At 49.7% G+C, this 273,966-nt stretch overlaps 2 protein-coding genes across 4 annotated transcripts; both read left to right on the plus strand.

Moving 5' to 3' along the window:
* The first annotated feature begins 10,055 nt into the window (after positions 1-10,055).
* PEBP4 (phosphatidylethanolamine binding protein 4) lies at positions 10,056-231,005 on the plus strand. Of its 2 annotated transcripts, XM_070375568.1 has the most exons (7): positions 10,177-10,440; positions 10,526-10,662; positions 17,213-17,339; positions 115,794-115,892; positions 215,017-215,062; positions 217,315-217,428; positions 230,715-231,005. In XM_070375568.1, exons 2-7 carry the CDS (start codon positions 10,532-10,534, stop codon positions 230,867-230,869), a joined length of 672 nt encoding a protein of 223 aa, XP_070231669.1. In that variant the 5' UTR covers positions 10,177-10,440; positions 10,526-10,531; the 3' UTR covers positions 230,870-231,005. The 2 variants fall into 2 exon arrangements, with proteins under 2 accessions (XP_070231670.1, XP_070231669.1); XM_070375569.1 differs by lacking the exon at positions 115,794-115,892 and having other exon boundaries at positions 10,056-10,440.
* Positions 231,006-249,651: 18,646 nt separating this feature from the next.
* On the plus strand, positions 249,652-255,373 carry EGR3 (early growth response 3). Of its 2 annotated transcripts, XM_070375571.1 has the most exons (3): positions 250,191-250,302; positions 250,705-250,757; positions 251,609-255,373. In XM_070375571.1, the coding sequence occupies exons 2-3, from the start codon at positions 250,718-250,720 to the stop codon at positions 252,616-252,618; spliced, it is 1,050 nt and encodes a 349-aa protein (XP_070231672.1). In that variant the 5' UTR covers positions 250,191-250,302; positions 250,705-250,717; the 3' UTR covers positions 252,619-255,373. The 2 variants fall into 2 exon arrangements, with proteins under 2 accessions (XP_070231671.1, XP_070231672.1); XM_070375570.1 differs by lacking the exon at positions 250,705-250,757 and having other exon boundaries at positions 249,652-250,302.
* The last annotated feature ends 18,593 nt before the right edge of the window (positions 255,374-273,966 follow it).

Consider the following 273,966-nt stretch of genomic DNA (forward strand, 5'->3'; position numbering starts at 1 on the left):
GCCCATTTGATTTGTAGAAGCTCTTTACGAATTCTCAATATGGAGACTTTTTTGCCTATATGCAATATTTTATATCAGGTTCTCTTGATGAAAAAAAAGATTTTTTTGTTTTAAATATAATCCAATCTATCAATCTTTTTCATATAGTTTGTGTCTTTTCTGTACTATTTTCTTCCCCAACTTAAGTCATAAAGATGGTTTCCTGTATTTTCTTCTGAAGGTTTAAGACTTTTCTATTTTAAATTTCATTTTTAATCCACCTGAATTTTGTTCTGGGTAGAAGTATAGTGTCATAATCTAATTTTATTTTTACATATGGAAATTCAGTTGTCCTGGCAGCATTTATTGGATAGTCTGTTCTTTCTCCATTGACTCCAAATGTCACTTCTGTCATGTAAGGATGCTTGAATAAGAAAATAAGACTACTGGGTGTCTGCCATGGAAGATAGCTTAGAGCACACTCTTGGTTTTCTGATTTTCTGCCCCTTTCATGACTTGGGCTATTTTTAGAACTCCATAAACTATAGATGATGATGTAGATAACTAAAAACAATGCTAAATAATTCTCATCTATAAACATAGAAATAAATCCTGGATAGTGGAAGTTCATTTGATTTCCCTTGCACATTGCACATTCATTTCAACATTCCTGACCTACGGATATATCCATTCTTTGGCTAGCCTTTGAATGGGTTGTAAGGTCTTACCAATTCCTTTATTAACAATGAGTTAAAATAGAAATTTTAACATGTATTTGTATCTGTGTGAGAGTGATGGTTTTCCTTTTCTAAAAAATTATTCGTTATATACCCAAGACATATAGCTTTAAGAAAGCCCAAAGATGGGAATTCCCTGGTGGTCCAGTGGTTAGGACTCCATACTTTCACAGTCAAGGGCCTGGGTTCAGTTCATGGTTGGGGAAATAAGATCCCACAAGACACTCAGAGACCAAAAGAAAATAATAATAATAAAACCCAAAGAGAAACCATTGGTAGGTAGCAACTACTTACTTATACAAGCTCTTCCCATGTGAGCAGTTACAATAGGATACAATTAATAAGTGTTTAGACCCATTTCTTTAGGATGACAGCCCTAAGTACAGAGGCATGTTTTTGCTTATGACAGTGCTTTGGGTAGGGCTTCCCAGGAGGTGCTAGTGGTAAAGAATTCTCCTGCCAACGCAGGAGACAGAAGAGATGCGGGTTTGATCTCTGGGTTGGGAAGATGCCCTGGAGAAGGAAATGACAACCCACTCCAGTATTCTTGCCTGGGAAATCCCATGGACAGAGGAGCCCAGACTGGGCTACAGTCCATGGGGTTGCAAAGAGTCAGGTAGGACTGAAGCAGCTTAGCACACATGCAGTGCTCTGGGTGACTGGGGGAAAAACCCAAATAGAACACATATTCTGATATGTCTCATAAGCATTACAAGGGAACTTCCCAAAATTGAAGTAATGGTAGAATCAACACCAAACATCTGGAATGAAGGTGCCTGATTCAACAAGGCAGAAGATAATGAAGTTTCCAGAAGCTTCCATCACCCATGCATTCCTCAATAAAAATTTACTGAGCACCTGCAAGTGAAACCGTTGGGTGGCATTTTGGGGGCACTCCGAGGAGCTCCAATCCTTTATGCCTCAGCACAGAAAGAATTCAGTGAGAGAAAAAGTGATAACTAAGAAATGATTAATTAGATTAGGACATTTGTGAGGCTTATAAATGGGTGGGCTAGAGGATGCCATCCCCTGAGAAGTTACTGGGCTAAAGTTTTATAATCAAAGGAAAACTGAGGCCGGGGGAAAGACCACTTTCTCCATCACTTTTGAGTAGACACTATGCTTCCATCATCGGCAACTCCTTCATTGGGCAGAAGAATTTTCTTGTCCCTACATGGTCAAGACAAGACTGTCACGGCACTATGGAAATATTATTTCAGGCCTCAGTTCAATGAGGGCCTTTACTTTGAAATTCACCTTTGCATAAATGATTTCTTTTTATGTGTGCAGAGAGCATGTCCTAGGGATCATTAACTTACTGAGCTCACTGGGCAGGATGTGACCTCAGGCCACCATTGTTTTATTGTTTGGGGGCACGTCTCATGCTTCTGTTGAATGGTTTTGTTGCTAAGCAGGCCTGCTTGGTTTTGTGGTTAAGCCAACCTGCTTTCTTAAATGATCATTAACTTATAAGGGTCTCCCATATTTTTTCTACTTACAATCCCCCAGTGGAATTATTTAATCACCTACTTTGTTCCTTTACTCTGTTCCTATCACAAGTGCTATGCTCAGCCTTAATGCAATAAATCAAGAAGTAAAAGTCTCTTCAGTGGGTTGAAACTAATTTCCTAATCCAAAGTGGAACTTACCCCCTCTGCCACCCACCCATGAACTCTACAAAGAGAGATATGATGACATGAGAGGACACGAGAGATGTGACTTGGATGTGAGCAGGTCAAAGAGCAAGTTGTGCTGCCTCCTGTCCCAGCTGCAGGGACTGTGAGGGCTTGTACCTCTCCTGCTATGGGCAAGGACATGTGGTCCCTGCTGGCAGAGCAGAGTTGGTGTCCTTTCTGGCCCCCACCTCCACCCCATGTGACTGTCATCTGTGAGGGCTCCCGGGGATGTGACTGACTGACTGTGCTACCAAGAACTTCCTTCCTTGGCCCTTGGGGAAGGCCTGGTGTCATTTGTTTACCATCTAGCACCTGCTTATTGTTCAGTCAGTGTCCAGCTCTCTGCGACCCCCATGGACTGCCACAGATCAGGCTCCTCTGTCCTCCATTATCTCCTGGAGTTTGCTCGGATTCATGTCCATTGAGTTGATGATACTATCCAACCATCCTATCCTCTGTCACCCCCTTCTCCTCCTGCCCTCAATTTTTCCTAGCATCATGGTCTTTTCCAATGAGTCAGCTCTTTGCATCAGATGGCCAAAGGATTGAAGCTTCAGCATCAGTCCTTCCAATGAATATTCAGGGTTGAGTTCCTTTAGGATTGACTGTTTGAGCTCCTTGAAGTCCCAGGGACTCTCAAGAGTCTTCTCCAATATCACAATTTAAAAGCATCAATTCTTTGGCACCTCTGCTTAATTTAGGAGATAATTTGGTGACCAAAGTCAGTCTCATCACTAAGTGGTATTTCCCCAGGGAGCCCAAGCCCCTCAAAAAGTAGTTTTCCCAGGCTTCCCTGTGGTCCAGTAGCTAAGAATCCACCTTGCAATGCAGGGGACACAGGTTCGATCCATGTTCTGGAAAGATCCACATGCCATGGAGCAACTAAGCCTGTGTGCCGTAACTATCGAGCCTGAGCTCTAGAGCCCACAAGCCACACAACGTAGAGCTTGTGCTCTGCAACAAGAGAAGCCAATGCAATGAGAAACCTGGACACTACAACTAGAGAGTACCCCCTACACACACACCCCCACCCCCGGCCCCTCTCTGCAACCAGAGAAAATCCCCGTGCAACAGCGAAGGTCCCTGCAGCTCTAGACGGTTTGTTTCTTCCTGGTCTTGCATCCCCTCTCTTCCCTAATTAGCAACTTCTTGAATCTGCCCGTTGGGACTCAGGGAAGGTCATGGAGGCTAAAGGAAGTCTATTTCCTATAATCAAAGAAATGGGGGGGGGGTGCAGCACAGAAAGTCTTTGTGCCTAGGAGGCCCACAGGACTCTGCTTAACATAATTTGTCTGCCGAGTTGAGTTTATGATTAACATCTTTATTCAAAATAGTTATTTCCTTTTCTCATCCAACACCTGTTCTTCTCAAGATTGGGGAGTACCAAAGAAAAGTGGGGGCAAGCAGTTGCTAATTAGGGAAGGGAGACCAGGGAGAAACAGTCAAGAGCAGCTTTGGAGCAAGGTCCTTGGGGCAATTTCCATCACAGATACACACAACAGTATCTTTGAGCTGTTATGCAGATACTGAGGGGCTTCCCAGGTGGCACTAGTGGTAAGAACCCACCTGCCAACTCAGGAGACACAAGAGACGTGGGTTTGATCACTGAGTTGAGGAGATCCTCTGGAGTAGGAAATGGTAACCCATTCCAGTCTTTTTGCCTGGAAAATCCTGACAGGTTGGTTACAGCATCATACCAATGAAAATCATAAAAAAATCATTGGCATCATACCAATGAAAATCAAACAAATATGTCAGCTTGAGTGTTGTAGGTCTGAAAGAGTACTTGAGAAAAGCTTAAAGAGGGAAAGGGCCAATGGGCATGGAAGGAAGGTCAGATTTGAGAGTAGGGTGAAGGGAAGACATTCCCAGAGTAGAGGAGAGTGGACTCCCTGGAGGGGACTTTCAAAGTGGGACACAGAGCTTAGCCAAGGGAGGTGAAGCAATGAAATTCAGCACAGTTGAACTCACATGCTGTCTAGGAGAACCTGACAAACAGAAACACCAAATCCCAGGCCCTGGGTTTGGAAAGAATGGGTTAGGAGCTTGTGAAGGGAAAGAACAGAGGCCTAGAGTCAGCAAGGCTGACTTCTAATCCATCTCTCCTCAGCCAGCAAGACCCATAAGATGTCAAACCATCTTTAAATGCCTAAAACAAAATACATAATTAATAGCTGCCTCTTTACCCTGGCGATGCTTCTGTGGCTGAATTCATCCCACTGTTGACAATTTTGTGATTGTTGTTTGTTTGGATGTTTATTGTCCTTTTTCAACTGTGAGTTTATCAAGTTAAGGCTCTGCATCTCATGCATCTTTGAACCTTCGGCATCTGTAGGGTACCTGCCCCCAGTTAGGTGCCTGGCTGCTCTTTAAAATCCCATAAGGAGCACTTAAAAATGTACTCTCAAAGATTCTGACTTAATTCATCTGGAGTGTTTAAATGTCTACTGACTCCTTGAATTTCCTGGAAGAAATTTTCCAGAAGGAAACCGAGACTGTCCACCCAGATGTGGTCATATAAAGCACAGAGAGAAATCCAGGTCCTGCAAGCCAGGGACTTGCCTGTTACAGGAGCATCCACTGCCCATTTTGGTAGAACATTACCTGCTGGACACAGTTGGTAGGCCTGGCAGAACTTGGCCTTGAACCAGTGTTGTTCTTCTGTGGCTCCAGGCCGTGCTTGCTGGGGAAGGGGGCACTGACTCCACCCCAAGCAAGGGTCCCAACCCCACCTCTCTCCTATCTGTGTCTATGAGCATTTTGCTCTAAAGCACTCAGGCGCTATTTGTCTCTCTCAGGAACTCTGGTCTCTATGGTTTCCCTCCATCCCTCTGCAGCTCTCTTATACATCCATACGGGTCTTCAGCCGGCTTTACAGTGTAAAGGTAAGAGAATCGTCTATGTGATTCCCTCAGCTTTCTGTAGAGTCCTTGGAAGGAGGAATGCCAGAAAACCCACCCTGTCTTCTTTCCTATTCTTACCCACTCTACATATTAGCTCCTCCCTGGAACTCCCTAGAACTTTCTCCAACTGCCTCCCCAACGACCAACCGTTGCCTCCTCTGCTGGCAACTCCAGGAGCCTTCCCTATACTCTCCGTCGCTCAACACTGCCAGACTCTGATTGGGCCTTAAGGGCCCAGACTCTGGGGCATCCTGGAGGGAACTTTCTCCCCACCTTCTCCAGCCCTGAAACCTGCCAAGATTTCTCATCTCCCCGCAGCCTCCTCCCCACAGCTCCCACACTGCTCTGGGTAAGTGGCCAGACTCTTCTTGGCATGGAGTATGAGATGTGAGGCCAGGACTTTCCGTAAGGACCGGCCAAAGAGACAGAGAAACCTCAGGAATGAGAACTGTGGCCTGGAGGCCTTAAGGAAATTCATGTTTAGGGTGGTATCTTCGATTTCTTCACTCTAGTATGATTTGAGGCTTGTTATTCATGGCTTTTCTATGCTTATTTCTGAGCATCAAACATTTCTTTAACTTTCCCAGAAATGGCTCTTGGGTACATATATCACTCCTGGAGTTCTGTGCTAGAATTGGCATTACTAATGGGATTAGCATTACTGATTTAGTTCAGACAGGCCTTACCAAGGAAGGAAGTAACAGACTTGGGAAGTTTCCTTTCTATGTGGGGTCCTGATTTCCCTTTCCAGAGAAAGAAGGATCTCAGGCTGATCCTGAGAACTAGAACCCAAGGTGAAAGGTTATAGTCTTCTGGGTTTTTTCTGAGCATGTGTCTTGAGCATATGGCTTTTTCAATTCTTCCACTTATACAGCTAGCTACTTTTGAATGTCTTAATTTCCCCAAGAGTCTCACCCTAGTTTCTGCTTAGGACTTTTAGATTGTCTTTTATGGGTGTGAAGTGAAGTGAAAGTTGCTCATTCATGTCCGACTCTTTGCGAACTCGTGGACTATACAGTCCATGGAATTCTCCAGGCCAAGCTGGAAGTGGGTAGCTGATCCCTTCTCCAGGGGAGCTTCCCAACCCAGGGATTGAACCCAGGTTGCAGGTGGATTCTTTACCAGCTGAGCCACCTGGGAAGCCCTTTATGGGTATTTACCCATAATTTAATTTGGCCCACCAGGCTCCTCTGTCCTTGGAATTCTCCAGGCAAGAATACTGGAGTGGGTTGCTATTTCCTCCCACATGACATCTTCCTGACCCAGGGATCGAACATGTCTCCTTCATTGGCTGGAGGATTCTTTACCACTGAGGCACCTGGGAAGCCCCACAAAAGAACACATACAGTATAATTCCACCTATATGAAATGTCCAGAATAAGCACACCTATGAAGAGAGAAAGATTAGTAGTTCCCAGGTTCTGAGAGAGGAAGGAATAAGGAGTCACTGCTAATGGATTCTCTAGGCTTCTTTGGGGGGTGATGAACATATTCTGGAATTATATAATGAGGATAGCTGCACATCCTTTAGTGATTTTTATACTAAAATTCCCACTGAACTGCACGTGTTAAAAGAGTAAATTTTATGGTATGTGAATATATTTCAATGTTTTTAAAAATGAAGTAGGAAAGAAATGACTGAGGGAGAATTTGATCACTGCAGTACAGAAACTCCAGAAGGCAGAGGTGGAAAAGTTGAGGAGGGAGGGGAAACATAAGAGTCTGTGTCTGGGTGGAGAAAAAGCAGGTGACACTTGAGCAGTGATAGGGGTGTCAGGCACAGGAGGCCTGGAGGAAGGCGAGGAGGGTAAAGCATTCCAGGAGCACTGGTTCAGTAGATCTGGGTATCTAGAGAAACCAGGATATCTCAGAAGGCCAACGGTGTGGCCTGATTGATGGTGCTGGGAGGTGGTTTTAAGCCCAGGTGCCTGAAGGAAGAGAAGGAAGCTTCAGGGGTGAGCACTGAGGGGGCTGGAGTTCAAAAAGGCAAGTCTTGTGAATTCCCCAAGGAAAGGATCAGATTCAAAAACACCAGGAACCACTGCATTCTGTCAGATCTCTCTGTACAAAAACAAGCCAGAGAAAGTTAGATAAATAAGCAATGGGGATCCAGGGCCTAACGCCAGCAAGAGAGGTTACTTTCCCACTGATATTTATAGAGAGTTAAGAGCTATTGAGTGAACACAAGGACCATCAGAAGCAGAAGTGGCAAGTTTGTCAGGCATTCAAACTAGAAAGTATGTAGCATGTAGACCCACCAAGGGCTGCCTTGGAAAACGAGACACAGACTAGGCATTGCCTCTGAGACCCTGGTGGGCTGTGGAGTGGGGAGACTATAAGCAAATTACTAAGTATAAATAGCTACAAAATAATTTTACTAACATATAAGGACAGTGAGGAAAGGAGTAAATTGCTCTGATTCTGTATAACAGCAGTCTAATGGAGTCTGGGAATCAGAGGAAGTCTCTTTGAGGAAATGACACTTCCGGGTCCCCCAAGGGGGAATGGGAAGTGGCAGTGGAGTACTGGAAGGCCCTGGGGCAGGAAGGAGTTTGAAGGACAGACAGAGAGTAGAAAGAGGTGGCTAGAGAGGCAGGAAGAGCCAGATCTTTCAGGGCATTGTGGGATACCTGGAAGATTCCAGGCTTTATTCTAAGAACAAAGGGACTAGAGAGGAACACGTCAGGGCACCGCAGAGCCGAAAGAGGTGTCAGGAGAGTGAATGGTTAAGGAGCATGGCGTCCAGAATCAGAAAGCGAGGGTTCAAATCTCAGGTCGGCCACCTACTACCCATGTCACCCAGGTGCAGGTTCTCTGGCTAAATCTCTCTGTGCCTCACTCTCCCCCTCTGTACAATGGGATCATAATAGTACCTACCTCATGTGGATTATGGGGCTTCCCAGATGGTGCTAGTGGTAAAGAACCCCCCTGCCAATATAGGAGATATCCTTGGGTCCAGAAGATCCCCTGAAGGAGAGCATGGCAACCCACTCCAGTAATTCTTGCCTGGAGAATCCCATGGATAGTCCAGGCAAGGTGGGCTACAGTCCATGGGGTCTCAAAGAGTCAGACACGACTGAAGCGACTTAGCACAGCACACATGAGGATCACAGTACGGAATAAAATACATATCATCATGAGGACTCAGTGCTAAAAGCCTGGTGCTCACTGAATAAGGAGGAATTGCTGACTCGAGTAGTCTCCCCAGGAGCAGTCCTGCCCCGTGGACTCACTCCCACCTCCAGACAGCCATTCATCCTTACTGGAGTTAAATGCTGCTGACACCCAGGAGAGTTCTGGCTTCTCTAGTGACTGTCACTCTGAAGACTGGAGCCTCTTGGTCTTGGGTGATCATTCTGGCACTACCATCTTCTGGCTTGGGCTGTTCTGTGAGCTCCATGAGAGCAGGGACCACGCTTAGACTATGCCCCACAGGCACAGGGCTCAGCACATAGGAGGTGCTCACACCTGCTGGTGAGATGGATTGAGAATGAATGCATGAAGGGATGGATGGGTCTATGGAAGAATATTTACACTATCCGTTAATTATTGAGCATTCCCTATGTGCCGGACTCCTTACTGAGCGCCTTATATAATTCATTTCATTTTATTCTCACAACCATCTTATGGGGAAGCTACTCAGAGACACTCTCCAGTAGGGGAGGCCTTGGGAAGGATCTGTGGGGGAGCCTGAGTCATACTTCAGAGAGCCTGATCACTGAGAAATGTGTTTAGTTTGTAGCCCCAAAGAAGGGCTTTTTGCTGGAAGTTGGATCCTGGAAGTAGGAGTTCAACCAGAAAGCCAGCTCAGCTAAAAATGATTTCTTCAAAGATCTAGCTGCGTAGATTGTAGAGCCATGATCTCACCTTCCTTAGCCAGGCACAGGGAATAAGAGATCATACTTGTTTTTGAAAAGAGGTACTGCATCCTAGATGGCGCTAGTGGTAAAGAATCCGCCTCAAATGCAGGAGACAAGAGGCACAGGTTCGATTCCTAGGTTGGGAAGATCCTCTGGAGGAGGGCATGGCAACCCACTCTAGTATTCTTGCTGGGAGAATCCCATAGACAGAGGAGCCTGATGGGCTACAGTCCATGGGGTCACAGAGAGTCAGACACGACTGAAGCGACTGAGCACACAAACACACACATCCTAGAGAGGCGTGGGGCCCCCCAGTCATGTGGTTTAGCTCAGAGCAGAGCCCAGGAATCCTTGGTCCCCCACACCCCTCCCAAGGTGTGAGAACTGCCTTTGATCTTTCCCCTGCCCTGGCTCTGGTTCCAATCAGAGCCCCATACACTCCAGCCTGCCGGCCTGTTCCCCAAAGGAATGAATGCAGATTGCCCTGGGGTCCCAGCTGAGTTGTTCAGTGCAGCTCAACCCCAAGGCCCCCCTTCCTCCCAGTACAGCACTGTGCATGCCACCCCCATCTTGGGCAGCTCTGCTGGCCATCTTCTCCAGGGACTATTATTTTGGGAGAGTGCTGAGTTCAGCACCACCACAAGGTATAGCTGGACGCGCCCCGGTGTCCTCAGCTGGCCCTTTGGAGCTGTCCTTCAGGCCAGGCAGCCCCACCCACTGCAGCAGCGGCCCTTCCTACACAAGGTCACCGTGTTCAACCATGACCCCCACCCCACAGCCCTGAGGCCATTTAGACAGGCGGCAGAGGAGCTGCGGGCAGGAGAAGCAGAGCTGTGCAGGGGGCACCGCCCAGCCTCACTCCTGCTCCAAAAAACCCCAGCAAAGTCAGGCTCTCAGGAGCACCCCCAGAACCCAAAACCTGGGGCCACCAGCCTCCAAAAGGTTTGCGTTAAAGCCAGAGGGGCAGGCTGGCCCTCAGCCAACTGACTGCACATGGGGAAACTCAGGATAGGAGGTGTGTCCGGGACGAGGTGGGCCGTGTGAGAGGCTTATATGAGCCTTCCTGCTCTGCAGTCTGCTCGTGCCCCGGGCAGCAGCAGGAACAAGTGACAGCACTGCCCTGCATAGACGGAGGAGGGGCCTAGGCCACGATTGTAAATTGAATCCAGCTGGGAGGAGGCCCAGGGCCGCCCAAGGGACTTGTGTCTGGGTGGCGGATTAGCTGCCGGAGCCCAGGCTGTGCCTGCCCTTCTCCCTGCCAAGCAGAGGGCTCTCTCCCTACCAGGTGGGCCCCCTGGGGCAGGGGCTGTGGGTGGGAAGGGCACCCCCTGCAGAGAGCCCGGCAGCTCTGAAGACTCCTTCCTTTCCAGGTGCCCATGGGCTGGACCATGAGGCTGGTCACAGCAGCCCTGCTCCTGGGCCTCGCGGTGGCGGTCACTGGAGAGGAGGAGGACACGGACTTGTGTGTGTACGAGGCCCTGCCTGACAACGACGCTGTCCTCTGCAAGTAAGGCTGGGTGCAGAGGGAGGGGGGTCTCCACGAGTCCGGGGCCACTGGCTCCCGTGGCAATGTCTGCGGACAGGAGACTCAGACAGATCGGGGAGAGGACTGTGAGACAGGCCTGTGCCATCAGTCCAGAGGGCGGTCCTCTCAACACCAGGACTGAGATCGGGGAGAGGACTGTGAGACAGGCCTGTGCCATCAGTCCAGAGGGCGGTCCTCTCAACACCAGGAGGGTACCCGGATCTGGCCACCTCCCCTGGGGCCTCCAAACCTGAGGGGCTGGCCTCACCCTCCCTGCTGGGACCCCAAGAGAGACCATCCCTCCCCTACAGCCTGGAAGGCTCCCTTCCCCCCAACAAAGTGGCACTTTCAAGAAAAGTGGCATTTGACAGAGGCTGTGTAACCAGACCCTCCCTGTGTGAGAGGTGGTTGTTTGCTTTTCTCAAACAAAGCCCCGGAAGTGTCAGGACAGGCCGGAGTGGGGCCATTGGACATTGTCCAGAGAAAAGGCTGGGCGTCAGAGGCTGGCTCTGTCCCTTCCAAGGGCACAAGCTTCTCTCACTCTGTGTCGGAGTCCAGCTTGCTCCTCATCCATCGTGGGTCAGAAGAACCGGTCTTCATCACCCTGGACACATGGGCCATCCCGAGGGCTGCCCAGGCCACATTGCCCCCAACACCCTCTGCCAACCTGGTGGCCGAGGACGCTGGCGTCACACTGAGGCCATTGGAAGTAAGAGAGGGAACAAGGACTTCTTACTCTGTCTCCTTGAGTACATTCGAATTCTTACAAACATTAACATTACTTTTAGGGAGATAAGTATGTTTTTTCCTAAAAAGTTAGGCAGCTGAATTCCGCCCCCTCCCCCTCCCCCAAAATGGCACAGATTTTGTTCCTATCAGTACAGTTGTAACTCTGGTGAGACAGTGCTGGGTGAAATTTTGTGTGAGGGAAGGCGGGTGGGGCTGCTGCTCCTATGTGTGCAAGGTGCTCTGTGGAGCAGGACCTTCCCGGGGGCGGGCAGGCCTTTCCCTTTGGTGGGCCGGTCCAGCCCCCAAGCTGGGGAGGACAGCGGGGCCAAGGCCATGATCACAGCCCCATGCGGAGAACCTCTGTGCTTCCCGTGTTCACCGTGGGACACGTGGATCCCATGTATTCGGTCACCATGTACGGAGGGAACCCACCAGTACCCAGATGCCCTGAGCTCAGCCCTGCAGGCATCCACAGGCTGGTCTCCTGGCAGCCTGGGGACCACAGCACATGCAGGAGCTCCAGTCACCTGGTACGTGACGGGTGTTCTGCCAGTGATTTAGAGTCCTTGACCTATTTCATTGTTACCATGACCCCACGAAGTACGTGTTATCATCCCATTTTGCAGATAGGAATCCCCAGAGATTAAATAACCTGCCCATGGTTCTGATATACCTGACCAGGGGCAGAGCTATGATGCAAACCCCTGCCCCCACCGCCCCACGTCTGACTACACTCCTACTCTTTCCCCACTCACCTTCAACTGCTGACCCTCGTCCAGGGCCCAGAGCATCTCAAGTAAAGGGAATCTGTCTTACAGCAGTCCAAGGGGCTGCTATAACACAGGGCCACAGACTGGGTGGCTTATAAAAAACAAAAAATTATTTCTTACCATCCTAGAGGTGCTTCCCTGGTAGCTCAGATGGTAAAGAATCTGCCTGCAAAACAGAAGACCCAGGTTTGACCCCTTGGTCGGGAAGATCCCCTGGAGAAGGGGATGGCAACCCACTCCAGTATTCTTGCCTGGAAAATCCCATGGACAGAAGAGCCTGGCGGGCTACAGTCCATGGGGTCTCAAAGAGTCAAACACAACTGAGCAACTAACACACACATTCTGGAGGTTGAGAAGTCCAAGGTCAATGTGCCAGCAGATTGTTTGTCTGATGAGATCCCACTTCCTGACTCATAGGTGGCTGGATCCTTGATGGGTCCTTGCAGACTGGAAGGGGTGAGAAAGCTCTCTGGTAAGTCTTTTCTATTCTATTCATGAGAACCTCACCCTCATGACCTAAGCACCTCCCAGTGGCCCCACTTCCAAATTTTGTTACCTTCAGGGCTAGGATTTCAACCTATCAATTTTCAGTTCATTGCAAGGAATCATTCTCAGGACTTTTTAGAAGACGCTAGCAGATCCCCAGTTTGAGAACTTAATGGACTTCCAGCATTAAGCCTGCAAGCTAGGACACGAGTTTTTGACTGCAGATCATCATTGCAAGAGGGAAGCTTTGACTTTATGACTGCCGAAGATTTTTTTTGGTAAAAGATTCAGGGGATCTTCCTGACCCAGGGATTGAACCTGTCTCCAGCATTGCAAGCAGATTCCTTACCATCTGAGCCACCAGGGAAGTTCATTAAAAGATCATCACCGAATGAGAACACGAAAGAACATATCAGACTCCAAAGTTGAGATCAGGACCTCCTGTTCTGTGCCCCCATCCCCAAGGATCCTGCTCAGTTCAGGCTCTTGACCTTGCTGAGAGACTCCCCTAGAGAAGCGCCTCCTCTCCCCGGTATTGTTAGAATCTAACAGGGAATTCTTGAAGTTAGCACTCAGGACCTAAAAGTATTAATCTATAAGAGAGGAATTTCTTGTGCTGTGACAAGCAATGGAGAAATATTGTTAAGAGAAAAGTTCTTCTCAAATAATACCTTACCTATGCTTGAGGGGCTTCCCTGGTGGCTCAGGTGGTAAAGAATCTGCCTTCAAGGTGGGAGACCCAGGTTGAGAAGATCCCCTAGAGAAGGGAATGGCAACCCACTCCAGTATTCTTGCCTGGAGAATCCCATGGACAGAGGAGTCTGGCGGGCTACAGTCCATGGGGTCACAAAGAGTCAGACATGACTGAGTGACTTTCACTTCACTCTTGAGGAAGACAGACTAGACCAGCAAAGCCATGAGAGTCAGAACTCTAGGTTCAGTCACAGACATGAAAGAACCAAAGTCATCCAGGGTGAATCCACTCAGCCCCTCTCTCCTTGCTGCCTCGGCCCCAGTGGCCCCAGTGGACTCTCACAGGGACACGACCTGCTTCCCAAAGTCCTCTCTTCTGTACTGAAAGCCTCCCACATCATATAGGGCACCCTTGTGTCAAGGCTTGTGACTTGCCACAGTCACCCTTGTGACTGCCCTTCTTTAACTGCACCCCCATTCTTCCTAGTTTTGCCCCAGGCACTGCATCGAACAAGTCTAGCCTCTCTGTCCCTGGAGGGTCCTTCCGATGTTTGGAGACAGATGTCATGACCCTGTCCCCTGCCTTCACCTGCAGTTCTTTTTCCTCTGAGCCTCCACCTCTCATCCTTCAATTCCTCCTTGGGGGGTCTTGTTCTGGGCTCCTGCCTTAAGGAAGAATTGGTTGGAGATAGACCCACATATCCACACTGAGAACCACACAGCAGAGGGTGGGGTGTCCCCTGAGTCCCCAGGCGCCTCTATGAAGGCAGCCTTCCCTCCATGGACCTTTGTGTCTCCCTTGCTTTGGGGGCAGCTGGGATTCTGAGCTTTTTTCATCCCCAGGGAGCTGTTTTCCTCTGATCTGATTCTTATGATGCTGAGTGACTTCCGTGAACATCCAGTCAAGGGAAGTGCAGACAAGCCTGTGCACTCCTTCTCTGTTGCTTACAGAAGAGTTCCCCAAACCTCACTGGGGCACACATTTATTGCCTCAGTTTCTCTGGGCATGGCCCAGCGGGGCACCTCTGCCCAGGTTCTTGGGAGGCTGTTGTCCAGCTCTCGGCCCATGGTGATAGCCTCATCTGAAGAATGAGACTTGGAGGAAACATGTGGGCTTCAGACCCTGGGCTGACAGTGCCCTGTGGGTACGACAGGGGCCTGGCTGGATGGACCTAACTCTTGGTCCCCTGGCACCCTCTGGGGCTTTGCTTGCATGCTCAGTCGTGTCCAACTCTTTGTGATCCCATGGACTGTAGCACGTCAGCCAACCCTGTCCATGGGATTTTCCAGGCAAGAATACTGAAGTGGATTGCTGTTTACTCCTCCTGGGGATTTTCCTGATCCAAGGATGGAACCTATGTCTCCTGTGTCTCATGCATTGCAGGCATATTCTTTACTGCTCGAGTCATCTAGGAAGCCCCTCAGGGGCTTTAGGCCTGATCTGAGAGGCAGCAGAGAGCAGTGGCTTGAAGCAAAATTTTAGTTCCCTCCCCAGGAATTGAACCTGCAGCAGCAGCAGCAGCCTGGATAAAAACCAGGAATCCTAGCTGCTAGTCCACCAGGGGCTAGAGGCGAGAAGCAAAATTCCCCTGGCCCTTGTTCCCCTCCACTGAAAAATGCAATTCTCAAGGAAGCAAAAACTGTAAAACCGAGTATGAAGTTTATTATTAGAGACACAGCACAACTGGGAGAGCCCACAGATAAACAGTTTGTTAAGACAAAAGCAAGGCAGAGAGGCACCCCGGAGAGAAAGGGTGTGGACGTCTCCCCTAGTGAGGAACGCAGTAAAGAGGCGGTTAAGTCATTTATAGGGCAGTTCTTCTGGGTCTTTGTTTATCTTTGGCCAATTATCTGATTTCTTTTTCTACAATTGACCTGCCCTAGGACCCTCCCTAATATTCATGCACAACTGTTCTCTGAGATGGATTCCAGCCCAGAGGCCTATGGGGGAGCCTCAGCATCACCTGCTATGGGGTTTTTCCTCCTTCTTTTTGACCCTCAAGGAGGCTTCCTGCCCATGTGCTGCACCTCCCTTGTTGCATGGAGGGGACATTGGTGACCGCTTGATCTTTTACTCAAACAGGGTTTAACCCTTCTCTGTCCCGCCATAGCTGTTATCTTAAAGTAGCCACAAGAAACAAAGCCTGGCTATTTGCCCTGTTTCTGTTATTATTTCTATTTCAAAGTACAAACAGGAGGATGATTGTAAATACCTAACCTGGAGCCTACTTACTTCCTGTCTCAGGAAATGCAAACAGGAGGCTAGTTGTTAAGTGTCCCTCCTGAAACCCATCAATCTCCTGCCTCAGGCCCACTCACAAATGTCAGTTTGATGATTTTGCTTAACTATAAGAAGATCAAACCAATCGATCCTAAAGGGAATCAACCCTGAATATTCATTGGAAGGACTGATCCTAAAGCTGAAGCTCCAATACTTTGGCCACCTGATGGGAAGAGCCAACTCACTGGAAAAGACCCTGATGCTGGGAAAGACTGAAGGCAAAAGGAGAAGTGGGTGGCAGAGGATGAGATGGTTAGATGGCATCACAGACTCCATGGATATGAAATTGAGCAAATCCCAGGAGATAGTGAAGGACCGGGAAGCCTGGCACGCTGCAGTCCATGGAGTCACAAAGAGTTGGACACGACTTAGCAGCCGGACAACAAGAACATTTAAACATTGGCAGCAATTCTACTGGGATAGAAAAAGGAGACACTTGTGTTGCCTCTGGTCCTCAGTTTCCTTCCTCCCCACCCTTTCCCTCCACTTCCAGTTCTGGGCTGTGGTCTGAGTCCCCATCTTTCTGCCAGAAGAGGGTCCCCTCTCTCAGCCTTAGATCTCGATAGCTGCTGTGGCAGGGGGTAAAGGCAGAAACAAACCAAAAAGTCCTTAAAATGCTGCCATGAGGAGAGATGAAAACCCATACTCTACAACTTCTTCAAAAGTTATTAAAACTATACCACCTGAGGACTTCCCAGATGGTCCAGTGGTTAAGAATCCACTTGCCAATGCAGGGGACACGGGTTCTATCCTTGGGAACATCCCACATACTGCGGAGCAACTAAGCCCATGAGCTGCAACCACTGAGCCTGTGCTCTAGAGCCCAGGAGCTGAACTACTGAACCCGAGTGCTTCAGCTACTGAAGTGCACACACCTGAGAGCCCATGCTCCACAGCAAGAGAAGCCCGTGCTCCACATGCAATTAGAAACCTGAGTACCGCAGCCAAGAGGAGCCCCTGATCACTGCAACTAGAGAAAAACCCACATGAAGCAACGAAAGGCCGAGCACAGCCAAAAATAAAGTAAATAATAACACTAATAAGGAAAGCACAAGGAATGGCATATCGAGAGCCTAGGGTAGGGTCACCCACAGAAGGGAGTTATGCAGCTACTGCTGGGATTTGCAGGCATGGAGAGGGTCTTGATTGTTTAAAGAAGTTTGTCCCCATGAAGAAACCTGTGATAACTTGCTACACCTTTCTTTGTGTAATAAGAACATTCCAGAAAAGCAACATAAAAATATCATTCTTCTATACCCAGCCCTACTTTAAAGACACTGATTAGGTTTGCCTATGGATTTTTTTTTTTTTTTTTTTGAGAAGTAAACACTGACAGTAATGAATACTTTCCGACCATTGATAACGTGCCAGGCCCTGTTGTAAACATCAATCACTACTTTACCCTTCTCACCAACCCTACAAATAGGTATTATTAGTATTCCCACTGTACAGGTGGAGAAACTGAGTCACAAGAAGTCAAGTAACTCAAGCTCCACGGGTCAGACTGAAGCCTTATGCACCCCCAGCGCCCCAAAAACCCCAACACGAAACAACCACCTCCCTCTCTCCACAGGGGCCTTAAGGTTTTCTACCCAGAGTTGGGTAACATCGGCTGCATGATCGTTCCTGAATGCAACAATTACAGACAGAAGATCACTACCTGGCCCGAACCAATCGTGAAGTTCCCTCAGGCCCTGGACGTGAGTGAGCTGGCCTGGCTGGAGTGGGAGGGTCGCTCTGAGATCTGGGTTCCCTCTGAGTCTGTTCCTCTGGCTGAGAGGAAACCACGTGCAGAGCCAGCTGAGCCAGGACTGGTGGCACCAGATGGCTTGTTGCCGTGAGTGTGTGCCTCCGTTAGAGTGGCCCACCGCCTTGGAGGAGGCTGGGGTGGGTAGCAGGGGCTGCAGGCCGCAAGCTTTGGCATCGTTCGGGGGTGCTCCACCCGGGGACTGGCCAGGGGATGCAGAGGGTGGCAAGGAAAATGAGAAAGGAGGGATCTATGGGGAGCTCTTTCTCAAGGTGCAGAGTGGCAGGGTTTTCGGAGTGATCTAGATGGGGAGGACTCGATTCATATGGAGCAGTGCTTCTCACGTGGGCTGAACAAGTGGAGGTCAGAGCCCTTGACTCTTGGGGCATCTCAGTATGAGACCCGCTCAGAAGTTGGCCCCGACTTGCCCGAAATAAAAAAGAGAAACATTCTAGGAACTGGATAGAACTATTCCTTTTTCTGGAAAATGATTGGTACCATCTTGTTCTGGAAGCTTCTCTCCGTCTGGGAATGTGGTAAGCCCGGGGAAGGGCGATGGGAGGGGGATATAGAGCTGCAGTTGTCAGGATAGCTGCTCCAGTGGCTTAGTTGCCTTTTCTTTCGTCTTTGACTCCAGGCTGAGCTCCCAGAGTATCAGGGGGCGGAGGGTAATCCTTGCTTTATCTGCAGGTTGTAGTAGAAGGTGCCAATGTCAACCTAGGCACAAGGACTGTGATGTGTTCGGGACTCGAATGGGTGGAGACGGAAGGGTCATGGCCAGGATGTGACCACAGGCACACCTCTGCTAACCTTCTGATCCCCCTGCGATCGTGGCAGGGAGGGAGCACAGAGGGCTCCCCACCTCTGTTGGCCCAGCCTGGGGGCTGTCAGCACAAGGATAACAAGATGACAGGTTCTCGAGTCGGGGGCTGTGAAGACTACTCAGATTTTTCTTTTCTTTCTATTCTTTTAACCATGGCTTGTGGCTTGTGGGATCTTAGTTCCCCGATTTAGGGATTGAACCCAGGGCCCTGGCAGTGAGACCACAGAGTCCTGACCACTGGACCGCCAGAGAATTCCTGAGAGTTTTTCTTTCTTTAACTGACTTGCACTATCAGGGAACAAATACATGGTGATCTGTCTCATAATTGATGAGGCTGAGAACATGAAGCTTTGACAGGCTATTGTGTCTGCAGCGTTGACAAACATCCTTTCCTCTGGGGGGCTAAGCAAGCATGAGAGACTTTCTCGGTGTCCTCTTCCTCAGCCCTCCCAAGCCTGCCACACATGCACACGTGTGTGCACACACACACACACATGCTCATGTCAGCCCTCCCCACCAGAAACCCTCCGCCTGGGTCATAACATCAATAGGTGGGAGAAGTGGAGGAAACATAAGCCTCTGTGACTGTAACTCAGGGCGGGAGCCTGTTCCTCCAAGGAAAGGTATAATGCTTACTCCGTGAGACAGGACTCTTGACTTTACCCTTAATTCACTTGTCCTTAAGGAGTGAGGAGTTTGGACCAAATACTTTCAGAGCCCAACGACTGTTCAAAGAGGGAATCTAAGCCAAGAGCTCCATTCCCAGTGATATTGCTCCATTCCATGCGATGTTGTCACATATGTCCACTAGATGGCAGTGTAGACTTTCCTGAGTCCCTGGTGCCCTTGGCCGCAACAAGTTTGAAGCCAGTTTGGGAAGCCTTTGCATTTGACTTGGACTAGGCTGCAGTCCATGGGGTCACTAAGAGTCGGACACAACTGAGCGACTTCACTTTCCCTTTTCACTTTCATGCATTGGAGAGGGAAATGGCAACCCACTCCAGTATTCTTGCCTGGAGATTCCCAGGGACAGAGGAGCCTGGTGGGCTGCCGTCTATGGGGTCGAACAGAGTCGGACATGACTGAAGCGACTTAGCAGCAGCAGCAGCAATTGGGACTGATGGTCCTTGGGCATGAACACAGAATGCAAAGAAAATATCACCCCCTCCAGATCCTGCAATCTCCCACCCTGCCTCAGCCCAGAGTGGGGCAGCGGAGAAACCCTGGAGATTTACGAAGGATGCAGAGCTGTGGATAAGTATTCCAAGGAAAGCAGAGATTTCACAAAGGACAGTCTGGCCAAAGTGGTGGAAAGAAATAAAGGAAAAGTAGAATTCTACTGCTATAGAACTATAAAGTTTACAGAAATCTGTCTGTTGAGAAAGCAGGTTCAGCTAGAGTGTCAAAAGCTACCATTTATTGGGTGGTACCCACTTCATATTGAATACTGTTCATGCATTGTTTCATTTAATGTGCTCATCAAGTTAAGTATTTATTTAGTCAAGATTGTCGGTGGCAAGAGACAAAAATCAACTCAAACTGGCTTGTGACAAGAGAAAAGAAGGAAGGCATTACTGGTTCACAAACTGAAAACTCCAGGGATAACTTCAGGCATGGCTGGATCCAGGTGCTCAATCAACGTCACCAGGAAGCTGTCTGTCCCTTTTCTCTACTTGTTTTTTCTGTGCTGGTTTTGTGTGTAAACACTCTTTCCTGTAATGACAAAGATGACTCTATCAGCTTCAGAGTTATGTTTTACTAGTTTATTAACCCACTGGATATAGATTGACCCCATCCAACCATTAAAAGTCCCCAGATTTGTCCTGCTTGTATCCCGTGTTCATCCCTGACCCAAACAGTGATGCTGGGCAGCCCCATTTACTCTACAAGGGCTGAGAGCAGAAGAGGATGGTACCCTCCAAAGGAGCATCAAGGGGCAGGTTTTCAGACAGCAGATAGGATGTTGAACAGGAAACATGAGAGAAAAAGTGCAGAGTCCCTTTAAAGTGGGGGCAGGGAAGTCCGAGACCTTAGTGACAGTGAAGAGGACTAAGGCATTGCCTCTGGGTCTGATGGAAAAGGGCAAGAGGCTGGTGACTGACTACGTGGAGATGTTGCCTTTCAAAGGTGATCAAAGCAGCTTACAGGGGACACGCCCAGGAAGCCCACCCACGAAGCAAGCCCTGAAGCCCTGGAAGGAGCCGTGTAGTGGGCGGGAGACTAGGCTCTCTGCCCAGTAGAGGTCTTCCTGCTGGCTTAGGCCCCTTCCCCAGACTTGGACCGTACTCCGGTATTCCCCACCCCTACCAAAATGCTTCCTCCTCTGAGAAGCTTTCCCTGACTGCCTTCCTCTGAGTAACGCTTCCCTCCCCCCAATCTTTGTTGGGTCTCTTCTTTCTCTGAGCAGTTTTCACATCCCCTACCCTCCAAACCCAGCGTTTGCTTCCCTCTGTCTTGTACTGTGGTTGCCTGTGCATATCTCCTGTAGCGTCAACTGATTTATGAGCTCTCGGAGAGCAAGACCATGTGTTGTATTTCTTTGAACTACCCACAGCCCCTACCAGCATCACAGACCCCACGCTGGCTGACTGGGTGGCCAGGTGGCCAGATGAATGAAGGAAGGAAGGAATGCATGAATGGCAGGTGGACGGACACACCTCTTGGAGCATCAGCTCTGAGGCGCGTGAGCCCCATGGTTTGTGCTTCAAGCTGCCGAGTGTCCTGGGGCCTCGGCAGAACCCCAGGACAGCATTAGTCTCTCCCCTGCCAGGATAGGGGGGCTGGGGGTGGGGAGGAGGAAGCAGAGAGAGAAGAGGAAATAGGGTGGGCCCCCTAGAAGGCAGAGTAGTGCAGGAAAATACGGCTGGTCCCCCTGCCAACAGCCGCAGAGAGCCAAGAGAGGCGATGAAACAAGAAACTTCCTCCCCTGGTGCTGTGACAAACGTTAAGAGGCAAACATCTTAAAACGCGTGCCCTTCTCGAGCCCGTGAAGACTGAAAGGCCCCCGAGAAGCTTCTTGACTGTGGCTTATTCTTCACCTTGAATTTAAACAGCTGGAATCCTTTTGAAGGGAAGAAATTGCCGTTAAGTGGGGAGTGTGCATTGCATTAGAGGGAAGGAACACAGACCACAGCCATCCTTCCTGTGGGCCCTCGGCTTTCCAATCTGTTCTCCTCCCCAGCAAGCCAGTGACCCTGAGTGTCCCCCCCCCCGCCCCGAGCTGAGCAGGCGTGTCCCCGCGTCACACGGCACCTACAGCATCTGTGCGGTTGCCTTTTGGGGACCACCTCCTTGCCCACATCGGCCCAAGGCAGAGACGCAAGTTTCAGCACGAATCTTATAGAGGTCTGGAAATCTGGAGGCATGCACGTGTGGGAGAGTCGGAGACCATTCTCGATGAAAGAGACCTCAGAGCTCCCCAGCCCACTGCCTATTATTCTTCTTCCTTTTCTAACTTTTTACGATATACAGAAATACAGCCGATCAACAATGTTGTGATAGTTTCAGGTGGACAGCAAAGGGACTCAGCCATACGTACACATATATCCATTCTCCCCACAAACTCCCCTCTCATCCAGGCTGCCACATAACACTGAGCAGAGTTCATGTGCTTTTACGGAAGGTCCTTGTTAGTTATCCATTTAAAATATAGCCATGTGTACAGGCAACCATAAGTTCATTCTCTAAGTCTGTGAGTCTCTTTCTGTTTTCTAAGTTCATTTGTACCAATTCTTTTTAGATTCAACATATAAGGGATGTTGATTCTAAACATATAAGGGATTACATATTTCTGTGTTTCTAATCCCAACATATAAGGGATAACATATTTCTCCTTCTCTATCAGACTTACTTCACTCAGTGTGACAATCTCTAGGTCCATCCATGTTGTTGTAAATGGCACTATTTCATTCTCTCTAATGGCTAATATTCCATTGCATAAACGTCCCACACCTTCTTTATCCACTTATCTGTCGATGGACATTTAGGTTGCTCCCATGTCTTGACTATTGTAAACAGTGCTATGATGAACACTGGGGTGCGTGTATCTTTTCAGATCATGTGTTTCTCTGGATATATCCCCAGGAGCTCCCATCCTTTTTGTACGCAGAGCAGAAAAATGGGAGCTGCTGCCACCATGAAATGATTAGGACACAGGGCTCCAACACCCGGGAGCAGCCCCTGATGGATTAGCAGATCCACCCAGCTCATTTTTGAAAAGATGCTGAGAGGGAATGTGCCCACATGCAGGGGGCAGCCAAGCGCAGTTGCTCCAGGGACAGCAGCTCCCAGTCTAAGGTGGAGAGATGGACAGATGCATGGAGCGCAGGGACACCGTGTCAGTGCTTCAGGAGAGGGACCTCAGGCACCATTAGGGCCAGGGAGGGCAGCCAAGCTGAGCCAGGGCCTGGAGATGCTTCCAGGGGGAGGGGACCCCGAGCTGAGCTGTGCTGGTGACAGACAGGAAGCTGGGACAGCCGGGTGAGGGCTGAGGCTCCAGAGGGGGCAGGACCACACTTTGAGGGGGTCACAGATGCTGCTTCGTGGGCGCTGGTGTGGAATCTAGTCTTTATCTGGAAGCCAGGCTGGGGAAGTGGGAAGGTCACCATTTGATTTTCAGGCTGGTACAGGTGATCGGATTGACAATTCAGGAAGGTCCCTTGGGTAGGTCACCCAGGTGCCTGTGGGTGGATGGGAGAAACACAAGGCTGGAGGCAGGGTGAGCCTGCTGAAGCAGAGGGTGATGGCGTGGACCGGGGCAGGGGTCTGAAGGTATAAAGGTAGTCAAGTCCACTGGGCTTGGTGACAGCAGAGGAATGGGTATCGCCAAGAAGGAGACAGCCGGGACAGCTGTCGGGTTTCTGCGACAGGCAGGTGGGTGGCTGAGGGTTAAGCTGGGCATGTTATTTATCCCCCAAAACAAGACATTTTGGAGAGTGTTAATAATAATTGGGAAGAAGGGCATTATCGGGCACTGTCCCTAACAGCGGTGCTATCACCAAACCAGGGACACAGGAGAAGGCTTGGATCCACAGGGACCATGGGCAGTGAGTGGCAGCAGCTTTGCCTCACTAAGGCCCCTGTGTGCACCCAGTGAGCAGATCAGTCTAATACTGGGAAGAGAAGGCAGGGCTGGAGGCCTAGCTTTGGGTCCTTGGCATCTGGGGGCGCAGGGTGGAGTGTTCCAGGAGGCTGGGCTCCTCAGGGGACTAAGGAGGATACGGAGTGGCCAGCAGCAGCCAGCGGCAGAGGTCAGGTCAGACTGGCGAGAGAGAGGTTGCTGAAGGGCCAGGCTAGGGAAGAGCTGTCAGATTTGTCAAATTCCCTGGCACTGCTCTCCAGCAAGCAGGAGAGGAGTTTCAGGGCAGTGGGCCTAGGGAGAAGGTCAAGTCAGGACACAGTACAGAGTCTACTGGAGGGGGTTCACCCACGTGATGCTTCACACCTGTGATGCTTTAGGGAAGAATTAATTAATGAGGTGCAACTGCAACCCAGTGCCAGGCACATGACAGAAGAGTAATAAATGGTATACCTTGTCATACAATAAAAGACTGCTTTGTAGTCTGAAGGGTAAAGGGCACAGAAGGAGGGTTGGGCTCCTGGAGGCTCTGAGAGGAGCTGGTGAGGTGGTAACAGAGAAGGGGGCTGATAGGTAGAGACAGGTCTGGGAAGGCAGGTGGGCAGACCACCAGGCACCCAGGTAAGGATGCTTGTATGGAAGAGAGTCACGTGTCATTTTATCCTTTGTCCTTGGCTGAAGGCTGCTAAAATCACCCCACTCTTTCCCACCCCAGCTCAGGGCCACCCAGCCATCTTTTTGGGGGGTGCCTCTGGCCACAACAGGGCCAGGTGAAAAGAATGATGTTCATGGCCGTCTCTAACCTTTGTAGTCAGAGTCTGAGGTCATAGAGAAACTTCCTATGCAGGATTTCACATGATCCTCCTAGCAACGCTGGGAGCTAGGCCAAGTAGGGATTATCCCCACAACTGCAGGATGAGAAGCATTTCACAAGGTCAAGGTTAAGCTCGCCCAAGCTGGGGAGTGGAGGCATCAGCCCTGGATGGCAGGTGTCCCACCTCTCAGTTCACTGCTCTATCACCTTCAAGATGTTGCTTCTCAAATGCACCCCCGAGTCCCAGAGAAGAGTCCTGGATGTCCATGCGGGACTCAGGGTGTCATGCACGCATCCGTTTCCTGGAGCAGATCCTGCCCCGCTGCAGGACACTGTCCCGGGAGCCAGTTGTTGTTGTTCGGTCACTCAGTCGTGTCTGACTCTTTGCAACCCCATGGACTGCAGCATGCCAGGCTTCCCTGTCCTTTGCCATCTCCTGGAGTTGGCTCAAACTCATGTGCATTGAGTCGGTGATGCCATCCAACCATCTCATCCTCTGTCGTTCCCTTCTCCTCCTGCCTTCAATCTCTCCCAGCATCAGGGTCTTATACATTCCTGCCCACGAGGGGCATCTTGTAGCTTTGCGAATGTAAGTTGCAGTCATTGTTAAGAGGATGACCTCAGGAGGAGCCCTTCCATGGCTGATGTTTTGCTCCTGGGCGCCTTCCTTAGGGAGCTTCTTGGCCTTGACCTTCATTTCCAGTCCTCTTTATCCCCCACCACCTTTTCCAGCGTCATACTCTCTGCTCCAGGGTTTACAGAAGCCCTGGTCAGACCTTTCTATAAACCTGCCCATCCCCAGTCCACAGGGCTGTTCCTGGGAGCACCGGCAGAGAGGGTGTTTGTTCAGTGACTGAGCCTCTGATGTCTGCTGAGAGCTCCCGGTCAAGTGCTGGGGAAACAGGCTCCAGATGTTTTTCAGATCAAATAATGTTCCTTTGAAAACACTGTGTGGGCTGCTTCACTGAGGGGGCAGATGGGGCCTGAAGGGCCAGTTCAGTGGGTTTGCATCCGGGTTTAAAGAATAAAGGTCACTCAGCCAGTGTGTGTTGGGGTCCAGGGTGGGGTGGGGGTGGGGGGGTCGCCGCACCCTTGGGATCTGTTCTCGGTGGTCTGCTGGGAGTGTGGGCAGAAGTCTCTTGTATTTTAAAATCGCTGCACAGCCTTGATTGGAGCCATTTAGAGGGACAAACACGTGAACTTTGAACGCCCCGCAGTGACTTTTGTAGGCTCTTGCTGGAGAGGGGGAGGTGGCTTTACAGAGGAGTTCGGAGAAAGACTGGGAGGAATTTAAAATGAGGCAATAATGTCCTTTATTGTTTGTTAACACTTGCGGACTGAGGGGTGAGGGGAGAGGGGAGGAGGTGGGGAGGGCATCTGCTAGGAAGGGGCACCCACTACAGTCTGAGCCCTCCCCAGGCCAAAGGCCTGAGAAGAATGGGAGCTGGGATGGCTGCTGGGGGTTGGGGCCTGGCAATGTCAAGTGACTTATAGCAAAGGGACAGGTTGAGGGGACGGGGGCATGCAGAAATGTGAAGAAATCAGGGACGGTTTGCTCCCCACCTGCAAGTCTGCTCCGACAATCCAAGGCAGGGTCAGGACAATCCATGGGGCATTTTAATTCCCAGGTCTGAGATCTGCCCGTGACGTTGGGCACACGGAGACTCTAGATGTCCCCGTAGGGGAGGGCAAGGCCCAGAGGGCCAGGAAGAAGCAGGGCCTGCCCGGCTGGTAGGCGTGGCTCTCCAGGCCCTGCGGGTTGGAAGGCGGAGCTGGCCTCTTCGCTCTCCCGAGGCTGCAATTCCAAGAGCCGACACCAGAGGGAGATAGACGACCGTCATCCCGCCCCATCAAGGTGAGCGGGCTGTGTGGCCAGGGTCTCAGGCACAGGGAGGCAACGGCCAGGGCCTTGGGATGGTGGAGGCTTAACCTGGTAATGGAGAAACAGAGGGTACCTGATTTGGGTCTAGTGTGCAAGCCTCCGCACTCCTTGCTCACCTCTCCTGGGCCAGGTGGCTGTGGGGGTGCCCTCCTATTCAAATACAAATATGCCTGGAGTGGAATTTCTGACACTGGGCACCACTAACTTGAAATGCCCTAGGGGCCAGGCTGGTAGACTGGTGGGTGAAATAACCGGTTGGAAGGCGAGGAGAAGGGCAAAGACAGGCCCTCACATCCCAACTGGTAGTAAAAAGTTATTTTAAATTGTGCTTATGTTCCTCTGTTCATCCCATTTTGCTTGCCTGCAGACTTGACCTGCAGAGTCAAGATGGTCTGGCGGGACTGAGAGCTGCCAGCTGTGAGAGTTGGTTTTTCCATTCACAGAGCACTTGGAGCCCTGGGGTTGGTCTGAGAAGCTTGCAGGTCCCTGGCCTTGCACAGACCTCCTCTCACACCCTCATCTGTTGCCCATAGCACTATGACCTTGGGCAGGTTGCTTCTCGCTGAGATTCCTTTCCCTCACCTTAAAATGGGTATAAGATCCACTTCTGGTGGATGAGCAGCCAGTTATCTGTCCCGGTCTTTTCCTGGTCCATCAGTAGCATTTGGTCCAGTTGGTCACCTCTTCCTCGTAGATGCATGTTTTCCACCTGGCTTCAGGCACCCACACTCCCACCCATTTCTAGTTCTTCACTTCTTCATCCTCTCTGCAGGGTGCTCCTCCTCCCACCAGCCTCTCCTTGCGGGAGACCCCAGGCCTCAGTGTCATGTCTGTAAATGTCACCTATATGCTCTCCTACTCACATGGGGTGAGTAGGAGACACCTCACATGGGGGTGTCTGACGGACCCTCACAGCCAACATATGCAATGCCAGTGCTCCGTCCCCACCCTCCCCCAACGCGCACCGTCTGCCATCATCCCCGTCTCGGCACAGAGCTGCCCCAGCCCCAAGTTGTGCCAGCTGGACATCCTGGCATCTTCAGTAACTGCCCCATCTCTCCCACCACACATCCATCCCACCAGGAAACGCTCTTGGCTTTGCTTGCAGAATCTGTCCAGTCACTGACCACTTCTCTCTCCTCCGCTGTTAACACCCTGGCCAGGGCCACACCCTCTCTGCCCGAATTATTGCAACAGCCTCCTCCCTGGTCTCCAGGCTACCACAACTACCCTGAACAGCCAGCCTGTCCTCAACAGAGCGGCCAGAATGAGCTTTTACATCTCCTGGTCAGATCAGCTCACTCCTCTGCTCAGAATCCTTCCATTTCTCCTCAGGTCACCAGAAAGTAAGAGCCAAAATGCTCACACTGGCTTATAGGAGCCCCTGTGACCTGGCCCACTGTCACCCCTCTGACCTCAGTCCTGCTATTTTCGCCTGGCTCGCTGGCTCCAGGCCGCCTCGCGCGCGTCTCGTCTGCTTCTAGACCACAGCAGCCACGCTCCAGGGCCCCTGCCCGGTGCTTCCCTCTGCCTGTGTCTCTTCTCCCCCATCACAACGTCACATCCTCACCTGCTTCTGACTCTGCTTAAATGCCATCACCTCCAGGAGGCCTTCCCAGCCCCTCAGCCTGGCACCCTGAGCCCCTCATCCCTCTCTACTTCTTCCCGTCATGTTTATCACCTTCTAACCTACACATCATTTCTTCAGTTACTGTGTTTATGTTTTGTTTGCCTGTCCCTGCCCCGACCCCACAGCTAGAATATAAGCTCCATGAGGGCAAGAATGTTTGGTTTATTCGCTGATGCATCCCAAGCACTAGCAGTGTCTGCCGCATTGCTGCTGCTGTTCAGTTGCCGAGTCGTGTCCAACTCTGCAACCCCATGGACTCTGGCGTGCCGGGCCTCCGTGTCTTTCACTGTCTCCCGGGGTTTACTCAAGTTTATGTCCATTGAATCAGTGATGCTGTCCAACCGTCTTATCATCTGCTTCCTTCTTCTCCTTCTCTGCTACATTGTAGACACAATAGATATTTTCTGAATGAAGATTATTGAATGATGGTTGCGAGAGATCACATATATAAAGCCTGTCAGTGCCGACACAGGAAGCATTCCAAAAATGATGATGGTGATGGTGGTGGTGATGGTGGCGGTAGTGGTGACGGTGGTTATAATAATCTTCTCCAACACCTAGGTGCCTAGTGCATCCTGCAACACGACAGTGGAGGCAATATCTAGAAGACATGGCATACAAGGCAGAGGGTTGTAGGGGAGGTTTAAGGGTTAAGAAGAGATAGCAGAAGAGAGCTAGAGATGGAAGGGAAATGTTTTATACCTCATTGGAAAGGAATAGAGCTCCATGACTGGACACAGTGCTATGCAGAGAATAGACACTAGGAAACCTTTGGAAGGGTTTCCCAGGTGGCTCTAGTGGTAAAGAATGCACTTGCAATGCAGGAGGCACAGGAGACGCAGGTTCAATCCCTGGGTCGGGAAGATCCTCTGGAGGAGGACCTGGTAACCCACTGCAGTATTCCTGCCTGGAGAATGCCATGGGCAGAGGAGTCTGGTGGCAGACTACAGTCCATGGGGTCGCAAAGACTCAGACATGACTGAAGTGCCTGAGCACACACACAAACCTATGGAATGGATGAGTAAATCTTTTGCTTTGTCATCACGTGCAGAGATCACTTTAGAAACTGGGCAAGCAGCCTTGGCAAAAACTTTGGGGAGGGGCGGGGAGGCTGAACTGAAATAGGGACAGTGGAAGGAAGGCAGTAGTCTCCTGAGGCTGGACAGAGATGGGTAGTCTGCCACAGCATCTTCTCGGATGGCATCCCTCTGCTCAGGATCACAGCGTCCCACCAGGTAGGTATTCACTGACTCCTGGGGCCCTACGGGTGATTGCTGAAAGAGAAGAGCCATATCTCTGGGAAGCTGGTTTCAGGTGCCCTCTCTCCGTTAAAACCCCACACCCCCACCCAGTACCTCTTCTTCACGCAAACCTGGTATTTGGTGAAATGCAAGACCCTGATGCTGGGAGAGATTGAAGGCAGGAGGAGAAGTGGTTGACAGAAGAAGAGATGGTTGGATAGCATCACTGACTCAATGGACACGAGTTTGAGCAAACTCCGGGAGATAGTGAAGGACAAGGAAGCCTGGCGTGCTGCAGTCCATGGATTTGCAAAGTGTCAGACACAACTGAGCGACTGAACAACAACAATGCCAGTGAGACTGCCTTTAGTTCTTTCTTCAAGTAGAGTGATGGTTAATTTCAGGTTTGGAGTCGAATGCCTGGATTGCTAACATGCTCAGACTGAAACTGCTCGCCAGCTCTCATGCATCTGGCGCTCCCCATCCTCCACCTCCCCATCTCAGATGGGAAACAAAGCCACGTGAGGTGTGTACCTTTTCCAGCGTGTAATCGTGGAACAGCTATTTCCTCCTCCTCGCTCATTTCTCCCATTCACTAGCAAAAAACCAAGGCTCTGTGGAAAGGTGCCTACAAGGCTGAGATCTCCTGAAAGGCAGGAGCAGCAGGTCAATTCCTGCATCTCCCTGGCAACAACCTCTGACCTGGCCCTGCCAACTCCAGCCTCAGACAAGCAAATGCAGAACCCCACCTGTACAAGAAATCCAGGTGGTTTAGAGCAGTCAGTGTGAAATCAAAACCACAAAGCCATAAAATGGCTGGGAAAGCAACATACAGATAAATGTTTGTCGGGTTGCAGGTTAGGGAGGGTCTGCCTAGGCATAAAAATCAAGACAAAGTCAGAAGGGAAAAAAAAGAGGGATGTGAGTTACAATAATATTTGAAACTTCTGCACTTTAAAAAATGCCATAAACAAAATAAAAATCCAACGACAAACTGAGAGAACATATGTGCCACAAATATGGCAAAGGATTATTATCTTTATTGCATAAAAAGCTCTTATAAATCAATAAGGAGAAGATGAATATCGCATAGAAAAAGGGGGCAAAGGATATTCATAGATGATTATAAGCCGAAGAAAGTTCATTTAAAATGTGAGGGGAAAAGTCAATTCTACTTATAATTCAAAGACCCATAATTTTTTAAAACAGTATAGATTTTGTTTAAAACCTACCAAATTTGTACTTTGGATTTTTTTAAAGAAGAGTGTACATTACAGGTAGAAATACAAATTGCTTCAACCTTTCTGGAGGGTGATTTGATAATGCATATTAAAATTATTCACATGTTCATTGCACTTGAACAATAATTTTAGCTCTATGAATTTATTCTAATCTGATTAATGAGACATGCACACAAATTGATGGAAAAGGATGTTCATTGTTGTGTTATTCAAAATAGCAAAAGAAAAAAGGAAAGCCATCTAAAAGTTCAACAATAGATTGGTTAAATAGAATATGGTCTATCCATATGAAAGAGTACCATGTAGCTATTAAAAAATCATGTTCTCGGGGACTATTTAAAGCTATGGGAAAGTCTTACAATATGTTTTTAAGTGAAAGAAACCAAATGATAAAACAGTAATTTCACTATAGTCCCAATTTTCAAAAATTATATCTTTTTATGCATGCATGCAAAAAAAAAAGAACTAGACGTATGAAGAATACATCAAAATGTTAACATTGGATCGCTCTGAGTGGTGGGATTAAGGGTGATTTTTATTTTCTCTTTTACACTTGTCTGTAATTTCCATATGTTCTCCAGTAAATGTGTATTACTTTAATAATAAGGGGGAGAAGAGCTATTTGGGGAGAAAAAAGAGTGAATGCTAAGAGGAAAAGGCTTCAGCTACCCAAATGGTCTGAGTGCTGGTTGCTGTGGAAACTGTAACTTTGAATTGCCCAACTTTTTGTGAATTACTTCCCTGCTCTGCAGGGTTAGAGCTAGGGCTGGATTCACCATTATCGGGGTAGGCGTAGGCATGCGTCCAGGGAAGGGGGAGGTAAAACTGAGGGGCCCTGCCTGAGGAAAAAGCCCACAGGGGACCCTGTGTTTCATCCTGGCCCTCTCTTCCCTTCCACGTACGGAGGGACCTGGAGTCCCAAGGGGATTGCCGGGCACAACCTGCCCCATGCACAGACCTGCCCAGGAACCAGGAAGAAGCCCACTGCCTCTCTAAAAGTGTCCCCAAGTGCCTTGCGGAGTGTTGATAGTTCTCATTAATCAGCCTTTCTCCACTCGCAGCCCGGCACCTAAGGGGTGGGGTCCCAGCAATGGCATGGGGAAGTAGGGCAAAAACAGCTGATGCATCGGAGTCCCAGGGACCATTTGCTGAAGCGGGGCATCTAAGCCAAGCCCCAGCCCCAGTCAGAGCCTTGACCATGTGCCCTCTTGCCTGCCTTCTCTTTACTGCCTGGAGGGCAATCCCTGTTCTGAGCGGGAGTCCAGGATGAAGCACTAGCCCCAGGGCCTCTCAGGAAGCTGGGGGGCTGGGTACCCCGAATGCAAAGACACTTTCAGATGCCTATTCTCGGAACACGAATGTCTCGCTGCCATTTGTGAATCCTGCTCCGAGCTCTAGGGTGTGGAGAACTGGTTGGTTTATAGATCGAGGCAGCCACAAGTTGGAATTTTAAAAAGCAATGTGTCCTTTGAGCAGGAGCCCGGGCTGGGGGCTTTGCAGGCTGTCGCTTTGTCCCAGGGACCAGATGGAACTTGTTTTTCTGTTCACTTGGGGGTTTAACCCTTCGTGCACTCCCTCCTCTGCAGCCCCACTCAGGAGTCGCTGCCTCCGGGGCAAGGAGTCAGCTATGAAACAGAATCCACACATGTGAGCCTCAAAGACATTTATTGGGTATGTCTCATCTTTTCAGTCCCTGGCCTTTGCCGGATGACTTTGTTTTATTTAGCACAATGACATGTGACAGGCACTGTTCTAAGTGCTTTAGAAATACTAACCCACTTACTCTTCTCAGTCATTATTATCCCAGTCTTTACAAGTGAGTAAACTGAGGCACAGATGGGTTAAGCAACTCACCCCAAGGTCACATAGCTGATGAGTCATGAAGCCAGGATCTGAAACCCAGCTGCCTGGTTCCCAAATCTGTGTATTTAATCACAAAATCATGGCTGCCTCTCAGATAGCAGGCAAATGGATTTGGCTCTTAACAGTTTGAAGCTCCTGGGGTGAGTCTTCCCGCTTAAGCTATGAGAGCGTAAGGCACCATCAGTGAGAGATGGAATTCAGGTCCCAGGTGCTGGTGCCATCCTGGGTCTGTTTCACAGGATGCTCCTTCGGGTTTGTCCCCTGGTTCTTCTTATTTTCGAGGCCCGTGGGATGTAATGAGAGGTCCAGGGTTCAGTGCGCTGCTCCATTCCACTCACAGCCTGTGTGAATCCAGTGTGACCTGGGGGCCTGGAGTTCCTGCTGGAAAAACTTCCTGTCACATACAGGTTTTCATACAAAGAATGAGATGGTTGGATGGCATCACTGACTCAATGGACATGAGTTTGAGCAAACTCTGGGAGATAGTGAAGGACACGGAAGCCTGGCATGCTGCAGTCCATGGGGTCGCAAAGAGTCAGACATGACTGAACGACAATAACAGCATACAGTTTTCCTGCAGCGGAGGTCCTGGGGTCTGCCTTTGGGCAGGCTCTCTTGCCTATTTATGGAGCAGAACCCACGGGGCTCTGTGAACCTTTAAGACAGACTGGAACCCCAGCAGACGGAGCTGACCCTAGGGAAGTCCACATGGTTCTTTCTCCCCTCTCTACAGAGGCAGGAGATGGAACTGAGACTGGGGCTGTGACAGAGTGGCAGTCAGAGATGAGTGTCCACAGCATCCAGCCTGTGTAGGGAGAGACTGCAGCCTGGGGAGGGGCTAAGAATGCCTCAGGTGGGGCTTGTCACCTCCACATCAGGGTTATGAGTGCCCTCGGGGACACTGCCCCAAGCCATGAGGGTACAGGGAACCTGGAGAACGGGGACTGCTCTATTCAGGAAGTGACATGGGGCTTGGAATCAATGATAAAAATGGCACCGCAGTTGCAGGGGCGGGTGGCACAGTTCCCTGGTGGCTCAGTGGTAAAGAGTACACCTGCCAATGCAGAAGATACAGGCTCGATCCCTGATCTGGGAAGATCCCATATGCCAAGGAGCAGCTAAGCCCATGTGCCACAACTATTGAGCCTGTGCTCTAGAACCTGGTGGTCTCGACTACTGAGCCCATGCACCCTAGAGCCTGTGCTCCACAAAAACAGAAGTCACTGCAATGAGAACCTCGCACATGGCAACAAAGAGTAGCCCCCGCTCAACACAACTAGAGAAAAGCCTGCATGTAGCAACTAAGACCCAGCACAGCCAAAAATAAAGTTCTTCTTTTTTTTAATGGCACTACAGGGACTTCCCTGGTGATCCAGTGATTAAGACTTTGTGCTTCCAATGCAGTGGCTGCTGGTTCAATCCCTGGGCAGGGAGCTAAGATCCCACATGCCTTGCCACCAAAAAAAAAAAAAAAAAAAAAAAAAGGCCCTGCAATGATACCACACTTGAGAGTGAGCTGTCCTTTCTAAGCTCATCTTCTGGATAATCGAACCTTGCCCGTTTAAGTACTCCAACTTCTTATTTTAGTCATTCTGTGTGGCAGTCTTTCTAAAATAGATTCCACATGACCCTGCCTTCTTAAACAATGGAACAAACATAGTTCAACCTCTGTTAAATGATTCCAGGTCATCATTGTAAACATCTGTCACAGAGGATGCCCCTGTTACCTACGAGTGTTTCTTCTGTGTGGCAGCGGAAGTTACTGAGCCCCTAGCAAGGCTGTTCAGGATCCTAGCAGTCAAGGTTATGCACCTGTGGGCAGGTCCAGCCTGGCCCTCCCAGGGAGGTAGCTCTGATCATCAGTCCTCCAGGACATGGAATTAGAACCTGGAAGCTGCCCCAATGGCCAGGCTATGTTTTCCTGTGCTTCTGACACCAAACAGGGGATTTGGGGGCTTCCCTGGTGGCACTAGTGGTAAAGGATCTGCCTGCCAATGCAGGAGACATTAGAGACTCAGGTTCAGTCCTTGGGTCAGGAAGATCCCCTGGAGGAGGGCATGGCAACCCACTCCAGTATGCTCACCTGGAGAAACCCAGGGAAAGAGGAGCCTGGTAGGCTACATTTCATGGGGTCACAAAGAGTCAGACACGACTGAAACAACTTAGCACGTGGGGATTTTATCCACGCTGACAACCAGCTCTCCATCTATCCAACATAGAGTTCTACAATTCAATTCAACACTCACCTAACCACCCAGACTTAGTATCAGACTCCACAGGTTAAGGGCTTGGTCCACAGGATTATCTCCCACTTCAGACACACAAGTTCATCACAAGTATTGTTACCAAGGGTGCCCACACTGCTCTTTACCTTAGCTAGAGAGTTAGGGTCCCCAATGCACATTCCCACTTCAGGTTCAGTAATCTGCTAGGAGAGCTCTCAGAACTCAGGAAAGTAGTTTTCCTCCTATTGCTAGTTATTATAAAGGATACAACTCAAGGAACAGCCCAGTGAGCAAGATGCCCAGGGCAAGGAAGTCAGGGGGCAGGGGTTTCCCAGGGGCTTCCATGCCCTCCTCAGGAGCACCACCCTCCTCTCAGCCCCTTGATGTGCTCACCAACTCAGAAGCTCTCCAAGTCCCGTAGTGTAGGGTTTTCACCGAAGTCTCATCACAGAGGCGTGATTGACGGAATCATTGGCCATTGCTGATTGACTCAATCTCCTCCTTCTCTCCCCTCCTTGGTGATCTGGGGGTGGGGCTGAAAGTTCTCACCCTCTAATCACACCTTGGTCTTTGTGGGGCCAGTCCCCATCTTGAAGTTATCTAGGGGCCCTGGCCACCAGTCATCTCATAAACGCACAAAAGACAGTCATCTCATAAATGCACAGAAGACACTCATCACTCTGGAGATTCCAAATGTCTTTTTTTCTTCTTTTTATTTAGCCTAGCGGCTGGCACACCAGATCTTAGTTCCCTGACCAGGGATGGAACCCTAACCCCCTGCAGTGGAATTGCAGAGTCCCAACCTCTAGACGGTCACCCGTGCTGTGCTTAGTCACTCAGTTGTGTCTGACTCTTTGCAACCCCATGAACTGTAGACTCACCCCCAGCCCCCTCCAGGCTCCTCTGTGCATGGGGATTCTCCAGGCAAGAGTGGGTTGCCATGCCCTCCTCCAGGGGATCTTCCCAACCCAGGGACTAAACCCAGGTCTCCCACATTGCAAGCAGATTCTTCACCGTCTGAGCCACCAGAGAAGCCCCTGGATGGCCAGGGAAGTCCCAATTTCAAGTGTCTTAGGAGCTCAGTGCCAGGAACCAAAGACAAAGACCAAATATATGTTTCTTATATGGTACAGTGTGTTTGACAATGTAGAGTGGATAAGTGGTATTGCAGGTGACTTTATATGCAATCAGGCAGGACCACACACAGACACATCCCTCTCCAGGGGTCAAAAGCTGCCAATCAATGTGACACACTCCCTCCAACGGCACAGGCAACTCCAGGAGGGCAAAGAACAGAGTGAGCCAGTTACTTCACAACAGAAAGCCCTGAACCCAGGACTATGCTGGCACCTGGCGGGTATCTGATCAATAGTTACTAATTATGTACTTGACAAGCAAATGGCTATTTTGCAGCAGTCACCTGGTTTCATGTTAACGTCTTCATCAGCTTCCCTTTTGCTGTTCCCAAGTCTTCAATGAATCTGCGTCACTCATTTCACAGTGGTCCTGAGGACAAAGGGCTTCCCAGGTGATGTAGTGGCAAAGAATCCACCTGCCAAGGCAGGAGACATAAGAGGCATCGGTTCAATCCCTGGGTTGGGAAGATCCCCTGGAGAAGGAAATGGCAAGCTGCTCCAATATTCTTGCCTAAGAAATCCCGTGGACAGAGGAGTCCGGCAGGCTACAGTCCATGGGGTTGCGAAGAGTTGGACGCTGCTGAGGGACTGAGCACAGCACAGCACAGAGCTGAGAACCAAAGCCTTGGTTCTGTGTCTATAAGAGTGGAACATGACCAGAACAGGGCTTCAGAAAGGAGAGCAGGGATCTTGAGGAACAGGAGTCTGAGCTGCTTGTGGTCCCAATGCCCCACCCAACACAGAGCTTCTTTCTCTGGAGCCAGTTCTGCCTTAGGAATATAGGCTTTATTTTATTTTCATAAGGAAGGCTGACTTTTTTTTTTTTTTTTTAGGTCACTCACAAGTGATAGCTATAGGGAGCAAAGAAATTTGTAGGGTTATTTGTTTCTACACAAAACCACCCAACACTGCTAAAATTACTTTTAAAATTTATTTTCCTCCCATCATCTGTTATTTCTTGCTCCTGTCAAAGATGATTGGTATCCTTATGTCCTTTCTGATAGGCGGCAGGATGGGAAGGCTGATAACCAAGCAGGTCAGAATGAGTTCTAAACCAAGACTAAGCAGGCTAAAGTGAAGACGTGAGTCGAGTGGCTTGGGTCTCCGAGCCACCATGACCTATGTAAGATGCCTCTGTCTGTGTTTTTTGGAGGGGAGCGTGGGGAGGGTGGGGGCGGTGGGAATCAGGGAAGCAGCCAGGCGGCAGGGTGGGGGGAGGGGCAGAGCATGAGCTTAAGATCTGCAAAGACAGGTATGCTTTCAGATTCCCTGTTCTGGATCCAACTAGCTCCCTAGTTTTTCCACCTCTGAGCCTCACTTCCCTCATCTGTGAAAGCAAATGATAATGTCTACTTTGAGATGGTAAAAGGGGAAACTCGTCAAAGGAACCAATTAGAGCGCAGAGAACTTTCCCACAGTAGGCGCTCGTCCTTCTTTTTCTCAAATTTTATTTTTAATTGTAGGATAATAGCTTTATAATATTGTACTGGTTTCTGCCATACATCAACATGAATCAGCCATAGGTATACATACATCCCTTTCCTCTTGACCCTCCCTCCCACCTCCCACCCCATCCCACCCCTCTAGCTTGTAAACATCTTTCTCTTTCTGTTGCTCCACCATTTCCTGGACACTTGGGCTCCTGGGAGAGGTGATCTCTCTAGAAGTCAATTTTACTGTCTCTCACGTTTTAAGAAGCCTATTATACTCTTTGTATTCCTCATCCTTGTCTCATTGTGAGGTCCCATGGGGCTCTCTCAGTTGATCCTCTGTTTGCAGATGAGAAACCTGAAGCCAAGAGACGTAGTTAAGGATCTTACCCAAGGTCACTTGGCAGGTGGGGATGGAGAACCCTGCTCTCCTGACCTTCTCCTTCTTTCTCTGTGCCTCGCCCCTCCTGTTGCCACAGGTTTTCCTCCCAGAGTTTTTGACTTCCTCACATGCAGCGCGGGCTCATAAAACCTCCCTGGCCGTCTCTGCAGTCTCTTGGGATCCAGGATGAGTTAGATGCTATCCCAGGCCCCCGGTGCTTCAAGAGACATAATGCCCAGGAGAGCTCTTTGAAAAAAGTAAAAGCAGTAAACATGAGGATTCTGCCATTTTCATGCAATATTTTAATCCCTTTCTAACAACACTGGGTAGGTGAGGTGCCTGACACCCCTCCTCCTTCCCTCCATCCCTACCTCTCCCTTTGTGCCTCCCCCACAGTCCCAGAGCAGCTTTTCCAAGAGTCCCACTTCACAGAATCCAGACTCTCAGGGACTCAGCACCAGGCCCTACATGGCAGGGTGCATCCAAAGAACCTTCCAGAGGAGAAAGCTAAAAGCACCAGTTTGTTTGGGTTTTTTTAATCACCCATAAAAGCGAGTCTTCCTCACACCTTTCTGGGCTCGTCAGAATTACTGATTCTGAGGGCCTAGCTACTTCCTGTGAGCCCTTGAGGCCCCTCAGACAGGGACCTGGGTGAGTAAGCCCTGCTCTCTGTCATCCTAGAGTGAGGTTCAACAGGAAGGGGCTGGCACTTGCCCAAAGGGCCTTGAGTTGGGGAAGTGCAAGGGAGGGGGTCTGATGGCCGAGGGCCCAGCGGCCCTTGGCTTTGCAGGTCTGCTTGCTGAGGGCAGCTTTCAGCTCCGGAGATTGGGTGGGATAAGAGCTGACTGGTCAGGCGAGGTCCTAAGTTCTTCATGCGTCACCATCATCCTTTAGTCTTCCTGGCAGTGTTGTGAGGTGGGTGCTATCATCATCACCGTCTTCCAGATGAGGAAACAGGTGTGTAGCAGGTTCGAGCTGGTGTGCTTCAGAGCTGGCCTTCAAACTTGGTGATCTGGCTCTTGAGGCGTGTATTAACCACCACGCCTCATCCGGGACAGGGGCCTGTAATTTCAAGCCACATTTCTGTGGACGCATCCACAGGAGGGACTAGCAAAGGGAAACTTACGGTTTGGTTTCCAAGCCTCGTGTAGCTTCCATGGTGAGGCCCATCCCTCTCTGCCTTGTTCAGCTCCTCCCCTCTCCCTCGTGGGGAGGAACGAGCCTCTGCAGGGCTCAGCCTCTCAAAGTGGCCCCTTTATTACCATCAGGACCTCAGCCTGCCCCACCCTTCATTCAGGCTCCCGTATTTCAACCACAAAGTTCCTCCTACAAGTAGTGTCTCAAGTATCCTAGACCCTCGAGGACTTTGTAACTCCAGAGGAGAAAGAAAAAAGGCAAAGAGGAACTAACAGACATCTCAGGGCTTACCTCCTGGGGAAGCAGACCATGAGGGAGACACCTAATTCCCCCAGACAAGAACATTAATGGTTGTCTTTCAAAACTTACCCTAAACCAGAGGTTAGAGTACTTGGATTGAGGTTGCCCATGTTAGATTGAGCTATCTGATGACTGGGTGGATACTTCCCATTTTCTGAGAGGGTGTCAGTCAGCTCAGGCTGCCATGACTAGATACTGTAGACAGTGACCTGAACAACAGAAATTTATTCCCACAGTTCTGGAGGGTGGAAAGTCCAAGATCAAGGTGCTAGCCAGTTCAGTTTCTGGTGAGAGCTCCCTTCTTTCTAAAATATTTATTTATTTAGCTGCATCAGGTCTTAGTTGCCGCATGCGGGATCTTTCATTGTGGCGCTCGGACCCTCTAGCTGTGACCCATGGGCTCTAGAGCGTGAGGGTTCAGTAGTTGCGTTGCTCAGGCTAGGTTGCTTCTCAGCATGTGGAATCTTAGTTCCCTGACCAGGGATGGAACCCACATCCCCTGCATTGCTAGGTGAGTTCTTAACCACTGGACCACCAGGGAAGTCCAGAGACCTCTTGTCTCTTCTGTAGACAGCTGTTTTTCCTCTGTGTCCTCACATGGAGAAGGAAAGAAGAGAGAAAATTCTCTGGAGCCTCTTCTTATAAGGGCACAAATCCCATCATGAGGGCCCCACCCTCGCAACCTCATCTAAACCTAATCACCCCAAAGGCCCCACGTCCAAATGCCATCACACTGGGAATCAGGGCTTCAACATATGGATTTGGGGTGGCCACAAACATTCAGTCCAAAGCAAACTGGAAAGACTAAGGGAAGAGCATCTTTAGAGGATGGGTGTGAGAACTTCGTGATCTGATCTGAGCATGCTCAGTTTGAGGTGCTATCAGACATCCAGGGAGATATGGGGTTTTTTTTTTACTTTTTTACACTTCTTATTTATTTATTTTTGGTTGCACTGTGTCTGCGTTGCTGTGGGCAGGCTTTCTCCAGGTGCAATGAGTGGGGTCTTCTCACTGAGGTGGCTTCTCTTGTTGGGGACCATCGGCTCCAGCTGCACAGGCGTCAGTAGTTGCAGTACTTGGGCTCAGTGACTGTGGCACACGGGCTTAGTTGCTCCGAGGCATGTGAAATCTTTCTGGACCAGGGATCAAACCCACGTCCCCTGCACTGGCAGGCAGATTCTTAACCACTGGACCACCAGGAACGTCCCAGGGAGAGATGTTGAGTGAGTTTTCATACAAAAAGAGTTTGATGTTCAAAAGGAGAGGTTCAGGCTGGAGATAGAAATGGATTTGAAACTTACTTCCCCAAGCTATAGCTTCTCAACTATAAAATGGGTTGAATAATTCCCATCTGGTAGGGTTTTTGTAAGGTTTGAATAAGAAAAACAAAATGTTTTGTGATGGTTGTATGCATGCTAAAGCCAGAGAGCTAATTCTCAGAAGTTAAATGCAGAAATAAGCCTGGCTAAAATCATGACATAATTTGTCTTTGGTACCTCAACCCTCCGTATATCCTTTCCCACATCTTTTTCCCCCTTGGACATGGCAACATTCTCCTTTTTCTCCACCCCACCCCCCATCCATGTCTGTTCTTCTCAAACACATCACATCACAGTGTGGTGACTGATAGCAGCTTAAAATGTTATCTGCCTCAAGGGATTTTGCATGCTAAGAGGCTGAATTGATCTTAAATTTGAAGAAGGGAGAGAAAGAAAAGGAGGAGGAGGAAGAGAAGAAGGATAGGGAAAGGGTTATATTTTCTCAATTAGCAGAAAAATATAGGATTTACTAAATACAAAGCTTTTAATCCCATACTTTTGTTGCCTTTCTTAAGTCTTTTTCTTTCCTTATCAATGCCTACATTAAGCTTTGGTCTATTTATTTAAGCTATATAATAATATATGTATTTTTAGCATATTTAGTATGTTTGATATTTGATTTAAATATGTATTTGTTCATATCTATCCATGTATAAAGATCCTTATATTGATCTAGTGTGTGTATATAAATAAATAAATATATATATATAGAGAGAGAGAGAGAGAGAGAACCATTATATACTGTACATCAATATTACTTGAGAACTACTGAGTTTTTTCCCCCAGTCCTTTTTATTCTATTTTTCATTTTGGATAATTCCTATTGCCATGTCTTTACGCTCACTACTATGTTATTCAGTGTGGCTAAGCTTCTGCTAATTCCACTGAGTATATTTTTCATCTCAGACATTGTTTTTTGTTTTTAGCCCTTCCAAATCAATTTGGAATTAAAAAAATATATATACGCTCCATCTCTCTTGGGATATTTAAGCATCCCTAGCTTCTTGAACATATGGAATATAATTTTAATAACTTTTAATGTCTATTTTTATTTGTGTCATTTCCGGGTCTATTTTTATTGACTGATTTTTGTCCTCATTTTGCCTCTTTGCATACCTGACAATTTTCTTTTTTAGGTGCTAGACATTGTGAAGTCTACTTTTCCTTTGTTGAGTGTGAAATATTTTTTCATATTCTTGTAAACACTCCTGGTGTTGTTCTGGGATGTAGCTGTGTTCACTGAAAATAGACTGGTCCTTTTGGGGCTTGCTCTTAAGCTTTGTTTGGTGGGCCAGAGCAGCCTCTTTCTAGGTTTGCGTTTGCTCTACTACTGAGTGTTCTACTACTCCATGAATCATGAGGCTTTTTAAAAAAAATCTGATTGGTATTCTTAAACTATTCTTAATCCTATGTGAGCCCCAAAGATGTTTCCCTCTCTTCTTTTGGGGGTTCTTTCCCTGGACTCACATAGTTCCCTCCCATGCAAGTCCTAATCAGTAGTCAACTGAAGACTCAAGGACTCCGCAACTTCCAGAAGTCTCTCTCTGTACAGCTCTCTCTCTGTCTGCCTTGTGAATTCTGGGCACTTTGATCTCCATGGACCCCCCAGCTCTAGCTCCTCAACTCAGAATAACTGTAAGATTCCACCTGGGTTCCCCCTCCCTGCACTGCAGTCTAGAAACTCTGTTCAGGACGTAAGCTGGGGGTAATCGTAAGATTCTCCTCATCTGCTTCCCCTCTCTCCCTGATCACTGTCCTGAACTGCCTGATGTTCAAGGTCCAAAAACCACTGTTTCACATATTTTGTTCCATTTTTTAGTTGTCTTGAGCAATAGGGTAAATGTGATCCCTGTTACACCATCTTGGCTGGAAGCAGAAGACTTTTACCTACCTTCAGACTGAGCCATTCAGATTACCAACACCAATATGAGGGTCTACTGCTTGCAACCAAGGGCTTCCCTTGTGGCTCAGACGGTAAAGAATCTGCCTGCAATGCAGGAGACCCAGGTTCGATCCCTGGGTTGAGAAGATCCCCTGGAGAAGTGAATGGCTACCCACTCCAGTATTCTTGCCTGGAGAATCCTATGGACAGGGGACCCTGGTGGGCTACAGTCCGAGAGGTTGCATAGAGTTGGACACAACTGAGCAACTAACACACTTTGCCTACAACCTCTTCTAGTTCCAGAACACTAACATCCATCTGTCAGAGTTGAGGTGTAGAAAACTGAAACCACACTCTAGCTATTTTAAGCAGAGAAGGCCTTACTACAAGAAATTGGGTGCTTACAACTTTGTTAGATGGTCTGAGGAGTGGGCTCTAGTTTCAGCCTCCAAGAATGATTCCCCCAGGAATAAAACCACTGAGCTGGCCTACCAGAGAAGCTGCTTTTTCTGCCCCAGTGAGGAAGCTGAGGAATCAAGAAGTTGTCTCTGGAACTGCTGACTTCAGCACACACTACAGCCACTGCATCCAGGGATCAGGGAGCTCCCTCCATCTCTGAAGGGCAGGTTAGCTTCTGTGAAGTCAGTGACTAAACCTGAGAACAGTGAGTCTGGAGGTCTCTTATCACTGCATCTCTCTCCACCAGTGCATCAACCCAGGAAGTAGGAGATGACCCTCTGTCTCACCTTGTTGTGTGAGCATGTCTCATTGGTGAAATCAAATTTGTATCCAGAACCCTAACTGCAAGGGAGTCTGGGAGATGTAGTTTTTAGATTTCAGCCTCTGCAGTTCCGGATGGTCTACTTGCAGGAGGTTGCAGAGGATGCCAAGTGACAATCACCATGTGGTACAGAAGAGCCTGATTCAGGAATGAGATGAATGTGGGAAGCTGAACTGAAATGTACAGAATTATGATTTATCAAGACAAAACTGGATTCCCTTTTCACCTTTTGTCCTTTAATAGTCTCTTTGCATGGAGTTTATAATCTGATACATCCTCACTGTAGTGATGAGGAAGTCTCTGGGCTCTAGAGTGTGGGACTCTTGCTGACTGTGAGATGTTTCAGAGATGGAGGAGGTCTGTGGGCCCCATGCCTCTACTGTGGGGTGGTCCCCAAGTCCTCAAGTGGTGATAGCACAAGTGGGGACTGCATCTCCAGCCACAACCATCAGCAAAAAGAGTTCAAGTGACACATTTGTCAAGTTCTACCTTATCCCCAAGCAGTGACATTGGGAGTCAGATGAAGGCCTAGAGCAAGGCTCAGGGGCTGAGGAGACAGAAGGAAACTAACATTTCATGAGTACCTACACTATACCTTAATGTCATCCAATCACAATCCTAGAAGGAGGCTGAAATATTATCTTCAGTTCATTTATCAAGAAACTGAGGCTCAGAAAAGTGTATCTTGTCCGGATCAATACATTCGTGAATCATGATAATAATCCATTTAAATATCAGCCTGAAATGGAGGGGGGCAGAAAAACATACAAAACCTCAGAAATTTAATCCAGAAAATGTAGACCTGTTTACATGTTAATAAGTATTTTATTCCTGTTAACCTTCCTTGTCACTCTTCTTAAAAATGTAACCTCCTAAATTTTGGAACTTGAGATTAATATTTCGTTGCTGTGGTCACAGCAATAGTAAAGATAATATGAAAAACATCTACATTAAAACATAACCTATTAAACTTATTTTCTCACTGAGAAATAAATGTTCTAGTGGGCAGAAAGAAAAACATAACCTAGGACCCTTGCCCTATACCATATACAAAAGTTAATTCAATATGGATCAAAACCTAGACATAAGAGCCAAGACTACAAAACTCCTAGAAGAAAACAGGGGAAAGCTGGATTTAGGCTATGATTTCTTGGATATGACACCAACAGTACAGGCAACAACAAAAGAAGTAGATAAATTTGACTATATAAAATTTTTTAGGTTGTCAAAGGATATAATCGACAAGGTAAAAAAGGCAACCAAAGAATGAGAAAGTATTTGTAAATCATATACTCAATTAGGGATTAATATCCAGAACCTATAAAACACTCCTGCAACTCAACAACAACAATAACAAAAACAGTCCAGTTTAAAAAATGAAAAAATGACTTGAATTGATATTTTTCCAAAGATATACAAGTGACCAAACAAGCACATAAAGAGATGCTCAATATCACTTATCATTAAGTAAATGCAAATGAAAACCATAATGAGATGCCACCACACACCTATTAGGATGGCTACTATTTAAAAAAAAAAGAGAGAGAGGGAGGGAGAGGGAAAAGAAAAGAAGATAACAATTATTGGCAAGCATGTGAAGAGATTGAAACCTTCGTGGATTTTTGGTGGAAATGTAAAATGGTGCAGCTACTAGAGAAAACAGTATAGTGGTTCCTCAAAAAATTAAAAATATAATTACCATATGATTCAGCAATTCTGCTTTTGCTTAAATATCCAGGAGACAACACGGATGAATGTTGAAGACATTATGCCAAGGGACATACATGCTCAGTCACTCAGTCATCTCTGTCTCTTTGCGACCCCATGGACTGTAGCCGCCAGGCTCCTATGTCCAGGGACATAAGTCAGTTTCAAAAAGACATATGCCATAGGATTCCACATATACCATAGGATACCTCATAGGTATGAGGTACCTAGAGTGGTCAAATTCACAGAGACAGAAAGCAGGGTGGTGGTTGACCAGGGGTTGGGTGATGGGAGAACAAGAACTTGTTTCATGGGCTTGGACTTTCGGTTTGCAGAATGAAAAGCGTTCTGAAGATTGGCTGCACAACAAAGCGCACACTATGATACACTGAAAAAATAGTTAAGATGGCAATTTTTGCGTTAGGTGTATTCTACTACAGTTTTAAAATATATCACCAATACATGGCACTTAGAAATAATTCGGAAAATATGTTACTTGGAAAATAACTATTTTAGCACTAAGTAGGCTGACTACTTAATTTCCATTGATTACAGTACCATGCTTAGTTGCTCAATCATGTCTCACGTCTGACTCTTTGCAACCATTTGGACTATAGCCCACCTGGCTCCTCTGTCCATGGGGTTTCCCAGGCAAGAATACTGGAGTGGCTGCCATTTCTTTCTCCAGGGGATCTTCCTGACTCAGGGATCATACCTGTGTCCCCTATGTCTCCTGTATTGCAGGCAGATTCTTTACCTACTGAGCCATTGGGGAATCCTAATTATACTTTGATTTAATTGTGACTCTTAGTCCCACTACTTTCTACTTGCTTGGTTTCTTCAGATATGAGAGGCTGTGATGTATGGTGGATAAAGATGATGGAAAGACCCAATTGTAATCCCAGCCTTGCCCCTGCTTGGCTGTGTGAGACAGTCCCACCTTTCTGGACTTTATTAAAGCCTGAGTCTGCTTTCTAAATCAGGGACTCCCAATTCCCCTGGGGGCAGTGGATGGGTACGAGTCCATGGCCTGTTGGGAACAACAGGAGGTGGGCTGCCCAGTGAGTGGAGCTTCACCTGCCGCACCCCCCCCCCCTTCACTTCCCATCACTTGCATTACTGCCTGAACCATTCCCCCAACCCTGTCCGTGTAAAAATGGAAAAAATTGTCTTCCATGAAACTGGTCCCTGGCGCCAAAAAGGTTGGGGTCTGCTGCTCTAAGTGACTCCAGCATTTGCCTGCATAGCCCTGAAGTCTACATGAGCAACACCCCATGGCAATACCATTCCTCACCATATTGCCATCCCCACACACAGACTTCTTGTTCCCCCAAATAGCTTTGTTCTCTGGCCAGTAAATTATTCTTGCCACCGTTATTTATTATCTCTTGCCACACCAAGAGACCATATGAGTGTTTCATGCATCTGCCACTTGGGTTTCATTGGAAGGGGGAAGCAGGTGGGGCATCAGGGAGAGCAGGAGGAGCCAAGCTGCATCCCTGTGGCCCAGCCTTCTGCCCTGACTTCTTCTGACTGCAGGATCTGAGATGAGCCACTTACACTTTGTTTGCCTCCTAAGTACTCATCCATCCGTTCATTAGGTGTGTGTGCTGAATAAATACAAAAGGGAACTGGCCCTTTTAGAACAGCTGATTGTGTCGAGCTCTTTATGTATGTTATCCCGTTCAATAAGATGGGTAAATTTTGAGGAAGAACTTTATTCCCAGGACACCAGTGAGGAAGCTGAGGCTCAAGGAGGTGAAGTAATTTCCCTGAGATGAAGTATGCTGTCAGTAAGTGGTGGAATCACAATTCAAACCCATGCTCTGCTGCGTGCATGCTAAGTCACGTCAGTCGTGTCCTAGTCTTTGCGACCGTATGGACTGTGGCCCACCAGGCTCCTCCTACTGGAATGGGTTGCCATTCCATGGGTTGCCATGGGATCCCTTCTCCAAGGGATCTCCCTGACCCAGAGATCAAGCCTGTGTCTCTTTTGTCTCCTGCATTGGCGAGTGGTTTCTTGGCCACTAGCACCACCTGGAAAGCCAGAATCAGCATCTACATCTTAGCAAAATTCCCAGAGCTCTTTGCCGTAGCTGGATGTTCTCTGACCCTTCACCCTTCTTCCCCTGGATGTTCCAGAGCACAGTCACTGCTGGGTTCCCAGGCCAGGAGACTACCTCTTCGCCGTTGCCATCTCCTGCCAGGGCGTTCTGTCTCCCTGCCTGTTGAGGGTGGTGCACAAGGGCTGGCATCTCCCTGTGCCTCCCCAGAAGCGTGAGGTCTTCCAGGTAACATCTGGTAGTGCTCAGCTGCTTGCTCAGAGACCTCAATATTGCTTGGCTCAACCAAAAATAAATTGGAAAAGAAAATTGAACATTGCATCAATTTGGAGCAAGTTTATAAATTCTGCAGCTAAGCAATACCAATAGAAAATGATAGATGGCTGCAGAGCAGGGCGTCTCTGCGGTGATGTATAGTCACATTAGCTGAAATACCGTATTACATGATTCTGCTTTATTACCAGTGTTGATGGCAGACAGAAAAACAGATTACACTTGAGTTCAAATCGATAGGAACTTTATTTACTGGCCTTTTAAAAACATATTTCTGCACTTTATAAAAACATACGGTAGATGCTATTGATAGAGCTTGTCTGCTTGTTAAAAAGCAATTTGCCCAAAACGAGGCTTTTAAGCTGTAATTTACGGCATTACCTTTTACCTTTTTTTTTTCCAGGGTTCTGTTCTCCTGGCTGTGCTTTGACGACTTCCTTAGACTTCTCTTGCCTTTAATTTTCTCTCCCTTATCATCTCCCTAAACTCTGTGCTCCCCAGGGCCTCGGAGCAGAAAGGAGAAAGGAGCAGAGTCTTCTCTTGGTGGAGGCTGGGTTGTGTTCCCAAAGCCCACCTTCCTATCCTCAGCCCTCCTCTGTTCTGGTTTTTGAAGGGGCTCCTAGGGGTTCAGGTGGTCAGGCCTCCTCCTGCTGTTTCTCACTGCCATGGACCCTCTTTCTCCCTTCTCCCTCTGAGAAGAGCACATCCCTTTCCCCAAGCCCTGATTTCAGTCATTCTGTTATCACCGTGCCAACTCAGGCTCAAAGAGCTCAAACCCAGATCTTCTGACTCCAAGTCGAATTAAGTTATTTTTTAATTCATTAATTTATTTTTAGCTGCACTGGGTCTTCATTGCTATACTCAGGCTTTCTCCGGTTGCAGGGAGCAGGAGCTAGTCTCCAGTTGTGGTGCACGGGCTTCTCACTGCAGTGATTTCTCTTATCTTGGAACCATGGTCTCTAGGGCACTCGGGATTCTGCAGTCGCGGCTTGCGAGGGCTCCAGAGCAAGGGCTCAGTAGTCGGGGTGCATGGGCTTAGCTGCCCTGAGGCATGTGGAATCTTCCTGAAGCAGGAATTAAACTCCTGTCCCCTGTATTGGCAGGCGGATTCTTAACCACTGGACCACCAGGGAAGTTCAAATCAAGTCTTTCTTGAGGTTAGAAGATGTGCATGGCAGTGAGTGGGTGCTGTGGGGATACAGAAGAAGGCTAATGCATGAGTTGGCTTATCAAAGAAACTGCGATCCAGTTGAGGAGACAAAACAAAGCTACTGGCAGACTTTGGAGTTATTGAGTTTGGTTCCAGCTGTGCTCAGTCGTGTCTGACTCTTTGGGACTCCCTGGACTGTAGCCGACCGGGTTTCTCTGTCCATGAGATTTCCTAGACAGGAATACTGGAGTAGGTTGCATTTCCTTCTCCAGGGGATCTTCCTGACTCAAGGACCAAACCTGTGTCTCCTGTGTCTCTTGCATTGGTAGGTGGATTCTTTACCACTGTGCCACCTTGGAAGCCAGACCACTGCCAAAAAGTGAATACTGCAGTGAAGCGAGCCACTCAAACTTCGTGGCTTCCCCTGCATATGTTACATTTATACTATACTGTAGTCTATTAAGCAATAGCATAGCATTATAACCAATAGCATTGTGTCTAAAAAAACAACGTACATCCCATAATTTAAAAATGCTTTCTTGCTAAAAATATATCACCATCACTGTGTGATATTGTGATCTTTTTGCTAGAGAAGGGTTTGAAATATTTCAAGAATTATTCAAGTGTGACACAGAGACACAAAGTGAGCAAATGCTTTTGGAATATGGCACCAAGAGACTTGCTCAACGCAGGGTGGCCACAAACTTTCAATTAGTAAAAAGTCCCATATCTACAAAGCGCAATAATGCAAAGCACAGTAAAGCCGGGTGTAGTTGTCCTTTCCAATAAGCAACTGGAGGCACTTATCTGTGGTTGGATTGAATAGTGATTGACACTCGTGGGAGTTTGAGGAAGTACAGGACAGGCAGGCAGAAGTTGGGGAAGCTTCCTGGAGGAGTGAGGCAGCCTGGAGGGACGGCAGGGTCGACCCAGGTCAGCCAGGAGAGGGAAGAGACGAAAGTGCTCCCAGCAGGTGGGCAGTGGGAGGATCAAGGTGCAGGAATGAATGTCAGCAAAGTGATGCCCAAGAGAAGTGAGCCATCAGCCAAGGGTGTGCATGAAGGGTGTGGCAGCCCCTGACTCCCAGCAGAGAGCTAAATGGAACAGTGAAACAGAGGCATTGTAGGGCGCAGGAATAGCTCAGAAATAACGGTGCAGGGAGATTTAGGCCACAATGATATGTGAGATCCTGGTTAGAAATACAGGGACTCAGAGAAGTGCCTGCAGCTGTGCCAATGGCCCTGCTCAAGCCAGTACAGCCCTGCTGAGAAGGGTCCCAGGCAGGCTGAAGGAGGTGTGCAGACCTGGGTGGGTAGCCATCTCAGTGACAGGTCTCAGCCTCGGAGCCAGGGCCCAAGACTGACGGTTCTTCCATAGCTCATTTTTTAACAATTATTAATTAATTTTATTTTTGGCTGCACTGGATTTTTGTTGCTACGCAGACTTTCTCTAGTTGTGGTGAGTGGGGGCTACTCTCTGGTTGCAGTGCACGGCGGTGGCTTCTTTTGTTACAAATCACAGGCTCTAGGGCTCAGTGTTGTGGCTCCTGGGCTCTAGAGCAAGAGCTCAATAGTTGCAGTGCACAGGCTTAGTTTCTTCTCGGCATGATTGAACCCGTTTCCCCTGAATTGGAAGGCAGACTCTTAACCCCTGTCTTCCCCAGAGCCCATTTTTAAAGAAATGTCAGTGGAAGATGTATTGCATGGGAAAGACAATCAAATGTAAAGAAGTAGAAAGCAAATTTAGAGCACTAACTCTCTTTTTATTGTTATTATCATCATGGTTTTAAATGTTTTGAGTTAGCGGGTGTATACGGGTCATCGTAAAAAGTGATTCTCCCACGCTGCTCTCCATCTCTAAAGCAACCACTGTTACCATCTTTGGTAACCACCCTTAACCATCCCCAGGTTAAGGATACAGCTTCCAATGCAGGGGACCATCCCTGGTCAGAGACCTAAGATCCCACAGGCTTCAGAGCAACTAAGCCTGCTTGCCTCAACTAGAGAAAGACTAAGACCTGCAACGAAGACCCAGCACAGCCAATAGATATATATGGAGTTTCCTTTGGGCCCAGAAACTTGGAAGGAATAAAACATAAAGAAATACATGTCACATGGAGTAAAATAGGAAAGACAAGTCACAGTTAGACCAACAGTTACCGCACCTTCACTGTTCCTGATTCGATCACTTTTGGGGGATCTCTGGCCTCCTCTGTTGCTGCTGCTGCTAAGTCGCTTCAGCCGTGTCCGACTCTGTGCGACCCCATAGACGGCAGCCCACCAGGCTCCGCCATCCCTGGGATTCTCCAGGCAAGAACACTGGAGTGGGTTGCCATTTCCTTAGCCCCTCTCATGAGACTCCTGCCACAGTGAACTGTGCGGCTAACCACACCCTCCACCACCCACTCCTGCCCCGTCTGAGGAGCCCAACCCCCACTCTAGTACACTGCCCATTGCTGGGGCTGTGCCCTGGGCCTACCCCTCCTCCAGGATCTCAGCCCAGTGCTCCCCGAACCTCCATGTCAGATCTCTGCTGTTGTTCCTTTTGCCCCTCAGGTAAGGAGTAGGGGATTTGAACATCTAAGACCAGAGTGGTCAGTGCCACCACCCAGCCATAATACTTTTTTCTGGTAACAAATCATGCACATCATTCCAAATGAATGAGTACATTCTTAACAACTTCAATCTATTTAATAACTGCATAGGATGTACTGTAATGTCCTTCCATTGACAAACGTCTATACTGCTTCCAGTTTTCCTTATTAAGAAAACATTAGGGACTTTCACTTTCCTGTGGCTAAGACTCCACACTCCCAATGCAGGGGGCCTGGGTTCAATTCCTGGTCAGGGAACTAGATCCCACATGCCTCAACTAAGACCCAGCACAGCCAAATTAAAAAATTGTTTTTAAAAGATGAGAAAATCTGGGCTCCACTCCAGTACTGTTGCCTGGAAAATCCCATGGACAGAGGAGCCTGGTAGGCTACAGTCCATGGGGTCGCAAAGAGTCGGATATGACTGAGCGACTTCACTTTCAGGGTCCCCCAGCTACCAACCAGGGAGATCAAGGCCATGAAATTGAGTGTTAGTTGCTTACTCATGTCTGACTGTTTGTGACCCCATGGACTATAGCCTTTTCTGTCCCTGGAATTTTCCAGGCAAGAATACTGGAGAGGGTCGCCATTTCCTTCTCTGGGGATCTTCCCAACCCTGGGATCACACCTGTGTCTCTTGCATTGGCAGGTGAGTTCTTTACCGCTGAGCCTCCGAGAAATAATAAAGCAGATTCTGGGACACAAAAGGCCATTCCCAAAGGCAGGCGTTCCCACCCTCTTGCACCCTGGCACTGTGCCTGGGACACAGGACTGACATCCCCAGAGGACCCGGGGACACTACTGAGGAGTGTTCACTTGGATTCATGAGTCCTGACTTGATTCAGAAAAAAAAAATTTTTAACCCTTAGACTAGAGAGTTCAGCTTCTTTGCTTGAACAAAAAGGAAGGTGTCAACTTCCTGGGGGAGAATAGAGAAGGGATCACAGTTGTGTCTTGACCTGGGGCTGGGGAGGTGGACGAATAGGGTCTAGCAGCTGGCATTCCTGAGCTCAACACTCGTCTGGTGGAAGAGACCAGTGCCAGCCTGGTTTCCATGTTTAGTCTCAGAGGAGAAGGGAGGTGGCTGGAGTCAGCTGGACCTCAGTTTGGATTCTGGTTTAGCTCCTTACTATCTGTGTAACCCTGAACAAGTCACCCAAACTCACTGAGCCTCAGTTTCCTCATCTCTAAAAGGGGGAAATAAGAGAAATCACCTCACAGGGTTGCCAGAAAGATTCAATGAGACGATTTGTAAGAAGCACTCAGCTTTTATAAGCTCTCAATATATAAGGGCTATTTTATTGAGAAGCATCCCACAAGGATGGCACACATTTTCTGGGACGGCATGGTATCTGCTTACACTATTAACTCCATCTCTCAATGCCCACAGCACCATCACGTTCAGAGATGTCATATTCCATTCTCGCTTCCAAGAAGTGAGAACACTCATCCAGGAGCATGCCTAACTCTGTAGATGTAACTTGGTGATTATCTAACAGTAACTGCCACTGTGACTCAAGACAAAGATAGCACTGCAGGGTGGGCCTTCTGGAAGAGGTGAGCCTGGGTAAGACTTCTACAAGCAGAGAGAAAAGGGAATAGGACGAGCCAAGACATGGAGGCAAAAATTCCCATTGGAGGGCTGGGCAAAATTAAGGAGAGGATATTGGGAGATTTGGCCTTCCCAGGTGGCTCAATGGTAAAGAATCTGTCCGCTAATGCAGGAGACTCATGTTTGATCCCTGGGTTGGGAAGATCCCCTAGAAGAGGAAATGACAACCCATTCCAGTATCCTTGCTTGGTGAATCCCAAGGGCAGAGGAGCCTAGTGGGCTACAGTCCATGGGGTTACAAAGAGTCAGACACAACTGAGCATGCCCACTCACACAGGTGGCTTAGTGGTAAAGAATCTAAATGCAGGAGACTTGGGTTCGATCCCTGGGTCAGGTAGGTCCCCTGAAGGAGGAAATGGCAACCCACTCCGGTATTCTTGCCTGGGAAATCCCAGAGACAGAGGAGCTGGGGTCGGGGGCTTCAGTTTATAGGGCTGCAAAGAGTTGGACGCAGCTGAGTGACTAAACAACAACATTGGGAGAATATGGTGACGGTATGGACTGAACTGATCATGTGAAAGCTGGGGATAAGTGAGAAGCAGGCTTGCAGGAGAAAAGAGAAAGGGAAATGTCCAAGTCAAGGGAACAGATGCTGATCCTCGGAATGAACAACCCACCTTCTCCCTCCACCCCCTGCCGGTAGCTTCAACAGTTGTCAACTGAGTGGATCTTGTCCATCAATTGGCCCTTCCTTGATTAACCTCCCTCCTGGATCCTGAGTCCTATTTTGCATCTGCTTCCACCTAATAGCCAGTGCGCCCCCCAATCCCACTGGTATCTGAGAACGCGTGTCCTGACATTATAATAGGCTCTGCAGTGTGTTGGTGACAGCGGGCTCCCAGGCCTGCCAGGTAGCTTAAGCAACATCCTAGTCTTCCTTGTCTTGTTAATTAGGAGAGCCTAGCTCACAGATTCGGAGACGCATCACAGCTAGCAGCTCTTCAAACTTCGTAACTGCTTCTAACGAGGTGGTAGGACTACGTGCATTTTGTCCTCCTTCTAAAGAGACCTTGGGATTTGAGATCTGTGTGTGAGCCCTGTCTGTAGTGCAGGAGTGAGAGAACCATCCGCGATGGGGAAACAGAAGGACATTCGCTGCATACCTGTCCAGTTGCCTCCAAACTTCTCACTCTTCAGCCCCTGAGCCAAAATCAGTCGCTACTCCATCCCCTTTCCTTCAGGGATATGTGTCCGGGTGTTGGGGAGCATTTGAAATTCAACATATATACTTGTGAACACCTGAGCGGAAAACTGGTGAAATCAGCTGATGGTGGCGTTTTCCCCATCTTTTTGTATTCCCCGTAAATAGTATACAGTAATCAAAGTTTAAGCCGCCCAAGATGAAATAATTGCTTAACAATCATATAAGACAAAATGATTCAACAAATGACAATGAGGCCCCGTGATATACAGAACAGATGCATTCAGTGTACCATATTATAATGCGCTAATACAAGATTGACAGCACAATAATAGGAGTGAGCAGCAATTCAGCCTATAATTCCGAACCAAATGTGAGGCTGTCCACAGAACTCAAATCCTACCAGGCTGCAAAATTAGAGGTAACACCGCACAAGGTTCAAGACAACTCATTAGCAGGTTGGCAGAGTGTTTCAGGAGCAAATTTGTCTGTCGAAGAAACTAATTTTGTGCCATCTTCAGCTCAACTTTTTTTTTTTTTAAGTGTGCAGATACAGCCTTCCCTGGAGAGAAATGCAGGGGTGGGAGCTAGAGATCTGGTCATAGCCCTTGGGGCACAGTGAGGTTGCTGCTGTCAGCTTTTGAGCGGGCAGTATTGGGTGTAATCAGGGTGTGTTGAAGGGTGTACTGTGGAGCTGATGGCGGTGACGGTAACAAACACTATTGAGATCAGTCCCAATGCAGAAGAGTTATGAGGTGTCCTGCTGCCTCTTGGGGGGCTGTTCCCACATCAGAAAGGGTTTGGATTAAGGATGTAATTCAGGGGGTGCTGAGGATCCTTCCAGGTCCTGAACTTCTATAGATGTGTCATAATGACTGCTTTGTGCAAATACCTTACCTCTTTTAAGGATATTTGAAGCAGGTGTGGTCAGACACTCAGACACAGAAGTGACTGTCATAAAGTAAGAGGTTTTTATATTCATTGGTTCCCAGAACTGTAGGCAGACCAAATGGGGAGCCATGCGGGGAAGCACCAGAGTCTGTCATGGAGTGAGGGAGTGAAGGGAACTGTAGGCAAGAGCTTTTACTGTAGTTTCCATGGGTAGGAAATAGATGAAGCAGGGTAATCAGGATTCACCTGTTGGCTAGTTTGAATAATTTCATGGGCTCTGGGTCATAAGGACTCTCCCTAGTTGACTGGTGATTAGGCAGGGGATAGTGGCCCAGAATGGCAACCCACTCCAGTACTCTTGCCTGGAAAATCCCATGGGCGCAGGAGCCTGGTAGGCTGCAGTCCATGGCGTCAGGAAGAGTCGGACATGACTGAGTGACTTCACATTCACACATTGGAGAAGGCAATGGCAACCCACTCCAGTGTTCTTGCCTGGAGAATCCCAGGGATGGGGGAGCCTGGTGGGCTGCCGTCTATGGGGTCGCACAGAGTCGGACACGGCTGAATCGACTTAGCAGCAGCAGCAGCAGCGGCCCAGAATGGCAACCCACTCCAGTACTCTTACCTGGAAAATCCCATGGACGGAGGAGCCTGGTAGGCTGCAGTCCATGGGGTCTCTAGGACACGACTGAGTGACTTCACTTTCACTTTTCACTTTCATGCATTGGAGAAGGCAATGGCAACCCACTCCAGTACTCTTGCCTAGAAAATCCCATGGGCGCAGGAGCCTGGTGGGCTGCCGTCTATGGGGTCACACAGGGTCGGACACGACTGAAGCAACTTAGCAGCAGCAGCAGCAGTAGCAGTGGCCCAGAGTGTGAGAGCAGATAAAGGATTAGGGAGTAGATAAAGGAGGTGAGGACTCTGGGCTGTCTGGTTAGCATATGAAAGGCATGCTTTCCTAATAGGAATTAGCTAGCCCTGGGAGGAGGTAGCACTCACCCACCCCACCCCTGGGGTTGGTGAGATGCCAAGATATCAAAACATCAGAATACAGAATAAAAAGACGTGGTTGATGAACACACTTTTGTAATCATACACCATCAGCTTCCTTCTCTTTCCTGCCAGGCTGAGGCCTCCCCCTTCCCTTGCCCCAGACCCCTGATGAAAACACAGCTATTGACACCACCATCTGCACATAATGTAAAGCCATGGTAGATTAGTCAACACCACCCCAATCTAGGATCTGTGGCCTCAGAAGGGAAGACTTCCACCGCCCTTTGACCAACGGAGCCCTTGCCAGGCTTCTCCCCATCTCTCCTCACTCTGGGGCCATCTGGGTGTGGACAGCAGCAGCCACATCAGCAGGCTGACTTAGAGTGTGACTCAGAAATCCTTTGTTGTTGTTGTTCAGTTGTGTCCAACTCTTTGTGACCCCATGGACTGGGGTCCTGTCCTTCACCGTCTTCCAGAGCTTGCTCAAACTCATGTCCATTGAGTCAGTGATGCCATCCAACTATCTCATCCTCTGTCACCCCTTGTTCTCCTGCCTTCAATCTTTCCCAAAATCAGGGTCTTTTCTAATGAGTCGATTCTTTGCATCAGATGGCCAAGGTATTGGAGCTTCAGCTTCAGCATCAATTCTTCCAATGAATATTCAGGATTGATTTCTTTTAAGGTTGACTGGTTTGATCTCCTTGCAGTCCAAGGGACTCTCAAGAGTCTTCTCCAACACCACAGTTCAAAACCATCAGTTCTTCAGCACTCAGCCTTCTTTATGGTCCAACTCTCACATCCATACATGACTACTGAAAAAACCATAGCTTTGACTAAACAGACCTTTGTTGGCAAAGTAAGGTCTCTCCTTTTTAATATGCTGTCTAGGTTTGTCATAGCTTTTCTTCCAAGGAGAAAGCAACTTTTAATTTCAGAAATCCTACACCTCCTAATTCCACCCACCAGTAACCGCCCGTGTGGCCATGGCAAGGCTGCCTCACATTTCTGCGTATCAGTTTCCTTCCCTAAAGAGAAATAGGATTAATCCCAGTTCTAAATGCTTCATTTCTCTAGAAAATTAAGGGAAAGGAAGAGGAAATGCAGCAGAAAAGCTAAGGAGATGGGTGGGGTTCTCTAATCCTCACATAAAATCAGTGATGGCCACAAAACCAGAGAAACTGTCCAGGGACCCTCAGCCCTTCTCCTTCATCCCTTCTGTGGATTTGAGATTCTCCCAGTGACAGTGATGGGCTTCCCTCATAGCTCAGTTGGTAAAGAATCCGCCTGCAATGCAGGAGACCCCAGGTCGATTCCTGGGTCGGGAAGATCCGCTGGAGAAGGGATAGGCTACCCACTCTAGCATTCTGGCCTGGAGAATTCCATGGACTATATAGTCCATGGGGTCCCAAAGAGTCGGACACAACTGAGTGACTTTCACTTCACTTCACAGTGACAGTAATGATGATGATTATGATAATCAGGATAACAGGAATTCAGCCCCTGCAGGTTAGCCAGGCTTTTACATAAACTGCTTTATTTAATTCTTACAACAGCCCTAAGGTGGAGCAGACCCTCTCAGCCTATTTTACAGCTGGGGAAAACTGAGGAGTAGAGAGTCACTGGCTGGGTATCTCACAAGCAGTAAGTGAAGAGCCAGGTCTCAGGTCCAAAGCCTCATTCCTCATCACTGCACTCTGCTGCTCCCTGTGCCATGGGCAGCTTGGTCCAAAAAGAACTCAATGGATGCATCCCAAGCAGCAGTAGGTATTAATTCCAGGAGGGGGAACCTCTAAGAGGGAGAATGAACCCCCAGGGAAAGGCATTGCCCCATGAGGAGAACTCTTTGGAACTTGGAGGTTTCCGTTCTTTCTATTTTGTACCCTTCAGAGGCCTGGCATGGCTCTGGGCATTGAGGGTACATAGCTGTGAATGAGACAGGGAGCACTCAGGCTGGGGGAGGGAAGGAGGAAGACGGGAGAAGCGAATGGATAAAAACAGTGGCTGTAGAGGGGCCCAGCCTAACAGGCTCCCACCCTTCCTATGTTAAACTCTGCAAGCTGGAAAACTCCAGCCAACAGAGAAAGCACAAGGCCTTCATCAGAGGCCAGATCTCAGTGACCAGGTAAGCTTCCCTCAGAACTCAGGGAGCCAGCAGTTGGGTCCAAACAGGAAAAACATAGCCCAGCTGCTGACTAGTGGCACCTTTCCCCTCAACCCCCTGCTCAAGCCCAATTCTGGGTGCAACTAATTCCAATTTGCAGCCAAATTTAAGCGGATGCAGAAATCAGAACAATATTTTCAACAATATTTTCAGCTGCAGGAACAGAAGAAAATGATGTTTAGCACCCCGCTTTTGTGCAAATGCAACATGCCTATCTGAGTAAAGTAGAATTTCACCATATTTTACAATGAAGTAAGCATCCCAGAAATTTTATATTTTTTTCTTTCCGAGGGGGAGGATGAAGAGATTTTGGTAATTAAAACTCCCATCGATCACTGCTTAGATCTCAGAGATAATTGCACGGCTGCTACAGATGTGTGTTGAATCATGCAGTTTTGTTTTCAAGGGTGTGTGTGCCCCAAGGCCTGGAATCACACCTCCCCCGGCGTGAGGCATGAAGCACCCCTTCGCCATGCTCACTGTCCTCCCCCACCAGGGCAGGATGACACTTAGGGGATAGTCCTGGGCCTGCCCTGAATTAGCCGTGTAGGACTGTGTATGTGGCTTAACCTCTGTGTACCTCAGGTTTCTCTTTCGTCAACTGAAGAGTTAGAACTCAGTTATCTCAGGGTTCTTTACACCTCTTTTGATGCTTCCTAGAGTTGACATTCCCCTTGAGAGCTGCTGGCTGCATGGTAAGCCAATCAATCAAGAGATATGAGCTGTCAGAGCAAGGAATAGGGACTTTATCTGGAAAGCCAGCAGACTGAGAAGATGGTGGACCACTTTCCAAAAGAACCATCTTACTTACCCAAGTTAGAATTTAGTACTTCTTTTGTACTAAAACCAGAGAGGTCATGGTTTGTGCTGCAAGTCTCTGGTGCTGGAATTCTTTATCCTTGAGGCTGTCTGTGTACATCTGGCCATAATATCCCTATAAACCTCCATCAAGACAAATCTTATTCTCTGTTCTGCAACTTTTTATCTCTATATGAATGGGAAAGTGTTATACCTTTAAAGGTCAGAGCCTTGAGAATGGGCGTTGCTGCATATTTCAGGCTATAGGCAGCATTCTGGTAGCAAAAGCAATAGCATTCAAAGTTTAAGGTAAAAAAAAAAATACATCCAATATGGAGTCAGATTTGTTCTTCCTTATTAAAATCATCTCTCCACACTGATTTATTTTTCCCCTCCCTCTTGAGCCTCCCTTTGTTTTTCCCCTCCCTCCTGAGCCTCCCTCCCTCCCCCATCCCACCCCACCCCTCTAGGTCATTACAGCACTGAACTGAGCTCCCTGTAACAATGTATTAGGTTCCTGCTAGCTGTCTATTTCACACATGGTAGTGTATATATGTCAATACTACTCTTTCAATTCATCTCATCCTCTACTTCCCCAGCTTGTGTCCACAAGTCTGTTTCCTACTTCTGTGTCTCTATTCCTGCCCTGCAAATTGGTTCATCATTGCAAATTTTCTTGATTCCATATATATGCCTTGCTGCTGCTGCTGCTGCTAAGTCGCTTCAGTCGTGTCCAACCCTGTGTGACCCCATAGACGGCAGCCCACCAGGATCCCCCGTCCCTGGGATTCTCCAGGCAAGAACACTGGAGTGGGTTGCCATTTCCTTCTCCAATGCATGAAAGTGAAAAGTGAAAGTGAAGTTGCTCAGTCGTGTCCTACTCTTAGCGACCCCAAGGACTGTAGCCTACCAGGCTCCTCCGTCCGTGGGATTTTCTAGGCATGAGTACTGGAGTGGGGTGCCATTACCTTCTCCGTATATATGCCTTAATATACGATATTTGTTTTCCTCTTTCTGACTTGTTTCACTCTGTATGACAGACTCTAGTTTTATTCATATCACTACAACTGAATCAATTTTGTTCCTTTTTATGGCTGAGTAATATTCCATTGTATATATGTACCACATCTTCTTTATCCATTCATCTGTTAACGGACTTTTACGTGACTTCCATGTCCTGGCTATTGTAAATAGTCCTGTAATTGTAATGTAAAAATGAACATTGGGGTACATGTGTCTCTTTGAATTATGGTATATGTCCAGTTCTCAGGGTATATGTCCAGTAGTGGGATTGCTGGATCATATGGTAGTTTTATTTTTAGTTTTTAAAGGAACTTCCATACTGTTCTCCATAGTGGTGATATCAATTTACATTCCTACCAACAGTGTAAGAGGGTTTCCTTTTCAACACTCCCTTTTCCAGCATTTATTGTTTGTAAAATTTTTTCAATGTTGGCCATTCTGACCAGTGTCCACTGAGTTTTAATCTCATCTCTGCTACTGATTCACATGTCCTTGACACATGAATGCCTTGTGTGTGCCAGACGCAGTGATAGGTCTGGAACCACAAAGATGCCTAGGGTCTCCCCTGACTCTGTGGGGCTCACAGTTTGGTGGACTGGGTGGCCCAGAAGCAAACACATCACAAGAAAATATGTTGTGTGCCTTTCACACTCTCATTGTGTGGCCGGCCTGCCCTAGGGCACCCTCAGCTGTAGTAAGACCTGCATAGATGTTAACCTGTAGTAAAACATTTCCCCTGGCACAGGACCCATCCTTTCCTCCTTCCCCAAGAGATTGAGTATACAGAGGAGAAACCGCGGATGGGCCCAGAGCCTCATCAGGAGCATGAACCATAATCTGTAGCTCTTGCTCTCACACATGGTTCTCTGTTAGGAAATCAGATCAGCACCATTCTAACTGTTCCTGGTAGCCTCTGGGATCTGCCCGTGGCAACTTGACTGTGACCACTATAGTGAAAGAGTGAGAAACCTTAGGATGGGAGGGATATTCTTCCCTCGGCATCCAGCATGACCTGGGTCTTAAGTTTGCTGTTCCATTCCACTCCAGAGGAGCTCTGAGCTCCCTAATGAAAACACGGATGCATCCATGCTGGGCACGTCACCCCCGTACACAACCTGGAAGAGGAAGCCAGGAGACCCTCTTCCCTGCTGGCTCCCACTCCAGGAGCGCCACTGGGCTCTCCTGTCTACTTTGTGATCGGAACTGAACAACCAGATGACTCCGAGCTTCCCCTGGCAGCAGCGACAGCACTAATTTGGCATGTCAGGTACACTGACAAGCAGAAAAGTGCAAAAGCTCCCCCCGGGGACAGCAGCCTTCCGTGGTACCACCCAGTTCTGCCACCTCGCAGAGGCCTCTCCCTGAACATCCACATTGTGCATATCGATTTCACCTATATGGGATGCGGGGTCCCTGATGGCTCAGTGGTAAAGTATCTGCCTGCCAGTGCAGGAGACACAGGAGATGCAGACTTGATCCCTGGGTCAGGAAGATCCCCTGGAGAAGGAAATGGAAACCCACTCCAGTATTCTTGCCTGGGAAATCCCATGAACAGAGGAGCCTGGTGAGCTACAGTCCATGGAGTCGAAAAGAGTTGGACACGACTGAGAACAGCACACGCAGGATTTAGGCAGAGGCCCCCAAGTCTCCTCTTTGCACTATATTCTCCAGCCTTCCATGCCAGGGACTGACTTGGCCCCTTCCTTCCTCGTCATCCTCATCCCCCTCTACCTCACCATCCCTAGGAGTTGCCGTGCAGTCAGCCTCCTGTGCCTATAATGGATTCACTGGTTAACACTCAATAGCACTAGAGACCCCAAAAGGTCCTTTCCCAGCCAAATCTGGTTTGGAGGAGAGTGTGGGAGGATGGGGGCACTGAGGCCCCTTGATTTTACCTTCTTCTTCTCTGCCGCCCAGTTGCTACTGAGCTGGTGACAAAGCCTGTGCATGTGCGCCTTGGATGCATGGATGCATGGATGGATGGATAGATATCCCCTCTGGAGTGGGGTGGGCTTTTCTGGTGGCTCAGATGGTAGAGAATCGGCCTGCAAGGTAGGAGACCTGGATTTATTCCCTGGGTCGGGAAGATCCCCTGGAGAAGGAAATGGCAACCCTCTCCGATATTTTTGCCTGGGAAATCTCATGGACAGAGGAGCCTGGTGGGCTACACTCCATGGTGTCGTGAAGAGTCAGACATGACTGAGCAACTCACACACACACACACACACACACCGTAGAGGGGGGGAGAAGCTGTCCTCTCTGTATTTTCTGCCTCTCCCCCACTCCATGCATCCCCAACTGCTGGTGTCTCTGCGGCAGTGCTTATGCAAGCAGCTCGTGTTCTGCAGGGTTACAGGATGCTGTTGTCAATTTGAGGCAAGCCCATGAGTGTGGTTGTCCCTGACGGTTGTAAACTGGACGGGAAGCAGGATGGGTGGGCTCCCTGGATTTGAACCACTGGACTAGGAGCCTCCCTACTGCTGCCTACCATGTATCTGCAGCCTGTTGGGGCCTCAGGCTTCCTGGCTCGGTGTCTGGAGCTTCCACCCGTCTCCTGTAGTGTCTTCCAGCTCTAACTAGCTACACACTGGAGCCCAGTACCGGGGTTGTGTTGGGCTACTTAAGTAAAGGCAAAAAACCTGACTATCGAGGGCATGACAGTCCCTAGGACAACTAACCCACCCAGGAGGCCAAGATGAGCTCTGCATTGTCCCTTAGGGTTTGATTCTGTGTCAGGAAAAGTAACTCTTTAATGATATGTTCATTTTACACAAATAGTCCCTTTCCTCCCAAGTGCCTGACCTCATCCATGTGTCCAAGGACAGGAAGGGAGCGAAAAAAGTTTATGAGCCACCAAACAGTTGAAATGGCTCAGAAACCTTATCCCTGAGGCTGAAGGGCTCAGTTTAAAGATTCCCAACCAGCATAGAGGTATCCAGCCTTGTCAGTTCTCAGCTGTTTTCTGACTAAATAGGAGAACCTGGTTCGGGAAGAAAATTCTGAAACAATGATGCCCATTTGATACAGGTGTAAGAACAGGAAAAAATCCTTGAACCCAAACCACAATTAAAATAGCTCATGTTGGGCTTCCCTGGTGGCTCAGTGGTAAAGAATCCCACAGCCAATGCAGGAGACACGGGTTCAGTCCCCACTCCAGGTAGATCCCATATGCCCTGGAGCAACTAAGCTTGTGGGCCAGAACTACTGAGCCTGTGCTTTAGAGCCTGGGAGCCAAAACTACTGAAGCCTGCACGCTCTAGACCCTGTGCTCTGCAACAAAAGAAGCCACCGCAGTGAGAGGCTGGAGCACTTCAACTCGAGACTGGCCTTTGCTTGCTCCAACTAGGGAAAAACCTGTGTAGCAATGAAGACCCAGCACAGTCTAAAATTAATACACAAATTATTTGAAAAAAAATAGCTCATGTTTATGAAGAGCTTCTCTGTTCCAAACACTTGCTATGAAATTTACATTTAGATCCTCACAAGGACTACATGAAGGAGATACCCTTATTATTCCCATTTTATAGATAAGAGAGGTTAAGTAACTGGCCCAGGGTCACACAGTGGATGAAGAGAGGATCATCGAAACTCAGCGTCTTTTTTTCTACCCTTCACCTTACAGAAATGTGCTTACCTGGTTGGGTCAGCAAGGAAAGGTATTGGCTTTGCTCTGGGGAAACTGATGTCCCACCTGATAAGTAGCTTTGTTCAAATAGAAGAGGAGACAATTCCTCTCATTCATTAACTTCTAATTTATATACTTCAAGTACTGCTCATTTACATGAGCCAGGCACTATAAACACACACTCATCAGTCAAACAGGTTTGTGGCGTGTCCCTGGGTTGTGAGCTGAGGTTGGGATGGGATGGGTCACCACTGCCACCAGAAAATTTCCTCACTGCCTGGTGACTCCTTCCCCGAGTTTCTGGCTTTTCAAGCGCTTCTAGGTAATCTCATGCAAATCCTTTCCTGGAATGGTATCTAGAGGGACAAATCCTAAGAAGCTGAAGAAGGAGCCAAATGCCACCTCTTATGGGTAATGCATTCATTCCATCCTTCCACAAACCCTAGCAGAACTTCACCATGGACATAGTGTACCCATGATGCATAGTGTCCTAAGACGCCATCTCTGTCCTAGAGGAACTTGGCAGAAAGAGTCAGCAGACACATCACCATAGTACATATGACAAACCTAGACAGCATATTAAAAAGCAGAGACATCACTTTGCCAACAAGTATCCGTATAGTCAAAGCTATGGTTTTTCCAGTAGTCATGTACAGATGTGAGAGTTGGACCATAAAGATTGAGTGCTGAAGAATTGATGCGTTCAAACTGTGGTGTTGGAGAAGACTCTTGAGAGTCCCTTGGACTACAAGGAGATCAAATATGTCAATCCTAAAGGAAACCAATCCTGAATATTCTTTGGAAGGACTGATGCTGAAGCCCCAATACTCTGGTCACCTGATGAGAAGAGCCAACTCATTGGAAAAGGCCCTGATGCTGGGAAAGATTAAAGGCAGGAGGAAAAGGGGACAACAGAGAACCAAATGGTTGGATGGCATCACCAACTCAATGGACATGAGTTTGAACAAATTCTGGGAGATGGTATAGGACGGGAAAGCCTGGCATTGCTGCAGTCCAGGGAGTCACAGAGAGTCGGACACGACTGAGCCACTGAACAACGTAGTATGTATGGGATGCAGAGGAGCTGCATGATAATAAAGAAAAAGGGGGTTACAGAGGAGAGAACATTTGACCTGACTCTTGAAACCTAAGACCAAGTCTAAAAAGTTCAGAACGAGTGTTCTAGGTGGAAAGTGAAGTGTTAAGTCACTCAGTCACATCTGACTCTTTTGTGACCCCATGAACTGTAGCCCACCAAGCTCTTATTTCCCAGGCAATAATATTGGAGTGGATTGCCATTTCCTTCTCCAAGAGACCTTCCTGACTCAGGAATCGAACCCTGGCCTCCTGCGTTGCAGGCAGATTCTTCACTGTCTGAGCCACCTGGAAATCCCCAAACTCTGGGACTTAGAAGAAGTGGCTGCTACTGCTGCTAAGTCACTCCAGTCGTGTCCGACTCTGTGTGACCCCATAGACGGCAGCCACCAGGCTCCCCCATCCCTGGGATTCTCCAAGCAAGAACACTGGAGTGGGTTGCCATTTCCTTCTCCAATTTAGAAGAAGTGGAGGGAAGAGTAAATGCAGTGACAAGAAGATCTGGAAAACTTGGGAAGTATTTTAAAGCATAGCATGAGACTCGACGCAGGTCTCAGTGTGAAGGAGAGCGAAGCAAGAAAGATGGGAGAGGGGACGACCTGCAAGCCCCCCACAAACTATCAGCGGGGATACCAAAAACTGTGCTATAGACAAGAAAATACCAAAGTTCATAAGCAATTTTTTAAAAGCCTATAATCTCCTATTTGAGTTATTAGTAAAATACTATCCAACATGGTTTCCTGGCCAGAAAGGAAAAGGGGGTGGGGTTGGCCTTTGTGGGAGGAGAATATGCATATTAGCCAGTGCCCTGGCTGAGGGCTGGCAAGAGCTTGAGAATCACTTTGCAGGAGAATCTCCCTGGTGTAAAGGCTGTGCACAGCTGGCTCTGAGGGATAAATCCATTATTTCACTAACAAGGTTGACTCCCAAGGTGGCAAAGGGAAGAGATTTCGAGGTTGTGGGTATATAGCCTGAACTGGGGAGCAGGGACGCAGCCAGAGACCCCACCTAGACCACCACATGGGGAGAAAGACCACCAAAACCTCCATTTCTTAAAACCCCAATGAACAGCTGAAAATTACTTGCCCCTGGGGAAAAAAAAAAAAAAACAAATTCCACATTATCATTTCAATGGCTCCTCACATAAATACCAAAGAATCAGAAAAGCTGGTGCCTCATGTTGCTCCCAGAACCCAAGAAATGGTATCTTTCAGTTATCGGATTTTATCTCTTTGCAGCGTTACATTTTATACATATTTATTCATGCAGAACAGAAGCGCAGCGTTATTGAGGCTGCCATGGGAGCGGAAGGAAAAGCTGTTATACATAAGAATGCACCGCATTTACATCGTAGCACTTTGCGACCACTGAACTATATGCAACTGTTTTTTTTTTAATAATAAAAAAAAACTCTGGTTTGCATTTAATTTGCTGGTTTTTCCCCCCTTTCTTCCTCTTGCATTTTCATATGCCAGAACAGTGTGAAAGGGGGAGGGGTCGAGATCATTGAGGATATGGAGGGTTGGGGGCTAGCGACAGGCAGCTTTCATGGAGGGGTAGGGGATCCAGAGCAGGTTTATAACTATTTCTTTTTTAGCAGATGCAGTTAACTGAATGGCAAAACATTCATCTTCCGATTTAATAACTCCTCCTCCCCGCATGGAGACAGGGGTATTATAGTGTGGGATATTGCTCTTCAGGCTCTTTGAGTGTCAGTGATGAATCCCCATCTTCTAATAAAACACATTTTCATAGTAATTGAAATAATAATTTTTGGGCCCCTTCATTTTCCCAGGGACTTCAAAAGGGGCCTTTGACTTCTTTCCCTTTCCCCTGCTCTGACCTTATTTTCTTTTCATTGAAATTCCTCCAGCCCCTGAGAGGCAGAGTCTGGGTTTCTGGGATGTGTGTTCTGATGGCCTTTATCCTTCCCCCACAGTCATAACCACAAGATGGGCTCCAAATCTAGAGAGTCAGGGGCCTGTGACCTGGAATTCTGGGCCAGGTTTAGCTTTTCAATTCCATTTGCATAACAAGCTGAGCATCCCCAGGGAGGGATGAACATGGTAACCAGGCATCTGTGGGGACCCCAGAGAGGAGCAGAGAAGGGCCTCAACCCCACCAAATCCTGAAACTCATGCACTATGCTAACACTTAAGTCTCTCCTACCACCCCTGAGGTCAAGATCTAGGGCTGCAGCTCCCCATTCTACATCTGCCTCTTAGGCTGCACGTGACCTCATCCCTGGGAATTAAAATAAATATCAGTGTGTTAAAAACAGCACTGCTTCCTCGAGAATCAAGTTTGGGAGGGAGAGGGTAATGGGAGCAATGATGATATTGCACTAAGTGTAATACATTTAATCCACAGGTTATTTTAAATGCTTGCATTCCAAAAATTTTGGTGCCAGGGGTGGGGGCACCAACAGAAAGTCTTTTTTATGTCCCAGCCCTCATTGTCTAGTTGAGCAGGAAATAGACAAGTCCAAACTATCTGTAGAGCCTCTTCCTAAATGAATCCCCCCATACCCCTACCTAAGGTCATTCTTAAAACTGAGTTGTTTTTTTTTTAACTTTTTATTTTGTTTTGAGGGTATAGCCAATTATGGAGAAGGAAATGGCAACCCACTCCAGTATTCTTGCCTGGAAAATCCCATGGACAGAAGAGCCTGGTGGGCTATAGTCCATGGAGTTACAAAGAATCAGACATGACTTAGTGACTAAACAGCATAGCTAGTTAACAATATTATGACAATTTCAGGTGGACAACGAAAGGATGCAATTGTACAATACATGCATGCATTCTCTGCCAAACTCCCCTCCCATCCAGGCTGCCACATAACATTGAGCAGAGTTCCCTGTGCTATACAGTAGGTCCTTGTTGGTTATCCATTTTAAATATAGTCAGGAGTTGGTGATGGACAGGGAAGCCTGGCATACTGCAGTCCATGGGGTTGCAAAGAGTCAGACACAACTGAGCAACTGAACTGAACTGCCATCCCAAGCTCCTTAACTATCCCTTACACCCAGCCCACATCAGCTGTTAAAAAGAATGAACTAATACCATTTGTAGCAACATGGATGGACCTAGAGATTGTCATACTGAGTGAAGTAAATAAGACAGAGGAGAAATATCTTTTGGCATCTCTTATATGTAGAATCTAAAAGAAAAAAAACATGATACAAACGAACTTACTTGCAAAACAGAAACGGACTCACAAACTTGGAGATCAAACTTATGGTTGTCAGGGAGGAAGGCCGAGGGAAGGGATAGTTAGGGAGGTTGGGATGGGTATGCTGAGACTTTTGAGATGAGTGAGGGTCATTCCAGAAAAAAGCCCCATCTCTGGCAGAAGCCAAGGGATTCTTTGGAAAGGTGAGAGAAGCCATTCAGAGCCTGCAGGTCTAAGTTGGATTGACCTGTGGCACATTCAATTCTTTGGTTTTTTAGTAGACTTTGTTCTTTAGAATAGTTTTAGGTTCAAGCAACTCTGAGTGGAAAGTACAGAAAGTTCCTGTATACCCCCTGTCTATGCACATGTGCTACCTCCTCTCACCAACATCCTAGACAAGAATGTTGCATTTCATATAGTCAATGAACATATGTGGAGATATGGTTATCACCCAGGGCCCATAGTTTACATTAGGGTTCACCCTTGGGGTTGTACATTCTATGGGTTTGGACAAATGTATAATGACATGTATTCACCATTATAGCATCACACAGGAGAATTTCACTGCCCTAAAAATCCTCTTTGCTCCACTCATAAATTTATCTCTCCCTTTCTGGAAACCACTCATTATTCTAGCTGTCTCCATAGATTTATCTTTTCCAGAATGTCATTTTGGAATCACACAATCTGTAGCCTTTTAAGATTGGCTTCTTTCACTTAGTCATATGGATTTGTCTTTATCCGTGATTAATATGCATGTCTTTTCATGGCTTGATAGCTCATTTCTTTCCAGCACTGAATAATATAGTATTGTCTGGATATAACACAACTTCTTTATCCTTTTATCTACTGAAGGACATCTTGGTTGTTTCTAAGTTTGGACAGTTATAAATATAGCTGCCATAGACATCTATATATAGGTTTTTGTGTGGATATAGTTCTCAACTTCTTTGAGTAAATACTAAGGAGCATATTGTTGGATTGTATGGTAAGAGTATGTTTACTTTTATAAGAAACTGCCAAACTGCCTTCCAAAGTGGTTGTACCATTTTGCATTTCTATTAGCAATAAATGAGAGTTCCTGTTGCTCCATATCCTCCCCAGCATTTGATGATATCAGTCTTCTAGACTGTGGCCGTTCTAATAGGTATACGGTGGTTTCTCATTGTTTTAATTTGAAAACCCAAAATGATATGATGTTGCATATTTTCATATGCTTATTTGCCATGTGTACATCTTATATGGTGAGGGGTCTCTTCAGGTCTTTTGCCCTGACCTGACCTTAGGTTGGTTGTTTTCTTATGGTTGAGTTTTAAGAGTTTTCATATATTTTGGATACCAGTCCTCTATCAACTATCACTTTTGCAAAGATTTTCTCTCAGTCTGTGACTTGTATTCTCATTCTCTTGACCTCGTTCAGCTTTGTTCTCTCTTCCTGTGTGCCCCGTGGACCCATAGCTCCTTTTCTCCGAGCTGCTGGGAAGCCCAACCAACTGTGGAGGGGCCAGGCTTCCTAGGGAAGTGGGTGAGCCTGTCACCACCATTCATTTCCAACCAACACATATTTATTCATTCCTTAAATACTTACATTGTGCCAGACACTGTTCTAAGTCCCAGGAATGTATCAGTGAACAAAAGAGAAAAAGCTCTGAGTCTTTCAGAGCTCACTTTCTGGTAGGAAAGACACGTACTGAAGAATACACATAGAGATGTATCTGGAAAATGTGCATAAGCATATTATATAGCTTTCTAGAAGTAAGTACAACATGAAAAAAGATGAGCAGAAATAGGGAGATTGGAGGTGCTGGCACACGGGAAGTTTGCCATCTAAATAAGGTGGCAGCATGGGCTGCATTGGAAAGGAACACTTAAGCAAAGAGGATGCAAGAGAGATCGGGCAGAGAGATCAGGCTGAAGGGCCAGTCGGTACAAAGGTCATGAGGCAGGAGTGCACCTGATGAGAGAGAAAGTCAAGGATGTGGCCGGAGTGGAGCAGAGGAGCAATCAGAAGAGAAGCTTCTAATGGACTCGATGTGGGGATGAGAGGAAGAAGAATCACAGACGACACTAAAATTTTTGACCTGGGCCATTGGGAGGACATCATTCACTGAGATGGGGAAGAGCAGGTTTCTGGGGGTGGGAAAGGGGTGGAAGGCAGATATCAGGAATTATGTTTCAGACACGATGAGTTTGTCCTCTTAGACATCTTGGTGGAGACGTCAGGTAGACTGTTGGATAGAAGGGCTTGGAGTTCAAGAGAGTTTGTGTGTAAGACTCTGGGCTGAGAGCTATGAAGAACAGAAAGAATAAAACTCAATTATTCCACCCCTACCTCTGTTGAGGTATCACTGGGCAGTGGGAGTGAGTTCAGGAGGGCAACACATAACAGAGGCACACCCCTGGAAGGCAGCTCCTGCCAGCTCCCGTGAGGCTTGAAGGCAGGTGAACACAATCCAAGCTCCCCCTGATTACACTAAAGACAAATCAGATGAAGGACAGCCCCCAAACCCCTTGACTGCTCATTTCTAACAAGCTGGCATGAAAGGGAAACGAGGGTGGTGTTTTACCTTGCCCAAATGCAGTAACTTCAGATTTTTTTTTTTGAAGATTACCATAAGAGTTCCTCCTACTTCATCTGCCTTCCCATTCACCTACAAGGCAGGTAAAGGCAGAGAAGGAAGGCTGAGGGGGGCCCACCGGCTACAGGGGTAGTCACTTTAGCCCTCCTACTCCCTTAGCTCTGCCCTCCACTGCGTGTCAAACCAGGCTGGGTCCTGTGATCTGTGGCCTGTGCATGCACAGAGCTTGCTGTTTAAAGGGAGGAGAGCTGTGGCTATGGGTTCAACCCCACAAGAGACCAGTATTAGGTCAAATCCCTCATATCAGTAACCCAGGTCCCAAGGTTAATCTGCTAGCTGTGGTCCTCACCCTGAAATAGTCAATCGCCCAAACAAGAGCCGTGTTTTCACTTTAAACATCCCTGAGTCTCTCTTGCTCAAGTGGCAGATGGTGAATTTCATGCAATGACGTGAGCAAAGGGCCCTCTATTTCCAGCCTGGAACTCAGAATCTGCAGAGAACCTGCATCTCTGTATCCTGTATTCCTAATGTTGCAGCTCTTGGGGTGGGGCGCAAGGGGTTTAGGATGTGTCTGAAAGGACTGGGTCCAGGAGGGGAAGAGCAATGAACTGGCCTTTGTCCCAGATTCTCCAGCAGGGAAAGGGGAACCCGGACTCTTTGGGCAGCCTAGGCTGGATCCGTAGGACAAGACCTGCCATCCACAACCTGAAAATCTAGTGCTTTAATAAGCCAAGGCTGATATTAGAACTGATTCACCCAAGCGCAGGGTGAGGGGTAGTTACTGATGTAATGTCTTTGCAGGCTTGGATCTGAGCGAGAGTAAAACTGTTAGGAAAGAGGGCCAGATTAATGAAAATGTGCATGGTAACAGCCATGCAGCCTCCAAGATTTCCACCTGGCTCTTTGGCACCTTCTGACCCAAATCGTTGACCTGAGTCTAATGCCCCACACCCAGCCTTTTCACTTCCAAAAACAGAAGAAGATTTATAACACAACAATAACCTTCAGGAATCTCAGCCAACTCCTAGACTGCTCTCTTAGGTTCCCAAAGGAATTAACCCTTCGGGAAAGGTTTTAGGATAATATTGTAGTTTAGTCACTAAGTCATGTCCAACTCTTTGTGATCCTATGGATGGGAGCCTGCCAGGCTCCTTTGTCTGAGGGATTTTCCCAGGCCAGAATATTGGAGTGGGTTGTCATTTCCTTCTTCAGGGGATCTTCCTAACGCAGGGATTAAACCCGAGTCTACTGCATTGACAGACAGATTCTTTACCACTGAGCCACCTGGGAATCCCTTAAGCATAATATTAGGGGTTTGGAATTCTCTATTTGAGGGATTTGCCAAGAAATTCGACTGAGGCTTCAGCACCCACACTCTGGCCCCCTCTTCACTCCTATCACATAGACAAACTTCCTGGCAGTTTCTTCAGCCGGCCTGTCCTCTGGCCAGGCCTTTGAACCCTGGGGTACACTGTCCTCTCCCCAAGGGTGCTCTTCCCACACAAGCATCACCATCTTTTGGAAGCTTTGCAAGCAAGCTGTACTTTAATACCATTTATTGCTTTTTTTTCTTATTATAAAATTCATGTTCAATGCAGAAAATATGGAGCTTATAAAAAAAGTGAAGAAAACAAAAATCACCCATCATTTTGACACATATTCTTCTGGTCTTTTTTTTTTTTTTCCCCAAGTGTTTATATGTATTCTAATTTGGAGCATCCTGTACATGCTGTTTCATGATCTGCTTCCCCCCCCTCCTCACTTAAGGGTACATAGTTAAGCAAACAAGGGGGGGCAGTTTAGTGTAGTGGTTATGTGTGGGTGGGCTCTGGAGTCAGAATGTCTGGGTTCAAATCCTGGCTGCACAACTACAGTCCTAAGACCTGAGCAAGTTACTGACTTTGTTTCCGTGTTTAGAACAGTGTGGTTTACACTGCATTTTAATCTATAATTTTGTTTTCTCGCTTTCTCACTCCACTGTGAGATCCTTGAGGTCAGAGAGTGACCCTTCCTTTGGTCTTTCTGTCCCCAGCATCTTGCTTGCACATAATAAGCATCTCCAAAAGGTTAAATGCATGAAAGATTCCAAAGGAGAAGGCTTAGAGCTAGGAGTCAGATAAAAGTCCCTGAAATAGAGAATCAAAGATCTGCGAGATGGGCGGCGCAGATGCTGGGCTTTATCTCTATTAGCTAAAGCAGGACCATGCATTGCTTTCTGAGGGTTCTGTTTCATCATTTGTCAAATGGAGACGCCAGGGTGATTATGAGACAAGCAGGATAACTTCGTGGACCTGCTCCACAAACTGCAGAACTTTGCTAGTGAAGTTGTGAGCCCTTAATTTCCTCTCCGGCTCTTAATGGGGACTGGCATGGACCGATGTCCTCAGAAACAAGAGGGAGGCCGGGCTGTGCGCACCGCGGCTCAGGGCTTCCCTGCTCCCCGGGTCAGCATGCGGGACCTCGGGCGCATCCTCTGGTCCTGAGTCGGAGGAGTGGGTGTTGGGGCGCCCGAGCCCGCTGGGCCTACCTGGACGCCGCCACCGACTCTGGGGGCCCCCGTTCCTCACCACTCCCTCTTTCTCCCAGGACCTATCCTCCCCCGCCCACCAGATCCGGCTATGGGGAATCCTATCCCTCCCCCCCCCCCGCCCCCCCTTCTCCGGGATCCGGGCGGAGAAGGGAGGGTGGCGGTGGCTAGAACTGAGTCTTCCTTTGCCTCCTACTCTCCGGCAAAATCCGCTTCTTTTCTGAGCAGGATGGGGCGGGGGCGGGGGGCCGCGTGTGCGCGGGGCGGAGGGAATTCCTTTCCCGGCGAGCTAGGCGCCGCCACCCTTCGCAGCGCCTGCCCTTTTTTTAGCTCTTCCCCGGGGCTCCTTCTTGGAGCGGCCGGGGGGGGCGGGGTGGGGGGCGGATGGCGGCGCGCTCCGCCCCGCAGTGGGGGGACCATCCCCCCCATGCCCGCCCCGCACCCCGCCGAGCGCCCGGGCTGCGCGAGTGGAAATCGGGCGACGGCGCGAGGGTCCCGCCGCCGCCGCCGCCGCGCCCGTGGGTGGGCAGCCGGGAGACTTGCTGGAGGGAGACCCGGGGTGATTCCCATCCGCCCGCAGCTCTTCCAAGGCTGCCCTGAGCATGGAGTTGTTTCGTCATTTTGAAAAAACACCTTCCCCCGCCCCCAAGGCTGTCTCAGAAATGGCATTGAGTCAGACCTGAGTCACAGGAGAACGTGGGCCCCCTCTCCCCTCCCCGGCGATTCTTCCTGGTCCCTCTCGCAGCCCCGCTCTCAGCACACACACAGACACACACATAGAGACACACACACACAGAGACACACAGACACACACACACAGCATCCCAACCGTGATGGGGCCCCAGACGCCGCGGCCCCCGACCGCCGCCTCCTCTCGGTGTCTGGGATACCTGTCCCCGCCACCCCGGCCCAGCCCTCCACCCTGCCCGCCTCTCCACCCCATTCCTTCTCTGTTGCTGCAAAGGCAGTTCTTCTAGGGACAGCGATCCGGTCCTCAGACCGTGTAAAGGCCACAGGCTGCCCCCCTGCCTCCAGGTGAGACGGGCCACCTGCCCTTTCTTGACCTTCCCGCTGCCGGGTGTCAGGCTGAGCAGGGGCTGGGCGGTGGCCACGGTGTCCTCTCCTGCGATAGATCACCGCGGGGCTGACCGCCCTATATGACCTGGTCAGTTTCTTCCACCTCTGGCTACCTGTGTTCTCACCCCTTCCACCCTTCCTAGAGCTTCTGCGGGGAAGGTGCTACACAACTCTATTTTTAGTCCTAACAAGCTGCCTGCCTGTGCAGCTTCCATCTGCAGTTCTCCAAGCCCTTTACAAATGCTAATGAATGGGAACTGCTGCCTCCAGAGTAACTTGGATTCCTCTTCCTCCCTCTTCCCCACCCGCAAGCTTTCCGGGGGTTGGGGGAGGGGGGTGGAAATTGAGGCCGGAGTTAGGGTCCTGGAGGTATGCTCAACCCTGGGTCAGAACCGGAAGTTTCCTGTAGTCTGTTGTGGTCCTGTCTTGGCCAGTGCATTCTGCCCCCTCATATTTCACACTCGGAGGATAAGATAGTTGGATGGCATCACCGACTAATGGACGTGAGTTTGGACAGACTCTGGGAGATAGTGGAGGACAGGGAAGCCTGGTGTGCTGTAGCCTATGGGGTCGCAGAATCAGACAGGACTTGGCGACTGAACAACAACAAAACTTCACATTCAGTGCCAGGTCGTGGATTAAGTTCAGAGATCAGACATTCCCTGTCCTCAGTAAGCCGAAGTTCAGGGGGAGAGAAGAGCATAGAAGTTGATCACTATAGCACAAACAGGTAGACTCACAGAGTTGTTTCTGTAGAGAACATTGTAGAGGCACAGAAGTTTCCCCCAGCCTGATGGGGAGGGAGGGTAGCGGGGGTTAGTGGAGTTAGTGGCTTATTTTATAATCGGAAATGGCAACCCACTCCAGTATTCATGCCTGGGAAATCCCATGGACAGAGGAGCCTGGTGGGCTACAGTCCATAGCGTCACAAAGACTTGGACATGATTGAGCGACTTTCACTTCACTGTATAATCTGGGAAGCCTTCCTGGAGGAGATGACTCCCTGAGCTGAGTCTGTAATTGAGAATTGGAGTTAATCCAGAAAAAAAGAGGGTGTTCTGGGAACAAACACAGGGTGGAAAAAGAGACAGATCAGAGTTGCTGATGGTGGAAATGTTCCATGTGCTGAGGTGGGAGGTGAGCTGGGAAGGATCTTGGTGCAAACAGGAAAAGGACCTGGTCAGGTTGGAGTTTTAAATACATCATTCTGGAGGAGGGCAAGCTTGATGGGATAAGAGTGGAAGCGAGGAGACCAATTAGAGGTGATAAAGGCCTGGCCTAGGTGCTGTGGAAAAGACAGGGTACATGAGACATATTTGACAGTTACCTAATGAGAAATCCACCCGACACAATCTTTATTTTTTTCCTCTGCCTCTGGCTCACTGTTAGACTGGCAGGGCAAACATCATCCCAGGAATTGAACCAAATATCACCGCCCAGGTGACACCCTTCTCTTTTGAGCAGGATGTCTGGACCCCCTGGAGGGCAGGACCTACCCTCTGTCTCTGTCATGGCAACTAGCAGTGATGCAGACAAATCTGTGTTTGAATGTTGGTTCAGTTGATCAGTTAAGGGTAAACAGGAGTGGGAAATTACCTCTGCAACAGTAGGTATAAGACCACAGGACCCTAACCACTGTTCATCAGAGTTCAAGCTGCCAGCACACTTCCACAGAAAACTAGCCCTCCCTCTCCAGCTTTCATCCTGAATCAGAAAATGCTGCCAACTGCTATGAATGCAGCTTCAGAAACTGTAGGAAGTCTCCTTACCAGTTTCAGGACCCTGCTTTCCAACCAAAAAATCTTGGAGCACCTAAAATGCATTTCCTGTTGGAACAGGCTCTGCAGAAGATGCACGTGTGTGCTGGCCCTGGGGATACACAGACCAGGAGGGTGACATGGAAGGACTTACCCATATCAGCAGTTTTATATGGTGTGATGGCAGGAGTTCAAGGCAACAGGCCTTTGCTCATTTAATTCTCCATGTTGTCTGTGTCGTGCTGGAGAGTCCTCCTGCTGCGCATGCGTGCTCAGTCATATCCGACTCTGTGACCCTATGGACTATAGCTCACCAGGTTCTTCTGTCTGTGGAATTTTCCAGGCAAGAATACTGGAGTGGGTTGCCATTACCTCCTCCAAGGGATCTTCCTACTGCTGCCTTTCACTGCAAATAGCTTCCTCCAGTCACTTCCCAACATTAAATCCCAGTACGTCTGCTGTGGCAATAAAGATCAGCATCGTAGTTAAGAGAGTGGACCCTGGTCCAGGCTCAAGTTCCATCTCCTCCACTCCTGCTAGCTATGTGCCCCTAGAGAAGTTAAGTGACTCAACCTTTTGAAACCTCAGTTTTCTCATCTGATAGATCAGGTATAATGTTAGAGATACTGTGAAGTTTGAAAGAGTTGACACCTGTTTAAGGGCTTAGAACAGTGTCTGGTACATGGTAAGCCCTCAGTAAATATTAATTCCTATTAATATTGCCAGAGTCCTCTCTCTTCTATCTGAGATGATTGTACTTCCAGCTCCTTTTACCAGCTGATCAACCCATGTTGTTCTTTTTGAAGTCTTCCCTCCATCTCTTCTTCTATTTTAAGTCCTGGATACTTAACCATTGACTCTTTAATTGCTGAATCACTCTTCTGGGGGCAAGAAAATATATTTCATTTAGTAGAAAAGACCCATATCTTTTGTTTGCTAGTTTTTTAATTTTTTCAGCCGTGATGCACAGCATGTGGGATCTTAGTTTCCTAACCAGGGAACCCCCCCTGCATTGGAAGTGGAGTCCCAACCACTGGATGGCCAAGGAAGTCCTGAAAAGACACATTTTTTTAATTGAAGATGAGATGTTGTTGTTTAGTTGCTAAGTTGTCATGCCCAACTCTTTGCAACCCCATGGACTGTAGCCTGTCAGGCTTCTCTAGCCATGGGATTCTCTGGGCAAGAGTACTGCAGTGGATTGCCATACCCTCCTCCAGGGGATCTTCCCAACCCAGGGATCGAAACTGTGTCTCCTGTGTTGGCAGGTGGATTCTTTACCACTGAGCCACCAGGGAAGCCCCTGAAGATGAGAAACTCTTGTAAAAATTGACTGGGATATAGAATCATAGAATGTTAAAGCTGGAAGACATCTGGGAGGTACTAATTCAAGCTCACATTTTTCACAGATGCAGAAAGATGGAGTCACTTGTATAATCAGTGACTGCTGGAGGGTGGGAACCCTGGCTTCCTGATCCCAATGCTTCCCCACCATCACTGCTGGCTTTCCCAGGTTCTCTCTCACCCACACCTTCAGGCCACCCAAATCTTTTTGGCCTTTGCTCTCTCCTCTCTCCTTTCTCCTCTCTGCCTCCGGTCAAGCCTTCTCTTGTCTAGTCCAGACCACACTAGTGGTCTGTCCCTGTGTCAGTCAGGGTTCAACCACAGAAACAGAACCAGTAGGAAATATATAGCAGAGGGGTTATTGCAAGGAATTGGCTTACAGAATTGTGAAACCACCTAGGCAAGTCCCATGCGTGGTGTAGGCCATCAGGAAGGGTGAGCAGGGAACTCTTGGTCAGGAGCTGAAGCTGGAGTTCACGGGTGGAATTTCTTCTTCCGGGAAAATTTAACTGATTGAATTAGGCCCACTCAGGTTATCCCTGATGCTCTCCTTCACTTAAATCAGTTGATTATGGACATGAATAACAACTACAAAATACCTTCACAGTAATACAAATGTTTGAATAACTGGATTCTGTAGCCTTGCCTACCTGCCTTGGCTGCTTGCCTGTGCATGCTGAGTCCTGTCTGACTTTTTGCGAGGCTATGAACTATAGCCTGCCAGGCAAGATTACTCGAGTGGGTTACCATTTCTTGCTCCAGGGGTTCTTCCCAACCCAGGGATCAAACCTGCATCTCCTGCACTGGCAGGTGGATTCTGTACCACTGAGCCACCCGGAAAGCCTGTAGCCTTGCCAAGTTGATACAATACCAACCACCACAGTCCCCTAGTGGACTTGCCATTTCTCCTCCCACTTAAAACCTTCCATTCTAGATGAACCTGTTGACTTAGCCTCTGAACCATAGCCATCCCTGTACCCTTCCCTCATCCAGCTGCTTCCCACTGCCCCAGCCCCACCCCTCCCTTTAAGGCCATTTTGTTTGGTTCCTGCCACAAAGCTCCCCCATCCACGCTGCTCATCGCTGCAACAGCCCTTCCATCTCTCCCTCCAACGCCAGAAGCATCTGTTCTCTGCAGCCCTCACTTGCTGCTTAGCTAAACAAGCGGGAGAGATTAATTCCAGTTGCAGAATTGGTAGGGAGATGGGGAGGGGACTCACTATCACTGCCCCTCCTTCCTCCCAAACCAGCCAGCATTCTGGTCCAGCCCTAACATTTTGCGTCTAAGATCTTACTACTAAAGTGAGAGGTATGGTCCAGGCTAGTCTAAATGGCAACTGAAACAATTTTCTCTCCATTTCTTATTTGTCCTGCCCACTACCTACCCCATACCTTTCTGTCAAGAGAAGTCCTTGATATTTCTTCATAATTGAGTTGATATCCCTTGGACATAAGGAAATTCAGAATGCAAGACTCTGGACCAGCCAAAACAGAAAATAGGTCCTTTAATGTTCTAAGAGATTCTCCAGTGGATTCTGCTGAACATAATCTATATAAAATCTTTTTCTTAATTGAAGTATAGCTGATTTGAGGGGTTTCCCTTGTGGCTCAGCTGGTAAAGAATCCACCTGCAATGCAGTAGACCTGGGTTTGATCCCTGGGCTGGGAAGATCCCTGGGAGAAGGGAGTGGCTACCCACTCCAGTAATCTGGCCTGGAGAATTCCATGGACTGTATAGTCCATGGGGTCGCAAAGAGTCCACGACTGACATAATTCACTCACATAGTTGATTTACAATGTTAGTTTTAGATGTACAGCAAAGTTATTCAATTATACATACATATATACCTGTTTTTTTTTTCAGATTCTTTTCCCTTATAAGCTATTACAAAATATCGATTACAGTTCCCTGTGCTATATAGTAGGTCCTTGTTGGTTATCTGTTTTATATAGTAGTGTGTATATGTTAATTCCAAACTCCTAATTTATCCCTCCTCCCCCCTTCCCCTTTGGTAACCATAAGCTTGTTTTCTGTGCTGTGGGTCTATTTCTGTTCTGTAAATAAGTTCATTTGTATCATTTTTATACGATATTTATCTTTCTCTGTCTGGCTTACTTAGTATGATAGGCTTTATGTCCATCCATGTTGCTATAGATGGCATTATTTCATTCTTTTCAATGACTGAATAAGGTTAAAGTGAAAGTCTCTCAGTCATGGCCAACTCTTTTTGACCCCATGGACTATACAGTCCATGCAATTCTCTAAGCTACAATACTGGAGTGGGTAGCTGTTCCCTTCTCCAGGGGATCTTCCCAACCCATTGCGGGTAAATTCTTTACCAGCTGAGCCTCCAGGGAAGCCCTAGAACATTGGAGTGGGTAGCCTATCCCTTATGACTGAATAATATTCCATTATTCCATTGTATATATGTACCACATCTTCTTTATCCATTCGTTGATGGACATTGAGGTTGCTTCCATGTCTTAGCTATTATAAATGGCGCTGCAATGAACATTGGGGTGCACATGTCTTTTCTAATTATAGTTTTCCCTGGATATATGCCCAAGAGTGGGATTGCTGGATCATATGGTAGTTCTATTTTTAGACTTTTTAGGGACCTCTATACTGTTCTCCATAGTGGCTGCACCAATTTACATTCCCACCAACAATGTGGGAGAGTGACTTTTCTCCACATCCTTTCCTGCATTTATTAGTTGTAGACTTTTTGATGATGGCCATTCTGACTCGTGTGAGGTGATACCCTGTAATCTGCACCAGATCTTGGCAAAGCAAGATGTCCATATCAGCAGTGTAGTGTGAAGAATTTGCCTACCTGGGTTTGCAGGCAAGTTTCTGGCAAATCTGATCATTTCCTTGTGGATATGGGCTAAAGTATTTAGCTTCTCTGTGCCTCAGTTTCATCATTTGTAAAATGGGGATAGTGATGGATATTTGCTTATCCTACATAAAATGTATCCCTTGAGTTTATGGTGGGGATTCAGTTCATCTATGGAAAGCACTGAAAAAGCCTGGGACATAGAAAGAACTCCATACATCTTAGCCACCACTATTATTAGCTACTGGGCTTCCTGGATAGCTTAGTGGTTAAAAAAAAAAATCTGCCTGTCAAGCAGGAGAAGCAGATTTGATCCCTGGTCTGGGAAGATTCCACATGTCACCAGGCAACTAAGCCCGTGTGCCACAACTCCTGAAGCCCGTATGCCTAGAGCCTGTGTTCCAAAATAAGAGAAACCACCACAATGAGAAGCCTGCTCACCACAACTAGAGAGCCCACAGCAATGAAGACCCAGCACAAAGTGAAGTCACTCAGTTATGCCCGACTCTTTGCGACCCCATGGACAGTAGCCTGCACCAAGCTCCTCCATCCATGGGATTTTCAAGGCAAGAGTACTGAAGTGGGTTGCCATTTCCTTCTCCAGGGAATCTTCCCAATCCAGGGATCAAACCCAGGTCTCTCACATTGTAGACAGACAATTTATCGTCTAAGCCACCAGGGAAGTCCAAGACCCAGCACAGCCATAAATAAATAAATAAACAACAACAGCAAAAGAATGGTTACGATGGCAAATTTTATGTTATGAGTGTTCTAGCACAATTGAAAAAAAAGGAAAGATGGGAAGGGACCTATAAGAACAAAGTTGTTAAGAAAAGTAGAGGCAGAGAGTGTAGGATGTGTTCAAGGAAGGATGTGGCAGGAGGTGAGGTCAGATGGAGGCCATGTGTGCCTTGAATGCCATGCCAAGGAATATGGAGGCCAACATTTTGACTGTTTTCATATACTGCTGAGGTGAGTCTTCTAATATCCTCTTCAGCCTCGACTGCCATGTAGATCATCACGGGACTCTATGGGCCCATGTGCCACACAGTTACCCCAGTTCTACACCAACCCACCTATTTTGCTAAGCAGACCCAGGCTCAGCTCACCTGGGTCTCCATGGCACCTAGGTGCCTCTGGGTGCTTCCTCTGCTGCTTTGGGTTTGGACTGATCCTCCTGGGAGTGTTTAACCTCCAGCTGCTCCAATGGAAACTCAGTGAGATCCCAGTCAGATTTATCTGACTTCTTTCCGATTGAATATTCATAAGCAACCTCAGTGCTGCAGGCGCCACACTTGGTCTGTCCCTGGCTCTGCATCAGAAGACACTTGAGTTTCCCACCCCTGACTTCCTCCCATGGCACTGGCTCCACAGGGAGGTGGGGTGGGCGGGGGTGGGGGTGGGGGGCAGTGTGATGCCTTGTAATCAGGTTACCCTGCAGAGGCTGCCTAATTTTGATTTGTAGGCTGAGCTCTTCTCTAAGACAAAAGGCTTCCTTGTTGAAAGTAGAAATGAACCTACCTAGAACATTTTGGAGTTCAGTTTGTTGTAATATTTAAGTATTTGGATGTCACAGGCACACCGGGGCAATGCTGATTTCTAGATGGAGCTGTGACCTGGATAGCTCAAGACAGCCCTCTCAGTGTAGCTCTGTGACTTATTTGACATAAGATTTTAAAGCTTCAGTTATTTTCTCGTGTGTGTGTGTGTGTGTGTGTGTGTGTGTGAGTGTGCTCAGTCGTATCCAACTCTTTGTGACCCCATGGATTGCAGCCTGCCAGGCTTCTCTGTCCATGGAATTTTCCAGGCGAGAATACTGGAGTGGGTTGCCATCTCCTTCTCCAGCGGATCTCAGTTTTTTCATCTCAAAAATGAATACACTAATCCCTTTCCTGCTTTCTGAGGATATCCGGAAGATGAATGGGGACATGTTTTGAAATCTGAATGACAAGGTGAACACATGATACTATGCATTCTCCACGAATGCTGGGACTAAACCTTGGCCAGTGAATATGTATTGCGTATGCTCCTTATCCCTGTGTTTACCAAATGGAAACAGAAGAAGGAGATTCTTGTTCTGAGGTTGACAGTAAGCCTTAACCTGAATGGTTATTCACTGAAAGGCAGGCTGAGTCCCTTCCTGGGGCACAGTGCTAGAAACAGTTCAGCTCCTTGGACATCCCAGCTACTTTGCTGCCCAACATCTGAGAAAGGAACTTGGTGGGAAGAAATGCAGGAATCTAGATGATTCTTTTCACCATTTCCTCACCCACACCATCCTGCTTTGATAGCTGTGTCTGTTGGTTCACGGGAAGTTTCGCCTTCTCCCTGGGAGCCAGAGAGGAACCCTCCTTATGTTATAACAGCAGCAAGAACAAAGAATATCTTAGGTCACCCTGGTCACCTCAAAGAATTCTACCACATGGGCCCCCATGCTCCACAGAACAGTGTTTGTTTTCTTTTCTTTTGATGCAGAGGGATTATCCATTTTTGCATAATCTACTCCATCACTTTTTTTTCCGCTATGATTTCCATTTTCATGTTATTATTGAGAAGCTTTGCCACTCATTGGAACATTCCTTCTTGTTCTCTGCATCCTTGGAAAATAATAATTCAGGCTATTTTATCACCAGAATCCTGGCCTTCAGGGCTGCATTTCCTCCCAGGGTTAAAAGCGGGGGAATATGGAAAGTGTAGATCTGAACACAGACCCCACATCTGATAGCATCTCCAAAGGCTGGAAGGGGAATTTACAGCTGTCCTATTGTCCTGGTTACAGTCTGACAAGTCCAGACTCTGCTTGAACTTCCCTAGTTCTCTCATCCATGGATTTAACCTCTTACAAATCTTTAGACTAGGTCCCTGGGTTCAGAATAACTTCAACAGCTTCCCAAATGCCCCTTCCCAGGAACTCCCGGTGCCATCAAACTGGGTGGCCTGTGCTCTGAAGTGTCCACGAGGTGCAGGGCCAGAAGTCACCCCATATAATTACAAGTGGGAAAGAGAATGAAGTGGGTGATCTCTTCACTGTTAGGGTGGCAATGCTCTGCTATCAGCTATGGAAACCACTGACCCCTGAGTGTCTGTGTTATCCACACCTGGGCTGTGATACCTCTTCCAGAGTTTGAAAATGCCTTTCTTTTCTGTGTGTGTGTAAGCACACATGTTCACACTCACACAAGCTTGCAGACACACTTTCTAACTTCACTCTTCTGCTGGTTAATCCTAAATGGGAAAAGCCATCTCTGTAATTTTAAAGAGGAGAGTAGGGGCAGGGGAGTGAACGAAACCCTCAGTAGAAAAAGTAAGAAAATGATGGGCATTGAGCATGTGCAGAGTAATTTTTCCTCTGCATGCCTTATTAAAGAATTATATGACATAATTACACGTTATAATGTCTTTACACATATTTATGGTAATTACGTCAATGCATACTTGATGTTCTGTAATTACAGTAAATATACAACAATCCTGACAAATCGCTTGATCAAGAATTCAAATTCCCTAAATGAAGACTGGGAGGAAAGACATTAACCCTTCTGCTTCCTGATGGCCCCAGCGCCAGAGTTTTCCTCGGGCTTTTCCTGACAGCGTTGAGGATTCTTTTTGTCCCTGAGTGTCACCAAGGAACAATTGCATTTATTTCCACCAGGAATGTTCCTGAAATAGGTCCCTACAGCAACACCACTTATTTCTATCATTGTTTTCCCTACAGTGAGCTTGTGTATGCTATTCACGTAGGAGTGGGTGCCAGGCCCTTTGGGGCCTCAAAGGCTGGTAGGTGGTGAATGTGTGTTGGTGAGTCTGTAGTGAAGAGAACTGTCCTGGGAGGGGTGGGAAAATCCAAAGAAAATTGCCAATTGGGCTTCATCTTCTTTCTTTTATTTTTTTGGCCGTGCTGCGTGGCTTGTGGGATCTTAGTTCCCCGACTAGGGATCAAACCCATGTCCCCAGCAGTGGAAGTGCAGAGTCCTAACCACTGGACTGCCAGGGAAGTCCCAGGATCTTTCTTATTATGGAATCAGGGCCCCATGGGCGGAACAGTGAGGATGCATATCGTTCAGTTACCTGTAGGCTATTGTTAATCTCCAAGCCATTTTGTCACTCAGTAAACTCCTAATGAGCCATGTTTAATTCTCTGGAGCCTGGAGTCATGCACTGGGATTTTTCCTAGCAAGGCCCTGATGTGTGTGTGTGTGTGCTGTGCTCAGTCATGTCCAACTCTTTTGTGACCCCGTGGACTCTGGCCCAACAGGCTCCTCTGTCCATGGGATTCTCCAGGCAAGAATACTGGAGTGGGTTGCTATTTCCTCCTCCAGGAAATCTTCCTGACCCAGGGATCGAACCCACGTCTCCTGCATCTCCTGCATTGGCAGGCAGATTCTTTACCTCTGAGCCACCAGGGAAGCTTTAAATAAATGTCAGGAATTTGTGGTAAATTCTCCCCTGTGCCCAGCGTTGGCCTACCTTTGTGTGGAGCAGGAATAACCCTCCCTGTTCACATCTGCTGATGTTATCCCACCTCTGTGACCCAGAGAAGCTAATTATCCCTGGCACAGGTGGTCCTGAAGGGAAATTTCACTTGCTCCCCACAGGTAGAAAAAACAAATGTTACACTGGTTCAGACCAGTGTGGGGCTGGCTAAAGTGAGGGCTGACTAATGACTCCTATATGTAGGCAACTTATTGACTGATATAATTCTTAGTCATGAAGCCACCACAGTCCATACATCCTGAAATCAAAACAATTACAGATTTCAATGAAGCTGGAGTCCTTAGTGCAGAAAATGGCTTGTTTTAGCCCAAGATGGGGGCTTGAGGTGAGTGATCCCTTACTCCCGCGATAATGAAAGAACCTGGCAGACCGCAGGCTTCTCAGGATGGTAATTGCTGGGGGCTGAGGTGGGCATCTCACCACACTAATGAGGCCTTTTTGGTTTTTTGAGCTCTCACTCCACTTTTCACGTAGCATCTAGACTGCCCAGGAATGCAGCACATCTGAGCCTTTTGCATTTTTCAGAAACGTTACCATCATCTCTGTCTTCCTTCCTTTGTTTCTCCCTCCCTCCCCCTCTCTTCCCTCTCTCCATTTTCTCTCTTCTTCCCTCCCTCCCTTCCCTCCTTTCTTTCACTGTTAATCATTTGTGTGCATGCATGCTAAGTCTCTTCGGTCATGTCTGACTCTTTGCGACGCTAAGGACTGTATCCCTACCAGGCCCCTCTGTCCATGGGATTCTCAAGGTAAGAATACTGGAGTGGGTTGACATGCCCTCCTCCAGGGGATCTTCCCAACCTAGGGATCTAACCCGTGTCTCTTATGTCTCCTGCATTGGCAGACAGATTCTTCACCACTAGCACCACCTGGGAAGCCCGTTAATCGTTTAGGACCTGGTAAATTTAGACCAGTGTCTCATCCATGTATTGAAACATGTGAGCGAGTGAAATGGAAACAGATGCAGCATTTTCTTTCTTCCTTTTTTTTTTTTTTACTTTTTAGTGAGGACTTTGCATGGCCGGGAACCATAATTCATATTTTCTTCACACTCACAGAAGACTGTGCTGGAACCAAGTTTGTGTTGGGAAACAGACTTTCCTAGGCTCTTTCTGGTTAGGCGTTGTGGTAGTGTGTTTTTAAGTGCTATTCATTTACCAACTCCCAGAAAAGGTCGGCTCAGAGGGAAAGCGGACCAAAGCTTGCCTCTCTGTACACGGGTTCGAAAAAGAAATCAGGAGGCTTGTGTTCTTGTGAAGATATTTGAAGGTGGGGAGGAGGGGACCCCACAAGATGTATTCGTGTAAATCAGAGCCAGGCCATTTCACAAAAGCAATTTCTTGCCTTGGCACAACAGGTTGTATTGGGTTGCGGGGTGGGGTAGGTGGGAAAGAAGAAAGAAAGAAACTCAGCTCTTATACTTTCTAAGGGTTGATGCTTTTGGAGGTGGAGGGCAAGAGTTTGAAATTAAATATTCGGAAGAGAAAATCAGCAAGAGACAAAGTCTTCAGCCAAAGATGTCCATTAACTTCCAGTGATGGGATTGCTGATAAAGTCCCTTTCAGCTTCCCCCTCTTCCTTCCCTCCCTCTGCCTTGTCCCCACTAGCACGTTTGGGAGTTCAATAACTACCCCCACCCCACCCCCGAGGGACCACGTGCTGTTCTCTTCAGGTCTGTATAATCCTTGGCGGCTGAGCGACCAACTGCAGTCCCTAGGGACTGAAAATTAATTTCTTTCCCTGCCCCACGCGGCTGATCCCAGTTGGCCTGTGGCTCAGCTGGGAGCTGGGGTCAGATGCACGAGACCACCGGGTGCTTGGAGTAAATGATCAGGCCTTGGGCCGAGAAAGCTTCTAACAATACGGAAATGGCATTTTCCACTTAACTCAATTGCTGTGCGCCTGGCTGTCTCTCGGCACCAAGATTCAATTATCAGGACCGAGGCGTGTTCCCCCTTCCCCCGCCCATCCTCACCTTGCTTTCTAGGGAGCTCTGTCGTGTCCTCTTTTTCTGGCAGCTGTGGGTGATGGGATTCCAACAAGCAAGAAAGAGAGGATTTCCTGCTGGTTGTCAGCTTCAGAACTAACTCTGATGTGCAGGGGGTGGCACCGTAGAAGAGCACTGGAGTGTTGTGGTCGTGTGGCCTTGGGCGATCACTTAACCTTCCTGAGCCTCCATTTCCTCCTCTGTACAACAATAAAGTTATACCAGATGAGCTTTGGTCAAAGGGTCCAATTCTAAAATCCCAAGGCATCTATCTTAGTGTATTTCATTGAAGGTCCCAAAGTACTTCCTTGACCAGGAGTGTGTTCAGTCTCAAAAATTAATTTAGAAGAATCTAGAATACAAAGCCACAAATAAAGGGCATTGTGGGACCCAGGAACTGATGCAGCTGAAACTCAAGCAAGGTATTCTAGCTTCTAGTCAGAATCTTCTGCATCCCTGTCCTCAGGCAGCCCAGTGGTCTCAGTGGAGTCCTGAGTGTTAGAACTTATGGCTTCCTAGGTAGTGCTAGTGGTAAAGAACCCACCTGCCAATGCAGGAGACATAAGAGACACGGTTTGATCCCTTGGTCAGGCAGATCCCCTGGAGGAGAGCACGGCAACCCACTCCAATATTCTTGCCTGGAGAATCCCATGGACAGAGAAGCCTGGTGAGGGTTACAGTCCATGGGGTCACAGAGTCAGACACGACTGAAACACCTTAGCACAGCACCCAACACAGAGGCACCTTGGAGGCAAGACCTGGATGGGAAGGAGGAAGTGGAGACTGTCACTCAGGGCACAACTCGCTTGGCATCACCCCCTGGAGGCTGCCTTTCCAGGTCCACAGCCTCTCGCTCTCCAGCTTGCGAAGCTTTCAGTGGAAACCGGATCCAAGTGTTGCTGATTCAATGATGTTTGCCCAAATGCTGTTTCCCAAGAGCTGTTGGATGCCCAGGATGCCTTCTGAGTCTTTTCTTTTTCCAACAGGCCCGTTTCTTTTCCTGGAAGTGGGACGTGGCATGGAGCCGGTGGAATCCAAACCCCAGTCTATTCCAGCTCCTTTCTAAACTTGGATCCCATTGCAATGAGAGGATCTGGGAACCCAGCAGAGTCCCCTTCCTCCTACCCCTCCCCAAGGGTCCTTCAGGCAGAGGCTGTTAGTATGCACCCAGCAACCTTCCTGCCTATGAGCCAGGCACCGTTCCATACATGTGTTCATGTCATCTTCAAGCCACATTGGGAGGAAGGCGTTAGAGCCTCCATTATACAAATGGCAGATGCTACCTTCAGACTTAAGCCCATAGCCCATGCCCTTTCTAACATCACACACACCACACACGCTGTGAAGGATGTGCTCCTTTTTAGACCAAGGAGAACCCCTCCTAGGTGGCACAGCTTTGAATCACTTTGTTAAAAAGGCAACCCCAAGTCCTGGGCCAGATCCGAGCTGCTGTCTCATCATTGCTTATATTGCTGGCTGTTTGAACACAACTTTCTTTTTTGGCTTCGCACTTCTCCCAAGCAGCCTGGCTCGATCCAGGAGGAGACCCTGGCTTTGTTCCTTTCCCCATTCCTGTCCCTGTCCCTTCCCACTGCTGGCCAGTCTCTTTGTCTCGTTAGCCTTATTCGAAACACTAGCCAATAGGCTCAAACCTCCATCCTTCCTGGGCTTCCCTGATAGCTCAGACTGTGAATGGCAACCCACTCCAGTATTCTTGCCTGGAGAATCCTGATGGACAGAGAGCCTGGCGGGCTATAGTCCATGGGGTTGCAAAGAGTCGAACGTGACTGAATGACTAACACACACCCCCATCCCTCCCGCCCTTCACAGATGCCATCATTTTCTGCTGTGCCCGTCCACCCTGACCCTAAACCAGGGAGGCTTTGGAGCAAGAAGAGCAGCGACCCCAGCTTTATCACTCAGTGGCCCGTGTCCTTCTGACCACTGCGTATTCCTTCTAAGACACAGACCTCTTTGTCTTCAAAGGGGATAATCATGCCTCTTCCCTCAAGGGTTTCTGGGGAAGTCAGTGAATCAGCATTCGTGGAGAGACTTGTGTATGTGTGTGCTTATGTGTTCAGTCGTGTCTGACTCTTTGCGACCCCATGGACTATAGTGCGCCAGGCTCCTCTATCCATGGGGTTTCCCAGGCAAGAATACTGGGGTGGGTTGCCATTTCCTTCTCCAGGGGAGGGACTTGGTGAACAGCAAAGCACCAGGCCAGACCAACTCCTTCTGTGCCCATTCCGCCCACCCTCTCTTGCTCATTCCCTGTTTCTTTCTATCCAGCCTTTATCAAAGGGACACCCATGCCACCTCTTCCTCAGAGTATACTCTCTCCCAGTCCCCTGCCCAGGCCAGTTGCATCTCACGACAACAAAAGATGGACTAAAGCCACAGACACAGGGATGTCTGGGGTTGGCTTCCTGCAGAAGAAATCAGAAACACTGGATTTTGACATCTTTTTTTTTTTAAAACAAAAAAAGTTTTATTTTGCATAAAAAGTAGATGTGAAGAGGGAAAAGTCATAGTAACACCCCAGGCCAAGTAGCACATTCAAGACAGCATGGCAGGTGACACGCAGGATGTCAGAGATCGTGACAGCAGCAAGGGGAATGTGAATAGCATAATGTCACATGTCAGCATCACCTGAGGAGCCAGTGTGGCTCCACAGCAGGCATGGAAACACTGTCTGGGTCAGAGAGGCTGGGAAGAGCCCCAGTGTATGAACCTTAGCCCAGCAACACTCGGAGCTGCACGTGTTTGACCCCCACCTCGCTGCCTTTTTGTTGACCCCAGGTTGGTGGGCTTCTTTCTACCCCGCTCATGTGGTGGGATTCCCACCTTCATATTCACACTGTGAAGCACTGTGGGGGCCTTTGGTCTCCACCAGGCCCCAAATATGTCTGTAAGTAGAAGACATGAAGTACCTTTTAACCAATCAACAGCCATAGTCTTTTTTTTTTCTTTAACTCAGTGCCTCAGCTTCTCTACTTGTAAAATGGGAGGATAATTCTAATCCTCTTTTTTTTTTAAGTTTATTTATTTATTGGCTGAACTGTGCAGCATGGGGGATCTTAGTTCTCTGACCAGGGATCGAACCTGTGCCCCCTGCATTAGAAGCATGGAGTTTTAACCACTGGATCACCAGGGAAGTCCCCCCAGTCCTCTTTTAAAGGAAAAATGTAATATCCTTGGAGTGCATTGAAGCCATTTATTAGACCTGCCTTGTGCTCATCTTCATTTTTTCTTTTTTTTAATATTTGCTTTACTAATTTATTTTTGGCTTCACTGGGTCTCAGTTGCGGCACATGGGATCTTGGTTGTTGCTTGTGGGCTTCTCTCTAGTTGCAGCTCACAGGCTTAATTGCCTCGAGGCATATGGGATCTTAGTTACCCAACCAGGGATAGAACTCTAGTCCCCTGCATTGGATGGTGGATTCTTAACCACTGGACCACAGGGAAGTCCCTCGTCTCCATTTCTGATGATAATATTACCCATCCACTTTTGCCTACAGGCACTGTCAGGAATGAAGATGTTTGGTCCTTTCCCGATCTCTGCCTATGGACTGTGTTAGGATGAAGGGGAGTAACAAAGCTCTGACTCTCTGTGACACTGGCTAGAGCTTCTACAAAGAGACTAGGGATGAGGTGGGACACTTTTGTCTTTAAAGAGACACGATTCCACTTCCTCAGCTGTCCCACCTTTTTGCCAAACCTCTGCTTTCTTGGTGACACTCATTGTTTCTTCCCTAAGAACACAGCGGATGAAAGGAAATTTCTCCTTCCTCTCTACCTCCAGTTGCTACTACCCCAAATCCACTCTCTCCGTCTTCTCCTTTTTCCACCTGTCTTTCTTTCTCTGGCTACCAGGCATTCGAGATTGATCTGTTTCTCACGGCTTCGAGTGGAATTTAACTCTGTGCATGGAAACAGCCAGGCAGAGCTGACAGCGCTGTCAGACAGTGAGCACAGCTCCTGACATCCGTGCATGGGAGTGAGTACATGTGCACGTGCGTGTGTGTGCGCGCGCGCACACACACACACACACACACTTCCCCATAGGATTCCCTCTCCATCCCTCTCTGGCTGGTCCCACTTGCTCATCCTTCTCTGCTCCAGCCCACAGCACCACCATGGGGCCCAAACTCCACTCCAGGCTGGCAGACAGCCCTCCCGCGCCTCCCCCCTCCTCACTAATCCAGTCCGGGGGACCAGGAGAGCTGCACTCGCTGGATAATGAATTGAGAACTTACAGTCCTTAGTCTCTCTCTGGCTGGTGACTGACACAAATGGAATTCATCTTTAATCATCTGTTAACTCGTTGTCTATTATAGCTCTTTAATAACACCATAGATATTCTTAATGAAGCATGATTTAAGGTATTTACAGCCCATGGACCGACAGACATCACTCACGGTGTGCAGGTAATGAGGCATAAAACGGCTTTTGAATTCCCCCCAAAAGAGAAAGTGACAGAGAGAGAAAGCTTTAGCACTGGGGCAAAGAAAAGAAAAATTAAAAGCCTTAAGTTGTAAGGTTTGTTTTAAAATGTTTAGGCATTTAGAATCATTTTAGCTCTTTTGAGGTGTTTGGCTCACAGAGTTCAGCAATTTACTCCCACGGAGAGTGCAGACTTGGGTCTCGATGTTTCGCCACAGCCATCTCTGCCCAGGCCTCTCGCCCGGCGCATTGCAGGGGTCTGGGGGTGGCACTCAGGCCCCGAGTTTTCTTCTATATGTGAAACTGGGTCTTCATCTGATTTCCTACACTCAACCCAGTGTTCCCGGATGGTGTTCCGAGGTGCTGCCCGGTTGGAAGGAACAGTGGTAGAATGGGTGGCGGTTGGCCCCACAGAGAAGGGGACAGGCTGTGGTCACCTTCCCACCTGGTGGACAGGCTGCCTGATGCTGGCACCTCTGCTCTTGCACGAACTTTAAAGTCAGGCCTGGGACTTCCCTGGTGGTCCAGCAATTAAGACTGCACCTTCCAATGCAGTGGGTATAGATCCCTCATGCTGCATGGTGCTGCCCCAAAATAAAATAAGTTGCTTTAAAAAAAAGTCAGGGGACTTTCCTCATGGTACAGTGGATAAGAATCTGCCTTCCAATACAGGAGAAGTGAGTTCAATTCCTGGTCTGAGAAGATTCTACATGCAACTAAGCCCATGCACCACAACTACCTAGATCAGGCCCTGCTTGCCACAAGCAGAGAAAGCCCATGCACAGCCATGAACATCCAGTGCAAGCAAAAATAAATAAATATTTTAAGTCAGGCCTAAGACAATAGAAATAAAAAAAAAAACAAACAGGACATAGTCAAACTTATAAGCTTTTGTACAGTAAATTAAAACCATAAATAAAGCAAAAAGACAACCTACAAACTGGGAGAAAGTATTTGTAAATGATGCAACTGACAAGGGCTTACTTTCCAAAATATATAAAGAGCTCATACAATATAATACAGAGCTCAATAACAAACAAACAAACAACCCACTCAAAAACTGGGCAGAAGACCTAAATAGACATTTCTCAAAGAAGACATACAGATGGCCAAGAGGCACATGAAAAAGATGCTCAACATCGCTGATTATTGAGAAATGCAAATCAGAAACACAATGAGGTATTAGCTCACACCTGGAAGAAAAGCCATCATTAAAATAAAAAAAGGTCTGCAAATGGTGGAAATGGAAATTGGCGCAGTCACTATGGAGAACAGTATGGAGGTTCCTTATAAAACTGAAAAGTTAGACTTTCCTGGAAGTCTAGTGGTTAAGCCTCTGTGCTTCCACTGCAGGGAAAAAACTAAAATTAGAGTTACTATATGATCCAGCATATCCCACTTCTGGGCATATATCCAGAGAAAACTAATTCAAATAGCCACACACACCCCAGTGTTCACTGCAGCACTATTTACAATAGCCAGGATGTGGAAGCAACCTAAATGTCCACCAACAGATGAATGGATAAAGAAGATGTCGTGCATATATAGAATGGAAAAATGGAATATTAGTCATAGAAAAGAAAGAAATAATGCCATTTACAGCAACATGAATGGACCTAGAGATTTTCATACTGAGTGAAATGTCAGACAGAGAAAGCCAAATATCACATGATATCACTTATATATGGAATTTAAAATATGATACAAATGAAGTTATTTACAGAAGCAGACTCACAGACATGGAAAACAAGCTTATGGTTACCACAGGAAAAGGAGGGGAGGGATAGATTAGGAGTTTGGGATCAGCAAACACAAACTACTATATATAAAATAAACAACAACATCCTACTGTATAGCACAGGGAACTATATTCAATATCCTGTAATAAACCATAATGGAAAAGAATATGAAAAAGAACATATATATGAAACTGAATCACTTTGCTGTATACCACAACACTGTAAATCAATTATGTCTGTGTATTAGTTGCTCAGTCTTGTCCAATTCTCTGCAACCCCATGGACTGTAGCCCACCCATCAGGCTCCTCTGTCCATTGAATTCTCCAGGCAAGAGTACTGGAGTGGGTTGCCATTCCTTTCTTCAAGAGATCTTCCTGACCCAGGGATCAAACCCAGGTCCTGAATTGCAGGCAGATTCTTTACCATCTGACCCACCCAGGGAAGTCCAACTACACTTCAGCTTATAAAAAAGTTGGGCCTGAGAGATGAGGAGGACCTATCCTATCACCTCATTCAACCCTTCCTTTCACTGATGAGGGAGCTCAAAGTTATCCAGACTGTTAGTGACCAAACCAGAGTGAAAATTGAGGTGTCCTCTCCCTGGGTGATGGATGCTCTGTCCACCACACAGCCATGCTCTGCTGTTCCTGCAGACAGACCCCATGAAACCAGAAGATGAGGATTTAAAGACAATGAGGGATCGAATGGGGTGGGTTGTTCCCAAGGATATGCTTTAAAGTTAGAAATCCCCAAAGCAAAAGAGACCCCCTTGGAGGGCTGTGTGCCAGAATCTCACAGCATCAAAACTATAAGATCAGGCTTCCAGCTCCGAGTTTTGTTTCCCTACAGGGCCTTCGAATGGACTTCCCAACCTTCCCTCTTCCTTCCTCTCTGCCCCAGAGGAATGGGCCCAGATCACCTTCCCTACAATCAAGGTACTACAAAAAGAAAATCCATGACCTGGGGGACTTCCCTGGTGGTCCAGTGGCTAAGACCCCTCACTGCCAGTGCGGTAGAAGGGGTTCCATCCCATCCCACATGCCACAACCAGACCCGGTGCAGCCAAAATAAGTAAATATATTTTTTTTTTAAAAGAAAATACATAAAAAAAAAAGAAAAAAAGAAAATACATGACCTGGGGGCTCAGGGGTGGAGATAAACACTCACAGGGGGTAGAAGCGGTGTTACCTGTTCATGCTGCCTTTCTGCTTTCCACCGTCACTGTCACCCACACTCACTGTCTGAACTTGGCCTCAGCCCCAGACTAGGGCTGAGCTGGCCCTCCATGTCCACATCCTGCATGCCCCGTCCCCTTTCTGCAGCTGACAAGTGTCGGCCACTCAGTTCACGGGAGATACTAGCAGGGGACAGGTGCCCCCCAGGCCCAGCAAATTCCCCTCTTTTGCTCCGGAATCAGTTCCAATCCCTTTATCTGGCTTTGGGGGGTGTTGACTGGGCCTCCCCACTCCTCTAGCCCTCTCTCAGAGAAAGCAAGCTGTGAGAGCCACAGTGGGGGCTTTCAGTCACCCCCGACTCGGCAGCCAGAGGAGAAGGTGGGCCTGCAGTGGGGGTGAGGACAGCACAAAATTTCCTGGGATGGGGTGGCGAGGATGCCCATGTCAGTTTGACTAAGGTTACCAGATTCTCCTCCCACTGAACCAATCTGCCTCCGCGTCTGCTGCCGCTTCCCATGCCTCTGAGGAGCTGGTGACCACGGGCGTGAGCCAGACACCTTGATCTGTGTGTGCGTGTGGTGCAGTGACACTCTGAGGACACAGAGAAGGAGGTCCCTGACGCCCACCCAAGGGCAGGGTCCACGTCAGAGAAGGGCATTGAGCTCAACTGAAAGGGCATTTGTCCGGCATTTCTACCCATTTCCACATGGTCCTCCCTGTCCCAGCCTCTGTGATCTGAGCAGGGAGCCTGCGTACCCCGAACCTTGCTGACTCCACATTTACTAGTGTGTGGATTCATGCCCTCATTCCATGCCCCGCCAGTCATGGTGCCAAGTTCTGAGGGTAACTGAGCAGCTTGCCCAGAGGAGCTCAGAAGACAAAGCCCTACACAAATGAGGTCTCATGATGGCTTGGAAGTGGTGGGGGCAGTGACTTACCAGGTGGCACCATTGGTAAAGAATCTGCCTGCCAATGCAGAAGACACAAGAGATGCGGGCTCGATCCCTGGGTCGGGAAGACCCCCTGGAGGAGGGCATGGCAACCCACCCCAGTATTCTTGCCTGGAGAATCCCATGGACAGGGGAGCCTGGCAGGCTACAGTTTGTGGAGTTGCAAAGAGTCGAGGGGCAGTGAGAGATGTTTCATGGGACAGGAGAGCAGAATGAGACTGAGTGGAATAACCATGATGTTTAAGATGGATTCTCACCCTTAAGGATGGCAAAGCATTTTCACCAATAGGCCACAGAGCTGGATCCAAATGAGACCCTCATTCCAATATGTATAGACTCATGGGATGTCAGGATGGGAGATTGTCTCCCAGTTTCCCCTAAGACATCTCCCCATGTGATGGTGAACTTACACTTTTCCCCTATCCTACCCCTGCTCCCAAGCAGCCCATTCCATGTCCGCCCAGCACTTTAGATATTCCTCCTTCGGCCACATTGAAATCTGCTCCTCTGGCCACTAACAAGCCTACTTCTACCCATCAAGTAAAAGAAGGCTCACACGTGGGATTCTTGAGGACCAGACAGGGAGTGGAAGGCTGGTGGGCCCCCTGGGTCCTGGAAACAGAGCTCTGTCTGTGCCACCATTCTCACCCAGGTCATTCTGGCCCCCCAGGAATCTCACCCACATATGACTCTGATTAGCCATGACCCTGACCTCTTCCTCCATCTGCTCATGCCCCTTGGTTCAGAGTACTGCTTGGGAAGAATAGAAGCAGCCCAGCCCAGCTTTTCAAGCCAGAGCACACACTGGCCAGTTTATGGATTGCCTGCCCCAACCCACCATGATCCAATCGACTAAGGACCAAGGCTTGAAACCAGAGAGGAATCAGAGTCAGGATTCAGACACACTGGCCTCCTGCTGAAGATGAGGGCAGCAGACATACCAGAGGGTGAGGAGCCCGCTTCCAAAACCTCTTGGTTAGAAAGGACTTCTCTCCCTCTGAACACTTGGAGCCAGTCTTTGTTGCTCAGTCAGTCAGTTGTGTCTGACTCTTTGCAACCCTGTGGTTCAGCACTCCAAGCTTCCCCATCCCTCACTGTCTCCTGGAATTTGCCCAAGTTCGTGTCTATTGTTTTCATGTCCACAAGTAAGTATTATCCCTATCATTTTTTAAACAGAACAGAGAAGAGAGAGCAGAACACAATTCCCTGAAAAGGGAGAGAAAAACCTGCACAACTTCATTGGAATACTTGAAATTTTCTTTTTTAAAATATTTATTCATTTATTTGGCTGCATTGAGTCTTGGTTGCGGCACATGTGATCTTCACTGTGTCATGTAGGATCTTTTTTTTTTTTTTTTTGCATGTGGAATCTCTAATTGTGGTGCACAGGTTAACACGTGATCTTCACTGTGTCATGTAGGATCTTTTTTTTTTTTTTTTTTGCATGTGGAATCTCTAATTGTGGTGCACAGGTTTAGTAGCCCTGTAGCCTGTAGGATCTTAGTTCCCTGACCAGGGATTGAACCCACGTCCCCTGAATTGCAAGGGGGATTCTTTACCACTGGACCAGGGAAGTCCCTTGAAATTTTCTCTTCAGGCAAAGCTTTATGATTTGGGACTTCCTTGTCCCAAATGTTATGAGGGCACGGCCTCATAACTTAGAGTAACTTCTCTCAGATGAAAAACACCAGTTGATAGCTGCATCAGTGTCTGTGGAGAATTTCTGGGGGCTCATCTTGGTTTTTCTTCTGTGATTATTTCTGGAGCAATGTGAGTGACTGAAGTTAATGATTTCTGTAGTATTTTTTTTTTTCTTTCCCCACCATGCCAGTAAGGACTCTGCCAAGAACCTGCCCCTTTGTGCTTTCTAAGGAGGATTTGAGATAAATGGCTCTGAAGATGGAGAAGCCGAGGCTCCCAGGAGTGAAGTGATTGTTAGAAATGTCACGTTAGCGTGATGATGGGAGAGATGAGAGGCGTGGAGAGGCACAGCCTGGCCCAGGGTTCCTAGGAGTATCTGACTGTATGTTTGTCCTCTAGTATCATCCTCACCCTTGAATCAGAATCTAAGCTTTTCTAGCTTCCCAGAGAACTCAGGAGTGCCCTTGTCATAAGCGAAAGTCATTACTTAAGAATGTTTCTGAGAAATACAAATAAATGTCTGGGAGGAAAGGAGAAGGCTGTTGTTCGACCCCAAAACACCTCCTTGAGACCAGGCCCACGAAGGCTTATGTTTTTCCACTTCTCTAGATGATTCCGCTAAGGGGCTGGCCGAACAGCAGGTCTTTGAGCAACGTGAAACGTGCCCCAGGCTCCCCTGGGCCCGATCGCTCTTGTTTTAGTCCCTGCCATTAAGAAATGCTTTTAGCAAAGCATGTGTGTGACACTTAGATGGAGCAACTAGTTGCCTAGGAAACTGTCCATTTTACATGTGTTCCACTTCCTGGTGTCGTTTGGATCCAGCTGCCTTGATTGGCCTTCTCCCTTGACCTGCCTTTGACACACCCGCCCCCTCCACATTGTTAGACCAGCTGAGTCACTCCTAACAGGGACCAACTACATAATTTCTGGGGCCCAGAGCAAAATGGAAACACAGGACCCCTAGTTGAAAATCATGGAGAATTTTAAGACAGTGACAAAAGAGCATTAAACCAGGCCCTGTCTTTTTCAGTGCCCCATGGGTCACAGACCCAGGATGCTATAAGAGGGGCCCTGGGTAGGCTTCCTCTGGCTCCGGAGAATTACTGGGGTCCTGGTGACTGAGCCACCCCCTTCCACTTTATCATAGTAGCGTTCCAAAGCATCACGCACACAATCACCAGATTTTTAAGGCTCCCCCTGTTGACACCTGAAAAGCAGGGCTCATATAACTGTAGAAACCAGGAATGACTTAAAAATATATATACTTACTTATTTGGCTGCACCAGACCTTAGTCGCAGCACACAGGATCTTCGGCGGCATGTGGGATCAACTTCCCTGACCAGGGTTCAAACCCCGGCCCCCTGCACTGGGAGCGCTGGACCATCAGGGAAGTCTCAGGAATGACTTTTTGTAAACCATACTCAGTCTTCTCAGAATATATGCATAACATTTCTGACCTCCTTCAACCCAAAAAGAGCATCAGAATTGGCACCCTGGGTGGAAACAAACCGCCCTCTGGGCATGTCACCTCTGGACTCTGCCCCCAGAGACTTTGAACACTCCCAGTTCTCCTCTCTGCCACTGGGACTTAAAGATCTTGTCCTTAAGTCACAGTCTACCCAAGAAGCCATTGTAAAGCCATAGCCCACAGGTTTCTCCACACCTTTTCAAGAGCAATTTGTGTGTTCAACCTTTCTCACCTCTTGGATAATGAGGTAGATGAGTTCAACACTCAGTGTGTAAGTTAGCAATTCCTTTTCTCGGTCAAGAGCTCTTGACAAAGAATTGCTATCTTTTTCAAGCGTCAAGAATTTCGCCTAGTTCCGCCTTCTAGGATTTGGTGACCAAGACTGTGTTTGGACATTTGTAGCCTTAGTCATTTGAAACACTTTGCTTGTTTCTTCTCCCGCCCTCCCCTGGCCTCTCTGTCTCTCGTGCCTTGTATTGGACCATTATGGTGGCCCCTTTCTGCAGCACTCAAAACTGAGGACAGCGCCCCCACGCGGGTATATGATGGCTCTGCCCCAAAGCACAACGCTAATTTATGCACATTTCCAAGACCCCCTGGAGTAGGAAATAGCAACCCACCCCAGTTTTCTTGCCTGGAAAATTCCCATGGACAGAGGAGCCTGGCGGGCTACAGTCCATGGCCAGACAAAGAGTCGGACACGATTGTGCAGGCATCCCTCACACCTTCTAGTTAAGCCTGACCTTTGTTGTTGTTCCGGAGAAGGCAATGGCACCCCACTCCAGTACTCTTGCCTGGAAAATCCCATGGACGGAGGAGCCTGTTAGGCTACAATCCATGGGGTCGCTAAGAGTCGGACACGACTGAGCGACTTCACTTTCACTTTTCACTTTCATGCATTGGAGAAGGAAATGGCAACCCATTCCAGTGTTCTTGCCTGGAGAATCCCAGGGACAGGGGAGCCTGGTGGGCTGCTGTCTATGGGGTCGCACAGAGTCGGACACGACTGAAGTGACTTAGTGTAGCGTTTGTTGTTGTTCTGGGTCACAGCAGGTCTCTAGGGACCAATCTGTAGCAAGTACAATATCCTTTTCTGAGCTGTCCTTTCAGAAGTACCCAGGATTTTTTCTGCCCAGGCCTCGGCCTAGACTGGACCTTCCCAGGAACGCATGTGCCCATATTTCTGTCCTCGCACAGCCTCCCATAGTCAGCCTGGATTTGTCCCCATCCGGTGGCATTTCCAGCTGCCCAAGGATTTCCTGATCATCTGATGGCCTGAGAGTTTTATTGCACACTTCCTCTCCCATACAAGTCATGTAAATGTGTAGAATACAAGGCCTAGAATTGAGCCCCCAAAGAATTTAATTGAGACATGAATGTGAATGGAGAAAGAGATCGTTTCATGGCTTTGTTTGTGGCTGTCTCTAAGCTGCTCCCTATCAATGACAAAATATTTGGCACCAAAGGTTTTTGATTTTGAAAGCAACCTTGTCAAAAGCTTTTGAAAGACTAAATACAATTTTCCTTCCCACTAATTTTTGTGCCCCCTCAAAGAACTGTAACAGACTAAAGAGGCATGATTGCACTTTATAGAAATCCCATTTCTTTCCCTCAAAGGGCAGTAGAACAGAAAGCTTTAGAGCCCCAGCTTTGGAATCATACAGGGTTTGGTTTTTGCCTTTGTCACTTACTCATAACGTGTCCTTGGGCAAGTTACGCCATTTCCCTAAGCCTCAGTTTTCTCATCTTTAAACAAGAATAAGAGTACTAACTCCATATGTTGGCTGTGGATTTGGAATGGTAGGGCTTCAGTGCTATAATTTGTTTGATAATCTTTTATTACCAGTTATATCAGTTTGTACATCCAGGGTTTACTTTTGCTGGAAAGGCATTTAGTTGGTAAATTTCTTTGCTGTTGGAGCCACTAGTCACATATTTCGTTCATGTATTCTGCATGCACATTACTGCACATCTCATGTATGTAAAGGACAGTAGGAGCCAACTGCCAGTCCCCAGCCTGGAGGGGTTTGTAAGATGATGGTGGGAAACAAGCACACCAAAAACTAATATAGTGTATCTAAGTGGCGCTAGTGGTAAAGAACCCACCAGCCAATGCAGGAGATGCAAGAGACACTGGTTTGATCCCTGGGTCGAGAAGATCCCTGGAGGAGGGCATGGAAACCCATTCCAGTATTCTCGCCTGAAGAATACCATGGACAGAGGGGCCTCGTGGGCTACAGTCCATGGGGTTGCAAAGCGTCGGACACGAGTGAGGTGACTTACCATGCACACTTACTCCTCCCTCGAGGAACTGATTCACATTCTTTCCAAACAAGTCTGTGGCAGAAATAGCTCAAAACTCTTCCCTTCCCATTTTCTTAATATTCTCTTATATTAAGAGAACTAGCTACTTTGAGGACATCCCCTTCCCCAGCATATGAGGCCACATTTCATCCACACCTTGGGACTTACCTGGTGGCTCAGATGATAAAGAATCTGCCTGCCAAAGCAGGAGACTTGGGCTCAATCTCTGGGTTGGGAAGATCCCCTGGAGAAGGAAATGGCAACCCACTCCAGTATTCTTGCCTGAGAAATGCCATGGACAGAGGAGTCTGGTGGATTGTAGGTCACTGGATTGCAAAGAGTCGCACACAACTGAGTATACCTGCATGTATTTTGAAAAATCTTAAATAAAGGCCCAACAATCTCTTTGACTCACTGGGTCTAGTTTTAAAGTAGATCTAGAATATGCTGATCCATTCTGAGGGTGATATGAAGTGAGAAAGAAAGTTCAAATCTATTCAGTACCTGAAAAATATTTTAGACTAGCATCATCGTCAGAAGATGCTCCCTCTGAATCTCCACCTAAAGCCTTTCCACAATTTAAAAAAAAAATCATTTTATGGATTTGGAGTATAGAATCCAGCGAAAAAAAATTCTTTTCCCCAATTCATGTCTTACTTGCAGCTGACCAGTCACATTCCCTGGGTTTCTTTTCAATGAAAATACTTCTTAGAATTGTAAGAAGACTTAGAAATCACATGGCTGTATTCCCTTCATTCACTGTCTCCTTTCACCACCAAGTTCACTCTTTCAAAAGCTCAGCAGTGCCTTCTTCTTGGCCATTCCAACGGGGGCGTAGTCTAGGGGGTCCGAGCACCATTTTCAGTTTCACAGAATGTGATGGGCCCCCACATGGATGAGCTGGGTAGTGAGAAGACAGACTCAGGAACAAAGACCCAGCCGGTCGTTGTCCTCATAGACGTGCCTCGTTCTGTACCCCGTGGAAAGATGAAAACCCCACACACAACCTTCCAAATCAGAGTGCTTCGGATCCACAGGTAGTGCATTTGCGCTTTTATTATTGGGTTGGCCAAAAGGTTTGTTCGGGTTTTCAATAACAACCTGCAGAAAACCCTGAATGAACTTTTAAAAAAAATAAACCTGCAAACTTTTTTTTATTTTGTATTGGGGAATAGCCAATTAACAATGGGTAGAATGTAAAAAGAAATGATACAAATAAACTTGTTTACAAAGCAGAAAGAGACCCACAGACTTAGAGAATGAATTTATGGTTGCCAGGGGAAGGATGAGGGGAAGGGATGGTTAGGGAGTTTGGGAAGGTCATATACACACTGCTATATTCAAAATGGATAACCAACAAAGACCTATCGTATAGCAAATGAAACTCTGTTCAATGTTATGTGGCAGCCTGGATGGGAGGGGCGTTTGGGGGAGAATGGATACATGTGTGTTGAGTCCCTCTGCTGTTCACCCGAATGAACTTTTTGGCCAACCCAATAGTTATTATATTCCATATACCACGTCTTAATTGTCTTTTGTAGTTAAACCCTCTTTCAGAAGAATTGTTGACATTTTGTATAATCCAGCCCTTCAAGGAAGGAGGTCATTAAGATCATCCCTTCCATTTTGTACATGGAGTAACCAAGGCCCAGAAAGAACCAGCCATTTGGCTCAAAACCTCCACCTCCCCACCCGCCCTTCTCCACTCCAGCCTTTTCCCTCCGGGCCTTGATACCTTCCAGCGCCCTTGCACCATCAAAATGCCTCAGCTGCAGGTTCCTAGGGGCCCCACCCCTCCCTAGCATCCCCTCATTGGGTCGCCTGTCCAAGGGGCCACCACCTCAACGGGGGCCAAATCTCTGGTGAAACCACAGCACCTCCCAAAGCCTGAGCCATCAGCCCAGCCACTCACCCCCATCTGGGCTCGGTCACCCAGAGCAAGTGTGAAAACGCCACCTTTGCAGGCCGGAATCCGCAAGAAATTGGAAACCTGCTGTCCGTTCATTCCCACTTCTCTTTTCATGTTTGCTGTTATTTTTTAACACTTTTTTTTTTCCTCATAAAAGCACTATCCTCTTCCCCAGAGCTTGCCTGTAGCGAAGGCATGGTCTGTACAACTGCAATTATTTCAGAGAACAGATGGAGTGAGGAGCAGAAAGTCTGTTAATAGTAATAGAAATGCTACATGTTAACCTGGACAGCACATGATGACAGTCCCATGACTACCCGTTCTGTTCCCACCAGCTGGGCCACCAAAGTAGGAATGAGATATTCACAAACACAGCCATCAGCCACGTAGCCACCTAAAGTTAGAACTCGAATTCCTTCACACCAGGGGCTTTGGCGACGGCAGAGGCTCTGGCCGAGAGCAAGGGAGGCCAAGCCCCCGCTCCACACTAGGTGGAGCACAATTGGCCCCGCTTAGCTTCAACTGCCCAGGCTTCCTGGGTCAGCCGAGGTCCAGGCCCAGCTTTCAGGCAAACGCTGAACTCTCTGGTCTCACCCATGAGCCAATCTAACCAGCCCTTTACTTCAGTCTCTTGGATGGGAACATTAAGCTCAGCTGAGCTGATCTTGACTTCCTAGGGGGAGTGGGTGAGTGGGAGGCCTGGCTCCCCCAGGCAGAGGCCTGAAAGACAAAGGGCAAGCGATACAGCATCAGGGCCAGGAGTACAAAGGGCTTGTCCATCTCTCGCCAGAAACCTCCTCCCCCTTCTAGAACATGGAAAATAAGCCAATGTCTTATCCTGACAGAGGAAATGGGTCAATTTGCTTCAAGCAATATTTCTTAAGCACCTCCTATATGTGCAAAAACATATGCCGGGTGCTTCAGGAACGACAAAGAAATCATAGTCCCCACCTTCAAAAAAACCACGCTCTGAGGGACTTCCCTGGTGATCCAGTGGTTAAGAATCTGCCTTAAGAGTCTGCCAAGGGGATGCGCCTTCAATAACTGGTCAGGGAACTAAGACCCCACATGTCTCTGGGCAACTAAGCCCACATGCTGCAACTAAGACCTGATGCAGCCAAAAATAAAAATAGATAATTATTTTTAAAACAAGAAAAAGAAAATCATACTCTAATAAGAAAGACCAAGAGATTTCTGCCTGAGTATAACTAGATACATAACAGATGTTGACAAGCACCCCTCTAAGGTACAAACAAAATATGTTCTCGGGGTTCAAATAGGAAGGACATCATCTCTGGTTCAAGAGGTTCAGAAGTCTTCACAGAGGAGTTAGGTAGTATTTGAGGTATGTCTTAAAGAAAGGAAAGGATTTTCCAATGAGCAGAGAGACTGGTGGCAAAGAATTTGCCTGTCAAGCAAGAGACGCCATTCAATCCCTGGGTCAGGAAGATGCCCTGGAGAAGCAAATGGCAACCCCACTCCAGTATTCTTGCCTGGAGAATTCCATGGACAGAGGAGCCTGGCGGGCTACAGTCCATGGGATTGCAAAAGAATTTGACACGACTGAGCAACTAAACAACAAGAGAGAGAGCAGTACAGATAAAGGTGCAAAAGTAGGGAAGGGGAATCACAGGGGAGATGGGGAATATGCCGTTTTTATACCCGTGTCTGGCCATGGTGGGATCAGCTGGGCAGGATGACTGACAGCAAGCAATCAAAGGTCTGATGCCAGGGTGGGGAGTTTGTGTTGAAGTCATAAGTCCATGGCAAGCTGTTCTTTAGACAGATGTGTGCTGGCCAGAGCCAACTCTGTGCTCCTCTTGCCAGTCTCATTTTGGCAGCTTGGATGGGCCATGGTGTGAATATTTACCATGCAAATGGGCAAGAGCCGCAAGCCAGGGCTTGTTTTTGTTTGGCTGTTTGTTTGTTTTCCAAAGAACTCGTCTACCAAGTCAGCGCTGGCTTACTCTAGTACAAGCCAGCAGCGCATGAGTAGGAAGGGAGACAGAGAGAGAAGAGGGCCAGTTAAGAGACTATTGAAATAGTAGAGGCAAGAGCTAGTTTCAGGGACTTCCCTAGTGGCCAAGTGACTCCGTACTTCAAGTGCAGGAGGCGTGGGTTCCATCCCTGGTCAGGCAACTAGGATCCCACATGGCTGGGGTGGCCAAAAACTCAATCAATCAATCAAATCCTTGCCTCAATGAACCTTTGAGAAAAAAAAAAAAAAGCTAGTTCAGACCTTACCCGAAGGTATCAGAGAGAAGGAGGAAAAGTGAGCCTGGGTTCTAGAGAGAACCTAAGCTTAGAAATCAGAAAGAATGGGGCACGATCGGAGAGGGAAGAGGCAAAAGATGATTCATCTTTTTCATTTGGTGGCTGACAAAATGTCAGGGCCATTCATAGAGAAACAGGCAAGTCAGAGGAGGAACTGGTGAGCAGGATGGAGGTGAATGTGGCTTTGGAGATGAATATGGTCGTCCGGGAACCAGTTTGATTGAAGAAACGAGCCACCTGCTCGGTATTGCTTATGAGCCCTCCTTCTCATTCCCTCCCTTCAGTTCCCTTCTCTCCCTCCCACCCTCCCTCCCAGGCAGCTCAGATAATATCTCAATTCATCACTCAACAGGCAGGGATCTCTGTTCCTGCTTCGCTGCGTGTGAGGCTTTGAAATTTAAATAAGTCCCTCAGCTTTACAAAGACAGAAAAGTGGCAGTGGGCCACAGTGGGGGCTTTGGTCAATGGGTAGAGCACAGCGAACTGGCCAGGATTTGAACTCACCCCTCGCACAGCGCCAGGATCCCAGGCGCCTCCCCTCCCCCAGCCATCTTACGCGGGCAGATGCTGTGGAGGGACTGCGTCCCCAGAGGACTGGGCAGCACAGTGGCAGAAGGCACTTGATTCAGAGATGCCGGAACACGTTGCCAACAAGCACATCTTTGTAGTATGTATGTTTTAAATTACACAAGCGATCCAGAGACCTAGGTGCAGAGGAATTTGCAACATCAAACAAATACCATATTGTTATGAATAAAAGTCAACATCAAATCTGTCCCTCTTCCTCCAGACCTGTGCCTGCCCTTCTGTACAGGGAAAAGAGGGTAGAACTGGGAGGTGAGGGAGATGGTTTTAAATCCCAGAGAAACCATTCCATGGCTCACAATGGCTGGCATTTATTGGTCGCTTAATTTGTGCCAGGTGCTATTCGGGGCCATTTAACTCACTTAATGTGCATAGAAATTCAGGAGAAAATCACTGTGATTATTGTGATCTCTCTTTTAGAGATAATAAATCTGAAGCCCAGAGAGTTTAGGCAACCTGCCCAAGGCCACACAGCCATGAGTAGAATTCACATGGCTAAAACATATTTCCTCAGACAGATGGGCTTAATCCTTCTGAACTTCATTTTCCCATCTGCAGACTCAGAATAATAATTTCTATTTAGCAGATGTTCCCTCCAGTGGCTCCTTGTTCCTAGTCATGTGACTCTGGCCACAGCAAATTATGGCCTTAACCATCGGCATGCATGCTAAGCCATTTCAGTCATGTCTGACTCTTGGTGACCCTATGGACTGTAGCCCACCAGGCTCCTCTGTCCATGGGATTCTCCAAGAAAGACTACTAGAATGAGTTGCCAGGCCCTCCTCCAGGGCATCTTCCCTACTCAGGGATTGAACCGGTGTCTCTTACATCTCTAGCATTGGCAGGCAGGTTCTTTCCTGCTAGTGCCCCCTGGGAAGCCCATGGTCTTAAATGAAAGAAAGTGAAGTCACTCAGTCATGTCCAACTCTTTGTGGCCCCATGAACTGGGGCCCACCAGGCTCCTTCATCCACAGAATTTTCCAGGCAAGAGTACTGGAGTGGATTGCCATTTCCTTCTCCAAGGGATCTTCCTGACCCAGGGATCAAACCCAGGTCTCCCGCATTGCAGGCAGACTCTTTACCATCTGAGCTACCTGGACCCGTATCACCCGCCACCTCCCATCTCCACATTCGGCTGCTGTAAATCATCCTTTCTTTTCCCTCACTGACTGCCGCCTTCTCTGTGAAGACTGACCTTCTCACTACCACCCTACTGGGCCTCGACATGCTTGGTTCCCTGTTCTGTGTTCCCAGAGCCCTTTGTTTAAGTGTGTATCCCAGCCTGTCATGGTGTACTGTAGTTGTTTACATGTCTGTCTCTCGTGGTGTTTTGTGAACCATCCAAGGGCATCTCTGTAGACTCAGTGTGGGGTGCAGCCCCAAGTAGCTGAGGAAACAGGGCCCTTCAGCCTGAACAAAAGGTCACTGTGAGACTGTGATCCTTGCTTCAAATGTCTGAAGGGCGGCCATGTACAAGAAAGACAGGACTCATTTTATGCCAGAAAGAATAGCTGTGAGTTTTAAGGGCAGCTTCTGGCTCCATGAGACGTAGCCCTTTCTAACAATCTGAGCTGTACTTGAATGAGTCGCATCCCCCCAACTCAGGGAGTGAGGGACACCCACTGCTGGGAGCGCCATGGAGTTGTTAGATGTTTGCTGGCTAGATTTGCTTAAGGAAACTTGGCCCATTTCCTGCTGCATTCCAGGGTTCTGTAATCTGTCCCACTCCCAGGCAAACTTAGTCCCTTTGGGAACACAAAAAGAGGGAGAGTTAGAAGGAACAGTTGTCTCTATATGCACTAGCGTCCCCCTCCAGAGCTAGATATGTGGAGAGCTCAGCCTCTCTGTCTCCAGACAGTTGGAGACAGGCCTTGAGGAAGCAGTCTTCTGGCTGTGAAGGTAACTGCCACTCCAGGGACCATTGAGAACAAACTCTGAGAGCATTTGTTCACAATAACAAAACTTGACCCATGGACATTGCTTCACGGTCTTAAAAATACTTTCACACCTTTAACTCATTTTATTTTTAGAATAACCCTGTGGTGTGGGACACATATTATCGCCATTTTGCAGATCCATAAACCGCACCTTGGTGTGCATAAATGACTTACCTCCAAATGTACAGCATGTACAAGCAACAACTGGGGCTACAGTCTTTGTCCTCTATCATTTACTTAAGTAATCTTTTCACAACATCAGGATGCCTCTCTGAAATTCAGCCTCTGACACTCAGTTACCAAAACCAGCACCAACAACTGATGTGCATGTCAGGTAGGAATGTGTTTAGGTACAAGGAAGACAAACCCGTACCATATGAACTTACAGGGTTTATTTGTTTTGTGCAACAAGAAGTCTAGGGATTGGCAATCGTGGGCTGATTCAGCAGCTCAGGGACCCAAGTTCTTTCTGTCTCTCTGCTTTGCCATCTTGAGCCTATAGGTTGAAGTAACCTCATGTTTGTCCTCTCTTGGCCACAGAATAGCTGCTGCACATCCAACATCACATCTACATTTCAGGCAGGAAGAAGGAAAGGGGGAAAGGGGAAAAGGCAATGAGGGTCTTCTCTTAGTAAGTCTTTGCCTTTTTTTCCGGAAGAGATCCCTTTCCAGGGACTTTATTCTACCTCTTCCTGGCCAGAACATGCTCCCTTGGTGCAGAAGAAGCTAAGGGATCCAGTATCACAGCTTTCCAGCCTCTGTAGTAGAGGGGGCAAGGAAGAAGGACAGCTGATCCACAGTGACTACACAACACCTCCTGCCAAATATGTCAAAGCATGGCATGAACCCCAGCTCCCAGGGGCATGAGCCTCTGTCCACACAGTCAGGGAAGTGTCTTTGTCAGCACCTCTGGACAGAAATGTTGTTCTTCTGGATGCCAGCCTGAAATGTGAGTTAGTCCTCAGGGATGAAAGGCTTTAGGCTCAAGGGGCAACTCCCGGCCTGCATCCTGGTGAGCCCATCAGTCCTGGTGAGGAACAGCTGTTACACTCAACCTCCCCCAGGAAGAAGGCTCTTAACTAGATTTCCCATACAGAACTGTGTGGAGGAGGTTCAAACACAACCAACCCACCATAGGCTAAATTTGTACTTCAACCAACCTCATAATGAATAGTAGGAGACTCGTGTTTGTGACTTCAGCTTCTAGATTCGGCACTCCAGCCCCTCAATCTGCAGGGCCCCAGGCACCAGGGACCCCGGCCAGGATCAGGGGAAGCCCGCCCTCTGTATAGAGAGGGCACGTGGTCTTCCTTGAGTGTACACTAAGAAGAAGGAGGGAAATCTGGGTTTTTTTCAGTCAGTGACTGATTTGGTCAAGGACTTGGGGGAACCAGATTTCAGGGCTGTGGTTCTCACTTCTAACTCTACATCAGTGTCACCTGGGAAATTTCCACATCGACGCTAATGCCGGGGCCTCTCCACCTTGGCAGTTTGGAAAATCTGATATTCTGATTCTGATATTCAGGCAGGGGTAAGGAGTACTGCTTTGGAGAGGATGGCTCTCCATTCAACTTGACTGTGAACCCTTAACCTTAACAGATCAGCTCAGTCCTTCATTCTAGGACAAGTGACGGCTGTAGGCCACAAGCCACAGACATAATGAATGAAAGTCGCTCAGTTGTGTCCAACTCTTTGCAACCCCATGGAATAATCCATGGAATTCTCCAGGCCAGAAGACTGGAATATAGCCGTTTCCTACTGCAGGGGATCTTCCCAACCCAGGGATAGAACCCAGGTCTCCTGCATGGCAGGTGGATTCTTTACCATCAGAGCCACCAGGGAAGCCCAAAGCCACAGACATAATCATATCAGAAAATGAGAAAAAATGCAATGCTAGCTACTCCCCAGTTTCCTATAGTCTTCAAATGGGCTTGGTGGATATCTGAGTCACAAGAAGTCAAGGGCCCCACTCTAAAATGTACCTGGGGTTTGTCGGTTTGTTTGTTCAATATTAATTTATTTATTTGGCTGTGCCAGGTCTTAGTTGTGGTATGCAGAATCTTTAGCTGCAGCTTATGGAATATTTTTTTAATATATATATTTATTCATTTGGCTGCCCCAGATCTTAGCTGCAGCACGTGGGACCTTTGACCTTCGTTAAGGCATTCAAGATTTATTTATTTTGGTTACAGCATGCAGGATCTTAGTTGTGGCATGTGGGATCCAGTTCCCCAAGCAGGGATTGAATCCCAGTGCTGGCAGTGCAGAGTCTTAGCCACTGGACCACCAGGGAAGTCCCCTGGGATTTGTTTTCATTGGCTAAGATAAGATATGCAGATGGAAACAGTGGTCATGAAGGGAGCAGATTACACTCACAGATCCCTAAAGACGGGAGTCACGGCACACCACACAGGGCCACATGGGGAAGCCCTAAGGTCCATCAGGAGGCAGAGGGAACAAGGAGAAAGCATGGATGAGAATGCTTATAGTGATTTTTGTGGCAAAAAAAAATTGACGAGGGAGGTAGACATGCAGGGTAGACACGCTCGGGATTGGCTGGTTTGGATAATTCCGGCCGACCCTGAAGCAGAGGAGCTGACCCTGATTGTCTGGAAGCTGACCCCCAGATGAGTAGGCCTGAAGGATAGTGGCTCAGCCCGATAAAGGGGAGGATGTAGGCTCTGAATTAGTAGATTTGCACTTGAAGAGCCTGCTCTCAGTTATGTGTGTACTGTCTCTGGGAACCAACAGCCTCTCCAGGGACAGCAAGGTGCCAGAGGTCAAAAAAATAAAAGATGTGATTAATATCAGCTCCACCTTCATGGCACTTCTAGGACTCAGGACTGTTTACTGAAATCCTATCGTATTCTGTCCAAAGAATACATTCTAATTCTCCTCTCTGGGAAAGGCAGGCACGCACAGATTCTTCAAATGGTAAGGTGAAAAGAGGGGTCCTCAGAGACCCCAGAGCACGCCTGCCCATCAGGAAGGCCCCTCAGCCTGGGCATCTCTGAATTCCAGAAGGTATGGCACGCTGGCCTGCCTCTGGGAATGACCACTCTTGTGCCATTCTGTGTCCCATCCCTCACATGAATCAGCCTAATCAGCCCTCATTGGATGTTGCTGTACCCCCTAGGGTCCACCCCTCACCCCACCACCTGTCTCTAAGTCACCCCACACCCCCATTCACAAGCCTCCTTGGCATATAGGACCTGGCCCATCTGCACTGTCAACCCCCTCTGGCCCCCTCCATTGCCCCGCTAGTTCTCTGTCCCTCAGCCTTGGGGACTCCGTGCTCAGACACAGAACGACTTGCTATTGCCTTTCATGTCTCCATGGCTTTGTACATGCTGCTTCCTTTGCCTGGTGTGGCCTTCCATCCTGGGCAGACTTCCATTCCTCAGGAGCCAGCTCAGAGGTGCCATTCTCTGTGAGGCTTTATTCAGTCACCGCATGGCAGAGTTGATAACCTCCTCAAGTTTGCTTCTGCGGGCCCAGCAGTGTGCCTGCTGAGTCCCAAGGGTGCTCAGATTCTTTGCATGTGTATCTAGGTCCCCACTAGGCTACTGTCTCCTCAAAGGTAGTGGCCACGTCTATCTCATTTCTTACCCTCAGCAGCCCCTCTCATGGTGCTTAATGCATGATAAGGGCTTAGTCAGTGCTTGTGGAATGAATGAATGAATGAATGGGTGAACAGCTGAACCCCTTGGGCCAAGTGCAATCATTATTTCAGTTACTCATTCAAAGATATTTATTGAGTGTCTTCTACGTGCAGGACCCTGTAATCTATGCAGGTATAGAGGTAAGCAGAAACAGACACAATCCACACACTCAAGAAGGTCTTAGTCTTGTGGGGAAGTGAAGTGTTAGTCCATTAGTCATGTCTGACTGTTTGCAACCCCATGGACTGTAGCCCACCAGGCACCTCTGTCCATGGGATTCTCCAGGCAAGAATACTGGAGTGGGTTGCCATTCCCTTCTCCAAGTCTTGTGGGGACACAGATGTGGCAACAGGGAGCAAGGACAACTCCTGGGGTTTAAGGGGCATGAGAGAACACATGCCAACACCGGAGGGCGCTAAGGGGAAGAGGCCCTGAGGGGAAAGGCAGGCAAAGGCAAGAAAGTAGAGCAATTTACGGAGAGACAGAGGATGACGTGGCTTGTTATTTAGCGGCATTTCCAGAGGGCAGCGTGGAAGGGTTTGGAGGTGGAGAAAGAACAGAAGAACTCTTTTTCTTGACTCCAAGAAAGAGAAAGAGCATCTGGAACATGATGGTGTGGTGAGGACCAAGGGCTGGGAAGGAGATAGTGGGGAGGGGGAGGTCTTTGAAAAGATCTGGATGGCAGGCAGGGAAATTTGGGCTCAACAGGTTCCCTGAAGGAGGCCAGTGGGGCAGGGGCCCGAGAGCCTGGGCGTGGAGTGTCCAAGGGTGCTGTCTGCTCGCCTGAGTTCGTGGCTATCCCTGTGGTTGATATTTCCCTACTGGAATAATCAGAGTAATGGTGAGTCACAGGAAGAAGACAGCCCCAAGTACAGATGATGGTTGAGGGCAGACACCAATGGTTCAAGGATGAGGCAAATCCAGTCCTGGCCACCTTCTTTCCTTCCTTTCCATTCTCCCCACCACTCACATTTCCCATAACTCTCGATTGGGATACAACTACTAAAATTCCTTCTAGAACAATAAGAAGATACATTTTAAAGGGAGAAAAGATTTATACAGTCATTTCACCAAAGAAGACTTACAGATAGTCAAGTAAGACATGAAAAGATGCTCAACGTCACTTGTCAGGTAAAGAATCTGACTTTGATTCAGGAGACCCATGTTTGATCCCTGGGTCGGGAATATCCCCTGGAGAAGGACATGATTACCCACTTCTGTATTCTTGCCTGGAGAATCCCACGGACAGAGGAACCTGACAGGATATAGTCTATGGAGTTTCAAAGTCGGACATGACTGTGCAACTAACACACTGTCATTAGGAAAATATAAACAAAAAACTCAATGCGATGCTGCTTTACACTTGCTAGAATGGCTATAATCAGACAGACGGATGATAACAAGTGTTGGTGAGGATGTGGAGAAATTGGAACCTTTATACACTCCTGGTGGAATTGCAAAATGGTGAGACCACTTCGGAAAACAGTTTGGCGTTTTTTTTTTTAATATTAAACATAAATTTACCATATGTCCTAGCGATTCCACTGTAGGTATTTTCCCAAGAGAGCTGAAAACAAATACCACACAAAGACCTGCAGCAAATGTTCATATCAGCTTGATTCATAATAATCCCAAAGTAGAAACAATCCAAATGTCCACAAAGTGAATAAACAAAATGCACACCAATACCCACTCAATGGAATACTGTTTGGCAATTAAAAGGGATAACCTGTTGGTATATGCTACATGCAAAAATGTTACGCTGAGTGAAATAAGCCAGGCACAAAAGACCACATGTTCTATGATTCCACTTATCCAAAATGTCCAAGAAAGGCAAAAAGGAGATTATAGGGACAGGAAATGGATTGGAGGTTGGCTGAAAATAGAGGCAGAAACAGGTAGTGATTGCAAATGACACCAGGATTGTTTGGGGGGTGATGAAAATGTTCTAAATTTAGTGATGATTGCACCACTCTATTAATTTACTAAAAACTGTTGAAATGTGTACTTTAAAGGGGTGAAGTTTGTGTTAGGAAAATTATACTTCAATACAGCTGTGTAAAAACCTCACTTGGACAAGCACAGATCTAATGCTCCTCCTGTGTTGTCATGATCATGCCAAAGCATGTGATCTGTTGACAAGGCTTCAGGTGTCTCTCTTCAAAGCCCAGGACGTTGGTCTGCCCTGCACCTAACTGACCTCCAAATATGCAGTGGGGATTCCCTGAGCTCTCCCTATGGTAAAGACAGAGCCATACCTCTTTACCTCCCAGCCAGATAGAGGGAGATGAGAACTAACATCTCTAAGATAATGCTATGTGATTACTATACATTTCATTTGATTTTATCTTTTCAGTTTATTTTTAGCAGGTAATACATTCACATGGCTGAAAAATCAAAATGAAAGAATAGGCACATAAGAGAGATTTCCATCCTACCTCTGTTCCATCTACCCATATCCCACCACCACCCACATCTTTTTTTTTTTAAGTATCTTTCCAGAGTTTGTTTATGCAAATACAAACCAATGTGAAGAAATAGTTTATTTTTTCTTTCTTATGTAAAAGTAAGGTGCTAGATTAAATTGTTCTGCACCTTGCTTTTTTCACTCATTTATCTTAGAGAGTCTTTCAGATCAAATCTGAGAGATCTTCATTTTTTTTCCCAGCTATAAAGTGTTCCGTTGTGAGTGTGTATCAGTGTTTATTAACCAGTCCCCAGCTGATGGATGCCTGCATCATTTCCAACTTTTGCTATTATAAACATGGCTGCAATGAATACCTTCTACAAAAGTCACTTCATAAATGTGCAAGCTATCTTTTGGGGAAAATATTACAGAAATGGGGTTGCTGGGTCAAAGGATAAATTGGCCTCGTTTTTGCATTCCCATGGCAATGTAGGAAGCTTCCTCACAGCCTCGCCAGCAGGACGTATTGTCCAGGTCTGGGATTTGCAGAATGCTTGATAGGGGTGTTGATTCCATCCTGCTTTCTTCAAGTGGGATTACTTTCTATTTTATATCTCAGCTTGTGGGATCTTAGTTCCCTGGCAAGGGATCAAACTGTAGCCCCTGGCAGGGAAAGTGCCAAGTCTTAACCCCTGGACCTCCAGGGAATTCCCTTTCTGTTTTAATTTAAAGTTTTATCTTTTTTTTATGTGTGGTAAGAACATGAGATCTACCCTCTGAACAGATTTTGAAGTGTACAATACAGTGTCATCAACCACAGGCACAGACTTGTACAATGGATCTCTAGCACTTATTCATCTCATGCAATTCATACTTTGCACCTATTGAACAGCAACCCCCCATTTCCCTCTTCCCTCTGCCCCTGGCCACCACCTTTCTGCTTTCTGCTTCTATGAGCTTGACTGTTTTAGATACCTCGTGTAGACTGAAGGCTTCCCAGGTGGTGCTAACGGTAAAGAAGCCACCTGCCAATGCAGGAGATGTAAAGAGACGTGGGTTTGATCCCTCGGTCAGGAAGATCCCCTGGAGGAAGGCATGGCAACCCACTCCAGTATTCTTGCCTGGAGAATCCCCATGGACAGAGGAGCCTGGCAGGCTACAATCCATGGGGTCCCAAAGAGTCAGACATGGTGGAAATGATTCAGCACACATACACACACACACAACCTTACTACATACCTATGGTATACTCAATTTCTCGCCTCCCCAAATGACTACTTCACAGCTTCTCTGTTCCCAGACTTTCTATAATCCCTCTTCACTGATGATCTTGCCTCTGATTTACTGAGAAAATAAAAGTAACCAGAATCCAATTTCCTCATTCTTCATCACATCTCTCATGCCCTAACATCCAAACCTGTATCATCCACCGATCAAAGTCTAGGTCCTACACTTTTGCTCTGGATCCTGTCCCCTTCCACCTTCCCAGAGTCTTGGCTCTTGCAATAAACCCCTTTCTTCTCTCTGACATCTATGCCTCCCTTGCCACTGGATCACTTCCATCAGCCTGCAGACACGCCTCACTGTCATCCTTCTTTTTAAAAATTTAAAAAGAAATAAATCTCTTGACTCTTCCTTCCCATTTAGTAACAGCCACTCTGCATCTTAGCTGTCCTTCACACTACAGTTTCTCCTTTTATCATCTTTCATAACTATCTTCAGTTCCTCACCTCCCATCTCTTCACCACCTGTTCCAGTCAAACATCGTCCTTTCTACTCCACTGACACTGGTCTTGCCAAGATAACAGAGATCTCCATGTTGTCAAGTCACGTTGCCACATCTGTGTCCTTGTCTTGCTCTGCCTTTCAGTAGCATTCAACATAGTTGATCAGTTTCTCCTCCTTGACACATTTTCTGTGTCAGCTTTCATGATACCTTCATTTCAGGTGGTTCCTTGTCTCCCTGGCTACAGTCTCCTTTGCTAGATCCTCCTCTCCTCTCAGTGTTAGTATGTTCTAGAGTTCACTCATGAGACCTCTTTTCTTCCCCAAGTCTAATCTCTCCATGAATCATCTCATTATTCTGCGATGAATTTAAGGGCCACCTTCAGTCCTTGGGATTCAATGACTTCAAAATTCATATATCCATCCTGACCTCTCCTCCAAACTCCTAACTCTGACTTAGATACTTGTTTGACTTCAAGAGGCATTTCAAACGTAACATGTCCAAAACAGAACCCTCAGGATCCCCCTTCAAACAGTCTCCTCTGCAAGTCTTCTCCGTGGCCTTAAATGGCTCTGTTCATCCAGTTGCCCAAGCCAAAACCCCAAGTCCTCCTCCATTTCTCTTTCCCTACCCTCTCCTCCCTGCCCTACTGTCCAGTCCACCAGCAAGACCCACTGATGCTCCCCAAAAATACTTCCCCAGTCCACCTGCTGGCTTTTGTCTCCATTGCTACCATTCTAGTCCCTAAGCCATCATCTTGCCATTTACCACTGCAGTAGCCTCCTGTCTGGCTTCCTGCCAACCATTCACTCTCCATCCAGCCATCAAGACCACTTTTAACAGTGTAAACCAGAGCATATCACTGTCCTGGCTAAAAAATACCCTCCAGTGGTTCTGCATTGCACTTGGAATAAAACCCCAGCCTCACCCAAGTCTGCAAAGCCTTCTGTAGCCAGAACCCCATCCATCTCGCCAACCCCGTCACTCTTCTGGCTTGCCTCTAGTCACGTGGCACTTTTTCTCTTGCTCAAACCCTCACTCCATCAGCTTCATGTGACATCATGTGATGAAGTAGTCACACATCAGTCACATGAAGGCCTTTTAGAGGTTGTTTCCCCTTCTTAGAAAGCTTACTCCCTCCACGTCATGTCCAGCTCTTTGCAGGGTTAAGCAATGCATGCATTGCACAAGGGCCCCCAGGTGAGAAAGCGGGGCGTGTTGTTGTTGTTGTTTAGTTGCTAAGTCTTGTCTAACTCTTTCCTGACTCTATGGACCGTAGCCCACCAGGTTCCCCTGTCTGTGGGATTTCCAGGCAACAATACTGGAGTGAGTTGCCATTTCCTTCTCCAGAGGATCTTCCCAACCCAGGGATCAAACCCGTGTCTGCTGTATCGGCAGGCGGATTCTTTATCACTGAGCCACCAGGGAAGCTCTTACTCCCTCCAACCCCACTCTATTTTATTTTGTTCATAGCACTAATCCCACGTTGGCATTTCCTTGGTTTTTGTTGTTTAGTTTGTGTGTGTGTGTGTGTGTGTGTGTGTGTGTGTGTGTCTTACCTAGAGTAAAATCTTCCTGAAAATATGGGTCACACTGTCTTGTTCTCTGCTGAACTCCCAGTACCTATAACAGCTTCTGGCCCATAACAGGTGTTTAGAAAATGTTTGTTGAAGGGATGAATGAATCTGAGCATTCCTTGCGATTGGTACAGCTCCTGACATGGATATACTAAGCTCACGTATTTGCTGAATTAATGGACAGGTTGCTCCAACTCTGTGTGTGAGCTTCTTGAAAACAGAAGCCCTATTTCCTTTCTTTCTTCCCCAGCTCCTGGCATGATTCTAGGGACTTCCAGATGCTGGGTAAATATGCTTGCTTGATTGATTGTTCTTCATAAAGGGAAAGCCAAACTATTAAGCTGCCAACCTAATAGACCAGTTCTCTGAGAATCAGCATGTGACACAAGAGGAAAGTCATAAGAATAGGGCTGAATCAAGTAGAAAGCTCCAGGGGTGGGTCAGCCACTGTTGGCTGGAATTGAGGTAAAAGGAGTGTCTGCACCTTGTAGATTTCCTATCCGAATTCTAGCCACGACACTACACTTGTTTCTGGTGAATATGTTACAGGATGCAGCCTACATCCTGGTGATGGTGGACCCCGATGCCCCCAGCAGGTCTTCTCCCAAAGCTCGATTCTGGAGACATTGGCTGGTGTCAGATATCAAGGTAAGCAGTGCCAGAAGGCACTTTCAGACTCAGCGGGCACTGGGGCCAAAAGATGGTCATTCTCAGCTCTCACTTGGGTTCTCAGCTCTCATTTGGGAGGGTCAGGGACCCTGCTGAGCCAGGACTTCTGTGTCAGGTCGCCCCCAGCACCCAGCTGTCACAGCCTTGCACACGTTTTCTAATAATTTCAGAAAATATCCCCGCATCAGTGATACATAGGTAAGCAGGTTCTCGGGATAAGTAGGGGTGGAGCCCCAGTTTGTACTGTTTTCCTGCTTTCTGTATTGTAAGGACTCCCACTGTCACCAGTTTCAAGTTACAGTGATTTTATAACTGAATCGAAAATTTTCTGAAACTGTAGCAATGGCTTCAGCACACCACTGCCAGGGGCCTGGGTTTAGGGGGGCACCAGGTGATTCTATGTGGTCCTCATGGCAGGGGACTCCTGCAGGATCTGCTCCTGACGGGCCAAGGGGCATGGAGGGGGCCTGGTGATCCATCTCTTTTTCTTCATACGGAAACAAATGACCTTCCCTTATTTTCCCTTTTGTCATCAGCCATAATTAGAAAGGTGCTTGGCTCCGCCTTTCCAGAGTTGGTCTGAGGAACACAAATCCGGTGGCTTGTTAAAGGGGCATTAGATGAAAAAACCAAAACCAGAAAGGCTCTATTTCCAGGCAAGTTTTGGAGACTCTGGGTTAAACTGCATTAATCCCATTCCTCACTGAAGGGCTTTTTAGAGCTTTTAATATCCTGGTATGCGTTATATAACATGCATCTATTTTCCCATCTCACTTGACTGTTGAATCTTTTGTTCACAAGCACGTGGCAATGCACTAGGGGAAAATCCACACTATCATCAGACATCCATGTATTTCTGCCTGGAAAGCCTGCCGATGGCGTTTGCATCACGTGTGCAAAGGCATCAGCCTCGTAAGATGGTGGGAACCCAGACCTAGAAAGACTAAGTCTGGATCCAGCCTGGTTCCCAACTCAGTGATCTCCTCCATGTCGTGGAGACCCTCAACGGCATTTCATCTTTATCCGTAAGATGGGAACCATGTTAACTCTTCTGTAGAGTTGTCATGATCCTCCAATGAGAGCGTGTACTAAGAGCAGTCTCTAAAACACAGCACATACCACAAATATAGGGACTTCGTATTTTTCCTTCTAGAGCTGTGGGGCAGAGGGAGGGGTATCTGTCTGAACTAGCTGTTGACTCTCCTGGTCAAGGCAGGGCTTTTATAACCGCTGGAGTGGGGAGGTGGTGGGAGGGTTACCCTGGCAACCAACCTCCGCCCAGTGACCACAGATCCTTCGCAGGATGCTCAGGGGGACAGCCAGTTCTCAGGGGCAGCCCCCGTGACAATCTAGGTAGTGGCTCCCTCCAGGGAGACTTGCAACAGTGGCTTCCAGAACAGAACACAAGCAGGGCTGAAGAAGGAGGGCAGAAGCAGTGCTCCCACACCCTCCCCTGGCCAAGCCCTGCTCTCCAAGAACCTTGGAAACACCATAAACCTGTGAAAGGGAAGAGCAAGGGGAGATTCCTGCCATCAGGGGAGGGAGGGAAGCTGAGAGCACGAAAGGGAAAGATACTGGATCCTGCCTCAAACTAGAGCAGAGGCTTTGTGTACTCAGGACTCCCCAGCAGCCACGAGGGGGTGAAACTCTCAAGAAAAGACCATCACACTGGTCATCATATTTACAGTCTGCGCCCCACGCATAGGGCTGCCTGTAAGAAGGTTCTGTGGGCAACTCTGAGGCCCGATTTCAGAAGCTGGAATGTAACAGAATGTGATAATGCATGCATGTTCAGTGGTATCCAACTCTTTGCGACCCCATGGACTATAGTCCTCCAGTCTCCTCTCTCCATGGGATTCTCCAGGCAAGAATACTGGAGTGGGTTGCCATGTCCTCTTCCAGGGTATCTTCCTAACCCAGGGATCAAACCCATGTCTCCTGCATCTCCTGCGTTGGTTCTTTATCCACTAAGCCACATTTCAGAGTAGAAGGCTCCTTAGGGTCATGAGGTTGCCTCTTTTCCAAGCCTGAAGTCTCCTCCTGCCCACTCCTCTCCCCCAGTACAGGACAGGACAGTTTTTTCACACCAGCCTTGTGGTGCAAATGTGGTTTCAGCCCTTACAGCCCAGCTTAGAAGCAGAACAGGTGGCAGGTGGCAGCTGGCCGGCGGGACCGCTAAGCCATAGACTTACCAGGGCCACCTGCCCGGGTACAGCCCTCAGCCCTCTCTCTCGGGCTGGAGGAAGCTTGGGTTTCCGCTGCATTGTCACCCACTTGCCCAGATGCAAGGGTCCAGCAGGAAGCAGCAGCTCTCCCCAGTTATGTCCACTCAGCCTGACCACCGGCCCCCGTGTTCCGCCAGCTGCACAGCTGGTATAAAAACCAGACTGGGGTAGGTCTCAGGCCGTGGATCTCAGCCAAAAGAAAAGAGGGCGCTGATCAAACTCAGAAGCACTTCCTGTGTGTTCCGCTACAGCTGAGTCGGTCCCCAACATTAAAGCACATTTAGATCAGCTAGCAAGCTTGTTAAAATGCAGATTCCTGGGCACCCCTTGGGTCAGGAGGGAACAGGACATCCACACTCCACAGGCATCCAGGAGGGGTTTAGCAGCTGGAAGGAAGACTGCAGAGCTCAGTGTCAGAATGCCCAGGTCCTTAATATCACCCATTTGTGCAGCAATTTGCAAGTGAAAAGCTCTTTTAGAACTTCCTATTTGTTCAGTTCCTGGGTCAGGAAGATCCCCTGGAGGAGGAAATGCCAACCCACTCTGGTATTCTTGCCTGGAAAATCCCATGAACAGAGGAGCCTGTTGGACTACAGTCCATGGGGTCAAAAGCGTCAGATATGACTGAGCGACTAACACTTTCACTACTGTTTTTCTCCATTGATCCTTTCAATCACTTTGTGAACCAGACATTGTCCCCATTTTACAGATGGGGAAACAAAGGCTGCAGAGAGGAAATGATTCCAGTCTCTCAGCTATGAGTGGTAGAGATGGGTCTTCAATCCTGGTACCTCAGCTCCAAACCACCATCCCACATCTCTTGCATCAACTCGACTGTGGCCAAAGGCGTGTCACCATGCCCTCCCTGTATAATGGGAAACAATCTCTGTGGTTCCCTTGTCATCCTGGGGCCCTGTTTCTGGTTACGTTTTACAAGTGGATGCTTCCAGGGACCTTCCTGAGGGAATGCTGTCTTGGTAAATAGAACACTCCTGATAAGGATCTTGAACCCCATAAAGTAAACCCTACGTGTTATCATAACCCTCAGTAACAAGTGGCGTCAGCAATAAGGCATGCCAAAAAGTCACTGCAGATACAGAAAGACAGTAGCTCTGTGATTCACAATGACCACAGAGGCAAACTTGGTGGCACCTAGGCTGGCCTCATTAATAGGGCATGAGTGTGTTCCAAGTCACTTCAGTCATGTCTGACTCTTTGTGACCCTGTGGACTGTAGCTTGCCAAGCTCCTGTGTCCATGGAATTCGCCTAGCAAGAACACTGGAGCGGGTTGCCATGCCCTCCTCCAGCGGATCCTCCTGACCCAGGCTGCGTCTCTTATGTCTCCTGCATTGGCAGGCAAGTTCTTTACCACTAGCGCCTCCTGTGGGACTCAGACCTAATTAGGTGGTGGGCTGCACCATGGCCATGGGAGCCCCTCAGGAGAGAGAATTTTTTGGACTGTCTGTCCAGGTTGAAACAAGATATAAACCACTTCTTAGGAATACGTGAAATATCAGCAGCCCCTCCAATGAGAGGCTGGTGGGATCTGGGACAGAGTAGGATAAAGCTTCAGTCCTTAAAGAAAAACTAGGAGCTAGAGAGAAGTCCATCAGAAAGGACTAGGCATTCACGGTACTCTTTGTTCATTCAACGCATATGGATTGGCCATTATTTGCTATGGCCTAGGGTTTCAGGGCGAGAAATCTGGAGCCAGACTTGTGGTTTGAATTTGAATCCACAAGTGTTAGCTTTGTGATTTTTGTGTGGAGGCTGTGGTGCAGGGAGGCACATGTTCTTCAACCTGTGTTTTCACTTGCTCTCTTATAAACTGGGGATCCTGAATGTTCCTACCTCACACTGTTGTTTGTTGCTGTTGTTTAGCCACTAAGTCGTGTCTGACTCTTTTGCGACCCCATGGACTGTAGCCCACGAGGCTCCTCTGTCCATAGGATTTCCTAGACAAGAATACTGGAGTGGGTTGCCATTTCCTTCTCCAGAGGATCTTCTCAACCCAGGGACGGGATCCACATCTCCTGCTTTGACAGGCAGATTCTTTACCCCTGAGCCACCAGGGAAGCCCCCACATTGTAAACGACAGGTTTACTTACTTAAGGGTGCTTAGAACAGGACCCAGAACTCTGTATAATATGTTGCTGTGAGGTTATCATGATTGCTCCAAGTCAGGCCCTATACTAGCCCCGGGGTTGCACACGCAAACAAAACAGGGGGCCTCCCTGTCATCAGAGGGTTTCTACTCTAGAGAGACAGAGAAAGGAGGCTGCAGTGGGGTTACCAGGGCCTCCAGAAGTTGGCTGGGTTCAGAACTCCCTATACCTGTGGGTTCCCATTTGCTCAGGGATAACACTAGACTTTAGTCCCCAAACCTGGCCAGACCTGGGCAGGCAGGGACTGATACATAAATTGTACTGTCTTTCTGAGTCCCCTGTTTGAAAAACCTCTCATTGAGTGAAAAATATTTCCAACAGACTGTTGATACATAACATCCTTTCTCTTCCACAGTGCTACATCCCTAGCTTTTCCTTTAAGATGCTTTTAGTTTTAACTCAATCTAATTAATAATCTTTGTGCTCAAGCCTAATTAAGGTATTAATTAATTTGCATCATTCATTTCAGAAAGAAATGCTTATTGGTGGTTCATCTTCTATTTGTCTCCGAAATTAGTGCTCAGGGCTTTTCAGGCAGATACTTTCATTAGGTTTATTTTTATTGTTAATGGGAATATTGAACACAGGGAGATGGTATGTTAATACTTTCCACAAAGACTATCATGACTGGTGACAAAGAACACAAGAACAATTAAGGAGGCAAGGGTGCCTTTCTTCTTCCAAAAGAGAAAATCTTCCTAGAAACTGTCAATGATTCTAAAATTTGTCCTGAAAATCTTTTTTGTTTTAAGAAAGAAAAGGAAATGGCAAGTTCATGTTTCCCTTTCATTCAGTGCCCTCAACCTTTGGCAGCTGTAAGTGCAAGCAATTCTGGGCTGAATTGAAAGGACTTTAAGGGTTCATTACTCTGTCTACATTTCTATAGAATCGAATTTTTCCATAATGAGAGATGCTTTTTTTTTTTTTTAAGGACCTCTTAGTGTGTTTGGTGAATAAGATAAATGGGAAACCCAACAAACAGAGCTGGGATCATAGATAGCCCCTTGCTTTCCAATTAGGTGCTTAGCATGTGTCAGGACTCCTCTGTTGGAGTTATTGGTCCAGCTCCTGAGAAATCTGAGGCAAGTTACTTGACCTCTCTGATACTGTGGCTTCTTGTCTGTAAAGCTGAAACAAATCCTTCCTCTTCAGGATAGAGACAGGAAAAGGAAAATTACATATGCAAAGAGGTGAAGCCTCCCTAGAGAAAGGCACTATATAAAGCGGCAGATTCATCTTTGTTCCTAATCAACTGAGCAGTAGATTCTGTAAAAAGTTTAATATATATATAATTATATAATCTAATTTTCTATACGCTCAGAAACCAGCTAATGGTAATAAAAAGAAGAATAAATGATCTCTATCGGGCCCTCAAGTTCAGGTGAAGAGGTCAAACCAAGAAAATAGGATTCATTCATTGTTTCTTTATTTAGACCTGTATTTTTAGTTCTGTTGCTACTATTTGTGCACTTGTCCATGTATGCTTTGCCCTGCCCCATGAGGGTCCATTTTAAGTAATAAATACCTGCAAAGCTTGGCTTATGCTCCCTAAGAGCATGTCGGTTTGGATCTAGGAGCCCTAAAGAGCATTTGGTGATGCGGACAATGCAGAGGCCCTGGTTATAAATCAGATGTGTACATGGCCACCATGAGGGAGGCAAGAAAGAGCCTGCACTTTGGGGTCAGATGAATTGGGGGAGGCTCCATGCACTGCCACTTCTAGTTGGGAATCTCTGAGCTTCAGTTTCTCTGTCCTTAAAATGGGCATGACAATAATATCTATTTCCCAGTGTTTGATGAGTTTAAGTTTCATAACATAGAACAGAAGAGTAGGACCTCCATCAATGTGACTCTCTCCGCCACCACTCCCAACTTCGAGATCTGACCACAGCTGCTACTTATGATGTAGCAACTTCCCTTAGGCTGTTGGGCTCCTGTTTTGCAAAGTAAGAATTCTAGGCAACACCCCAACACACAAACCATGTGGTAAAAGCAGCTCATCCTTTCACCTCTCAGTCTAGATGGGTCCAGGCCCAGCCTGGAGGTACCAAACTGACCCAAGCTTGCTTTGGTGGAGGAAGTAATTGAGGGGAAGGATGTCTGTCCCATCATTCGTGTGCACTAAGTTGCTTCAGTCGTGTCCAACTCTTTGCGACCCCATGGACTGTAGCCCACCAGGCTCCTCTGTCCATGGAACCCTCTAGGCAAGCATACTGGAATGGGTTGCCATGCCCTCCTCCAGCAGATCTTCCTGACTCAGGGATTGAACCCGTGTCTCTTATGTCTCCTGCATCAGCAGATGGGTTCTTTACCACTAGTACCACCTGGAAAGCCCGTCTGGTCATTCAGCCTCTGGGAATTGCCCTGTGACCCTCCTGGACCAGACCAGGGGCTCCTGGAGTCATCACAGACCACAGCCTGCATACGGGCCTTGGCTGCAAGCATCAGTCAGGGCTACAATGTGCCTCCCACGGGCAGGGCTACACTTCATTCCCAATACTTCCTACTTTCTATTTATTATTTTTTGTGCCTTGCAGCATGCAAGATCTTAGTTCCCCCACCAGGGATCATACCTGTGCCCCCTGCATTGCGAGGACAGTCTTAGCCACTGGACCACCAGAGAAGTTCCCCCACTTTTATTTTTAACATGTCCCAGCACCCTTCACCGTTTCCTTATCGTTCACCATCCCCACTTGGCTGTCATTGTCCCACCACAGGGACGCCTCGCTTCCCATTCAAAATAATTTAAATAAACTGTTGCTACAAAGTGGAATATTATCTTCTGATGAATGTTTTTAAAGCCCTTAAGGTTTTCATGGTAATTTGTGGTGTAAAATTATTTGGAGATAAGAGCCAAATTAACTCTTGGATGCCGAGGTCGCTGTGTCCTGTTATCCATGTGGGCACTGTTTAAATATAATCAGCCCTCAGACTAATGCAGCATAATTGTTCATTTGAAATAGCTTTTTTTACTCCATTCAATGAGTCATTAAAATATTCAAGGGATAATGCAGTGAATTGGAAATGAATTTATCATATTATCCCATACATACTGTAGTGCTTCAGGTAACTAAGGAGAAAGGGGGAGAGGGAGGGAGAGAGAACGTGGATACAATGTGCACAGGCAGGAAGGGGGCCAGGATATGCGGGGATATGGGAAACAAAGCTTTTGGGGTGCTTTATGGCAAGTGTGTATAGAGAGGCTGACCAGGAGGGGTGGCAAAAAAGGGAAACGCTGTCCTTTGAAGAGCGCACTGACTCTCTCTCTCTCTGCACTCTGAGAATCTGTGCTCCACCACAGCTCCGCTGTTAACTTATTTTTATCAAATATGTTTATATCAGAAAGTCGTTATGGAAACCAATTCTGCCATCCAGGAGAATTCCTGGATCAGGCAGAAAACTCTTTCTTTCTCTCTCTTTCTCTCCTTTTCTCTCTGTCTCTCTCTCTCTCTCATACACACACACACACCACTCGCGCACGCACACACATTTATAGACACCCCAAAGGGAACAGCAGTCTTGCTCACCCAATTCTGAACTCAGCTCTGACACAGTCAGAGGGTGGCACCCTGGCTCCCCTTCGTGGGCAGAGCTGTAAAGTGGCTGAGACTGAGACCAGCTGTCCAACCTCACCCCTTGCCCTGACCTTGGGAACCTGGGCTGTGGCTTTAATTCCTCATGGTCCCCCAGACCCAGAACCCCCACCCCAAGCACATGCACTAAGGAGAGACAAGAGGGTGCCGGGGGCAATGTATTTGACGGGGCAGTTCTTCCTCAACCAAGGGAAGGTCCCATGGGTGTGTGTGGCTTGTACTGCACCTGGAATACCATCTTCTGTTCTGGTCACAGCATTTCAAGAAAGACAATGAGCAACACATGAACAAAGCAGCCACAGGGACAAGGCTGTGTAGAAACCAGGAAAGCAGGGCTGGCTGGCCTGCCAGAACCCCTAAGGGCAGCCAAGAGGACTGACTTTAAGAAGTCTTTAAAGATTTCTTTTAAAATTGGAAAAACTCTATTTGGAAAACAACAGGGAGGCCTGCTCTCCTCTTCTGGGGAGAATTAGAACCAGTGGGTAAAATTTACATGGACATCAGTTTGGGTGCCATGTAAGAAAACACTTCCTAAGAATTTGAACTGCTTAAGAACTGAGCACATACTCCACAGAGGAGGGAGTACTTAGCACGGAAAGTACTTATTCACCAGTGACTCAGGAATGGTCCCCAGCACAGGAGGTAGACCAGATGATCGGTTAGATATACCCTTTGACATCCATAGTGTTTCTACCTACCATATTTCCCTTCCTGGTTAAAGATACTCTTCTTAGAGCTTATACCCTTATATTAACAATGACAATAATAATTTTAAAAGGAAGAATAAATGGAAAGAGAAAAAAGAAAGAGAAGAGGAAGAATGAAAAGAAACAAAACATTTATACATTAGCATGTTGTGCTGGGCACTGTGCTTCATGAATTTCTCATTTCATCCTCACAAAAGCCCCAGATGAAGGTAATCTAAACCAGAAAATTAAGATCTAGAGGGGTTAAGCAGTTGTCCAAGATCTAGCTGGTGAGCAACTGACTGGGATTTGAACCCAGAGCAGGCATGTATAATCATGATGCCACAGTAGGTCTCCAGAGTTTAGGTAGATTCTACCCCTTGCTACCCATGCCCAACAAAGGTCCGTATAATCAAAGATATGGTTTTTCCAGTAATCATGTATGCATGTGAGCGTTGGACCATAAAGAAGACTGAGTGCTGAAGAACTGATGTGTTAGAATTGTGGTGCTGGAGAAGACTTTTGAGAGCCCCTTAGACAGCAAGGAAACCAAACCAGTCAACCCTAAAGGAAATCAACCCTAAATATTCCTTGGAAGGACTGATGCTGAAGCTGAAGCTCCAATACTTTGGCCACCTGATGCGAAAAGCCAACTCATTGGATAAGATTCTGATGCTGGGAAAGATTGAGGGCAGGAAGAGAAGGGTGTGACAGAGGATGAGATGGTTAGATAGCATCACTGACTCAATGGATATGAATTTTGAACAAACTCTAGGAGATAATGAAGGACAGGGGAGCCTGGTGTGCTGCAGTTCATGTGGTTGCAAACAGTCGGACACAACTTAACAACTGACTGAAGTGACCCAAGCCTGGATTCTGTGACAGCTTTTGTCAGGACCAGGTGTGGCGGCTGAGAGGAAGTGGTGCTGGTATGAAGGGTGCAATTTGAGCTTCCTGGCCTCCTGCCCTTTACCTCCATTCTTGGCCATGCCCACCTCAACCATAGTGCAGCCCTGACCTGGGCCTTAGAGCAGGGGCCTGGGAGACAGCTTCTCCAACTTACTGTGAGCAAATGATTCCCCACCCTGAGTCTATTTCCTCAACTGTAAAAGAGGACATTAGCAAAACTTTAAAAAAAAACAAAAAGGAATTTCATAAGCCACATAGTTGTTGTTTAGTTACTAAGTCATGTCCAACTCTTTTACAACCCCCTGGACTCTAGCCCACCAGTCTCCTCTGTCCATGGGATTTCCTAGGCAAGAATACTGGGTGGGCAGCCATTTCCTTCTCCAGGGGATCTTCCTGACCTAGGGATCAAACCCACATCTCCTGTACTGCAGGTGGATTCTTTACCATTGAGCCACCTGGGAAGCCCGAGACACATAGGCATGTATGAAAAAAAAAATCATTAAAAAAAAATAAGATGAATACACTGGCATCAAACCACAAGAATGTTGTTGTGAAGACATAATGAGATAAAATGTGTAAAGTACCCAGCACCCAGCATTAGATGCTACCTATTTGCTATTTCGCTACTCCTTCCATCTACTATCTCCCTAACTCCTCTACTGGAAGCTTAGACAATTGAGCCTTTGATGGTAAGGAGCTTACATCACTTCCAAGAGGCAGGTCAGAGCCTGCCAGGAGAATGAGCTGCTCTCATGGTTACCACTTAAAAGACCCTAAGGGAAAAAGCCACCACAGACATAGGACTTAATCAGGAGGTGTTGGGACCAACTCTTTAACCTGGCCTGTGCTCAGCACTGCAGCTATTAAAAAATAATAATGTAAGACCTACAGAAGATAGATAGATAATTTGATGAATTTAACATTGTGATGAATTTAAACATTGGATGAATTTAAAATGTGTTTTTTCTGTTCCCCAGTTGGAAAGACAGGGCTAATGTGTAGGAAACAGAGAGTAGAACTCATGGGATATTAGCATCAACTCTAACTGGGCCCTTTAGATTCAGATGGCTTTGAGAGTTCAGATCGCTCTCCCCTCTGCAGTGAGGTAACGCCTCCTCCTTCAAGGCTCAGCTCAAATGTCACCTCCACTGAAAGGCTCTCTCTGAGGCCTCCAGACTGAGTTAGTCAGTCCTGCCCTGAACTCCTACTACACTGAGTCAAACCTCTGTTAGTGTCTTTATCACATGGTTTGTTATTATTTATGAGTCTCTTTTCTCTCTTAGACCACGAGTTCCTGGAGGGTAGAATTGTGTCTTATATCCTGAGCATTTAGCACAGTGCCGGGAACACAGAAGACCCTCAATCAGTGTTGAATGGATCAGTGAATGAAGGCATGAAGGGATGAATGGATAAAAGAATGAAGGAATGGATGGATGGATAGTGGCTGGGCAGGTAGAGGGATTGATGTATGAGGTGATAGTACGTTGTGATGGCTTCACAATGGAGACAAGAGCTGTGCTGGGGCTTGAATTGTGAGCAGGCCCAAAAAAGTCAAAGGATATGAGATTGTATTTCAAGAAGAGAAGAGAATAACTAAAAGTTCAGGCATGTGAATGACGTAGAAAGAAGAATTATAAACATAGAATTAAACGTCAAGACAGCTGAGTTAATTAAGGCCCCCTTTATCACCTCTCCCTGGGTGGTTATTGCAAAACCATCTAACTGAGCCACTTCCTGTAACCTCATCCCTTGCAAAAGTATCTATCTGTCACGCGAGTGTATGCTCCTCGGTTTTTGTCTCGTTACAACAAAGATTTGGAGTGATGGACATTAAAGCCCCCCCGGCGTGTTACAGCTCTGGGGTCTTGGATAGACAGTGTTATAGCTCTCAGGTCTCAACAGACCATGTTATAGCTCTTAGACAAATCAGTGTTACAGCCCAGTGTTACAGCTCTATTTTATCTAGAAGATAGGAAAATCCATCTTTGAGGCGTAAGGGCATGTCGATACAAAGACGCGAAGAGAAGAGCACCCCAGCGCGCCGGGGAGAGAGAGAGAGAGAGCTAGCTTGGGCTCCTCTTTTTATATGTTTTTCTCTCCCTGGGCCTGTCCTATGTAAATTGGGCCATCCAGGAGTGTTGTTTGTTTTACCTGAGGTCCTCACTCTGGTCCTCGGACCTTCCTTTGTTCTATTTTCACGGGCTTTTCCCTTCCTTGCCTTTTAGCCACCACCATTTTGGACTCCTTTTCCCTATTCTACCTAACACATCTTTCCTTCATGGGTTGATGTTTTCTAAAATTGAAATATGATCATATTACTTCCCTAGTTGAAGCCTTCAGTGACTCCTCAGTATCTCAGGACAGACTCCTATATGGTCAGTATACTATATTGTTTATTTTAAAAATTTTATTGAAATATAGTTGATTTACAATGTTGTGTTAATTTCTGCTGTACAGCAAAGTGACTTGGTTTCATACACACACACACACACACACACACACACACACATATATATTCACACAAGCATTCTTTTTCATCTTCTTTTTAAATTTATTTTATTTTTTGGCCACATGACATATTGGATCTTAGTTCCCCAACCAGGGATCAAACCCATGTCCCCAGCAGTAGACGCCCAAAGTCTTAACCACTGGACTGCCAGGGAAGTCTTCTATTCATCTTCTTTTACATTATGGTTTAGCACAGGATGTTGAGTACAGTTCCCTATGCTATAATAGGACCTTGTTTATCCATCCTGTATACAACAGTTTGCTTCCTGGTCAGCATATTATTTAAGGCCTTTGGCTCTGGCCCTTCCTGCCCCATCAGCCCTGCATGGTGCTCTTGCCAAGCTGCATGTGGTGTCTCAAACCTTCTGTGTGTCTCAGGCCACTGTGGACCATTAGTAGCTCTGGTCCCTCTCCCTAGGAAGCTGTTCTGCAATCTGAAAACACTTAGTTGCTTTATAGAAGTTAAGATCTCTAGATGAATGACACCTTCAAGGTCCAGAAAAAGCTGAGACTTAGGATCACAGAGTCACTTCCAGAAATAGGAAAGGAAAATGTGGATTCCTGAATTTAAGATGGTGAGTGTAATATCCATCCGCATCAAAATTCCATAACAATTAAAAAGCAGATGGTCTGAGACAGCAGAGGAAGCATTGAACACTGTGAGTCTGCATAAGCTCACTGAAAACAAGTCACTCCTGACCACTCAGATGTCTTTACTGATGAATGTACCGGTCCAGTGGACCAGGAGAAGGTGCTAAGTAAGCACAGCATAGCTTAATTGACCAAGGCTTTAGACCAAGTCAGTCATGGTAAACTGTGGGCAAGGAGGACAAATACAGCTTCAATTTATGACTATTGTGTTCAGTGGGTTTGTGACTTGTTAGCAAACCGCTCCTGAAGTGACTAGTAGATTGTGCTTCCCTGGTAGCTCAGACGGTAAAGAGCCTGCCTGCAAAGCGTGAGACCCAGATTTGATCTCTGGATTGACTCCAGGGAAGATACCCTGGAGAAGGGAATGGCTAACCACTCCAGTATTCTTACCTGGAGAAATGCTGCTTCAATTTATGGCTATTGTGTTCAATGGGTTCAGGATTTAGTTATCAAACCATTCCTAAAGAATGTTGACTAAAAGATTCACATCAACCTCCAGGGCAGTCCCTAGTGACAAGCCACGGGATTCTGCCAAAGGGCCTACCTTGTTCAATATCTACATAGATAGCATGCTCACTGAATAAAGGGCACCCAATAAGTTTCAAGGAATTGCTAACACACAGAGTGACACAAAACAGTTAATTTTGGCAAATTTGGAAGGATGGGCCTACAATGAAAAAAATTAAACTTAATAGAGATTAATCTCAAATTCTATATTTAGGTTCCAAATCAATTGCACAAACACCGAATGGGGAAGACTTGGCATAGCAGGAGTTCATGAAGGGAAAAGATCAGAGCACTTTTCATTAATTTTTAAGCTAATTTTAAGCTAATAATAGAATGTCAAACCATAATGCAGGAGTTAAGAAAGTTAATATAATCTTAGCTCCATCAATAGAAGTAGAGGTTTTTAGATGATTGAAGATTATAAATCCCTTTTTTCTGCATCAGTCAGACCACCTCTGCTTATTCATTCATTCAGCATGCGTTCAGCACATCCTAGGCCATAGGTTTCATTCAAGCACCACACGTCAAATGTTTATAAAGTCAGATCCTTCCAGTGAGGAGTGCCCGGTCTGGTGAGGGGAGCAGAGAAGTCAATCAATGATTATAGTACATAGTGGAGAGGGTTAGGATGAAGTTAAGCCCCAAGAATCATGGGAGAAAAGATGGTGCACAAGGGGGAGGTCTCCACAGAGGAGGTGACCCTTGGATAGACCCTTAGACAGAGTAGAATCCACCAGGTGAGCAAGTGAGGAAAGGGCCTCTAGGCAAAGGGAACAGCAAGAAGGCCAGTGCAGCTGGAACACAGTTATCAGGGGGGCATGCAGGGGAGATGAGCTCAGTGAGGGCAACCAGAAGGCTAGGGAGCATGGAGGCTCAGAACCCTGACCACTCACCCCTTAGAATCACCAGGCGGCAGTACCCAGACCAGCTAGCTCAGAACCTCTGGGAGTGGAGTCCAGGCATCAGCTTATTCAAGATTCCCAGGTGATGCAGATGATATGCATATGGGTAGCAGCAGAGGGAAAGGGGGGGTTGTCATTCAATGAGTACATGGTTTCAGTTATGCAAGATGACTCATTTCTAAGGATCTGCTGTACAACATCAATACTTTAAAATTTTGTTAAGAAGGTAGATCTCATGGTAAGTGCTCTTATCACCATAAGAAGAAAAAAGAGAGAGAGAGGAAGAGAGAAAGGAAGGAAAGGAAGAAGGAAGGCAGGCAGGAAGGAAGGAGGACCTCCCTGGTGGCCCAGTGGTTAAGACTCAACGATTGCAATGCAGGGGGCACTGGTTCAGTCCCTGATCAGGGAACTAAAAGCCCACATGCCATGCAGCACAGCGGGGAGAGGGGAGCACACACACACACACACAAAGGAAGGAAGGAAGGAAGGGAAGATGCATGTGGGATTGACAACCATTGTTGTAGGGCCTGGTGTCCAGGCCTGGGCACGGAGTTTGGTCCATGGGCTGTTGGCGGACTATAAATAGGAGGATGAAAACTGTTTTGTGTTTTTAACGACCACTGCCTGCTGCTAGTGTGGTTACAAGAGGCCCTTTGCTCCTCTGGGAGGGACAACAATGACATGTACCTGTGAAGGTACATGTACATGTGAAGGCTGTGGACCCAGAGAGGACAGCATTGGGTCTTTATTGATGCTTAGAGTCAACAGGACCTGCTGATGGATTCAAATTGGCAGGTGAGAGCTCTTAGATCTGGAGCCTGAGTGAAGGGCCTTCACTTAGACGGGGAACACTGGAGGGTGGGATATGTGGGTGGAAAACTGGAGGTGTATCCTAGGACTTCCCTGGTGGCTCAGATGGTAAAGAATCTGCCTGCCAATGCAGGAGACCCGGGTTCAATCCCTGGGTCAGGAAGATCCCCTGGCGTAGGAAATGGCAACTTGCTCTAGTATTCTTACATGGAGAATCCCGTGGACAGAGGAGCCTGGCAGGCTACAGCCCATGGAGGATACAGTTGTCTCCTAGACATGTTAATTCTGAGATGCTCTTTAGGTCTCTGAGTGCAGATTTCAAGTAGGAGATTGAAATGAGTCTGGAAGTTAGGAGAGATGCCCAGAGAGGAGGCCTGGCTTTGGAGGGATACTTCAGTTGGCAGAGGGTGGAGATTGACAGCCCTGGGGCTGAGAGGAGGGAGGCGATGCTGAAGAAGAAGCCATCTGCTGGGGACTGGGCAAGATCTTGGGTGTGACGGTCTCTTGGATGCTTCCTCCAGCTCTCAGCTACTGGGCTTTTATACATGAGTCTGACACCAGCCGGCCTGGAGCAGAGCATCACGGGAGGAGAGGAGACAGGCAGCGAGGCCGGGGTGGGGGAATGCGGTAGGGGGCCGTGAGGAGTCTGTTCCACAAAGCAGGAGACTGGGCGACACTTTGGAGACAGTTTGGGACCAAGACTCAGAAGACTGGCATGCTAGTTCACTTGCTGGCTGCGAGACGTTGCTCCAGGGTCTGCCCGTCTTGTGGGTCTCAATTCTCTCATCTGCAGGATGAGACAGTTAGATGGGAGATAAGGACCAGCACGGGGAGGCTATGATTCCACACTTGATCCTCTAATCAGCAGTCCTCAACCTTCCTTTGTGTCAAAATGTTATTCACATGCCTCGCACAGTCCCCTGGGCCTTCTCGCACGTGAAACAAGCTCCAAGGTCCTCGCAATTCCCAGGGCACTTGCCCTCCCAGTCAACAAAGTGTGGGAGATGATAGCATCATTAGAAAGGGGATGTAGAAGCTGATCCCATTTATTTTAAAAGGTAAATCACTCACGGGAGCTTTCTCATTAGCAATGAGAAAGCTACTTCCCTGTGATTTATGACCCGAGGCTGGGATCCATGTCAGGTGGATGTTGCAAACCTCAGCTGCACACCTTAGGGACCTGCGTGGGCTGGTGAGCAGGGCGGGGCCTGAGCAGCTCTGGTTGGGGCAAGTCAGCCAGTGGCCTGCTCCTGCCCTGGGAGGAGGATAGCCGTGGCAGGAGGCTAGCTGGTGGTGGGGGTGGGGGCGGCACCTGCAGGAATCCAGGCCCCGGGGTGAGCCACGGGCCCTGAGCAGGGTCAGCGGGAGGGGAGGTGAGCCTGGTGCATGTCCCACAGCTCTTCTGCCAGCCTTGGGCCAGAAGGACATGGTGAAGTCGATGTGGTGAGATCAGAGGCTGAGGGGGCAGGAGAAAGCAAACCCCCTCCCTTCAGTGGGCTCTGTCACTTCCCAGAGAGATGAAGAGGAGGAAACACAGTCCAGAATCCTGGGGAAGTCAAGCAGCTAAGCATTAGCTTTCTCCTTTCAAAGAGAGTGGAAGTCACTGTTTTCTTGTCTCGGTTTGATGAACAGATTCTGGGTGGCAGGAGTCACCATAGAAACAGGTGCTATCTTAAGCAAATGAGCCTTATTAACCTTAAGAGTGGTGGAGTTTTCACAAGATTGCACATATAGGGTAGGAGGGAGAGCGAGGTTTGGTGGGGGGAGGGCCGCCGTGGCTGAGGAGCCAGGCTGCGGTGGCTCTGGGCGTGGATGCGGGTATGCACCTGTGGGCATGTGTGCATGCAATGTGGGTGCAGGCCTACATGTGCTTTTGCAAAACTGCCTCCCAGGGAGTGAGCTCAGGTTCTAGCTTTGCCCTAAGACATGAACACATTCCCCCACAGAAACCTCAGCCTCCTAGGGAACTGGCCTTAGGGGAGCAGAGGTCAGAGTCCTGCCTCAACCCTTGACTCTCTCTCTCTCAGTGCTGTTTGCCGTCCCTGCGTATCAGGGGCAGGTGCCTCCCTGAGGGCCCTCCAATGCAGGAGACGGTGTGGTGCCACTGTGGGAGCCAGGAATACAGGCACGGGGTGGGTGGGCCTGGGTCCCTAAGGCTGCTCTGGAATTCTGAGCCAATGAGACTACCCTTCATGAACCCCAATCTGTAAAAAGCAAAAAAAAAAAAAAAAAAAACCCACACAGGTTTCCCTGGTGGCTTAGCGGTAAAGAATCCTCCTGCCAAAGCAGGAAATATTGATTTGATCCCTGATCTGGGAAGATCCCACTTGTCTCAGTGCAACCGAGCCCACATGCACAATTACTGAGCCTGTGCTCTAGAACCCGGGAGCCACAACTACTGAAACCCTCAAGCCCTAGAGCCCTTGCTCCGCAACAGAGAAGCCACCGCAAGGAGAAGCCCGAGCACCACGACTAGAGAATAGCCCCGGCTTGCCGCGATGAAGACCCAGCAAAGCCAAAAATAAATAAATTAAAAAAAAAAAAAGGCAAAAACACCACACACCTCACAGGGCTGACGAGGGGACCTGGGCTGATACAGAGCGTCTCCTCCAGCCCTCCCCCTCCGTGTGCGGACCTCCTTTCTGGGGTGAGGAAAGGGATGTTTCCCCCAGGCACAGCTGTGACCTGGCGAAGGTTTTCCAAAGTCAAGATTAATCTTTCCCAGTATCCTCTCATCATGTAAGTTTCTACTCCTACCTGCTGTGGTTTTAGGACAAAGAGCCTGCCCTCAGGGAGGTTACCATCTTTTGGTGGGGAGGGGAAGGATTTTTAAACTAAGAAAAACCACCAGGAAGTAGTGGATTGGGTAGAGGAAGAGCTATTTACTACTATTGCTATAGTTCACTCTTCGGGACACTGTGGACTGTAGCCCGATAAGCTCCTCTGTCCATCGAATTTTCTAGCAAGAACGCTGGAGTGGGTTTGCCATTTCCTCCTCCAGGGGATTTCCCCAACCCAAGGATTGAACTCATGTCTCCTGAACTGGCAGGCAGATTCTTTACTACTGTGTTACCTGGGAAGGCCAGAGAGAAAAGCTACAACAGCTCAAAGGGAGGGGGCAGCCCAAGAGGATGGGTGCGGGTTTGAAGGCCTAGTAGGACCCAGTAGCAAAGAGGAAATGTCCAAGAAAACAGAGTGTATATTCACCCCTGGAGGCAGACTCAGCCAAATTCTGGACCGCTTCTACGGCGCGTGAAAGGTAAATAAGAAATTGGCACTCTCCCTCTGGATCCAGAGTTATGCATATTGGCTCCAAGAAGCTTGTCTGCTGCCCTCTGCAGCCCCGCCTTGGGCAGGACACTCAGCCAAACCGCGTCTGGCTCCAGCTCCAGGGAGTAAACCTGAACCACCATCCCGCGAGCCCTGAGGACCAGTAGGATGTCCCTTGAGGCCCTACCGCATGTAACCTGCAGGCACAGGATGGAGCCAGCCTGCCCAAGGACTATGCCCTCCTAAGGACAATTTTCCTCTGTCCAGAGGAGTAAAGGGTGCTGACACAGGTCTGAAGCTGGGGTGGCAGCCTGGAGGATGGACTGTTACCTGCTTTAGATTTCTTGATCTCCAGCGCTGGAAGGGCCCTCAGATTTATGTGGTCCTGCTTCTCCATTTTGGGCTTCCTGGGTGGCTCAGTGGTAAAGAATCCACCTGCAGTGCAGGAGATGCAGGAGACTTGGGTTCAATCCTTGAATCGGGAAGAGTAGGAAATTGCAACCCACTCCAGTATTCTTGCCTGGAGAATCTTGCCTGGTGGGTACAGTCCATGGGGTCACACAGAGCTGACACAACTCAATCAACATAGCAGGCACACAGTCTTCCATTTTACAGATGAAGACGCTGAGGCCCAAATTCATCTAAGCTCTATGTTGCAGAGTATGGACCAGAATTGGAGAGTCCCACCTTTTAGTCCCACGGCTCTTTCCTGTCACTGTCGCAAGCTTGCTGAATGAGAGAATATCAGTGCTGGAGATTAATGAGAGACTGGCAGTTGCCTAGGTGGTTGTGTTGGGTGACTAACCGAGTCCAGGAAAGGAGAAAGAGAAGCTTTACACTGCGCTCCCAGCTCTCACAGCCTTTCTGTCTCAAAATTAAAGCTTGGCATTTTGTGAGCTTCACCTGGCCCCAGCCAAGGACCACAATTTTAGTAGTTCCAAAAACATTCTCTCAGTCCACCCATCCCTTCCTCCCAAATTTTATTCCCCATTGGCTTTGTTGTTCAGTCTTTGCAACCCCATGGACTGCAGTATGCTAGGCTTCCTGTCCTTCACGATCTCCTGGAGTTTGCTCAAACTTACATCCACTGAATCAGTGATGCCGTTCAACCATCTCATCCTCTGTCACCCCCTTCTCCTCCTGCCCTCAATCTTTCCCAGCATCAGAGTCTTTTCCAATGAGTCAGCTCTTCACGTCAGGTGGAGAGGTACCTGAAATTCCTTAATAGCAGGGAAAGCATCATATCACAATCGAAGGTGAGGCTGAAAGGACTGCTTATACTGGGACTGACTTAAGGCTCAAACTCTAAGTGGCAGTAAAAAATATATATATATATTGAAATTTAACTGGGCCACTCGGAAGAAAACAGAGCAGGAGGTCACTGGGCAGTGAAGGAAAATGAGGTAAGGGGGAGATGGAGCAGGAGGAAGAGTCAGAGGAAAGGAGGGGGATCTGAACCTGGTTGGAGATCCCCCACCAAAGACCATGCTGTTTCCTCTGCACCGGCTGCCCAAGCACTAGGGCTGTCCCCTTTCCTAGTGTTGTGGTTGTTTCCAAGATTTAATATATAGAACTGACTGAGTCATGATGTGGAAGGATCAATGCCATTAAAGGAAGTTTTATTACTCACAGTTCCCAAGAGAAGGGGGCATGCCTGGCCATGCAGGGCCACATGGGGAAGCACCAGTGTCAGGAGGCAGAAGGAGTGAGAGACAAGGATGGCCCAGGGCCTACACTGTGGTTTCTGCGGGAAGGAATGGGTAGGGAGGGTAGGCAAGTTTGAGCAGTTTTAGCATTGGAGAGTTTGAATAATCTCGGCAGGCTCTAGGCTATGGGGCTGGTCTTCAGTTGCCTGATACCTGGCCCTAGGGTCATTAGGACAAGAGAATATTGACTTGGTGTTGAAATTGAGATATAGGAAGTGGTTGGGGATATGGCCTTGGGGTTGGTTGGTTGGTAAGTGAACAGTGTATTTTCAAGCTAGTTGTTTGCTGTCCCTGGGAATCCTGGAGCTAGTTGTAAAGAATCTATCTGTCAATACAGGAGACATAAGAGACGTGGGTTCAATCCCTGGGTCCAGAAGATCCAGTATTCTTGCCTGGAGAATCCCATGGCCAGAGGAGCCTGGAGGAGCTACAGTCCATGGGGTTGCACAGTCGGACACAACTGAAGCAACTTAGCACTCACAGAAATTGGCTAGCCCTGGAGGGGCAGTCTCCCCAGCATCAGCAAACCCTCGGGATGTCAAAACATCAGAAAATACAGAAAATGAAAGGCATGATCAATACACCCCTCTTCTCTCCAAAAGCTGCTCTTTTTTAAAAGTTCTCTCAAAATCCACCTTGTTCACCTTGCTTCCCTTCAGCTCCAAGACCCCTCCCTGTCTCTGGCCTCTCACGTAGTGCTTGGTCTGGGCTGCACAACTGAGCACCGGATCCCACGCTGTCTTGTTTCCTAGTGGTCCCAGGGCATGTGCCCTAGTTTCCCAGCCTCCGGGGAAGACTCTACTTGCCCTCCCCCTGCCCTGGTACACATCTGGCCCTCGGCCCAGAGCACAGCCACTCTTCTCAGCTTCAGTCCTTCCCAGCTACCCTCCCAGCCGAGGTACACACACTCACCACCTCACCTTTCATGCTTTTATCCCCTGGCCAGGTTGTCATGCTACGCTGTACTATCCCACCCACGGACAGCAGCAAAGCTCTCTTCCTCTGGTCCTCTGACCACAGAGACCCCACAGCTGTCTGCCAACCACCTCCTCCAGGAAACACACACCCTCCACTGACTGCTACTCCTGCTCACCACTGGTGACATCCTCCCACCTTGAAACCTCTTTCTTCCCATCCTCCCCATGAGAAGGATCCTCTCCTTTCTCCGCTCCCAAACCAAAGCCTCCTCGATTTCCAAACCCTGCTCAAAGCCCAGCATATCACCTCTGAATCACACTGAACTCTTTTCAACTAGTTCACTGACTTTGAGTAGAATCATTGATCTCCCTTGGCCTTGGTGCCCTCCCAGGTAAAATGAAGACATGGCCAGCATGATCCCCTAGGTCCCTTCAAGCTCTTAACCATCTGGGGTACTGACATTTTTCACAGAGCCATTCCTTGATACATGGCAAGCATTTCTTCTTGGGACACATGTAGGCAAACAGGGCTCTTATGCCTAGAATGTCCCTTCCAAGGAGCAAAATCCAGAGAAAGCTTTCTCAGCTGCTTATTAATAACCAAACTGTCCATTGTTACAATAGCTAGAGAATTCTGTTCAACTCAACCATGATTTACTGGGCTTGCCTTCTGAGTTCAGCTCTCTGCTGGGCATCCTGGAAGCTCTAAAAGAATAGGATTAAATTCCTGCCCTCAAGGAACTCAAAACTCAATGGGGAGATTAATTACACATATGCATACCTACACATGCGTTTGGGAATTGCCAAGGGAATTGGGTGCGTTTATAGGTTAAAGAGCCAACTTGAGTCACTGCTTTAAATCCATACTTTAGATTTGCCAGTTCTTGACTCTAAATATCTGACAATAGGCTGATGTTCACATACATGTTCATATAAATATTGAGTGTCCACCATGGTGTGGGCACTGTAGTGACCACCTCAGGCTCAGAGATCACACCTTTGGGATTTGACCAACATGTTTCTGATTTTAAATATCCCCACCTTCTTGCCCTCTTAACCATAAAAATGTCAGGAATTCTCACATTTCAGCACATAAACTATATCTCCCTAGTGTGTGTGTATGTGTGTGTGTGTGTGTATGTATATCAGTTCAGTTCAGTTCATTTGCTCAGTTGTGTCCGACTCTTTGCGACCTCATGAACTGCAGCATGCCAGGTTTCCCTGTCTATCACCAATTCCCGGAGTCTACTCAAACTCATGTCTATCAAGTCAGTGATGCCATCCAGCCCTCTCATCCTCTGACGTCCCCTTCTCCTCCCACCTTCAATCTTTCCCAGCATCAGGGTCTTTCCCAGTGAGTCAGTTCTTCACATCAGGTGGCCAAAGTATTGGAGTTTCAGCTTCAGCATCAGTGCTTCCAATGAATATTCAGAACTGATTTCCTTTAGGGTGACTGTTTGGATCTCCTTGCAGTCCTAGGGACTCTCACGAGTCTTCTCCAACACCACAGTTCAAAAACATCAGTTTTTTGACGCTCAGCTTTCTTTATAGTCCAACTCTCACATCCACACTTGACTACAGGAAAAACCATAGCTTTGACTAGACGGACCTTTGTTGACAAAGTAATGTCTCTACTTTTTAATATGCTGTCTAGGTTGGTTATAACTTTTCTTCCAAGGAACAAACGTCTTTTAATTTCATGGCTGCAGTCACCACCTGCAGTGATTTTGGAGCCCAAAAAAATAAAGTCTGTCACTGTTTCCACTGTTTCCCCATCTATTTGCCATGAAGTGATGGGACCAGATGCCATGATCTTAGTTTTCTGAATGTTGAGTTTTAAGCCAATTTTTTTCACTCTCCTCTTTCACTTTCATCAAGAGGCTCTTTAGTTTTTCTTCGATTTCTGCCATAAGGGTGGTGTCATCTACATATCTGAGGTTATTGATATTTCTCCTGGCCATGTTGATTCCAGCTTGTGCTTCACCCAGCTCAGCATTTCTCGTGATATACTCTGCATATAAGTTAAATAAGCAGAGTGACAATATACAGATTTCTCAGGGGGCAGGTCAGGTGGTCTGGTATTCCCATCTCTTTCAGAATTTTCCACAGTTTGTTGTGATCCACACAGTCAAAGGCTTTGGCATAGTCAATAAAGCAAAAGTATATGTTTTTCTGGAACTCTCTTGATTTTTCTATGATCCAATGGAAGTTGTAAATTTGACCTCTGGTTCCTCTGCCTTTTCTAAATTCAGCTTGAACCTCTGGAAGTTCACAGTTCACGTATTGTTGAAGCCTGGCTTGGAGAATTTTGAGCATTACTTTACTAGCATGTGAGATGAGTGCAATTGTGTGGTAGTTTGAACATTCTTTGACATTGCCCTTCTTTGGGGTTGGAATGAAAACAGACCTTTTCCAGTTCTGTGGCCACTGCTGAGTTTTTCAAAATTGCTGGCATACTGAGTGCAGCACTTTAACAGCATCATCTTTTAGGGTTTGAAATAGCTCAACTGAAATTCCATCACCTCCACTAGCTTTGTTCATTGTAATGCTTCCTCAGGCCCACTTGACTTACCATTCCAGGATGTCTGGCTCTAGGTGAGTGATCACACCATCATGGTTATCTGTGTGGTTATATGTGTTATCATAATGAACATTATGAACAAATATATATATATATATATATATAGTTTTATATCTGTATCTGTGTGCATGCTAAGTCACTTCAGTCATGTCCAACTCTGCAATCCTATGGGCTATAGCCCACCAGTCACCTCTGACCACGGGATTCTCCAGGCAAGAGTCCTAGAGTGGGGTTGCTGTGCCCTCCTCCAGGGGATCTTCCTCACCCAGGTATCAAACCCACATCTGTCTCCTGCACTTGCAGGTGGGTTCTTTACCATTGGTGCCACTTGGGAAGCCCACATCTCTATCTATCTATCTATATCTGTGTTAGTATTTCTCTGTTCTCAAGATAGGAAAAGACTTTTTAACACATATTTGCAAAAACAGAAGTGAAATAGTTGATCAATTTTGCCTCATAAAACCTGGAAGTCTCCATGGATCAAACTTCCTCAGACAGAATTAAAATGCAATCAACACATTAGAAAAATTGCGATATAGACAACGAAAGATTACTATCTTTAACTTATGAGTCACTTAAAAATCAGTAAGATAATACTGCAATTGTATGTTACTCATGAGCTGTTGGAAGTATTGAAAGAAGTAAAGCAATGTAGAAAGTACCCAGGGCGATGCCTGACACACCCTCAGTAAATGACATACACTCAATAAATGTGAGCTGTTATTAGTTTATTTTGTAATAAACAGAAAAACTGGCAAAAGTACAGAAATAAAAAGGTCTTTAAAAAGAAACACAAAATAGACATATGACAAACGAAGATCTACACCGGTAGTCAGAAATGCAAATGAGAAGAAAGTGTTGACCCCTCTCCCTCCCCTATACCAACTAAAGCCTTTATTCAGCAATATTTGGAATTCATTTCTTTTTAAAAATTAATAGTGATAATAATAACACCAGTGTCCTCTTACATAGTACTGATCAGAGTGTAAATTGTTTCTAAAAACTCTTTTGCAGGGTTATTTGCCAATGTGTATCAAACATCACATGTCTTTAAAATGTGCATAGCCCATGACCCAACAATGTCCTTCTAGAAATTTATACTAAGAAAATTACATCATATGTGAGCAGAAATTTATTCACATAACAGCGTTGCTTATAAGAATGAGAAGTTAGAAGCAACTTATTTGTCTAAGAAGCTATGATTGGCACATATTAATAAATTGTGGTCTGTGGAATGGCACCCCACTCCAGTACTCTTGCCTGGAAAATCCCATGGACGGAGGAGCCTGGTAGGCTGCAGTCCATGGGGTCGTGAAGAGTCTGACACGACTGAGCGACTTCACTTTCACTTTTCACTTTCCTGCATTGGAGAAGGAAATGGCAACCCACTCCAGTGTTCTTGCCTGCAGAACCCCAGGGACGGGGAAGCCTGGTGGGCTCCCGTCTATGGGGTCGCACAGAGTCAGACGTGACTGAAGCAACTTAGCAGCAGCAGCAGCAGTGGAATATTATGCAGCCATTAGAATGACTGAAGATCAATGGGTAAAGATATCAATAAAATGCTTGTGCCAGTTCTCACATGACATGGAGAAGAAAACTAAAAATAATTATATAGTGCACAATACAAAGTTCCCCAAGACATTGGAAAGAATGCACACCAATATATTCATAGAAGTTAGTTAGGTCTGGATAGTAGAGTTATGAGTGATTCTTATAGTCTTTTTTGAGTTTAGTTCTTTTTTTAAATTTTCTATAATATGTATTTTTTATAATCAGATGTTACATGCTGGTTTTTTTTTAATTACTTTGGCTGCGCTGGATCTGCGTTGCGACTCATGGACTTTCTCTAGTTGTGACTCACAGGCTTAGTTGCCCATATGACCAACCTAGACAGCATATTAAAAAGCAGAGACATTATTTTGCCAACATAGGTCCGTCTAGTCAAGGCTATGGTTTTTCCAGTAGTCATGTATGGATGTGAGAGTTGGACTATAAAGAAAGCTGAGTGCCGAAGAATTGATGCTTTTGAACTGTGGTGTTGGAGAAGACTCCTGAGAGTCCCTTGGACTGCAAGGAGATCCAACCAGTCCATCCTAAAGGAGATCAGTCCTGGGTGTTCATTGGAAGGACTGATGTTGAAGCTGAAACCCCAATACTTTGGCCACCTGATGAGAAGAGCTGACTCATTTGAAAAGACCCTGATGCTGGGAAAGATTGAGGGCAGGAGGAGAAGGGGATGACGGAGGATGAGATGATTGGATATCATCATCGACTCAATGGACATGGGTTTGGGTAGACTCCGGCAGTTGGTAATGGACAGGGAGGCCTGGCGTGCTGCAGTTCATGGGGTCTCAAAGAGTCGGACATGACTGAGGGACTGAACTGAACTGAACTGAACCCAGCCAGGAATCAGATCTGTGTCCCATGCTTTGGAAGGTAGATTCTTAACCAGTGGACCACCAGGGAAGCCCCTAAATGCTATATTTTTAAAAAAATTAAATCTCAAGGCAAGAGAATATGATTATCCCAGCTATGAGGAATATAAAGAGAGTTAAAGTACAGTCCCTGTTCCAAAGAGTCTGTGGCTTCCTTGGAGAACATTTAAGCATCACCTCTGATGCAGAGCCTGAGAACCTCTTCGCTCCCCTGCCATCCCCCCACCACCTGCCCCCATGGTTCCCAGTACACACTTCCATCATATACCTGGCCCACGTAAAGGCAGATTTGCTCTCCTGTCCTCTTACTAGTTTTTGAGTTCCTCATGGGCAAATCCCGCATCCTTCATCTGTGTGTCCCCCAGAGCACAGGGCCAGACACTGAGTAGAATTACCCCAAGTGTTCTTTGAAAGAGCAAAATAAGCTTAGAACAAAAATCATAGCTATCAGCATAAGGCAAGACATATTAAGTGCTGGTGAATTGCATAACAGTAGGGTAAGGTCATAAAAAGGAGACTTTGGTTATGATTGGGGTGAGCACAGAAGACTTCATGTAGGAGAAAGATGTTGAAAAACACCCAGAAGCATGGATAATTGGATATGCAGGTCCCATCCATGGGTCCTACCCACCCTGCCCCTGGCTCTTTTACCTCTACCTTGAAACCACCCAAAAGTACTCTACTAGTGGTAAAGAACTCGTCTGCCAATGCAGGAGATGTTAAGAGAGGAGGGTCCATCCTGTGTTGGGAAGATCCCCTGGAGAAGGGAATGGCAACCGACTCCAGTATTCTTGCTTGGAGAATCTCATGAACAGAGAAGCCTGGTGGGCTTGTCCACGTGATCACAAAGAGTTGGACACAACTGAAGCAACTTAGCATGCATGCAGGGCATGGCTTTGCCACCGTGCCACCCTTCCTCGCCACTGTTCTACTCAGACTGTCTCTCTGGTATTAAAAGGACACTGACCTATTGGCATATTCCACCAGCTCACTTGATGACTGTCATACAGATTTCAGCACATTTGTTGGAAACCAGTGGATTTGAATGTTAGCCCCTGGAGGCAGGGGCTTTATCTGACTTGTTTATCACTTAACCCCCAGGGCCTAGGATAGTGTTTAGTGAGTAGGAAGTGCTAATTAAATGTTTGTTGAATAAATTGAATATGATAGCTTAAATACTGGCATACAGGACTCTGCGTATTACACATATATGTGATAAATACACACATACATATATATATATATATTTCCATAGCTGCCTTGTGAATATGCATTATGTGTTTGTACATCAGATAAATAGAGAACCCTAAAACAAATGTGCACACAAGAGCACACACACGCATGCGCACACACACGCACACAGAATTTGGGAAAATATCAAAAGGAGAAGCCCACAGCTTTCTCAGGAGTCAATCGCCTCCTCTGAGGAGAGGCTTCCGATAAAATAGAATTTGGATGGTGTCACGGATAAATTTGCCTTTCTAAAACCTCCCAAATTAAAATTTGAGAGAGGCTTGAGCATGATAACAGGATGGCAATGACTCGATATGAATTTGCTTTATTTGCGTGGCTCAGAAAGCCTCTCCATACCCTTCGGGTTGAAGGGAGAAAGCAGCAGGTACAAAGTGCCAAGGCTCTCCTGCCCCCAGCCTCCTTCTCTGCTCTGCTGCCTAAGGTTCTTGGGGAGCCCATGGGAATGCAGTCCCTTCCTTGCCCCGCCCCACAGCCCACCCCCAGAAGCCCATGGAATTAAGCCTTCTCTGTGGAGGGGGGGTGGGTTGGGGAGGCTGGTTGTCTTCATGAAGGCAGTATTTTAGGTTAATGGTGCCTGTGAAATTACCCAGCTTAGCTGACTATTCTTCTGGGCCTCTGGCCAATCAAAGGGCGCTGCCTGCACCCTCCTTCACCAGCCCCCACCCCCCACCCTACCCCCAGTAAAAAAAAAGTCATTGCCGTCATATTGTTCCAGCATCTTAAGCCCTGGGGATCTTTGCGTGTCCCAGTCACTCACAGATCCCAGCGCCTCCTGCTAAAGACTGTATTTAAGGGTAATATAAACAGTTTGATCTTTAAAGTACCCTGGATGCATAATATCTATACATAGTTCTTGAATTTTTATTCTAAAAACAATTAGCCAAAAAGCCCTTTTTATATGATATTTGCAACTACACTGACAGTAACAGCAATTAAACCCCGTCTGTTGGCTGAGAAGAGAGCCAACTCTCCAATTCTCCAGAAGCCTGTAAAATGTACAAATTCAGAGCTAGAAAACTCAGCCTTCAAAGGTAGCCGTGGGACCCTTCAAGGTCAGACTCTAGCCCGGTTTTATTTCCCCCTTTAACCCCCACTTGAGCCTGTCATTCTAACCAGCCAGTCACACTTGAGTCCCAGCTTAGTATTTGCTGAAATGTTTTCCTTCCTCTTCCCTCTCTGAACCCACTGATCCTTCAGGGCATTTTTCAGATGCCCCTTGACTTATGAAGACGCCCTGGTCCACCTCCTCTGATTACCATGCCTGCCCCTTTCGAGAAACTTCCACTCGTTTGCAGAGCAGTCATTTCCACGCATGCCCACTTCCCTCTGAGCTGCAATCTCCTTTGAGGGCAAAAGTAGATCAGGCTTTGTGCTTGCGTGTGTGATGAATAAATGAATGAGTGAGTGAGTGAATGAATGAATGAGTCATCAAACAGTCCATACAATAGAAGGCCACACTGAAGGCTGACAGAAGGAGGCTTCCAAATTCGTGGAATGAACACTGTGCTTCCAAGGCTGAGAGTCAGGGATGGGGGTGTGGGGCAGGCAAACTTTAGGCTTCATTCATGGTTTGTTGTTCAGTCACTCCGTCGTGTCCAACACTTTGCAACCCCATGGACTGCAGCACGCCAGCCTTCCCTGTCCTTCACTATCTCCCAGAGTTTGCTCAAACTCATGTCCATTGAGTCAGTGATACCAGTGTGTTTACCCCTAAACATTCAGGTGCCTCTCACTGAGAGCTATCTTAAATTTCCTCTGCGTGCTTTCCTGATGGGGAAATGTTTCCAAGTTCTTCACGTTTACCCATTTTATGCTTTCGTTCGACAGATATATTTTAAGTGGTTGCACTGCATCCCTCTGTGGTAGGCACTCTGGATGCAACAGTACATGAAACTAAGATCCCTCTCCTCATGGAACTTATTTTCTAGAGGAAGGGGACCAACAAGCGACAATAAGCTTCATAAATAAATAAATGATTTGGTGCATTAGAAAGCACTGGGCTTCCCTCATGGCTGTAACGGTAAAGAATCCACCTGCAGTGCAGGAGACCCCAGTTGAATCCCTGGATCAGGAAGATCCCCCGGAGAAGGGAATGGCTACCCACTCCAGTATTCTTGCCTGGAGAATCCCATGGACAGAGGAGCCTGGTGGACGACAGTCCATGGGGTCACAAAGAATCCGACAATGACTGAGCAACTAACACTTTCACTTTTCTTAAGTACTGGGGGAGAAACACAGAACAGGATTGCTGGGTGAAGGTGATGCACAGTTTGCAGGATTAGATCTGTGCCCAGGAAGGGGCTCATGGAGAAGGTGAGATTTGAATGAAGACTTGGGGGAGGTGAGGGAGAATGGCATGCAGAAATCTGGGAGGAGAATGCTCCAGGGAGCGGGACCAGGAGATACAAAGAGCCCAGGGCTGGTGCACACCTGTTGTGTCCAGAGGAGAGCTGAGAGGCCAATGCGGCTGCAGGAGGGCAAATGAGGAAGCCTGGGAGAGGAGTTCCGGGAGGTGAGGGGACAGACAGGCAGGGCCTGGTACGGGCTCAGGTTTGCTCCATGTGTATTGTATACTGGGAGGCAGTGAGTGGGGCAGAGAAGCAGAGCAGGAGCGTGTTTTATTTGGGTTCGAGCAGAGTCTCACTGGCTGGTCCAGGTGAGGGGTAGTATCAAGGAGACTCATCAGGAGTCTATTGCAATAGCCTGGGCAAATCAAGACCATGATGGCCAGAGGGTCATAGGGCCAGAGAAGAAGCCAGACCTGCCCCTCTCACCTGCATTAGAAAGAGGGTACAGTGTTACTGCATTAACATGAACAGGGCGCGTGCAGTCATTTTCCCCCAAGTTCAGCTGGGTGATAATGAAATGCTACCGAAGCTCAGACAGCCCTGCACCCCTCGAGCAATCTTGAGCTGTCCAAGCCCCAGGCTTGCAGAGAATGGAGGAGTCCAATACACCTACCCCCAAAGTATGTAGGAATGTAGTCACCTCCTAAACCTCATTGTAGGGGGGTGGGTGTGTGTCTCTGAAGGCCGCATGCAGCCATAAACTTGAGGTTGTTCAAGGCCCGGCCCCCTCAACCCCATCCCCGATTAGTGACTGTCCTAGACTTCCCGCTCAGCTTGAATTCCTTCATCTGAAAAGTGAGGTTGGGCCCCCTGATCTCTAGGGTGAATCCCACTTCTAAAATTCTCCCATTTCAGAATATCTCCACTTCCTTGCTTCTGTGACAGCCTACTTTCTATCTAATGACTTCCAAATTCACATGAACACACTTGGTGTACAACTCTGTCTTTCTGTTTAGTTTTTTTAGTTACATTATTCCAGATAATACTCTACTCGCTTGCCAAGAGAAGGAAAAAATGACATTAATTAAAGATTTGGTCTGTGTCCTAATCAAAAATTTTAAAAATGAATGTATCATACTGTACATTCTGTAATGTAGCCTGCTTTTTTACTTAGCAATATATCATTAACATTTTCCCATGTCAACACATATTCTTCTACACCATGATTTTTAGTGCAGAAGTAGTTTACCATATGGATGTACTATAATTTACTCAGCCGATTCCTTACTATTGGACATTAGGTTGTATCTTTTTTTCATATATATATATCTATATGTTATCACAAACACTACAATGAACAAAGTTGTGAATACCTACTTAGTTTATTTACCTCGATTGTGACTTTGTTAGAGTGAATTCTCAAGTCAGAGGTGTCACCCATTCAAAGGCTTTTTTGGTAGGTATTATTGAAACACCACCCAGAATTTAGAATTTGTATCAATTTGGAATCCATAGCATATGAACAAGCATCAGGACAATCCAATTCGAGAGCGGAAAGGAGACCTAGTACTGCCATGGTCCAGGCCCTTCCTCTTCCAGGTGAGGAAACTGGGGCCCTGGTGGCTATGGCAACAGGTATGTGCTCCAGGCATCGCTGCAAGTGTGTGAGAGACTTTGGACCCAGCTGGGAAGCACTGGTTGCTATGTGTGCCCCAACCCAGCGCTGCCAACCTCAGTCCCCACCTCTGCAGGCTCCCAGAGACCCCCAGCTCCAGCCACAGCCACTCCACCTCTCACCCGCCTTCCCAGCCACGCTGCTTCTGAGCGCGGGCTCCACGTGCAGTTTCTCCTTCACCCACACCTCCTGTTCCTCTGATGGAGGCTTGTCGGTTCTCATCCCAGTGGCATCTCTGTGACTGTTAGATGACGTCTCTTGTTTTCTCATTTTTGTTTTAAACAATTTTATTTATTTATTAAATGTATTTGGCTGTGCCGGGTCTTAGTTGCAACGTGCAATATCTTTAGTTGTGGCATATGGGATCTAGTTCCTTGACCAGGGATTGAACCCAGGCCCCCTGCCTTGGGAGCTCGGAGGCTTCGCCACTGGACCACCAGGGAAGTTGAACATCTCCCATTTTGAAACGCGCCTCTTCCATGATTTTCCTCCCTAGTTCTCCTAGCATCCCTTTCTCATTCGGCCCAGGAGGAGCCCGTCCATTCCCACCACCTCCAGCATACCCCATTACCTCTTCCTGAGTCCAGACCTGGCTGCCCATTATCTGTGTGTCTCTCTGGATGCTCTGCAAGCTCACTCTCAATGCATTCAAATTGAATCGGAGTATCTTCCCCTCAACTAGTGGTGAAGAACCTGTGTGCCAAGGCAGGAGGCATAGGAGATGCAGATTTGATCCCTGGGTTGGGAAGATCCTCTGGAGGAGGACAGGGCAACCGCTCCAGCATTCTTGCCTGGAGAATCCCATGGACAGAGGAGTCTGGCAGGCTACAGGCCATGGGGTCACAGAGTCAGACATGACTGAAGTGACTTAGCATGCACATATGTACGTATCCTCCCCCTCCACTTGGCCCTCCTGCCCTGCCCTCTTTTCTACAGCATCACAGCCACCCCAGGCAGAAACTGAGACTTGGCCTGGAGCCTCCCTTCTCCCCAGCCACTCTCATCCTCCCATCCAGCCACTGCCTCACATCTCCCAGGTCTCAGGAGTGAGGCACTGGCTTTCTCACTGGCTATCTGTTTCTGGCCTCTGTCTCCCCAAAGTGTTCTCCAGAGAATCTTCCTAAGAGTGGCTGCTCCTGGCCAACCACTCCCCTTCTAAGCCCCTTGACGGTTTTTGTTTGTTTTTAGAATTTAAAAAAATTATTTATTTATTTTTGATTGCGCTGGATCTTCGTTGCTGCATGTGGGCTTCCTTTAGTTGCTATGCACGGGCTTTTCATCATGGCAGCTGCTCTTGCTGTGGAGCATGGGCTCCAGGCACACAGGCTTCAGTAGTTGCAGCATGTGGGTTCCGTAGTTGCGGTACACAGGCTTTAGTTGCCCTGTGCATGTGGAATCTTCCCAGACCAGGGATCAAACCCGTGTCCCCTGCATTGGCAGGCGGATTCTTATCCACTGCACCACCAGGGAGGTCCTTAACCCCTTGACTGTTAAATACATACAACTTGGCAAGGCCAGTAGGGCCCTCCCTGACCTGCCCCTCCTCTTCTTCAGCCTCATTTCTCAGCAGTCCCCACACAAGGGCCCCCCCCCACTCCCACCCCAGCAGTATCAGCCTTCCTGTTCTCCTCCCAAGCAGATCATTTGGGTCTTCCCTTCCCAGTCCTCAGCTCAGCCCCATCGTTTGCCAAGGTTATCTTTTAAGGCTGAGCTTAAATGTGTCACCTTGTACAAGTTCTTCCCATGCCAACCCTAAGTCCATCTCCTCTAGGAAACCACCATGGCTCACCTGTTCCTCCATCAGGGAACTCAGCTCAGGAGTGCAAATAGCAGCAACAACTGTAGTAGCAGTAGTTTATTTCTCTGACTCTCCAACTAGACTCAAGTCCTTGGGAATAGATGCCATGTTGAATCCTTGTCTCCAGTGTGAATTTGTTGATTGACTAGCAGGGGCAGAGGAAAGCAGATATTATCAATTACTAGTTAATGCCTCTTTGCCAGCACAGGTCAACTGGGAATCTGAACGAAGCATAATTTCTGGCTAAGAGGAGAGGCTGTGAGTGCTATTGAAACAAGTGACCTAACAAAATGCTGGTATCTCCACTGCAACTACTCCTGCCAGTTCCCAGACCTGTAGAATGTCTATCAGTCAAGATCAATTTGAGATTTTAAGCCTCTGTGTCATTCTTGCCCTTCTGACTGTGTCTGAAGTACAAACACTGCATGCTAACTTAGCTGACATATCTAAAAACAGGTGCCAACTCTTTACATCCACTCCCTGGGTTCCATTCTTCTAGAATCCTGCCCTTTCTCCCACCCGTGCAGATTCTGCACCCCTGCCAGAGAGGCATCTGGAAAAGGTCCCTGGATAGACTCACCCTTGAATTAGGCAGCAATCCCCAACATTTTTGGCACCAAGACCGGTTTCATGGAAGAGAGTTTTTCCAGGGACCTGGGAGGGGGAATGGTTTCAGGATGATTCAAACGACCCCATAGATAGGCTCCTCTGTCCATGGGATTTTCCAGGCAAGGGTACTGGAGTGGGTTGCCATTTCCTTCTCCAGGGGATCTTCCCAACCCAAGGTTTGAACACGGGTCTTCCACATTGCAGGCAGACACTTTACCATCTGAGCCACCAGGGAAGCCATGATTTAAATACATTATATTTATTATGCACTTTATTTCTAATCTAATGCCGCTGCTAATCTGACAAGAGGTACCAGTCTGTGAGCCAGAGGTTGGGGACCCCTGAATTACAGGAACCAGCCCTCTTCCCTTTACATGACTCCTGGGACATTGGCCTTCCACGCTCCCTATTGGCTCTCTTTTCCATGCTGCCTGCCATGGAGCAATGTAAGGAGTATGCACTCCGATGAACAACCTTTGATTAGTGGGTTGAAGACCTAAGTGTTAGAGGGACAAGAGAGAAGGAGATTGCTCTCCCTCTGCACCCTCAAACTGCCATGGCCGCTTTAAAAAAGCCAAAAATAGATGGGTTTTCAAGTTCAAGATTATATCTAGCCTTTTCCCATGAAAAGTGAAAGTGTTAGTTGCCCAGTCGTGTCCAACTCTTTGGGACCCCATGTACTGTAGCCCGCCAGGCTCCTCTGTCCATGGAATTCTCTAGGCAAGAATACTGAAGTGGGTTGCCATTCCTTTCTCCAGGAGATCTTCACCCGACCAGGGATCAAACCCAAGTCTCCCATATCGCAGGCAGATTCTTTACCATCTGAGCCACCAGGGAAACCCGCATAGGTGGGCTACTTATTAACTTGCTACTTCTAAGCATCCTGCTTCTAAACATGCCCCAAGTATTCTAATGTGCTCAAGTACTCTTTCCTTGGTAGCTCTAATCCAGAACCCACCAGAAGAGATGGTTTAGCTGTTCTGCTGTTCTCTTCCTGGAAGACAAAGATGGATGAAGTGAGTGGGAGGGAGAAAGAGAAGGATAGCCAGGATTTATTCCCTTTCTACCCTGTGCTGGGCACTTTCTACACACCCATTATCTCATTCCATCCTTACCCAGCACAGGGAGATGAGCACAAGTGCTAATGGACACATGGGGAGACCAGGTTTGGAGGAGTTAATTCCCTTGTTCAGGGTCACATAGCTGGTAAACAGCAGCTGAAATTTTAAGTTCAGCTCCAGGTCAACTTAAAGCTACAGCAAGCCTAGTAAACTCCATGTTTGCCAAACCTGTCACTGCCTTCTCTACACACTCATCAATGATTTACTGATGTCAGACAGAATGTGTCGATGTTATCTCTTAGGGTCCTCACGGGACCCTGTGTGCTAGCTATTGTTCCCATTTTATTTTCGTTTTTTAATATTCATTCATTTATTTGGCTACTGCATCTTAGCTGTAGCACAAAGGATCTTCACTATGGTGAAGATCACTAAGGTTTTCACTATGGTGCACAGGATTTTTTTTTTTTTTCTCCTAGTTGTGGCAAGTGGGATTAGTTCCCTAACCAGGAATCGAAACTGGGCCCCCAGCATTGGGATTGAGGATTCTTAGCCCCTGGATTACCAGGGAAGTCCCTGTTCCCATTTTAACCTTTTTTTTTTTCCTGGCTATTCTGGGTCTTTGTTGCTGTGTTCAGGCTTTCTCTCGTTGCAACAAGAGGTGGGTACTACTACTCTTGTTGTGGAGTACAGGCTCTAGGCGTGTGGGCTCGGCTCAGTAGTTGTGGTACTTGGGCTTAATTGCCCCACAACATGTGGGATCGTCCCAGACCAGGAATAGAACCTGTGTCCCCTGCATCCAGAGTGTGGAGTCTTAGCCACTGAACCACCAGGGATGTCCTTTTTCCAATTTTAAATGAGGAAGCAGGCTCAGAGAGGACACATGACTTCCCCTGGTTACTCCACCTGTACCACTGCCCAGCCCCACCTCCTTAACCAGGCTTTCCTCTCAATCCCCTGCCCAGATACATAGCGTCATGTCCATGGTGGGGCATCACACAGCAGACTTGTCCCAAACCAGACTGCACCTCAATGCTCAGCTGCATCCTTGCCTTTTTGGTCTTACCCCCTCCCAGAGATGTGGCCTTCTTTAAATGTCTCATTGGAGGATGCTTGGGATCGTCATGGGTTCCCGGGTGGCACAGTAGAAAAGAATCCATCCGCTTACCAATGCAGGAGACTCGGGTTCAATCCTAGGTCGGGAAAATCCCCTGGAGAAGGAAATGGCAAGCCACCCAGTATTCTTGCCTGCAGACTCCCATTGACAGGAGGCAGTAGGCTACAGTCCATGGGGCTGCAAAGAGTTGGACACAACTGAAGTGAATAAAACAACAACATTAATATCTTGATAAGGCCCTTGTTCCTGGGTGCTGGGCAAGAGGTAAAAGGAAAGATCTGGGACATGTTCCCGAAGGTGCCCCAGCAGGACAGGGAATACAATGTGAGGACACGGCAGCTCCCAATTCCATCGCCTAAGGCCTGGTGACCTTGGTAGTGGGCACTTGCAGGTCAATGGCTTTATTCTCAAAAAAACTAAAACCGTAGTCAAGACATCACTGACTTGGGCCCTTGCTCCTACTTCCCCATAAATTGAAGGAAATACATAGAGACTTTCCCTGATTAAAACTGACTCCCTGGGGAGGCTGGTTCCCCATGGGTCTATGCTAAACTGTTCTTTCGTCCCAGAGCAGAGCCAAAGTGGATGACAAAGTGTTCTGAGCACACTGGGGCCCTGAGGCAGTGGGCCAAGCCGCGACTCAAGCCCGCAGGGCCTGTTCGTGGCTACAGGCAGATGCCCCATGGCCCACGTTGGCCCCCTGGCCTGGGCTGGGTCTCCAGCTCCCCCCAAAGGGGATGGAGCCTCAGATGGGGTTCAGAGCATCTCTGACGGCTCCTCCCCTCCCGCTCCCTGCCTTCTTCCTGGTGTCATCGCTATTGACAGAGGATTATGTAACCTCCAAGGAAGGGAGGCCTGGAGTTCTCCCCAAAGCAGGCGAGTGAATCTGTTCTCACTGCCGTCATTTTCTCAGCAGGAACCTGCTCCATGCCGACTGGATTTAGGGGTTTTTCCTGGATGCTTCTGTTTCATTTAACATGCAAGGGCTAATAACTTGTCACAATTCAATAAGGCGGTGGTTACAAACACCCGGGCGGCTGCTTATTTAAATGCAGGTTTGTTAATTAGCTTCTCTTAACAAGGCGTGCGCTAAATCAGGCACCCGGCTGGCAGCACCCAAGCCTGTCATGTCTCCCGGGATGCAAGGTTGGCTACGGGGGTCACATACACTGGCTGCAACAAGGCCAGAACTCAAGCTAGGAGGTCCGTCCCGGCCACTCCTCTGCCTCAGTTTCCTTAAAACAAGACACTGATGAGAGATCTTTAAAAGCAAGTACAGGGTAGCTATGGTCTGCCTCTTCTGCCTGCTCTGGTCCTTTTTTTGGCCTCAGAGTCCTGAGTGCATCCTTCCCTCCAGGTGTATTCTTGTCTTTACTCCTGTTGTCATCCTTCCTGGCCACCACCTCTCTGCCGAACCTTCCGTCACGTGTTTCCCAGCCCTCTCTGATGCCCGTCTCCCCTTATACATCCCTCGGTTCTCAGTTTTGGTGGTGGGGTCCCAGTGATGGGAACAGAAGAAACAGAGCAAAGCTGGAGTGCCTGTTGCATGCCAGATGGGCATGTCCCACGACCCATCTCTGTCATTCTCACCCCAGCGTAGAGATCAGGGGTCCTCATCCTCCTGGGTCCCAGAGAGGCTACCTCACTCAGCAGTGAGTTGCTCTGGGCCTGTCCTTTCAGGCATGGCTCTGAGACCTACCCCTCTCCACTCCTGGTGCACACGACGTGCTCAAACTGCAGGTAGTGAAGTGAGAGGTCCTCATGCCTGCATCTTGGTGACCTCTCCTCTGAGATCCGGTGGAGCACCCTGACCCTGGTGGAATCTTGGAGTTTGATTTTACCCAGGGCCTTCCGGCCTCTCCTGGGCACCAGAACACCAGCCACAAGAAAGCTGAGAGAGTCCACAGAAGCAGCAAGGCCACCACTCTTGGAGGGCCCAGCCCTTTGCACACCCCTCCAGGGCGCCTCGGGGGCACCTTGGCCTGGTGAGGAAGCTGAGGTGGGGCCGTGGTCAGAAGGAGAGGGCATAGACACCCCAGGAGACACTTCTGTACACTCCAGCCCTCTTGATTGGATGGCCACGCCCATCTCTCTTTCCAGGGAAAAAGGATTCAAAGCACAAAGAGAATTGCTTGGCATCATTCACTTATTCTCAAGAAAGGACTGAGAAAAGATCTAAATATAGAACCAAAGCCAAAGTGTGGTTAGAATGGGGAAACAGAGCCTGGAGAAGTCCCAGGCTGCCCAGCCCTTCCCCAGAGAAGCAGGAAGTCCAGCCCACATCCCCGGACCCAAACCTGGGCAATCCTGGCTCAGTGGACAGCGCAGGTGTGCCTGGTTTATGAAACTCCCAGCCAGTGCTGCTGGCTGAGGTTGGACCTGGGGCCTGAGCAGAAAGGTTGGGGGAACCAGGGGGGCTTCCCATGGTCCTGGCAGAAGTGAGCACCAGGATCCTGGAAGCCAATCGCTAGGACATAGGCACTCAGCACTGACCCCAGGTGTGCTGTGGTAGGGGACTGTCACTCTCAGACGCCCTAAAACAAGCTGTTTCCACTGCTGAGCGGGCCTCTAATAACAGAAATGATCCATAATCCTTGGAGGATCATAGACCCCAATGTTATGAAAGCTCTGGGCCTCTGTCTCTAGAAAAATATGCAGGCAAGGATGCACAAACGTATTGTTGTTGTTCAGTCACTCAGTCATGTCCGACTCTTTGCAACCCCACGGACAGCAATACGCCAGGCTTCCCTGTCTTTCACTATCTCCCCAAGTTTGCTCAAACTCATGTCCATTGGGTCTGTGATGCCATCCAACCATCTCATCCTCTTTCGCCCCCTTCTCCGCAAATGTCTAGTTTGGCAATCTCTGGACACTTACAGACCCCCACGAAGCAGTTCATGAATCCTAGGTTGAGATCTCCCGCTTAAAGAAGTTCTAAGAGACTTCGCTCCTAATTAAGACTCCTGTGTGTCAGGATGAGCTTTTCTGTATGTGATCCAAAGAAATCCTGTCTGATAACTGAAGTGCTCTAAAACTCTCTGATGGATGGTGTGGGTATTTTCATGCCTTGAAGGCAGAGGTCTGGACCTGCCAGTTTGCACAATGCTTAGGGCATAGTACGTTCTCTGCAGATTTGCGGTGAGTGAATGAGCGAGTTTGCTACCTGCTGTGTGATTTGGTACCATGTGGTTTTTATAACTCAAACGATCGTCCTTCAGAGGTGGTACTGAATCCACGAATCAGACCTTTGTATCATCAGGACTGACATCAGGGTCTTTGAAAGAGGATGTGAGAGGACATGCCGGGCACCTCTGCCTGGTGTTTCCAGTTCCCACCTCCATCGCATTGGGGCATCTCTGTCCCATGAAGGCTGACCTGTGCAGTAGGGAGGGAGTCAGAGGAGACAGAAGGACATGACACCCCTGCCACAAGACACGGAGAGTAAGCAGGGCACCCTGGCCCGCAGGCCCTGGTCTTAGGACGTGGTGGTACCCGAAGGTACCTGGACCTCGTTAAGGTGGGCCACCTCCCCCACCACCACCCAAGGAGAGCAGTGAGGAGAGCCAGCCACGTCTAAAGTCAACATGGCGCTTCCAGAAACGAGCCGGGAACTCTAAGCTGGGCCCAGCCTCCAGGCCTGAAAATGTGAGGGTCTAGAGCTAGAGCGGGGGCTGACACCAGGCAGGGCGCTCAGTCTCCCAGATTTCTCCCGGTGGCTGGGCCACATGACATCGCCAACTGAGGCGGGGAGTGGCTGTGTGGGAGGCCTGGGTACAGGGGGAGGGAACTCCTACCCCCGCCCAGGCCTTGGATCATTTGAAAGGCAAATGTGCTGGGTTGCCTAGGGAACGGAAGAAAAGGGACTTCCCTAGCACCGGTGACTAGTAAGGGATGGAGAAGAGAGCTGTGATGCTGAGAAAATTGTTTCCAAAAAAAAAGTAAAAAGCGGTGACTAAGCAGCCCTGGTTATGTAAAGCGATCCCTGAGGAAGTGTGGGGAAAAGCCTGGAACCCACCCCCGGGGCCCTCCTCCCCTCTCCCAGCCTGGTTCCTGCTGCCATGGGGAGTTTCCACCAGCCTCTGCCCCCTCCCCTACTCCCCGGAACTCCCTGCTCCTCCTTAGGACCCAGAAGGAGCCAGCCCCTAGCCTGAAGCTGGGCTCTCGCTGTCAAGGGCAACCAAGCCTGATGGGTGGGACACAAAGAAGGGGATGCCTTCCTTGATCCCTTTGGGGCAATTCTGGCACCTCTGCTTAGAACAGAGCACCCCGGGTCAGCCCAACAGGTGGCAAAGGGTCATTTTGCCAACCCAGAATCAGGGGCAATTCCACTCTGAAGACCAGAGTTCCACATTCAAGCCCCAACACAGCTGGTTGCTCACTGGGAACCTGGGCAAGTTACCGAACCTCTTTGAGCTCGTTTCCTAGGTTGTACATGGGAGCTGACATCTACCCCCAAAGCTACTGGAGTAATGAGCTAGGTAGGACAACCCTTGTGCAATTCCAGGCATGAGGCGGACACATGGCGGGCACTCAACACGTGTTAATTTCTCATCCCCCTAAACAGGAGCCCTAGAGACCCTCCTGTCCTTTTCTGGAAGGGAAAGTCTGCACCTGGTCACTAGATTTACTGGGGATCCAAGGAGTCCAGCCGGCCCTTCAGTGCCTCTGTCTGCTTTCTTCCAGCTGATGAAGGGCCACTGACCCAGACACCTTCTCTGCCTGGTGGGTATGTGACAGGTGAACTTGTGCCTTCAAGCCTCACATCTCCCAACCTGGATATTCTTCCAGTTCCCAGGACCCTCCTTCTGGCTGCCTGGGGAATATCCTCTCCAGAGCAGCCCAGGAAATTAGCAGAACCTCAAATCGTTGATGTTGAGAAGAAAGTGGCTATCCACTCTAGTGTTCTTGCCTCAAGAAACCCATGGACAAAAAAAAAAAAAAAAGAAACCCATGGACAGAGGAGCCTGGTGAGCTACAGTCCATGGGGCTGCAAAGACTCGGACAAGACTGAGTGACTTTCACTTTCACCTTCAAATCATTGATGAGATGTTGACACCCCTAAAATCCCCACCTGCGGTTGAGATAGAAAAGCAAATGCCTCTGGTTCCCCCATTCTCTCTACTGTGCGTCCTTGCAGGTGAAGCAGACCTTTGCTCTGGACAAATGGATTTCAAGGCATAAACTACTCTGGGTCTCAAAAAGCTAGGGTAGGGTCTGGGGAACAAGGGCCTCTGTCACCACTGAAAGTGACCAGGCCTGAGTGGGGAAGGAAGTGGTAATCCATCACCTCCCTCGGGGTACACGGGAAGTAACCCCACTTTTAACTACACCCAGCAGACTGCTGTGTTGCACCCACTCTCAGGGGGTCACGGGTCCAATCGAAATCCCCTAGCCTGTAGCCCAAACCCTGTGTCCTCTCACGTGTCCTCCTTGGAAGATAACAGCAGCTCATCCCCTTCTGTAGGCGTATATTTCATCAGTCCAAACTATGAAGAAAAATGTCACACAGGGCTCGAGACCTGAAACCTAGCATTTCCCCAGAAGCCTGAAGGGTTGAGAGGGGCCTTCATTCCTTTTAAAACACCGTACCCAGTGCTTCTTTTGAAAGGGTCTTTGAAAGGGTCCCCTGGGTCATGGAGACAGAGCATCAGGCTTCTGGAGCCACTGGGCTGACCCTACAGCAGAAGCCCAGAGGAAAGAGCCGAGACCCCTCAGCAGAGACTGTGGCCACCTCGGACCCCTTACGGCCCTCCCTGCAGCTGCTCACTGCAGGTCCTATTCTGCTCTGCCCCACACTGTACTTATGCCCTAGTTCAGTTCAGTTCAGTCACTCAGTCGTGTCCGACTCTTTTCGAGCCCATGAATCGCAGCACGCCAGGCCTCCCTGTCCATCACCAATTCCCGGAGTTCACTCAGACTCATGTCCATGGAGTCAGTGATGCCGTCCAGCCATCTCATCCTCTGTCATCCCCTTCTCCTCCTGCCCCCAATCCCTCCCAGCATCAGAGACTTTTCCAATGAGTCAACTCTTCCCATGAGGTGGCCAAAGTACTGGAGTTTCAGCTTCAGCATCATTCCTTCCAAAGAAATCCCAGGGCTGATCTCCTTCAGAATGGACTGATTGGATCTCCTTCGGGCTCAAATGCACCTTCTCCCAGGCCCAGCGAGGCCAACGTAGGATTTCTTTTGGAATCCTCAGTACCTCTTCTGCTTGCTGTCAAATTTCAGCTCAACCTCTCCTTTTAGAGCCCAAGCCTTCCTCACCTGTTCCAGTTCTAAGTGCTTCAGTTCAGTTCAGTTCAGATCAGTCGCTCAGTCGTGTCCGACTCTTTGCCACCCCATGAATCGCAGCACGCCAGGCCTCCCTGTCCATCACCAACTCCCGGAGTTCACTCAGACTCACATCCATCGAGTCAGTGATGCCGTCCAGCCATCTCATCCTCTGTCGTCCCCTTCTCCTCCTGCCCCCAATCCCTCCCAGCTTCAGACTCTTTTCCAATGAGTCAACTCTTCGCATGAGGTGGCCAAAGTACTGGAGTTTCAGCTTTAGCATCATTCCTTCCACAGAAATCCCAGGGCTGATCTCCTTCAGAATGGACTGGTTGGATCTCCTTGCAGTCCAAGGGACTCTCAAGAGTCTTCTCCAACACCACAGTTCAAAAGCATCAATTCTTCGGCACTCAGCTTTCTTCACAGTCCAACTCTCATAACCGTACATGACCACAGGAAAAACCATAGCCTTGACTAGATGGACCTTTGTTGGCAAAGTAATGTCTCTGCTTTTAAATATGCTATCTAGATTGGTCATAACTTTCCTTCCAAGGAGTAAGCGTCTTTTAATTTCATGGCTGCAGTCACCATCTGCAGTGATCTTGGAGCCCAAAAAATAAAGTCTGACACTGTTTCCCATGAAGTGATGGGACCAGATGCCATGATCTTCGTTTTCTGAATGTTGAGCTTTAAGCCAACTTTTTCACTCTCCACTTTCACTTTCATCAAGAGGCTTTTTAGTTCCTCTTCACTTTCTGCCATAAGGGTGGTGTCATCTACATATCTGAAGTTATTGATATTTCTCCTGGCAATCTTGATTCCAGCTTGTGCTTCTTCCAGCCCAGCGTTTCTCATGATGTACTCTGCATATAAGTTAAATAAGCAGGGTGACAGTATACAGCCTTGACGTACTCCTTTTCCTATTTGGAACCAGTCTGTTGTTTCATGTCCAGTTCTAACTGTTGCTTCCTGACCTACATATAGGTTTCTCAAGAGGCAGGTCAGGTGGTCTGGTATTCCCATCTCTTTCAGAATTTCCCACAGTTTATTGTGAAAATGAACTAAGTGCTTGCTGCTGCTGCTGCTGCTGCTTGGCCTGCCATAAAAAATTGATAGTCGTGTATGGATGTGAGAGTTGGACTATAAAGAAAGCTGAGAACTGAATTGATGTTTTTGAACTGTGGTGTTGGAGAAGACTCTTGAGAGTGTCTTGGACTGCAAGGAGATCCAACCAGTCAATCCTAAAGGAAATCAATCCTGAATATTCATTGGAAGGACTGATGCTGAAACTGAAACTCCAGTACTTTGGCCACCTGATGCGAAGAGCTGACTCATTGGAAAAGACCCTATTGCTGTGAAAGATTGAAGACAGGAGGAGAAGGAGATGACAGAGGATGAGATGGTTGGATGGCATCACCGACTCAATGGACATGAGTTTGAGCAAGCTCCAGGAGTTGGTGATGGACAGGGAAGCCTAGTGTGCTGCAGTCCGTGGGGTTGCAGAATCAGACACAACTGAGTGACCGAACTGAACTGAATTTGCTGGGCCAATGAACATTCCCGGTTGGGACTCTGCCTGGCCTCCCGAACAACTCCTTCTCCCAGTGGAAAGGTAGTGGATGCCAGAATGTAACCCCAGCCCTCACCCCTTGGTTTTTTAGTCCCCCTCATATAATGGGGCAGGGGGTGGGTGGTGCTTCCCAGATGACTCAGTGGTAAAAGAATCCACCTGACAATGCAGGAGACTCAGGTTCAATCCCTGGGTTGGGAAGATCCCCTGGAGGAGGAAATGGTAACCCACTCTAGTGTTCTTGCCTGGGAAATCCCACAGACAGAGGAGCCTGGTGGGCTACAGTCCATGGATTCACAAAAGTGTGGAACACAGCCTAGCGACTAAACAACAACAACATATGATGGATCGGGGGGAGGCTTGTGGCCTGAGCCCTACATGAGCTGAAGAGACCCGCAGGGTTCTTTGTGCAGTCCTGAGACACACATGAAAACATGCAAGTCTTGCAGTCAGAGACACACATGCACCAAGTCTGACCTCCCTCTTACCCAGCTGACCTCTAGCAAGTAAGCCCTTTCCTTCTCTGCTCCTCAGGTTCTCCATCTGTATATTGAGGCCAATACCAGCGACCTCAGGGTTGTGGGGGAGCTGGGATACCTGAGACATCTGAAGGCCTCAGAAAAAATTAGGGCAAATATGGGGCACGTTGGACCCCACAGTCGTGTAGAGTTCTCCTGCAGGGACCCTGGGTCCCCATGGTTCTCCTTGCCCTGGATAATGCGCACAGGCAGCCAGGCAGCTGACTCGGTGAGGAAACCCCGGCCCCTGCCTCCCCCGCCTCCCCTGCCCGCCTTCCCACCTCCTCCTCCCCAGAGGCTCATAATTGGTGTTGTGAAGATTAGTCACCGAGACAGCGAGAGTCTGCCTCCCCGACAGCCCGGGCCCCCTACACAGGCAGACGGGCTGAATGCTTAATTGGAGTTCCTCACACCTCCGAGGACAGCCTCCCACCAGTTGACAGGGACACAGAGTCGTGCGCAGGCCCCGACCCTGGAGGAGGGCCAATGAGGAGCCGAGGGCTTCACTGCCCTCCTCCCACAAAGGCCCCCTCCTGGTGACCTCACCAGAACTGGGAGGGAAGGCTAGGAACCTGTGTCAGTGCCCTGAGCCCCAACAAGACTGTGCTTCCAGAACCTTCTCCTAAGAGGCTAGCTGGGAGGATCTCCACCCAGGCCTATTTATCTCAGCAGAAAGGGCGGCCCAGCCCAGCTCCATCAGCAGGATCACAGAAAAGGAATGGGACAACAGGAAGGGAAGGAGAAGATCCCATGTGCAGGGCCCTGGGTGAGGGCTGCTGGGGGGCCTCCACAGCTGCCCCCCGCCCCCAAGAAGCCTGAGAGAGAATCGCAGGGGCAAAACTTGGAGGATGCGGGCTCACTGACTTGTCTTCCCCGGAGGGCAGGAGGTGTTGATCCAGGGGAATGAGGTCCCTTGTCACCTTATCGATGCTGAGCTGGGTGAGGTGGACACTCTCTGGAGATCTCACTCAGAACAAGCAGGAGGCCCAGGTTCAGCTGGGGAGCAGCCCGGAGGGGTGCAGGGGGCGACCAGGGAGAGGACAGGAAGAGTGGAGGCTTCTGCCCTGGGTGTGCAGCTGCCAGAGGGGACTGCCTCATCGGGACTCTGTTTTGCCAAGGGGGGAACTGTCCTGCCCTGAGTTAGGAGGGCCTGGGGAGTAGGGCAGTGAGCGGGGTGGTGGGGGTGGTGCACGGGGCTGGAATGAAGGATCCAGGCTGTGATTTCTCATGGGGAAGCCAGAAAGCTCCAAAAAATCTTCTCCCACACGCCCTCAGCCTCCCCATCTAATTGGATTTTCTCGGCCTCCCACAAGGTTATCCTTAGCACCAGGAAAATGCCTCATGGTTGGATTCTCCCCCCCAGTCTCCCCCCACCAAAGGAAGTCTGGGGCTCAGAACAGCTCTGCCATTCACAACATTTTCCCGATGGCGCCGCCGCAGTCACCGCCCCCAGCTGTGAGGGTGACAGGAGTGCCTGCAGGGAGGTGAGAAGGGGAGCTTCTAAGGGCAGGGCCAGAGCGGGCTGGGAGCTGGGGATGAGCTGCCACCGGAGGCCCTACCCATCTTCTTCAGGGTCCGCCTCTCCCCTGGGGGTCCTGGGGCCACATTCCCCACTCTCCTCTCTGCCCTCTAACTCCCCAGGCCAAGCCCCCCTTCCTTGGCTTCAGTAGCTCTCAGAGCCTAGAAGGATCCCACCCATGGCCTCACCCTCCCCAGTTTAATCCCTGTCTTCCAGTTCACTTCTCCCCAGAATCCACAAAGCCAGGACCACAGCTTCCTGGTGGATCTCCTGCAGCAACAGAGGGCTTGGCCCCTGCTAGAGAGTTACCCTGAGCACAGGGCCACGCCCTGAACCCTCTCTCATACCCCTCATGGGGCTGGGCTCAGGGGAACATTTAAGGGGTTGGTCAGGTGCACTATTCAGGACTCAAGGCCTAGACTTCTGCCCAAAGGGTCTTCTTAGCCCTGCACATCTCAGAGATGTGGAGTTAAGAGCCCATCTCAGGCTGGGGGCCAGCTCCTCCTAGGTCCTGTGGAGGAGCAGGGAATTCTGGTGAAAAAGGGAGGCGGCAGGGACTAGTGGAAACTCCCCAAAGAGGAGCTTCTTCCTATTGACAGGCATCTTGTCTAGGCTAGTCCCAAGAGGGCAGGGTTGGTGCTGGGTGGGGTGCGCGTGACACCTGATGTCACGTATCAAGGGTTCCACACAGAGAAGGTAGGACATTGCTGCCCCTCTGCCCTGTGGTCCTCGCAGTGCGACTGATGTCCATGAGGACCACTAACCTCAGTCAAACCTCTGGTCATGCTTGCCTTTCCCCCAGTATAGCCTGGTGCCGTGTCCCCACCAGCCCCAGCGGCCCTACATGGAGCAGACCTAAATGTTTTCTGGAAGCATCGTCCACAGTCCCAGGTCCAGAGAAAAGGGTCAGGCAGAGGTGCCAGCTGTGCCCAAGCCACACGTCATTCCCCTGGCCCCGCTCTGCCACCATGAGGCACTCACCCGTCTGAACCCCTCAGTGTTTTCAAGCTTCTGGTCTGATAGCGTAAGTTCTGATTTATCCCCTGGACTCTCAAACGTGCCCTTTGGGCGAAGCCTGCCCCACATTTTAGTCTTCACCCTCCTTGCCTTACAGCTAATTTAAGCAAATATTGTTTAAAAAAAGAAAACACCAAGATGCTTGCATATGGCCTGATTTTACCATTTTAATAGTCTCATTGCAGACACACCTCTCCCTCCTCCTGTTCTCTCCTCCTCTTTTCCTCCTCTGATCCCTTCACCTCTCTGCTTCCCCTTCCCCTCTAGCCCTTTCCTCAATCCGCTCTGTCTTCCTTGCATTCTCAGTGGCAGCTGCGGGGTGGGAGGGGCAGGGGCACGTGAAGTAGAGGAGAGAGAGGCCAGGGGCTGCAGCAACCAGAGCACAGCCCCCCTATCCTCTTGTGCAAACCCATGTGGTCCTTGTGGTCCACCGAGTGGTCCTTGTTTTGGTGTTCTTAGGAGTCATATGGCTGGGGTTCCCTAGCCACCACCTCAAGGGCCTGGATCAGAAAATATGCCCTGCCAAATACCCTGTCTGTCTCTGGTTCCATAACCAGTTCCTAAGCTCATGGCCAAGGATGGTGTTTGAACCAGTTGGGAAATAGATGGTGGGATCCAAGCTATGGAGGAATCAGCATTTGCAAATGGGGAAAGAAACAGCATCAAGAAAGGATAAGAGAAAAATGCAGAAAGGACTGGACTGATGATGGAAGTGGTGGTGAAGGAGGGTGCGGGAGGATGGAGCAGCCACTGGGATGAAAGGCCAGAGGTTTGCAGGCTAAGGGCAAGGTGGCTGGCTCAGATGGTAAAAGAAACCTGCCCACAATGCAGGAGACCCAGGTTCAACCCCTGGGTCAGGAAGATCCTCTGGAGAGGGTAATGGCAACCCACTCCAGTATTCTTGCCTGGAAAATTCCATGGAAAGAGGAGCCTAGTGGGCTACAGTACATAGGGTCGCAAAGAGTCGGACACAACTGAGTGACTAACACTAAATAACCAATAAAATGAGTGCATCCAGCCCAGCTGCTGTTCAAAGGGTCTCATGTGGGGCCAGGAAAAGCCCTGTGTTGCTTTTGAAAGACTGTCTTTGTACCTTAGAGAACTTTCATGTTTTCCATCATCCATGAGAAACGGGAGAGATGCAGGGATGACAAAAGGTCTGCAATGGTCTCTACAGACCCAGGTACCCCCTCACCCGAAACCCCTTGGTGGGGGGGATCCCCAACACCTGAGCTCCAACTTCAGCGTTTCAGCATCCAGTTCTTCAGAGAAACCACTGCCCATGAGGCTCTCCAAGTGCTGCTCTGGCGTAGGGGTGAAGAAGGGTGGTCCCCAGGCCCTCCTGAGGGAGGTGATGGCATCTGCCCTAGGCAACCCTGGCCACTGACCCACCTGCCTCCCAGGCTGGAGATGCCCCTGGGGGTGCCTATGAAGCCCCATTGTTTTGGGGGTGCACCCAGATGACCCTGGTCATCCCCTATGGGGAAAGATGGGTGGGAAAATCTCCCCGCCAGTGCCTCCAGTAAGGGAAAGCCCGCAAGAGCCTAGGAGTCAGGCAATCCTTCCTGCCCACTCAGAGATTCCGGAAGCCCTTCAAGTCGGGAGAACCCGCCTCCCCAACCTCTCTCTCTCTTCTCGCTTCCCCTGTCTGTCTCCTTCCCGCGACTCCTGTGAGTGCACAGGAGGGCTGAGGGAAGCCCCGTGAGCCTGTGATGAACGGAGCTAATTTCTAGTTTGCTGGTATGCCGCAGAGAGGCTGCTGCCTCCGTTCCCCTCCTTCCCAGCAAACCCTCTCCCACACACAGACAAATAGGCTGCATATTTAATTGGAATTCCTCACACCTACAGGGTAAAGCCTTGTCAGTAGAAATAGAGCCCACAGCCAGCTGGCTTCCCCCATTCCACCCACCTTGTCTCTTAAAAAGAAATCCCCCCCCCCATACGTGAACACCCACCCACGGTCCCTTACACGTCCCTCCCAGCATGGTTGTAAAGGAAGGATTCATTGGCAGTGACGCTCCTTTTCTGGGCGGATACAGCTGGGCCCACCCGGCAGAGACCACCCAGAGGCTCCTCCCTGGCAGATGGGCCCTGGCTGCCTTGTCATCACCCACCTCAGGAACCCCTTGGCCAAAGCTCTTAAAGCTCTGGGGTCCCTGGATGCTGCTGAGAGGCACTGGCTGCTTGGGTATCAGAGATCTGGTGATGTAGGAGGAAGGGGAGCCAGGAAATCCTAGAACATCACCTAGAAGCGTGTGCATGTATGCTGAGTCACCGCCAACTCTTTGGGACCCCATGGATGGTAGCCCGCTAGGCTCCTCTGTCCATGGGATTCTCCAGGCAAGAATACTGGAGTGAGTTGCCATGTCCTCCTCCAGGGGATCTTCCCAACCCAGAGATCAAACCTGCGTCTCATGTCTCTTGCATTGGCAGGCGGATTCTTGACCACTAGCAACACCTGGGAAGGCCCATCATCTAGAAGAGACACAGCCAAACCTGGTTCTCCACTCCTGGGACACTGCCTTGCCTCTTTCTCCATGGAGTCTCTCCCCAGACAGGGTGGGGGTGGCACACAGAAGCTGGCAGGACTGAGGAAGATGGGGCCCAGGGGAGGAGAAGGGGAGAGACGGGAGGGCCCAGAAGTGTCGGCAACGGAGAAGGGATGAAAGACCCCAAGGAGTCCTTCCAGGGGAGAGTCAACTTTGTCTATTTCCCAAAGATAAAGGCAGAGATCTCCTGGGGAGGCCACAGTCCTCTGGACGGCCTCAGAGATGCCCCACCTGAGCTCTGCCCAGGAGCCGCATCCTGGTGGGGACAGATGGGTCAGAGCTCACCACCGGCACCCCCAGAACAGGAACACCCCTCTCTCCACTGAAATCCCGGGTCAGCAGCCTCAGCCGGGTTTGCAGGACCTCCTCTCCATTGTCGGGGATTTTCCCCTTGGCACCTATTCCTTCCTCCCCTGGCGCCCGGCCCCACCAAACCTGTGTGTCAGTGAGCAGACAGATGCCTATGGGGCTTGGAGGAACGATGTGACATCCTCTTTCTCCCCCACAAAATATCATCTCAGTTTGCCTGAAAGTTCACCATTAGTGACTCATTTCTTTGGGTTAAACATAGCCCTCCCTTTTGAAATGCAGCTGCTCGAGGAAAGGGTAACTCATTGAGTTCTCAACATTCTAGTGTGAATGAGGATAGAGATGCTATCTCCGAGTCTGCCAGGAAGGGCAGAAGAGGAAGTGGAGAAGGAGTCGGAGAGGAGGAAGGGAAGCTATTGAAGCAGAAGGGACCAAAGAAAGGACTGGAAAACAGCAGCTCTGTTCTCCCTTGAGTGCCAAAACGCCAACAGTGAATCAGAGAAGCCCCTTTGTTTAGGTGATTTCCCAGGCGGCTCAGTGGTAAAGGATCCACCTGCCAGTGCAGGAGATGGGCGTTTGATTCCTGGGTCGGGAAGGTATCCCAGAGAAGGAAATGACAACCAGATCAAGTATTCTTGTCTGGAAAATTCCATGGAAAGAAGGAGCCTGGTGGGCTACAGTGCATGGGATCATGAAGAGTCGGACACGACTGAGCAACTAAGCACACACACACACGGGTTTATATAGGTAGAGCCTCTGCGATTGACAAAGGACTCGCACACCCACCCCCATTCCGTCCTCACAGCTTCTGTGAAGCAGAAACAGGGAGGTTGTTGTGCCCATTTTCCAGTTGGAGAGACTGAGCCTCTTGGACTTTGGAGGACTTGCCATCCAGCCAGTGAGCAGAGGACCTGAGCCCTCTACCTCCTTTGTACAGAAGCTGCCCTCACTGAGTTCACCTTCTCCCTAACTCACCAACGGTCTCTGATCAGAACAGGAAAGGTGCTGGTAGAGGAACAAGAGGGAAAATGGGGCCAGGAAGGGGTCAGGGGATGGAGAGGGCAAATGCAAGACAGTGAGGGCAGAGAGCATACTCCAGGTCCTGAAGCCTCTGCCCCAACCTAGAGAGGAGATATGGATGGAGGGCACAGACCCTTCCCCCACCGCTGGTGGCAAGTCTGATGCCAACATCTGGGACATCCCCCACATCCTTCAGTTGGCAGCTTCACTCCCCAAGCCTCCACGCAGAGGTCAGGAAGACCCGAGAAGGGTTTTGCTGGCCTTAGGGGTGAGGAGGAGGCCAGTTGTGGACAGAGCGGTGTAGGCTGGACCCAGGAAGGGTCTCCAAGGAGACAGGGGAGCAGGAAGAGACCCCAGGAGCCCTGCCAAGACCACGCTCCCACCCAGGGGCTTCCACGCTCAGCTTCTCCTCCTCCCTTCCTGTCCCTTCTTCTGTTTCCACCTTTTTCCCTCTCACAGTCCTGTCTTCAAGACAAGTCACAGTTGTGTCTTCCAGCTTTCCACCCTGCAGGAAGTGGTTGGTCCACCATATTGAAACTGTCCCCCGCGTCTCCTTCTTAATGAGCCAGGTTAAATATGCTGTAATCAGAGTAATAATACACCTGGGCTGGTTCTCCAGAGAACTGCCTTTTGTACGGCAATAGGACATTAATAGCAATTATTCTGCTTTGTAATTGGAGCTTTAAATACTAATTCAAACAGCCAGAGGAAAACCAATTAGTGCTAATTTATCTCTATGTGTTTTCCAGAGCTGGTGTCTGTCACACTGTGAAGAAATAGGTTGGTAATTAGTACAGTTGGGTGGTAGATAGAAGTAATTATCAGATTCTTTCATTTTCTTTGGAAAAAAAAAAAGTGGGTGGGGGTGGGGAGGGCTGGGGTAGGTAGGTTCTGTAAAGTCTTTGTTCCCTTGGAATTTAAAGGGAGGGCCTGAGCTGATTCTGAGATGCCAGCCCTGAGCATCTCAGCTGTACAGGTATTTCCAAGGCCGGTGGGCTCCAGTAGAGGTTGCCTTGAAGGCCTTGACCAGGAGCCTCCAGCTAATAGGCTCGTAGAAGTTCCGCCGGCAACATTACACGAAGCAGAGCATTTCCAGGGAAGGGCTGATGAGACCCAAATCCAAGCTGACCAAAGAAGTAATGGGACAGGGGGCCCTGGTGCCAGGCCAGCTGTGTGACCTGGATGGAGGCACTAAACCTCTCCGAACATTGGTCTCCCCATTTGTAAAATGGACAGAATAATGCCTATCTCACAGGGTCATTGTAAGGATTGAATCAAAGAAAATAATGCTTGTAATGAGCCTAAAACCCAGTCACAATAGGTATGAGTTACTGAATGCAAACCATTTGCCCAGGATTCTTCTAATGATTTTGTATATATTATTATTATCTCTAACCCTCCAGAGCCATGGGTTGACTCACTCTACTAGTTCAGTTCCGTTTCCTCTCCTATCCATACCTTTCACCAAATATGCAAGAAGAAAAGTTATTAGTCTCAATAAGCTTCGGTTTCCTCATCCATGTAATAGAGGTGAAATAGTACTTCCCTTATGATGTAATTATGACAATTAGAGACAAAGATTCTAAAAGCTCTTAGCAGGGGTCTATTATAATTATCAATATTATTTTTTAAATATTTAAAAAATATTTTTACTTAGTTATTTGGCTGTTCCAGATCTTAGTTGTGGCACACAGGATCTTCCATCTTCGCTGTGGCTTGTAGGATTTTTTACTTGTGGCAAGCAAACTCCTAGTTGCAGAAATCAGGATCTTTAGTTGCAGATGGATCTTTAGTTGCAGGATCTTTAGTTCCCTGGCCAGGGATGGAACTCAGGACCCCTGCACTGGGAGCATGAAGTCTTAGCCACTGAAGCTCCCGGGAAGTGTCAATTATCAACATTATTAAATTATCACTTCATTGCTGGTAGTTTTGTCATCACCTACACAAATCCTCTACTGAAAGATACAGCACTATCGGTACATTTCATTAACTAATCCTCGAGGACTCATCAAACGTCTGATATATACTCACTACTGTAGCAAGCCTGCTCGCACCATTTCAAAACATAAAGTTAACACACCCTGAACAAGATGGGAAGACAATGGCATTTCACAGAGCTTCACTGTTTATACAGTGCCGTCACATGTATCATTCCAGTACCTTTTCACAAGTAGGCAGGTGGAGATTGACTTCATTCCCATTTTACAGGTAGGAAAATGGGGCTCAGAGAATTTGTGACTTGCTCAAGAAAGTGGTAGAGTCAGAACCAACTCCCAGGCTTTTGGCAGCACAGTCTACCTAGTCACTCACTAAATGCTTGTTGAATGAATAAGTCTGCTTTCTACTAAACCCTATCGCCTAAGCCGCCAACTTAGGGATATCTCATTCCATTGCATGAGAGGCAAGGCTGATCAAGGAGAGGTGAGACGGAGGTGCAGAAATCTTCAGGGGGAGATGGGCCGTGGCAGGGCTGGACAGCTTTGCTCAGCCTAAACCAGGCTTCTGAACATGTTGAATTAGTGTTGGTGGTGTTGTTCAGTCGCTAAGTCATGTCTGACTCTGAGACCCCGTGGACTGCAGCACGTCAGGTCTCCCGTCCCTCACTGTCTCCCAGAGGTCACCCAAGTTCATGTCTGTTGAATCAGTGATGCTATCCAACCATAGTATTTATTGAACTAGTAGGTAACATTAAAAACTAGGGAGACTGCATTTAGTGACCTGGGTGAAGATCTGTCAAACGAGACCATCTCCTCTTCTCTCAGGTAGCATCCCACCCACACAGGGGACCCGCCTGGACCCTACAGGCACATGAGGTGTGACCGGGCTGGGCCTCTGTGTACAGCCATGTGAGGTAGGGAGAGTGAGCAGGATGTAGAGCGTGTGGCTTTGGCAAAGAGCCCAGGAGGGGCCAAACACAATGTTCGAGAAGCAGGGGCTAAACTGGCCTAGCAGCTCAAGAGGGTAAGTGCTGGGGAAGGGAGAGGCCGTGGTTGGTAAGATAGAATTGGCCATAACACAGCAGAGAGCCCTGGAGAAGGAAATGGCAACCCACTTTCAGTATTCTTGCCTGGAAAAATTCTTGCCTCCACGGACAGAGGAGCCTGGCAGGCTACAGTCCATGAGGGTCTTAAAAGAGTCGGACGTGACTTAGTGACTAAATAACAAAAGAAGAATGGCAGAGGACAAGTGTGACCAGCGCTGCGGCTAGTTATTCACAGCTCCCGTAGAAGGGACAAATGGGCGGCCTGTACCCTGCCCATCAACCACTCACTCAGTCCAGGAGCTGCCTCCTCCTTGAAGAAAGGGAGGCCTTCTTTCTTCTTATATTTTTTTAAAAATATATTTATTTATTTTGGCTGCACTGGGTCTTAGTTTTGGCACTCAAGATCTTTAGCTGCAGTAAGTAAACTCAGTCATAGCATGTGGGATCTAGTTCCCTGACCAGGGATTGAACCTGGACCCCCTGCATTGGGAGTGTAGAGTCTTAGCCACTGGACCACCAGAGAAGCCCCAGGGAGCCTTTTTTCTAATCACTCACAGGCACCCACCATATGCTCGTCAAGTTGTGGGCTTCAACTCAGAGGAGCACTGGTTTCCTGTGGGCCAGCGGCTGACCAAGATTAGACGTGTTTCAGAGGCAGTGCTTGAGAAGGTGGTAGAGGTGGCAGGGTAGACAGAAGGGGGGTCAGAGAGGCTGAGGAAAGGCAAGCATAGATGACGTGATTGTGGCAAGAATGGGGAGACATGAAAAAAAGAAGAGGGTGTGGGCATGTGGGCACAAGCAAGAGACGACCTGGACATATATAACAATAATATATGCTATGACTGGAGGCTGACGGATAATTTTAATCATATTCTTTTTGGTTATTGGTGCTTTCTAAATTTTCTACATTGAGCATAGTTCTCTGATATACTAAGAAAAACAATGAAACTTATTTTTTTAAAAAGGAAGGGACATATGCTGGAGACATTCGGAAGGAGAACTGACAGAATTTGATAAGTGATAAGATAAGGCTGATAAAGGAGAAAGATGAATCAAAAATAACTTAGAGGTTTTGAGACTGGGTGATTGGGAGAATGTCAGGGAGAGGGAAGTTAGGTGGAGGGTTAGAGAGTGGGGACAGTACCCTTTCAAGTGAGGCAGTGGAGGGTTTTCATTCTTGCGGCAGAAAAGGAAGGAATGCCCCTGAGAGGGTCCCTGCTCACAGGCTGCAGGCTACCCCGGGGTCAAGAGAACTAGGGACACCCTTACCAGTGCTCCATCCAGAGCTGCAGGCAGATCTGCCTTTTTAGGCAGAGAATTAAATAGAGGGCACCCAGGGACTTTCCTGGCAGTCCAGTGGTTAAGACTCTGAGCTTCCACTACAGAGGTTGGGGGTTCAATCCCTGGTCAGGGAACTAAGATCCCACATGCCATGTGGTGTGGTCAAAAAGAAAAAAAAGCACTCAGACAAGACCAGGAATAGACGTGCCCACGACCAGCAGGCCTTCTCAGCCTTGGGACTGGGCTGCTTGTGTCGTAGGGGACCAGGACAAACTCAATGCATGACAGGGAAGGGGGCTGCGAGGCTGCAGAGGATGGAGCAGGCTGGCAGGGAAGCCCCAAGAGTCCCGGTGTCATTGGTGATGGCTGGCCATGGAGGAATGGAAAGCGGGGGAGCTCATCTCTGCATTCCAGAGCCATTCCTCACATGGAGAAGGGTCCTCCTGAATCTTAGCTCCCAGCCTACTGCCTCACCCCCACTTGTCCACAGACACATAGTTAGCCCCTAGAAACCCGTTCTGCTGCTCCTTCCTGACTGGTCTGCAAGGGCTTGGGACCTGCCAGAGCCTCAGAGACCAGCTGTCCCAGGCCCCACAGACACCCAGGACGGGAAAAGACTGTTCCCTGTTGTCTCGAGAACCATCTGCTTCGTATCTACTGGCGACTCTGCCAAGGCTGGGTCTCCTGGGGCTCTAAGGGAAGACTCGCACCCTGCCTAGCATCCCCCCAGCCAGCCCGCAGCGAAGCTGCTGCCTCTTCCACTGGGATCACTTCCTCTCCCCTTCCCCAATCGGCCCTGCCCCCTGTACCCCGGCTCCAGGGCCAGAGCCGCTTCACTGAACCACCATTGCCTTAAAAGACTCCAAGCTGACTGAGCCCGAAGCCCCACCCGAGGCTGCGTCACCGTTTCCTTGGCAACCGAAAGGGGTGGGTGAAAAGTATCACACAAAGCAAACAAAATGAGCTCCACATTGGTGGCCGGGAGAGTCACCTCAGGATCCAACGGCAGGCAGTGTCTGCTGGACTCTCTCTCGCCGAGGCTGCTCCGGGGGTGGGGGCGAGCTGACAGCCCCCCAGATCCTAGGCCAGGAGCACTTCATAACACACCATGGCCACAGGCGTGCTCTCCCTCCCCCGGGAGCGGTCTTTCTAGGAGAAATGAGATTATCTGGTGAGGGTCCCACCTCTGCACACACTGGTCGCTAATGAGGCTGAGATGTCAGCCCCAAAAAGTTGTCTTGTCAGCCGGGAGGAGCACAGAGCCGCCGGAGAGACCTCGTGGCCAGTCGCTGCCTGCCTGCGGCACTCCCAGGACTCCTACAGTGAAGGTCCTTCTGAAGGGTGCTATAGGAAAAGACTGACAGGTGTATGCCTGCAATTCCAAAGTGCTTTTCAAAAAAAAAGACTTTGAGTTATAAATATATCCATCAGCTATCTAGATCTTCAGTGTAAAACTTCATGGCTTTTACTCATTGTCTTAGTTCTGGCCACTAGGACAGAATACCATAGACTGAGGGGCTTATCGACAATAGACACTTATTCTTCACTGTCCTGAAGCCCAGATGTCTGAGATTGGAGTGCAGTATGGCAGGTCCTGGTGAAGGCCCTCTTCTGGGCTGCAGACAGCTGACTTCTCCAATATGCTTACTTGGAGAGTAAGGAGAAGGAGAAGCCAAGTCTCTCTGACTCTTAAAAGGCCACTAACCTCATCATGGAGGCCCCACTCCCCTGACCTCATCTAATCCTAATCACCTCCCAAAGGCCCCACCTCCTAATATGTCAGGTGGTAGGTTTTCAACATATGCATTTTAGGGGGACACACACATTCAGTGTATAGACAGCATATTAAAAAACAAAGACATCACTTTGTTGACAAAGGTTCGTATAGTCAAAACTATGGTTTTGACTATAAAGAAGTCAAAAGTTAGACCATAAAGTCTAACTTTATGGTTAGACTTTATGGTCTAACAGAGTTAGACCATAAAGAAGTCTGAACGCCGAAGAATTGATGCTTTCAAGTTGTGGTGCTGGAGAAGACTCTTGAGAGTCCCTTGGACTGCAAGGAGATCAAATTAGCCAATCCTAATTGAAATCAACCCTGAATATTCATTGAAAGGACTGATGCTCAAGCTGAAGCTCCAAAACTTTGGCCACCTGATGTGAAAAGCCGACTCATTGGAAAAGACTCTGATGATGAGAAAGATTGAAGGCGGCAGGAGAAGGGGATGACAGAGGATGAGATGGTTGGATAGCATCACCAATTCGATGGACATGAGTTTGAGCAAACTCTGGGAGATGGTGAGGGACAGGGAGGCCTGGTATGCTGCAGTCCATGGGGTCGAAGAGTCAGACACGATTTAGTGATTGAACAACAACAAATTCAGTCCATAACACCATGTAACCACCACCAAGATCAAGACATGGAGATTTCCTATGCCCCCAAATCCTCCCTTTTCCAGTCAATATCCCCATCCCAAAGACGACAGTATTCTGACAGCTGTCACAGTCCATTAGGCTTGTTGTTGGCTTCAAGTAAATGGAACCATGTAGAGTGGGTGCCCCTCTGTGCCAGCCTGACTGCTGACATGGTTTTCTGCCTTGGAAGTCAACCATGTCAGGGCAGAAGTCAGGGACTCCTTCTTTCTCTTGCTATGCAACGTACCTAGTGATTCTAACTGTCCCCAGGGCTTTTTTTTTTTTTCACTCCCTATTTATTTGTTTACTTATGGCCATACTGGATCTCTGTTGCTGTGCGAGGTTTTCTGTAGTTGCAACGAGTGTGGGCTACTCTCTGGTTGAGGTGTATGGACTTCTCTTGTTGCGAAGCACAGGCTCTAGAGCACACAGGCTTCAGTAGTTGCAGCATATGGGTTCCGTAGTTGTGGCTCCCAGGCCCTAGAGCACAGGCTCAATAGTTGTGGTGCGTGGGCCTTATTGCTCTGTGGCACGTGGGATCTTCTCAGACCAGGAACTGAGGCCATGTCTCCTGCATTGGCAGCCGGATTCCTTACCAGAGCGCCACCAGGGAGGCCCTCAAGGCCTTCACATTTGCATTCTTCTCCAGGTCCCTAACTTGCCACTGTTATTTCCACCAGGCCACGTGTGACTGGGGACACCCATGCCCAAGCACACCCAGGTGGTGCCCAATCCTGGGTGCGCCCTTCTCTACCCGACACGAGAAGTCACATAGGAATGAGCGTGTGTATGACCATATCCTGGGAATAACCGTGTATTCCCCAGAAGTGGCGGGGCGTGGGGGGTGGGTATTAGAAAACTGTGGCATTTCATTATTAGTAACATATTTGTGATACATCACACAACTGCTGGTACCACACCAGCATGTCACAGCTTTTAGGCTGAGAACTGCTAGCCTAAGTGGTGTGACTTCAGAAGTAAAGGCAGGCCATTTCCTGCCCTCAAAATATCTCTTTACCCCACACCATTGCTTCTGTAGTTTCTGCCCAGGCAATTTATTGTGCTTTATCAAACAGCAAAGTGTCCTCTTTTAAAATGCAAGGACTCCTTTGGGGAGAGAACCATTAAACCCACAGCACCTTAGAGTACTTAGAGTTTGGGAGCCCTGGAAAGGAATGCGTGCTGGGGGCTGGCTGCACGTGTGGTGCTCTGGGACCTTTCCCCGTGCCTCTTCTCCCCATCCCCACAATGAGCTCAGGAGGAGGGTATTCTTAGCCCCATTTCACAGATGAGGTAACGGGGGCTCGGGGAGATGAAATAACTAGCCTAAGACTACATGTCTCTTAGGTTGCAGAAGCAATCATTCCAGCCCAGTGCAGTCCCCTCTAAAGCCCAGCTGAGTAGGTGGAAAATACCGGGTATTTGTGAGCAAGGAGAGAGAAGAGCCTAGAAAGGAGAAAGACCTGATGCTGTGCTGAGGAGAGAAGTGACACCCAGGCTGTAAATCAAAGTGTCAGAGGGAAAAAGAGAGTCCCTTCATACTGGACTCCACGTCCCCAGGCTCTGCTGGCCCAGAGCCAGCAGCACGTGCACCCTCGAGGCAGTCTGGCCCCATCGGCCCCAGTGCCTCCTCCAATCTGGGTGACCACCGAGGGATGTGTCACAGGCACCAGGTCACAGCCCTCCAGAGATGAGCACAGGCCTTCCTGATTCCTAAAGGCCAGGAAGGCCTTTTATTGTTAGTGACTGAACAACAACAACAACACAATCAGTCCAACAATAACACCATGTAACCACCACCAAGATCAAGACATGAAATATTTCCTACACCCCAAAAGCCTCCCTCTTCCAGTTAATATCCCCACCCCAAAGGCAACAGTATTCTGACTCGGGGTGCAGAAGAACACCCATTTAGAAACTTCAGGAAGCATTAGCTCCCTGCCAAGTATCCCATATGCACCGTTTCAGTCCACACAGCAACCCCATGGTGTGGGTATACTGAGGCCCCATCTGTAGATGAGAAAGCCAGTGTTCAGAGGTCAGTGCATGGCCACGATGCTGTAAACTCCATGCGGGCAGAGATCATGTCTCTACAGGGCATCACCTCCTGCCAGCACTCACCACTTTGCCTGGAATATACAGAGTGCATCAGCCCCTATTACCTATGGGTCCTTCAGCAGTGTATGGCTGAGTCTTCAGACCCTAAAGAGGACATCCTATCACCGGATGAGGTGCACTGTAGCAGGACTGGTCAGAGACCCAGGGGAAGGAGGAAGAAGGCCTGACACCAGGAAAGGAGGCCTGGGCTTCAAAAGGAAGAGGGTATACTAAAGGAAATTCCATGGACATAGGAGCCTGGTGGGCCACAGTCCATGGGGTCGCAAAAATTGGACACGACTGAGTGACTAAAGGGCTTCCCAGGTGGTACCAGTGGTAAAGAACCCATCTGCTAATGCACGAGACATAGTTTGATCCCTGGGTCAGGAAGATCTCCTGGAGGCGAGCATGGCAACCCACTCCAGTATTCTTGCCTGGGGAATCCCATGGACTGGGGAGCCTGGAGGGCTACAGGCTATGGGGTTGCAAAGAATCAGACATGACTGAAGCACTTTAGCACGCACACATGAGCAACTAAATGACCACCATCAAGTTAGGCCCAGAGCTGGCTGCCTGTATCTGTTGGCACAAGGCAAAAACACATCCTCAAAAATAGCAGCCATCCTTCCACCAGTGTGTGTTCACTCCCTCAGGTCTCAAGCACCATGTTAGGCTGTGAGAGAATAACAGGTGAAACGTAGCAGTGTCCTGAGGGTCCCGAATAGGAGGGATGCAGAGCACACGATGGCCACGGGTTGTGGAGGGAGCCCTCCTGGTTGCGGGGCGGGCCCCCTCAAGGCCCTGAGAGCAGCACCAGGCACGGAGCCATGGTTACACACACACAAGCTCACAAGCACAAGGGCCGGGGGCTAGCCTAGGATCATGAAGTAGACGGGGAGTCTCATGGGAAAGGGTGTAGCAAGCGAGTGACATGGTCCCGTGTGCTAACTGCAGCAGCAGCAGTGATGGAGGGATAGACGTGTGGAGGGGGCAGGGGGACTGACTGGTGACACTGGGCATTCTGGAGGAACCACATAGCATTGTTGGCACCCTCCCATAGTGGGTAATACCTCAGCCAAGAATACCCTGGGTTTGAGGAGGGATGCCAGGAGTCAGCCCCAGGGACAGGCATGTCCCTCCTCAACTTACCCAGGGTGGGGGGCTGTGGGTGTGCTGTTGTGGGGTGCACACGCACATACACACAGATGCCCGCACATACACACACACACGCATTAGATTTCAGAATGATGAGCTTTATCAATGTTACGTGGCAGCCCGGAATGGAGAGGGCTTTGGGGGAGAATGGATACATGTATATGTTTGCTTGAGGCCCTTCACTGTTCACCTGAAACTATCACAACATGTTAATCACCTATACAACAGTACAAATAAAAAGTGTTTTTTTTTTAATTGAAGAGCTTTAAAAGAAATAAGTAACAACCCAGGGAGTTCACTAGTTTCCTAGTGGTTAGGGTCCACTTTCATGGTGGAGGCTCAGGTTTGATCCTTGGTTGGGGAACTATCCTGCATTCCACAAGACTTGACATGGCAAAATTCAGAAAAAAAAAAAAACCCATACCTGGGGGCCATCCACCCAGTGAAACCCCAGTCTTGTGTGTTTGGATGATGGACACAAGGTGTGCCTTGGGCTGAAGCTCAGATTTGCTGCCATTTTTCCTTCATCCCTGATATATATATATGATTTTGCATAAGGGAAATGGGTTGGAAAAAGTTAAATAAGGAACATATAGAGAAACTGAAGAGCGTATGCCCTGGGCAAGAGAAGCTCTGAGGAGAAACTGTAGATTCTTCTGGGTTGTCAACTCTGTGAGGTCGGGGTGCAAGCTTTTTCCCATGTCTCTGACCTCTCCTGTCCCTAGGTGCCTGGCATGCAGGGGTCATGCAGGGATGGCTGAGCAATGAATGAATGAAAAACGGTTGAAAACAGTCCCACAAGGAGCAAAGTGAATCTTATTCCGTGGGTCACCAGGCAAAGCTACAACTGTGGCAGTTATGCCAGGGATCTTGACGAACTTCCTAACAATAAAATAGCTAAGCTTGATGAGTTTAACAGGGTGGACACTGCTTGACATGTACAGTAAATCTCCTACAAATGAACCTTCAAGTTGCAAACTTTCAAAGATGCAAACATGCGGTCCATCAACATCAGGTGGTGAACCTGCAGCTTGCCCTCTGTTTCCTATTGCTAATGATCCTTCAGCTCTACCATCTCCCGCCTCCTCTCCCTCCTTCAGTCAGTAACTCCTCTTGCCTATTCACTCGATGCCAGCCCCTGAATGCCAGCTGTTGTACTGGACTACTGTACTTTTCAAAGTACTGTACTGTAAGATTAAAAATGTTTTCTTTATTTTTGCTTTTATTTTTTATTGTTTGTTTTTTATGTATAATTTGTGTGAAAAGTATTGTAAACCTATGACAGCATGGTACTCCATAGCCAATTGTGTTAGCTGGGTACCTAGACTAACTTTGTTGGACTCACGAACAAATTGGACTTACAAACTTGCTCTTAGAACAGAACTCATTCATATGTAGGGGACTTACTGTATCATCTGTCATCCTCATGAAACCTATAGGGCTATTGCTGCTAAGTTGCTTCAGTTGTATCTGACTCTGTGCGACCCCATAGACAGCAGCCCACCAGGCTCCCCCGTCCCTGGGATTCTCCAGGCAAGAACACTGGAGTGGGTTGCCATTTCCTTCTCCAATGCAGGAAAGTGAAAAGTGAAAGTGAAGTCGCTCAGTCGTGTCCAACTCTTAGTGACCCCATGGACTGCAGCCCACCAGACTCCTCCATCCATGGGATTTTCCAGGCAAGAGTACTGGAGTGGATTGCCATTGCCTTCTCCGACCTATAGGGCAGGCATTCATATTTTTCTCATTTTACAGAGGAGGAGGAGACAGAAGCAAAAAAATGTTAAGTCCCCTATCCAAGATCATAGACCTGGGACTTGGCAATGCTGGATTTGAACCCAGACACTCTTGCTCCAGCATGCACTGTTCTTAAACACTTACTTAACTGTGAGAAATGCACAGAGATGGTCTGACACTACAGGAATGGTCACCAACCCTCCATCCCTGGAGGAGGAGCCAGAACCAAGAATGAACAAGTCATGGTTGGGGACATCATGAAGGCAATTCAAGCAGCAACAGAAGGGTTGGACTAAATGACTTTCCAGACTTCTTCCAGATCTCAGAGAAGAAAATTCTGTGTCTCAGGCCATTTGGACTGTTATAACAACTGCTGTAGACTAGGTGACTCAAAAGACAAACATTTATTTCTAAGTTCTAGAGGCTGGGAAATTCAAGATCAAGATGCCAGCAAAAGGACTTCCCTGGCGGTCCATTGGTTAAGACTCTAATGCAAGGGTCATGGGTTTGATCTCTGGTTGAGGAACTACAATGCCACAGGCCACATGGTGTGGCAAAAAAAAAAAAAGTGCTGCACATACAGTGCTGGACAGTTGCCCTCTTGTTGTATCACATGATCAAGAGAGCAGAGAGAGGCAACAAACTCGATTCTGTCACTCTGTATTAATATAAGGGCATTAGTCCCATCAAGAGGGCTCCATCTTCATGACCAAAGGCCCCACCCTGACATACCACCACATTGATCCATTAGGATTTCAACATGTGAATCTGAGGAGAACGCAAACATTTAGTCCATAGAACTCTGTCATTTGATTCCTTTGCCCTTAGTCATTTTTCTGAGGGAAGAGTTCCTTGAATTACTCTATTTGAAGTAGAAAGAGTGCTGGCTTGGGAGTCAGGACCCCAGATTCCAGCTTGAACTGCGGGCAGCTCTGTGCTGTGAATTATGAGGTTCCTTCAGCGGAGGTTCCTTAGCTATAAAACAAAGATGGCGGAGCTCTAACCCCTTCAACTCCGAGATCCCACAGTTCTCTGATTGGGTGTAGGGGAGGAAAAAGAAGACCACAGAAGGGAAAGGGGTCCCTGCTTCGGTCCTGCCACAAAATTAATTCTACCTTTCTGGGTCCTCTTCATCACTGGAGGTATAATTAGAGGCCTGGCCAAGAAGAAACCAGTCAGGTCAGGATGAGGCTGTCAATCCCTGTGGAACTTGGCATTTTTCTCCCTTTAGGACTGAGAACCTGACAATCCAGGGCATCTCAAATTTGATCTTGCTTTTTCACAACCATGGGCAAGGGCTGATGTCAGAAATGTCCAGAAAAACTGATGGAGCAGGATTCTGGCTACATCTGCACATAGGCATTTTGAAGGGTCACCCTGCATTTTGGCTGGACTGCTCCCTATCTCATGGTTTTCCACCTCTCTGTTGCTTTCAGAGATGCATATTTACATACGTATAAATATGTCTTTCCCTGAGGGACAATGAAGCTCAGCCAAGTGGGAATTCACTGTGATCCAGTAGCATTTGTTATGAAGGAATTTCACCAGGTCGGGGAGCAGAGACTGTCTATTCAGGACATCACCTGCTTAATAAAATATTGCACAGCTCACAGAAACTCGTGCAATTTCCTTTCTTATTTTTCCCCCTTTAAATTAACAAATGGTATGCTGTTTCCCCCATTTTTGCCAATCTATATTGCAATATTTTTTTGAGACAGTAAGCAAACACAATAAGGGTTAAACAATTTGTTAAAGGGTCTGGGGGTAAAGAGGAGTTGGGGTTTGGAAAGGGGGTTGGGGGGACTGAAATATGCCAGCAGCAGCAATAAATGCAGAGTTATGCCTCAGGCATAATATATCAAAAAATATATATAATGCATCCAGCTTAAAACTAATGATTGCCATATAATTAGATGAGAGGCATTGTGCTATAAATGTGTATTCTTTAGCGTGCTGTGATTTTACTGTAAAAAAAAAAAAAGAGAGAGAGAGAGCAAGAAAGGAGACAGAAAAACACAGAGCCCAGCAACATACTATAAAAAGAACCTTCTGTTGACTTCTCTACTGTTTAGTATTCCTTGGCTGTTCTCCCTTGGGAGTGTGTAATTAGTACTTTATGAAGAGTACATTTAAAGCAGTTTAATATTCACCTCATTCAATCTGAAACAATGTGATCCATGCTTAGACAAATCAGTGCTCCTTGCTGACATAAGCTGTCAGAACATTACCTCTGAAAAGACCTTTCAAGAGGTTTGGATGTTAATTAGTTGTCTATCATCTATAAACAGAGCAGTGAGCAGAAGGGGCTCCGACAGGCCAGAGGGATACGTCGGGAAATGCATTTTGTATGAACGCGGCTTGCAGGGGGTCTTCTCGCTCTCCCCGCCTCTCTCCCTCCCCCGCCCCCGCCCCCGTGTCAGCAGCCATGTATGCTTTGGACATCTTCCGGGCAAGAAAAGAGCTTTCCGGTGGCTTCCAGGGGCACCGCCAGCCCCTAGAGGGGATTGAGGATTTAACAGGGTTCCCCACACACCACCCCTGCCCCTGACACCTGCTGGAGCCCCAGGACAGGGCCACCTGCAGGTGGGGCAGGAAGCGTGACCTCACCAGCCCACTTGGCTTGCTGGGAGGCTTTGGGGCCTGGCTGGTTCCGGCCTCCTGTGGGTGGGGAGAACGCAAGAGCCAAGAAGAGACGGAGGATCCGGTGTGCTCATGCCCGTCTCCTCACTCACCTGAACACTCTGCTCCTCTGGGCGGCAAGTCTGCTATACACAGAGTTGCACGCCACAGCAGAGGACTCCCCGACATGGGAATTCACACAACTTCCTGTGACACCCTAGCTTTTCAAGGGGCCGGCAAGGTTTAAAACCTGCAGGGCATGGAGTCCAGACCCGCCCTCCAGCATGAACTTCCCAAGCACATCCTGCAAGGACCAGGGTCAAGACTGCCTTTATGAGCAGTCCAGGGATTTGAACTAGCTGTCCTTTATTCCAGACTTAGAAGGCCCTTGTGTGAAGCACTTCCTGGCATACTGAAGGTGCTTGCTAAGTAGTGTCAGGACATCATTCTGTTCCTTCCAGGCTCGTAATTCCAAGATGGCGTGGCAGCTGGCCGCAGGAACCTCCTTCCATGCTAGGGTCAAGCACCCCCCACCCACTCAGCTGCTTTCCCCGCTGGTCTTCCTTTCCCCCTTGCCAGCACCTCACCTTCCTTCAGTGGCACCAGCCCCCGCAGCCTCTGCATTCAACTTTCATTCCATCAGCAGGCACTAAATCCCTAGTATGCACATGGCACTATGCTTCATTCTAGGGGATCAAAGATGAGTAAGTCGTGGTCTCAGCTCATGGGGCCTTTCAGATCAGATCAGATCAGATCAGTCGCTCAGTTGTGTCTTTGCGACCCCATGAATCGCAGCACGCCAGGCCTCCCTGTCCATCACCAACTCCCGGAGTTCACTCAGACTCACGTCCATCGAGTCAGTGATGCCATCCAGCCATCTCATCCTCTGTCGTCCCCTTCTCCTCCTGCCCCCAATCCCTCCCAGCATCAGAGTCTTTTCCAATGAGTCAACTCTTCGCATGAGGTGGCCAAAGTACTGGAGTTTCAGCTTTAGCATCATTCCTTCCAAAGAAATCCCAGGGCTGATCTCCTTCAGAATGGACTGGTTGGATCTCCTTGCAGACCCATAAACTTATTATTACAGTTTGGGGTAATTATAAATAGTGTTAGAGAAGCAATATAACTCAGTGGTTAGGCGGGAGGGCACTGGGATCATACTGCCTGGATTCAGATCCCAGCCTCACCCCCTTAACACCTGCCCAGCAGGTTTATTTAGCTGCTTTGAGCCTCAGTTTCCTTATCTGTAAAATGGGGATGAGACTATTTCATAGGTTTTTGAATGTTAGATGACATAATTCAGTAAAGTGCTTAGCATAAGGAAGTAATAAGTGTTCAGTTAAGGTTTGTGCTTCCCCCAACACCCACCCACCCCACTCCTGCAATAGAGGGCTATCAAAATCCCTGAAGGTGGAAGAAAGAGATATTAACTGTGCCTGGGTAGTCCTGGAAGGCTTCCTGGAGGAGGTGACATTCGAGCTATGTTTTCAAGGAATGAGTAGAAGTTTACCAGGTAAAGAAGTAATGGAAGGACTTTCTAGGTACAGGAACAGTGAATTATAGGTTAAAGGGGGCACAGGAATGAGTAGGGTGTTTGAAATATGAAGACACAGCACCCGTATGCCGTGTCACACCCCTGAGTTTCAGACTGGGAGGCTGGTCCCAGGTGACCCTTCAGAATCACCGAGTGGATGGCACTGGTACACAGCAGAGAGTGCTCTGGGTTCCACAGCTGGGTCGTGATGGGGTTCTTTTAATATTCATTTTTTTAAATTTATTTATTATTTATTTGGCTGAGCCAGGTCTTGGTTGCAGCTCTTTGATCTTCGTTGCGGCATGTAAGATCTTTTAGTTGCAGCCTGCTAGATGTGATATCTAGCTCCCTGATCAGGGACCCAACCCAGGCCCCCTGCATGGGAAGCGTGGAGTCTTAGCCACTGGACCACCAGGGAAGTCCCCTGGTCACTTTTATTATTAATGGAAAAATAAAAGTGTGTGTGGGGGGGGTGGGTTTCAGAACTTCTTCCTTCTCTAGCTTTTAACTTGACCAGAAGCCAGGACTCAAGACAATCTGGGAGTCCCCGGGGCCCTCTCAGCAAAGCCCCCTTCTGTGTGTGGGGGCCTCTTCTAGACCCGCAGACTTCCAGGCCACCCTCCCTTGAAAACAAAGCTGGTGGTAGAGCCAAGGTCTCCCACCCCACAATCAGCCACTCAACATGACCCAGGTCTTCCTTTCGTCATGAAACCTTGGGCCTCTTCCTATGGAGCAAAGCCTTGGCCACCTTATAAACTATCCCAGATTCTGGGAGGGTGCTATCTGCCCCGCCACACCCAGGACAGGGCAAGGTGCCTGCTGCTGGGTAGACAGCAGGCACCTCATATGTAGAACCCTCACAACAGTTCTCCGAAGTAAGTAGGCATTATTACAGCCATGGGGCAGACAATTCAGTAACCCTGAGGGAGGTTACAACATGATCCAAAGGCCTGCAGGCAGGCAAGCAGCAAAACTGGGGATCTTAACCTTGCTGGGTTGGGAAGATCCCCTGAAGAAGAGAATGGCAATCCACTCCCATATTCTTGCCTAGAGAATCCATAGACAGAGGAGACTGACACTCCATAGGGTCGCACAAGAGTCAGACTAACACTTTCAAGACTTTTCTATTTCCAAACTCCCTCACCCCCACACTTATTCTAGGCCAGGGCAGCAAACTACAGCCCATGGGCCACACTGGCTGTTTTTGTAGGATTTGTGAACTATGAATGGTTCTTACTTTCTTTTTTTTTAATTTTTGGTTGCATTGGTCTTTGTTGTTGCGTGAGGGCTTTCTCTGGTTGTGGCATGTGGGGCTATTCTCTGGTTGTGATGCATGGGCTTCTCATGACAGTGGCTTCTCTTGTTGCGGAGCGCAGGCTCCAGAGTGCCTGAACTTCAGTAATTATGACACAAGGGTTCAGCTGTTGTGGCGCATGCAGAGTTGCCCTGAAGCATATGGAATCGTCTCCGGCCAGGGATCAAACCTGCATTGGCAGGCAGATTCTCAACCCCTGGGAACAGGAGGGAAGTCCTCCTGTTTCTTACATTTTTAAAGAAAATAAAGATGGAGTAGGAAATGGCAACCCACTCCAGGATTCTTGCCTGGAAAATTCATGAACAGAGAACCCAGAGGGCTATAGCCATAGGGTTGCAAAGAGTCAGACACGACTAAGCGACTGAAGTGCACACATGCAAGAAAAGAAATAAATAAAGAACTTGTGACCAGAATCGCATGTGGCCCATGAAGCCTAAAATATTTATTGCTACATAGACCTTTGCAAAAAATTTTCCAACCCTGCACTGGAGCCCATGAGGCCACCCAGGGGACATTTGATTTGGTACCAGATATTGGGTACCAGAGATTCAAGTCGAAAAGCCACAGTAGAGAAGGCAGATATTTGATCAGTACAATTTTGCTCTGTGATCCATCACTTCAAAGCTATTTTTAAAACATATTTATTTATTTTTATCTATTTGTCTTCACCGGGTCTTAATTGCAGCACTCGGTATTTTCAGTCTTCATTGCAGCACCAATTCAGTTCAGTCTAGTCACTCAGTCCTGTCGGACTGTTTGCAATCCTATGGATTGCAGCACGTCAGGCTTCCCTGTCTATCACCAACTTCTGGAGCTTGCTCAAACTCATGTCCATTGAGTCGGTGATGCCATCCAACCATCTCATCCTCTGTCATCCCCTTCTCCTCCTGCCTTCAATCATTGCAGCATGTGGGATCTTTAGCTGTGGAATGTGGGATCTAGTTCCCTGACCAGGGATTGAACCCGGGCTCCTGTGTTGAAAATGTGGAGCCATAGCCACTGGACCACCAGGAAACTCCCAAAAGCCACTTTTTAAAGCTGATTTTATTTATTTAGTTAGTTAGTTTTTATGTTTGGCTGTGCTGGGTCTTCATTGCTGCACGAGCTTTTCTCTGGTTGCAGTGAACAGTGGTTACTCTGTAGTTGTGGTACTCAGGCTTCTCACGGCAGTGTCTTCTCTTGCTGTCGAGCACAGGTAGGCTCTAGGCCATGTGGGCCTCGGTAGTTACAGTCCTTGGGCTCAGAAGTTGCAGTTCCCAGGCTCTAGAGCACCAGCTCAATAGTTGTGGTGCACAGGATTAACTGCTCCGCTGCATGTGGCATCTTCCTGGACCAGGGATTAGCAGGCAGATTCTTTACTATCAAGCCACCAGGGAAGCCCCCAAAGCCATGTTTTAAAAAGTCTTTAATACAGATGAGACAGGGCTGAACGGAACACCAGTAATTTCTCTCTCTGCACAGCCTTTATAGTTGATAATGAAATTCTTCACACACAATGTCTGTTTTCTGTAGTTAGTATTCCCACTATTTGAGTGAAAAAATGGAAAAACTGAGAGGGAAAAAGGCTGATTTAGGGGTACCTAGGAGAAGGCAATGGCAACCCACTCCAGTACTCTTGCCCGGAAAATTCCATGGACGGAGGAGCCTGGTAGGCTGCAGTCCATGGGGTCGCTAAGAGTCAGACACGACTGAGCGTCTTCACTTTCACTTTTCACTTTCATGCATTGGAGAAGGAAATGGCAACCCACTCCAGTGTTCTTGCCTGGAGAATCCCAGGGACAGGGGAGCCTGGTGGGCTGCCGTCTATGGGGTTGCACAGAGATGGACACAACCGAAGCGACTTAGCAGCAGCAGGGAATATCCTCCCCAGGCCCCATAACCTCAAGGTCAGTGTTCTTTCTGTTACACCAGGGCTGCTTCTGAGTCCTGGGCATCTGGAAAAGGAGGCAGAGACAGTGCCAAGGCTGACTAGAAGGGAAGCAAGAGTGATGACCATTGGTCCCAGCATCTCTCACTTGGTGTACAGAGTGCCTTTATATGCATCTCAGAGTTCCCTTTGTAACACAAGCCCAACTATCCTGGAGCTGTTTCAACCACTGAGTCAGCCCTCAAGAAGAGTACCCCCAATTTGCTGTGTCTTGGGGGTGATCCTAGCCCACCACTCATCAAGCTCAATAAAGTGCCCTCCAGGGCGGAGATGATTTCCTGTCCCACCAGCCAGCTGTGTGACCTAAGACCAGCCACCATCCCTCTCTGTGCCTCCCTTTCCTTCCTGGGAAATGGAGTCAGTGATCCCCATGCCCTACTCAGCCCACATGGGACTCTGGAAGAGTGCATGAGATCACGTCTGTGTGGGGCTTGGCGGAAGGAAGCAGCAGGAGCACAGGAGTATTATTTTTTGGCTCTCACTGGGCAGCTGCGATGAAGCTGCAGAGATGCACAAACCTTTCAGAGGCCTTGGAAGCCCGTCCCAGGAATGCCGTGAGAAGGCTGTGTGTCAGCACCAGCCGAGGCTTCCGAGTCACTGGGCAGTGAGTTCAGAGCCCAGCTCAACCACTCACCAGCTTTGGTAAACCACCCAATTGCTTTTGGCCTCAGTTTCCCCACCTATAAAATGGGAATAATCCCAACCACAGAGGACTGGTGTGGTTAAGGATTAAATCAACTAATCCCTGGCACCCATGACCATGATTGCTGTGGACCTTGTCAGGACATCTCTTTGTGTTTCTCCCTGAACTATCTCTAAATAAGCATACATGTCCTCCCCCTGTGATGCCCCTCAGGATGGCCTTCTGCAGCAGGTATAGGCTGGACTTACCGAGAGCCTCCTTTTGAAAAAAGAAAAGTGAGAACTGAGGCAGTGAGCATAGACCTCTCCTTGCATCACCCAGGCAGCTTGTGAACCTCAGGGCTTGGGGTCCAAGGCCAGGGGACTAGATGAGGCCAGATGTCCTCCAGGGCCTTATTCTTGAGCAGTGGTAGAGAGGGGCCCTGAGTTCTAGACCTAGTAGTCCTGACCCTAGCAGCCAAAACTCTTGGCCTGGCCGGCCACCCAAGGAAAGCAGGCCACAGAGCCCTTCCCTCATCACCCTCACCAGGTGCAAAATGAAAGGCCTCGCTGAGCCCAGGAATAAATGAGCTGGCTTGGGGCAGACGTGGGCTTCCCAGGTGATGCTAGTGGTAAAGAACCTGCTTGCCAATGCAGGAGACATAAGAGATGTGGTTCGATCCCTGGGTTGGGAAGATTTCCTGGTGGAGGGCATGGCAACCCACTCCAGTATTCTTGCCTGGAAAATCACATGGACAGAGGAGCCTGGTGGGCTGCAGTCCATAGAGTCTCAAGAGTCAGACAAGACCGAAGTGACTTAGCATGCATGCACCCACAGGGGCAGACGAAAATGAACTGTCTTCCTGGGCCTCTTTTTGTAGGGCAGGAAGGGACACAGAGGTGGGGGATTAGATGCCTACAGAAGAGGTCTCAGGTCGGGAGGAGCAATGATGAAGTCGTGGTTGAAGTTGGTCCAGCGAGGGAGCTAAGAGATCCTTCCAGCAGAGGGTGTGAGAACCAGCCCCAAACTGACCTAGGCCTCTTGCATCTCACACCAAAGCTGTCGAGCCAATCGGCCGAGAGAAGGTCTGGATTAGTCACCAGTTTTGACAAGGAGTTAAATCGGTTACATAACAGCCTCCCTTGCTCTCCACTGGCTCTCCAGAGCTGGGCTCTCTCTCAGGGTAGAGGGGCTGGGGCAGGAATCGGGTGACATTCTGGGAGCAGTGGAGCTGTTAGGTTCCCGCAGGGGCCCTCCTCCTGCCTGCTTCAGCCCTCCAGGGCCAGAAGGAGGCGCCAGCTGTTCACCTCCTGTCTGAATCGTGGCCACCCTGCCTCCCCCACAACCCACGCTAGCCTTGCAACCCTACTGCTCTCAGCACTAAGCTTCAGCAGCAAGGATGCCCCTGCCAATGAGTTCAATTGTCTCTCAGCTTATGGCAGCTCAGAAGCACTTGGAGCGCCCCTGGGCCCACTTCCCTTGCTTAATTTGTTAGAAGACATCTTTATAGTAATTATTTTCATCAACATTTAGGTAACACCTTTGGTTGTGCCCTGTTCAAGGCATTGTAGGGGCGCCAAATGTGAATAAGACACAGACACGCGGTAGCAGAAGTAGCTTGGAATTATAACACCTTTCCTCCAGAGAGAGAGCACTTTCAGGTAAAGGAACTCAAAGCCATGGGCCCCATTTCCTGCTGAGGGTCAAATTAATTTTTTTAATTTATTTTTTATACCAATTTGGCTGCGCTGGGTCTTCCTTATGGCACTTGGGGCTTCCCTAGTCTCGGAGCACAGGCTCTAGAGCGCAAAGGGCTCAGTAGTTGTGCTGCATGAGAGCTTAGTGGCCCTGTGGCATGTGGGATCTTAGTTCCCTGACCAGGAATCGAGACCACGTCCCCTGCGTTGGAAAGTGGATTCTTAACCACTGGAACACCAGGGAAGTCCCTGAGGGTCTGATTTAATCCCTGCATACAGGCAGAGAAACCAACCTTGACCTGAGAAACACCGGGGACACTGCAGGCTTCTAGTGGCCGGAGTTTCTAGCTGATTAACTCACCCACTGCTTGCTCATGGCTGAAGAGTGTTCAACAGTATTAATAATGGACAATGAGGATGAGGACAATGATGACAAAAGTAATGTTAGAGAAGAGTACATATGTCCCATTTTGGCCCCAAGCCCACGGGACTTTAATCCTTCCTTCCTCCCTATTGGCACGTCTCTTACACACACAGGATAATAGAAAACAGGAGTAGAAGTTTGGGAAACGTTTAAGAATCATTCACACAGGCCTCTGACTCCAAGCAGGACTTGACTAACTCATCCAGGAAGAATCATTATTGCAGCTAGTGAGTGAATGCAGGAGTCCGTGAGTAGGGCGGGGCCTTCTTGGACCCTTCCTCCCCTTCCCAAGCGTGAAAGTGAAAGTATTAGTTGCTAGTGCTGTGCTGTGCTGTGCTGTGCTTAGTCCCTCAGTTGTGTCCAACTCTTTGCGACCCCATGGACTATAGTCCACCAGGCTCCTCTGTCCATGGGATTCTCCAGGCAAGAATGCTGGAGTAGGTAACCATTCCCTTCTCCAGGGCATCTTCCTGACCCAGGAATCAAACCCAGATCTCCCATATTGCAGGCAGATTCTTTACTGTCTGAGTCACCAGGGACGTGTAAGTGAAGGGAAAGTCCCCAGCTCAGACTCTACAGGACTGATAACACCAAGGACCACATTCCCTGCTCATCACCCTGCCAGATTTGTGACAATTAGGAACTGACAGAGATCTCAGAGATAGCCTAGTCTAGACTTCCCATTGTACAGATGAGAACACAGAGGCCCAGAGAGGAGAGATGACTTACCTGGGGCCACACAGCAGAGCTGGGACTCAAACTCCTATCTCCTTTTTAAAAAATATTTAGTTTTGTTTATTTATTTATTTGGCTTTGCCAGTCTTAGTTGCGGCCTGCAGGATCTTCAGTCTTCATTTCGGCATGCAGGATCTAGTTCCCTGAGCTGGGGTGGAACCCAGGCCCCTGCATTGGGAGCGAGGAGTCTTAGCCCCTGGACCACCAGGGAAGTCCCCCATCTCCTTTCATTATGCTGTGAAAACCAGACAGAGAAAGGCAATGGAGGAAGCTAGTCAGGGAAGCTATTGTATTAGGTGCCCCTTCTTGCAGAGATCGACATGATCCATAATTCCTGCCTCTCTGGCTCCAAAGCAGGCAAGTAACAGCTTTGCACAGAGGGGCAGCTGTGGTCATGCAAGCGGTCATGATGCCACGTCAGTGTGTTTGCAGAACAATGGGCCTTTCCCCTGTACTCAGCTACCTAGAAAAGAGTCTAAAGGGGTAAACGACTCTCCGGCCCCCAGGCAAATTCCTGATGAGAACCTGATTCAACTTTTAGCTCCCAAAGATCTCTCCAAGTGTCTACTTGGTATAAGCTGTCCCAGCAATGTTTACAGCCAATTAGAGACAATTAAAGGATTAAGTGGGAAACCTTGGGTTGATGTAGCCCACACAATCACTCACTCATTCAACAAGCTTCTAAGAGTGTCTACTCTGAGAGGATTCAGCAAGGAAGAAGATTGGGTCTCTGAGCTTAGTACACCCTCAGTCTACTAGATGAGACAGAAAAAGGAGGGGCTTTAATTGCTACAATGCAAGACATTTAGGGGCTTCCTTGGTAGCTCAGTGGTGAAGAATCCACCTGCCAATGCAGGAGACTCGGGTTCAATTCCTGGGTGGGGAAGATCCCCTGGAGAAAGAAAGGGCAACCCACTCCAGTATTCTTGCCCGGGAAATCCCACGGGCAAAGGAGCCTGGTGGGCTACAGTCCATGGGGTCACAAAGAGTCAGACATGGCTTAGCGACTAAACAACAACAAAGACATTTGGGAAGCACAGGGAAGGTGAGGAGTCGGGCAGCTTTGCAGAGGAGCCGTCAGACCCTGGGAACTCGGGAGCCACCTCAAAGCGCATGCTGGCCAATGCATCTGATCTATCTGCTCTCGGGTTTCTCTTTGCCCTTCATCCCTCCCCGGCCCCAGAGCTCAGACATTCTGTTTTTCATGGGAATGTAGACCCTCACTAACCCCTAGCTCCAGCCTCTGCCTTCAGATTTTCCTTTTCCATCATTTTCCCCATTTGGGACCCCAACCAAGCCCACACCCTATGGATGGACGGGTAGGCTCGGTGTGGAGGTTGCAGGGAGGGGCCCCACCAGACTTACCCCGACAGATGTGCTCTGTCCCCCGCACAGCTGTCCAGCCATCCCATCTGCGCTCACTTCCTGCCTCCCGGCTCCAGCCCCTCACACCTCCCACACAGGGGTGGGGAAGTCTGGTCCAAAAGCCAGTATCGAGCCCCCCCACCCTCCCACCCACCAGCACACCAAAGCCAGTAGGCCAGGAGCCTGGCTCCCACCCTCCGCCCTCCTCCACAAGGAGTAGTGGCCTGGGAAGGACTTTGGCAAGGTGGCCTCTCTGGGGGGCTCTGCCTCAGGGTTCAATCTCAGGCACTGGGCAGCTGCGGGAGCCGCCCAGCTTCTCCAGTGCTCCTAACACTGATTGTCCTCATGAAACTCACTCCAGTGTCACTGATCTGATTTCATTATTTGGTCAAAACTAAGGAGTCTGCTTCGCTCTGGCTAGGTGTCTCCACGGGAAGGAGAAACTATTTTCAAAACAAGTTTGATGTGAAAAGATGTCCCAGCTAAAAGTCTGCCCTGATGCCCTTGCAGCGCTGACTCATTGTTGAAGTCCATGCAGTGACCCCAGTTTCGACGCCGGGAGGTGGGAGGAAACAGGAAATCTCTCGAGGAAGTGACTTCTCTGGAAACCTGTGTGTTCCTGGGATGCGACCAGCTGCCTCCTGATCACTGAGCAGGGCACATACGTTCTCTGGGATGATAAGGATGGTTCAGGCAGCTCTGTGGCTCCCATGAGCTGAAATTATTTAAGGACAGAAACAGCAGCCCTGTAGCCCCAGCCCTAACTCCATCCATGGTAGGCCCTCACTAAGAGTGTGCTGAACCAGGCTACCAGGCTATTCCCTGGCCACCTGCCTCTTGCGTCACACAGGCAAGTGGGGAATCTGATTAACCATCACGGTTTGCTCTTAGGAAACTCAAATTGGGCAATCAGGAAAAGGAGATGTGTCACCATATGTCTCCATGACAGAGAATGGGAACAGGAGAGTACTGGAGTAATGAGAAATTTGACTATAAAATTAACAGGTATCTTCTACTCAACCCAGAGTCTTTTCTTTAATACTGTGTCCCAGTGCATTGGCAGTGAGGGAGAAAGATGATAAATTGTTCCCTTTTCCTAGAAACAAAAAATGTCTTACAAGTATGTGCAAACCCCAGGATCCTGTATCTCTTGAACGGGATTACCTGGGTAGGAACAGGCTTCTCCAGGCAGAAATGAGCCCCTACAACAAGGGCTGGTGCCAAGAACAAAAGCTAAGGGTTAACCCAACCTTTCTAGTTGCAAGAAGGGGTTGTCTTCTTGACCACCATTTTTGAATGAGGGGAAATTCCAATTTGCCCCACTGTTCCCACCACAATCACAGACACACCCAGCCTTTGTATATGACTTTAAGTGAGGGGCATTGCTAGCCTTCCTGCCCAGCTGGAAACCCATTAATGTGGACATCCATTCAGGTTTTTCAAATTGCTCACTCTCACAGCCTCAGATGTGACCAGACAACTGTGGAGTTCGGTTACTTTATTTTCAAAGTGTTTTGCTAAGTATCTAAGAAAGAACCTTTCTTTCACAAAGACATCCATGTCACCATTTTTCCACTTTACAAATCTGGCCGCCGTAACCATGGCGGAGTCCCTGAAAATTCAGGTCCCAGCCTGAAAACTCTGATCATCTGATAAGTTTGAGCCTCTTGTAACAGAAAGAGAAGGTGGATGAGAGATGGCTGATGACAAGAGGGATGAATGACAGCTGGGCAGGAAGGCAGGCTGATAAGCCCACAGCAGGCAAGGAGCCCCATCCCCACCCAGGGCCTTTGAGGCAGGCTGCTTGGCAAAAGGAGACACTCCTTTGTTTTAGGAATGGTTAATTTATGCCCCTGTGGTTTCAAACAAGAGCAACCCAAAGTTTTCTTTAAACACACACACACACACTCCCCTTCCCTCTCCTCCTCCTCTCCTCCTCTTCCAAAGCGAGGCTCCTCTCCCCTAGCCCAATGATATGGGGCCTCTTTACTTAAGAGAAAGGGACAAACCATATTCACCAGTTCACCCAGATTATTCCACTAGTTCATGGCAGTAGGGAAGCCCTAAGACCACACAGAGGTTCCTGAGTATCAGACCCAAGTTCTCCAAGCCAACGGGATGATGGAAGGAAGGGAAAGAGCTTCATTCTGACCACCTGCAAGGGTCAAAAACAGTCTTGCGGGCCCTCAGAGACCCAGGTTTTACAACATAACAGCCTCTATAGGCCTCTGAATCGAGGACCCTAGCGTTTGCTCTCCTAATCTAGGGACCTCGGTTTAGGGTGGCCCCCCTCACTCACCCCAACCCCGTCTAGAAGCAGGAGGCTCGACCTTGGAGCCCCTGCAGCATGGATTCCCTGGACCAGATTTCACAACGCAGAGCTGAGTTTACTACAAGTTTCAGACAAAGAAGGTGTGTCAGAGCCGAGAGCATGCTTCTGCCCGCTGCGTGGGCGTCAAGTTCAATACCTTCTTGTCAACACTTGAATGTGTTGAACATCACTCACAAGGGCATTCTTTAAGAAACCTATTAACTTAATTACCCAGGCGGTTTCCCGCCCCCCTCCCCCTATCCATGCATCTCATATAAAACTTTGGCTTTCTTCCTCTCTGAGATACTTTTGATGTTACTCCTCTCCCCTTGGCACAATACCATCTTGTTTATTTCTCTAACAGTTAGTCAGGGTGGCTGCACTGGTTAGTCTGACTCCTTGGCTCAGGTCTTAGCGCTGTAGGGAGCTGAGAGAGAGCAAAGTGTGACTCTAGTGATGGAGGAGAGGGTTGTCTGGCATCGTCTTCTCACTGCCTGATAGGAGTGGGAATCTAGAGGAAGAGGGCAGTGAAGGTATAAACCAGTTTCCACAGCATGTGCCTGCAAATGCAGGAGATGCAGGTTTGATCCCTGAGTGAGGAAGATCCCTTGGAGGAGGAAATGGCAACCCACTCCAGTATTCTTACCTGGAAAATCACATGGACAGAGGAGCCTGGCAGGCTACAGTCCATGAGGTCTAAAGAGTCAGACACAACTTAGCGACTAAACCACAACACAGGGTGTGCTCCCTCCTTCTTCTAGAAGGGGAGAGAGAGGATGCACCCAGAGATGCAGGTCAATCAACAGGCAATTAGTAAACACTAGCCATGTGCCTGGAACCATCCACTTAGATCTTGAAAGAAGAGAAAACTCTGCCCAGATCAGTTTCTCCAAATCCCAACCCCATGCACATCCCAGTCCCTGGGAAATGAAAGAGTTAATTTGGTAAAAGTCATCTCACACTAGAAATCAGGAAAACTAGGTTCCAGAGCCACGCTGCCTATAAGCGGTCCCCTGGATACCAGGGCCCTGAACTGGTTCCTCTGGGAAAGGGAGAGAGTAGACATCGATAAGGGGTCTCTGGACTCTCTTCAGATCTCATCAGCCACAGCTCATCTGAGCTCCCATGGGCTGTTGGCAGCTTCCCACCCACTTGGGGAATCCCCTCAAAGGAAGGGAAGGAGAGGTGATGTCCAGACAGGGAGGCAAATTGCGACCATCTAAGGGAGTTGATCCATGTGCTGTGTTTGGTGGCCAGGCCCTGGACAGTGACTCGCCTCTCAAGGAGGGAGGAGATGAGGAGAGGCAGGGACTGGGAAGGGAATGACTTTCCGCTCTAGCAGGGTCAGTAGAGGTCATGAGCCCAGGAAGGCAACTGTGCTCCTAGGGCTGACATCACATAGAGGGGACCTCTTGCCCACTAATCTAAGGCCAGAAAAGCTACACAGAGGCCCAACAGACATGTCGGGAAGGTGCCAACCAGCCAGACCTCAGGCTCCCATTCATTGTATTGTGGGAAATCCGGGCTGCCAGCTATGATAAAGGCGGGACACACCCCACAGCTTTCTTGCCAAACCCATGAAGAACCAAAAAGCAATTTTCAGACCTTTCCAACCATCCCCATTCTCTCTCCTCCTTCCAGGGAAGCAAGAGCACTGGAGCAAATTCAGAAACTCCAGCAGAGCTCTGTGGGATACCCGCTTCTGTACGCACACCTCAGATTATCCCTTCCCCAGTCCCAAGAGCAGGCCCCCTAGACTCTCCGTGGACCAGTGTGGGTCTGCAGAGCCAAGAGGCATTGGTGTGGTGAGTCCTCTGTGTGGAATTATAGAGTTATAAGGGACCTAATGGGCCATCTGATCCAACCCCCAGCCTCTGGACAGGTCTGCTGCCCAGTCGCTCACTTGCTGTGAGTGGTCCTGAGTGCCCGGTGATGGCAAGTGGTCAGTGCCTCACGGCTTCCAGGCAGGGAGGGCTCATCTCCCGGGAAGCGCTTGCTTGTGGGGAAACCGGAGACTACCTGATGTTATTCCCACCCACCTCCCTGACTCAGGGCTGATTAAAGCCTGGTGACCTCTGATTCACACCATCCCCCTTCTTCACTCACCCCTAGCAACCCCTCCATGTGTGTGCAGTGGTAGAGGGGGAGGAGTGCTGGTGGAGGCCCAGGTTTTGACCCTCAGCACCCTCTCCTCCAAGGCGTCCAGCCTGCAGTTTCACTCTGATGCAACTCTCCGCCAGGCGGGTTCCGTGACCCAAGCACCCTGAGGCTTAGGTACCTTCCCGGGCAGAAGAGAAGGCATCTCCTTCTATCCACATTCTGGCCTTGTCCCGTCACTCACTGGCTGGTGGGCTTCTCTCCCCACCCACAGAGGGTTCCTCTCAGTGGTCCCTTCCACCTCAGCCATATAGGTTTTGAGCCTCCATCATACCCAAAGAGCCTAGGAACACCATCTTTTCAGGGGATCCTCCCTTCTCTAAAGGTGTGGGGGGATCTGCTGTGGCTGAGGCTTGGCAGGAGGGCAAAGCAGCAAAAGCTAATTTATCTCCCTTCCATACCTCCCTATGTGGTGTATACACAGGTGTGTGTGTGTGTGTGTGTGTGTGTGTGTGTGTCCAAGTTGTTGGAGTTGACTAAGAGTCTAAGCATTGCCTAAGCCAGGGCCCAGGTCCAGGTGAAGCCCCTCCCCCACCACCCCCAGTCTGGGACCGACATCCCCTCCAATGCCAGGGCCCCCGGCTCTGTGGGAGAGAGCACTTGCAGCCCAGGGCTCCTGCTCACACACTCACACATTCCCTGAGAAAGCCCCCTGGGGCCTCCGTGGGAAGGCTTTCCAGGAGACTTTTATGGCAAGAGAGGAAGTCTGGGGCATCATTAAAACAGCTCAAGCCAAGGAGTGGGCAGAAGCCTAGCAGCAGAGTCAGGCCACAACCTTCCCCATCTAAGAAGCCTTGAACTCCTTTCCTAGTCTCAAGCTGTTCAGTTAGGCAAGATCCCCATAGTCTCACTGCTGCCCCTCAAACCACCTCCCCCTTGTGCACACATCTATGTGTATGCACACACACACACACATGCACAGGTGAATCACACATACACACACAAACACCTAACTGGATGCTCACACTGACTCACCCAGATCTGACCATCGAAGGCTCCAGCCCAAAGAAGCACTGAACTTAGAGCTGCAAGTCTATAAGCAGGAGGCTCGACCTTGGAGCTCCTGCAGCACTTGGAGCTGGGAGAAAACCTTGAGCCTTGGGCACCTTCCTCAAGAAATTATCTTCATTATTTAACAGAAGAAGGCACTGATCAGCTCCCAGATCCAAGGCCCAAGGTCACCCAGCTCCGAGTCCAGAACCCCATGGCCTCTCACAGGTAGCCTATCAGGAAGCTGAGCTCAGAAGAGAGGCTGGTTCCCCTTAAAGGCTTATGGAGGAGGCAGGGCATGGATGAGGCAGGGGACCTCCAGGGAGTCCAGTGCTAGGTATCATTTAGGGGTCTGATGTCCAGCTCAGTAGCTACTAGCCACATGTGCTGATTTTAATTAAAATTAATTAAAATTTAATAAAGCATTTTAAAATTCAGTTCCTCAGCAACACTAGCCATATTTGAAGTGTTCAAGCCACGTATGGCTACAAGTTACTGTATAAGACAGTGTGGATCTGCAGCATTTTCATCATCACAAAATGTTGTATTGGATGAAGATGTATTGCCGCTCAGGAGAAGGTGAACTAGGGAAGCCAAAATGAAGAAATCAGTTTCCTGATAGAAGGATGAGGTTCATGTGGGAAGGAGAGGAGGAGAAGAGAGGGGTGAAGAGGAAGAGACTGGAGAGAGAAGAGAGAATGGAAGAGGAAGAGACTGAAATAAAAGAGAAGGGAAGGGAGGCAAGGGAAACCCTGTGGCCTAGAGCTGACCAGCTGCTCCTAGTCTGGGAGACTGACACTCTCCCTCATCCTCCTCCAGAAAGGCCAGAGAACAGAACCACAGGTCCCGCAGCCAGGGGCCACAGATAGGCCATCTGGTAGTTATCCAGACTGAAAGAGTTCAACCTGTCCCCAAACAGATCAGCCCTCACGTCCAGGCCTCTCTCCATCCCCAAGGGTGGCTTTCACACCAGGACTCCTGGACTTGCAGAGATGGCCCCGCCCCTTTCCATTGTCAGTGGGTGGGGGCGGGGCACATCTAACAGGGATGGCCCTGAGACCCTTTTACAGATCACTGAAGCAAAAATGTTTCTTGGGAAAAAAGAAGGAAGCAAGCAAACTGAAATATTAATGCTGCTTCTGCCATGAGTTGGGTGCACTGTTCAAGTCAAGGGACAACACCTCGACTCAATTCCATAGACAGATAAATCTATCATGTCATGTTCTCCCACATCCTCTCATGTTTGAAAGACTGCACTGAGCTGGATAAAGAGCATCACACCTGTGATCAGCATTATCTGGGTTTAATCCCACTTCTGCCACCTAATGACCTGGACAAATGGCTGCCCTCCCCCAGCCTCTTTTTCCTGCCTTGTGGGGTCATCAGGGTGATCAGGTGCACCGATGAATGTGGAACGCCTGGACCAGGCCTGCACTGAGTGTGTGCTAGTCCCTCGCCTTCAGCCCCAGCCTCCGCTGGAGGAGCAGGAGACAGAGCAGCAGGGGCACAAGATGCTCTGGCAGAGCTCGGGACCAGAGGAGATGCAGAAGAAGCACTTGGGAGAGAGCACCTGAGGAAGGCTTCAGAGTGGAAAAGAAGTGGGAACCAGTCTATAAAGATAAGGAGAATCAGAGGAGGACATCTGAGACAGAAAACACAGAGCCAAGCCCACAGAGAACCTCAACTCTTACTAGTCAAGCTGAGGGCCTGAGGAGAGCTCTCAGCCTCACATGGGTAAATCCTCCAGTCACAGGGTCCCAGACCCTCCCTGAGTCACCTGCCCACCCCAAGACCCTCCAGATCCCACCTCAAAATCTGGTTGCCAATGCCTCTGCAGAACCTAAGGCTAGGGAAGTGTTGACCCATCATAGTCCAGACCCCTCTCAGTGCTCCCACAGCGGCACTCAGTATCCCCTAACTCCGGAGGGCACTGGAGAAAGTGACCTGCCACTGTCCAAAAAGTTTCCTCCCCCAGGCCAGAAGGAGTGGCCCAGAGGAGATTTAGGAAGATCTGGACTGGACCTTCAGCCCAATTTGAGCTCATCCAGGGTGGCCCAAGAAATTCCAGCAAAGGGGAAAGGAATCATCTCTTCCCTTCAGCATTGATTTCCTGAACACAGGCCCCCTTTGTTACAAGGTGCAGGCAGAGTAACCTTGGACTCTGAGTCAGGAGGCTTAGATCATGGGCCAGGACACCTGGATTCCATTCTGTAACCTCGGGCAAGTCACTTCACCTGTTGGGAGCTTGTGTTCCCCACCTGCAGATTGGGGTGATAAGCCTTGTCCTTCTGCCTCCTTGGGAAGAAGAGTTAAACGATGCTATGGCGTGAAAGTGCCTGAGAGGCCTCTGGATAGGAGAGTGGCCAACACATGTATCGGATGGTGGTTGTTACTGCCTGCTAACCACGACACCACCTCCAAGTGACTCACCTCACCTGTTGGCTCTCAGAGACTCTCTAAAGGTGCTTTTCCTACTGCGGTGCCCCCCTGCTGAGAGGCCAAGTGGGAAGCGAGGGCAGTGCTTTTTCTGTCTGGCGGTTGTCAGGGGGCGACTTCTCCAAGGCAAGGACACTGAAAATGGGAGGTCGGTGAGGGGCCCAGGAATCTGCCTCTTGGGATCCTCTGCCCTCCTCTGACCCCAATTATCTGCAGATGGCCTGGAGGCAGGGCTAGGCCAGTGCCCAGATGGGAACACTGAGGCTTCAGGCTGACTCATTAGAGTTTCTTGCCATTGGAAGACCTTGTAATGATGGCCTGTGGCTCTCATCCAGATGCTGACCAAAAGACCACAGTTAGGCAGCTCCGGAACTCTGGAAAAAGCAAATCAGCCTGTCCGTCCATCCTCTGGGGCGTGTGTGGGGACTTAGATTCTGCTCATCCCACCTGCTTCAGATGTTACCAGCCACCACGGCCCCATGGCCACTCCCAGAGGCTTGCCCAGGGCTGGTGGGTTCGATTGTTGATTGTTAATTGTTTTGCCACTTTATCCCAAGTGACTTCATGTTCACCTGACCAATTCCTACAATCAACCTAGGTTGGGGGCGGGGGACTCAAATAACAGCTAGAATCTCTCCAGGAGCTAGTCCTGGGAACACAGGGGCAAGTATCTCTTTAAAAATATTCCCTGCATGGCAGGTCACACTGGCCTGCAGCCACAACACCCAGGGCTGTGATCTCACCAAGCTCCAGGAAGCCAAACAGGGTCAGGCCTCCCAAGCAAAACATAGGTGTTGCTGGTGATTCAGCAGGCGAGCCCCGCCCTCCCAAGTCTTGCTCTTTTCAGGTGAAGGAGTTGATGCTGGGATGATTCAGTGAGCTCTTATGGGTGGGGGGTGGGGAGGGGCGCAGAGGAAGGGGGTGTGGTGCCACCAGCAGCTGGTTCTTCGGTGCTCCTTCTCTGCAGCCACATGTTACAAGTGTCGACAGGGTTCTGAAGAATTAGGGTATATACGCTTCCTCCCTCCGCATCCCCTGCCCACTTCCTGAGGCTAGTCACTGGCAGGCATCTCCTCAGACTCCTTGGGCTGTTTCAGCCAGATAAGGGATGGAGGAGGAAAACAGAGCCTCGGAGGCACAAGCGCAGGAACCCAGGGACCACCCCACCCACTGCCGCTGAGCCAAACAGCTGGGGTCTGTGGCAGCCACAAGGCTCCAGACCTCAGCCCCCGGGATGGTCCCTTCTGGTTTGGGAACAAGTGAGGATAAAAGGGGTCCATTAAATGAGGGCAGTCATTAGTCTGTTTTATGAGCACACAGATATTCATTACACCCCAACCCCATCATTAGAGGCTGCAGCGAGAGTGAGCTTGGGGCCCCTTTTTTATTGCTATAGATACTGAGGGGGTTTCTCCCCCAAAGGGATCATTACTTCTGCTTCCCAAGAGGGGTTCCTGCCCAGGACAAAGCCAGTGGCCTCCACTCATGGCCAGATGCTCACTTCCTTTCCAGGTCCTTCATCCCTAGTCCTCAATCCCCCAGCCACCAGGCAGCCCAAGGGGAGGGCCAAGCAGTTTAAGGAGGAGGTGATAAGGGCCTGGGGCTTCTCATAAGGAGGCTCTGGAAGAGCCCAGGCCTCACAGCTGGAGTCCAGAAGTAGTGACCTTCCCCTTCACTGTCAAGCACCACCATCAGGTGGAGAGGAATTCGTACTTCCTCCAGGAAGCCCTCCATGCCCCACTCTAGGCCCTCTGCAAATCCTCTTAGCACTCATGGTACCTGTCATAACCTCTTTTCTCTCGTGTCTCCGTCAGACTGTCAGCCACCTTCCCGTGGACACAGCACTTGGCACCTAGCAGGAGTTTACTCAGTGTGGGCTCCCTGGCATTAGCCTGGAACCAGGGCAGGTGAACTGGGGTAGGAAGAGGGACTTTCCCCTAGCCCCAGTTCTTCTCTCTGCCCTCTCCCCCAGTGCGAATGATCCAATGGCCTGACTGCTTTCTCAAGGCCACAGTCAGTGAGCAACTGAAAAGCCAGCTACACATCTAGCCATGCCCCCACTCACCTTCTAAATGTAATCTCTTCACAGCAGTCCCACTGGGCCACTCTCTGCCCCCTTCCCGACAGGTCACCAGGGACAGCCTCCAGCGGGCCAAGCCCTCTCCTCCAGGGCCAGCCCCTCACACAGGACAGGACAGCTGGCTCAGGAGGGCAGAGGAGGCACGGGAGCTCGCCCTCTCCCCCATGAGGGCTGGAAGCGCCAGTGGTAATAGACTGGAGCCCACCCTGCTGGTGTAGGCCATCGAGGCTATGGAGCGTGGCCAGACCCCACAGGGAGGAGCGGGGCTAGAGCTGGCAGATTAATCAGCTGTCATTTGCTTTCATTAAAGGCCCCTTGCTTGTGTACTGCAGCCTCGGATGCCAGGGCAATTAACTGCTCACAGCAAAAAGTTCCAGGGAGAAGTTTATCTCGGCTTCTTGTGGCATAACCTAGGGATTGGCCTGGTGTCCCGAAACCCCAGACTCCTAGGGTGGAGGGCCTCTGAAGTCCAGACTCATGGGTGGGGGGCCGGAAGGAGGCCCTGGGAGAGCCCGGGAGCCTTGGGAGTCAGAAGTTGTGGAGGGCTCCTTGACCCTCTTTGGGTTCCTTCCCAGCTGTCACCCCATCCTCTTTCCTCCCCTCTCCTCGTGGCCCTGGGCACTGTCACCTGTAAATGCTGGGCCCTCCTCAAGGTTGTGCAAAGACCATTTCAACACACTCTGAGAGCAATGATGATCCTGACTGGGCCCATGGCCAAGCACTACAACTGCCCCGAGCCTGACTCTCCACCTGCTGGGGAGGAGGGTGGGCACCCAGTTCATAGGCAGCCAGGGTCCTCCACACAGACCTCCCACCCAATCAGCTTCTGGGGCTGAGTGACCCTTAATAAAGGAGCAGCACAGTGATCCAGTGCACTTGGCCTTGCTGGAGGGAATCATAGCTCTCCCTTCCTCTCCCTGGGGTCATGTTAGTTCCCAAGCAATCCAGTGACTGATGGAACCAACCAGGAGGTCAGGGTGGAGTTCATTAAGCTCAGTCTCGGGTGTTTTTTCATCATGATTGCCAAGCTCCCCAGATTGGCATTTGCCTGCCAGGCACTGTAAAAGGTGACACAACAGAATGAGAGTAAGCTCTGGACTGGGCTGACAACTGCTTGTCCCCAGTGGGCTGTGTTCACTGTTCCCTTGGCCTTGACACAGGAGGTAGGGACAGAAAGACGAGGGTAGCCCCGAAAGTTGGTCAGTGATAGCAAGTTTGCTTGGGTATCTGCAAAGGAGAGCTGAGGGGGACACTTGGCTGTAGGCCTGCTTCTAGGACCAAGGAACCAGTGCAGACCCCCCCACCCCCCCACCCCCCGGCCTCCTGAGCCACCTTACACACCCGCCTCTGGTCCAAGACTGCAAGAAAGAACAATGCTTGCTCTCTCTCTTTTTCAAAATGTTTTGAGTTGTCGATTTCTTTTTTTAATTTATGTATGTATTTATTTTATTTATTTTTGGCTGCACTGGGTCTTCGTTGCTGTGTGCAGGCATTCTCTAGTTGTGGTGAATGAGGACTACTCTCTAATTGCAATGCACAGGCTTCTCATTGCCATGGCTTCTCTTGTTGCCAGTCAAGGCCTCTAGAGCACGTGGGGTCATGAACTTGAACGAGCTTCGTTGCCACATGGCATGTGGAATCTTCCCAGACATGGATCAAACCTATGTCCCTTGCACTGTCAGGTGGATTCTTAACCACCAGACCACCAGGGAAGTCCATGAGCAGTGCTCTCTTGCCTCCTCCTTCCCCAGAGATTTCTAAACACCTGGAGAGGGACTTCCCTGGCAGTCCAGCGGTTAGGACTCTGCGCTTTCACTGCCAAGGATCCAGGTTCTATCCCTAGTGGGGGAACTAAGATCCAACAAGCCTCACGGCCAAAAACATAATAATAAATGAATAAGCACCTCGGGAATAAGCATTCCCCACCTCCTCAAATAGGGTTGGGAGTGGGGAACAGGATGGGAAGAAGGAAGCACCAGTGGGTGTGTATCCAACACCTGGGGAGCACCTAGCAAACAGTGCACTCAGATGTGGCTCCTCAGGGCCCCCTCCAGCAGGAGGGGCTGTCTTGCCCAAGGCCAGAAACTCAAAGGTTCCGAATAGTGAGTGACACCAAGAATCACCAACTGGGTCTGCTTTTCATGGCTCCAAGCAGGGGTGCTTACCAGGCCTCATGTCTCCCAGTGCTGGCCCGGCCCCAACCCCTGTCTACCTCCTGTGACCACTCAGGAGCCCAGCCAGTCCAAATAGTCTGCCTTGAGAGCTGGGGTCACCTCTGCACCTGAAGGTCAAGCAGGTCCTGCTCTGGGAAGTATGATCCCCTCCCCTGGGGGCAGGGTGGGGGTGCTCCTGAGCCTGGAAGAGACCAGAAAGGGAACAGTGTCAGAGACAAGGGCTCATGTCACCACCGCTGCCACCACAGCTCTGATTCGGACCCTGCGCTCCTGGTCCAGAGACGCCGGACCCTGGGAGCAGGCTTCCGGGGCAGCGCTTCTCAGATGAGTGTGTACGCAAGCTCTTGTTAAAAGAAAGATCCTGATTCACACCATATCTGGGTGGGGCCCCAAATCCCGCCTTTCTCACAAATTCCCACGTGATGCTGCTGCCTCTCTGAGCAGCAAGGGGCCAGGGACTGGGGCTAAGTTCACTGTCAGTCCCTCTGAAAAGAGTAAGACGTGATTTGAATGAGACAGACTGTTTCTGCTTATTGTCACCCTCTCTAAGGAGCCTGGGGTTTCTTGGAGCCTCCATACCTCGCCGGCATCTTTTCTTGCTCAAAAGTCTTGATCCCCAAGCTTCCTTCCAGAAAGTCCTCTCTCCTTCCTTCCTTCCTTCCTTCCCTCTCTCTTTTCTTTTCTCCTTCCTTCCTCCCTTCCTTTTCACAAGGCAGCCCTGGGCCTGGGCCCTTTGGTGGAGAAGGAGAGAGAGACCCCAAAGTATAGACAAAGTCTTATCTTTCTCCTGAAGCCAAGTGTGGAACTGAAAATAGGGCAAAGGAGGGGGCCACAGCTAAGCTCAGAAGCCTGACTGAGGACCCACCAGCCTCTGGGGCCTGGGTTCTAGGACAACCGCATCCCAGAACTGGTCCATGGCCAGGACAGAGGAGCCCAGAGACAGCTGGCTGTTTCCTGGTTGGTGGTAGAGAGTAGAACAGTCGGGTTGGGGGGTGGGGAGACACAGGCAAAATGAGAGTAGATGGAAGGGGCAGGAAGGCCAGGATCCAGAGGAAACTGCTGAGCCAGATGCTATGAGAAGCCTTCTTGGCCGTCGGTGATCCCTACCTGGTGAACCTGGGGGAGCCCCCACATAGCTCTCACAACCACTCAGGGAGTGTTCTAGACACTGGTGCTCCCCCTGACCACTCACAAGCCCTGGAGCACTCCTCACCGGGCCAGGGGACAGTTATGGGGTTGCTGGACCCCCTCTGCCCAACTGGGGCTGGGGAGAAAAGGTCTGGGCAGATTGCCTCCTTCCAGCTTTCTGGTCTTCGCAGTCCCTCCTCTGGGGTTGCAGCCACCCAGCCAGAAAGACTAGATGCTGGAGATTAGAGATGCGGTTGATAAGGGCTGGCCTGAGGAGGTAGCCCTGCAGCTTCTTCCCCTCGGGCTGGCTACAGTTTCTCAAGTCCTGCTTGTTTCAGGATTAACTGTAGTGTTTCCTAATTGTTCTACTGCTTCAGGCGGCAGGCCAGCCTGCCACATCCCACCACAACAGGCAGGAGGGCAGGGGGCAGAGCCGGGACACCCCTGACTCCTAGTTGACCCCCCTCTCCTGCCCCAGCTCCCCTTCCTTCCTGTGTCCCCACCCCTCTGGCCCTCAGACTCTGGAGAGTAACAGAGAACAGCTCAGTTCTTACTCACAGCCCTCAGTCCTAATCAGTCATCCCTCAGTCCTGGTCTCCTGCCAAAGGCCTGGAGATTCCCACACCCCGCTTCTCCTAGTCCCACGGTCCACACTGTAGCCTCACCACCACTGGCCCCCTCCCCAAACACCCCCCACCCTGATGACCCCTGACATACCCACCAGTGAGAGGCTGCCTGGGAGAGGGAGTGTGTGGAAGGTTGTCTGTGTGTGTGTATGAGTGCCTTGCAAATGTGCATGTGTGTGGGTGTGTGTGAATGTGTGTTAAGTGTATATGTGTGAGTGTGTACATGTATAAGCATGTGTGAGTGTGTGGGCATTATGTGTATATATGTGTTGGATAAATGTGCAAGGTGGAGGGCTCTATGTGTATGACCGTGTATATGTGAGTGTGAGTGAGTGTATCTGAGGGTGTTGTGTGTGGGCATGTGTGAATACGTGTTTAGGTGGGGAATGTATGTGAGTGTGCATTGAATAAGCATGTCATGTGTGTATGCCAGCATGTGTGTGACTGAACACATGTATATGTGAGCACGTGAGGACATGTGTGATTGAATGTGCACAAGTGTGTGTGTGAGTTGAAGGCTGTGTGAGCATGTATACGTGAGTATGCATGCAAGTGCACGTGTTGTGTGTATGAGTGTGTGTGCATCAGTGGGGGCTGTGGATGCGTGTGGCTGAGTGAACTTAACTCACAGATCCCTTCTCTGGCTCTCGCCCCTCCTCCCACCCCCAACCCCTGCCATCCCCGCCCCTCGTCTAGCCTCCCTCCCTCCTGCTCCCAGCCAGGGCCAGCCCCTCCCCAGCTCCAGTCTCCTGTCTCACCCTTGCCGCTCCCCATCCTTCCCACCAGTTTTGGAAAAGTCTTGCCACTGTTTTGTTTCCTTGCTTCCACCACCAAGCACTTTCTGGCCAGATTCCCACCTGACCCCTGAGCCAGCAGCACCCTACTTCCTCCCCTATCCTGGATCCTCTGTCTGACCCCTGTGACTGGACCCCCATCCCAGCCCCTGCCTTCCCGGGGTGTGGGGGGCAACTGTGCCTTCTGTCCCTCCTCCGAGGGCCAACATCTCTATGTGAGTGGGTGTGTGTCTCCACAGGAAGGGGAAGAGAGAGGAATGGGAGAAGGCAGGCCAGGCTCAGATGGTGTCATTAGTAGACACTAATGCTCCTCATCAAGGCATATTAATAAACATCATGTGCCACACGCTCTGCACAGCCGGGCGAGTGCCAGCCCAGCGGGACGGGCCCCACATTCACAGCTGAGTAATCTCCGAGCCCACGGTGCCCCATTAGCTTCATGAGGCTGACCCTGCCAGGAGGCTTCCTGAGTCAATCACAGCAAAAGATAGCCAGTGGGATGGGTTCTGAGCAAGCGGCAGCTGGAGGCAGTGTCCCCTCCCCACTCAGCCTGGGCAGCAGTGACCTCAGCCCTTTCCTTCCACGCTGAACCCTGGGGAAAGGCGGCCCGTCATGATCCTTACACTCAGATGGCACCACAGGATCTCATACTATCCCATTTCCTAATTTCTTCTTCACGAGCCTGTGAGGAAACCAGGGCAGGTATCATTATCGTTGCTCCTTTACAGGTATGGAGACTAAGACGCTGGGAAATTAAGTGTCTTGCTCAAAGTCATGCGGCTAATAGGTAATGACATTGGACCAGTGCCCAGGTTGCCCTTTGGAACAGCTGTGTTAACAGCTCAGTCACTGATCCATGCTTTAACCCCATGGCACCAAATCCCTGGTTCTTGCAGCGCCAGACACCAGACCACGAAGCTCGGCTCTCTCAGCAGGACTGAGGACTTCCGTTCTCTCAATGGTGAGGGGCGGTCTCCTTAGCAGCAAATGGGCTACAAGGCAGAGACCGGAGTGAGCTAGCTTGCGCCAAGATGCTGGCAAAATGCCTGCCTCATTGTAGGTGCCCCGCAGGAGGTGGTTCCCCTGTCTTTATGTACTGACCGTGACATCTATATTAAATTATTGGACCTGGAGGAGGTTGGAGCAGGCGGAAGGCTGAATGGCCCGTTCTTTGTATTTATTTTTGAACATTGCAGTCTTGTGTTGTTGCAAGGTGAAAAACTGGTTATTCACTGACAGTATACCATCATGGTGTTTAAAATTACAGAAGGTATTCTCCGTGTGTGTGTGTGTGTGTGTGTGTGTGTGTGTGTTGAAGAACACAAGAACTAGTGTTTTAATAAGATCACTATCCAAGATATAATAGTTAAAATGAAAGGAGTTGGGAAGCTAAACATATAAGATTTGAGAGACCAGGGAAATGTTCTTATGAAAAATACCCAATTCCCTACATGAGTTCAAATAAATGAAGCATTCTGGCAACCTGTTGTTGGTACCGAAAGCTTCTGTGTTTGTTCCGTGTGTCTGGAAATGGCAGTCTTTAGCCTAAGCTGACAATGATGCATAATAATTATATTTAGCTATCACCTCATGATATTTGCTCTCAATCTATCTTAATATTTCTTGACTGTTTCTAATTGGGACAGGTTTAATGAGACCCTACATTGAGTTCTTTACTCCTTTTTTCCTTCCCACTCTCCTCCTAACCCTACCTTGATGCTACATCCAGAGAATGGGTAACCTGTAGCAGACCAGGGTCAAAGAGGGGGGCAGTCCACCATCTCCTGAGGTCCAAATCAGTCTCTGAGCTTCAGAGACTCAGAGCAACTAGGGAAAGTTTCCCCAAGGAGATGGGCATCCAGCCAATGCCGACCCCAGAAGGGATAACAAGCTCGAAGCTGACACTTGTGTAACAAGAAGCTTTGGGACCCAAATGCAAAGAAGGGAGCCCTGATGTTCTCAGGGCCATTATCTCTATGCAGAGTAATCCCGGGGATTCTTTCTCTCTCTAGTTATTTTTTTTTTTCTCCTGAGTCTGAAATTTTTTCTGTAATGAACATACTGTACTTTCATGACCTAAAACTGAAAAACTAACAGTCTGCAATGGGGATGGGCTGGAGTTTGAGGGTCCCATACTCACCTGCTGTGAGTGAGGCCATGGTCACAGGGTTCAGCTCCATCCAGATCTGACCTGCCATGTGGGCCATGTCCCAAAGCCTAGTCCCACCCAGATTCTTTCTTGACCAGAGAGGCAGCTGACCAGCCCACTTCAGTGAGGCTCCTGGGACACAGTTGCTGAGTATGTGGAAAACAGAAAAAGTCTTGCCGGGGTCTGTGGATACAAAGTTTGGGTTGTTGATGGCTTTGATTCTCAGATATCAGAAGCATTACCAGACACTGAAGCTTAACCCCAGCCTACATTTCAAGCCTTAACTTGAGCTTCTTCCAGACCCACCTGTTCTTTCCATGCCTTGTTTACATATTTATACCTTGCTTATGCAACTTCCTCAACTTAAAATGCCCCTTCCTTCCCCTATCCAGTCCACTAGAAAATAGGAAAACTCCTACACACCCTTCAAAGCCCAGGTGGAGTACAGCCTCCTTTCAATAGCTTTCCCTGATCACTAACCCCAAGCAGTTGCAATTTCCTTCTTCTATCCTCCTCCAGGATTTCCTATAGACTGCAATTATTTAGATGTATAATACAGTTATTTCTTTGACAGTATGTCTGCCCAACTAGATCATGTATTCCTCAATACCATAAAATGTGTCTTAATTCCTATTTCACAGGACTTCTCATTCATTGAATCTACCCATCTCCCCAGCCAGCATCCCTTGGGCCAACGCTATGCTCAATACTGTCACATACACACAGGTGCAAGACAGTGTGGCTTCTTTGGGAACCACATGCACGTCCACGTGACCTGGAACAAAAAACTTGGACAACCTGTTAGACACAACTTGTTAGACACAAGCAACCTTGACCCAGGCCTTGGGAAATCTTGCCTCTTAACCCAAAGACGTGGAGAGAGATGAAGTCCCTCCCATCCCGGTAACTGCTTACTCCAAGAAGCACACCAGCTACACCCCACCTCGCCCCAACCCATTTTGGCATCTGGAGATGCAGGAAAGTAACTGACTCCAGATTTGAAGCCAAACTAGGAATCAAAACCCAAGGGTCCTATTGCCAGTTGGTGTGATATACCAGAATTTGCTGGCCATCCGTGGGCATTTTCTAATGATGAAATTCGCCATGCAACCGCCCTATCCTTGAAGATGCCAGAGGAAGTCTATCAGGTCCTTGATGCTAACACTTCTTGAGGGAAACTGGTGCAAAGAAAAATTGGCCATCCTACACCCTCGAGTCTGTAAGCACTCAGCTCCCTGGAGGGCTCAGGTCTGTGCTTCCTTCTTACCACTTCCCACGGATTCCATTCCACCCGCCTCAATGGCCAGCCCGTTTTCCCAGCCCCAGGGCAAAAAGCAGGCCACAGGATTAATGGATCGCAGGCTTCCCCTTGGAGCAGGCACAGTCTCCCTGGCTGGGTCCTCTCCAGGTGGGTGTTAGGAGGCCTGGCAGCCGCAGCCCTGGGGGACTTCAGATACCAGGAGCTGTCAATGCCTACCACTCACTTACCCCTTGTGAACTGCAGAATCCATAGATTGCTGGGTAGTACTTTCTAATCTTGTGCCTTTTCTTAGATCCTTTGCCACTTGGCAACTTGCAGGCAGTTGTGCAGACAGCAAGGAGCATCTCATTCAATGCCAGTGTCAGAGCCTAGAACTCTGTCCTATTTTCCCTTCTTTTCCATTCCCCGCTCCGCCGCCCCACCGCCCCCCTCCCCCTGCCCCTACAAGTGCTCTGTTTTGCTCATTTCTCCCTCTGCTCTCCCTTATTTGCATGACACCCTTCTATACCTCACCTTTCAAGTTCAGGACTCTCTCGATGGGCACCCCACCCTCCGACCCAGAGATCACAAAGTAAAACTTCCCACTGTGACAGAGGTTTGAAGCCAGGTGGGAGAAGTGCATCCTCCCGCCCTGATGGGAAGAGGTGGGTGAAGAGACTAAATCATCTTCTCAGAAAGGTGCCGCGGGTCCTCTGCTCAGGGGTTCAGCAAGCCCAAGTACCTGGGACCTCCATGGATGCCCAGTTGGGTGGGCGGTTGCCTGGAGGTCATTGAAGGGAAGTGAGGAAGTGGGACCAGCTTCCCTCCTGAGAGCAGCGCTGAACCAGACCCCTGCCCCGCCCTCCAGATCTCACTACCCAAATCTGGCCACCATGCCTCACAGAGCCCTTAGCTAAGGGGCTCCCCCGGCTGGGGGAGGGGGCATCTCTGGACCCTCCATTCTCAGGGAATGTAGCTCTCCGGCTGTACCCAAGGGGACAAGAAATAAAGGACTGAGGTGACTTTCATCTAGATTGCTCACCTGTTTGTGGCTTTCCAAGGGTTTCATATTTCAGGGTCCCATCCCTGCATTGGGAAAATCCCCTGTAGGAGGACATGGCAACCCACTTCAGTATTCTTACCTGGGAAATCCCATGGACAGAGGAGCCTGGCAGGCTATAGTCCATGGGGACGCAAGAGTCAGACATGACTAAAGTGACTTAGCACATACACAGTATATCAGGGACCAATTCTGTCAGGGAACTCTGGGGCCTGGCCTGGGAAGGCAGAAGGACCCAGGTCCAGACAGTAGCAGTGTGGTCTCATCAGGAGAGGCTAGGACCAAGGGACTTCCCTGGTGGTCCAGTGGTTAAGACTCTGCCTTTCAATGCAAGGGATGAAGGTTCAATTCCTGGTCAGGGAACTAAGATCCCACATGCCACCGGGCAACTAAGCCTGCATGCCACAGCTACTGAGATGGCACTCCACAACCAGAGAGAAGCCCATATACCACAACTAAGACTCGACACCGCCAAAAATAAGTAAACAAAATCAGCCACCTCTGAAAGACAAAGCCTTCATTCATCTCCAAATGTCTATTGGACCCGTAAAAAAGCTGTCTTTGCTTGGGGGTCCCCCAGAAGCAGAGCCTGAGACAAGTATTTTAACACAAGCAGTTTATTTTGCTGGGGACACAAGAGAGCACTCAGTTAGGCAGTGGGTAAGACAGGAAAAGGAAGGTGCGTGAGCATGCAAGTTCCACTGTGGATTCCTGGAGCACTTATACACCAGTTCCCATCAGTCATTGGTTAAGAGCTATTGCCAGGGAAGTTTAACACCCCAGCACATCTGCCCTGATGCATGGGGGCTGGGGGTGAAGCAAGCTCTGGAGGCTGGTGCTGGCCCTGGGACCAGGAGAAATAGGTTGAAGGTGGAGCCAGTGAGCCAGGGAATGGGCCAGGGCACTGAGAACATCTAATACCCCTCCTGTGTGCCAAGTATCTTGAGAGCTACAAAGATAGAAAGGATACAGCCCCTGCCCTTGAGAAGCTGAAGCTCCTCTGGGTTTCTCTCCAGTCAAATGGGGAGACCAATCTCTGCCCTTCCCATACAAGAGCTGCTGTCAGATCCATTGATTGGACAGTACCCTCGAGAATAAATACTAAAAGCTCGTTACAAATGTAAGATGGGATGGGGGGGCAGCTGTCAGCTTCCAGCACTGTGTTTTGTTTTGTTTTGTTTTTTTAATAATTTTATTTATTTAGGCTGTGCTGGGTCTTCGTTGCCTCTCAGGCTTTTCTCTAGTTGTGGCAAGTAGGGGCTACTCTGTAGTTGCGGTACTCGGGCTTCTCGCTCCAGAGGCTTCTCTTGTTGCAGAGCATGGGCTCTAGGGCACATGGGCTCAGTAATTGTGGCTCCCCGGCTCTAGAGCACAGGCTCAGCAGTTGTGGTGCACAGGCTTAGTTGCTCCATGGCATGTGGGATCTTCCCGTATCAGGGATCGAACCTGTGTCTCCTGCATTTGCAAGGTGGATTCTTTACCTCTGAGCCACCAGGAAAGCCCAGCACTGTGTTCTTTACTTGCCCTGAGACAAGCCCCAGTCAGAACAACCCTGGCTGAGACAGCCTGCATCACCCTGGTCCGTGAAATGAGGTTCCTGCAACTCCCCATCGAGCCTCAGCTCTTCTTAAACATCTCACATGTCAGTTTCAAACTAGCTCAACAAGACACGATGGGTTCTGAGGTGGGAGAGAGCTGGAAGGAAAGTCTCATGTTCTATAAACCAGGACATTCCTCCATAGGGTCCACAGAGTTGAGCTTCTTCTCTGTGATAGAATAGTATGTGTTAGTTTGTGTGCCACCTAGCTCTGTACACACCCTTCATGCACACACATGCACATTTACACACACATGGATGTACATATGCACACATCAAGCACCAGAATCTAAAAAGAGGGGAGACTATCTTATATCCCGAGCATTTAAGGGTCCAACTCAGCAATTTCCCACCTCTTGCTCCCCTCCCGCTGCTAAGAGGATGTTGAGTGTTGGGTTCCGCATTTCCAAAGGATGCTGATGAGGAAAGGAGTTGCTGTCCCAAGGCCACTGGGTCCCTGTGACTTAGAAGGGCCCAGAACATCCTCCCAAGCGCACTGACAAAACACCTCCGGTGCTCCCATACTGAAATCCCAGAAAACCCATCCCGGACTTCTCAGTGTTCTTGAGGATTAGCAATCCAACTATTTTCATGCTGTGTGTAATTTCTGTCATTATTTCCTTTTTAAGAATCTGCATTCAGACAAGTTTCTTTTGAAAATGTCCACCTGTCTTAGCTATAGTTAGGGAAAGGAAGTTTTGTCTGTGCCAGTCTTAAAGAGGAGCAGCATGCCTGGGGGCCGAGAAGGGGGTAGTGGGGAAAGAAAGGAAGCCCTCCCCTCCTGAGGCTCTCCTGCCAAAGCTCTTCTCTGCTGACTCGACAGGTGTGGGGTCTGGTCCTCAAATGCTGAGCTTGTTGCCACTCTCAGGGTACTTCCCTCAACCCCGTCTCCTCTGAATAATAGATTTCCCTCTTCTCTTCAAAATTCCCCCGAATCTCCTCCATCTCCAAAGCTTTCCAGCTGTCTAAGGTGACTTTCCTGCTTTCTAAGGTGATGTGCGACACTGTAAGCCATGATGATGCTTTAGGAGAGTTCATGTTTTCACATGGGATGGGGGTGGTGTTGAGGGGGTGCGTAATCATTGCCACAGGAGCCCCAGTCCTCCAGGTAATGTTGTTCAATCACTCAGTCAAGTCCGATTCTTTGCAACCCCACGGACTGCAGCACGCCAGGCTTCCCTGTCCTCCATTAGCTGGATAATACCTGTATACATTAATAATGGTCTTCCTGGGACTTCCCTGGTGGTCCAGTGGTTAAGACTCCATGCTTCCAATGCAAGGGGTGCATGTTCAATCCCTGGTCAGGGAACAAGGATCCTGTATGCCACAGGGTACTGCCAAGAAAAATTAATACATAACGGTGGGTGGCTCAGATGGTGAAGAATCTGCCTACATTGCAGGAGACCTGGGTTCAATCTCTAGGTTGGGAAGATCCCCTAAAGAAGGAAACGGCTACCCACTCCAGCATCCTTGCCTGGAGAATCCCATAGTCAGAGGAGTCTGGCGGGCTAAAGTCCACAGGGTCGCAAAGAGTCAGACATGACTGAGCAACTAAGTCTTTCACTTTTCCCAAAAAACACCTCCTAGAGAAGGAAAGGGATTGTCACAGTGTCTTAGAAGAAGTACTGTGGGTCCAAGGTCAAAGGGTCTGAGGCCCCCTCCTCCTAGAACCTTTGGCATTCGCTCACTCACCACTCGCGTGGTGCTGGACGTGTTGTCTGAGCTCTTTTGGGGACTCAACTTGCTCACCCTTGGATTTGGTTTGCTAAGGCCCCCACCAGGTGTTAGTTCTGTGGTAGAAACATTAAGCCCCTGAGGACAGTTGATGGCCAAAGGGGAGCTTAGCCAATTCCCAACCCAACTTGAGTAAACACCAACAGAGCTGACCACATTCAGGGACCCTTCTGCTGCCTGGTCTTTTCTCAGAACTTTCCATGGTGCTTTTCCTGCCAACAAGGATTAGTATCTGTCCAAGGACAGGGTCCCGAGAGACCCTCTAGGCTCTCCAGGCCATCAGTACCATCTGCTCACGGCCCCTGGCAGCTGCCTCAGCCGATCTCGGGGGCAGTGGGCAGGGGAAGGCGGGCAGGAAGGGCCGCCAGTGTTACTAAGGGTTTGCATGTGTCCTTGCCAAACCAGCCCCGGCCAAGGAGAAAAAGACTCCCCAGAGTGAAAGGGAGGGGACGGAGAGCCTCCCCACCCTCATGGAGGCTACGATCAGACTTTCCACACTGCTCTGACCCTACAGGCCCAGGGCCTACCGCGCCCTCGCCCCCTCTCTGTGTTTGCACCAGGAGAGAGGCCTGTTTATCACTCTGGGTGGGACCCAAGCCTGTGGGGAATTGAAAAGAAACAGCCGGCCTAGGTTGCTATTGTTTTGTTTAAACAAACCACTGGCCGGGCTGACTTGGGAAGGAATGAGGGGGAGGCTGGGAACGAGGGGGAGGCCAGGCTGGGCTGGGCTTCCCTGGCCTCAGCACCCACCTTTCAGTCCTGCTAGAGAGGCCAGGGAGCTATTCGGAGAAAGCGACTGGAAGGCCTCAGGTCCTCCCCGCCTCTCCTGGGAGAGAGAAGAGTATCCAGGGGAGGGGCCTCCATTTCCCCCACACATCCTGCCACCCCAGCACCTCAGCTGCTGGCCACACCAGGGTCTCAAGCCAGCCCTAGATAAGGCCTGGCCTGATCCTGGGGGAGAGGGGGTAAGCAGAGCTCGGGTCCATCTGAGGGGCTGAATTAGAAGGCTACCTGGGTGCTACTGAGCAAACAAGATGGGGTGAGGCTGAGGGCAAGGACATCAAAAGACATGCAGGAAACAGTGGGAGTGGGGCTCAAAGCGGGGCTCCATCCTTCTGCAGTCTCCTGCCCTTTCTTCCTACCACAGGTGACCTAGCTGGACACGGAGGAGCAGGGAGAGGGGAGGGAGAGGGATATTCTGGCACAAACTTGGACAAACTGCAGCGTAAAGGGGAGAACAGGAAGGGGATGGGGGGTCTGGAATGGAACGGGGCTTGCGTTTTTGTAAAAAGGAAACCACACTGGGGTTTGGGTCACTCAGACTCTGAGAAGCTCCGCAGAGACCTGAGGAGAAATATCGCATGCTCCCCTGCCCCACCCCACCCCTACCTCCTCTCACGGGTAAGGAGCAGGGGCCGCACCAGCAGGGCTGGGTGGAAAGGTGGCCAGGGCACAGTTAGGTGTTGGCAGAACCAGCGAAGAGCCACACTAATCACCATCATTAAGGCTATAAAACCCCACACCTAGGGGCCGCAGGACTCTCTGGCATGGCCCAGGGCCCCGAGCCATGGCACAGACCCAGGGGCCCGCTCCAGCACCTTTCATCTGAGCATCTCCCGGCCCTGCACAAACAGTAATTAGCACCCGCCCCCAGGATCACCTCATTATCTCACAGACACTGAGTGGAGGGGAGGGGGAAGGGAAAGGGAGCAAGGGAAGGGGGAAAACTGAGGCTGTCCCAGCCACCCAGCATGGTGGACTGAGTCCCCTCGAGCCTCAGAATCAGGCGGTCCAGCCTCCTCTGGCCCTCCCTTGCCCTGCTAGCTGCTCAGGCAGCCGTTGGCAGAGTATTCTGAAGGTCCCAAAGACAGCCTGAGAGGATGGGCAAGCAGTGAGCATGGTCAGCCCAGGCACTAGATTTAACAGGACCCACAGACCTAGAGGTGCATCCTGGGCTCAGCCTAGGAGCACGGAGGGTGAGGGGGGGATGTCTCTTCCGGAAGGATCCTCTCAGGCTCTCCATAGACCAGGGGGTCCGTGCCTTGCCAGCAGGTCATCCCCAACAATGTCTGTATCTGTCCTCTCTCCCAGACCCCCTGAGGCACCATTCTAAACCCCACAGCCTGTCCTAGCAGCATCCCCCAGGACAGTCAGACCGCTTCCTCCTTTCCCATTCTGCTCTCTCAGAGAGAAAGACAGAACTCAGCAGAGCCTACTGGGACTGAGTGGATGGTGTGGTCTTCCGCTGCCCTGGGAGTAACCCTTGCCCGTGCCTATCTCTTATTTTCAGGGCTCCGACATGAAGATAGGGAAGATTCAGGGCCAGGAGTTATCGCGTGAGTGACACCCTCCAGGGCCCCTCCCCCCAGCCAGGGCAATGACAAGCATCATAGCAATACAGCTTCACGGTGTGGGAAGCACTGATCCCCGAGTTCACTTGGACGTTCTGATTTAATCTTCACAACTGTCCTTTAAGGTCACTGCCATCAACATCTCTTTTATAAAGAGGAGGAAACTGAGGCATAGACCCACCTGTCCCATGTCACACAACCAGTAAGAGATGGAGCCTACATTAACTTACAGGGCTTTTCTGAGACAGAACCCGGAACCAGAACTGCCCCCCAAAATGGGCTTGGTCCCCTCCCTGCTCCCTCCCAGCCCTACTATGCAGCTGCATGGACCTCCCTTTTCTCCAATCCCCTCTTCTTCCCACCCCCATCCTCACCACCAGCTCCCCTCCTCCCTTCCCTCTGGGATCCGCCAGCAAGAGCAGGCCCACCACTCAGCTTGAAGCAACTGCTCCAAGGATGAGCTGGCCCCTGGCAAAGGGTTGAGCAAGAAAAAAAACAACTGAGTTTCATGGTTTGGTGAAGCAACACAGACTCGGGCACCAGCCAGGCCTGGATACAAAGCCCAGCTCCACCACTGACTGTCAACTCAGAGCCCCAGTTTCCTCATCTAGATAATAGCCATAATACCCGCCTTCCCGAGTCGTGATGAGGATTCCCGGGATGCGACAACCCACTCTAGTATCCCTGACTGGAGAATCCCATGGACAGAGAGGAACCTGGCAGGCTACAGTCCACGGGTCACAGAGTCGGACACAACTGAGCGACTAACACTTGTGACTAGTGACATGGGAAAGCACCTAGCTGGGGCCTGGGCCCAAGATGCAGCTCAACAAATGTGTCCCATTGTCTTCCTCCTCGTGCCTCTCAGCTCTACTTTTGGAGGGAGAGTTTCTTCAGGAACACCCTAGTGAGAAGAGCTTCCATCTCCATCTCCCCCTAGGACAAATTCCCAGCTGCACAGAACCACTGAGATCCATCACTGGACAGCAGTATTTGTATAAAAAAAAGCGTCAATTTACCCACACGCACACACTGCAGAGCCCCTCCAAAATAGCCTGGGCACACATGCACCAGTTCCTGCAAAACCCACACCCACCCCAGTGTAGACCCTGGTTCACACAACTCACATGACTTCTGGCAGACCCTGGGTTCACACACACACACACACACACACATCTGCTCTGCAATGTAAAAACCCAGGGAGGAATGAATAGTCAGGAATTCCCCTGGCTGCGAGCATGCCAGAGGCCGGAAGTGCACCAGGAGGAAAGCTTCCACCGCTCTGAGAAGCAAGTGATTCTTGTCTAACTGACAATCAGGAGAGGGAAGTGGCCATCATATGTCAATGCTCCATCCCACTAGCAGCATCCTTGCAAACACTCCATCCCCACCCACCCCTCAGAAGATGCTTGGTTCCTTGGAAAGAAAGATGAAGGGAGCAGAGGGGTGGGAAAGAGGCACCACACTCTTGGAAGGAGGCCCAGCTGGAACAGTCTGCAGAAGTCTGACCCGCAAAACCCCGAGGCCCTGCATAAACTTAGGGGAAGGATGAGAGATGTCCCCACTCCACATCTCCCCCTCAACAAACAGTGCCTCCCGCACAAAGAGCAAAAGGAGGGGAGATGGGCACTCTTCTCCGGAAGAGACTGAGTCAGCTCCCGGTGCCCCAAGCACCCAGATCCTACAGCTTCCATGATCAAACCTTTGAACCGAGTCCCACCCACCCCCGTAACCACTTCCAGATCCTCCGGATCCAGCCAAGAAATTTGCTTCTTTGGGGATTGAGTTCATAAGGAAATGCTGAGAAAATAAATAAAAATCCCCTGCCAAACACACTCGCAGAGGAAGATGGGGTTTCTCTTGAGGCAGGAAATCCATCAGGATAGACCAAAGCGGAAAGGGGACAACACCAAGACCCACTGGTCCGGAAAGGCCCAAGAGTCCAGCCAGCACCCAAGACCTTCAACCTGCCCACACCTCCTCCTCCCCCCACCACCCCAAACAATGCGCTTCTTAAATGAAGTGACTGAAGATGAGATTCTGCCCAAGATAAAGCCTGAAGGTCTGCAGTATGTGGACCTCCCCCCACCCACACACACACAGCTGGGACCCCAGGAGAGTCAGCGAGGACCATGAAAAGGACCAAGACTGACTCTTTGCCCCCTTCCCAGAGCAGCCAGGAGCCCCTGTGTACTGGGGCACATGGAGCCCACCCTCTCTCCTTTTTCTTCCCATAGCCTACCATCCTCCCTCCCCACCAGCACACAGTGGCTTACATCGCTACCAGTTCTTTGTCTATCTTCAGGAAGGAAGGACCATCTCTCTCTCTCCCAAAGAAAACAAAACTCGAGGTAAGACCTTCCCATTATTCAAAACTGGGGTGAATTCTGGGGTGGAAGTGAATGGTTCGAGTATTTGTGGGCAAGTTGCGACCTTAACTCTACCCATGAGCCTTAGAGTGTTAGTCGCTTAATCATGTCTGACTCTTTGCAACTCCATGAACTATAGCCTGCTAGTCTCCTCTGTCCATGGGATTCTCCAGGCAAGAATACTGGAGTGGGTTGCCATTCCCTTCTCCAAGGGATCTTCCCGACCCAGGGATCAAACCCGGGTCTCCTGACTTGCAGGCAGATTCTTTACCATCTGAGCCACCAGGGAAGTCCATGAGCCTTGGAGGCCAGAGTCAAAGGGTGTGGTGTCTCTTGAGAATAAACCGGGATGAATGTCCCAAAAGAGATGTTGACATCAGACATGGTCTCCCCCTAGAAGCCAGTTCCATCATCCCTGATGGAGGCTTTAGTTGGGTAGTTGGGTCTATAAGGCAGGGTCCCAAAGTGGGTAACTAGAGTCAGAGAAAGAAGCATCTCCTCCAGTAGCTTCAAATGGCATGTGCAGGCAGCTACCCCACAGCACTTCTGCATATAATTGTACCCAGTAATTGAGTCTGATCTGGGCGAGAGGGCCCTGGAATGCCATCCTGCCGGTCTGTCTTCATCGGTCCTTAATTGCTCTGTGCCATCTCAGTGGTGGGACAGAGACATCCCTGGCCATGCCCCCTCTTTGGCTTCTCTGAGCAGCCCTCCCAGCACTCTCCAGAGGACCCAGAACCCGCAGCACCCCAGTGGTTAACCCAGCCTGCATGGCCTTGGTCCTCCTACCACCAGAGCTGAGGCCCTGAAGGAGCTGGGGACACCTGGCTACTGAGATGCCATGTCACAGGTGACTCACCTGACCCTGTGAGGGCCACGCCACCCTCTCTGAACCTAAGATTTCTCTTCATGAATGTGGGAAATAATGTGATCCCTGTGCGCTGTATGTCTCACACCCCGTTTTAGGGAAGGGAAGAGAATGTGGAATGCATGAATGCCAACTTGGGAGGACAAAGGGCACATCCCCCAGGCTGACAGAGGGTGAGGGGGTGGGTGGGCGTCATCAGCCATTTCCTCTCACCCAGTGATCCTAACCAACCTCCACCCACTGGGAAGCCAGAGAAGGTATTGTCACAAGTCTGCCTCGGGCCTCAGAGGAGAGGAGGGGAGTGTGGAGCCCTTCAGATGTGCCGAGCAGGGTCCACCAATCACAGGTGGCTCCAGGCCGCCCTGGAAGTGGAGCTGGTACAACCTTTCTACCGGTGAACCTTCCCCAGATGCCCCGAGCGCCTCACCAATCTGTAATCTATTCAAACAGCTTTGCCAGAGACATGGTTTCAAGTTTGGCTACAAAGAGAGAAGGGAAATAAAAATGTTTCTTGTCCAGACCAAGACCAGTTTCTCCAGTTCCCTAGGTCCCTGTCTCATCACGAAGCCCCTTCCACCAATCCTGGTACTGCGATTTTCCAGGGGGGCTGGAAACCAGCACCTCAGCCTACAATGTTTATGCGACATGGGAGTCGAATAAAGGAACACAATGCCTTTGAGGTCCACATTAAACATCAGGGCCTCAATGCCAGTGCCCTGGACAGGATAACGCTCAGACAGTCCCCTGAAGGGGCCTCCAGCGGACCAAGTACTCTTCCAGGGTGAGAGAGGGATGGAGCCGGGAGAAACATTAGGCGATGCCCAGAGGAGCTGCGAAAGGGGCGAAGGAGGAGGACAGGTGCGCGCACCAAAGACCTCTGCCACCCCTTGCACAGCTTGTCCTCCAGAGCCATCGGTGCCTTTCCTATGACTGCAGCAGCAGGCAATGAAACTGCAAGCCCATTGGGCCTGAAACTCATTATTCGTCCCCTTTGGATCTTTGCCAAAGCCACGGTTTTTTGTGCACTCCCAGCAAAACCCTCCTTCCATCTCTGTGAAAACTTTGGAACCGGACTTGCCGCTGGGCAGAGTCCCTTTGGCTACCATATGCTGTTTTGTTTGCTGCCAGCAATGGAGACGGTAAAATTATTCTGGCAGATGAAAGTTTCCAGGTTGCAGTCCCATGGTGTGATGTCTTCCATGTGCCCCGTGCTAAGGTCTTTGGAGGGAACATGATCCAGGGCACAGGGAAAGATCCCTGCCCTCAAGGGGCTTACAATCTCCTTTGGAAACACTCAAATAACAATGCAGAGCAGTGTATAATTAAGCACTTAATTGTGTGTTTCTGGCTGGAAGGACAACGGGAGCTCCAGTGGACTTAGGGACAGTCCTGTCCCTTTCCAGGTTCCCTTTCCCTCCAGGATGACACACCTTCTTCAGCTGGGAAGAGTGAAAAGTATTTTACTGCAGGGTGAGGAAACATTGATTTCTAGTCTACCTAGTGGTTTGACGTCTCAGCAGGTCAGCTAATGTCTCTGGGCCGTGATTTCCTCCTCTAGAAAACAAAGAGTTGGATCTTCAGATCCACAGTGTCCTGAGGCCACTTGGAGGAGGCCGAGTGTAGGCTGGCCCTGGAGAAGGAAGAGATTCGAATCCTTGAGTGAAGGGGGAAAGGGTGCTCTGGACTGGGGAAACTGCAGAGGCAAAGCTTATTTTTAAAAGTGAGAAGGGCTTCCCTGGTGGTCCAGTGGTTGGGAATCCACCTGCCAGCGCGGACACAGGTTTGATCCCTGGTCCGGGAATATCCCACATACCATGGAACAACTAACCCAGGAGCCACAACTACTGAAGCCCGTGTGCCCTAGAGCAACAAGATGCTGGATCTTATTGTACTCCACAGCAAGAAGAGCCACCACAGTGAGAAGTCCACTCCCCACAACTAGAGAAAAGCCTGAGCTGCAACAAAGACCCAGCACAGCCAAAAATAAATAAATAAATTTTTAAAAAAAATATAAAAAGTGGGGAGGCCCCCTGTGATGGTGATGAAAGGAGAAAGTGGGAGGTCATGGAGGTTCTCCAAAGCCCAGCACAGGCATGACTTTGGTGGGGGCCCTAGAGAACTACTGGAGATTGCCCATGTGAAGAGTAACACACAAAAGCCACTCTTTAGAGAAAACTGCACCAGAGTGGTGGGCAGCACAGACTAGAATGAGAGGACAGGAGGCCATTGGGGGGCCTAGGGGTGTGTGGCATGGACGAGCCCAGGGCTGACTGCAAAAGCAGAAGCTGCTTGTGTGCATTTCCCAAGGCCAGGCAGTCTCTAACATTCGCACAGTGCCAGAGGGTCTCTGGGCACTCAAGCTGGACCAGCCCTCAGGAGTCCAGGACAAGAGGCCTTGCCCATGAGCACAGGCCCTGGGGCTTACTTTGATCTAGTTTTCTTTCCATGGAGGGAGGTGGGGAGTCCCAGGGTATGTGTGCCATAGCCAATCCTGGTCAAGTGACCCCTGGATGAACTGACAGGAACAGCATCCAGAGGCTGGACGGGAGAGGTCAGTATGCAAGAGCCCATGTAGAAGGGTATCCACGGAAGATGGTTAACTTGACTCAGTCCTTTGGGGTTGCTCCTTATGCTGGAACTTAGCTGTGAATGACAAGATTCAATGAGAATGAAGCATGAGATTATTCTCCATGAACTTATATGACTGTTTTGGGGGTCAGGATTGATGGGGGAGGTGGCATTGTTCAGGGTCAGGGGCCCAACCCTCTCCAGGATTCCTCTTTGTCCTGTGACTCCAGGATGACATACGAGGGGGCAACAGATGGGAGATCTCAACATCCAAATGCTCACTGTCCGACCCTGGACAAACCACCTCACCTCCCTGGGCCTCAGTATCTCCATTATCAAGATAAGGAGTTAGTCTAGCTGGTCTACCCCAGAATGACCCTCAACAGATTTGCTTCTGGTTCATGGAACTCTCCCACCTGCCAGTTTCACCACACAAATCTGGGTGCGACTCCCGCCACCGCCAGTCCTGTGGGCTTCTGGGCAGAGGCCTTTTATCAGATCCAGGGCCACCAGGACCACTGCTGGAAGAGGATCTGGGCCCACCTCGCTTCTAGTCGGTGAAGTCCTGCCTTTCCACAGCTCCCTCCTCCCTGTGCCACTTTCCACATCATGATTCAGCAGTGCCTTCTGCATCCATTCAGGTGACGCTTGGTGTCAAGTGTGTTTGAGGCCCCATTCTGGGTGCCGTGGGTACAGAAGTACATCCCTGCTGCTGCGGATGTGTGGAGTAACCTGGCGAATCTCTGCAGACACCAGGAGCTCACAGAGAGAGTGGAGGGAGACAGTCACATCGCTTAATCATGTTGTTGTTGTTGTTCATTCACTAAGTCATGTCTGACATTTTTACGACCCCATAGATGTAGCCCGCCAGGCTCCTCCATCCACGGGTTCTCAAGGCAAGAATACTGGAGTGGGTTGCCATGTGACCACACCCTAAATGGAGGAGAATGCTGAGGCTGATAGAGCCTGAACTGGTGCCCTCTGACAAGGGCTGACCCAGTTTCACTGACATTTGTCCCAAAGGCCACACCTCACCTTTTCAGATTTGGAACTGGCCTTATCTTGGGTCTATAAGACACAGGACTTGCCCCCTTGGCTTCCCAGTTTAGCTCCCCTCCCCCAGGTCTAATCTCCAACCCCCGCCCCTCCCCATCCTCTTCACCCAAAGCCTAGAATCCGGTCTCTGGGTTCATCTGGGTTTCATGATGGTTTCTCTGCACATGGTCTTCATGGCAGCCTTGGATTTGGCCCTAGACTTCCAGATACTAGAGGAACCAACCAAATGCTTTGAGGGGCCTTGTCTGCAGAGGGCCCACACTCGATACCTTGTTTCACACCCTTTTGGACCACACGCTGCCAGAACACCCTTTAACCCCTGCTTCTTCATTCATGTCCACCTGCCCACCAGCTCACCCAGCAATGGATTTGCCTCTGCCTGCCAATCTGGGCAGAACGTTTCCCCCCTTCCCCCACAGCAGGACTGCCTTTAAACTTTCAGGACACCAGTCCATGGCGCTTCTCTAAGTCCCCCCAAGGGCCCATCTTCTCTCAGTCAGTGAGAAGTCCACCCCTGTCAGTGCCTCCCCTGCCCTCTCCTGCTCCTACTGCATGCTCACATGTGCACAAAACACCTAGTTTTATGTCCTCAGTCACCTGCTTTTCTCTCTTCTGTATTTTTTACATTTTCCTCTTGCCGGCTCCCACTTCCACCACTCTTAAGAGCCCCTTGGACTGCAAAGATCAAACAAGTCAATAATAAAGGAAATCAACCTGAATATTCATTGGAAGGACTGTTGCTGAAGCTCCAATACTTGGGCCACCTGATGCAAAGAGCTGACTCATTGGAAAAAAACCCCGATGCTAGGAAAGATTGAAGGCAAAAGGAGAAGGGGGCAACTGAGGATGAGATGACTGGATGGCATCACCAAGTCAATGGGCATGAATTTGAGTAAACTCCAGAAGATAGTGGAGAACAGGGAGGCCTGGTGTGCTGCAGTCCATGGGGTCTGCAACAAAAAGTCAGACACGACTGAGCAACTGAACAGCAACAACGTCCACCACAAGACTCTCTAGTCTCTTCCTTGAAGAAAGAGCTCAGGTCTGTCCTACATTCCCTTTTTGCCACCTGTCCCTGGGCGCAGCCCTCTGTGAACTTTGAATCAATGAGTGTGTTTGTATAGGAGACAAACCCACAGATAACCATTCACACACACACACACACACACAGAGGGATCTGCACATTTTCACACCCCCACGTTCACAAACACACCTCACGTTCAACTTCCTTTAACATCTGCTAAGACAGCTGCTTCTGTGAGCACTGTGCCCACAAATGACCATTTCGGTGCCCACACCCACCCTGTCCCAGCCTCTCTATCAGCCTGCCCTGCCCCTCCCCCACCACCCAACCATGTGGAGTGGGCAGCACAGTAACCACATGCCCCCTACCAACCCCGGGGCAGAGGAGGAAATCAGGGCCCAGAATGGTGAGTGGCTTGCTTGACTAAGAATCTGCAGTTCATAGCAAGATCATTTTCTTCTGCTTTCTGGGCCAAGGGTCTTGGCAACAGTTCACCCACATTCCGTCTCCCCTGACCCAGACCACCAGACTTCTGGGCCCTAGTGTGGGGTCTGAGAGGGAGCAAGGCCGTCCATTGCCCTGGGTGTCTTGGTGATGCCCCCACACACCCCTCCTCTGGAGGAAGGCTGCAACCCGGCACCATGTGGAGACTTAAGCTCTAGGAGCTGTGGTCTGTGCCCTGCCACACCTTAGGCACCTTGCCCAGGGGTGCCACAAGCTGGCCTCACATGCCTCAGGGTGAGCTGGGGAATCCCCTCTGCCACAGCTGGCTCCTCAAGCCTCTCCAAGACCACGGGCCCAGAATTGTGTTGCGGCACCATGGGGACTAACAGGCCATGCCAGGCTGGGTCTGCCTGACCACGGAAGCCTGGGGGATCTGCAGGGAGACTTCTTGCAGAACAGGGTGGGAGGAGCAGAAGAGGGTCCCTGGGCTCCAGACCAGACAGCCAGAATCTTGCTCCCCAGCACCACAGGCTGCTGAATGGAGCCGCCTCTGGGTAAGCCACCCACCCACAGGGGTCAGAGAGGAGGGACGGGCAGAGACTTGCCACACCGTGGGGTTTAAGTCTTGCTTGTGGCATCTGAAGGCCTGTGGAGTTCTGTGGGTGAGTGAGGTAAGGGCACTGTGGGGAAATGTTTGAAAGCCCGGGCCAAGGGCACAAAGGCAGCGTCTACAGTAGGCAGCATCCATGGTGAGGGCCCGAGGCTGGCAGGGGATCCACCAGGCCTGGTGGCAACGAGGGGAGACCTAGTGCAAGCCAGGTAGCAGCGAAGGGAGTGCTGCCTGGAGAGCAGCCCAAATGCACAGACAGACACAAACACACACAACCCACTGCAAAACAGCCCCTCCCCGCCCCCCATGACCTCCCATGGTGGTTCACCTGGCCAGGCCCCAGGAGCCCGGGGGCCCAGCCCCTGAGTCACTGTGTGGGCTTGTGTCAGGCAGCCCTCTTCTGCCTCCAAAGGGCCCCACCCACCTGGCAGAGCGGGTAGGACTCGGGGCCTGGCAGCGGCCCAGGTGAGGCCATGCTGGGCAACTCTCAGACAGGCGCCCTGGCTCGGAACCACCTGCCACCGCCACAGGCCCCAGGCACCCTCTTCCAGAACACACCCCAGTCAAGCCCAGCGTCAGCCATCCCAAGCTGTACTGAACAGATCATCCGGAAACCGCAGATAATCCCCAACTTTCACCCAGAACTCCAGTCAGCCGTCCATCACCACTACCAAGTATTGTAATTGATAACTGGGGGCTCAGTGGACAATTTGGAGTCTCCCCTCTTCTCATTCCCTTACCCACACCTACCTGCCACCCCCAAATTCACGATGGAGGGAGGAGCCCGGTGATCCACTTACTGGGTAATTAGGAATCACACTTCCGCTCGCCAGCTCTAGGGGGTTCTCCTCTCTACCTTGGAAAACCCCCTTGACATCCCCACCCTCTCACTCCCGCCAAAGTCATAGTGGTCCCCTCTGCCCTGAGCCTCTCAAGTCAGCAGGATCAGCTACTCAGCAAATATTCTCCAGGAGTAATTGGATGTGATGGAACGAGGGCTTTTCAGCTCCCAAGTGGAAGTCTCTGGATGTCATTTAACGGCACAAAAAAATAAAAGGCTCAGGCCTCCCGCCCACCACCGCCAGGACATCATTAATCTCATCAGAAAGGCATCAGCGCTCCCCTCACGGCAGCCAGCCCCACGCAGAGCCAGACAAATTACAGACCTGAGCCGGGCACTCAGTGGGACGCTTATTAGGCTGGTGTTCAATTTTTGTCTTTCCTTCAGGGCCACTGTCCCCTGACAGGAAAGCACTTGTGTCCCTGAGCAGAGGGAGGGCAGCCAGAGGCTGGGGAATAGGGTGGCTGCCTCAGTTCAACGCAGCTCACCGGCCTGGGGTGACAGGGCGTCTCTGAGCCAGGCACCACGAGGTCATGAGTCCCAGCAGAAGCTAAGGGGGGCCCATGCCAAGGTTTAGAGCCCTGTCCCTTTCCCCAGCCAATCTGAATGGGTGTTTCCCTCCCAGAGAGAGGGGAACACCTGAGGGTCCACTGAGGACCAAATGACAAGGTAGGTGGGAGCAAGGACACACAGGGAGCGCTGCTTCATGCTATAGGGAAGTCTAAAGAGTGAGTCTGGTGGAGAACTCCAGGACCACTGTGGGGGATGGGAACTCGTCTCCTGGGGCTGCACACTGTGCAGTGGAGAGGCCATCCCACAAAGGCCTAGCTTGTTATTAGTCCAATGGTTTTTTTTGTTTGGTTGGTTTTGTTTCCTTTTTTAAAGCAGTTTCTTTTCTTTCTTTTAAATTTTGGCTGTGCTGAGTCTTCCTGCGGCGTGTGGGCTTTCTCTACTTGTGGCACCTGGGCTCAGTAGTTGTGGCACGGGCTTATCGCCCCTCCGCACATGGGATCCTAGTTCCCCGACCAGGGACGGTACCTGAGTCCCCCTGCGTTGGCAGGTGGATTCCTAACTGCTGGGCCAACAGGGAAGTCCCTAATATAGTGTTGATCATCCTGTTATAAAGTTGTCAAGGGCAGGAGTGGGGCCTGGATCAAGTAACCCTCCACACTCCTGGCAGCCCCCAGAAGCAGCTGTCAGTGTTAGGGGGCACCTGGATCCCAGGGTCTGAGATTCCCTTCAGCTCAGAGTTTCTGAATTCTGGCCCAGGTGCTGTCTACCCAGTTCTCCCAAATCCTGGTGGGTGGGTGTTACTAAACTAGTGTAGCTTTACTTTCTCAGTCTCTTGCATTAGTGCTCAGCCTCTCGGTCCTGTACAGCTCTTTGTAACCCATGTATCGCAGCCCACCAGGCTCCTCTGTCCATGGGATTTCCCAGGCAAGAAAACTGGAGTGGGTTGCCATTTTCTTCTCCAGGGGTTCTTCCCAACCCAGGGATCAAACCCAGGTCTCCTGCATTGGCAGGCAGATGCTTTACCACTGAACCATGTGCCTCTTAAACCCTGACAGGCTGGATGGTGGCAGGGGTGGGGGAGGGTCCATTCCATGTGATGAACTACTCCCAAGCAGTGAGTGGTAAGCCAGTCCCACAGATCTGGAAAGCTGGGAGTGGAGAGATGGACAGTCAAGACCTGCCTCAGGGCCATTCCCAAACATTCCAGCCTTGCCATTCCGAAGACTCAAATTCATGGGATGAGTCTCTGAAGCTTGTCTCCCAATTGTTGAAGACAAGGGTCACTCACCCCCTCCCACTGTTTGGTAGAGAGGCTCAGAACACCCCCTCCCCATGGCTTGAGATGAGATGACCTAACTCTCCCCGCTCCCCACCTCCCAGCCCAGGTCTGGAACATCTCTAAGGTCTATTATTGTTGAGTTGGTAAGTTGATAAAGTTGTGTCCAACTCTTTCCAAACCATGGACTATATTATAGCTTGTCAGACTCCTCTGTCCATGGAATTCTCCAGACAAGAATACTGGAGTGGATTGCCATTCCCTTCTTCAAGGGATCTTCCCAACCCAGAGATCAAACCTGGGTCTCCTGCATCAGCAGGCAGATTCTTTACTACTGGGCCACCAGGGAAGCCCAACATTTAACATATCTCATAGTTAACATCTTTCCCGTCAGCACCACCCAATAAGTGAGCAAACGGCCTCTGTGTGTAGTTGTGCTGGATCAGAACAGCACTCCCTAGGGTTGTGCAGGGACCACCCTGCACACACTCTGCCACAGCCCCGTCCTGAGGAGACCAGGGACCCCTGTGTTCCAGCCATTGGTTCAGGAGCCACCCTCCTCCTTTCTCCCTGCAGCCGGAGGCCTCGCGCCACAGAGACCTGAGAAGTGCACTGGCCAGTCCTGTGGGCTTCCCAGGCAGAGCTGGTCCAGGGTAGGTCCGGGCACAAGGGGCGTGGCCTGAGCCAGCCGGCTGCCCGCCCCTCCCTGCAGGGCAGCCCTCCGGAGCTACTACCACGCAGGATGGGGCTTTCCTCCGGGGCAGCAACCACAGAAGCCACAGCCTCCCAGCTCCTCACACAACCCAGAGGGCCTGACTCACCCCTCTTCCTTCTAGAACTTGCACAGGGTCAGTTCCTCTCGCCTTCTGTGGCAGGAAACGGAGGTGTAAGGAGTCACAGCCAAGCCAGGGGAGGAGGCCACCAAGGCTAGCAGCCCGGCACTGGGTGCCTCTGCCGAGGGATGCGCCTGGTTTGAGAAGCTGCCCAAGAAACCCAAGAACCCCAGGGATATCGGCAATGGGACCCGGAAGGCGCACCCCTGCCCCAAACTCCATCAAGAGAGCAGACTGCTGGGAGAGCTGAGCAAGGTCTCCCTGGGAGCAGGGGGATTTCTTTCTGCCAACTTGCCCTGATCTTGTGATGAGTTTCAATTCCTTCCCTGCCACGGGTTTCCTTCCTGCTGTGCTCTGTGGGGAAGGTCCCCTTGTCTCCGTGCCAGCCACACACCAGTTCACCCATGACCCTTTCCCTGGCGCATACATAGTACGTGTACATATACACTCCTTCTCAGGGTCGTGATAACTACAGTTCTTTTCCAGCCAGCCCAGCTCCCTCAGGGCAGAGGCCACAGACAGGCGAGTACCTGCTCTCTCCTCACTCCCTCCCTCCCATCCTAGTGGAAAGCAGCTCCCCACCCCCTCCCCCCAACCCCCAGCAGTGGGTCTTCATCTCAGGCCACTGCCCGACCCCCTCAAAAAGAAGTCCTGAAACTAGAAAACTAGAAAACCTGTTTTCTAGCCCTCAAAGGCCCAATTTGAATGCACACAGAGCCAGATAAGACTTGAGGGAACCTATGGTGGCCCTTCTCCTGAAGTGTGTGTGTTAGTCGCTCAGTCATGTCCAGCTCTTTGCAAACCCGTGGACTGTAGGCCACCAGACTCCTCTGTCCATGGGATTCTCCAGGCAAGAATACTGGAGTGGGTTGCCATTCCCTTCTCCAAGGGATCTTCCTGACCCAGGAATTAAATCCAGGTCTCCTGCATCGGCATGCTGATTCTTCACCATCTAAGCCACTAGGGAAGCCCTCCTTTCCCCCATCCATTCCCCTAAAAGCTTTTTCACCAAATCTGGTCCTATGACCCCATTATCCCATCTGTGCATTGAGAATAAAAACAGTCTTCTCCCCTTGTGGGGCTTCCCTGATAGCTCAGTTGGTAAAGACTCCACCTGCAATGTAGGAGACCCTGGTTTGATTCCTGGGTCAGGAAGAACCGCTGGAGAAGTGATAGGCTACCCACTCCAGTTTTCTTGAGCTTCCCTTGTGGCTCAGCTGGCAAAGAATCCGCCTGCAATGAGGGAGACCTGGGTTCGATCCCTGGGTTGGGAAGATCCCCTGGAGAAGGGAAAGGGTACCCATTCCAGTATTCTGGCCTGGAGAATTCCAGTATTCTGTGTTGCAAAGAGTCAGATACGACTGAGCGACTTTCAATTTCACTTTTACTCTTCTTTCCTCATGGGGATTAAATGAGTATGTGTGGAGTTCCTAGAATTGTGCCTAGCACATAGGAAGCACTATATTGGTGTTCTTGCTATTACTTTTTACTTGGCTGCACCAGGTCTTAGTTTCGACATGTGGGATCTTAGTTCCCTGACCAGGGATGGAACCCAGGCCCCCAGCATTGAGAGCGCCAAGTCTTAGCTACAGGACCGTCATGGAAGTCCCCATGTTATTGGTATTATTTCCAAATCATTGTTTTATTTGGATTAAAAATTGTCTTCTCCTTGAGAACATCTTTGAAATGCCAACAGCTGGCAGGTGGCAGGTGGCAGAGAGAGGGTACTTGCTTTCTTCATTGCTGAAAATGGAGGTGGATGCAGTCGAAGGGCCACAGGTGGGTGAAGGGGCGGCTCAGGGAGGAATTCTAGGCTGCCAGCCCCCCAACTCATCCTCCTGGTGTGTTAGAGGTCTCCATTAGTTCAGGCTGTATCAGCCACTGTCTAGCCCTGCTCCAGGCAGGGTCTACCTACAGTAATTCCTCTAGCCAGGAAAGGCTGCTAGATTGGGGGTGGGAGAGGGGGTGAGGAGAAGCAGGGGGGCAGGGATAAATAAATATTGGGTTGGCCAGAAAAGCTCGTTCAGGTTTTCTGTATGAGCATATGGAAAAACCAAAACAAACTTTTCGGGCAACCCAATAAATACATTAAATAGGTAAGTAAATGTGTGATCAGTCATGTCCAACTCTCTGCAACTGTATGGACTATAGCCCACCAGGCTCCTCTGTCCTTATAGGATGCTCAATTCAGTTTGAGTTTCAGATAAACAAGGAATAATTTGTTAGTATAAGTCTGGGCCACACAATATGTGGGATGCACTTGCACTAACAGAGGATTCGTTGTTCCTCTGAAATTCAAATAGAACTGGGCAACCTGTATTTTATCTGGCAACCATCCACCAAGGGTGCCTGAGGCCCGGGGTTTGGGAAACAAGAGTATGGGAATATGCCGCTGACCACTTCCGTAAGCCCCTCCCCTGTGCCTGGGGCCTTGCCCTCCTTGCCCTGCTGCTAGGCCTGTTCACACTTGCTCTAAAAGATGCACCTCCTTCCCCCCACAGCCCTGTGTTCTCTCCCCCTGGAGAAGGTCCCCTCTGACCTGGGCACCCACTGGACTTCCCCAGGGTCCAGGCTGGGATGTCTCGTCCACTCTCCACTCCCCTTCAGGATCTAGGTCCTCAGGGCAAGGAGAAGCAGCCTGGCCATGTGCCTTGCCTTTTATCTGTGTCACTGCCGGGGAAGGAACCCTGTCGCACGAGGTCTCTTGGGACTGGGGAGGAGGTGGCCGGGCTGGCATCTGGAGAAGAGATTGGAAGAAATGGCATAGACATTTCTGCCAATCCTAGCCTTGGCAACGGGGGTGACCAGGTATGAAGAAAAGCAGCATTCAGACCACAGTCACGAGGTCAGGGGAACTTGCAGGAAAAGATGGGTGGGAGGCAGAAGTGGGTAGCCCACCTGACCAGGCATTTCCTTTCTGCACACGATGGGAAGGCAGAGTTGTGCCAAATAAAGGCCTGAAGAAAGAGATTAAAGGCCATCCTTGACTCAGTCAAGACTCTTGGTCCCCACTGTCCTCTGGGAAGTATCCTTTCCAGATGCTGCTGATGTCCAGGGCTTCCCCTGCAGCCAGGAGCCAGCAGGCACCCCAGACACCTCCTGCCTTCAGACCAAGGGCCAGGGTCACCACCTGCTATCTCTATTCCCCAGAGCCGGCCTCCCTCTCAGGCCCCTGCCAGTTCTCAAGTCCACAGTTCTGTCTCATCACCTCCCTGTGGTCTGTTTGTCCTTCCAGGCTCTTGGAAAATGGACAAATTTCTGAGCCACTTCCACCTGACCGAACCTGAAGCCAGCACCCAATTCATGACCCAATATTACCTGGATGGGCTAAGTCGCCAGAACCCGGGAGTAGTAAGCAATGAGACCACGGACAAACCTGAACCGAAATAACTGCCCGCCAGACCTCAAGCTCCACACTGCCAGTGTGTCCACAGCGCGCACCACCCATGGTCTGGGTATGGACTCCCCCTCTCCGGGTATGGAACCCCCTTTCTCTTCCAAATTAAAAAAAAAAAATCATCTAGGGCTTAATGGTTGGATGTTTTATTTCCAAACCTGTCCTCCTTCCAAAACCAAGAGGTGGAAATCCATCGATGTCCAGCACTGGGGCTGGGGTCACTCCTGTAAAATGCAAGGGGTTGGTCGGGAGTGGGGTGGGATGGAGCGACAGGCAGGAGGTGGGAGTTTCTAGCCCTGAATGGTCCTTGAGGCACCATGTGACCTTAAGCAAGTCACTTACCCTCCGTAAAATTCCACTTCCTCAGTTGCGAAATTGAAGGAGGAAGAAGGGACAAGGGTGGTTGGTTTATCACCATGGCCCTTTCCAGTTCTGAACACTCATTTAACAAACACTGTTGGCACATGGTGTGTGCCTGACCAAGGTGCTGGGGATCCACATGTGACGAAGGCAGGCCCAACATGAGGATTGTTCCATGGCGCTTCCAGTTCAGGACGGGAGGGCAAAGTTCTCCATCAGATGACCACGGGCAAATTCCAGCAAATGTGGCAAGTGCCATGAGGGAGTAGAGGGGACCTGATTTGTGATGGGGGGTGGAGGGTGGTCAAGGCTTGGGAACGCCTGTCTTTCCTGAGGAAGTCATGTTTCACTTCACGGCTGAGAAGTGGGGTAGGGGTTAACTATGAGTGGAGACAGGGACAGAGAGAAGACATGGCACCTCCCAGCTCCCGTGGCTGATGGGGCAATGAAAAGCCAAAACTTTGGCCACCTGGACAGATGGACAAAGACCGGACAGGTCAGGCCTTGCAGTCATGTTCACATTTTGGATTGTACCCTGGAAGTGACGGGAATCGTGAAATGACAAATAGATTGGAGGGGAGAAAGCGCATGATCTGATGTCTGCTTTTAGAAAGCTGTGAAGAAACTCTTTGGTCTGCACAGGAAGGATTTTCGGCTTCTTGACAGCCTCTGGATATCCTCTGAAAGTCTCTTGGCTTTCCTACCCCAAAATCCCTTGGAGGCACCTCTGTGCCAAGGTCTCATTCACAGGCTAAACCCTGGTTCCTCAACTCCCCCACCCCCGACTCTAACCCCCCACCCTCTCAACAAGACCCTCTGCTCAGTTTCCCTCCCAAGAGTTAATTACTCCCCTCTCCTTGGCTAGAATACAGCAAGATAGGTGACTCATGCATGCAGAGTGCCTAGGGCCCCAGATGAAAGGGGCCATGGGTTATTACCTTCCTAAAGCCGTGCCCTGCATTAGCCAGAAGGCAAGGGGCCCCGTCCAACCCCTGGGCCCAGCACACTCTTGACTAGTGGGAAGATTTTAGTGATTGTTGTTGTTGCTCAGTTGTGGCCAACTCTTTGTGACCCCATGGACTGCAGTACATCAGGCTTCCCTGTCCTTCACTATCTCCTAGAGTTTGCTCAAACTCCATTGAGTCAGTGATGCCATCCAACCATCTCATCCTCTGTTGCCCCCTTCTCTTCCTTCCCTCAATCTTTCCCAGCAGCAGGGTCTTTTCCATGGGGATCTGAAAAACACCAGGAGGAGGGAGACAGAGTGTGTGATGGGAAGGGATTGGATGATGTCCCCCCCAACCCCCCCTGCCCCCACATCTGTAGATTCAGCTCCCCACCCAGGTGATGGACAGCAAGCTCTTGTTCTATAGAACAGCCTTTGTTTGACACCATCCCAGGTAGTAGGAACTCCCCACTCCATTCTAGGCCACCAGACAGGCTTGTCAGCAGGGCTACACGAAGCAGCCAAAGGAAACGTCAGTTTGCAGTGTCACAAAAGGCAGCCCTTGAAGGAACTGTATGGATGTGTGTGAACCTCCCTCTCTCTGGGCCCTCTCCCCACACCCCTCACTCCACCGAGGCCCACAGTGTAACTGGCAGCTCTGGTCGGTGTCCAGGGCCGGCATAAATAGCAGGTCAGCTTCCTAGAGCAGCCCCAAATTGAGACACATCCTCCCCTCTTCTGCTTTTAATTCCTTGTGGCTAGCATGTTTATTTTGGGTGAGGAAAAAAATCGGATGTTTATCCTTCGAGGAAATTATCGGCTTGCTTTCCTTCCTTCCCCCCGCCCCACCTCTTTTCTCTTCCTCTGGTGTTTTGGGCTTTTGGTTCAGCTGCTGGAGAGACCCCCACCCTCCTGGCCCCAAAACTTGAAAAAATAACAAAACTAGCCCAGGCGCTAGACTGAAGCCAGCCTTGCCAGACGTGTCTGAAAGCCACAGAGAAAGAGCTCCCAGGGGTCGGCAGGGAAAGTCTGGAGGCCAGGAGAACTTGGGGAAGCCCACCTGGCTCAGCTCTCTGCCTGCAGAAGGCTTTGGGCCTCTTGCCCCTTTTCTTTTCACTGCCTCCTCCAGAAAGAAACAAAATGAGTATGGAGATCGCTTGGAAATTGCCAACAAAACAGTTTAAAAAAATGTAAGGGAGTACTGCATGCGTAGTCAATTGTATCCAACTCTTTGCAACCCTATGGACTGTAGCCCACCAGGCTCCTCTGTCCATGGGATTTCCCAGGCAAGAATACTGGAGTGTGTTGCCATTTCCTCCTCCAAGGGATCTTCCCGATTCAGGGATTGAACCTGTGGCTCCTGCACCTCCTGCATTCACAGGAGGATTCTTTTACCACTGAGCTACCTGGGAAGCCCCAAGGGGAGTATTAGTGACCCCTTTACAGACAGGAGAACTGATATTATCATTATCATCATCAGATACCATTTGTTGATTGCTGTCTGCATACCAGGCACCATGCCAAATGCCTGACATGTAACATCTCCTTTAGTGCATTCATTCCTGCCTGGCTTCCCAGCCTACCAGGCCTTCATACATATTCTCTCATCCAATTGTCAAAACCACCTAATAGTGTAGGTGTTGTGATTGTCATCTTATAGATGAGGAAACTGACATTCCGATAAGTTAAGGGACTTCCTCCCTGTTCTGTAACTAGTAATGGTAGAATCTGGTGTTAACTGGGCCTTCCCACTCTCAGTACTCACAGGTAACATCCATGCATGCTAAGTCACTTCAGTCGTGTCCGACTCTTTATGATCCTATGGACTGTCGCTCGCCAGGCTCCTCTGTCCATGGGGATTCTCCAGGCAGGAATACTGAAGTGGGTTGCCATGCCCTCCTCAAGGGGATCTTTTCTACCCAGGGAGCGAATCCCTGTCTCTTACGTCTAATCTGCATGGAAGGCGGGTTCTTTACCATTAGCACCACCTAGGAAGCCCACTTACAGAGTGCTCTCATTTTACCCTCCAGGCTACATAAAATAAAGGTCAGATCTTCTATTTGTCCCAAAGCTGGGTAGGCCAAGAAGGAAGGGTAGAAGTTCTAAAAGAACCTAAAGGGAGTCTTCCCTTCCCCTGCTGCTGCTGTTGCTGCTGCTAAGTCGCTTCAGTCGTGCCCGACTCTGTGCAACCCCAGAGACGGCAGCCTCAAGCTATTCTAGACAAAGCATGATTTGTGGGGAGGGTCAGCTCCCTGACGCTGACAGCAATGGCCTGGCCAAGCTCAAGGCCGTTACCACCCCCCTCAACCTGCACAAGGCAAATACCCCAACAGTTCACCACCCTCAATCCTTTGCATCACCCCTCTGCTTCCTGGAACTTTGTTTGTGTAATAACTGCTAAAACAGAGATGGAAAAAGACATATAGGAAGAATTCCTAATGATGAAGATGAAAATGATAACATTGATGTTGAAGTTGGTGGTGATGATGGTGGTGATAGGGGTTGACAGTGATGGGTTCAGATGTTAGTGCTAAGCACCTGTGGGATAAGAAGAAAGGCAGCTAGATGCATGAGGTGGTGTAATTTAAAAAGCACAACTTTTCTTAGCACACCTAAGTTCGCACAGTCTCTACCATTTGATAGCTCTTTGACCTCAGGGAACTTACTCAACTGTTCTGGACCTGTGTTTCAACTGCAAAAAGAAAACAGTATAATGAGAAAAAATGGAAATACACATGCCTTCCTTAAAGATCTGTTGCAACGGTTAAATGAGATGGCACGGAAGGCGCCCGGCACAGTGCCTGGTATGCAGGCTGTTCAGTAAATGTGTGTTCTCCTCTTCTTCTCTGCCTGCACCTCACCTGCTGTGCTCCCCAGCTCAGCTGAAGCAAGCATTCAGGCTGAGGGTAATGGGAGGGCTAACCCTCTCCAGATGAGTCTTTCCCAAGAGACCCATTGGAGTGTCGGCAGCCCCAGGGAGAGGGCCAACTGCCGAAGGAGCCTCAAGCCCAGCCCAGCATCCCCCTCCCAAGCTTAGCAAAACACTGGGAGGCTTGGATCAGAAAAGACAACCCAGTTCCTTAGCAACTAACAAGCATTTCCCTGTAAAGACAAAGACCCTTCACTCAGAACGCTCCTTCCCCCCACCTCTCCAGGTATCTGATCTGTTTGCATGAGTGGGGCTAGAGGCCCGTCCACCCCCGCCCCAGGTCTAGAGGCCTTTAGCCCCACCCTCCCAGCTGTCCTAATATTACCTGCAATTATCCCACTGCGTCTTTCATCCTGGCACTAATTAACTTTCCCATTTTCCCCAGGAGCTGCTGGGAGACACATGAGATGCACGCGCGCGCACACACACATACACACACACTTGCATGCACACACATACACAAATACCTATAGTTCCCCTGCAGAGACCCTCGCTCCATTTTAGAGATCTGGAAACTAAGGTACAAGAAAGGAGAAAATTCCTTGAGGTTCTCATCCGCCTCCTGGGTACTTGGAAGGAGAAATACAAGCTGAAGAGTCTGGCTCAGGAAGAGGGGAGGACAGAGTCCCTGACAATCCTGAGGGATAAAGGACCAGAAAGGAGAAAAATCTTTGGAGAGGACAAATGAAAACTATGCAAAGACTGAGGACTTAGCTCTGAGTACCCCCTTAGTGCCACCAAATGCAAGCCATCCCACTTAACACAGAGAGGGCATTTCAAAGAGTAAAAAGGAAATATTTCAGTCAAATAGGCGAGGAAGACAGAGTCAAAAAGAGATGGGAATTGGAAAGAAAGTTATCGCCATCTGGTCTGATGAACCAGACCAGGTATATCTGAAAGAAGCACTGATCAGAACTCAAGACCTGATTTCAACACCAGGTCTACCCTTCACTGCTGTGCGACCCTGGGCACATCAGCTGCCCTCTCTGGGCCTCAGCTTCCTCATCCATAAAATAGTTTGGTGTGAGTGTTCTCTGAGACCCGCCTCCAGCTAAATGTTCTTCAACTCTGTGGTTATTTGGGTGCATGGTAGAGAAAGCCACTACCACTATCCCTTTGGCAGGGTGGAGCAGGAGTGTCAGAGGAAACCACTAGAACAGGAGAGAATGAGTATTCTTAGGATTAAGAATGAAAAAGAGCCCAGTGCATTTGGTGGCAGGAGCCAGAAGACCCTATCAAGAGGTTAAGGAGAAGTCTGCAAATGTGGGGAGATGCAGACCATAGGATTTCAGGAGAACACTCTCCCAGGCTCAGTGGCCAGCAATAGAGCTTCCCCTCCCCTGATCCTGGCCTGGGGAGACCCTTCAGGGACCTGGAGGAGGGAGGAGGGGCCCTGGGTCTGCACCTGGTCACAGAAGGTAGAAATATGACTTGGGAGGACCCTCACAGCTGGGAGGGTGGGGCTAAAGGCCTCTAGACCTGGGGCGGGGGTGGACAGGCCTCTAGCCCCACTGGCGGTCCAGTGGTTAGGACTTGGCACTTTCACTGCCAGGGCCCAGGTTCAATCCTAGGTCGGGGATTGGACAGGATTCCACAAGCTGCGTGGCATGGCCAAATGAAAGAAAGAAATATGACTTGGGATCCTCCTGACCTGTCCTGAATGAGGGCAGGACACAGAAGTTGCCCCCTTTATTCCTTGGGAGCTGGAGTCCACACCACTGCTATCTAGCAACCCGGCAGGAAGCTGAGAGCTCAAAGGAAAGAGGCTGAACCTGTCAGAAAGGCGGGCACAGCAGGGCCCTGGGTCCAACTTTCACTTCCAGTCTCATGAAAAAAGCAGACAGTGAGCTGAGGGGGCTTCCTTTAGGGCCTGGGCATAAGGACAAGCCCGGGCAGTGCCCAAAAGGAGTCCAAACACCCTCCGCCCACACCCACACTCATTCACACAAACTCAGACCTCCCGCACTCACTTCCATACTCACACATCAGCACACTCATTCGTTCACACACACACAGAGAAACAGCTGGACGTGGATACTCAAGTCACCATAAGGCAATAGATTGTCTCCACTCTCTGTGACTGTGAAGTCAGAGCCCTGACACTCCTTCCCTAGTATGGATGGAGGCTTGGCCAAGTGCTAAGAATTGAAGGGATTACAAAAGAAGCCTGGAAGTTCTGTCCCTCCCCTCCAGCTCCTCAGAGTGGAAGCTGCATTCACTCACGAGGATGCTGGTCACCCCTATCCAGAGTTTGCCTGTCTTCCTCCCCGAAACACCCTGAGAACCAGGCCCTGCCGTCCACACATCTATGAACGTGTATGCACACACTCACACACACCTCTACTCTACGCATCCTGCACACACACTGTAAATACTCCAGCCCACACAAAATCACATGGTGTACACACCCGCTAGACACTCCAGGGTTTTGCCTCTGCCAAGCTCTTTCTAGACATCCATGCTAGCTGCATGTGCGTGCAGTGTTCAGCTCAGGAAGTGGCGAACATAAGATTTGCATACACACGCGGTCTCCATGTGTGCATGCCCACTTCATTCACAACCCATTACCCACTGGTCCACCAGTGACAGGGACACACCATCCTTTCAAACTGAGATCAGACCAAGGCCTAACCCCAGTTCTCACCTTTCAGGCTCCTGATACAGCAAGCGGATTTGTGGCGGCAGCTGTGGAGGTTGTGTGTGTGTGTGTGTGTGTGTGTGTGTGTGTGTGTGAGTCTGTGTGTGTGTGTGTGTGTGTGTGTGTAGTTTTGGGTGGGGGGTGTGTGGAGAGGGGTGAAAAGAAGGTTCTGGCTGAAGAAGGGAACCAGGCCTTCCCCTGAAGGCCACAAGGAAGGCGCTGAGACACACACCCTCCTCCCAGCAGCTCTACCCACTCCCTGTGCCCTCGCCTGCTGCCAGGCCAGGGAAAGGAGAAGCTAAAAGTGGCCAGTCTGACTTGCTAAATTGGTCTTCAGTGGAGAAAGGGAAACGCGTCAGTTCCCTGGGGAAGTGGCCGAGCCCAGGGTGGCCACAGGCCCCTGGGCTTCTACTCCAATGGAAAAAAAAACTTGCTCAAATAGATCTGACGCTTTGTTTTCGAACCCAAAATACTCTGTGGCGGCTGCCGGAAGTGTGACCGCTGGAGGGAAGTGGGGCAAGAGGGGAGGTTAGTTTGAGTTTCCATTGCAGCAACTCTTTCTTTCATTTGGGGTCTAGATGAAGCTCTCCTGCCCATCCACGAGAGGGTTGGTGTGAGAGGCAGTGAGGGCTCTGAGGTTCAGGCCTGGGGTACTCACAGCCACAGTCACCCTTGGCCCACTGCCATCCTTTCCCCAGAGGCCGCTAAAGAAGACCACATCAGAATTTTCTCTCAGGCCACCTGGTGGCAGGCGGGAAAGCTGACCAGGGAAGAGGGGCTGTGCTAGGGGCAAGGGGCCCAATCACAGGTGACTCTGCCTTCAGAGACGTGACTTTCCTTAGTGAACTTTGATGTAATCTTTTTAAAAAACAAAGATCTTATTTACACAGAAATTTTCAAAGAGCATCCAATGAATCAGCTGGACTAACAGCACAGACCTCAAATATTCTGAGTCAGTACTTTAGTCTGTGGCACTAATGCCAGCTCCAAATGCAAGCGTTGGGGAAGAATGACTGACTACATATAACAGGATCCCAATGCGCACGCCCCATAACCCTGCTATCCTCATTTCTTTTTCCTCACATCACTTACCACCACCTTGTATGCATTTTCTTATAGCCCCTTCTCACCCTGAATCCTCATTAGGCCTTGAGTCTTCGCACAAGCTCTTTTCATCACAGCTGTGTCCAATGCCAGACACACAGTAGGTGCACAAGAGATAAATCTTAAATGTCGAAGGCAATCAGGTGGAGGGGCAATCAGCAAACAGTTCTCTTGCCTCATGAGAACTTGTTAATTCACAAATGCTGCGGCCTGTGGGACTTGCCTGGTGATCCAGTGGTTAGCACTCTGAGGTTCCACCATAGGGGGTGCAGGTTCAACCCCTCCTCAGGGAACTAAGATCTCGTATGCCACGTGGTGAGATCAAAAAAAGAAAAAGGAAATGCTGAGGGCTGCTGTTACACCAGACTGTAGCACTAGGTGGGGATGGGGTGGGTTGAGAGGGGACCATATCACGGGAATATGTAAAATCAGAAGTGGCTCCTGCCTTTCTGGAACTTGGGGCAGGAGGGTGAGAGGCAGACATCCATCAAAGAATGACACAGACTCATGTGAAAAGGTAGGTAGGACCAGGGCAACCCAGGAGCGCTGTTTGGTGCAGTGAGCACTTAGCACTGGACTTGTAACCACTGGACATAGTAACCAACACATGGACTGAAGGTCTCAGAGTTTGAAAGGCTTTTCTGGGTGAGTGGTGACTGAACTGAAGGAAGAATGTCCTCCAAGACACCATGGTCCAGAGAAAACGTCACTCTAGATGCGGGATGGCATTGGGGCCCCCGCAAGTGGTTCCGACTGATGGCGGGGTTAGGCGGGCGTGCTGCACACCTCCTGGGCCTGGGAACCCCCGGCTGCAGTTAGAGGCCGCCGCGCGCCCTCGGTCCCTGGGTGATGTTTACCGTCTCTTAATGACGGCAGGGTAATAATCACCCTAATGAAAAACTCCCTCCGGGCGCGGGCCAGCCAGACTGCGATGAGGAAACCGGGAGGCATTTCGGAGCCGCCGGTGACTCAGGCTGAGTGTGCAGCGCGCGGCCTGAGGGACTCTCGGGTCGCCTCTCCTGCTCCGCGCGCCCCTCCAGTGTCGCCCCCGGAGCGCGGGGAGCTGAGGCCCCCCGCCGGCTTTCCTCCGCCAAGCCACCGGCAAAGCCAATCGCCCACTGCCACCCTCGGCCAGGCCCTCGCCTGAGACTTCTTTCTCTGCCTCTGCGCGGGTCTCCAGCGCCCCCTCCCCATCATTCTTGACCTCGACTCCCCCTCTGCCTGGCTTTGGAAGGGGGTAGCGCTCTGCGGGGCTCACCCCTGCCAACTCCTCCGGGCTCTCCTAACGGCATTTTCTCTGTCAGTGCCTCAGTTTCCCCGACTGAGCAGCAACAGCAGCTCAAGTTTCTCCACACCACCCCCACCCTGCCCCCGGGTGGCGGGAGTATTAATTACAGTTTGTTCCTGGCTTTGAAGATGAAAAATGCCAAGGATCATTACCACTCAATTAACGGGGCTATTACCACTTGAGTTTATGTCTGATGAATCCTACCCCACCCCCAACCTGGGATCCACGTTGCCTTGGGACTCCTCAAGTACCTCCTCTCTCCTAGAGTCCACATCTGGACTTAGCCCCTTTCCTGTTCCTGCTAATAGCACCCCACACGGGACATAGTAGAGGGTCTGACACATTCATTCTCCCACAGATATTACAGATAAAGATGGAGCACTCACATTATGGAGAACCCCCATAAGCCAGGTTCTAGCTAGGGGTACAGCAGTGCAGGTCTGGACCTCAGCCTTTGCCTTCCTGGAGCCTACATTCTAGTAGATGCTCCAGGGTCTGCTGGCATCTCCAGATCCTGCCTCAGAGTGGTCTTCCTTCCCTTCCTCTAGGATTCCTCACTCATCCACAAACTAACAGAGAAGTTCTGAAAGGACAGGGAGTTGGTGATGGACAAGGACGCCTGGCGTGCTGCGATTCATGGGGTCAGGTCGCAAAGAGTCGGACTCGACTGAGCGACTGAACTGAACTGAACTGAATTGAATGGGCTCTAGCTAGTTTCAGAGATTAAAAAAAAAAATTAACATGAAAATAAGGGGTGAATCACAGCTCCTTACACAGAATGGGCTTCCCTGGGTCTCAAATGGTAAAGAATTTGCCTGTAATGCAGGAGACCTGGGTTTGATCCCTGGGTCAGGAAGATCCTCTAGCAAAAGGGAATGGCTATTCACTCCAGTATTCTTGCCTGGAAAATTCCATGGAGAGAGGAGCCTGGTGGGCTACACAGTCCAGTCCATGGGGTCGCAGAGTCATACACAACTGAATGACTAACACTTTCACTTTACACAGAATACCCCTGCCCTTCCCTCTCCTCCTCACTTAGAGGTCTTAGCCAACCCAGTCCTCAAGGTCTTGATCAACACCCCCATCAGGTTTTCCTGTCTCTGAGCTTGTCCTCCTGCCTGAACTCCTTGCCCGCACTTCCTCTGAGAACCGATAGGGCCTTGTGTGTGCTCACTTCTACCTCAGCCTCATCCCTCACTTCCCTTTAAACTGCCTGCTCCCTGACACATGGCAAATCCCAGTCTCAAGTCTGAGTCCCTCTACAGGAAGTGCTCCCTGAAGGTATGTCTCACTGAAATGAGAGAATTTAGTCCCAGACACAAGAGCCTCTCCCTTCACTCCAGTGAGAAATAAACTTTGGTAGACAAGGGGTCCCCCATCCTGTACAGTGTGGTGAGAGTGGGTGCTGGAGTGGTAGAACCCATCCTGTATAGTATAAGGGGGTGGTGTGCTGGAGTGGTAAAAATGCAAGAACAAGGTGGACAAGGGGTCCCCCATCCTGTATAGTGTGTGGGGGGAGTGGATGCTGGAGTGGTAGAAATGCAAGAACAAGGTAGGAAGCACACTGTGGATCCTGAGTCCCTCAAATCAGCCCATGTGGACACTTGAGTTGGGTCAACAACTTCCTGTGAAGCACCTGCTGGGAACAGCCAGGGGAGTGTTAGGGAGGCAGAGGAATCAGACTCAGTCCCTGCCCCCAGGGAGCTCAGATACCAACTCTTGTCATCCAGTAACTTTCTTGGTGATCTGAGACCAGATAACTCTAAAAGGCCAAAATAATTCTGCAGAGAGGAAGAAAAATCTATCATGCCCCTTCTCCTTTGCCCATCTGCCCTGAACCCTGGCAAAAAAGCTCATGCCATCAGTCAGGTTGATAGGCAGACTTCCTGTGGGTACCAGCTGGCTAGTACTGTCAGCCCTCAGAGTGATGGGATGGGCCAGGGGCAGTGTCAGTTCTTTACACCAGTGGTTGTAAAGAATTTCATTTTCTAGGAGAGCTACGGCCTAACAAAAGTCAGGAAGCCCTGCCTGGGCCTTCTGGTGAAAGAGGATGCTAACATAACTGAGGACCTCGAATTCTCGGCCCAAAAGAGTCATCACCTGCTTTTCCCCACATCCCAGGATAATTTTTTTTTTTTTTTGACAACATAAAACAACAAAGAAGAAGCCAAAAGTCGGCCCCTAACTCATCACCTCGGTGGATGAGGCCAAGGGCCCACTTGTTTAAGGCTGGGGAGGGTCCTGAGACTGGGAGCTGATCCGAAACACCAAGATCTAGAGACCACAGCTCTCCGATTCCCCAACGGTTGTCTTTCCAGGGCAGAGAGGAAAGGAATCTGCCAGCCTTTTAGATGCTTGACCTATCACATGCTTGAAGCCTACAGCCAGCAGAAGGCTGGTTTTGCGGGCAAGTGGTAGGGGGCCCCTGCTCTCATCTGTGCTCTCACCTCTCTCTCCCTCCTTTTCTGTCTCACTCCCTGTTTGCTCCCTCTACTGCCTCCCCCACCCCACCCCCACACTCATACCTTTTCTGGTTCACTTCAGATGACAAAGTTCCTCTTTCCAAAAAGCCTCATCCCCCGAGAGTCTTCACTGCAGAGACATCGTCCCTCCCAGCTGAGAAGGGGGCTGCCCCACTGTGGCCCCCAGGGGCAATGGCAGACCCCTCCACCCAAGCACATGACTCCACTTACCCTCCATGCACCCCTGAGCTATGATAGCCAAGTTCCCATTACAAGCCCTTACCCCCTGACCCATCCCTCTTCCTCCCTGAGGGTCCTAGAAGCCCAAACTTGGCTGGGAACACGCGTCTCTTCCCAACACTTTGTGCAATAGAATCCAAAACTCAAGGACAACATTGCTTGGAGGAATTTATTCTTTTTAATGCCACAGAATGTATCTTTTATTTTTCAATTTAAACTTTTTGTTTTCTGGTGGGGTGTAGCCAATTAACAATACTGTGATAGTTTCCGGTGAACAGTGAAGGGACTCAGCCATCCCCATACATGTATCCATTCTCCCTCAAAATCCCCTCCCAGCCCTTTCCAAAATAGAATCCAGAACTGGTGAATCAACACTACTAGGAGGAATTTAGAGGTAGGTTAGCCAGTCCAATCCCTCCCAAAAGCCCAGGAGTCAGAGGGCAGCCCAAGGTCACACAAATAATTGATAGTGGAAGCCAGAAGTCCTGATTCCCAGGCCAGGGCCTGTTCTTTCCATGTCCCCATACAGTACACTTTTTCCATGTCTTGCCTTCTATCTGAGATTGGCCTTCTCTCCCTTCCCTAGCCCAGCCCTGCCCAAAATCTCAACCTCTGGACCCCCATAACAATTACAGCCTGGGACTTGTGTCTGAGGAGGGATCTCCAGGAAGGCTTTATATCCCACCTCACCCCCAGCAAATCTTACTTTGTAACAAGACTTTCTCCCTTCAGTCACCAGCTTCTCCCCATCATTGCTTGAAAAGTAAGCAAAAACACCCTTATTCAATGATTATAATGAGTTTGTTCAAATGTTGGCACAGCAGATGTTTCAAAAGGAAGTGTGCAATTGGCTTGGTGAGGAGCCTGTGACCTCTGCGACAGGGCAGTGGGACCTGAGCTCCGAGGGGACAGATGTTCTTCTGCCTATTAGGAACCCTGGAAGAAATGCTGCTCCTCCCTGACCTGCCTGTGGGTTGGAGCCCCTCCTCTCCCCTGGGAGAGGGCTCCTCCCCTCTCTGCCAGCTGGGCCCTGAGGATGCTAGGAGGCAGATCCTGGTAGGCCTTCTTCTATTCATTGCCTTCTCCATAGGTTTTACACCTCTCCTTCCTCTTACCTGGGCTGCCCCAGCGGCTCAGTGGTAAAGAATCTACCCATAATGCAGGAGCTGCAGGAGACGCGGGTTAGATCCCTGGGTCGGGAAGATCCCCTGAAGAAGGGCATGGTAACCCATTCTAGTATTCCTGCTGGGAAAATCCCTGGACAGAGGAGCATGGTGCCCTACAGTCCACGGGGTCGTAAAGAGTAGGACACGACTGAGGATGCACTCACTTCCTCTTACCACACCTACCATTTCCTTTCTTTCTCCTGACAGCCAGAAAGGCTGGAATTAAGAGCAGTATCTTTGGAGTCACAATACCCTGAGTTCAAATCTCAGCTCGGCCATTTCCTGGCCAAGTACCCTCCAACTAACTACTCAGATTTCTTCCAACTCCTTAGATTTTTCATGAAGGGGGAAAAAAAAAAAAACACTATTGAGGGGCAGCCCTTAAAGCTTCCTCACAGAACTGTTGTGAAGAATTAAGCTGGTGTATCTCCACAGGCCACCATCTTTTGTGGGTACAGAAGATCAGCGAGCCGGACGCCTCCAGCAATCCCCACACAACACTCTTAACCAGAACCACCACCCCTCAAATCGTCATTACTGTCAAGTTCCTTCCATGGGCTTCTAGACCAAACCCATCTCACCTCAGAGCTGGCTGTGTGTGTTAGTCACTCAGTCGTCTCCTACTCTTTGTGACCCTAAGGACTGCAGACCACCAGGTTTCTCTATCCATGGAATTTTCCAGACAGGAAGACTGGAGTGGGTTGCCACTCCAGGGGACCTTCCTGACCCAGGGATCAAACCCAGGTCTCCTGCATGACCTCTAAAATGCCAAGGAGGTTTGTCCAGGTTGATTCCATGGATGAACAGTCCATCTCTTGTGGGGTGCCCCAAAACAGAAAGCAGTTGGAAGCCCTTGAGGGAGTTATCATTCAGGAGCAATCTCATCAGGGTAGGCTCTCTACATGGGTGCCTGGTGTGACTTGAGGAATGCCAGATGTTCTCTGCACCCCAAGCTTCCAAATCCTTGTCACTGGATCTGACATCCCACAGTCAGACCTCAGCCCATCAGCGTATCTGAGTTCCTACCATTTTCCAGGCACCATGCTTAACAATGGGCTAACTTCCTCTGGTTACACACTACCCTCTTCCAAGCATTTTCTGATAAAAAGGCAAATCTTGTCTGAGATGGTAAGTCATTAACTTGCCAGCACCTTAGTTTGAAATAATTGGGGGCTTCTTTATTTTTTTATATTGGAGTGGAGCCGATCAATAATGTTGTGATATTAATAGTTTTGGTAGACAGCAAAGGGAATCAGCCATACACATACATGTATCCATTCTCCCCCAAATAAGGGCTTCTTTCTTATAAGACAGCAGAGAAGTACTGGATATCTTTAGCAAAAAGGAGCTCAAGTTCAGAGGGTAGAGGTGACTAAGGAGCAAGACAGAGTTCCAACCTGGCCTTTTTCTGTGATGGATTTGTAGGGCCAAGTCCCCTCTTTCCTCCACTCTTTCACCAAGACAAACACACTCATTGCCCCCACAAGCAGCAGTAGCCCCAGAGGTAAGCAGTGGGGAATGGGTGGCCTTGGCCCTGCTACAGAGCCACAGCCTTGCCTTTCACCATCTTCAGGGTGAAGATGCCCTGAACCAGTGCCCTACTCGCTCCCCAACAAGTCTGGGGCTTCCAGTTCAAGTAATTAGGCCCTTGGCAATCTCACCTGAGCCCGCCAATAAAACTGAGACAATCACCCTCAGCCCCTGTTCAGGAGGCAGAGAGGCAAGAAAACTGGAGGGAAAGGGAGTTTTTTTTCCTATGCTGAATTCAAGATGGAGCAAGCAGAGGGAGAATGCTGTTAGTCTCTAAGGGGCCACTCCACACCTCCCACCCCAACTCTAATAGGCAGGGTTGCCCGTGCCCACCATAGATCCCTGGCCTCTGTTTGCCACCTTCATCCAGATTGACAGGGGACACCTGTGTGGGCTGTAATCGGACCAGCAGCCAGGCAGTGAGGACCTATGCTTGTGGAGGCAGGCTTTCCCCAGCATGGATCCTTCCAGGATCCCCACCCCACCCTGAAGCCACAGCCATCCTCCATAACATGTCTAGAAGGATGCTCCAGAGTGTTAAAGAGCAACTGAATGACTGCTTGGTATTCTACTTTATGTCGTCACCAGCTACCAAGGGCTCCATCCTTGTCTGGGTTCTCACAGAGTGGGGACCATTCCTTAACCATCTCTGTGATGATGTAAAGCTCACACATAAAACCTTCCTGTATATGATCACACTGATATGTGTGATGAAGGGTATGGAGTTTCCTACCTGGCCCTTTTTACTCCCTGTGTCAACTACACTCACCCCAAAGATACACAAGGGGAATGGGCTTTTCTGTCACATGGTAGGGTGGGGGAAAATAGAGTTTACCAGTAATAATTGCCATTTATTGAGTGCTGCTAGTGATCTAGCAACAGTATTCTATGACGTTATCTAATTTTAGTTCTTCCTAAGGGATTGTTGTTGTTGTTGTTCAGTTGCTAAGTCCTGACTCTTTTTCGACCCCATGGACTGTAGCCCACCCGGCTCCTCCATCCATGGGATTTCCCGGGCAGGAATACTGGAGTGGGTTGCCATTTCCTTCTCAAAGAGATCTTCCCAACCCAGGGAACAGAACCCCCATCTCCTCCATTGACAGCTGGATTCTTTATCATGAGCCATAGGGGACCCTCCCCCTTAAGGGATAGGTACTATTATTATCCTAATTTACAGACAAGAAAACTGAGACCCAGAAAGAGATTCAGAAATTTCCCCAAGATCACACTAAAGTTTTAATGAATACTTATTTTTTAAATACTTATTAATTGAAGGCTCCCATTCTAGGTCAGGGACAAGTAGGGAAGAAGGGGACAGGCATTTTGCCCAAAAAAAGACTCCTACCCATTCTCACCAAGCAAACAGGTCTGGAGCAGGCCTGCAAACTCTACTTGTTCTCCTTGAATGCAATAGGTCCAGTCGGCCTAAAAGTGTCTGCGGCCCACCTCTGGAATGGCTACACCCCTCTATGGTCTTTGGGGCCCCGGAAGCTTTCAAGAATCCCCGATTCTCCCACCGGCCTCTGCCTTTCCTACTGTGGGTGCCTATCAAACAGGCCCGGGGTTTCCAGCTCCTCAATCTCCTTTCCCTCCCGGGTCTCAACGAGGGTGGGGGGTGCATCATGGTAGGGTCCTCCAGCGTTGAGCTGGGCGGCCGGGAGCGCTCGCACTTCCTCCCCGCCACCCCCGCGGGCTGAGCTGTGCCTCGCGCGGGGAAACATGGGCACTGCAGGCACCACTGGTGTCTGCGGCTCGCCTGAAGGCCGCTAACCTCGCGGCGTCTCTTGGCCCCGGAGAGAAACCCACAGAACCCCTCTCCACCTCCGGGTGCAGGCGCAGCAGAAAGCGCCGCGGAGAGGCCACGGCCGGAACTGGAACGGCCGATGCTCGCCGGGGGTCGCTGCTCCCCGCCTCTCCCCGTCTCTCCCCAGCTGCCAGGCTCTGCGGCCAGAGGCCGGAGCCGCTGGCTAATTTTTCACGCCCCCTAGACCGCCTCCCTAGGTGACGCTACAGCCTGTGTGGTTCCTTTAAAGGCTGCGGGTTCCGTTCTTCTTTCCTTTTCCACTGGATGCCAAAATATGCAAATCCGGGGACCGGAATCTGCAGCCAAATCGAGAAGGAGAAGGGGCGCGGCCGGCGCGTCACCGGATCCGCTCCTTGTATGGCTCTTCCCGGCTTGGCCCGCCGCCCCGCGACCCTCCTTGCAGCCGCCAAGGCCCCTCCCGCGCCCAGCCCGGCTCACACTGCCGCCCACGCCCCCGGGCCGGCCAATCGCCCCCCCCACCCGCCCGCCCCACCGCCTTGGGAGGGAGCCGGGGGCGGGAGGCGCTGCATGCCCTGATTCCGGCCGGAGCCGGGGACCGCTGCAGAGCGCTCCCTCCCCGCGCCGCGCGGGCGGAGGAGAGCCCGGGGGCGCAGAACCTCCCCGGTATAGGTGCGGGGAGCCTGGCGGGAGCGGCAGCAGGGGCGAGGGAGAGGGGGCCCGCGGGCGGCGGGAATCCCTCCTTTCCTAAGCACCAAAGGAGATCCGGGGGAGACCGGGCCCTCCCACCCCTAGCTCTCCATCGAGTGAAATGGAGGGGAGGAGAGCGAGGTTGTCATCCACCCCCACGACGAGCAGCAGCTTGGGAGTTCCTCCCACACGTCCCCGGCCCGCGTGGCCCTCCTACGGAGTGAGGCCCGGGGATCCTCTCCTCCTCCTTGTCAACACTCCCACTCGCCCTGAGAAATGCACGTTCCCCCAACCCCAGCTCCCGGGCCAGGGACCGCGGGATCCACCGCGCCCACACGGCCACCGAGGAGGGAATCCTCCTACGCCGAGCCGGTGTGATCTGGGGTCGTTCCCCCACGCTCCTCTCCTCTCCTCCCCCTCTCCCGCGGCCGGGCCGCGCGCTCTCCGAGAACAGGCCTCGGGGAACGTATCAGCCGCCCCCGGGATCTCTGCCTCCCCCGGGAGGTGACAGCGCTCGGGGTCGGCTAACAGGCGGCCCTTGACTGCAGGGCACCCGGCACTCAGCCACGGGGACAGCCCCGTGTAAGGCGAGGGGGAGGGCAGAGACCAGGGGAGGTCGCCGCGGTGGTTCGGAGACTGTGGGTTCGGCAGACTCTTGCCGCAACTCGGTGGCGCGCCCTTCGCAGGAAGCACTACACAGCGACTGCGTCTGGGCCTGCTGGGCCCTCCTGCCATCCCGTGGTCAAAGGGGTGCTTGGAACCAATAGGGGATTTTTGGAGGGTTTGGTGCACATGTTTCCTATCCCCTCGACTTCACTCCATCACCACCAAAATTGCACACCCTCGACCTCCCGAGGTGCGGGTTCTCGCCTCCAGCGCAGCCGTTCTGCAGCTACCAATCTCCCCAACACTACGCTCAGCCTGGTGTCAGCTCAGGGTCAGGGGCCCAGGGAGCAGCAGGAATGTGGGCGGCAAACCCGAGGGAGGGCGGCACAAAAGTTCCCGAGGTGCTGGACCGGAGACCCCTCACCCGCTGGAATCCTCTTCAAAGGAACTTTGTCCCAGTCCCAGGTGAGAGGAGTCCTGGACAGGAGAGGAGCCGTGCCGGGTCGGGGTCGGAGAGCACACCTTCCGGGTTCCCCAGAAGTTCCCAGGCTGCAAAGGGAACCCCGCTGTGTGTTTTCAATCCTTTTTCTTCCTGCTGGGGGGAGAGCGTCGGAGGCCACTTGCAAACCGCCCCACCTCACTGCCCCCCGCCCCGCCCTGCGATCCTATAAGCGCGCTCTCTCCAAGTGCCGACACCAAATAAACATACTGGAGGCTATTGCTCTTTCGACCCCGCGCTGCGCGCTTTACTCTTCACTTTCAGTTACATCCCTCTTTCCTCTCGCCTCTCGAATTTTCTTTCCTTCTTCTCTTCTATTTCTCTTTTTTTTCTAAGATCCGCGAGCGGTGCGGGCGCCGCACGTTGGCTGCGGCCCGCTTCCTGCTTTCTAATGTTCCATTGTGAGGAGCTTCCATTGTGACGTCGCGCCCCTTCGGCTGGGCTTTGTCTGTCCATATATGGGCAGCTACGTCACGGAGCTTTCCCGGGGCTCAGATAAATAGGCTGGTGGAGTTCCCTGGCTGGGAGCTTTTGGGCAGCAGTGAGCTTGCTAGGAAGCGGCGGGGCTGGTGCTGGCGGTAGCAGCGGCAGCGGCAGCGGCAGCGGCGGCTGGCAGAGGCAGTGGCGGCGGTGGCGGTGGCGGATTGGGGGGCGGGGGGGCCGCGGGCGCGCGTCTGTTGGTGATATCAATATTGAGGCCGCGTGCGACCCCCTTGGACCGAGATCTCCCCACCCCACCCCAACCCAGCCCCCACCCACCTCGCGCACACGCCCCCCCCCACCACCACCACCACGACCCAGCCTCCTACCACGGCGCCAGCTGAGGCATCCAAGAGGATTACCCACCCTTTGCCCTCTCCCCCACCCACCCCTCAAAAAAGAGAAGATCCTTTCCCCAGGCCCACCCCTTCCCCTCTTCCCTCCCCCCTCCCCCCGAACTTTCCCTCTCGCATGCTTTTCCCCTGCACCACCGATCGCCTCTCGGATGCCGCTTGCCTGGAAGCTGCGTTAGGAGCAAGCGGCGGCGGCGGCGGCGGCAGCTCGGGAGTGCTATGACCGGCAAACTCGCCGAGAAGCTGCCGGTGACCATGAGCAGTTTGCTAAACCAACTGCCTGACAATCTGTACCCCGAGGAGATCCCCAGCGCGCTCAACCTCTTTTCTGGCAGCAGCGACTCGGTAGCCCATTACAATCAGATGGCTACAGGTAAGGGCGGCGGGGAAGCGGCGAGGCAGCGAGGAAGGAAAGGGAGAGAGGAAGAGGAGGAGGGAACAAGCTAGCTACGGATGGATAGATGGATGGATGGATGGAGAGATGGGGGGGGGGGCGCGCGCTGTGAATTTTCCGGGGGGCGAGTTGCTTTTCCCACCCACTCCTCCCGCCCTCCCCGATCGGGAAGGCTCGGTTGGCGACGCCACGGTAGAGGCTTCGATTCTTCCGGGTGGGGGCAGCCGCCGACCAAAGGGAGGTAGGTGCGAGCGGCTCTGGGGTTCTCCACTTAGGGGGCGCGATCGCCGGGCTGCGCGCAAGGCGTAGTGCCATCGCCCCCTTTCCCGGGAGGAGCCCAACGTCCCTTTTCACCCGCGCTCTCCCCCCTTACTCCCTCAGCCTCCCACCCGGGATGGAGCCATGTGCGGCGTGGAGTCCCCGCGGTGGGAGAGGTACTGCGACGCTGCCTTTTCAGGGCGTTCAGCAAAGCCGTGGGGGTGTGGGGACGGCGGGGAGGGGAGAAGGTGGGGATCCACCCGCCCGAGGGCTGCCACGGGGGGCGATCCCCGGACCGAGGAGCTTGGGAAGAGCGGCCACTCCCGCCATGGAGACACCGGCCGGTTTTCCGCCGCCCTCCACTCTAGCTAAGCTGAGGCTAGGCTTTCCCCCTCCAGCAGGAGCCGAAAGCTCCTTCAGGCCCGGAGGAGGCTGGGGCTGGGGGAGGCGGCGGGAGAGCTCCCTTTGCGGGCAGCACCCCTCTACGCGCCGAGGACAAAGCGACGGAGCGCTCCGGGTCAGCTACCCGGGCGCGGTGCGCACAGGGGGCTTCGTCGGGGCAGGAAAGGCGCGGGGTCCGGCGCGGACAGGGCTAGGGGAAGAGGGCCGAGTTGTGTGCGCTGGAGAGCGAGAGCCCGGCGCGCTCCGGGTCTGAAACTACCTGTAGCTGCAGCTACCTGCCCGCCCCACCTCGGGAATAACAACAATGCTTCTCGCTCTCGCGCCTGTGTGTATGTGTGTGTGTGTGTGTGTGTGTGTGGTACGGGAGTGTGTGTGTACGGCGTGTGCGGTGTGTGTGCAGCAGCCACTCCACACCCCGATCCGTAGTATTTTGCTGTATCCAGGTTGCGCCCGGGAGCGCGGCACCGCCCGCTTTGCGCTGGGCGCAGCTTTCTTTCCTCTTATCCCATCCTCTGCGCACTCCACGCGGCCGCACCCTCCACACCTGGGCAAGGACCTGGGCGCCCCGGCCCGGGAGCCGACTCGGCTTCACTCACCCCTACCCTCTCTCCCCCGCTCTCCGCAGAGAATGTGATGGACATCGGTCTGACCAACGAGAAGCCCAACCCGGAACTCTCATATTCGGGCTCCTTCCAGCCAGCCCCCGGCAACAAGACCGTGACCTACTTGGGAAAGTTCGCCTTCGACTCCCCTTCCAACTGGTGCCAGGACAACATCATTAGCCTCATGAGCGCCGGCATTTTGGGGGTGCCCCCGGCCTCTGGGGCACTCAGCACGCAGACCTCCACGGCCAGCATGGTGCAGCCGCCGCAGGGGGACGTGGAGGCCATGTATCCGGCGCTGCCCCCTTATTCTAACTGCAGTGATCTCTACTCGGAGCCTGTGTCTTTCCACGACCCCCAGGGCAACCCCGGGCTCGCCTATTCTCCCCAGGATTACCAGTCGGCCAAACCGGCCTTGGACAGCAACCTCTTCCCCATGATTCCCGACTACAATCTATACCACCACCCCAACGACATGGGCTCCATGCCGGAGCACAAGCCCTTCCAGGGCATGGACCCCATCCGGGTCAACCCGCCCCCTATTACCCCGCTGGAGACCATCAAGGCATTCAAAGACAAGCAGATCCACCCGGGCTTTGGCAGCCTGCCCCAGCCGCCGCTCACGCTCAAGCCCATACGGCCTCGCAAGTACCCCAACCGACCTAGCAAGACCCCTCTCCACGAGCGGCCACACGCGTGCCCGGCGGAGGGCTGCGACCGCCGCTTCAGCCGCTCGGACGAGCTGACCCGGCATCTGCGCATCCACACGGGCCACAAGCCCTTCCAGTGCAGGATCTGCATGCGGAGCTTCAGCCGCAGCGACCACCTTACCACTCACATCCGCACGCATACGGGCGAGAAGCCCTTTGCCTGCGAGTTCTGCGGGCGCAAGTTTGCGCGCAGCGACGAGCGCAAGCGCCACGCCAAGATCCACCTCAAGCAAAAGGAGAAGAAGGCGGAGAAGGGGGGTGCGCCTTCTGCGTCCTCGGCGGCCCCGGTGTCCCTGGCCCCTGTGGTCACCACCTGCGCCTGAGGCTCGGGCCCCCAGATCCCACTTTTCCCCTTCAGTGTCTCCCGGCTGCTCGCCTGAATGCGCAGCCGAAAAGCTAGCTACGGAGGCGCAGGGGCCGCGCCCTGGCCTCTCCATGGACGTAAGGCCCCTTGTTTCCCTTCGCTGTCCCCCGTCTCCACCCTTTCACATCGGCCGACGGTCGGGGGCCAGGGCAAGAGGCGCCTTCCCCTCGCTGCCCACCCCTTAGCCAAGGCGTGGGGGCGGAAAGGTGGCGTCTAGCCCGCTTTGTTCAGTTCGGATCGTCTTGATCCAGGGGCCGCCGGGCCGGGCCAACGACCTGCCGGGGACTGAAGGCGGGGTCCGCCCAAGCCTCGCCGGACCCAAGCACCTCACGGTTCCCCCCACGTGTCCCTCGATTCCCCCTCGAAGACCCGAGAGGGGGAGGGGGTAAGGAGCGCACCAAAGCGCAGAGCTTGCTGCCCGCCGCACGCACGCGCGCCTGCGTGCGGGGATGCGCGCGAGTGTGCGTGCTCGCGTGTGTGTATGTGTTATGTGTGCGTGTGTGTGTTTCTGTGTGTGTGCGCGCGCGCGCACGCGTGTGTGTGAGACTCTTGAGCTGAACTGGGCTGTGTCCACCCTAAACTCTTCCCCACTTCGGGTCCCCAGGCCGCTAGGGAAGCGTCCCAGCCTGGGGGCCTGCGCGTGGCGGGACGAGACGGTCTTCCATCTGCTCAGAAATAATGTTTCTTACAGAAATGCCTCGGATGCCGCCGCCGCGGTGCTGCTACCGCCGCTTAGGGTTTGGCCCCTCAGAATCCCTCCTTTTCCGAGCGCTTCCCTCTCAAGGCCTCAGGGCAGTTTGATCTGCGGGGAGAAGGAGCAGCCATCCTTGAACCTGCCTTTTTAGAAATGTGTTTCCTCAGCCCCACTTTTTAAAAATCTGAGTTTGCTCTCTGCCTTCCCCCGCCTTTCCCCTCTAAGCCTTTTACCATCTCTTTCCAAATCTTTTTTCCAAAAAGGCAGGCCTCAACCAGCCACCCCATTTCGCCATCTTTTTGTTTTCTCTCACTCACGTACCCATTTCTCTTCCCACCATTGATTGGAATGCAGCCTTTTTCCCCCCTCTTTGTCATCATCCATACAACAGGTAGAATTCAAATTTAGGTAAATGGCATGTGTGTATGTATGGATGTGTATAAATATGTGTGTGTGTTCACACACACACATATATATACACACACACATATATATATATAACCTGCACACAGTATGTATTTCTAGCAAAATTAAATCTCTAAGGTACTTGGCAATCCCGTGCAGTGCACCGGAATAAAAAGAACTTATAGGCATATACAGCTTTAAACGATTTATTTTTTATGAAAAAATGGAACCAATGAGACTGTATCTGCCTATGTGTGTATGTGTATGTGAGTATGTATATATGCATCCATAGAAACACATAGACACACATCAGTGTCCAAATTTTCCTCAAGTTATGGGGATGTCTGCATTAATCCATGTTGATGAATGAGGCACATCTCTTCCATACCCCAGTCTCACCTTCTCCCTGCCCTACCTCACCTCTTCTCAGGCACCCCCTCCTCCCCAGCCTCCTCCGCGCAGGGGGAACTATTTGGATGTGGAGTAGTAGGGAAGCTGGCCTGAGACACAGCTTCCAGTGCAGTCTTGCCTGAATGTACTGTTCCCTGTTAGCGTTATTTCTCCTGGGGTCAGTAAGCTGCCCAGAGAGAAGGAAGACAGGTCTGGAGTTTACAGAATGTCTGTTTTTAAAGTCACTTTATGCGTTTCCCATTTTTTTTTTTTTTTAAAGAAAAAAGCACCGGTTTTTTTGGTGGTGGATAAATAATACTAAAAGGAATCTAGTGAAAGGGGGAAAAAATCATAGAGCAAGAGGATTGTGGATTTCCAGGTACTTGGATTTTTTGTAGAAGAAGAGAGAAGTGGATGAAGTTTGCCAGAAGGGCCCATATTTTTTCAGCTGAAGGGTAAAATCTTTCTTTGCAGAGACAGTATTTTGCTGAATACTTTTTATAATGTGATGATTATTTAAAAAAAAAACAAAAATTTTGGTCACTTCAAAGCTGGAAGGAGGAATCAGATAACCCTTTAATATTTTTTCCTTGCTCCTTCTGATCTATGCATGTCACTGCATGATAATTCTGAGTTTTCCTTTGTTTTAATAAAACTGTTCTCAGACATTTAAACTAAACTAAGAGAAAAATGACTTTGTTGCCAAAAGGTTGTGCTATCCAGATTTTTTATATGTCTGCATGTTTTAAGAGAAAAAAAAAAAGAGAAAATGCACTCTAACTTATGTGAACTGAGAGAAAAAAAAATCAGGTTTTAAACAGGAAAACCTATGGGGAATGATATTTTTTGAAAGACTTTTGTATAAAGTTGAGTACTTAGAAAAAGACAAACCAGATGTAATATATTTTGTGGATGTTTTTATTTCTTGGATTTATAGTACCTTATACTAAGGTTAAAAAAATATGCTTGATATTGTGAAAAGGTGAAATTCTTCACCAACATTTCATTTGCTCCTTTGTCACATTGTTATGCCAATATAATATAGTTAATGAAAACAGCATTTTTAAAAACCGAAATATTGAAATGGTGTCATGTTGTACCATTTGCACTGTGAGCAAATGCTAATACAGTAAATATATTGTGTTTGCTGACAATCAGCTGGCCTATAAATCTCCTTATTTTATTTCTTGTTTTCATAGCATAAACTTTTGGTTTGGCTTGTGTTTTTTTTTTTTTTTTTTTTTGTCTTGTTTTGTTTTTGGCTGGTAGTTGGTTTGATAGGTGGTGCTTGTGCCTGGTTTTTGTGGTTCTTTCTCTGAGACTCTTTACCGTGGAAAGGTGGAGTCTGGCATTATTAGAAGGTGGTCAGAATTTTGTGTGGGGTTCTGGTGTTTCCAGGTCCATGTTGCGTGTTTACTGTGGTTCTCAGAGAATTCCACTGTGGTTCTAAGGTTTCTCCTCCACCCTTCTGAGAGCCTCAAACTGCCAGAGAGATTAGACGAACTTAGATAAGCTCATGGGACTCTGGGCTGGACTCTTTCTCTCTGGTTTCTAATGGGTATTTGAGGGTAGAAGGGAGGGGAGCTCCTGGTTTAGGATCTACTTCTCTGGTGGTTACAGTGAGCACCAGAGCCGGACCCAGGGTTGGGGGGTGAGTATCTCTGCAGCCACACTCAGTCATGCTGTAGTTGGAGCTTTTAAAGCTACTGAAAAGCAGATAGAGATTTGAGAGGGGTTCTTCAGGGTTGGCAAGATCACTAGAGAGAGGGAGAGCTCTTCTTGTGGTCAGATAATTGGGAAAAATAAGGTTTAAAAGCTCTACAACTCAGTCCTACTTGGACAGGGAGCGACCTGGAAAAGGGAGTCCTAGTTTTTATGAACTACCCAAGGATCCAATGCTTAGAAGAGAAAGAACCCTGGAATTTGGAGAAATACAGGGAATGTTTTCTATAACAGTAATCCCTCCCATCTTACAATCTCTATCTCCCATAGGAGTAATGGTTTCCCTACCCTCTGAGCTTTGTTCTCTGGAACCTTGCTTTACCTTAACAGACTTTATTTGCCAGCCCCAGAGCTTTTGCCATTTCTCTTGAAGAGACACGTACTCTCCACTTCCTTCCTGTGTTCACATCTCCATCCTGCTCCTTATTTCCCATCGTTTATAGAATCCTTTATCCTTGGGAGGCTTGTTCTAGAACAGTCTTTGGACAGATCAGTCTCTCCCTCTCCAGCCTGCCCCCTGAAACACTCGCTTGCATTTCTTAGCCATGCATTTTGTATCTTACCTGCCTCAGCAACATGTAGGAGCTTGTTGTACCATACAGAGCTGTGTCAGTGTACCATGACATTGTGACTTGGGAACAGCACCTGAGGTGCCAACCGGGCCAGCCATCCAGTGACAGGATGTCATTGTGATGTCCCTGCTTGAAAACTGTTCTATCGTGCCCCCTGCCCTCCATGCGGGCCCATCAGAGTGAAAAATACGGGTGGTATTTCTGGTTGAGAGCAGACCTGGGTGGAGGAGGTGGGCTGTGGCTTAGAAAAGAATGTTTTTGATGTGAGAGATCAATACAGAGAATGCAGTGTGCAGTCTCTCATGTTCTCACCCACACAGCTCTAGGTCACTGGCTGCCATCTTAAATTCCCTTCTCTGGCCCTCATGAAACTTGGAAACTTCCAAGCTGCAACTTTGTGTACAGCTGTAAAGGAGGTATCCTTTTTTAACACAAGGAATCCAAGATGGCCGAGAAGTCCTAGTGATGGAGAATATAGTCCATCTCCTTGCTAAACTGGATGAATCCTTCCAGATTTCCATGTGTTTTTCAAGTGAACATAATCAGAGGAAGAGAGGTCACTGGGTTTCTTCAGAGTTAGCACACAGCCCTACATGCACCTTCTCCAGTCAAACCCGGCGTTCCGAGGGACACTTTCGTCAACAGTGTACTACGCAGCTTGATTCATAAACTCGCTTCCCATTGGTGCATGTTACTCAGCCCAACCTGGTTCAACCACTGGGCTACTTGGCAATATGGCAGCCCGCCTGGCTGGCACCAGCCCTCTGTGGTGTAATCTCTGATTCACACTTTGTAGGTAGATAAGGCTGCCCCAGATAGCATCACATCACCAACCCAACCTGCCCGAGTTTTGTAAATGTGGGGAGAGGAGATTCAACCCTGAAACTTATGGGTGAAGTGAGGGTGGGGGAGAGGAAAGTTCTGGATGGGGCTGTCATGAGAAACAATCCATGGAGGCCTTGCCAAGAAGAGGCCCAGGAGTGTGGAAACCCCTAAGTTGTTTGGGGGTGAATGAAAGGATGCCCCCCAACACACATACACACCCCTCGGAGTGGCATACTGAAAGTGATGACTCTACAAAATTGTACTTAGTGAACTGGGATTGGGAACAAATGAGGTGATACTTTGTGAAAACCGGGGGCAGGGAATAGGGAATAGCTTATATTTTTATTCAGTGGTGGTGGAGAGTGAGTGAACGAGTGTGTGTGTGTCTATGTATTATTCACAAGTATATAAAAAGGAATAGGAAGGTGGATTCTGGTGAGTGTAGGCAATAACATGTGGCCACTCATTCCTGATCCCCTTTTGCTAGTCCAGAATTTGCTTGCTGGAGGTGAGGGGTTGTGAACAGCCTTTTACTGGCCTCATTGGCTCCCCTTGTGTCCTGGAACAGTAAACCTGGGGAAAGTAGGAGGCCTCTGTGTATCCCAAAGACTAGAAATCATACTGGCAAAAATCTTAATGACTAGGAGAAAATGACTTTCTAAAAGGTGCCATGGGGTTTTAAAAATAGGTCGTAATCCTAAATCTATCCCTAGTGGCTCCTTTTAGCAAACCCGCTCTTTGTGTGGGGAGGAGTGAATTCCCCAAAAGGGGATGGATCTGAGTGACCCTTGGAGCCCTTTGGTCCCGGCAGCCCCTGGGACAGTCTTTAGGGCAAACCATCACTCCCCCATCTGTCATCTACGAAGGCATGGAACATGTCTGGCCTCATCAGCTTCTCCCAGCATCCTAGCTCTTGAAATTTCACTGCTCCTTTTGCTGGAAAGTTCCCATCCATGCCAGCCATCTCTAATATTTTCCACGCTGACCATTTTCACTATTCCCTGCAACAACAGAGGTGGGGGCAGGGTTGGGGGCAGTGCCGTGGGGCTCTCCCCAATTTGCACTACAGTCTCCAATGGGTCATGCCCAGGCAGGAGGGGAGCAGGCCCTGAGCTTCCTGCATGGGATCCTCAATCCCCATCCTTCATGTGGGCTCTGGAATTGGGGTCTTCCCTGCCACCACCACCCCTGCAGGCCACCAGGGGCACAGTGCTCCTCAGCCCCCCTAATGGGCATGAAAAAACTATGTCTTCCTCTCTGACAAACATATAGGTGGTTAGAAGCAAGGTTTCTGAGCAATCTTACTAAGGAGGTGATGTAAACAGATCATGGACACAAAGTGGCAAACAAGAATTAGAGAATACAGTGTTCTAGATGGTGCTGGCTACTCAGCAGAATATGGGGTGGCTTACTGAGATCCTGCTCTGCTCTCAAGGTCTCTGGACAAAGGACAGACATAATCTCTGGGCTTTTGGAATGTCATTCCTTGATCTCAGGCACCCTACCCTGCTCTTATGGTCTCCTCCTTCATCCATTCCTAGGGGTCTTCAAGACTCCACAACCCTCTAATGCCATCATTACTCCAATTATGTTCTCTTATTTGTGTGGAGCACGATCACTAGCCCTCCAAGTGGTTTCCCATGAGGCCTGCCCAGGGCCTGCCGTCATCTTCACCTTGGACTGTTCACAGTGGTATCACACCCAACCAGAAACCAATGCTCTTTTCTGCTCCAGCCAACAACAGACTTGAGTCCCCTCTGGGGTCTCCCACTGGGTTTCTAGTGAGAGGCTCAAGAATGCTTCCATTTCTCAGCTCCCTGGAGAAGAAGAAATGTCTGACACTGCCGAGGCTGGGGACAGCCCAGCCCTCCATGAGGGAAGTTACCCTTATCTGTGGACCTGTGTTCTGGCCCACCTCAGGGGTTGACCACTTACCCAGAAGTCATCAGGTCCCTGTCTCCACCAAAGGGAGAGAGATTAGTGACAAGAACAGAGCTGGGCCTCCAGGAACGTTGGCTTCTTCTCACCACACGCTGCAAGAGCTCTGGCACTTTTATTCCCGCGTGCTTTGCCCATCCAGGTGGTCCAGGCACCCAAAGGTCTTCCATTCTTCCTTGTTCCCTTTTCTCTACTGCTTAGGAAGGTCGGGCCCTCTGAGCAGGAAAGAAAAATTTCCTGCTCCTGTATGACCCTCGGGTGCTAAGGAAAGCTTACTTAGGGGCACTTGTTACTCAGGTCTCCGTCCTGAAAATTGAGAAGCAGTTTGATAACCCAGCAGCTACTCTAGCTGTGCCCTTGGGGCCCTTAACTTGTTTTGGAGTCATCATCCATCCTTGATCTGAACCCAGCTCTGCCACTTTCTTGCAGTGTGACTGTCAACAAGTTTCTTGGTCTCTCTGGACATCGCTTTCCTCCTGTCTGATCATTACTGTTGTGGGGTTCAAGTGAGGTGATGTGTACGATGCCTGACTCAGTGTGGGTGCGACATAAATGCTACTTATCTTGCTTGCTCCTTGCCCCGCCCTCTTTCCCCATCCTCCAAACCCAGATGCGAGAAAGAGGCATCTGGCTCCACCAGGGATCAGTACATGGATCCAAACACAGCCAGAGGAACGTGCAGTCCTCAAAGCCACTCCCAACCCCAGCCATCCACTGGACATCTATATTCTGAAAATGGGTCCTCTCCACCCACCCCACCCCCAATCCACCCAGAGAACACAAGTCCTGTCCCCTCTTGGCCGCAGTTGCTGCTCATTGTTGCCATTTCCTGCCCTGGTTCCTGACCCCTTCCCTGGTCCTTTTGTCTCTCTCACTTAGATGGGTGGATGTAACACCTTCCTGATCCAGTATCATCTGCAAAGTTAATTAATGTGTCATCAGGTTGTTGCCTGCTTCCTGATCCTTATCAGGGATTTAAATAAAATGCAGCAGCCCCAGCTCTTCCCCAACCATCCCTCACCCTGGATCTGAGACTTGGTCTTAGTCATCAGTCCTTGACCTCAGCCTTCTGGCCAGTTCTCAGCCTCCAGCCCCAGGGCTGTTGGTGCTGCCCCTGCCCCACCCTAGTTTGGGAACAGAAGTGCCATCCAGGGCTTTAACGACAATGATGTTCTTGAGGGAATCAGGGTTGCCAGGGCCTTTACCTCATCCCACCCCCTTGGGCGGGTTCCCCTAGGTTTGTAGAGTCATAAGGGACTTTGGAGAAAGAAATGGCAGCCTGTTCCACTGTTCTCACCTGGGAAATCCCATGGACAGAGGAACATGGCGGGCTACTGTCCATGGGGTTGGACATGACTTATTGACTTAACAACAAAGGGACTTTGAGAGGCTATTTAGGCCAAAACACTCCTTTTCAAGCGTGGAGCAGGTCATGATTTGTCCAAGATCATATATATCCAGTAAAAGCAAAGTCAGGATTTCAGATCCAGACTCTCAGCAGATGGTCTCATAAAAGGGTGCTAATTGCTTCACTTATTTAATAAATATTTGTGGAAGGATATAGCCGTGAACAAAGGAAAAAGTCCCTCTGCTCTCAAAGATTCTCTTCTCCAGGGAAGAAACGGGTAAAAAACAAATAAGTAAATACATGTTGTGTCAAGTTGTGATATGTGTCACAGAGAAGAAGGGTAAGAAGAATGACGAGTGCTGGGGAGCTGATTACAATACTATATAGGGTGTGGGACTTCCCTGGTGGTCCAGTGGTAAAGAATCTGCCTTTCAATGCAGGAGATCCCTGGTTGGGGAACTAAGATCCCACATGCCACGGGGCTTACTGAGCCCTCGCTCCACAACTAGAGAGATTGCATGCTGCAATGAAAGATTCCTCAAGCTGCAACTAAGCCTTAACATAGCCCAAAATAAATAAATATATTTTTAAAATATACTATAGGGTGGTCTAGGACAACCAAACAGGGAAGGGGCCTTTGTGCACAGATGCAGGAAATGATGGAGCTGGCCACACAGGGACCTCTGGGCATTAGCTCTCCAGGCAGAGGAGATGGCAAGTGTAAAGGTCCTAATGATGGTATTCTTAGACTATTAAAGGAATCGCATGGAGCCAGAGTGACTGGAAAGAAGCCAGGGAAGGAGTCAGGCATAGGAAGAAGTCAGAGAGGTAGTGTGGGGACCAGATCACAGAGAAAGCAAACCCGTTCTGAAAACTGATGGTCAGAGAGAGCCCCGTCCCCCACCAAGCCTCTGGGGAGAACACTGACCTGTGCCTGGATGCCCCCTCTCTCCTCTCATGCTGCCTCTCCTTTCACCCTTCAAACACCCTTCCTCTGCTTGGCCTCCTCACCCTCTTACTGCAGTCTTCTTTACCCTTCTTCCACATCCTCTCAGAGGCCACTGATGATTCCTAGACTCTAAATTGTCCAAGGAGAGACAAAGCTGCCTCCTTTGAGAACCACGGCCTGAAAACCCTTTCTCCTCCTGTTGCCATTTGCCTTGATGCCAAGTCCCTAATAAGATGGATGACTCTTTCTGCTGTCCAACCTCAGAATGGGAATTTCCCTTGGCCTCATCTCTGAGGAACTGCTGCAAAGGCAGCCGCCTCCTTCATCTGTGGCTGGATTGGCCATGTTTCCTGCCTTGGCAAAGAGCTGGTGGATGGCCGCTTTTCTCCAATAGGGTCATATTCTCATCCCGCCTCAGCTCTCATCTTGTAAGATGGAACATTCCTGAAATCACTTAATCTGCAGTCTTCCTGGCATAAGCTCCATTTCCCTGGATTTTTGCAAATCTTGGAGCATCATTTCTATACACTCATCTGAGCAGTTTCATTCTGGAGAAGAAAAAATGTCTTCCATTGCCTTTTTTTGGGTCTTCCACTTCATGTCTTTCCAAAAGCCCCCATCAATCTCCGTCTTTCTGTGGCAACTTGGCATCATCAAGAGCTTCTTTGCATCTGATTAATTTGTCCGTTAATTTAGTAAAACCATATCAAAGCAGATCCAGTGCTACTTGGAGGGGAGGGGCAGCAGCAGTACAAAGTCAAACAAGCACAGGACAAAGTTTCTGCCCTCGAGGATCTTCCATTCTATCAAAGAAAAGGCAGACATGTAAACAGACCACTTCCGTAAATTGGGCCTCTTTTAATGTGCGCTTTCCAGGTGGCATTCATGGTAAAGAACCTGCCTGCCAATGCAGAAGACATAGAAGATATGGATTCAATCCCCTGGAGGAGGGCATGGCAACCCACTCCAGCATTCTTGCCTAGAAAATCCCATGGACAGAGGAGCCTGGTGGGCTACAGTCTACAGGATCGCAGAGTCAGACACAACTGAAGCGTCTTAGCACACATGTCGTGTGATGGTAATGCCTGATAGGAAGGCATCTAAATCAGAGTCCAGTGGGAGGTGGGAGAGGTGGGGGTGGGGTGAGAAAAGCTTCCTGGGGGAACTTAGAGCATCCTCTCCAGATCCCACAATAATAATGAAGCCTCAGAGTCACCAGGAACTTAACTACCTGTCAAGTGCTGTGCTAAATTCTTTTGTGAATTATCCCACTGGGTTCTAGGTGGAATGGATCTACCTGGGATGTTCACCTGGTGGCCTATTGGGCTGCTCACTCTCTTGTCCTTTTCCCAAAGGAGAAAGAGAACATCCCGGTGGCCCACAGGCCCCAGAAAACAACATAGCAGCTTGGCATATCTGGAGCGGGCCCAGCTGGCTTGGTGGAGGTTGTCCAACCCAGATGACACTTCCCTGTGTTACATTCTGGTTGCTTCTCCCTACAGGGCAGACTTTTCTGGGGCTTGAGGAGGGGTTAGGATGGGGACTCGATCTTCAGATTCTTCTTGGTCCATGCAGAGCATCCTTTCTGCTCTTCTCCTCGGCTGTTTCTCAGCTCAGGGCCTGAGATGGTCAGCTGGGAGCCAAGGCCACCCCATGCCCTCTTTGTTCTGATGCTCAGAGTTCTGCTTCTACAATTCCAGGGGCTTCTCTGGTGGCTTAGATGGTAAAGAATGTGCCTGCAATGTGGGAGACCCAGGTTCAATCCCTGGGTTGGGAAGATCCCCTGGAAGAGGGCATGGCAACCCACTCCAGTATTCTTGCCTGGAGAATCCCATGGATAGAGGAGCCTGGAAGGCTACAGTTCATTGAATAGCAAAAGATTTGGACACTACTGAGTGACTAACACACTTCCACAGTTCCAACCATGGACAGACCTCTCCCTTCCCCCTATCAGCCCACCCACCTGCTTCTCCTTTGCTGCTGTTGGAAGAGCTCAGATCTCTCAGCCAAAAGACCAAAGGCGCTCCAATAAATAAAAAAAAAAAAAGCCAAGAAAATTTGAGGAAAAAATTATTTATTAATGACTTGAACTTTCAGATATTTTAGAGTATTATAAGCACTGATAATTCACTATTCTTATAGAAAAAAACATATGTCAAGAGAACAAATAGAAAAATAAAATTTAACTGTTGGTAAGAATTAAAAAAAAAATACCAAAGGCATAGCTTCAGCCCCAGAACTGCCTTTCTGTGTTAGACCATATGTCAACCTCATAACTTGGCTGAGTCTCTGTTTTCCCATCTGTACAATGGGGTTAATGCCCCTACTCTCCACCAGGCTGTTGAGTGGATCTGCTGCATTGTAAAATTGTGAAAAACAGCTCTTTAGTCCCAAAAGCTTGAAGAAGACTGCTGGGGGATGTTCTCCTTCTACAGGTGAATATTCTGGGCAGATGTTCCCAAGAGATCTAGGAGCTAGGTCTGAATTCTTCCTACTAGATCATGTGAAAAAACCATACAGGGTCCAGGTGACAAGCTCAGGCATGGTCCCTGCTTCACAGTTAGAAACTGTACCTTCTGGGTCGTAGGGTGTTGAATTTACACCCAATGAGAATCTGTATCGTCAAACCATTGTTCACCTCTGGGCCCCACTGCATCAGGAGTTAGGAGATCTGGCTACTGGTATTGACTCTGAGATTAGGACAAAACTGTATGATGTTTGCAAAGTCACAGTCCCCCTCTGGATCTTACAGTCTGATCAGGAAAGTGAGTGGTGCTGGTGGTGGATCCATACATCACCTCCAGCTGTGATGTTTTGGGAATGGCAGGCTGGGTCCTATGGGTCCACACAAGACCCAGCCCTCCATCTCAGCAGGGGAAGCTGAGCCAGGGCCGGGCCACAGCAGGTTGAGGGAGAGGCCTCTGCTCTTGTCCTCCTGGGCGCTAGCTTAATGATCCTGCTTCCTTCTGCTCAAAAGCTCCAGCCTCTCTCCAGCCCTGTGCTGGCTCCCTGGGGCCTCTGTTCCCTGACTATAGTTCCTTCTGGCCTGAGTCTGTGCTGGGGGAATGTTCTGGGGCTGTGATTATTTGGGGAATGTGTTTCTTAACCCTTTTCCCCTTGTGGGCTTCCTAAGTCATTTCAGTCATGTCGGGCTTTGTGTGACCATATGGGCTGTTGCCCTCCATGCTCCTCTGTCCATGGGATTCTCCAAGCAAGAATACTGGAGTGGGTTGCCATGCCTTCCTCCAGGGGATTTTCCCCACGAGGGATCAAGTCCATGTCTCCTGCGTCTCCAGCTTTGGCAGGCGGGTTCTTTATCCCTAGTGCCACCTAGGAAACCCTTTGTCCCACTTATTTGCCTGCAAAGTGTATAGAAACTGGTATGGAGTGAGGTCCCCTGGTTTGGGGTCCCAGTCAGTCTAAGTGCTCTCAGAGAGGCCTGAGATGCGTGAATGGATCAGCCTCCCACCTGTGGACTGGAAGACCCCAGAGGGTGGCCGGTTCCTGAGGGAGCCACTGCTCTGATAAGGGAGCAGGAGGGCTCAAGAGCTCTGCCTCTAGGTCTCCATCCTGAAGTCCTCCATGGCTAGATTTTTAGCCCCAAAGCCGCCACCTGAGCCTCTGCCTCTGCTGCCAGGACCTTGTCCCAGGAAAGGCCTCCCAGGAAGTTCTGGAACCTCATTCCTTCTTCTGAACCCCAAAACCCAAGTGTGCTCCTCCCCATCCTCCTCCTCAGCAGGCTGCCAGCAGCCCCTCCCAGCTGGGCCGGGCCGGCACACCCTCTCTCCCTTATCTCCAACATCACCTATTTATTCTAACCCCTCACCCCACTGGAGCATCTGCTGGGTTTCCCAATCACCCCTGGGTCAAGCCTGTGTCGAATGGGTTGAGTCATTACCTCCATCTCCTCCCCAACCCTCCCAGGTCCCAGGGCTTGGTCTGGTTTAGCAGGCTGGGAGGGAAGACACATCCTTTCCATGAAAGTAGAAGAGGCCTCCCAGGACAAGGATTTCCCTGAGATTCAGCCTAACTTTGTCTTCCCTGGCACAGTACCTGGTGGGCCTTCCTAGGTCAGCCCCATGAACCGCCCCCATCACCCACTGGACCACCCAGGAGCTTGTCTGAGTATTCTTCCTGTCCATTGCTCCTGACAGTACCTCCCCCAAGTATTCAGAGCAACTTGGACACAGCAACTAACTCAACTCTCTGGGCCTCAGATGACACATCTCTGAAATGAGGATAATGATACCTCACCTGACTCAGGCAGGACACTGGCCAGCCCATTTCCCAAGGTCCTCTTTGGTTCTCTTAGGTCTGCTCATTCTCAGCTCTTTCTTACCCCTATATTGAGAACAATACCTCTTCTGCATCCATTTGGGTTTCTTAGCTCACTTTGACCCTTGCTCTGGGGACTAGCTGTCTCCTATCCACAACCCCTACCCTCCAGTCTCCGATGATTTTCTTATAAGAATCTCCAAATCCCATAAAATCTCTGAGAACAGGCCTCCAGACCCGCCGGCCTCCCCACAGAGGCTCAGGTCACCACCTCCCTCTGCACTGCCCCCACCTCATCTAGGGAAACCCAGAGGTTACAAAGCAAGGCCTGGTTTCCCTCTGGGAACGAAAAGAGGATTCTGCGCTCTTTTCACACAGCATCTGGAGGGGCCCTCGGCAGTCCCTTCTGTGTGCAGCCCTCGGGGCATGGCTCTCATCTTTGTACGCTTGCCCTGCACACTTGCTCACAGGTGCCCCACTCCATTGTCCCGCAAGCAGTCTCTCCTGCCCTCCCTCCCTCTTCTCGATTTCTCTCTCTGCTCTGTGCTCCAAGAACACGCCCTCCCAACCCACCAATCCTACACACGCCACTGTGCTCTACAAGCTTCAGCTCCAGAATTTCCCAGTTCTCTGCTCGCTCCTCCACCGCATCCCCTCCAACTCCACCCTCAAAAGGGTGGGCCCCCCCACCAAGACAGAGACACCTCAGCTTCTCTTGGCCTGCCTTCATCAGAGGGAGTCTTTGCAGGCCCCTCAACTTCCTTTCCCCCTGAGAAAAAGCAGCTCGAGGTCCTCAGCAGCCTGGGGAAGCCCCTCCCCAGCATCTGGTGAAAGGACAAGAAGGAAGAACTGTAGGTTCTTTTCCCCAAGACTCCTAGATTTTGTACCAAAATGCAGGGTGTGCTCCTGTTTGCATTTTTTTTTTTGTTTCCTTTCTGAAAATAACCATGAAACTATCATTTCCTCCCACTGCCTTTTCCCTATCTTATTTGGATTAGCAGCAGAGTTCCTGAGAGAGATGGTTTGGAGCCACTGACAACCTTCTCTGACTTGGGTCTGGTGCACTCACAGGTGGCTTTTGAGCAGGTGCTGGGTCCCAAGGTTGGAGCGAAGGAGCCCCGAGGCTGGGCACGGTGGGTCCAGGAGACCACCACACCCCACCAAAAAACCAATCAGGGACTTTCAGGAAACCAGTTTTCTGCCCAACCTTGAGGCCTTGACCCCAATGTGGCAAATATCTGGAAGAACTCTGTCCTCTGCTGTAGCTCTTGGGTGTAGGGGAGGGGCCAGCAACTCAGCCCCCACTTCTTCCCTGCCTTAACCCCGGCTGACCAGATTGGAGGCTGCTGTGGTTGCGGACTCTCAAAGTAGTTGGGGGGCGGCAGAGGGATCAACACAGAGGCATCTATATTTACGCAAGAAGGAAAATGGGGTCCATGCTGGGGAATATATTTCTCTTTTTCTAATTCATTTTCATGCAATATACCTCCTCCAGTTCAATCATTCTGGGCACTCATACAGTTGCACCAACCAAGCCTCTAAAGATGCCGCATCCAGAGTTGTAGGAGGCAGATCAGAGAGGCCCCGGGAGGAACCCTGCCACTCACTGCATCAGAGTGCCCTCAGGGTCCAGCCCCTGACTTTCCCATGGCTTGCTTGAGAAACTGGGTTTGCCCCCCTCCCCTATCCCTCAGCCCTTGCTGTGAAGAGATGCTGGCCCCAAAGGTCTGAAGTTTTCTGTGACACCTCAGAGAAGTCCAGAAGCTGCGGCTTTGGTAGAAGGAGGGCAGTTAGACACAGAGGTGTTGAAGAGCCTCATTTTGGAGGGTGCCCCAACCCAAAGGTTCTGGTCCAGCTCCCAGACTCCAGCCCCCCATGCCTGCATCCACCTGCCTTTACTTCTGGTTGCAGACCACCCTGAGGGAGGGTCCGTGGGGCCCGGGAAGTTGCAGTTACACGTGAGGCAAGAGGTGGCCGCAGGAGGGTCTAAGACCTGTACTGCACACAGACCTTGTCCTAGCTCTGCAGGGTTTGGGGGTGGTGCCCCCAATTCCCTCCTCATAATCACTTAGTCTCCCTTCCCTCCCCATGTGCTTTTTTTGGGGACCCTTTCCTGATCAGTCCAGCGGTGCCACTGGCCGGGACTTGAGGGGCAGCTGGCCTGGCCTCAGGGGCATCACTGGTTCTTCCTCTACAGCTATGAGCCCCTCTTGACATCCCTGCTCATGCTGGGCACCACCTTCTCAGTGTGACCAGATTTATCCTGGAGTAATGGTGTCTGCCCCATCTAATCCCTCTGGGTCACCCTGCGTCAATGGGGACTCATTCCTTCCTTTGAGAGCCCTTGCCTGCCCAAAAGGCAGAAGCCTTGATATGGTGAACTCCTCCTCCACTCCCCAAGTCCTTCCAAACACATCCACCCCATGCACCCTCTCAGTCCTGCCCCTTCATCCCCAGTGGGACCCTCCTCCTCCCCCACTCCCTGTGCCAGGCTGAGCTGCTGGGCTATTTGGGGCTCTGAGCAGCCCTGTGGTGTAATCAGTGCCCCGGGATAATTGCCACCTGCTCTGCCGGTGTCTGGGGGCTGTCTCGGCCACAGCAGCAGGGGGTGGACACTGGGCAGCCAGGCCTGGAGAGAGGTCAGACTGGGGCAGTCCTCCCCACCCCACTCCCCAGATCTGCTCCTCACCACCCACAAGACCTGCAAGGATTCCCCAGGAAAGCCATGCTCTCCTGGGGGCTGTGCCCTCCTGGGATGCCCTGTGGCTTCAGCTGGAAATGGGTAGCCATCCCAGCCAGGGGGCAAAAGTCCAGAGGCCACTCCATCACCCAGAATCAACTCCAAGAATATCTCCCCCCACCTCATACTGCCCCCAGTGAGCACCCCTCCCCAGGCTGTAAGCTGACCCCTGGACAATGTGAGGGCTGGAGAACATGCTTGCAGCTAGGACTTCCTCGTGACCTTCAGCAAGACTTTCCTGTGATCAAGCCCTTCAAGGCCTCATTGTCCTCCTCCAGGGGGGAGCCTAAGGAGACACGTGAGACTGAGTCCCCCATAAACTCCGGCTCCCTGCCCTCCTGCTACTTTTACACAACAAGGGGCTTAAACAACCTGTTGTTCTCATTTGGCCTTTGACAGTTCAGCTTCGGTTTCCTCATTGATGAAAAGGAGATAATCAGAGGAGCTGCCTTAACAAGTTACTGTGAAAAAGACGCTATCTAATGCTTGCCAAATGCTTAACCCAGTATCAATAAATGCCAGTGGTAGTTATTATGGGGAACTTCAGAGGGCAAAGAATGGGGCTGGGGAACACTTAGAGGCCAGTGGTAAGACACTCAGAAGAGCAAAGCCTGAAGAGTCAGGCCAGGGCTGATGGGGCAAACCACACAGGGACCCCAGCACCTAAGCACCCCCAATGGCAGTGATGGCTCTGGAGGCTGAGACCGAGAAAACCTGGCCTTCTTCCTCTTTCAGTCCCATTTGCTCTAAGGTGGCACATATATACACAGCACACACACACACACATATATATATATATATATGCTTCTTGAGATCAATGAATACCAGACCCTGTGGATTTTTTTTTTTTTGCTTAATTTTTTATTGAAGTATAGTTGATTTGCCATGTTGTGCCAATCTCTGCCATACAGCAAAGTGACTCAGATATACACACATATACATTCTTTTTTTTAATACTCTTTTCCATTATGCTTTATCACAAGATATTGAATATAGCCACTTGTGCTATATAGTAGGACCTGGTTTTTTATTCATAAATGTTTTATTTTAAAAGAGAATCAGCAAAATCAAGATGAAGTGCCTTGATCCTGAGAGATGGAGAAGTAAATCTGTTGCTTTTTTCTTTACTGTTAGAGTCCAATGCTAATTCACCCTGATTCTTGGAATTCTTCAGACATCCATGAGTGGCCTCCTAGGGCCACTCAGAGAACTGACTTCTTCCCTGGGTGGCGCAACACCGTGGGAGGAATGGGCTGCAGTGCTGGGCCCAGAGGACAGGATTCGCAGGGCCAGACGCAGCGGAGCGCCATCCCTTGCTACTTCCCGTCTCCAACCAGGCACAGAGCTCCCATCTCTGGCACCCTGGCAAACAGGCCAGACCGGGAGAATGCCTTAGCTTTCCTGCTCCACCAGTACCACAGTGGATGCCAAGGAGGCCACTTGGGTAGAAGGGTGAGCCCAAAGTACTAGATACCTCCCCCTTGGGGATGGAGAGAAAGGGAGCATGCTCAAGAGTGGGGCTTGGAAAGTGCGTACCATCACCACCTGCAGCAACTTCGCAAGCCCAGTCTGAGCCCTGAGGACCCCAGACCAAGGCAGACCTTAGCCCCACCATAGCCTGGGTACCAGCCCCACATCACAGCCATCACAACTCCACCATGCTCTCCCTCATCCTTGACAGCCAGTGCTCCCTCCCGGGAGCCGCATCTTCAGGGACTTCCTTTGACTTGATCTTGGTGGACCCATCCGGAGGAACAGGTCACCCAAAGCCAACAAGGACTGAGGGGAACCATGGGCTCCCACCAGTTCTCTTTCCAGTGGGTTCCTGCTACTGTGGGGTAAGCCATTGGGGGCTGCCCAGGCTTGACTTAGCATCCCTTGGATTGATGCCTGGGGCATATGTTGTCCAGGGGGGATTGTTTTCCCTCCTGGTGTGCTCTCTCTCTCTCACTCTCATCTCCTCCCTGGCTTCTGTGAGCTAATCAGGGAGCAGGAGGGGGAGGAGGGGGATGCTGCTTGCCTTCCCCGTTATCTGCAGCAATCCACGGTGACTAATGCTCCCAGTTGGTAAAAAGGCAGTGTAATCAAAACACTTTTTTTTTTTTAGTCCTTAAAGTTAGTCATTCTCCCAGAGTGGAGGAGAAAAAAAAAAAAAAAGCCCACAGCAGGCATCATGAAATGCAAGCTGAGAGACTCATGCTGCAGATGGAACTAAAGCATTGGCCGTAGCAGCTCCAGAGTGGGTCTGAGGCTCAATCTCTCCTCCTCTGGACCCTTGGCTAGACTTCCTCCACACCCTCATTTGTTCTTGCTTTCCTCCATATCTGGGCTGTCTGATCCCTAAAGGACTCCCATGCCAAATTGGGATCTGCCCTTTCCTCTCACCCTGCCAGGTGCTGCCACCTTCTGGTCACCCCAAAGTGGAGGAAGCATATAAAAGCTCCCAGGCTGAGGCTGAGGCTGAATGTCAACTTCTTGTTAGTTAGGTGCCTGGTCGTGTGCCGCCCCTCCTTTCACCTCACCCCGGCCATAGGTCAGGTTGCCCATGTTGGAATCTCCATTTCACTACTTACTGACTGTACTTCATGTGGATAATAATAACAGTACCTACCTCATAGGGCTGTCGTGAAGATTAAATGGGTAAGGGGAGGGGGGTGCTTCCCTGGTGGCTCAATCGTAAACAATCTGCCTGCCAATGCAGGAGATACAGGTTTGATCCCTGATCCTGGAAGATCCCATGTGTCTTGGAGCAACTGAGCCCATGCACCACAACTACCAAGTCTGTGTTCTAGAACCCAGGAACCATAACTGCTGAAGCCCGAGTTCCCTAGAGCCCAGGCTTCACAATGAAGAGTAGCCCCCACTCTCCAAAACTAGAGAAAAGCCTAAGCAACAACAAAGACCCAGCACAGTCAAAAATAAATTAAATAAATATTTTAAAAAAAAGATTAAATGGGAACTGCTTAGAATAGTGCCTGGCATATCATGATTGCTCAATTAACTCATAAAAATAATAACAACATAATAAAGTGGAATGTATACCATCATATTCCCCTTACTCATCCATGGCAGACATTGCTAGTCAACCAATAGGAAGAATTTCCCCACCAATAGGAAGATTCCCCAGAATCCTCAGCACAGCACTCCAGCCCTCCCTAGACTTCTGTGTGGGGAAGCTGGGGGAGGGTGTATATGACAAACTCAGAGATGAAGGTTAACAGGGAGCAGCTGCTTACCAATTACGGCGTGAAAAACTCCCAAAGAGATGTCAGGTGGCAAAGCTAGTTCTGCTGCTGCTTCATTCGTGCTCATGCTCATTCGAAACCAACTCTTTGTGACTCCATGGACTGTAGCCCACCAGGCTCCTCTGTCCATGGGATTTTCCAGGCAAGAATACTGGAATGGGTTGCCATTTCCTTATCCAGGGAAATCTTCCAGACCCAGAGATCGAACCTGCGTCTCCTGCATTTGTAAGTGGATTCTTTACCACTGAGCCACCCAGGAAACCCCTTAAGCTGCTTTCCTTCTGATAAATAGCTTTGTCCCTGCCACCTGAACACTCATTTAATTTCTGGCTCAGGCTTCTGGGGAGAATGCAGTAGTCACCTGGCTTGAAATCAGTAGCATCTATTGATCAGTTCAGTTCAGTTCAGTCGCTCAGTCGTGTCCGACTCTTTGCGACCCCATGAATCACAGCACGCCAGGCCTCCCTGTCCATCACTAACTCCTGGAGTTCACTCAGACTCACGTCCATTGAGTCAGTGATGCCATCCAGCCATCTCATCCTCTGTCGTCCCCTTCTCCTCCTGCCCCCAATCCCTCCCAGCATCAGAGTCTTTTCCAATGAGTCAACTCTTCGCATGAGGTGGCCAAAGTGCTGGAGTTTCAGCCTTAGCATCATTCCTTCCAAAGAAATCCCAGGGCTGATCTCCTTCAGAATGGACTGGTTGGATCTCCTTGCAGTCCAAGGGACTCTCAAGAGTCTTCTCCAACACCACAGTTCAAAAGTATCAATACTTCGGCGCTCAACTTTCTTCACAGTCCAACTCTCACATCCATACGTGACCACTGGAAATACCCAAAACTACTCCACTCTCTGCTTCCACTTAGAAACTGAATTTGCTCATATTCTAGTCCATCCCCCACCCTGAAGGGCCAGGGTCAACATGTATCATGCTTGTTGCATGCATGTGTGCTAAGTCACTTCCGTTGTGTCCAACTCTGTGGGACCTTATGGACCGTAACCTGCCAGGCTCCTCTGTCCATGGGATTCTCCAGGCAAGAATACTGGAGTGGGCTGGTTATAGAAGAGCAAGACAAGCTCCCAGCCCTGGGTCTGGAGCCCCTACAGCTGAGTTTCCCCCAACAGTGGGAGGTGTTTGTCCTTCCTTGTGCTCAGTTCCCCATGGCTCAGTTCCACATGGCATGCCATGCTCATGGAGGGAAGCTCGTGCATTCATGGGATAGCAGGATGCCTGTCTGAGCCCAGAATCCACCCTCAGCCCAGCACGCCTCAAGCTGAGCCAATGAGCCACAGTAGGGAGATGGAGCTCTGCTCAGAGCAGACATTCTCCTTACAGACTCCTGGGAGGCCAGCACTTTTCCCAGTAAAGGTCGTGCAGGCTACACGAAAGTTCTGGGGTCAAAGGTAAGCAGTACAACCCGGGGGCGGGCCTCAGGCTGAATCCTTTCATTCCAGAAGGTACGGGTTTGGCTTCATCTCCAGACATCGATGATTCCTCAGACCTGCTCACTTCTCTGGGCTTGCCTCTCCCTGCTCAAGCCCCATCTCATATGCCTCTCCTATTCTTCTGCTTCCTGGGGACCTCTGCAGTCAACGGTTGACTTGGAACCTCAAAATACTAGTGACTTGGTGAGGAGATCCATCCACTCATCTCAAAGAGGAATTCAAGGCCCAGAAAAGAGCTGTGACTTGTCTGAGGTCATCTTGGGGTCAAAGAACCAGAGCCCAGGACTCCTCCAGATTCTTAATCCGGAACTCATCATTCTTGCCCTGCAGGATGTGGTTTCCATCCCACAGCCCTGAAACAGACTTCCCCTGGGATATGGTGGTTGCCTAGGCTAATACTTGGACGTTCTTTAGCACTGTGGGGCAATAACCAGGGGAGACAGAGTTTGGGGAAATGAGGAAGCAGGTGGGGGAGCCATCCACAGGTGCTGAAATTCCAGGAGGCTCATAAGCACATCACCCTCCGTCCATCCCGGGCAAAGCAGCAAGGACTGTCCCTTCATTTGTCCACTCTGCCCTCACTGCCCTTTGGTGACTTCTCTTCCTCCTCTCTGCTCTTCAAGGCTGTCCTACTGCTCACTTTGGCCTGTCTCCTGAGGAGTAACATGGTGATGGAGCCAATCTGTGTGATGTGCTTGGGGGCCCACCCTTCACTGGAAAACCTCTGTTGAGTCATATACCCTCAAGAATGGAAACAGA

Source organism: Bos mutus, chromosome 8, assembly GCF_027580195.1.
Source record: "Bos mutus isolate GX-2022 chromosome 8, NWIPB_WYAK_1.1, whole genome shotgun sequence".
NCBI classification, from domain to species: Eukaryota; Metazoa; Chordata; class Mammalia; order Artiodactyla; family Bovidae; genus Bos; species Bos mutus.

What these genes read in the sequence shown, in the direction of transcription:
- PEBP4 (XM_070375568.1), top strand. Translation starts at nt 10,532, where the DNA reads ATGGGCTGGACCATGAGGCTGGTCACAGCAGCCCTGCTCCTGGGCCTC. An exon ending in TCAGGGCCAGGAGTTATCGC is followed by an intron (nt 215,063 to 217,314) that starts GTGAGTGACACC and finishes TTCTTCCCATAG; the next exon opens with CCTACCATCCTCCCTCCCCA. An exon ending in CAAAGAAAACAAAACTCGAG is followed by an intron (nt 217,429 to 230,714) that starts GTAAGACCTTCC and finishes TTGTCCTTCCAG; the next exon opens with GCTCTTGGAAAATGGACAAA.
- EGR3 (XM_070375570.1), top strand. Translation starts at nt 250,149, where the DNA reads ATGACCGGCAAACTCGCCGAGAAGCTGCCGGTGACCATGAGCAGTTTG. An exon ending in TTACAATCAGATGGCTACAG is followed by an intron (nt 250,303 to 251,608) that starts GTAAGGGCGGCG and finishes CGCTCTCCGCAG; the next exon opens with AGAATGTGATGGACATCGGT.